Here is a 237986-nt window from a genome sequence, read left to right as displayed (position 1 = left end):
AACACAAATACATTTGATAGCATATATTTTTGACACGTGTCTTCATTTCTCAATTATTAAAATTTTTAAATTTATTTTTCTCAAAAGTTCATACATTATTTTTCATATTCACTTAAATGATATTTCTGCACTAAAATATTTATTGACATTTATACAATGTCCTGTTAGTAATTATATATAGATATCATTGATCAATATTTTATATAACTACCATAATATTATAATTTTGCAAATAAGAAATAATTAAATATTAATATCATAAATTTGGAAAAAATATAATGTGATGGTTATTAAATTCTTTAGTAATGTTGACAAAAAAGTATAATATTTGTTTCACAAAAATCAAATCAATTTATTCTCAAATAATTTCAAAATATAAAAAAATATGATATTTTATATATCTTTAATAGTAATCATTTACACAATTTATTGCACATTAATTCTTTAAAATGTAACTCCCATGATGTTTGAAATTTTTTTAAAAAAAAATCTTTCATCATATGAATACACTTTAATGTATTAATTGCAATACAATTAGTGTTTTACAAAAAAAAAAAAAAAAAAAAAAACACAGACAAAACCATATTTATTCTTTGAAATGTAACCATTTCCATAATGTTTGACCAAAAAAAAACTGAAAAACCTACAAATTTATCTATAAATAGCTAGACAAAATCTTCATCAAACATCATACTCTACCTTTCACATAATTTTCTAAATTTTGTAATATTTTACCTTTTTTTTTTTTTTTTTTTATATAACTCAGTAGTGGCTAGTGATTTTAGGTTCGATACTGCCAGCAATATTTTACTTTTTACTTTATGTGACATTTGTAGGTTTTGAAATAAATAAGTTGAGTCTAAATTTTGGAGCATATATAGAAGTGAACATGTGAAATGTGATTATTTATTAGAAAGAGTTAGATGAAGAAGGTCTTAGGTACATAACACATTCTCACTTTTAAATGATGTGTCGAATGCCTATTTTGTATATCAATGTTGTAATTCGTTTTTCTTTTGATCCATTTGATAAATTTTTAATATAAAATTTTTAGTTTTTGATCATAATTCATAAACCCTAATAGATTTTATATCTTAGTCACAATATTTATGCTACTTATTACCCACACTATATTTTATACAAGCACTACAAGAAAACAGCCAATTTTCAAGGGAGAGAATCGTCGGTAATCCCTCGGAAACGGCATAAAAATGAGTTTAAACAAATATTAACTGTTTCGAATAATATTACTTTGAATTTGTTCCTTAACGTTACAACTGAGTTTGTATGTAATTATTAACTTTGTTTCTGATAACCATTTCTATAGTCCTTTATTTTATTTATAGGTTATGACTTCTGATGAGAAAGGCATTGCGATGGTTTAGGGTCTGAAACAATCCGATTCGTTTTTTAATAATAATATAATTAAATACCCCATAATATTTAAATACAATCAAAATAATAAACCAACAACAAATCAACATGCACAGTGGAAGACAAACCAAACCAACTCCAATTTAATCTAAATACCATATCAATTAAAACCAATAAAAATCATCAACCTAACATGCTTCTAAACCAGGTTCCAACATAAATAACATGACCAATAACACAATCAAGACCCTAGATAATCTTTCTCCTCATCGCCATGATTCCACGCTAACATGCATTACCTGCACACCACAAACAACAATTGAGATGCGTAATTATTATCGTAAATACTTAGTGAGGCAATCTTGCCATCTATTGGGCTATACACACAAGCAACTGATATTCAAATGTTAAGCAACACAAACAAACACAACAAACCAGGAAAACAAGCGACAAACAAGTTGGTGTCGATTGACACTGACTCCACCGCAGACGCGTTCTGCTCGAAGCCGATAATCAAATATTCGTTTCTAACCATCTCCAATCCGTCCCAAACTCGCCGAAGAGCTTCAGAAACCTATGAGAACCATAACACAACCACCACAAGCAAGGAAACACAACAAACAACATAGAACAAGCAAAACAAAAGAGATCTCAGGCTTAGATCAGCCATGGTCATGCACTCACCTCTTTTGCAGGAAGTTCTGGCCTAAAAAGGATGAATCCAACACCTTAGGAAGCTTCTCCTTCGATCCCAGCACTAGATCCTCACTCCACAGGAACAAATCTCCCCAAAACAGCTTAGAATCTCTCCAAAAAGCCTCCAACGCTCAAGAACACTCTTCTCTCTCTTTTCTCTCTAAAACTATGAAAGAGCGACAAATAACCCTTCCCAAAACCCTTTTCGTCGACCTTACACTTAAATAACCCGGTTATACGGGTTACTCAAACCAAATCGGCCCAAATTGACAATTACGACAAACTCGCCGAACCAGAAATCATGATATGATCGATCGACATTTGGTTCTTAATTCACATTTTGGTTCGGAGATGTTACAATGTCGAGGAAGATTTGGACGTCTAGGTGATATATAACTCATGATATGGGTTTCCAAAGCCATGTGATTCTTCCATATTCAGTTTTTATTTTCTTACACAATTTAGTCTTAATTATTTTCTTAAAATATAATTAACATCTAATTTCTTTTCACAACATTATTGTTTGGGTTATACTCTGTATACACTTTCTTTCTCTTCTCATATGTTCCATTTTTTTTCCTATCCATGATCGATTGTTGATGACGTGATGATAGTGGTTACCTGTAAGCAGAGCAAGGCAATGATATTTGACCATGTGTGCAAGTTTCATCAATACGCATTTAACAAGACTCACCTCTACCACATGTTTATCAAGTCGAAAGATCCAAAGATCACCCTAAGCTAATCCTAGTTGCATTCGAGAGAGAGAGACGGAGGGAACGAGAAAGAAAAACAATGTCTTGGAGAAGTATGAAGATTTGAGTGATCTCTTCTTCCATCCATTACATGATTTTTAGAAATAAAAACATAGAAGAAAAAAATATATATATCTGATGAACAATTATTTTATGTTCTCTTAGGTTATGCTGTTAACACTAAAAAAAGTAACTCGATAATACAATAGTATGTTTTTACTCTTTTTCGTTGGTCATTTTGAGTATAATACAACATATATATATATATTTAAACAGAAAAGTATAACACAAAAAAATAACTTTTATTTGATATAATAATATATCAATATATATTAATAATATTTTTTTTACTCAATTCTAAACTAAAATTCAGTTTACAATTAGTATGTTCAATAGATATAAAGTACGTGACAAAAATATAAAAATATCTAACAGAGAACTTTTTTTCCAAATGCAATTAATCAAGAAACATAAAGAATTCTACTTCTAGAACACAAATGCATTTGAAGTCATTTGTGTAATTCATTAAGATTATAATATTTTATTGCTAAAATATTCAAATTATAATAATAAAATTTTTAAGCATGTGTGAAGCATGCTGGTAATATATAAATATCAAAATTATTTATGCTACCTTTAGTTATCTAATTAATGAAATTAATTACACAGAGAATGAAGGAAGAGCATGAGTTTCGGCTCAAGAAAAGGTTATTCGAGAAATTCAAGCTATTGTCTCGTCTTTTTTGGAGGTGTCTGATTTTAGAAGATATTGATGTTTTATTGATTATGTTAAAAGCGGACAAACTAACACATAATGTCCATGCTCAGCCGCATTTTATTTTATATGTATCAATGTTTTTTTTCCAAAGTAAAAAATGTTTGTACGTCTTGATTGTGCATCAAAACATGAAAAACTTTATATATTATGGGATACAGACTAAATATTTTAATGTAGCCTTTCATATTAACAAAATACTTTCAGTTTAATGCTTAACTAATCAATAGTCATTTATTTTAAATGACTGAGAATACTTATTTAAAAACAAAACATATAACAAACATAAGATAATTTATCGAAACACTAAATATAAAATTTTAAATATTTTAATAAATCTAAGATATGTTAAAATTATTATAAAGTTATCTCTTCTAGTATATCAACTAGAATTAGACCCGTCCTAGAGCACGGTTTAAAATTTCTTTTGATAATTTTGTAATTTTTATTTAAAGTACCATATATGTGATTTTTTTATTTGTTTTAATTTTTTTTTGTCTTTTTGGATGAAACACTATACCATGAAATCATATGCTAAAAATGATTTATGGAAAGAACATTTATTTTGTAAGATCTAGATTTTGACATGTGGTATACTGCAAGTTAAGTTATTTGATAAAAAGAAAATGAATTTTTGTTTGTTAATTTTATTTAATTTGTTTAGTGTTTAAAATTATATATTGTATTTTGATTGCTAATTTTATGACTTAACCTATAATATACGGCAATTTTTGGTTACAGTATTAATTTAATCAACTTAATTAGATATGTCTGTTAATCTAATATTCATATTGTTGAAATTTTTAAAGTTTATAAAAGTTAAAATTCTGTAAAATAAATAACCGGAATAAACCGCGTAAAACTTTTAAATTTTAATTTCTGATAAATCAAGGTTCCTACTATTCGTATTTGAAATCAATTTGGTCTCATTTTTATAGTATGACTTTGAATATTTGTCTAGTTTCCTTAGGCGATGCGGAACATTTTATATATTTTTTATTCATCACTTTAGCAATATATGTCCGTTTTAAAAAATTTAAATTATACCATATGCAGAAAAAATCATAAATTTTATTAACTAAATACATTATATAATAATTCAAATTTATTTATATATAAAATCAAATAAAATTAAAAGAAGAATCAAATATTTTTGTTTTAATTAGATTGAGAGATTTTCTTAACTTTTAAATGTTACCTATAGTTGATTTTATATTTTACTATAATTAACTAAATCCATATTATCCCTAATTACCAAAAATCAAACTAACATGTATATTATGATACACCTAAATTATGAATATCATAAATTTATAACCAAAAAATCATCTATATATCAATTATATAGTCTACAAAAAAAAGTTATGTACTTCCATAATATTATATAGGGGATATGGTCTACCTCTTACTCTTCACTATGGACTTATGGAGAACCAGCAATAGGTTATGTAATTGTTGTAACGGTTAGGTTCTATTATAACATTCAGTTTGGTCAATCCTTTTGGTCAGTTCCATGGACTACATATAATATCACTGCTTGGTGGAGAGTTGATAGTATTCTTACTCACATATTACAAAGAAAAGAAGGCTTTGACTTATATTGAAATTATAATTTAGTGGCTTATCTTGAAATTGTATCAAAGAGAATGAAATTTGCCAAAAAAAAGAAAAGAATGAAACTTAAAGCTCTTGTTGGCATCATCTAAACTTGCAAATGAAGCAAAATCAACTAAAGAAAAGTAAAATGGAGGAACAATCTCAATTCACAACAATGGTAATGACGACAATAATAATGATTAAAAATGTATAATAAAAAATGGGGTTCAAAAATCAAAAGACAATTGGGAATGATGTAATACAATCTTTGACACTGTAAATTAAAAACATACTCAATCTGCAAAAACCATTTGATCACAGTAACAATGCCACCAAACCGGAAACAACCATGGCGATTGGAGCAAGAGCCATCTTCTGTCCGGAGTTCTTGTGCGAGGACGTTGGTGAAGAAGCATTGGCTCCGTCAGAGTCAGCAGCGGAAGGCGAATCAGAAGGAGCACTGACGACAGGAGCAGGAGCTGGAGCCGGCATTGGAGGGACATCAGTACCAAAGATTGCTTCGGGTAGAAGCACACGGTTCACTTGGTAAACAGCCACAGGGTCAGTGGAGAAAACACTGCTGCTGACTTTAGTCCTGGTCCATAGAGAATCAATTCGAACCGTGCCTGAAACATCTGTGAATTTCAACGAGTATTGGCCACCAGCAAAGGTATTCACTGGACCAGACTGGCTCAAGTTCTTGAATTCGGAAAGGGAGTAGTAATGAGGCAGAGCGTGGAAGAGAAGAAGCTGTTTCAGCTGATCCTTTGTGAGATTCGACAAAGGAGGATTCTTCTGAGCCTTGAAAGCATCATCCTTGGGGACAAAGATCGTAACACCTTCCTCGGTGTTGTTAGCTTGGTTTTGGAGGGTCTCAATAACTCCAGTCGAGAGAAGGTAGTCAAGGAACGTGTGGAAAGGACCAGCTACGCTTAAGAGCGCTGTGAGATTCACATTTTCCGGGGCTGGTGCTGGAGCTGGTGTTGGTGGCAGCATTGGAGCTGGAGGGCTTAAGGTTTTAGCAGATGCAGAGCAAACCATAAGCGCGACGACAGCGATAAAGATTGAGAATTGCATCTTTGCCATGGTTTCTTGACTCTTCCCACTGCATTTCCAAGAAAAGCGAATCAGGATTTCAAACTGAACAAAGAGATCGAATCTTAATCAAGAACCAATGAAAACACAGCAAGTGATTCTCAGATCCGGATCTGTTTTCAAGAACAAATGATCTTTTCTAAATCGAATTGAGTTCTTGAACTAAACCAGTGTTAGTTAATTCAGATCTTGAAACTGTTTACTTCAACATTACTTAAAAACTGTGACTTTTTTTTTTAGCTGGAGAAAGAGAAAACATCTCAAACCGACACAACAACAAACATAAAGACAGTAAAGAAGCATAAAGTTCACAAGACACAAGACACAAAATGCAGAAACTAGATCTGGATTGGATCAGACAAGAACTGAAACTTAAGACAACAAGTGTGTACATAAGATTCATTCATGGAAGTAGTAAGTAGTTGCAATGACATTGTTGTAAGTACCGTAAAGTAGAAGAGAGAGGAAAGAGAGAGAGAGAGAGAGAGAGAGAGAGAGAGAGAGAGAGAGAAAAGCTGACCTGAGCAGAGCAAAATAATGGTTAAAATGTGAGTTTCTTAGAAGATGAAGAGAGCAGAAGAGGAAGAAGAAGAGAAGGGTATTTAAAGAAAGGAAGAGTATAATATTAAACGAAGGCTTTTAAAGACAGGCTGTGTTTGTGTTGCGGCACCGTCTGGCTCGGGTTGTATTGTGTCGTCGTGGTTATGCCTAGTTCGTTATACAACTTCATAATCTTGTTTTTTTGCACACTCTTGTAAATTTCATCTCTTTTTTTACCTTAAATGATTAGTGGGGTTTTTAGGTCTGTCTCAATCATTTAATTGTTGGTTTGTTTTTTCCTCTTATCATTTATTGTTGTTTTATTACTTGTTTAAAGATATAATTTTTTTTTCAACAGTTTGCAATAAATTCAAATTCATTGTTTTTTTTTCTTGACTTGATTTATAGCCTAATTCTCCTCTTTTTTTTTTCTTTTTTTTTTTTACGTAGTGCAAATGTAACTGATGTAGTTATAAATGTTTCTACGTTAGATAAATCGATTTAAATGATTTATGTTTACCAAACGTTTTTGAGTAGTTATTAGTTAACTAAAGATGTTGTAATGGTTAAACATAACCTGAATTTGGATAGTGCAGTGGACATGATAATAGCATAAGTTTACTAAATTACATATTGTGTGGTCTACAACTAATTATTGTACTTTCAAAAGTTTGATTTTTTTTATATCTGTTCATTTAATAAATGTGGTTTACTATATATATTTTATTTTGCATATATTATAAAGAAAATGTAAGAATATAATATTGTCACAAGGTGCGCGTGAACATCCCTATTATTTAACTTGGATTGTAATATAAACAATTACTTGGAAATACTTTAAAGGAATTCCTACGTTTAGTTGAAAATAGGTATTAGAAAGAAGAAACATAACTCTTTTTATCTTTTATCTTTGATCGGTAAGGGTTGTTTTAAGTTTAAGACACAATGTGAACATTTTTTCAAGTTTGAATGGTTGTTTTATGCTTTAGAACACAACTTTAAAACATATTCTTAACTTATATTTCCACTAAAAGTTTAAATATGGATCCAACATAAACCCAAAAAACCACCAACATTTTGGATCTCTTCACTTCTTTGCAAATTTTAACTAGTTTTGACGTCAAAATATTTTTAAAACAAACAACAGATTCTTTAAATTTGACAAACACCTTCAACTCTTACAGAATTATGTTATCATTTTCTTTTACTTATTTGCTGTTTACCCTTTTACGACTCTTTTTATACCATTAATAAAATATTTCCGTTTAAAATTACCAATCAAATATAGTTTTGTATGTATATAAGCATAATCAATGGACTCAATAACTTTGAAACCTGAAAACCTATTCTCAATTTCTGAACAAAGTAATGAATATTTATATTGAGAATTAAATTTAAAATGGTTTTTATAAATTATATATAATTGTCTTTTTTATTTATTACAAATGTGTTAAAAACACATGTATGATGCATGTAGAGCATGGTACGGTATGACATAAAACCTTTCGGCGACGAAATCAATCTTCCATCGGTGGATATATAGGAGCTGATTTGCAAAGCTATTTCATTTGTGAAAGTAAAGTCCTCAATAATAGTTTCTAAATTTTATTATTATTGACCCAAAATTTTTTTTGTTTACTTTATTCAAATTTTAAAATATTACTTTTAGCAAAAAAATTTCCCATAATTCGTGAATTGTAAGTAAAACTAAAACAGGTATGGAAGAAACTTAGAAAGCAAATCGTAGTATATATATGTAAGGTGAGCTTTCGTAATCATCCCTTGGAGCTTGCACATATTTTTGTTTTCTTCTCTAAATTTTGACTCATCACCAACCTTATGGTACAAGCTTTATCTAAATATATCCTAACTTGTTTCACACAAATTATAAAACGTGTTTAAACTGAAAGCATGTAAAATTTAATACGATATCAGAATTGGAGGAACACACCTTGGTAAAAGTTCCAACTGAAAGTGATCAACCCGGAAGTGGTCTGAACTAAAAACAATGTGATCTGAAGTCAATCCGACCTATACCTAAACCGAAGACCCAACCCAGAAATTAAAGCGATCTAAAACCGAACCGACCCAATCCAAAAATATTTGACCACTTTACTCACTCACAATCAATTTGTTTGACAATACATTGCTTTTCCTTTGTCTAAAAAAATAATTATATTTAATGATATTGCATAACCAGAATATATTTAAAATTAATGAACCAACCATTTTTTTCTTCGTAAAACTTAACCGCCACCTTAACAAATCATTATTATGGAAGATAAATTAATAATTTTGCAACGACCGACTATTTTTTCATTAGTTATAGATTATTGGTGATATATCAAAATCTATGCAAATACCTTAATATATATATATATATATATATATATATAATGCATGAGTATATAATAAAAATGTAAAATTAGTAATTCAGATAAATAGCAACATAGAAGACTTTCCTTAAATCGACAATAATTGCAAAAGTTGTAATTAGAAAATACTGCAAAAGATTGTATGAAAATTAACATGCTATTTAATTTTTGAAATATATTTATTAAGTAATTTTTGTTGAATAACTGAATATGCATGCGTTAAATAGAAAATAAAATTCTAAAACAAAATATAACAAACAGAAAGTTTTATTTATCAAAGTACATGTTTTTCCCATTTTTTACATAATAATGTATAGAAAACACATTTTCACAGCAACTAAAATATATTTGCTGTCCACTAAAAAGATTATTAGTGGATTCAAATAATTTTTTCCGCAACAATTGAGTGACAAGGATAAATTTTCTATAACATGCATTTGTGTTATATTAGAGGTCTATTTACGACAAAAAATTGCAGCATCATCTAACAATTAATTCACATAACTAAATTCATCCAAATTAAATAAAATTGGGTGTGGCTTGCGTGACGTGAGTCAAAAATGATTTAGCTACTTTCTTACAATATAAGGTTTTAATTTGTTAATTGTTTAGGCAACTCTTCCGGACTGTGATATCGATAGAACATCACATTATTTCTGAAGTTTTGGTTCTCAACTTCTCACCGACAAAAGTGACCAGCAATTTCTCGATAAATTATAGCTGTTTGTATATATTATAACTTAATTGACCCATCATGAAGTTGTATTTAGTTAAATAAGCCGACACAAAAAATAGTATTTCAGTCATAATAAACTTACGTTCGATAATCTTTCTAGGCCATGAAAGATTATATTTTGCATCTCTCATTCTTTCTCCGAATGAGTGAGACTTGAGAGTCTCTATCTTTAATATAAATAGCTCACAGTAACTTCTAAGTTAGTACTTTTTTTCTTTCTTTTTTCTTTGTAAAGCTTTTAAAAGTTAAGCCTTTTGTTTTCTTATTATATTAACCACAAAGAAAGAGAAATAAAAATTCATGTTGTGATTTAGATATGCATAAAGCAGTCATGGACTCGGTATAAGATTCATGCATTGCCATGAAGGCACAAATATTATCATGTCCATATCTTACCGTCCAAGGATATATGAACAGCTTGAGCTTCTTGTCATAGATAATGTTGTTTTTGGCCGGACAAGCTAAGACTATTTTTTCTCCAGTCGAAGTTGTTGAAGGTGACCACGTAGGATACAATCATCCAAACCTCAAACACCCCTGTTAATCATTAAACCCATACTTCCCCTGGGACAAGACAGCTAATCGTGCATCATTAAACGCCATCGTATCTTCTTCCAGCCGCCTATAATCTCCCACCATGTAGGCCAGTTCTCTAATTAGGTGTGGCCAAAACATCGTTATTAATATCATTACCGTTTTTTATCGCTCTTATAATTTGTAAGATTAAAACAAATCTTAAACTTGAATTTTAGGATGGTAAAATAAGTAGATCAGTAATGTCTTATGACTTATCTCTATCGTTTTCTGTTAGGTTCCAGCCTAGTCTCTCGAACTAAAGCTACAAGGATTCTATAAAATACGTAATGGGCACCGGATATGTTTTGTACTAATTACAAATTAAAAAAGAAACATTTTTGATACCACCTCTAAAAAAAAAAAAAATCTCTTTTTTGACTCAATCTATCTATACTATTAATTGGGGAGTACACTTACGAATAAAAAAAAAATGAGATTCTATATAATGCCCTCACGTTCAAAAATCAGAAGAACAAGGAAAAAAAAATTAGGGACAAACTGGTAATCTGATCGCGTAAAAAGACGCGGACCTTACATGACCCAGACTAATATTATTCGGATTGTGGATGGATTATCAGAGTTTCCAATCAATGACTTCTTGCGACACATATAAGCAATTTGAAAGGATAATTAGATAGAAAAAAATACTTGTCATATCAAATATTTTCGACATTAAATACTTGCCATATCAAATATTTTCGACATTTAAACTCCAAAATCAAATATATTAAAATCCGAAACTTTTCCAAAATCAAATATATTAAAATCCGAAACTTACTCCTTTCCGAAACTAACAAAATCGGACTCTATCATCTCTACAATCAACATTCAAAACTTTTTAAAAATAGATTAATGAAATCCCTAAACATCCTCTATAATAAACATATCAAACGGAAACAAATTATAAAACATTAACTGAAAGTCTTTAGTTGATAACATAGAATATTCGACTAACTAATCTTAACACAAATCTTTATTCCTATCATCGCAACAAATCAGCTCCATTACTACTATATAACCAAAAAAGATGGCATACACAACCAACCACATCAAACCTAAAGTAACAAACCAGAAAGTCACCTTAATAGTATAGATGGCCGCTAATGATAGTATCACTCACTATCTAGCAATGATGCATTCTTCAGAGTGTGATGTCCAACATGGTGAGTTGAAGTGCATACCTGAAAATCATAACCAACAAGCATCGGTGAGATGAGTCTATAGAGTGATTATTCTTTCTAAAACATCATATTCAAATACTCACAAATTCTTTTTAAAACATCATATTCAAATACTCACAAATCTTATTACAGGGACAATCATAGCATGTCTCGCGGGTTAAATATTATTATGTGTAAAGCTTTCTAATAACTCATCAATACTTAAAAGCAAACAGAAGCAGGATTTCTATCTCCAGTTCTCCACGAAGCAAATCAAAGGAGTCGTTGAGATGTTGAGGTAAAGTTATTCTTAAAACCATGATAATATTAAATCAAACATCAACTGAATTTTTCTAATGCATTTCCTGTTTATAGGACTATTTCATTGCTGAATATGTATTAATCTGCATTTCATTTAGCATAAAATTTACAACAACTTATTACTAACCTTTATAACAAACGAAAACAGATTTTACATGGAATCAAAGTAAAAACGAACTCAAAGAGGGGTGAAGATGAAAGACTTACAAAGATTTGTCTACAAGACATACAAGGAAGCATGTTTAGAAGTCTATTAGACGAATGATATGGTACTTCTATAAAATGAAAATCTAAAATCTTATCTTATTTTTCCATTCTTTAATTGTTTGTATTTTCGTAATTATGTTAGAAAATTATCAATCAATAAATTTTTTTTCTTTAGTCTTCATTAAGTTGAAGACTTATTACTTAATAGTTCTTTGTTGAGAACTAACCTTATTGTTCTTGGTCCAAACATCGTTTGATTAATATATAAAACATACCATCTGCTTCATATCAATCCGCCAAACACTTAGACATATAGCCAAACAGAGCACCTTCCCTGCCATATTTTATTCAAAAAAAAAACATATACGAATAATTTAATAAAAGATAAGCCAAATTAAACGCATTAAAAAAAAAGGGAACCGGATATCAAAGATGTGTAATGGCGATGCTTATTCCAAAATCTATCTCGATCCAAACTTTCCAGATATTAAAGATGAGAAAGATGTGTAAGTGGTTTTTAGTTTGCTGGATAGACACACTTTAACAAAATTCCCAGCTTTGAATTTTCAGCTCGGTTTTACAACAACTACCAAAGTGACTATGAAGAAAAAAAATTCAAGGATCGAGTATGTTGGACAGAAGTACTAAAATTAATAATGGTTGGGTGATTAAGTATATTTGTTGTTTGAACTTTTAAGAGTGGTCATGAAACTAATTTTATGGATTACTATAACTCAAAGGAGATAAAATTAAAAGCTTGATTCATGAGATAGATATGAAACGTTACCACCAGTATATAGCCAGCATAATCCCAAATTCCTGCAAGGAAGAGGAGTTGTACATGTAATTGGGTTGAAAGATAAACAGAGGAATGGAGAAGAAACTCGCTGAAGGAAAAAATTAGAAAGACGAACAGAGAGGAAGTTCGTTTCGTGGAAAATACGAATAATAGGGAGATTGGAAGTTACGCACCTCTTCTACATGTCTCAAGACCCAATTGAAATCAGACAAGAGAAAGTGACGATTCCAAAGAGAATTTGGAAACCGTTGAAGAATTTATCGTTGAGGGAGAAAGCAAACTTACAGTTAACCTATGCTGGGGTTGTTTGTAAAAGGGAGAGAAGAACAAGCAAAAATGGTAGAGATGGATAAGAAAGAGTGTCAAAAATACAACTCCAGTAAACACATACCTTGCAAAAATAAATTCAAAGAGCTAAAGTTCAAAGTCTACTCAAAATCAAATCAGGCAAGAGAAGAAGACAGAGAAAGGCAAGAAATTACATGTGTGAAACTCATTAAAAATTGGATGAGAAAGTCGAAAAACCAGCTCATGTTGTTGCTGAAAAAAAAGGCTAAGAGAGAAGATCAATCCCTATAGAACAAGAGTATGTATATATGATGGAGAAAGAGATTAAGAAACTACAAGCATGCCAGCAAACGAAACTTCCCCCGTAGTTCCCCCTGATGAAACTGAAATTTGGGGATTAATCAAAAGATTCGAGAGGTAGTGTTGGAATCTCATTTGCAGAAGAGATTGAAGAGTGAGGAAGAAGTAGTAGAGTCAGCGACTTACAAGAGAAGTCAAAGGGGAAGAGGCCCAAATGAGTTTTAAGGTCCGTAGTAAGTTTAAGTGAATTTAGTTATTTTGTGACATTAGTATAATAAATATGTGGAAACTTTAGTATATAAAATTACTTCACTTTAAATTTATAATATGGAGGACTTAATGCTAAATATATTTAGCATTAAAATATTTTGTGACATTATTATAATTATCCTTCTATTTAGGGATATATTAATGCTAAATATATTTTGTACCATTAATTATTTGTAACTTGATTTTAATTAATGGTATATATATAAATAATTAGCCTATATATATAGCCTATATTAATGCTAAATATATTTTCGTACCATTAATTATTTATAATTAATGGTACATATAAATAATTAGCCTATAATTCTTCTATTTAGGGATATATTAATGCTAAATATATTTTCGTACCATTACAAATAATTAATGGTATTTGATTCCCTGTCCTTCTATTTAGGGATATATTAATGCTAAATATATTTTCGTACCATTAATTATGTGTATTTCACTATAATTCTTAGAAGCTAATCATTCTCTAACTTTAATTTTTTAAGATGAATAATTATTTTTATTTCACTATAAAATTATTTTTCTAATTTTTTCTAATTATCTAATCATTATTATTCATGTTCGATTTTTCTATTTTTTCTTAAATATAGTTTTTGGTGTTTATAAAGCTTTATAATTATAAATTGCATTTGTTTTGAAAATAATTTGTTCAGCATCTATTGTTGTACTCGCTAATCAACCGGTTTTAGGTTTCAAAAAAGACACCCATTTTAAAACCGCTGAATCATGCTTCAAACTGCGAATGCTCTCTTTCACAAACTCCCGCAACTGTTGTGTTTAAACCAATCATGCCTTGAAATGTATCATAAATTTGTTTTACAAATATCATCTCATACGTACGTGCAGATCTGATTAAGGTTTAAGTGAAATTTGTTACTAATTTTTAAAACTTCATTCAAATATATTTTACTAAACATAATTCTACACGTATGTGCGGGTCCATCCCTAGTTTCCTTTATACATGCATGACAACAATATGCATGATGCAATAGCACATTGTATATAATTTATTAATATTATTATTATTATTATTATTATTATTATTATTATTATTATTATTATTATTATTATTATTAATGATTTTTGACTTGTGGAGTTTTTGGTTTTGGATCATCTATGAACCTGTCCAAAGATTTAATCATAGATTTTTACGTTACGATTATGGATTTGAAATTCCTAAGGTCTTTGATTGTCGTATCACCTTAGTCATTTTAGCAAATTATAGGAGAATCACATTAGATATTGTTGGATATATATCTTATTATATAAAGCTTGATGATAAAATTAATAATTAACAAGATCGTTACACGTGTCAATTGTATCATTCAGATGTTGACACATATTAATTTTAAATTAATTAAAATTTTTAAAATAAAAATATAAAAATTCAAAACCTACCATAAAAAGGTTTTATATAAAAATAAAATAGAGAAAAGATAACCTGATTTTATTTAAAATGTTTTAAAGAAAAAAAATCTTTGTAAACTTTCATATGTAAAACAAAACTTTAACAGTTTTAAAATATTAAAAGGAAATTATAAGAAAATTATAAAATTTAAACAGCTTTAAAATTAAAAAAAAGATCATTATAAGGAAATTACATATATATATATATATATATCAAAAATTCGAAAATATAATATAATTTATTTATTTTAACTTTAAGTTGCTAATTTTACAAGAAAAATGATTACTTTTTATATAAAATAAAAAATGATTGTGAAAATATACAATTAATTACTGTTTCTAAAAATATAAATACTCATCTTTACATAAAGAAAAAGATGGTTGAAAAAAAAAATAGATCGTCTCATTTTTTTTAACCAATCAAATAATTTATTCAAAAAGACTAAATGGATATACATTAGTATATTATCGCAAAAAAAAATAACTATATTCTACAACTAAAGTTTATCTCTTTACTTTTATACATTGTTTTTACTTATGAAAATAATTAAATATATATTCTTTGTTAAATTTCATTTTATTTAATAACTTTGAACTCATCTAACCAAACAATAAATTAAAAGGAAATTCATCGGTTAGTTGTCCAAACTCGAGGGAAGGAGTTTACAAAAGAAACTTCAGAGATAAGAGAACGCGAAAAACACGGAGAAAACAATCTGCCTTCGTATTTGAATCACGCGGGATCCAAGAGATATAGAATAGTGGGAAGGACTCCAGCGAGTTAAACTTATCGATCAAGTTGGAGAAGGATGGCCAATCTTCAGGGACTGCACAATAGTGAGTAACTCAACACAATTTGTCTTGAAATGTCGACAAACGATCCCTGCAGCATGTATCCGCTCCATGACCCACAACAACGCTTCTAACTCCAAATGTAGGGGGAGGGGCTCGGACAGGGGTGGGCATTTTGGTTTAAGTTCGGGTTCGGTTTGGGTTTGGTTCGGTTTGATTAATTCGGTTTTCATAAAACTCTAACCATACTCAACCAAAGTTAGTTCGGTTTGGTTTGTGTTTGGGTTGGTTTATGTTCGGTTTGATTTGGTTCGGTTTGGCTCTAATTTGGTTCGATTTCATTCGGTTTACAAATCAATTAATGTAACAAAACAAAATTCATTGTCCTTTGATAATAATATATATAAAGTAAACAAGAAGTTTTGTAAGTTGAATAATTCAAAGAATCCATAAAATTTTACCTAAAAATAATAACAATATTATTATTAAATGTTTAGTAATTAGAATAAAATAAAAATGAAACAAACTAAACAACATAAGAAGATAGAAAAGTCTAATTTCTTATAAGAACTTTGGAGTTATTTACAATTTTACTCTTTAAAACCTAGGGTTAAAGGTTTAGAAATAATTAAATCTAATTTTACATAATTGAATTCATAAAGAATATAAGATTATGATTACATATTATACAAAAGTTATGAATATTATTAATTAAATTAGTTAATAAAAAGCACATTGGGTTATCGGTTCGGTTTGGGTTTAAACCGAACCAAACCGAACCATTTGGGTTGAGAAAAAACTTAACCAAATGGTTTGAGAGTAGGATTGGGTTTGGTTTGGGTCGGTTTGAGTTCGGTTGGGTTGGTTCGGTTCGGATCGGTTCAGTTAAAATGCCCACCCACTTGGCCTCCAACAACAAGGTTCACCCCTCCCCAACACAACACCACCAACCCAATCCTGAATGCACATTGGTTGCTTTCCAAGAATCATCAATCTGACAACCAGGTGAAGAAATTTGGACATTTGAAGACGGAGATGGAGCTGACATGACTGCCGTAAAAGAAAGCGCCTCTTCCCAGGCTAACTTATCGCCCAAAGCCTGAGCAATTATATTATTCACCTCGATCTCTAAACTTTGAAAAACTTTTTTATTTTTGGTCTTCCAGATTGCCCATAAAATCCATGGTAATTGTAGGAGCTGATCATGATCATCCTGTTGAGAGGTACCCCTCCAGAAAACATAATCCAAATTCGAGTACACCGACTCATATGAAAACCCTCTAACACGAGACCAGAGTCAGAGATAAATCCCAAACTTCACAAGAGCGAAGGTATTCAAAAAAACATGAATAATAGTCTCAACCGCATAGTCGCACCATTTACATCAAATATCACATTGGACAACTCCGTGTATCAATTTATTTTTATAAATAGTTTTTACTTATTAAAAATATTTATATTATATTCTTTGTTAATATAATATAATAGGTTACCAGAGGGTCCTAATCAACTATATTAGGTTACCAGAGGTAAAAAAAAAAAAAAAAAAATTAGGCTACCATTTATTGAAGAAACTAATCCTATAACCAATAGAACAAACTAATTTCAAGTTTTATTATTCAATACATTAGTTTTTGTCTGAGTGTAACATAGATTCATATGCGATCCATTATACTCTGTGGGATCATATTTCCAAAATTTAGAAAAAGTAAAAATATCGCGTAACATAGATTCATATGCGATCCATTATACTAAGACTTGACGGGGCTTTGCGTTTTTAATTGGCCCCTCATTTTGAAGTGTACACTGATATATAATCAGAATTGTGGCTCATAATCTCGTTATAGATTGCTCGATTGACGGACGTTTACATTATAAAGAGTGAATGCATTGATATTGACATAACACAATAGAAGATATATATACAGAGGAAGAGACCTAATCACAGAGATTATTGACATAACACAATACAAGATATATATATAGAGGAAGAGACCTAATCACAGAGATTGAGAAGTAAATACAATCTCCTAATTACAGAAATGATATACAAATATAATTTGTGATTGATTGTGTTTACTTAATCCTCTATACGCTCCCTCAAGATGAAGGGAGTTGTCGGACTCCAATCTTGGAACGAGATAACTGGAAGTGAGGACATAAGAGAGGTTTGGTGAGAGCGCCTACAAGCTGATCTTTTGTCGAAACATGCGATACACGAAGAGTTCTTGTCTGAATCATGTGGCAAACAAAGTGATAGTCAAGCGTGATATGCTTTATACGGGAGTGGCACAAAATTACATAACGCCAATGTTTTCACAATAAATTGTCGGTCCATCAGGCAAGCAAAAGTGTAACTCGTTCAGGAGGAAACATAGCCAACATACTTCCAAAGCAGCATTTGCAACAGTGCGATATTCAACTTCGGTGGACGAGCGAGAAACACCACGTTGCTTTTTTGGACAAACAAGAAATGGGATTGCTGCCAAAATAAATAGCATAAGCATTGGTATAATCATCAGTGTCTCCAGTCTAGTCCGCATTAGAAAAGGCATGGAGAAGCAATGGCAAGGTTGATGTAAGAAAAATTCCACGTGTGATACTGCTAGTAAGATATCGGAGCACCCTTTTGGCTGCTTGTCAATGGTCAGACGTTGGTTGATGCACAAATTGAGATAGCCTGTTGACCGCAAAAGATATATCCGAACGCGTGAAGGCCAAGTGTTGAAAACTACCAAAAGCATCTTTGAGTTTGGTACCACTATGTCGAGTCAGCTTTGGTGTTGTTGGAAGAGGAGTGGAGGCCGGTTTGGCATTCACCATGTCAGTTTTATGAAGGTGATCGAGTATATATTTGTGTAGCATAAGGTGGAGGCCTTGTTTGGTTCGAGTTGCTTCTATGCCAAGAAAGTAGATGAGTCAGGTCTTTAATTGAGAAGCGTTCAACAAGAGATGAGAGGACGACTTGAACAGCTGAGTTATCACTCCCTGTGACAATAATATCGTCAACATAAACAACAAGATAGACAAATGTAGTACTGGAACGACCCGACTCTTTTTTTTTATATTAATTAATTAGTGGTCCCATACCCACTAGCTACCTAACCACAATTACACAACATTAGATAACATAAACGATACCATTAAACCAAATAATTAACCAATAACCAAATATCCAGTATTAAATCCATAACATTTAAGCCATTAAACCAATCCAATCATAAATCAAAGAACCAGCAATCCTAAACAACATTCTAAGGACTCAACTCTAGCAACCTAACAGAAGCCAGACAACAACCAGTCGAGCCATTAGAACATCCTCCTCTTCACTGCTTTGATTCCACGATCACACTTTGCCTTTACTTGCACCACAAACAAAAATTGAGATGCATGAGTATCTTACAAACACTTAGTGATGTGTGTGGTTTTTCACTCAAAATCTTTTACTTTAAAAAGACCACACGACGGCTGAAAGTGCACAGCTAATCGATAGTAGTATTTAAGGATCGATCCCACCGAGAGAGAGTTGTTGTTTAGAGAATACGTAGGAAGAGATGTAAGGCTAGGACTCAATAAAAATGGGGGTTTTAGTTATCACGGTCGTAAGTAAGCAACAACGTAAATTAAAGCAAGTAAAAATAAATAAAACAATTTGGGCATCAAGGGGAATCGCAGGGGATCGATGATCTATCTATCTAGGAAAGTTTAGGATTAGTTTGTTTATCTAAAACCCGGACTACGAAACACGAATGAACCATTAACTTATAGTTCACAAGCTAACCGTCTAAGATCTCTACACTCCGTTACTCAACTGTCGCAGGCAACGACGCATAGATCAAAGCATTTAAAATAGGTTCGATTCTAATCCATGAAATTTCATAGGTAAGGGGTATGTGCTTCCTATGACTCCTTACACATCTAAGCTAGGTCAAGCACACATGCAAGCTTTTGGCAAAGCACACACACTTTAGATCATAGTTAGTTGATGAGGCTAACTTAAAGCATTAAGCAAAGACTTAGAATTAAAGCATAGAATAAACAAGAAATTAAATCTAGCAAACCCTAAAAATTGCCACCTAAACTAAGATCATCTCCCCCCTTTGATTATCCTTTTAAACCCAACTAGAAAAATACTCTAGCATGTTTAAGGGAATCATCAAAGCAAGGTTTAATAGACTCATAAACATAAAAGAATAAATAAATAAAAAAGATTTAGATATTACTTCAATGATTGTCAAACAAAGTGTAGGATCTTCTTCCTTTTGAAACAAAGTACAAAGCAAAGAGAATAGAAAAGAGTTTGGTGAACTTCAAAGCTTCAAGAGATGGACGAGAGACGGCTCTGGTCGTGGCTGCTTCTCTTCTGGTCGTGATCTCTTTGGAGGCAGGTGAAGGCACTTTGAAGGCACACTTTGAAGGCACACTCTAAACCCTAGGGCTTAGAAGAGTATTTATAGGGTTTTGTCTAGGTTTCGGGTTTTGTAAGGTAGAAACGTCTTTTCTTCTTGAGTGCATGACAAGGGGCAGCATAGGAATGTTCTAGAACGTGGTGAAGACTTGCACTGGGCCGCCGTGGTGGTCGATGGTCAGGCCTTCAATAAAAGCCCATTGGCTTGATGGGTCTCCTTACGTTGGTTTATAACACGTCTCGGTAAATCGAGCATAAATTCCGGCAGAGTCAATGGATTGACTTGATTCTACTTCAAGGAGAAAGATGACTCTCTCAGCTTTCCAGAGACACCAAATACGTCGAAATATGAGTTCTGGAAGTTCTTCAAAAGTTGCCCGTACTGTAAAGCTCTGAATCTTTCCTAAAACGTATTTTCCTTGTCATTTGGTCCTTTTTGCTATAAAACCTGTAAAACCTTTTTGAAACCTAAAATACTGGATAATAGACATTAAAGCTTTGAAATCATACTAAACTCTTCCTAAATGCATACTAAAACTATAGCTAAAATGGGTAAAATAATGATATTATCACTCAGTGATGCAATCCTCCCATCTACTGGGCTATACACAAAAGCAACTCAGATTCTAATGTCAAACAATCAACAAACAAACACACAAACCAGGGAAAGAAGTATCATCTGCTCGCTGGAAAGGAGGTGTCGATCGACACCAGCTAAGTGTCGACCAAAACAGGCTATTGGTGTGTACCGACACTATCCCACAATGTCGATCGATACTGCTCCTTGGGGTCGACCGACACCCACCTGCTGTCGATCGACACTGAATCCACATACGCGATTTGCTCAAGGCCGAGAGTCGAATATCGCTTTTCTTCACCTCCAATCCGTCCAAAACTCGACCAAAAGCCACATAAAATCGTAGGAACCCTATATCAACCATAACAAGCAAGAAAATACCACAGACAACACATAACAAGCAAGACAAAGGAAATCTCAGGCTTAGATCAGCCATGGTCATGCATTCACCTCTTTTACAGGAAGTTCTGACCCAAAAACGACCAATCCAATCCTTTAGAAGGAACAATGATGCATCTGCGAGGGAGTTAACGAAACCAATAATGATAAGGTGTTGCTTAAGCTCCATGTATCAAGCGCAAGGAGATTTTTTAAGACCGTAAAATTGTCTTGTGTAGACGACAGTCATGTGTAGGGCTATCCTTATCAACAAAGCCAGGGGCTGAGCCAAATAGACATCTTCGATTAAAGTTCCTTGGAGGAAAGCATTATTAACGTCTAAATGTTTGAGCGGCCAATTCTTCTTCACCACAATGTCAAGAACCAGACGAATTGTTGTCGACTTGATGACAGGGCTGAATGTTTTTGTGTAATCTACTCCATATTGCTGAGTAAACCCCTTGGCAACTAATCTTGCTTTGTGTTTGTCGATCTGGCCTTTTGGGAGATACTTCAATTTAAAAACTCATTTGCATCGATGTGGTTCTGTGAAGAGTCGGCGAGGGACCAGATTCCATGTGTAGTTCTATAGTTGAGCGCTATACTCATCAGACATTACAAAACACCATTTTTTGTCGCAAAGAGCTTGAGTAACTGTAGCTGGTTCTTGTGGAAGAGACTTGGAGAGGACGGTATAGAGATTGGTTTTAATTTTTGGTTTGGTGATGTTATTTGTGGCTCTAGTTCGCATATTGTGGGTGTTCTTTGGTTGTTGGTCGATTTGTGGAGGAGCGTTGGTGGGCAGTTTTGCAGGCGGAGTAAGGTGCGGTGATGATGGTAAAGGCACGATTGATGATGGTGTGACTGGTAAAGGCTACGGTTGTTCTGATGAGGAAGAAATGTTTGTTGGATTTGGATTCAGCAGTGAGCCTATAAATTGTGAGTTTATATTTGTGGGTGGCTAGGCCTTAGGTTCAGGCCCATTATGTTGTGGAGCCGTGGGCTCAGAATTAAGAAAAGAAGAAGAAGAGGATAAGGGTTGAGAGTCGCATACCTGAGATTGACGAGATGTAGAAGTCGATGGATTCAGACGGTGTTGTGACGATGATGCCGGCGAGGATGGTGGCGAAATAGGGGATGGTGCCGGCGATTTTGACAGCGGCAGAGTAGGCTGAAGAATTGAGCTCAGGGGCTGTGGAGACCCCAAGAGAGGTAACAATATTGCAGTGGGAGCGACCGATGACTGTTGGTTCTATTCACGGCTTGAATTGGGAGTTACTGAAAGGGTGGAAGGCGGTGAAAAGGGGATGGTCTCTTCACTAAATTGAACATGGGGAGATGTATAGATTCGATGATGTTTGATGTCAAGGCAAAGATAAACTGTTTGGGTGATGGAATAACCGAGAAACACACAACTTTTGACCGCTCTTCTAGTTTGTTGCATGTATAGGGTCTGAGCCACGGAAAACACAGGTAACCAAATACACAACGGCGTTTGTTGTTTGGTTTGGTCCCAAAAATTTATTGGAATGGAGACATGAGAGACAAGACTGGGGTTGGCATTCAATTAATGAGGTAGACAGCAGTGGAGAACGCATATGGCTATTATTCATGCGGTACATAAGCGCTTGTGAACTCGTCTCAATGATGTGGCGATGTTTGCGTTCAGAGAATCCATTGTGTTCTATTGTATGCGGCAGAGAGGTAAGGTGAGATATCCCATGAGCAGTAAGATAGTCTCTTAGAGCAATGAATTCTCCTCCATTGTTTGAGTAGAGTGTGCATATCTTGGTTTGGAAGCGGTTTTCAACGAGAGCCTTAAAGGCAATAAGCACAAGATAATATTTGTAGTTATCAACAGAGAGGAATGGGGAGTTCCAAACATCAATAAAAACGTATTCAAGTGGAGAAGAGGAGACAATATAAGAGGTTGCAAAGGGAAGTTCGTCGCTCTTATTAATCAAACAATCAAAACAAGAAAATTTGTGTTTAGAAGGAGCTAAAACGGGTTAAGAAAACTGAGAAATAATGGTGTTTAAAATCGAAGCTGATGGATGCCCTACGCAAGAGTGCCAGAACGGTAAGGTGGCCTTTGATGTTGGTGTTGTGAACAGAAATGTAGCTTGAGGATTCGTCGTCGGCCGTTCATAAAGCTCATCGTTAGTTCTCCCCTGGAGCAACGGGGCCCCCGTGCTGAGATCCTTTACCTGAAAGGAAGCATGGAAGAATTTGATGGATACAAAATTAGTATTAAATAAACAATATACGGAAATTAAGTTTTTGTGTATATCAGGAACATAGAAAACTTTATGTAAGGCCAAGTCACGAGATTGAGAAGGTAAGAATGCTGAACCGGTTTGTGTGATTTTTATACCTGTTCCATCAGCAATCATCATATCGTCACCACCATTGTAGGGCTGATGAAGGGAGGGTGCATTCAGATCCGACATGATATGGTGAGTGGCTCTACTGTCAAGAAGCCACATATTGCCCAAGGAAGAGGAGCCAACCACCGAGTTAGCCCGGGATTGCTAGGGAGTGAATTGAGATGACGAAGATAACCTTCTTGATATCGTCGAGATCGGCCAGTCTAAAAAAGAAGACACCATGTTAACCAAATATGAGCAGTCTATTAGATTTTAATATAGTCGTTAGTTTTTCACCTTTTTGTAAGATTTGTCTTATTTGTTATGATTGTGTAAAAATTTCGGACATGGCACTTCTGCAAGTTTCTGGTTTGATTGTTGGTTTCCTCTAGGACCTCTAATCGATCTGCTTGGGGACAATGGTCCAGTCCTATTGGGAATCCCCATCAATGCTCAGGTTGTAGCTGCCACAAACTCTCACGGTTGGAGGCTCCCTTCTAGCAGATCCAGGAATCCGCTAGTTCTCAGCATCCGAGATCATTTCCTCTCAGTCCCAGCCCCTTCTCTCTCTTATGGCCCTGATCAGTTTCTGTGGGAAGTAGATAATCGCTCTTTGAATTCATTTTCTACAAAGAAAACTTGGAATCAGCTAAGACCCTCAAAGGAGCAACAATTTTGGGCAAAAGCTGTCTGGTTCAAACACCATGTGCCTAAACATGCCTTCACTTTTTGGGTTGCAAATCTAGATAAGCTCCCAGTCCGCTCAAGGCTCCTGAGCTGGGGAATTCAGCTATCTCCTGAATGCCCTCTGTGTAACTCTGAAACTGAATGCAGGGATCATCTTATGCTCCATTGTGCCTTCTCAGAGGAAGTCTGGCAGCTTATTTTGAGGAAGCTCGGTCAACCAGTTTGTTGCTTTGTATCTTGGTCAACCTTAATCACTTGGCTTTTGTCCAAAACCCCTGGTCTCTCCACCACTTTAAAAAAGATTGCAGTGCAAGCGACAGTGTTCCACCTATGGAAGGAAAGAAACATCAGAATTCATGATCATATCACGGTCTCCCCTTCTTCGATTTTCTCCCAAGTCGATAGAAGTGTCAGGGACAATCTCTTAGCGCGACGGTACCGCAAAGGGTGTGGTCGCCTTTTATCCCAATGGTTTGCCCATTCATAGTTCTCTTTTAGAACCCCTTAATCTACTAAATCTTTATTTCTATGGTTTTTTATTTTTTTTGGGCTGTAGCAACTTCTGCAAATAAACTCTTTCTCTCGAATAAAATAATTCACATTTAATCAAAAAAAAAAAAAAAAATTTCGGACATCTTAATCCCAATATCTAGTTTAAGGATGAATATATTTGTAAGGTTCAGTTTGCATTGAAAACGTATACAATTAATTTAAAATAGGATGTGATTTAGGAAATTATATTATTCTTCAGGGTTTACCATATCTATGGCTTTGTTGGTTTCTTTTTTTGTTTGTTTCAGTTTTCTAATTAACTGGTTTATATTTTGTGTACATATCACTATATTTAATTTTCTTTTTGTTTCTTGTCTATTAGTTAATTTTTTCTTTTAAAACGTAGATTTTTATGTGGTTTTTTGGTTACAGTTATAGAGAACTAAGAACATATAAACCGAATAAGATAAGCATATAAACTGAATTTGATTATCGTATCACCTTAGCCATTTTAGCAAATTATAGGAGAATCACATTGATATTGTTGGATATATATATATATATATATATATATATATATTTATATATATGTAATATACATAAACCGAATTAGGTTAGCATTTATTGAAGAAACTAATCTTATAACCAGTACTGTAGAACAAACTAATTTCAAGTTTTATCATTCAATACATTTTTTTTTTGTTTGAATGGTATGTACTCCATGGAATCATATTTCCAAATTTTAGAAAACGTAAAAATATCGCGGATTTAGATTCATATGTGATCCATTATGCTAAGACTTGACGGGGCTTTGCGTTTTTCATTGGCTCCTAATTTTGTTTAAGTGTACACTGATATATAATCAGAATTGTGGCTCATCATCTCGTTATAGATTGCTCGATTAATGTTTTCATACCATAATTAACACAATCTTTAAATTCAAAAATAAGTCCAACACTATTTTTTTGTTAGTAAACCGTTAAGAGTTCTAAATTATATAAACTTCTACGGTTTCCGGAGCTATTGAGCTAACTATTGAAAATACAATATGGAAGACGTAAAATCATCCTCGGTGGAATTGAACAAGTAACATTGAGCACTTACTCTCAAGAGTCAAGACCAATTAGTCACCACCCACTTGATCTATATCTAGTTTTAATTCATTAACAAAACCCATATGCAACATGGTTCATATATAAAACTACACTTCCCCGCTCTTAACACATTCTTTAAAAAATTTACTTGCATTCGATAAATATACCATTTAAACCCAAATTTCTTGGATCAAACAAAAAAAACCATTGAAAATTTATATTATAGATTTGCAAAAATCTTGTCTACAAAACTGCCATCGAAGATATGTCTTTTTTTTCTTTTTTGTATAATCGATAGTTCATTACTTTCCGGGCCCTACATCTACCGAGACAGGGTTCATGTCATGTAATATGGTCTTCTACCAACGAAAATTGAACCCCACCTGAGAGATTTACCATTGAAATTTCAATATGTCTTTCCTCAACGGTTGCTTGATTTTTTTTTATTGGTTTCTTAGACATAAATTTAATGTTTTTCTTGTCAATACATTTTGTTTCTGCAAGCTTCATAGTTTGAGTAGTATCAAATAATAATGAGACAAATTATTAGTATTTTAAGAACTATTATTTTTGCTTTTCTCTCCATTCTCTTTTATGATGTGGATTGGATTGTGCGTTTTGGTGATTGTTCTAAGTTTTTATATATTATAAAATGATAAACGCTTCTACTATTTTATTCAATAATATACACATGCAACATATTGTGTCTGAGAGATGATCGTCTTAGTGCACCTACACACTGTGAAGGAACTTTGATGCCTCAATGAGACATGAAAATAGTCTGTTTTGATTTCTAAATTGAAAAAAATATCATTTAAACCATGAACTTTCAAATTTTGGCCATTTAAACCATTAATTTTGTTGTAGGTCATTTAAAACATCAACTTTTGTTGATTAGTTTTTCTAAACACGAAGTTTCGTTGATCAAGCCAAAAAGGACATGACGTTAAATCCGATAATTGACCTACTATTAGACGTTACTATGCCGTTAATCACTCCGTTACTAACAAAACGACGTCGTTTTAATGAAAGTTTTAGTTCGAAAAATATCATTTAAACCATGAAATTTTAAATATTGATCATTTAAACCATGAACTTGTAAATGTATCTCATTTAAACCATGAACTTTCAAATTTCTGTCATATAAACCATGAACTTGCCTAAGACATTAGGTGAAATTAGACAACCTGAAAATTTTGGTTATCGAAGCAAACCGAAAAAAGAAAGCCTAACCGTTCGGTACAACTGATTTGGATAATCGGATTTCGGTTTGGTTCAGTAATCGGACCGATTGGTTTATTAGAAACCGCAGAAGTATATAAGCCTAACCGGCTAAACCGTTTATCCCTAGTTTAGTTTCTCTCTTCTTTCTTCAACTCTGCCTCATGTTGCGATTCTAAAAAAGAGAAAGAAGAATATCAACTCATCCTTTTTTTTCGATCTTTGTCATATATTTTGTGTCTTTTTATATTTGTCTTGAGTCTTTTACATTTATTAGGACACTATACTAGAGTTTGAAAGATTGGTCATCTTAGTTTTAGGACACTACACTAGAGTTTGAAGGATTGATCACCTTTTTCATGTATTATGAATTTGAAATTTCATGGTTTAAATCACATACATTTACAAGTTCATGGTTTAAATGTCATATATTTAAAAATTTATAGTTTAACTAACATTTTTTCGAATTAAAATTTCTATTAAAACAACATCGTTTTGTCAGTAGCGGAGTGATTAAAGGTATAGTAACGTCTGTTAGTAGGTCAATTATCATATTTAACGTCATGTATTTTTTGACCTGGTCAACAAAACTTCATGTTTAAAAAAGTTAGTCAACAAAAGTTGATGTTTTAAATGACCTGCAACAAAGTTCATGGTTTAAATGACCAAAATTTAAAAATTTATGGTTTAAATGATATTTTCCCTTTCCAAATTATGATTAACATCTTATTTTCTATAACTAAATACAATTAGTATGTTTGATTTTTGAGCTATCTTTAAAACATATTAAAAAACGAAAGATAAATAATATCTATATATATTATTTAAACACAAGTAAAATTCTTAATAATGCAATTAAATGTATATGTTTTATGATCAATAAAATTATTCAGAAAATTAAATAGCATAAATTTTAGTATATACCTTTCTAAAAAAATTAGAAAAGATTTTTTGATCAACACTTGATTGATAATTCATTTTGACTATGTTCTATATTTCTTTTACAAGTGAGAATTTTGTATCTTTCTTTTTTAATCGTGACACTCTTCTATCCTATCTACTTGGGCCGGACATCCTTCCATTTAATGGTTTTCAGAGTTTTAAAATGGTTAAATGTTATAAATAGATATTCAAAAACCCTTTAGACCATCTCATCTGTGACATTTTAGGAGTGTCTTTAAATATTCTTAAATATATAAATGAAAAATATTTTAGACTTGTGTTTTCCCATTTGTGTCTGCGCGGGACATTTAGATCTCCCACATATGTATGTGTCTTTAAATTTAATATTAAAATTTTTTTAGACAATGACCGAAGATGGTTCTTTTAGAATAGCTACACCAGACCATATCTATTCCAGCAACTCAATAGAGTTGCTAAAATATAAATTAATCATATAAATAATACTAAATTAATTAAAACAACTTACTAAGAATTTAAACCAAATCATCTTTCCACTAGAAAAACCCTATTAAAATTGCTTAATCATCATAATTCAAAATTTTGAACCAATTGCAAGTTTCTTAATTGTATGTAAACCTTTAATTGAATTAAAAAGTATGAAAACCTTTTAATTGAATCAAAAACAGATAGTTTATGTACCAACTGAAACATAAGAGAACTTCAAATTTAAAAACGAAACCAAGAGATTCCCTATATACCGCTGCCACATTGGTAACAAAAGATGCAAAATCCTTTGAGTCTCATCAAACATCCATGGACTACAAGGATCCTATATTGCATAAGATCATAACTGAAAATCTTAACATAGTGAACTCAAGAAGAAAAGGAAATCATGTAAAGAAAATGAGTGAGAAGCTTAAATCTTGGGTACAAAGTTCAAACGACCAAGAAACTTAGGGGGTGTATTGAACTGAGGATTTTAGAAGATTTGCTGAAATTTTAATATTTTAGAATTTTGGGAGATTTAAGTGTAATTTTAAGAGATTTGATTAGAATTTAGAATTTTGAGATTTTGGTTTTGGGATTTGGTGAGATTTGATTACTGAATTTTAGGTGATTTTAGAGTTTTTTTTTTAAAAGAGAGCAACTTGATTCGATGTCATATGAAGAAGCTCGATCTCTTGTTTCAGTTGTCGGCACCTCCACAAGATGATGATGAGAAAGCTCATCTGTCCATGTATTTTATTCTTGGCTGTGTTGGTTAACGCATCTGCTATAGTAACTGGTCTTGTTTAATATTGAATACCATTTTCTCCAGTTGACACCAATTTCATCAAAACGTGAATTAAATCTGCATTTTTTTTTTGGGTTTTTTATATCCAAAGAAACAGAGTTTGCAAAATAAAAAGTACCTAAGAAATTTAAAGGATAAAGGAAAATAAGCTGTAAGGATTGTCAAGAGGTTAGGGGTTCTGTAACACGAAATTGAACTGAGGATTTTATGAAATTGCTGGAATTTATTAGGTTTTTTCCAGAGTAACGAGAAGAGAGAGAGAGAGAGAGAGAGAGAGAGTTGCGAAAACAAATTGCAACCGGTGTCGAAGAAAAAAATTTTAAACAAATATTTTAAAGTTTCACCTTGAAAGGTGAGATTTTGTAAGACAAATATTTGAACTAAAAATGTTAGAAAAGTCTCTTAAAATCACATTCAATATATTTTTTTTAAAAGTTCTGATTTTTTGAATAACGGTAGATTTGACATGAAATTTATAAATTACTGATTGAATAACAAGATATTGTAATTAATTTTTATAACTTTCACATTCAATAACATAAGATTTCAAGTGATTTTTAAAAATCACCAGTTAAATAACAGGGGATTTAAGAATATCCCAAAATCTCTTAAAATCTTCAGTTCAATACATCCCCTTTGTTTTTTTTTACTTTCTCTCTGATACGGGACCTCCAATTGTCAATATTTCTAGCATTGTCACCTAGGCTTAAATCTTCGGTACAAAGTTCAAACAACCCAGAATGGTTCCAACACAAGGAATACCTAAGAGACAACAAAAACATCGTCACCTAGTTACAAGAAAGAAATAAAAATATGTCATGTGGTGAAGAGTTGAGAGCATTGAAAACTAACCCGCATGTTTTCAAGAGAACATCATTTACAAGAAAAGAGTAAACGAACTTTGGTGAACTTCCTATGTTCCTATAGTAAAACTTGCCATTTGGACATGCTGAAGTTCCTGAAATAAAAGGGTAACTGAAATAATGAGATGTGTGCTAGATCTACAGACTTGTATGACAAATCTGTATGTGCGATGCTTAACAGAGAGATGAAAGGATAGTGAAGAGACGACACAAGAGATTTGTTAATGGGGTTCGGATAACCTACATCCCCGGGACCAAGTCCAGAATCATTCACTAGAATTAGAATGCAAAAGTCACATTTGCCAATGGTATCTAGCACACACTTGTGCCTACCACTCTAATCTACATGAACTAAAGGAACCACCACTCTTTGTCTTTTCCGACGAGTGTGAACCTCTACAAAAACCACCAGCAGATTCTCTATCTTACTGGTGGGACAGCACCACACACAACATGTGTGCTTCTCTCAATTTTAGGTCTAGGGTGCGTCCGCTTCTTCTTGCTACCACCTCTTCCTTTTATACCTCTTAGAGTTCTCCACAAACCCTAGGTTCCACAAGCTTCTTCCTCTTGACTTTTGGGTAAAAGCTTGTTCTCTTTTTGTCAACTTGACTTATGCTTTTGTTTCTGACGCACCTAACACAAGCATGCTTTTCTGACACAGCCGCTCCACTGTTTGCTGCAACTTGAAGCTTTTCCGCTCTGTTGCACTACACAACCTCTTCACGAGGTTTACCCTGTTTCCAGCTCTGTTGCACTACACAGCCACTACAGGTTGTATGCTCTGTTTTCATCTCTGTTGCACTTCAGGTATACTCAACTGCTAAAACATATTTCTGCTCTGTTGTGCTTTTCAGGTTTACGCAGCTGCTAATAAAAGACTTGTTCTCATGAGCTTAAAGCATGACTGGTTGAGCTCTCACTTCTTGGATCTTCTCGATAAGACTCCAAGGTTCAGCATGTCACTTCATTCCATGTGACTTCACATTGAGCTGTCTTGGCTGAGCTAGTATTCTCTGATTCTCTTCATGAGGAATCATTGCGTCTGTGTCTGTAGCTGGTTACACATGCTCCATCTTGTTCACTGCTTCTATGTCTGAACATGTGTTTGTATCAGACTTGTTCACTGCAACGTTCAATGAATCTGTGTCTGTACTCTTGGTTGTATCAGGTTTACTCATTGCTTCTTGATCATCTCTCTTGTGTTGTATCACCAGTAACAACACCAATATATCTTCAATCTCTCCCTTTGTTACTGAGTTATAGAACTCAAGCTTTCTCTATTATTGCACTTGATGATCTTCAAGCTTTAATGTTGTAGCATAATCTTTGGCAGCTTCATTTTCCTTAAGAGGATTCTGTCATTGTGATCTTCTCTCTTCTGTTTCAATAGTTGCTCCTTTACGCCTTGTTGTCAGTCTTACAATTCTGTCAACACAATGTATCTTCAATCTCTCCCTTGTTGATTGAATTGTAGGACTGACAAACGTTGATGATCTGCAACCTGTAAATATCATGTTCTTGTTTCTTTTGGCACATCCGTTTCAAACAACTTCAAACTCGGTCAACACACAAATCAATTTATCCCTTGTTGATTGAGTTGAAGGACACTAGCTCTCCCTTAATCATAACCCATCAAGTTCCTGATTTTGACCTGATCACATCTTCAGTGAATATCAAATACCTACAAGTGTTGCCTACAACCACGACATAACATAACAACAACAACAACTAGCATATGGGAGTAAATCAGAGAGTCTCCCTTTATAGCTCAGTTTGATATTCCACTTCATACAATGAAACCAACTCATCATCATCAAACCTTGGATTTTGAATGTAACACCATCTTTTGCATTTATCAAACACCTTCAAGTTGTGACAGCAGCAATGACACAAGCATAGCAGCTCCAACAACTAGCAAATGGGAGTAAGTACACGAACTCTCCCTTTTTAGCGCAGTTTGATACTCAAGAAATCGATGGCACTAAATCATCATGCAAGGCAACCATAAGAGCTCCCTCTGCTTGAGTGCATAACTAAGGTAAAAAGTAACATATCAAGAGCATAGTCCAATAAAGAACTCATTATGCAAAATAATGATCCTCCTCTTGCTTTGATGTTAAGAGTCTGCTCACACTTGCCTGAACACTGCAGAAACTTCACAAATACCAAAATCATAAAACCAGAACACGATATCAGCCATCAAACCATTGACAATGATTACTTGGTTACAATGACACATATGAGAGTAGTTCAGAACTAGTTAACCCATCTTCAGAAATGTACCGCTGTCGCCAATAGGATCAGGATCAAAGCCTGCCGTACGCACAAGACAACTAATTTCTGAAGACGAAACACAAACTAGTTCTGAGCCGAGAACACTTCCTTGAGAACACAACTGTGAGAACACTTCTTTGAGAACACAACTGTGAGAACATCTTAAAATCCTCTTTGAACCTGATGACTCTTAACTCAATCATAACCTCATTAGCACTAGCAAGCATGGTGCTTCATTTCAAATTGCAGCCTTTGAACAATGGGAAGCAAAACTGATCAGAAGCAATAACATGATCATCAAAATAATACCTTTGTAGTCGCAGCGGAAACATAGACAATTCTCTCGAACCATGATGATCTTGTGAAATGTAGCACTGACTGAATAGCCTCAACTTCTATCTTTGCTTCTGTAGACTAGCTTGTTCAAGTAGTCTTAATCGAAAATTGTTTTTCATCCTTGCAAATATAGGCTTCAAGACGCTCTTCTTTACTAAGGCAGATCAGAGATCCATATATTGTACTTCATGAAGTAGAGATATCTTCCAAATCAATCAGTTACAATACATATCACACCCATGCTTTTCTTGAAACTCCTCCTGAACCTCAAGCAATATACAGACCAGAGATTTGGTACAGAACCACACACACACACTAGTTGCTTGCAACACCGAAAAGACATCATGACCATAAAAATATTCTTCACCTTAAGAGTAACGTTGAGATAAATCCAGATGAATATACCTTGAGGCAACCTTTAAACAACATCTTTTGATCCCAACAGTGAACCAGTGAATAAGATAGACGATTGCAGCTTCTGAAGCAGTTGTTGTTTCAGTATTTGGAACATCCTTCTTCAACACACAAAAAAAGAACCTCATAAACAATCATCAGATTTAAAAACTAGAGCAACAACAATTTCTTGAATTTCAAAAGCGATGTCCCAACTTTCACTGACAAGACACTTCAGCTTCTTGGGTTACAACTTAATCGGTTTTACTAAACTATGAGTATTCTACCTCAGATTGATTCCGAACAACATCTCCTTGCAGATGTCAATTATGCTAACCTTGCAGAACTGAACCGGAGTTACACAACTCTGAGTATTCTACCTCAGATTGATCCCGACCATCTTATACTACTAGTGAAAGTGAATCCTTCTCTTAAACTTTAATAATCGAGCGCTCTTACTCTTCTCTTCTAACACCCAGAGGTCTTCTTGAATATTCTACAACAACTTACTTGTACACAATACCAACCAATACAAGACACAACTGAGAACAACGCCAATAACATCTGATAAGAGCTTCAAGGACATTCCTCACTAAAACCTCCAAGAACCATAAGAATTTTCAACAGCAAAATATGGGTTTCACATCTCCATAGTAACACTTCTCTCGTGACACTAACTCCCTGCAGAGATTAAATCCTTGTAATCATATTCCATCATGCAGAAGATTTAATTTACATTGACATAGCTTTGAGGTAGTGACACAAAGGTGAATGTCTGTCTTGAACACTTCAGACTTTGGTGCAAGATATTCACCTTCAGATCAGATGACTTTCCACACTTCTTCACAATCAACTTTGTGTTACTCACTGATAGATCGTAATACTTTGATTGTGATTAACAGACCAAGGAAAAATAAGAACTTCTGTTTCTTTTTCCAGCCATGAGGTCTTGAACTGAGCTTCTTCTTTCGCCTTGATGCAGAGACTGCCTTGATGCAGAGCATATACAAAATGAAAAAACAGCCCAGAAAATTCCAGAGTGATGTGGGATGATCAAGGACAGCAATATGAACCCACAGGAAAAAGCGGATCACAATTTGGGTTTGTGGATTGAAAGTTAAGACCAAATTTCCAAAACAGATCCAAAATGCTAAAACCCTGCGAACAGCTAACTTTGGGAACAGTTTCCCATCAAATGGCACAGAATCAGAAAGAGACCTTTATATCGCTGAAAAGATCTTGCTTTCAAGATTCCAAGACATCTTTCAATGCATAGATCTGAGGCCTATAGCAAAGTCAAACTCAGAGGCAAAGTCAGACAAGAAACCAGCTTCATGAAACTGCAACTCCATCAAACTCATAACTTATTCTTCATATCTCGGAAAGACGTCCTATTTACCCCTCAAAACTACCATATCGTACCGAATGTCCCTGGAACTTTGACCTCCTAATAGAACCCCTTCCATCTTATATCGTCTTTCTATTTCCCCCCGAATTAATACTTCTATGTCTATTTCCCCAATTAAATTAACCTTCTCAGCTATTTCTCCATCGACGTCGATTAACACGGTTTACTGTTTTAGTTAACCGACAGACAATTCTTATTAACCAAAATAACCAAATTAAACCATTATTAACCAATTGACAACCCGATTACAACCCGATTAGATCACTTAACCTAAAAAACCCAAAAATCCCCAAATCGTTTTTTCCCTTTCCATCGACGAACCCTAGATCCCTAAATTGATTCTTCTTTCTTCGAATCGTTTTGTTATCTCTTGCTCTTGGCTCTTGGGATGGCGTTAGTCCCCGTTGTTAATCCACCTATTGGAGTGAAGTTCGACGAGGAAGGCGAGGATCAAGATGAATTTCACATCGATAAGCTTGCGACAGATTTTACAGAAACGGAGGAATCGATTCGTCATAACGTGTATCCAGAGAGTGACAACGAGTCTGAGGGTAATGGTCGTGGTGGTGCCGCGCGTGGGGGGACACCGATCGTTCGTGGCGATGGTATAATGTATAAAGGGCAGAGATTCTACAATGGAATCGCGTTTAAGGAGTGTGTGACTGACTATGCACTGGCAACAGGTTGTAATCTGAAGCAATACAGGTACGATAGAGATAGAATCGGGTTTAGGTGTGTTGGTGCTAAGGGAAAATGTCAATGGAAAGTTTATGCTGCGTCTCTTCATAATGAGTCGATGTGGAGGATTACGAAGTACACGAACACCCATGTTTGTGTGCCTAATGGAGAATGTGAGATGTTTAAGGTCCCAGTCATAGCTAGGTTATTTCTTGATAAGATTAGAGAAGAACCAGATTATTACATGCCTTTAAAGATGGAACAGACCATAATGGAGAAGTGGAAGATATCAGCTACGAGAGGTCAATGTCAAGCTGCTAGGAGAAAGGCATTGGCATGGATAGCGAGTGACTATGACACTCAATTTGAACGTCTTCGAGACTATGGAGCTGAGATATTGGAAGCAAATCAAGGGTCTGTGGTAGAGATTGATACGGTGAAGAATGACGCTGGTCATGATGTGTTTAAGCGATTCTATGTCTGCTTTGATGTTCTTAGGAAAACATGGAAAAAAACCTGCAGGCCACTAATTGGGGTTGATGGTTGCTTCTTGAAGGAAAAGATTAAGGGTCAGTTGTTGGTGGCTTTAGGAAGAGATGCAGACAATGCTATCTATCCAATAGCATGGAGTGTTGTTCAGGTTGAGAACACAGATAATTGGAGCTGGTTTGTGAATAGGCTGAAGATAGACTTGGAGTTAGGTGATGGAGATGGTTACATTATGGTTTCTGATCGCCAAAAGGTATTTTTTTTTTTGTTATGTTTTATGCTTTGTGTGATTTGGATCAGTTTCTAATGAATTTAACTTTGTTTCAGGGATTGATTAAGGCTATTGAGTTAGAATTACCAAAGATTGAGCATCGTAAATGTGTTAGGCACATTTATGGTAACCTAAAGAAGACTCATCCAGACAAGAAGCAATTGAAGAAACTGCTTTGGAATCTAGCTTGGAGCTACAACACTAGAGACTACGAAGAGAGATTGGAGAGGATTCACGCATATGATAGCAAGGTCTATGAAGATGTCATGAAGACTAAACCAAAGACATGGTGTAGGGCATTCCACAAGATTGGCAGCTATTGTGAGGATGTTGAAAACAACTCAGTGGAGTCTTTCAACAATACAATCAACAAGGCGAGAGAGAAACCATTTGTGGCTATGTTGGAGACTGTTAGAAGGCTTGCCATGGTTCGAATTGCTAAACGGTATGCTATTTCTTATTCACATGAAGGTTAGTAAGACTACACTCTTATTCTTATTCATTTATATGTTTTATTCTAATTCATTTATATGTACTCTATATGGTCGGATGTGGCAGGATTATGCACTCCTTATGTGACCCGTTTCCTTGCTGATGAGCATAAGGCAGCTTCTACATGCTTTGTATCTCCCAGCACAAATGGAGCGTATGAAGTTTACTTGGGATACGATAAACACCGAGTTTGTTTAAATGCCAGAACTTGTACCTGCATGAAGTTTCAGATTTGTGGAATCCCATGCGAACATGCTTACGGACTGATGATCAAGAAGTTATTGGTAGCTGAAGACTATGTGTGTGAATGGTTCAGAACTGCTAAGTGGAGACAGAACTACACAGACGGGCTTATTCCACAAAGAGGTCCACGCTTTTGGCCTTCCACTGGGGGTGAGAATGTGTATCCACCTCCAAAGCCGGACGATGAGAAGATCGACAAGAAGAGGAAGAAAGGTGTTAATGAGTCACCTACCAAGAAGCAACCAAAGCAAAAGAAAAGAATCATGCATTGTGGGATTTGTGGTGCAGCTGATCATAACTGTAGGTACCACCAGAAGAAGAAGAATAAGAAGAATACAACACAAGTGGAATCTTCTCAAGGTTGTCTCACTCAAGAGAAATAATGTGGGATGGAGGATTAGCATAAGTAGGACTGTTTTTTTTTTTGGTTTTATGACCTGTTTCAGAACATATCTTGTTTTGCCTTAGTATGGTCAAGTCCAATCTTTTGAACCTTATTATTAACTATGTAAGGATGTACTCTTCCCTTTTGAACATGAATGTATTTTGAAACAAGATAACATCATCTCTTAAAAACATTTTGTCTCATACAAAACAAACATAGAAAACAACATACAATGTCATCATATTAGCTTAAGTAGACCAAATATGATCATACAACCTAATACTAAAACAATTATCATCCTATTCATCCTAAATTTAAATTCAGCTTTTACATCTTCAATCCTCTCAAATATCTCTTTCTCAAGCTCCATTTGCATCTTCTTCTCAACTTTCATTGTCTCTGATATGAACTCTTTCATTGCCTCCACCTCATCCAACAAAGCCTCATCGACCCACTTGAAAACGTGATTGTCATTCATAAGCTACACCATGGACAATTCATTTGGTTATCGTTTAGAACCTTATCAATATTCATAAGCCAAATAATAAGTTCTACTTCGTATTACCTTATTTCCAGTTGCATACACACAACGAAAGTATCGTCGATTTGGGTTATGGTCGGATTTTGACATTTTGGCCACAATTGCTTCTCCACACCAGCATCTCTTAGGTACACCAACAACTCTACCTCTTTCGCGGACATTTGTCGACCTACTCGAAGACCCAGAAATATTACTCATGATTTTGAGAGAAAGAGACAGAAATTTGGATCTTTTCAATTTAGATTTTTAGGGTTCTTAGTGGAGTAAGAATTTGGGGGTTTTCGTTTTAAAAGAAAGAAGAAGAAGTAATCGGGTCGGGTTCTAAATGTTACCCGGTTATAAATTGCTTCCAGACCGGTTTAAGATGGATTTCTATCGGGTTTACTAACAAAACCGTGTAAACCCAGACGGATGGGGAAATAGACATAGAAGTATTAATTCGGGGGGAAATAGAAAGAGGATATAAGATGGAAGGGGTTCTATTAGGAGGTCAAAGTTCCAGGGACATTCGGTACGATATGGTAGTTTTGAGGGGTAAATAGGACGTCTTTCCTCATATCTCCTACTTTTATCACTATGAGTTAGCTTTTCTCCTCCATGTTGATTATGTGTTTCAACCAAAAACTATTCCACAGGAAACACACAATCAACAGAACACAGACCTTGACTCTTTGTAGACTTCAAAGACCTTGATGTATCTTTCATAAAAACTTGTTAACCATCCTTGATACACGACATCGACGAAGCAGCAATTCAACCCAGAAAATTCTGTAACTTAGTAGCAAGATCAACATCAGAGATAGAGAGCCATATGTGAAAGCAGATCATGGTTTGGGTTTATGGTTTGGAAGTTATTACCAAATCCCCAAAACATATCGAGAAAGATAACTCTGCAGACACCCAACTTCAAAAGCAGATTCCAATAATATCACACAGAACCAGAAAAAGATCTTTATGTCCTTAAGAAGATATCATTTCCAAGTTTGAGAACATCTGTCAGCACTAGAAACCAAGATCCTGTCTTTTGATCTCAACTAATCAATATGACCTCAAGTCTTCTTCTTTAGCTAGAAGCTTGTTTGATAGGCTGAGACAAACCTCTACAACACAACTCATGCAATTCAACCACTCTCTTACACTTCATCACCATATTGTTTCTATCTTCATCAGATGGTAACACTCCACATGCTTCCTCAAGAATACATAAAAGCTCAAACTGAACCCAAACATGTGGTTGACGTCGAACTTCACAGACACCTGCAGCTTTGACCTATCTTCACCATTTTCTGTAATGGCTTAGATATAATACCACACTAGATCGACTTCATCTTCTTCAGAGCATCTTTCAAACCCAAAAACCAAGTTCAAAAGTCAAACTTCTGATCTTATAGCCATATTAAATCAGCTCTGAATTCTCTTTCTTTCTAGACCTTGAAGCTTAATTCAGAGAGGATCGTGTTTTCTTCACAAAGACAATTCAAACCCACTCAAATTAGAAGAACATATTCGTTGATCAAAGCAGAAAAGAATGTTACTGAACATCCTGTCTGAGCTACTCCGGCCAGCACCGGTACACCATTGTCTTCTCTAAGAGAGCAATCTTTATACAAATTTATATCACCTACTTGTTGAGATTGCTCACACGACGAATGAGTGACATAGACAAAATAAATCATCCAATTGGCCCTGAGCACTGTGAGACTCAGAAATAGAGACACTTTTTCCATCATGGATTTGTTTGTTAATAGACCTGTATCTGTTGACTTTTGTTCCATCATTTCTTCTTCTTTGAGAAGCCAGCTGGTCACGCATACTTGTCCACTTGATATTATTTTAATAATAATTTTTGCTCATGAAATTTTTGCTTTTCTTCTAACACGGGACAAACATACATGTTTCCTCTTAGCTTCAACATTTAGGATCTAGAGATCAACTCTTTCTCTTCAACCTTCAGAAAAACTCAGATCTTCAGAAAACCCAGTTCATCAGAACCCCAAATCTTCAGAAAACCCAGATCTTCAGAAACCCAGATCTTCAGAACCCCAGATCTGCTTAACAAACTTCCTTTTAATCCGCTCCAGCAGAACAAACACATTCCAGCGAGTTTGAAAACAGATCCACCGTCGTCATCTTTCTCTCTTTCTCTTTGTTCTTTATTTTCATCAACCTGAAAAGAACCCATCACTTGATTTTCTCCACATAAGAAAATAGCTCATCTTCCTCATCTAGACACATCTCAGGATCTAACCTGTTAGAGATATTAACCTCAAATCGGTTTCCTGCTCTGGTACCAATTGAAATAATGAGATGTGTGCTAGATCTACAGACTTGTATGACAAATCTGTATGTGCGATGCTTAATAGAGAGATGAAAGGATAGTGAAGAGACGACACAAGAGATTTGTTAACGGGGTTCGGATAACCTACATCCCCGGGACCAAGTCCAGAATCATTCACTAGAATTAGAATGCAAAAGTCACATTTGCCAATGGTATCTAGCACACACTTGTGCCTACCACTCTAATCTACATGAACTAAAGGAACCACCACTCTTTGTCTTTTCCGACGAGTGTGAACCTCTACAAAAACCACCAGCAGATTCTCTATCTTACTGGTGGGACAACACCACACACACAACATGTGTGCTTCTCTCAATTTTAGGTCTAGAGTGCGTCCGCTTCTTCTTGCTACCACCTCTTCCTTTTATACCTCTTAGAGTTCTCCACAAACCCTAGGTTCCACAAGCTTCTTCCTCTTGACTTTTGGGTAAAAGCTTGTTCTCTTTTTGTCAACTTGACTTATGCTTTTGTTTCTGACGCACCTAACACAAGCATGCTTTTCTGACACAGCCGCTCCACTGTTTGCTGCAACTTGAAGCTTTTCCGCTCTGTTGCACTACACAACCTCTTCACGAGGTTTACCCTGTTTCCAGCTCTGTTGCACTACACAGCCACTACAGGTTGTATGCTCTGTTTTCATCTCTATTGCACTTCAAGTATACTCAACTGCTAAAACATATTTCTGCTCTGTTGTGCTTTTCAGGTTTACGCAGCTGCTAATAAAAGACTTGTTCTCATGAGCTTAAAGCATGACTGGTTGAGCTCTCACTTCTTGGATCTTCTCGATAAGACTCCAAGGTTCAGCATGTCACTTCATTCCATGTGACTTCACATTGAGCTGTCTTGGCTGAGCTAGTATTCTCTGATTCTCTTCATGAGGAATCATTGCGTCTGTGTCTGTAGCTGGTTACACATGCTCCATCTTGTTCACTGCTTCTATGTCTGAACATGTGTTTGTATCAGACTTGTTCACTGCAACGTTCAATGAATCTGTGTCTGTACTCTTGGTTGTATCAGGTTTACTCATTGCTTCTTGATCATCTCTCTTGTGTTGTATCACCAGTAACAACACCAATATATCTTCAATCTCTCCCTTTGTTACTGAGTTATAGAACTCAAGCTTTCTCTATTCTTGCACTTGATGATCTTCAAGCTTTCATGTTGTAGCATAATTTTTGGCAGCTTCATTGTCTTTAAGAGGATTTTGTCATTGTGATCTTCTCTCTTCTGTTTCAATAGTTGCTCATTTACGCCTTGTTGTCAGTCTTACAATTCTGTCAACACAATGTATCTTCAGTAACAACATTGATGCAATCAATCAGTTAATCAGATTATATAGCTGAAGAAATTGAGAAACTTTCTACTTATGTATCTAAAAAACACATATTTTTTCACAATTGAAGTTATGAAACAGAATCTGATCCGATCATTGGATTATACATGTTTCTCCTAAAATCTTTTAACTGGGCAAGAAATTAAAGTCTCATCTTAGCTCTCTGGATTCTTCTTCATTCCGACACAGAACATATGCTTGATTATTTATGAACTCAATCAATTCTTATATAAAAATGCACCAACAAAACAGAAGCTAAATTTTGGTTTGATCGTTCTTATCTTAAAATCATGTGTCCCAAATCTGAAGCTTGATACGTTTGCAATCAAGCTCAATCGTTCTAATCTTAAATTCAATGCTACATCAAGGCAAACAAAAATCAAAAATCATCAGAGTGTATATATCGATTCAATATAAATCACAGCCACTGAATCTAAAGGAAACAAACAAACAAAAAAACTCAAAGATCACAAAACTGTAAATCTTAGCTTCATCGAAATCGAAATTAGATCGAACAAAAAGAGGAAGAAATCGAAATGAATCGAAGAGGAAGATCACGTACTGGATTTGAGGTGAATCGCATCGGCAATCGCTGTTTCGGGTGAGAGAGAAAAAAATAGAAGAAAAATGGAAGTCCGGTGGATGGATTGTGACGGAGGATGAGATTGTGCGCCCAGCAAGTCCGGTGACTCTCCTCATAGCTTACTGTGGATCTGTGATTGATAGTTTCGTTGTGTTTTTGAAGCCGGATCAAGCGATCGAATTCACCGTTTCGCGTTTTGTCGACAGAGGAAAGAGAGAGGTTAGGGAAAAGAGAAAAAGAAAATGAGAGAAAAAAAATCTCTGTTTTATATTTTATCATAAGCCAATTAGAAATTGACACATAGCGTGTCTTCATAGCGTGTTTTGGCCCAATTCTTTTAGTTTTTCTTTTTTTTTCCTCCTAGAAATTGTATGAGTAACGCTTAAATACACCACTGGACATGCTCTCACATACAAATAAAGTGATATGTAATTTAAATAATAATAAAATAAAATAAAACAGTAGAGATTCAAGTCTAGGTAAAGACACTTTATAACCTGCGAAACATCTAACGTGTCACCATATCATTAGTAGGTGATCTTTTTTCTCTTCATTTGCAAAAAATTTAGTGGAACTCTTAAATTAAAATAATATTATATTTATATTAATTTTAAAGTTAAGACATCATTAAAAAATTTCTAATAAGACTACTTACAATGGTTTGTTGTAAACTATATTACAACTGTTGAAAAAATTATTTCCACTACAATGGTTTATGGCAAAAAAGTAACTAACGTGGCAAATTTTGTGTTGATAAATATCAACATCCCTGGAAGTAGAAGGAAAAAGATAAGTGTGACAAATGTTGTATTTTGATTGGTTGCTTTGATTTCTATGTTTTTTTTCATCTGAATTATATAACTTCAATTATTTCATAAGATTTATAAATAAATATATCAAAATTTATATCAAAATTTATAACTTTTCGTTCTTTATAAATTGAGACTACTTTCATTTGATTTGGACACAGAAAAAAAAATCCGTCCTTAGATAATAATAAAAAGTTTAGTCTCCAACAAACTTTTGTTTTAGCTTTAAATATCCTTTTATCTAAATGGATCCAAACAATAACCCTTTCAACATCCAAAATTCTTCTCATTACCCTTTCAACTACCCAAATGCCAAAACTTATCAGTTTCAAAATCAATCTCCTAACCAACCCCAACACCCAAATTATGGTTATCTACCAAATTTCTTCGTGCCGTTAGTTGTTCCAAACTATCGTCCATATCATGGATCAATGATGTCTTATCCATCTCAAGCACCCCCTTATTCTTCTACTCCAACGGGTAATGAAACTGATTCGAATGTTGGAGCAACTGATTTTCCCGAGTTTTCTACACAAATGGCTCTTGGTGGTATTAGCGATATTCATGAAGCCATTCCAGATGCAGAGGATTCAACTCCTGATCGTCGGAGAAGTCCCAAATGGACCACTGAGAAAATTTTGGTTCTACTGAGTGGGTGGATTAAATTTGGAACAGACAGCATTATTGGCAAAAACCAAAAAAGTGAGTCATATTGGGGTAAAATTGCTCAATATTGTAATGAACATTGCTCATTTGATCATCTGCATGATGGAGAAGCATGCATAAATCACTATAACTATGTGAACAAAAGCATGAACAAATGGGTTGGCGCTTATGATAACTCTAAACGTATGCAACAAAGCGGGTGGTCGGAGGGTGATGTATTGGCGAAAGCGCATGAATTATATTCAAGTGCTGGTAAAAGAAGTTTTAAATATATAAAAGAATGGCTTGCTATACGTGGTCATAATTAGGTTATGCTTTAATTTATATTCCAACTTTCAAATATATAAAAGAATGTTTGTTATATTCAAGTGTTAATAATTTGTATTGTCATGTTATGCTTTAATAATGTGTGTTTGTCACTTTCTCTTTTAATAATTTGTATTGTCATATTATGCTTTAATAATATTATCCATGATTTTCGGCTTTAAAAAAGAGAATCTTATCTTATATGTGACTTTTGGTTCGAACCTCAATTCGAATCGAAGGCTCCAACCATTCAATTCTTTGGTTCCATTTTTCTATAAATTGGAACTCATTCTTCCATTAATGTACCAATACCATAAATCTCACCTTACTAAAAAATCATAATGGATCCATCAGAATATCCTTTTGATATTGAAGCTTACAAGAGGCAGTCCAAAATTGAAGAGAGGTATATCATCAACCGGTTTAGGGAGAGTCGAAACAAAATAGAGGAAGACTATCCACCTCGTAACAAGAGAAAATACATCAAAAGAGACAATGCAACAGCAAATCAAAGACTAAATGACGACTACTTTGCCAATGAACCTACATATGACGATGCAATATTTCGTTGGCGATTTCGGATGCGAAAACATATTTTCCTTCGGATCGTTGGAGACCTATCACGCAGCTAGAACTACTTCACCCAACGATCTGACGCAGCCAAGAAAGAAGGTATATCTCCATTAGCAAAATACACTACGGCCATGCGAATGTTAGCATATGGTGTGGCAGCTGACGCGGTGGATGAATACATCAAAATTGGAGGTACTACTGCTTTATAGTGCTTGCAAAGATTCTGTAAAGGAATCATACGGCTGTGTGAGCAAGAGTATCTCAGAGCCCCAACTCAATATGACCTCCAAAGAATTTTACGTGTTAGTGAGATGCGAGGGATTCCAGGGATGATTGGGAGTATTGATTGCATGCACTAGAAATGGAAAAATTGTCCTACAGCGTGGGAAGGTCAATTTACTCGAGGAGATAAGGGAACCACCACTGTTATTCTTGAAGCAGTTGCGTCTCATGATCTATGGATCTGGCATGTTTTTTTTGGATGTCTGGGCACATTGAACGATATAAACGTTCTGGACCGGTCACGGTGTTTGATGATGTTGAACAAGGAAATACTTCAAGAGTGAATTTTTTCGTGAAACAACGTCCAGATAATATGGCTTATTATATGGCTGATGGTATCTATCCTTCTTATCCTACTTTCGTCAAATCGGTTAGGCTACCTCAAAGTGAACCAGACAAGTTATTTGCACAACATCAGGAGGCGTGTCGGAAGGACATCGAACATGCATTTGGAGTGTTGCAGGCTCATTTAAAATCATTCGCGAACCAGCTCGTCTGTGGGACATAACCGATTTGGCTATTATCATGAGGTCGTGTATCATATTGCATAATATGATTGTTGAGGATGAACGAGATACATATGCTCAACATTGGACTGATTATGATCAATCTGAGGCAAATGGGTCGAGTACACAACAACCATTCTCGACCGAAGTGCTATATGTATTTGCAAATCATGTGCGTGCTAGATCCGAGTTGCGTGATTCAAATGTACATCATGAATTGCAAGCAGATCTAGTCAAACACATTTGGGCACAATTCAGAATGTTCCATGGTGAATATTCAAGCTTGTGAATTGAGATTATTGTACTAATAAGTTATGAGTGTTTCCTTACTTGTTGTGTGTTTATTGTATTGCATTTTATATTTATGTTCACTGTATGTGTTTTAGTAATGATTATTTATATTTCTCGTTTTTACTATTTGTAAAAAAATAAAAAAATATATATGAAATAACAAAAAAAATTATTAAAACAAAAATTATTTTGTAAATTATTTAATGTAAATCATTTAATATTTACTTACTTAAGCCCTGATTGGTAGGTGACTTTAAAGACTTTAAAAAATATTAAAGTCTTTACAGTCATTTATTTACCAATCACACTTTTTTGACTTTTATTTATTTTAAAGTTTTCAAAGCCATTTTTTTTTCCTTCGTTGATTTATCAGATTTTTTAAAGCCTCAAAACCAGACTTTAAAATTAAATTCAACAAAAACTTTATTTTGTTCTCTCCTCATTCTATTTAAAAGTTCTCCACAATTTTACATATATATTTTATTTTTATAAATTAATTATTCTCTCTCTTTTTTTTTAAGATCCATTTCAATAGTTATTATTTTTATAAAGAGTTTATGAAAAAATTGTTCATAATCACTATAATAATTGTTTTAAATTTCAAAACAAAATAAAACCTATTCTATGGGATTTTCACTAAAGACTTGCATACTTTTCATATATTAATCTTTTTCTATATATTAATATATATATATATTTTTGGTTCGAGGGACGACGCTTGGGAGGAAACAATATAAAATGCTCTGGTCCCTGGTCTGAGAGGATGTACGGGCCTAGACCCGGAACCTCTTAGTAATTCAAATATATATATATATTTTCTTTGTTAATATACATATTTCAATGATAAAAGTAACAGCTTGAGCTTTAAATTTTCCTTGTTAAAATTTATTTTTGTCATTGGCAAAAAAAAAATTATTTTTGTCATTAAATTGATATATGAATTAATTTCTAACATAATTATACTTATGATTAATATATAATAATAATAATAATAATAATAATAATAATAATAATAATAATAATAATAATAATAAATAACAGTTACAGTTTTAAAAGTTGTTGGGAAACAATCAGATTTTAAGAGTTAATTTTTTTACAGTTAAAACATCTACAACCAAATTCTCTGCAGCTAAGATTTAAAAGTCAAAGTCTCTACAGCCAAAAGTAACAGCCGCTACCACTCAGGGTTTTAATTTTAGTTTGATATTAAGGGTGATTAATAATATGTAATCACAAAAAACATAAACATAAATAAAATGAAAAATATGAAATAAAAATGGTGGTAGGGTTTTGTAATATTATTGAACAAAACTATTTTAGAGAAGAAAAGTTATGTAGGTGTTGAATAATGATGTGGAAGAGAAAAAAGATGATGTGGAGAGTTAAAAGAAAAAAAGTGAGTGTTGTAAATGGGTAGTCTAAAGATGATGCTCTTGCACATTTGATTTGAGGCGCATGTGTCATGTGGTGATTGATAGTCTATGTATATACTTCATAAATCATATCATACAACCAACACATTTGTAATATAAAATGCAATGTATCAAAAAGTTTTAAAAACCATATTTTCATCATAATGTTTGAGAGTAGAGATTAAGAAATTTATAAATTACCATTTTTATGGTTGATTATGAAAATCTATCAAAAGAAATTATAAATTTAAGATTATAAAAGAGTTTTTGTGTGATTTAGAAAGGTTCGTAATTAGGAATGGTTTGAAACACAAGTTTGTGGCAATGCATGTTGGATTTTTGCTGTAATGTTGAGGAAAGAAAAATCATAGCAAAAAGTACTTTTTGAAAATACCTTTTTAATATTTGTCAAATTCTACTAAAATCTACAGAAATTAATAGAATATCCATTATTTAGATAAAAATGTTAAATCTTTAGATAGTTATAAATCTTAAAGAAATACTCTTCTATAAAAAGCTTCTGGAATCACTAATGTATTTGTCTTCTTTCTATTTTGAAAGGTCATGGTGTAAAAAGTCTCCACAATTAAGTTACCACCACTTTAGATCAAACCAAAGTAAAATTACTAATCAACAAAAAAGCATCCACTCACTCTCTCCCGCCTCTGTTTGTTTTCAATCCAACTAGGAAGAACTATAAAATAAACACACGATCTTTCTCCAAATTAGAGTTGAACAAGAATCATCATCAGATTCAAGAGATGTCTAGTTACGTTGGTGTCCTTGTCTCTGATCCATGGCTACAGAGCCAATTCACACAAGTGGAATTACGTACTCTTAAATCCAAGGTCTTCTATATCCTTTTTTATTTACCACTTCACACTTTGTAGTATTCCAACATATTGATCTTTCCCCTTCTTTTTTTCGTAGTTTAATTCGACAAAAACTCGATTTGGTCGTGTCACAGTGAAACATTTACCACCAGTGTTTGCAAAACTAAAAGATTTCAAACGCACGTTTGATGAAAATAAGATCAAAACTATATTGGATGAGTCTTATCCCAATCGCTCTGAGGAAGTCGAGTTCGAGACCTTTCTCCGGGTGAGTTTGATAATGATGATCTCTAGTCTCTAGATATGTGGATCCTATATAACAATATTGTAAACTCTGTTTACTATACAATTTGTGACAGGCCTTTTTAAGTGTGCAATCCCGAGGATCAAAGGGCGCTTCATCGTTTCTCAAGACAGGAACTACAACGTTCCACCACGCGATAAATGAGTCCGAGAAAGCTTCATATGTGTCACATATCAATAACTACCTTAGAGATGATCCTCTCTTGAAGAGCTATCTTCCAATCAATCCTACAACAAATGCTTTGTTTGATCTTGTTAAAGATGGTGTTCTGTTGTGGTATTAATACATTACAAACTACTTTTATAACATGGAATTTGTTTAAAGGTTTGTGATGATTCAAGTCCTTGTTCTTTTGGTTTTGTACAGTAAGCTTATAAACGTAGCTGTGCCTGGGACAATAGATGAAAGAGCGATGAACATGAAGAAAGAGCTGAACCCATGGGAGAGAACTGAAAACCTTTCACTCTGTCTCAACTCTGCAAAGGCGATAGGCTGCACCGTCGTCAACATTGGAACTCAGGATATTGCTGAAGGGACAGTAAGTATTTTCAAAATACTTTCTTTTCAGTTTCATGTTCTGTTTCTTTTCAGTTTCATGTCCTGTTTTCTAATTTTTTCTTTGCTGCTCTGTTTTGTAGCCCCATCTTGTACTTGGGTTGATCTTTCAGATTATAAAGGTAATTACTTTACATTAATTTAAGCAAGATGATGAGATATGGTTACTAATGTTTGTGTGTTTTCGATTTAGATACAATTGTTGGCTGATCTCAATCTTAAGAAAACGCCACAACTTGTCGAGTTAGTGGAAGCAAACCAGGTAAATTAAAAGTATACATTTTGAACATTTTGTAAAACCGTTTGTGGCTGAAGCTAAACTTTATATCTTCTTTGTGAATGTTTTTTCAGGATGTGGAGGAGCTTATGGGACTAGCACCGGAGAAGCTTTTACTAAAATGGATGAATTTTCATCTTAAGAAAGCTGGTTATGAGAAACAAGTTACCAATTTCTCTTCTGATGTAAAGGTAACACTAACTTGTCTCTGATGTGTGTGTGTTTTTTTTTTTTTTTTTTTTTTTGTTTTTGCTCTGTTTCATGTATTCAATTTGTGATTTCCTTTGGTGTTTGGCAGGATGGAGAGGCATATACATACCTGCTAAATGCTCTAGCCCCAGAACACAGTACACATGTGACATTAGAGATGAAAGACCCTTCAGAAAGAGCAAAGAAGGTCCTTGAGCAAGCAGAGAAGCTGGACTGTAAAAGATTCCTTTCTCCTAATGATATAGTTGAAGGCTCTGCAAATCTTAATCTTGCATTTGTTGCACAACTGTTTCACCAAAGGTCACTATGAGGAATGCTAGTAATGAGTGAGGTTATTATTCTTTTTCATGGACTAACTTGAAAAAATCTCTGTTTGCAGGAATGGATTGTCTGATGAGAGTCCAAAGATGCCTGTATCCGTTGCTGAGAACATTGTCACAGACGACGACGAAGAAACTTGTCGAGAAGAAAGATGCTTTCGCCTCTGGATTAACAGTCTTGGTGCTGTGACTTATGTCGATAATGTTTTCGAGGATGTTAGAAATGGGTGAGAGCATTGACATCTTTTGTTTCATTAATGGGTTTTAATCTGACTTGAGAATCTTAAACTCTCCTCATCATTACATTCTCAGGTGGATTCTTCTTGAAGTTCTTGACAAAGTATCACCAGGCTCGGTTAACTGGAAGCACGCGAATAAGCCTCCAATCAAAATGCCATTCAAAAAGGTTGAGAACTGCAACCAAGTTATCAAGATTGGGAAAGAGTTGAAATTCTCGCTTGTCAATGTAGATGGTCATGACATTGTGCAAGGAAATAAAAAGCTCCTTCTCGGTGAGCTCTCTTAATTGCAGAATTAAAAGGTGTGTTTAATGTTGTAGTTTCAATATAACTTCAGTGACAATCTTGGTCTGTTCTGTCAGCTTTTTTGTGGCAACTGATGAGACACACTATGCTACAAATCCTCAACAACTTGAGATCTCACTGGCAAGGTGAAGATATAACAGAGGCAGATATTCTAAACTGGGCAAATCGGAAAGTCAAGAAAACGGGTCGAACCTCACAAGCCGTGAGCTTCAAGGTAAAGATAAAGAGTCAAAACCATGGAGACATAACCCTAATATCTCTTCATTAAACCTAACAGTATTCGATGGTTACGCTATTAGGACAAGAATCTTTCAAATGGAATCTTCTTTTTGGAGCTTTTGAGTGCTGTAGAGCCAAGAGTTGTAAACTGGAGTCTTGTTTCTAAAGGAGAAACAGGTAATGACAATACTATGTTACTATGTGATGTTTCTCTTTGTTGTTATCAGCATTGCAGGTTTGTCTTATAATTGCCATTTTTTAAGCAGAAGAGGAAAAGAATTTGAATGCAACATACATCATAAGTGTTGCAAGGAAGCTTGGATGCTCAATCTTCTTGTTGCCTGAAGATATTATAGAGGTAAATATAGCTTCATATGCACTATGCACATCTTATGTTTAGTTTGCGCTTTCTCAGGCACATAATTTTGTATGTTAACATTGATAAACAGGTAAACCAGAAAATGCTGCTGATATTAGCTGCTAGCATCATGAATTGGAGCCTTCAGAAACAATCAGACACTGAGTCTACTGTCTCTGATGATACTGATGTGAGCTCTGTGACAGAAGAGATCTCTAATTTGTCAACAGACGATGGATCTTCAGATGTCTGAAATGATGATGTTGTAAAACAAGTTTGAAATTTCTTATAAATGAAAAATCAAATCAGAGACTAAGCAAGTGGTGCATGTAGTAGAAATGAAGTTTTATTATCAATATCTACATCATGTTTGATCGTTTGTGTATAGAAAGAAAGATTTGAAAGGTTCCATATTAAAATTGGTAAAAGCAAAAACGAGGCTCAAAACTTCGCTTTAAGGAAAACCAATAAATAATCATGCGCTGGTGTCTTTGTAGTCCTCAGCTTCTGATTCGGATTTCTCTCGCTCTGCCATTTCCACGAGCATTGCAAGGCGCTTATCAAAAATCAAAGCACTCTCGTCTCTCATGTCAAGCTCTAAAGCCTCTGCTTCAAGCCACTTCTCTCTCAGATCATCAAGGAGATTCCCTTGGTCCGTGGTCATCATGGCACCTGGTGCACTTGGAACTGTGGTTCGAAGTGAAGAGTCCCCTGATGGTGGTGGCAATGTTAGTAGCATTGCCCTGAACTCGCGGGTTTCAACAAATGCCTCGAAATTACAAGCAACCAAGTCTAGGCAGTACTCTCTTATCTTCAATACACCGTACCTATGCCATTCAAGTTCAAAACTAAACTTGTCAGCTCATAATCATCCCACAATGTGTTATTAACAGAAACGTTTTAGCACTGCATTCTCAAATCCACTAGAATTAAAGTCACCCAACGAGCTTCTGTACCATAGTCAAGAAATTCTAGACCTATAGACACCAAAAATTATATGTAGTAACTTCTGTACTCGACTATCAAATGCACCAAAGTTAGCAAGCAATTAGAAAAGCGATTTAGCTACGAAGAATCATACATATCTGACAAAACCAGCCACTGACAGAGTTCTGCAGGTGTGGCAGTTTCCAAGTGAGGTAACAAGGCGTCAGCCACAGCACGTTTAAGAGGAAACAACAAATAGCGAGATGCAACATCAAAGATCTCCTCAGCCTACAAAATGATACAAATTATCAGAAGGTGAAAGTCTGAAAGATATAAATATTTCTAAATGGCAAACAAGTTCTTACCTGATTCGGACTGATCTCCTTCAAGCCATCAGTGTACCTGATAATGCCTCATAGAGTTAGCTTACCATACCAACAATTATTTTTCTCAACACGGCTTTTACAATCACAAACGCTTACATATACTCAATCATCTTCTCAAAAGCCTCTGCGCTCAAATCATGTTCTTCAAGAAATGGAAGAGTATTATCACCTGGCAAGCCATTAGTTCCCTCATGGAAATCATTCACTCGGGATAATCGTGCTCTGAAGTACTCTGATCTCGAAGCTAGAATAACTTGATGGCAATAGAAAGTTCTTTTATCCACTTTAACACAAACATCAGCAAGACTATCCACAGAATCACCAACCCTCGTATCCCCAACAGATGAATCAATTGCATCACCAGCAAACGATTTCGCAAGGGAAACTCGAAGAATCCTATGCAAAGAAGCAGGAAGCCTGTCTTCCACTGGAAGAGATATGCCCTGTAAGATGAACCGTTTCATGGAGTTATCAAGATCTCTATGCGTCTTGTACTCAGCATATCTCTGGTGATTCAGTTCCTTCTCAATAATTTTCTGCAATGATTCACATTTACAAACTTTGCAGATCCTCACAAGATCTTCCATATCATCAACCGATATCTCCAGCCTATCTGAGTAAAAGAAGTGGATGAGGCTACAAAGAGCAGGATACGAAAGCTTCTCTTTTGAGAATCGAACTTCTCTCCGGTCTTTCCATTCATTCTCAAACTTTTGCTTGAAATATGGAGATCGTGCACTTAAGATAACCCTGTGAGCTTCTATTGGTCTACCTTGCACAAAGAACATCACATCCGGTGGGAAGTAATTGGAACTACCAAACTCACTCGGAGAATCTCCTGAAACTAAGATTGCAATTTATTCAGTCTCTAGACCACATCAACAGACGTACACAAGAATGATTCAAGAACTCAACATTCCTAAAACAAACTCGATTAAGAGTGAAATTTGTAAAACGCCAAACTATTTCAGTACACATTGAAACCGATTCAAGCACGCAAATTTCCTAACATTTTGATTCAAAGACTTCAACTTTTTAAAAATTGGATATTGAAAGAAATGGTAAACCCAAAAACATCATCTCAGTACACATCTCCACATACAGAAACAGTTCAAGAATCTAACTTTTTCATAAAAACTGGATTCAAAGAACTCAACTTTCATATAAATTGGATTCAAAAAACTCAACTTTCATATAAATTGGATTCAAAGAACTAAACTTTCATATAAATTGGACAGTGAGTGTCATTGTAAAGAACGAGAGCAACCCCCAAATTAAGTCGACAGCCTCAAAATTGAGAATTGATTGAGCATTTTGGAAGCATACCAGAAACATCAAGATCAGCATTTGAAGCTTGTTTCAGATAATCTCGATTATGACAACATCCCAAAAACGTTTCCCTAAGTGAAGCTTGCAAAGGACCAAGCGGAGGAGGACGAGCTTCAAAGGCCTTAAGAAGCTTCCGAATCCTCAAATTGAGAGAAGCGTAGTGACAACGATCACCGTCAAACGTATGTTCAGAGCAAATCGCACCGTTCTCTAGAAGCAATCGAGCAGCATCTATGTGACCAGCGAGACAAGCGTAATAGAGAGCAACAGAGTCCCAACGGTCACGTGCGTTGACGTTGACTCCGGTTTCAAGAAGGTACCGGAGCCTGTCGACGTCACCGGCGCGTGAAGCTTCGAAAACGTCGCCGTTTGGGACTTTTTTTAAAGGTACGGATGGTTTGTAATCTTGGAGGTCGAGGTCGAGATCTTCTAGGTCGGATTCAAGAGTCCAAGATGAGGACATTTTGGAGCATAAACCCTAAAGGAAGTGAGTGGTGGTGACTATTGTTTTTGTTTCCATGGCGGATTTGAGCTTCTACGATTTAACGATTTTTTTTCTGATAAAGAAGAGCTTCTGCATGAGTCCGAAGGTCTTATGTAATATCTCTTACGTCAACGTGTTAACTTGTTGTCTTGTCTTGTCTTTTTAAGTTTAACTATAGGCGCTAAACGTTTGTACATGTGTATTTATTTTTGATTTTTAACTACATATATATAAATTATTTAATTTTATATTTGTATACGTAATTGTAAACATTTATATATTTTTAATGTAATTTAAAGAAATTATAATTTCTTAACTTTTGTTTATGATTTATTATTTTTTTAATATATATTTTTATATAATTTTATATATATAATGTTTAATATTGTAAACGTTAAACCACATAAAAAACTGTCTAGGTCCCAATTAGACGTTTTAGAAACTAGATGCTGCGTCACCGCCGATATATGATCGCTTTTTTGAACAATAACTTTTTCAAGGTGTGGTATTATGATTGTTTAAAAAAATATTTATATTGGTGGATTAAGAAGTCAAAAAGCCTACAAGCCCAAACCACTAAATCTCTTTTTGAGGTAAGTCGTTTGAGTTCGAAGTTTTTGAGGCTGGTAACACACAACTGGTGTTGTAGTATAGTTGAAATGTGAACCGGAAATGTTACGAATCTTTGATCAATTAGTGTTAATTAGGAATCTAATCTGATATATTAGGAATGGGAATGTCTCTTATTTATACTTTATCAATACAAAAACCAAAAGAACTGTATACAGTAACTCTTTTTATTGAAAAGTTGCTTTTAAATAAATATCATGAACATTTGAAGGGAGAGAAGAGATAGCTTACGTATAATAAAGATGATGAGCTACTCCATTAATTTTCAGTTGTGGTGATCAAAACTCATGCATTTTTTTGGGTAATTGTGGTCATATATGTGGTCATATATATGTTGTAATTGTTAGATTATAAAAAATTTCGAACTAAAATAAATTGTCGCCCAAAAGGTGATTTCCTAAACAGAAATTAAAGTCAATACACAAAGATCAAAGCATTTTTTTTTAAGTGAGACAGAAAAGCAAAGGGTCATTGTCTAAGGGAATATGGCTTCCCAAAGCCATAGAAGGGTTTCCGTAAACTCTAATTCAGCCTGTTGAACCTCCTCCTTGTTATAGTTATATACAAAAAGAACTTTGTGACCTCTCGATCTAAACATGTCAAGAAGATTGGCAAACTCCGCTTCTTGTGCGATGGTATTTGAGACAGTCACTAAATTGTGAGGAGCAGGCGAGAGATTGTCCAACATCCACGTAGTGTCATGTAACATCCACACAGCGCTTGTTTTACCGTTAGAAACTATTATACAATATCAATATGGTGGAAATTAATATTTTTTTAGATTTAGAGAGACTAGTAGTAGTATGTAAAAAAAAAAAATGGTGAAAGAAGGAAATCATTATCGGGAAGAAATCTGATTCCGAATTCCTTAGAGTTTTCCACCGTACAATTCGGTATCCTATAAGCCGCAGAATGAGAATAGAAGAAGAATCAAACACAACCAACAAGAAAACCCTTCTTTCTCGAGACCTTATTTAACATTATCATGAAGTGTCAAAAGATCGAGACCAATAGGGAGCGGGAAGTCCGTTAAATCCAAGAAGAGCCCTGTCGTCCTCGAAACTACTTCGCCTACACGAAAACAGAAAAACGCATTCACGAACAGAAAAAGACCCATCGATCGATTAAATCCACTACGAATCAGTATATATATTTATACATATTAACAAATAATAAACAATTTTGAGCGAGAAATCTTTTAAAGGTGATTTTCCCATGCATGGTTTAGAAATAATAATTTGTTAAAGAAGTTTGAGGAATAATCTATTTGAGCTGCGGGGAAAACAAGTTATTTCTCCCTCAAAATTATCATATCAAGCTAGATAGAGCCCGAACTTTAACTATAATATATATTTCCCCGAGAAAAAGTTCGACACCTATGTCTTGTTTTGATCATTATGTACCAAATAAACCTTAACCAGCTAAAATAATAGTAAACCAAAAAAAACCAAATTACAAAGAGATAGGAGATCATGCTCAACGAATTGCCATCAACTTACATTTGCAGTTTTTGCAGATTTTGAACCACGAGTAACATCATAAATGAATGATGATCTAACACGGGCTTTCACTGACTTGGAAATATATGAAGCTGTGTGTCTAATAGGTGATGACGGAGCCCCAGGATCAGATGGATTAACTGCTCGTTTTTATAAAAACTGTTGGGACATTGTTGGCAAAGAGGTCATCATGGAAGTTCAAAATTTCTTTGAAACATCCATTATGACATAAAATATGAACCATACCAATATTTGCATTATCCCAAAAATAGAAAACCCCACAACTCTTGCAGATTATAGGCCAATTGCACTTTGCAATGTTCTTTACAAGATTATCTTAAAGTGTTTAGTTCGACGTCTGAAGAAACACTTAGATGACATAGTATTTGATGCGCAAGCAGCTTTCATTTCAGGCCGATAAATCCAAGACAATGTCATGATAGCTCATGAAGTCATGCATTCACTAAATGTACGCAAGAGAGTTTCAAAGTCTTATATGGCGGTTAAAACTGATGTAAGCAAAGCCTATGATAGGGTTGAGTGGAACTTTTTGAAATATACTCTAGAACTATTTGGTTTATGTGACAGATGGATGGCTGGATTATGGCGACCGTTGAATCTGTAAGTTACTCCATTCTGATAAATGGCTCACCCTTTGGACATGTCAAACAGGAAAGAGGAATACGCCAAGGTGATCCCTTATCCCCTTATCTCTTCATCCTTTGTTCGGATATATTGAGCCACCTTATCACGACGAGGTCTGCAGAGGGTGACATAAAAAGAATTAAAGTTGGAGATAATGCACCGCGTATCACGCACCTACAGTTTGCAGAGGATTATTTGTTCTTCTGTCAACCTAATAGGAATAATTGTCAAGCACTAAAGGATGTTTTTGATGTGTATGAATATTAATCGGGACAGAAGATCAATACATCAAATTCTATGATAACGTTTGGTTTCCTTGTATATTGAGCAACAAAAACTAGGTTAAAGACGATTCTTGAAATACCAAATCAAGGAAGAGGCGGAAAATATCTGGGATTACCAGAACAGAAAAAAACATGAAATATTTGAATACATCATCACTAGAGTGAAACAAAGAACATCAAGTTGGAGTGCAAAACAACCCTCACCAGGAAAGGAAATAATGCTTAAGGCTATGATTGGGAGACACTTTAAACACTTTAAAATTAATTTTAATTCTTAAAAGCCTAAATTTTAACAATCAAACTTTTATTGCTTTATTATTTTTGGCAGCCTTTAATGTCTAAAATCCCAAATTTTTATAGTTTGTACGTACAAATTTTAAAAATCACAAATTTGAGACTCTTTTGGCTGTAAAAAATAGATAATAATAAAAATGTAGTTATTTTTTCTCTTTCTTATTTTCAATGTATAATTTATCACAACTACATTTTGATTCATTAAAAAATTATTTCCGTTATTTTGAGATACATTTTTCATAATTATTTTTTCATCAACAACCATTATATCGATATAATATTTTAATCAATTATGTCATATTTTAATATTTTTTTATATTTATAGAAAACATACAATAAAAATAACAGTCAGTGTTAAAGATTTAACAGTTAAAGTTTTTACATCAAAAGTTTTAATAGTTCAAATTTTTACAGAAAAAGTCGTAACAGTTAAAATTTTTACGGCAGAAGTATCTATAGTCAAACTTTTACAGTTAAAACATCTATCGCCACAAGTTACAGTCGTTACCAATCGGGACCTAAATTAGTGGCTTTGGCAATGCCAGTCTATGAAATGTCGTGTTTAAAGTTGCCAAAAGGAGTTATCTCAGATATTGAATCAATACTCATGAATTATTGGTGGGAGAAGGGTGCTCAACAAAGAGAAATTTCTTGGATAGGTCGAGACTTGGAAAATTTCAATGATGCACACTTAGCAAAACAAGCATGGCATTTTGTAATGCCCCGACCGCCACCTCTTTGGAGACCCCATGTCCAATCTCAGTCCATAGGTCCACCTTCTTTAATGGGCCTCATGTCCTCTCCCTAGGCCGGTGAGCTCATCTATATCCGACGGCCGATTTGCTACATCCAGCAGGTTTCAAAGCCTTGTTACCATCCCTACAAATCACCACATGATCTTTCCCTGTGATTTGTTCTCACTCGCACAGTTCTGAAAATCACTTCCTGGAAGGTCACCCATCCTGAGACTACTCCAGCTCAAGCACGCTTAACTCTGGAATTCTCTGAGGACCCTTGACCGAAAAGATAACTGCACTTTTTTGACATAGGTGGCCAAATCAATTCTTTTAAACCTCTCTGCAAAACCAGGGTGTCGCAATTCACCCCCATAAACAGAATGCAACGTCCTTGTTGCGCACCAAGACCATCACCCCCGACGATGTGAGCCCAGCCGGCTCCACACTCATCTGGGTTCGGCTCTTATATCACTTATAACGCCCCGACCGCCACCTGTTCGTGGACTCCATGTCCAATCCCAGTACATGGGCCCACCTTCCTTAATGGGCCTCACATCTTCTTACTAGGCCCGTGAGCCCATCTATATCCGACGGCAGGTTTGCTACGTCCGGGAGGTTTTCAAGCCTTGTTACCGTCCCTACAAATCACCACATGATCTTTCCTTGTGTTTTGTCCTCACTTGCACAGTTCCGATAGTCACTTCCCGAAAGATCACCCATCTTGAGACTACTCCAGCTTAAGAACGCTTAACTCTGGAGTTCTCTAAGGACCCTTGACCGAAAAGATAAGTGCACTTTGGTGACATAGGTGGCCAAATCAATTCTTTTAAACCTCTCTGCAAACCAGGGTATCACACGTTTAGTCCAATCCCAAATTCCTTGTTTGCCATTATCTGGATGAATCTATCCTCGATGCAAAACCCAGAAATAATCAATCATATGGTTGGTCGTCTTTATTAGTAGGCATTTCGTTAATAAAGAAGGGTTGAAGATACAATGTTAGAGATGGCAAATCAATTAGAATAGGGATAGATAATGTCATTAACTCACATCCTCCACAACCAATTTTTCCTTACAATTTAATGGCACACTGGACACACTTATGGCAGTGATAGGCGAGAGCAGATCATGGAACTCTACGAAGATTTTCATGAACATCAAAAGAGAGGATATCGACCAGATTCAACATATTTACTTTGCAAAAGAAACCCAACCAGATAATCTTACATGGAACTATAGTATCTCAAGACACTATATGGTTAAGTTAGGTTACTGGTTGTTAACACATGATCCTCTTTCTAGTCATATGCCTCCAGACAAACCATATGGATTGATAGAGCTCAAGAATAAAATATGGAGATTACCAGTGATTCCAAAAATAAAACACTTTCTCTGGCGTACAATATCTAGAGCTCCCCCAACAGTAACAAGATTAAGATCACGAGGTATGTCATTAGACCCCCTATGTCCACAATGTCGTCAATCAAAGGAAACGATCAACCATGCCTTATTTACATGTCCTTTTGCACTAATGGTTTAGCGTTTTTCAAGCACCCCCTATTTAGACTTAACTTGCATATCAAATGATGATGAAGAAAACATCTCTAACATCATCACATCCATCTTCAACTCTGCACATTCAGACAATGAAGCAATATTACCTCTATGGTTGCTTTGGCGAATTTGGAAGGCACGAAACAACTGTGTTTTTAATAACTACGGAGAAAGTCCTTCAAAAACTGTTCTGTGATCGAAATTAGATACAAAAGAATGCTTTGATCTTATGCATAAAGGTGACATGCCTTCTTAATATATCATGGTTTTTGTGGTTTTTAACCATGATATAAAGAGTATTTTAAAGTCTTTTGATGTGTTTTTAGTTTCTTTTTGAGTCTTTACAATTTTATAGGATTTTGGCATTAATGGAGCAAAGTGGAGCAATTTGGGACGTTTTGGAGCGAGGAAATCAACTTGGAGACGATCAAGAGTGATGGTGTCGATCGACACAAGGCCCAAGTTTTGAAGATTTATAAAGCTGCGTTAAAGTTTTCCATATTTGCATCATTAGTCTATGAACGTGTTTTAGAAATATAAATAGGTTTTCTAGGTCATTTTTTAGACCAAAGCATTATTTTTGCAAAACCCTGAGATATTTTAGAGAGCTTTTGGATAGAAGAATCAAGACTCCTTCAGAGAAGATTCAGAACTAAACATTCGTCAAATTTAAAGTACTGGTATAAAAAAATTATTTCTATCAAGTTTGTTTTTGCAAAAGGGGTCTCTAATCATGCTACACATTTGCTAGCCCAGTTGGGATGTAATTATTGCTATTTCTATGCTGATTCTGTAACTTTGCCAGATTGGCTTGTACTGATCGGGTTTTAATCAATACTAGGATCTACCCCGTGGTACACCACGAGGCAAATATATATATATATTTTTTCTAAATTATTCTTGCACCTTTAGTTTAATTAAATTGGCATAGTTATGTTGTAGTTTTGTAATAATTACATTTTCTCGTTTGCTATATATACGTTTCATATTTTTTGTATTTTTAATCAAACTAACTATATGTATTCAAAAATATATATAGGGGATTGTATAGATACGATGAAATTGTGGATAAATTTACAATTGAGCAGAGCTCTATATATAATTGTTATAGTGCTTAATTTGTTATCTATATTTATTTAAATGTGATTTACTTACTATATAAATAGTTCATAGTCATTCTTTTTTAAAAAACTATTTTTTTTTTTGATTGTAAGTAAAATTATGTGTATTTAATATATGCTGAAGTACAATACATTTAGAGATACCCAATGTTATTACATTTCTTTATGTAAATGATCTAAATATATTTTTTGGAGTGCAAAAAGAAAAAAAAAATTGCACAAATTAAATTTAAGAATCCAAGTACATAGCTTACATCTAATAAATTAAATATGTTAAGATTTATTATATAGTATTGGTGAGATATAGAAAACTATAATCTTTACGTTATTAATTAAAAAAATACAGATTAGATAAGCCAAGTAAACTCACCGTACAATCGAAAAAACTATTCGTTTTCTTCTCTTTCAATAACGATTCATTTCCAACTGAATCGCAAAGGTTAATCTCGTGTTTCTTCTTGTAATCGTTGTCAATATAATGATCGACCTTTGATTTGGCTACTTGTTGACCTTCGTTGTTTGCAAATCTGGGAGATATATTGAAGGTGGGTGATGCTGTTCTCTTTGCCCAGGTATGTTCGTTCTTAATCTTTTTTTGGAATCGATAGATTATTAGTATTGGAGTACATAACTTCTCAGATCCGTATAGATAGCAATCAATTAACCCTACATCTTAGGATTTCATCACGTGCAGAAGGAATCGAGGTTATATACTTGTCATCATCACGCACTCTAATTCGGTGAGAAGATTTAACATTGGCTTATTAAAGAGGTAATTTTGATTTCATCTCCATATGAGATAGTGTTTATTTCGAATCTCAGAAATTATCTGTTGGGTAATGGAAAATAATTAGCTCTCTTAAAGAAATTTTGTGAATAGCTGCTAAAGGAAAAGAGGAAAACAACTGTGAATCAGGATCTTCTTTAGTTCTGATGAAATTCTGGGTTTAGCACTATTTCTTATTTTTGCAAGCTATCAGAATATTAGGTTTGCCATGTCAATTTTGTTGGTGTAAAAGAAACTGGATATATCAAAACTCAAAATAGTTGAAGTACTTTAGTGGACTTTTATCCTCTTTTGATCTTTACTGTATAAAATGGATCATGTGGTATAGATAACACATGATAAGTAATTTGAATCACAACTATATTTTTGTTGTTATCTATAGGTGCAAAATTTAAAGGAAAGCAACTCGGGGCCAGCAAGCAGAAGATAATGTCATTCCCTCGGTTCAATGGTGGTCAGTAACTTTTGACACTCTCAATAATTCTATTCTCTAGTTAGACAACAGTTTTTTGATTGGCCTTTTTTTTTTTTCATGAAGCTACCATCTGTGATTTATATATATATATATGATCATATATTATAAATGTTATTCGATAACAAATAAAAGTTGTTGCTAAATGCTAATATAAGTAGATCTTATTAAGTAAAGTAAGAAAACATTAACATTTAACAATCGAATATCTGACTAAATCACGCTTACTTACCACGAGTCTACTCAACAGAAATCTCTCCGTATGTCTTCAAATGAATGATAACACCTACAATATGAAAACATAAATTTAGTTCCTGATTAATATAACATTGTATAGTCATGATTAAATTTGTTCAGAGACATATCTTTTCAAAACATTAATCTATAAATTCTGAAACACTTCTTTGAAAACAACATTAGTTGTTTTCCTCTCAATCTCCCCTTCTTTGTTGACAATTAAGATTTTCAACCCTTTTTTTGAAGTTACCCTAGATAACGCAACATATAGCTGTCTATGAGAAAACACTGGTTTTGATAAATACGTTCCAACATGCTCTAGAGATTGTCTCTGACTTTTGTTAATAGTCATAGCAAAAGCCACTGATAATGAAAACTGTCGGCGCCTCATTTTGAAAGGGAGTTTGGTGTCTGATGGTGTGAGAACAATCTGTGGAATCAAGACTATATCACCAATTCCGTCGCCTGTTATGACTCTTGCTTCTACAACATGGGCTGCCATTTGTGTTATCTGAAGTCTAGTACCATTGCATAATCCACTCTTTGGATCAATGATCCTAAGTAACATCACAGGAACTCCAATTTTCAAACACAAGTTGTGATGTGGCAAACCTGACAGCTTTATGGTGTTTAACAAATCTGGTGTAATCACTGGATTTTTTAGAGAATCCAAATCTGTTGGGTCAATGCTATCAGCACTTAGATAGATCCTTTCTTCACCTGTATATTAATAAGCAAATAGTTTGTTAGTAACATATTAATCGCAGTAAAAACATATTAATTATTTTCAATATTTAGTAGACCAAATTGTGTGTATAAATCAGAGGACTTACTATCCAGTTTCTCTAGCATATACTGGTTTATTGGATTCACGTCATCATTGGTTGGTGCTAAAATAGCTCTTTTTTGGAAGAATTTTGCTTCACGTTTATCTCCTAACAATGCCGGATTGCCATATATTCTGCTAGTAATAGCTGCAAAAGGATCATCTGCTTCTGTGATCAAGAAATCTTCGGGGATATCGATTAGAGCTTCACCATCATTAGGTTCTGAAATTCTACCATCACCAACATCTAAAAGCCAATCTGAAAATTCTTGGATCTCTTTAGCTTTTTCCACACTTACGTTTTTCTTTAGTAGATGCATATTCTTGGTCAGCTTTAGAACTTCACAGTGATCACTACAAGAAAACAGGTGATTAGCGACTACAAATAGCGACTACATATGTAGTCACCACAACTAACGACTACATAGTGACTATTTAGCGACTATGCTGTGACTACAGGTAATTAGTCGCTACTGAGTCACTCTATAGCGACTAATTCATGCAGTCGGTATGGTAGTCGTATTTTAACGACTACGAGGCGACTATTTTGTTGATGGAACTATGTAGTCGCAACTTAGTCGCTAAATTAACGACTAGAGTATGACCACATCAAATAGTCGTACACTTTGGCGACTAAGCTGCAACTCATTCAGCGAGTCATAAGGTAGTCTTAAAGTGGTTGTAAAATTTGGCGACTGCACGGCGACTCATACGGCGAGCCATTACATAGTCATCGTGTAGTCGCCAAATAGTCGCAAAATACAGTTAAAAAAAACGTGTTTTCCATGTGGGGGTTGGTGTACCAACTTTTATTATGTAGTCGCCTATTAGTCACCTATTAGTCACCTAGGAAAATCTATAAAAACGAGTTGCACTCATTTGTTCTCTTCATTCCGAAAAAGACACTTTCTTTTCCTAAAAAAAAAATTCTAAATCAAAAAAAAAAGTTTGGCTTTATATAATCTTATATTTTCTCCCAATATATATATATATATATATATAATTATAATGGCAGGATATTACAATTATGGTGGTAATGGCGGTAATTATTGGGAGTGGATGTACAAGAGGTTCGATGAAGTGACGGAAAATCTTTCATCTGAATTCAAAGTGGGGGTGGACCAATTCTTATCGTTTGCAAGTAGCCAAGATACAGTTTAGAATAATGGGGGTAAGTTTCTCTGTCCATGTAGTGTTTGCAAAAACAATTGATGTCTCTCGGGTAGAAGAGTTATGAGTCATCTGTTTAGTAATGGATTTATGCCAGTTTATTATGTTTGGTATAACCACGGAGAAGAAATTTATTTGGATATAGGAAGTAGTTACACTGATAGGACGTATGATGGGAGTCATGAAGAAATGGGTAATGTAGTAGAAGATCCATATGTGGATATGGTGAATGATGCATTTCGTTATAATGTGGGTTTAGATGATAATTATCATCAAAATGATAGTTATGAGAATGTGGAAGAACCGGTACAAAACCATTCACAGAAATTTTTCGACTTGTTAGATAGTGCAAAAACTCCTTCATATGATGGTTGTCGTGAAGGTCACTCGAAATTGTCATTAGCTGCTCGAGTCATGCAAAATAAGGCGGAGTATAATATGAGTGAAAAGTTAGTAGATTCGGTTTGCGACATTTTGACGGATTATTTACCAGAAGGCAACCATTCTACCAGTTTATTACGAGACAGAGAAATTGATGCGTAATTTGGGCCTTCCATATTATACAATTGATGTTTGTATTAACAATTGTATGATTTTCTGGAAAGAAGATGAAAAGGAAGAGACATGTCTATTTTGTGGTTCACCAAGATGGAAGCCTAAGGAGGACCGACGGAGAACAAGAGTACCATTAGTCGTATGTGGTATCTACCTATTGCTGATAGGTTGAAGAGAATGTATCAGAGCCAAAAGACTGCAGCGACAATGAGATGGCATGCATAACACCAATCAAAAGAGGGAGAAATGAATCATCCTTCTGATGCGACAGAGTGGAGATATTTCCAAGAGCTTAACCCTCGGTTTGCGGAAGAACCTCGTAACGTCTACCTTGGATTATGTACCGATGGGTTCAATCCATTTGGCATGTCTCGTAATCATTCGCTGTGGCCTGTGATCTTGACTCCATATAATTTACCCCAGGTATGTACATGAATACGGAGTACTTGTTTTTTATAGTTCTGAATTCTGGGCCAACTCATCCGCGAGCTAGCCTCGGTATCTTCCTACAACCTCTTATTGAGGAGTTAAAAGAGTTGTGGTCTACTGGATTCGATGCATACGATGTGTCTTTGAATCAAAAATTTAATCTAAAAGCAGTGCTGATGTGGACGATAAGCGACTTTCCGGCGTATAGCATGTTATCGGGATGGACCACCCACGGTAAATTTTCTTGTCCAATTTGCATGGAAAGTACAAAGTCGTTTTATCTACCCAAAGGAAGGAAGACATGTTGGTTTGATTGTCACCGAAGATTCCTGCCTCATGGTCATCAATTAAAGAAGAACAAAAAAGATTTCCTGAAGGGAAAAGACGCTTCTAACGACTATCCACCGCAGTCTTTAACTGGTGAGCAAGTTTATTACGAGCGTTTGAAATGTGTAAATCCACCAAAAACTAGGGAAGTCGGTGGTAACGGTCATGAAAAGAAGATGCCAGGCTATGGAAAGGAACATAATTGGCACAAAGAAACCATATTATGGTCGCTACCTTATTGGAAGGACCTCAATCTCCGACATAATATCGATGTGATGCATACCGAGAAGAATTTTGTGGACAACATCTTGTATACTTTTATAAGTGTACAAGGTAAATCTAAAGATAATGTCATGTCAAGATTGGACATAGAACAATTTTGTTCTCGACCACACTTACATATTGATAGGAAGGGTAAAGCTCCTTTCTCAGCATATACATTGACAAAGGAAGCCAAAACAAGTTTATTGGAATGTGTCAAGCATCGGTGAAATTTCCAGATGGTTATTCATTAGACTTTGCTTGTTGTATTGATCTAATCAATGGCAAGTTTTCAGGATCGAAGAGTCATGATTGCCATGTTTTTATGGAGCGATTTCTTCCATTTATCTTCACAGAATTCCTAGACCGGAACGTTCACCTTGCATTACTTATTTAATTAAATAAGTAATATATATTTTTAAATATAATTTCCTAAGACATGAAATTTGAATACATTTTCAGGGATTGGAGTATTTTTCAAGGACTTATGCTCAAGAACTTTGCAAAAAAGTCGTGTTCAAATTCTTAAACATAACATTGTTTTGATCTTATGCAACTTAGAAAAGATATTTTCACCATCATTTTTTGATGTGATGGAGCACCTGCCTATACATCTCCCATATGAAGCATAATTGGGAGGCCCTGTCCAATATTGGTGGATGTATCCTTTTGAAAGATTTTTCAAAAAGTTGAAAGGAAAAGCGAAAAACAAAAGATATGCAGCTGGATCAATCGTTGAGTCATATATCAATGACGAGATTGCTTACTTCTCTGAGCACTACTTTGTCGATCATATACAAACAAAATCAAGGTATAATTAAATGAAATTATAATTTAGACTTAATTTGAATTACTTTTAATTATATTATTTGATCAGGTTAACAATATTCTATGAAGGTGAAGTGCTAGTACATCATGTCCCTGGAGTCCCTAATATATTTACTCATGTCGGTCGTCCAAGTGGAGAAATGCATAAAGTATGGCTTTCAGAGAGAGACTATTAATGCGCACATTCATATGTTTTACGGAATTGTGACTATTTTCAACCAATTGAGAGGTATATAATATAGACTCGCAAATATATAGACTCCACATTTTTTCTCATATATATTAAATATATTTTATTTTCTAAGTATGTTCGAGGATTTTCTTTCTACCAAATATCCTGAAGTAACCGAAAAAGAACTATCCATGAAAAGAGCTGAAGAATATCATGTGTGGGTGAAAGATTATGTAAGTATACTCGAACGCCTCTAACCGACTCTGTTTCTGCATTTATTTATATCATTGATAATATTTATATGTATATAATAATGTTTGATTTTATTATATATATATATATATATATATATATATATATTTATATATCCAGGTTATATATTAGAACGCCACAAATCTATTTCCTACTTGGGTTCAAGAGATAGTGCATGGACCTTTACACAAAGTCAAAACTTGGCCAATATACATTACAAGAGGCTATGTGTTTCATACACAGAATCACGGCGCTGGACGGAAGACATGTAACTATGGTGTATGTGTTAAATGTGAAAATTACACAGATGCATCTGATGGTGCAGATTTCTATGGAAACTTAACTGATATCATAGAACTTGAGTACGAAGGGATGACCAATTTGAAAATCACACTTTTTAAGTGTAAGTGGTATGATCCTGTCATTGGTAGAGGGACTCGGAAGAGCAATAGTGGCGTTGTTGACGTGAACTCTTCAAGAAAATACAACAAATATGAGCCATTCATTTTAGGTACGTAAGACTCAATATAATTTAGATATAAGTTTATTTAATGTAACTATCCATACTAAATTGCGATTTTGCACACATCATCTCAAGCGGATCAAGTTTGCTATATTCCGTATCAATACACAAAGAAACCAAAGCGGGAGTGGCTAAGTGTTCTGAAAGTAAATCTGAGGGGAAACATTTCAGGAGAATATGAAAACAATGAACTGACTCTAGTGCAAACAGAAAATGATGATGCTGTATTGATGACTACAGTTGAAGATCTCATAGCCGACAATTTGGTAAAAGACGCTAATCCAATAAACCTTGATTACGATGTTGGAGTCCAGTGTAATTTATCGTCTTCTGATGATGAAGAACAAGAAGACGAAGAACAATATGCGTAATATATTTAATATATTATGTATTATTATTTGGCAACATTACTATGTATTTGTATTATAATTTTTTTTCTTTTTACTGTGTAATATTATTGTGTAACTTATAATATTATTGTGTAATATTATAAAAATAATTCAGTATTTTATAATTAATCTATGTAATTTAAATTTTAAAATTTGGGCTTAGATTATAGGCCCAAATTAAAATTACATAAACCCAACTAATCCTAATTAAACCCAAACCCAAATCAATTTATCACTCTCTTCTTCCTCTCGATAACCCTAATCCATCAAAGCAAATAATCTCTCATCTCCCACACAACATCGCAGCATTCGCATCCTTCACATCCTTCACATCCTCTCGATTCCCGACTTTGTAAACCCTAACCCTAATCCTTCGCATCCTTTGCATCCTTCGACATACTCAGATCAAGCTCTCATCTCTCAGACTCTCACATGATGCCTAATCGAGAAAGAAAGAGGAAACAATCTCCTAACCTTTCTCAGAGAGTCGAAGTGTCAACACCAAATCAACGGCCGCACACTCTACCCAGTCAGTACAACTTCACGCCGGCGGTCCAATCTCCTCCTCCGCTGCAGACTCCGACGGTCCAATCTCCTCCTCCGCTGCAGATGCCTGAAGTACAACGACAGTCATCGGCGGCCCAGATCTGGAACTATCCTCTGCCTCAACAGCTTTGTCAGAACTCCTACACTCACCCACCGCAGCCTCAAGTACACCCAACTCCTTCTGAAGAAGTCCACTACACTCCGTCGCATCCTCAAACTCTTCAGGTTGACCCTTTGCCTTCTCCAGTTGAAGTCTCTCAGACTCGCAGTCATCGTTCACATCCATCGTCTCAAGGCAACAATTTCCAAGCTGATTATCCTCCGGTGTTGCCGGAACTCCAGGAGGACACATTGTGGGCTCTAAATGCGCTGCCTGTAGTGCCAAACAGACATGAGTTCACCACCGTCCTCTCTCCCATTCCCCTACCAAAGACCGAATGGTATGGTTAGGTCTCGTCTCATTTCATATTAGTGTTTAGGTCTTGTTTAGGTCTCATGGGTTTTGGTTTTGTTTAGGTCTTGTTTAGCTCTCATTGTTTAGATCTCATTGGTCTTGGTTTTGAAGTGTTTGGTCTCTGATGCGATTACAAACTCTTTGAATAATGGTGCACACAACTCTTGATGGTCAATTTTGAAGCTATGGTGTATCGTTTCTTAGACTTATCAATATGTCTTCTTAGTTTAGTAGAGATCATCCTTCTACTTCTTAGTTTAGTTGATATCATCCTTCTTCTTCTTTGTTTAGTTGAGATCATCCTTCTTCTTCTTAGTTTAGTTGATATCATAGAATTAGCATTAAGTTTGATTATTGATTTGATTTAGCCTTTTGTTTTGTTACTTTGAGTGTCTCTGATGGTTGAATTTGGTTTTATTGTTTCATGTGTATGGAGGTTTGATCGTGACACTGGATCTAAGCTTGTTCGGAAGATTACTAAAATTCTTTTAAACAAATTCGAAGGTCTTTTCTACAGCTGGACATGTGTTCCTCGGGATAAACAGGAAATATACTTTATTGAGTTTGCGGTTAAGTGTTCTGTCCTCTAGCCTTCATATATAGCTTTAATCTTCCTTTACTGCTTTATTCTTCATATATTGTTTTATTTACTTGTGCTTCTTATCACTCACATTAGCTATTTTCTTTTTGTTTTTTTTGTAGAAAACCCACACTTGGGATCCTTTGATAACTGGGACTGTTCAAGCTAACTTCGAGACCATCTGTCAAAATCGGCTCAAAGACATGGTTAGCACCGTGAGAACTACTAGACGCCAACCTAAATGGATTGGAACTACTCTATGGACAACAATGGCAGAATACTGGGACACTGAAAAAGCACAACAAAGGAGCAAAACATATTCTGATGCCCGTATGTCTGACCGTAATGGCCTCGGTCCTCATGTCCACCTCTCAGGGCCAAAGTCGTATCGACAGATTCAAGACGAAATGGTGAGCCAATTCTGTTGTTACACATTCGCCACTTTTATTTTTGACCTAGCTGTTACATTAAAAATTTACTTGTCTGTTTCTTAACATTGCATGAAGAGGAATTGGGAAGAGAAGTACGTATTGGTGAGGTTTTCATCAAGGCACATACAAAGCCTGATGGGAAATATGTTGATCGGAAGGCAGAGAAGATAGCAGAAACATATGAGAAGAATGTGCAAGAGAGGTTGTCTCAGCTCGAGGAAGATCCTTCTGCCATCTCAGATGGTTATTCACGGCCCCGAGAGCTAACAACTGAAGAATATACATAAATCTTTCTTCAGGTTACGTTTTATTTTAACAATACACAAATGTTATGTTGGAGTTTTTTGTCATCCTTTAATATCTTATTTTCTCTTACTTTACAGTCCACTGAGAAGGATTCAAGAGGAAAACCTTTTGGAGTTGGAAGCCTCCATGACTGCATTGTCAATGGCAAGCAAAAGCAAGCACGAGACACTTCTACCTTTGTGGCTATGCAAGAACAGTTGAAGGAAGCTCAACGGAAGATAGAGGAGCAGGCTGCTCATATGTTGAGGCGTGATGCAGAAATTGCTCAACAATCCGAAATTATTGCTGGGCAGAAGGAGAAGATTGACGAGTACGACTTGGTGGGGAAGTTTCTGCGGGAATGTGATCCACGGTTCAAGCAGTTCTTGACAACCCATTCAGCTAAAGAGAAAACCACGACAGAGCCTGTTCAACAGGAAGATCCATCTTCAACTCCATAGCTTACTCTATGTGTTACCTACTAAGTAACTCTTTTTTGATGAACTCAATGGCGACTCTATGTGTTGTACTTTGTGTTTTGGAAACTATAATAACTTTTAAGTACAATGTATTTTGGCATGAATATTATGTGTTGCTTTAGGTTTCCAATTTAGAATCATTTTTTGGTTTGGTTGACAGGGTTAAAAAGAAAAAAGAAAAATTACAATATTCTATATCCAGTTTCAGAAAACATTAGTCGCCAAATAGTCATCAAATTTTAACAATATAGCTAAAAACTAAAGTGACTATATAGTGACTACTACATATATTAGTCGCCAAAACGTCACCAAAACTTATACGACTATCTACCGACCAAATTAACAATCCATTTGTTCATGTTTCTTAATCACAGAATAGTCGCAAACTAGTCACTAAAAATGACGACTACATGTGACTACTATGTATATAGTCGTAACGTAGTCGCAAAAGAGTCACTATATTTTACGACTACATGATGACTACTGTGTGACAACATGTATATAGTCGTACATTAGTCGCAAAATTGCGACTAAATTTACGACTACAATAATTAGCGACTCTCGATTCACGACTGTATAAAATAGTCGCTAATTAGTCGTAACTCTTGATTTTGTGACTACGTGGCGACTAATAACGTAGTCGAAAAATGCGTGTTTTCTTGTAGTGGATCCCATAGGTAAGAAGCATTTAGAGCTGATAAGACTATTTCAGCACGTCCTGCACCATTAATCACAGGAAGTATATGTCTAAAATCACTTTCGAAAACCACAACCTTTCCTGCAAAGACCTTGTTCTCAACATCTCCTATAATATCGGAAAAACTTCTGTCTAAAGACTCAAAACAATACTTGCTCATCATTGGTGCTTCGTCCTAGATGATAAGAGATGCCTTTTTAATCAAATTAGCCAAATCAGAATTAGGCTTTATTTTACAAAGAGAATAGTCATCCACGATCAGAGGTATGGCAAATCTAGAGTGTGCAGTCCTACTACCTTCTAACAACAACGAAGCAATGCCACTCGATGTCACATTAAGTACTATCAATCCTTTAGATCTTATAGCTGCTGAAAGTGTCTTCCACATAAATGTTTTTCCTGTTCCTCCGAAACCATATAGAAAGAAAACTCCACCAAGATTGTTGAGAACATCGCCAATGATCTTATCATAAAACCCTCTCTGCTCATCTGTTAGCATTTCAATCCATTCGTCATGCTTTTCTTTTAATTCATCACGGTTGTACCTCATTTCTTCAGCAATTAAACGGTTGGAATTATCAAGTCCTTCTGTAGTTGGCTGAAGCCTCCAATATTTTTCAGAGATCCTCCATTAGACAACATTATCTTCTCTATTTCTTGCAACGCATAATTCTTTATTTCTACTTCAGTTAAAATTAGATCTGAAAAACATGACAACAACCAACTTAAAACAATTGAAAACAATATTAGGTTACACTCGAAGAAACACTAATAATGGCATCATCGAAAAACAATAAGATAAATGAAGCACTTCGTTAATTGAAAAACATACTCTATACAAACCTGGATTGTTAAATTCTTCTTTCTTCTTGCTTTTAATATCTTCTGATAGAAGCTAATCTGTTTTAAAAACCATCAGATTCTAACATTTTAAGTATAACCATTAACTAGGTGTTTAGTGCACCACTAGGTACCTGTTTTATTTGATTGAGCAGGTTTTTTGCGAGATCTTTTTTTAGCATCCATGGTTGTTTTTTTGATATTTGGTTCGGCGTGTTCTTTTTTTCTTCTCTCCTTTTTTTTGGGACTTGCTGCGCACACAACCACCTCATCAGACGATTCCTGACTTCCGACGTCTATAATTGTACTGATAAGAGCTAGTTCATGTTGATGAACAAATTCTTGGTCATCCTCTTCTTCGCTACTATAATCATATGTTTGTGCTTGTCTTTCGTCCCCATTGTAATTATCTGTGCAGTGTCCTTCCATTTCATCATATTCGTAGTCAGAGCAAATATTGTTTTCCTCTTCATGGGATTGATCTGCAAGCGTAAAAAATATATTGTCGATAAACCATACAATTCTATCTTGGTAAATCTATCTTAACATTGAAGTATTACCACCTTGGCTAGACAGAATGGGGAATGCATTAGCAAAATCATCATTTATATTTTTCCTGGACAGATCTATTGAAGCATGTCTATATTTTTCAACAGTACTGCCTGGTTTTTGTGGATTTTTTTGCGTTACACAAGACCCATAATCTGTTGTTTGTTTCCCTGAAATGCATAAAATTAAAGTAGCATATATTTCATTGCACATATAATATAGTATATGCTATCACTAACCTTTGGATAGTTTCTTCTTAGCAGGGGTTTCTCTTCTTGGAATGTGTTGTTGCGTTTCAAGGTCTTAATGAATATTCGTGATGTCCCTTATGACCAGTTTAGAGGTATTTAATGGAAGCTGATATGGATTTGGTGTCCCTTTATTGTTTGGAAAAGTAAGTACATATTTTAACATACAAATAAAATATTTGAGTACTGGTTATATTGTTTTAAGTACTAATTACACCCACATCTTTGTACAGGACTACCACTCTGACATGGTGTGGACGTTATGGGAGAGTAAAGAACATTCTGGTTTACATAGGTACATGATTTGAGTAATTGTCCTAATAGACCTGTTACAAAGTTTAATAATTTAATATCAGAGAACAGCAAAGTTAATAGATATTAATATTAATATATTTAGTTGATGATAGGTATCTTTAAGATTGTATACCTATACTTTGCGATGGATTGTCACAATAAACATTAGGTGAAGTCCTTCTTGATGACTTCCCTTGTATGTTACTGATGTCATTAAACACCAGACGGTCTGCTTTGCGTTTAGTAGATCTATTAATAGGTGTGACTGATGTCACAATGTTATGAATAGAGGATGTTAGACAGAGTTATAAACTATAAAGATAGAGTATAGATTCAAACGGATTTTTAATATAGATTGACTTGTTGTTACCTTGTGCAGACAGGAGTTGACTTGTTTGGAGTCCAATCCCCTCACGGTGTGCATTTTCAGAGGTTAAATCTTTGGCATTTTTCTTGGTAAGATCTTCAATGATTCTTATAAAAACTGACTTTAAAGGAACAGAAGCAACAATATTGGATGAACCATATTTTGGTTTCCATCGTTTAGGGATAGATGTTGCTTCTTCCCTCATTCGTTTAGAACGCATTGTGACTTGATGCTCATTGAAGGCTATGTGCATTTTATTTTTCATGATAGAGTGTTAGAACTACTAATGGGTTTGTAATTTATGAAGACGACTAGGTTAAGCTAGTGGTGTAGAATCCTTTAATAGAATGTAAAAATATATATCACTTATTTATGGCTATAAAGATTAATTGTGATTTGTAATTTTGTTTTGAATAAGGCAATATTATGTAATAGAAAATATATATCACTTATATATATATGGCTATACTTCACCGGAATTAAATTCTGATTTATATGGATTCATTTCTTTTTTGTTAAGTCACATTTATAATATGATCATGTTTTCTATTGTGTTACAGATGTATGGGATATAACGAATTACTCAATCCGGTGCACATGACTTAGAGTATCGTCTCAAGTAAGTTTCAAATATAACATTTAAGATTGAATCTATCATTCAACACAAAAATTAACCCGAGTTTGTTTTTGTCATATGCTTTTTTGGTAAAATAACCGATTGTCCCAATAAACACCACATATGCTCATTTTATTGAAACCTTGGTATATAACCTAATTCTTAACATAAAAGAATGAAATAGTAATGATAACCACATTCAAGTTAGTTGAAGAATTAACTAAATAAAATAGATTAACTGGGCACGTAATAAAAGAACACCATAGAGGCTCATTTTATTGATACTTAAAGTTGGTACATAACCAATATTATTTTTAAAATATGAGAATGAAATAGTAACCATAAAACCCAGTAGATAGTCTTAAATCTCTAAAAAAGCTCACAACAGAAAGAATAAACTGCAAATCCATACTGTTAACACCTTGATCACACATTCTTTTCGATCTTAACAACCACCGGTTTCTTTTTCTTCTCATCGATAGCCTTTTTGAGCTTCTCTTCCATAGGCATGATGTCGATAGGCTTAGTCAGCTTCTCTTGCTTAGGCATGATGTCGTTATCTTTATTGTCCGCCAATTCAAAGTCCAGAGTCCCACATTTCAAAGAAAACCCCTCTTCCCCTTTTTCCAAGTCCGTCAGCAGAGTACACAACTTCTTCGAAGTGGAACTTTGATCAGAAGACTCAACATTAGCCGCATATACCCGCTTTGAGGAAGGTGTTGTCGAATCAGTTGTGTCTTGACTATAAGTCAACATAAGCTGCTGAAAACATATATATAGAATAAAATAAACTGATACCGTAAATATGAAAATTAAAGTATATGCTAATAACATATAGATTAAAGTATATGCTAATCATACCTGATCACCAGAGACAATTGTACCCTGGGTAGCCATTTCCAAAGATTCCTCATGACCATCTTCAGAATCAAGACCATTATTCAACAGTACTTTTGAAACCCTATAGGAATCCTTCCCATCCAAAATGTTCTCTGCAGTAACAGTAATGAGGAAGAGAAAGGTTTTCCCAACCAAATTCTTAATTTGTGCAGGCAGATTTTCTGGGTCTTCAATCGACAATTTATACATATAGTTAATCATACATCGATTTATGCAGAAACAATTACGTTTATATTGAATCAGGATAGTACCTCTCGAAGACAGCCACCAAGAACAGTCGTGGCTGATTCACCAACTATACCTTGAGAAACACTATCAAACAATAGACATTTAGTTTCTCCAGTGTTGTCCAGTACCTTAGCGTAAAGCATGTATCTGGTCACATGTTAAGCACACGTATACGGTTAATCTATCTTAACATAGTTAGATTCATGGGGGAACATACAAAGGTATTTACTATCCAACGGAATATAAACCATAACGCTTCTTACTTTGCAATAACGCTAATTACAACAGACTTGCAGGTTTCACACCAAAATTTAGGTTTAGCTTCCTTTTGGCTAATGGCATTGTCTCCGACATGTAGTGGAGTCACTCTCTTGTTGCAGTTACCGCAACTAATATAGTACCATGCCCAATCTGTATCTATTGCGTAGATTGTGCAGTGAAGTCTAGCTTTACCTACCTAAATGCGTGAAAATCAAAGATAATTAGCTTCCCTGAATGTAGATGCTTGTGCCATTAACTAAGTTTTTTTTTAAAACACACATACTTCGAAAGTAGATAGAAGGTCAGAGATTGTTTTCCTGGGGTTTTCGAGACACTTGTCATCATTGTGAGCATTCACAAGTTGGAGCCGTGGGGGATTCAAACGAATAGCAAGGGTCAGACCATCTTTAGGAAGACTGACAAACACCATGTATTAACAATCAGTTTACATATTATGAAAAAGTGTCTAATGTGAATAAGGGATGTAGTAGGAAACTCACGATTCAATAAAGATATCTACTTCTGGAAATGGTGGATTCACATATACTTGTGAAGCATTGTATGCGTTGGACACGCTTTTTATACCTTCGAATTTTAAAAGCATATAATTTAAACGTGCATAGAGTTCTGATAAAATAACTATATTAACATCCCTAATGTTGTATTGTAGGAGCAGAGAACTATTATTACCGTTGTAAGTTTTGATTTTAGAAAACGGATAAGACGACAACCATAATGCCATCAGCATCAGCACAAGCTATGTAAACTTTTTCTGCAAATTCTCCCCACAAGGTACATGGCAGCCTTTCATCACTGTTTTATCACTATAAAATAGGTAAGCTTAATATACTTGATTGGTAGCAAACATATTTAAATAAAAGAGCAAACCTTTGATCCCTCAACTCAAAATCCAGCTTCTTAGTTGGCTTATCCTTAACCTCAAGAGTTTCGATCTCTCCAATGTTAACAATCTGGCCCATGACGTCTATAAAAAACATTATAGTCAGAGACTATGAAATTAGTATACTAATCGTTGATTTATAGAGTAGTTAGGAATTGACTTACCTGTCAAGGTTTGTTCTTTTAGTTCACCACTCATGATTTTCTGGAAATCAGCTAAGGATAAGTAATTTGAATCAGAAACAGGGTCACTGGGAGTTACCACTGTTCCATTAATGAATCCCATCTTATATAGATGGTTGGTTGGTCGATACTGACCATAAGTATTAGTCAGCTGGAAATTCTCAATGAACTTCCACTCACCAACAGACAGTTTGTTGACATAGCGGTTGACCAAGTTCTTTTTCACAGTAGCATGGATCTTAATACCCTGTAATATTAGAATGAATAAATCATAAGCATAAATGTGAAGCCAATGCTAAGAAGGTACAAATTTTTCTGATGATACTAACCTTTTCATCAGAGAAAATACATTCAAGAGTCTCTCCAGTCATGGCGGTATACTGGCGCCACGAATGAAGAACTTTCACCTGAATCCTCCATGAGGTTTTGTAAGGACGTATGTCTCTCAAATAAGCGAATGAGGCAGCCATCTCAGAGTATAGTAGCGGTGGGATCTAGCAAGGTAAGTAAGTTTACTTTTGGATGTGGTGGTGCTTGTATAGGATAGAGAATGACACATTTATATATCTTTTAAGGTTGTAGGTAGGGTTTTCACATTTCGCAAGTTTAGAGTAAATTTTTCCGATTATGTTTGTTTTGATTTAGGGAATAATGTTAGTGCATATTCTTATCTTGATTCTAATTAGGATTTAATTTTATTTCATTCCATCATCGACGATATACGTATAAGTATTTACCAAAATGTGTTTGCTGAGGATATGATTTGGGTACTCTTGTGTTAGCTGAGGATCCACGCAAATAATCATTAGATGGCCGGTACAACCTTCGTTGAGTCTCGGTGTTTAAACTGTTAGTGAGTCCAAATGTATAATCGATTAATAATTTTTTACCTTTTGAAGTATGAATCCATTCATATTATGTTATATGACTGTGTACTATGATTGGTGCTTGTGATGATGAAACAAGATGATATATTTAAGACTTTTACGTGAATTTATTTATCATAGATTCATAGTCTTTGGACTTGCATCGATTTGGTACAAACACCAATATTAATTCACTTCTTCCTAGCTAGGTGACGAGCCTTACGTACACGAGTCTTTTGTATTATGGATTTGTTTATGTGGATCTTTGCCGCGGTATACGACTGTGCTTATGAAAAATGACCTTGCTGAATTCTTAAAACGCAATATCTTCGGACGTTTAAGTCATATATATGGTTTCACGATGCTCATTCTCCTTCTATGTTAAGGCACAAACCCTCCTTTAACGAAAGAATTCGATCATCGAGAGAATATAAAGCACAAAAAGATCAATTCGGTCGCTAATAAGCCCATAAAACCGATAATTCAAGACTATTATTTTGAAATACTAAAATATCTTCAAAACTATTGATTCTGTTCAATATGAAAACTATAATAAACCTCTGAAAACTTTTAAACATAGGATTTATCCCAACATGACAAATCTTTCAAATATGATAAAAAAACAATTTCTTTTTTTTCTCCATTGTTCTGGTAAAACCTTCATTCCCTTCTGCACACCTACAGGTTGAATTTAGAGCTTGAGCACACATGTGGACAAATAGGTTCATTCATTTCCTCTTCTTCTCTTCCTTTTGTCCCAAGTAGTTTGGTTGATTTTCACAAGACTTGGCACATAAGAGCTTGAGCACACATGTGGACAAAACAATTGACATTCTCTGCGGATCCTTGCAGATTCTAAGCAACGCATGGCTTCTCCTAAATCCACTACTTTCAAATATTGATTCTCTCCAATGATGAAAGCGCTGTTGTAGTTTTTGTTGGTTTTTCTACATCCCGTTACATCGAAAACCACGGCGAGTTTCTTTGCTTCGTCAATGAAGAAACTGGCAACTAGAAGATCACGAGGTAAGACAAAAACAATCTAATGGTTCCAAATCAATCTTTAAGAACTTGCTCCACACCACCGAATTGGGCTCAATCTTTTCTGTAACCCAAATCTGCACCTCAGATGTTTCACAGTCGAACTGCATTAACGCCGCAAGCTTTTCTTCTTTTAAAGAAGAGAGAGATTTAATATCATGGTAATATTGATGAAACGGAAGATGAAGAAACTGTCCAAAGCTCTCTGTTGTGAAATCAAAACAGACTAAGGAACCATTATCTTCCAATCTTCTTCCTACCTTCACAAAAAAGTAAGTGTTTCCTTTCAAAGATGCTGCGGCGCGTTCATGCAACAATATATCTCGTTCAGGAGACATATCTATAACTCTCCATGAATTAGAGTTAAGATCATAGACTTCACATTCAACCATTGATTGCTCACATCTATGAAGGTCGTCGTAGTCACATAAATACCTCATGATTTTGTGGCTACGGTTTAAATCGTATCCGAGAGCATATCTATCAAATACGTGGTAAGCGTTTCTTGCATGGATCCACCTGGCTTGGTTTAAATATGGGTTCCAAACCACGAGGCGAGTCTTCTTGTCCATTGTGACGCATAACAATAAGCCGTTGCAGTGAAAAACTTCACGTATCCCAACTTGATTAGGTGAAAAATCTAACTCCTCTATAGATGGATCAACGAACTCTTCACCATCTTCTCTAAGGATTCCATGGAGATCGAATCTCATTGAACAAAGCGTCAAGTCCTTCACCATGAACCCCAAAAACTGATGCCTTGCTTGTGCTTTACATAGAATTCGATCTTTGGATAAAGTGTTCCATCTTTTGCATGTGCATCTCACTGCTCCTAGACAAGTTAATTGGAACCCTAGAGAGTATCTTTTCAACCAAATCCAGGGGAAGATCAAAGATCATCGTCATTGTTCCACTCATATTAGGTTTTTTTATTTTATTTTCACTCTTTGGCCACTCTTGTATATTTATTATATTTAGGCAAAAGAAAGATGTTCCGTCTCTAATTAACGCTAATCCTATTCCAATATGGTTTCTTAATATTACAAATTTCATAAATATCAGTTCCGACTGACAGAAGAAGAAGAAATAGGAAAAATTATTTATGGCTACTAAATTCGTAAAATCGTATTTTTTTAAAAACACATATATAAAATAAAATAAAAAGTATCTTTTGCGACAGTGTATGATTTAGTTTGTTTCTTTTAGATTTAACAAGAGACTTGCTTATACTAGTAGCGTTGCTTGTCATGTGAACCATCCCAACCATGTTAAACTATTTTTTTGGTTTGTGAAGAATCATGATAAAGGTTAGGCATCTTTCGTCTAATCACCCCTTTAAATAGGCATGACCAAAATTTAACCGTAATCGGACCGTATCCAAACCGCAACCAGACAATAACCATGTAAAATAGTTAAAAACTGTAAAAGTTAGCCATAAGTATATGGTTAAATTATACTAACCATAACCGTTATTTAACCGTAACTGTATCAAAATCATTGGTTAACCGCATAGTTAAACCGTAATTTGTTAACCGTAACCGTTTTAAAAACATAATAAAATATATTAATAATTATTTATTTAATATGAATCATATGATATATAAAAATATGAGTAACACTAAAAGAACATATTAATTACAAATAAATGATATCAATTATATTATATCATCAAATAATATCAACCGTATAATATTATCAAATAACCAAAGCCGTATATAACCGTAACCGCTTCAATTGGAATCGTATTTAACCGGAAAACGGTTTTTTCATACCTGGAAATTACAATATGTTCGATTTGTACATCGGACTATTGACTGTGCTCAAACATACATAGACAATTAAATAATTTAATTTTCGTACCAGAAATATCATTTTTGAGCTAAAACATACAAAAACGTGATAATTGTTTAACACCGTTAATCCCACCGTGAAGTTAGGCTGAGGTGTAATCTATGTGTACAAAACGACGTCGTTTTGGGTTTAACTGGAAATTTAAAATTAAAATAAATATAGTGTTTAATACACATTCGAACCCGAAACCTTTGGAACATATAAACAAACTCAATACCATTTGGGCTACGAAATCTTTTGATATAATGGTAAAAGAATATAAACCGGAGTCGCTATCAAAAGATTTTATATTCGTTTGAAATTTTATCAAAAGATTTCGCAGCTCAAATGGTATTAGTGTTGCTTATATGTTCCATAGGTTTCGGGTTCGAGGTGTATTAAACAACATATTTATTTTCATTTTTAAATTTCCAGTTAAACCCAAATGACGTCGTTTTGTGCACGTAGATTACATCTTAGCGTAATTTCATGGTGGGATTAACGGTGTTAAACAATTATCACGTTTTTGTATGTTTTAGCTCAAAAATGATATTTCAGGTATGCAAATTAAATTATTTAAAAGTTAATGTATGTTTGAGTACAGTCAATAGTCCGATGTATAAATCAAACATATTGTAATTGTCCAGGTGTAAAAAAGCCGTTTTTCTGTATTTAATCGTAACCGCTTCAACCGGAACCGTATTTAACCGCAACCGTTTAATTAATAAACGGTTTTGGTTAAAGTTAAACAAAATTTGTAACCATAACCGCTGGTTAATAAACCATAACTGTGATAACTATAACCGTGGTCATGCCTACCTTTAAGCGGCCTAAGCATCGACCACCAAAGGTTTTGTTGATCGATGACACAATAAGACCAATACTTTCAGCCCCTAGCTAGTTTTGGCATCGACTTTGGCACCAGATGCAAGATCGCGCGCCCGTACTAGAACAGTGGTGACGAACCCGGAACTCATTGTTTTTGATCAGTTTGACCCTTTTAAATAGTCTTGGTAAATGAGATGTTTGCTACAAGATCTTACACTCCATAAATAGTTTTATTCAAAACTCATTTTTAAGAATGAGATCCATTAATTGCTGACACTTTTCAAGAACTGGCTTGTATTTTTTATATACAGTGAAATTTTGGGTACTGGACTCTGGACTGTGGACGGAAATATTGAAAAAATCCCTCAAACTACAATTTAGTTAGTTGCTCCAAATTTGGCTTGTATTTCTCATATTAATAATATTTGTATGGCAAGTTGTTTCAGGAGTGTTGCTCCACTTCAAACTACAATTTAGTTAGTTGTTCCACCAAAACATTTGATTATAAAAAAAGCTTCTCGAATATTTCAAGAAAAAGAGATTATAGGTATTGTAAAATTGATCTTTTGACCAAAAAAAAAAAAAAAAGGTATTGTAAAATTGATCAACTAAAGCTGTACTAAACTTGGAACATAAGAGCACGCAAGTGGATAACAATATTTATCTGAAACTCTGAGATCCATTTTTGTAAAGGTTCCATCCACTCCAACAATGTAAGCTATGTTGTCTTTATCCAAAACCACTGCAAATTTCTTCTCCTCGTCAATGAAAAAATTTGCACCCTCAAATGCAAACTAAAAATCAAAGAAAGTGAGTTGTCTCATAATCACTGCTAAGAAAACCTTACTGTTTCACAACACCCCGCTTGGCTCAGTCATAGTCGCAATCCGTATCTCCATCATTAATGTCTCACATCGCAGGAACAAAACCACAAGCTGCTCTTCTGTTACACTAGATAGAATCATATCATCTAAAAGACTATCAAATTCAAAAGGAGACAAAGGCGGCCGAAATCTCTCTCTTGTAAAATCAAAACAGATTAGAAAAACATCGGATCCTTGTCTTGAATTAGCAAACCAATATATATGTATTTACCTTGAGAGAGACGCTGAGCCCACGTCTATAATAAACTCTTCGAATCTTCTCATACATCATAACCCTCCAATAATCATAGTTAAAGTCATAGAGTTTGTGCTCGAAAACAAAGAGGCAATAATCAACAAATTTCAAGATTTTGTAGCTGTGGCACGATTGGTTGCTCCTCTCTTATCCGAGAGGCGAGAGCATACATATACAATCGGTGGGGATGACAACTAGGCTAAAACTCGATCCACCGACTCTGTTCGCTATAAGGGTTCCAAGTCACGAGCTTAGTGCAGTCTTTAGTGATGCTTAACAATAAACCATCGTTGTGAAACTCTATAAATTTAGCTTCACGCTTTATACATGGTTCAACCTCGTCGTTTTATAGATTGACGTGCATCAAATAAACCCTAAAATCCATCATCATGATCACCCTAAAATCCTTTCTCTTTGCTACTACTTCATTTGCTTGACCAACGTGCTTCATTACGAAGCTACCATCTTTAGATAAAGTGTTCCACTTTTTGCAAGTGAATCGAACTGCTCTACTGGAACCCTACAGAGGATCTGACCTGTCAAATCCCTTGGAAGATTGCACATTTGTCATTCTTTAGATTCTAACTAGATGCCAGAACAATGCAACGGTTTATGGATCTAAACCTTTCGAGGTTGGATCTTCCAGGATTGTTCTGAATAAGGCAAAAAAGAAATCAAGGAACCGACCAACAATAGAAAGCCAAAATTGCTTAATCAAAAAGAGGGGAAGATGCCAGTGGTATTAAAGGAGGGTTCAGAATCAGAAAGTGTGGAGAAAAGAAAAGCAGATGATGAGGATACAAGCACTGCAAAGATGGCAAAGCTTAATTCTCAAAAGGTGAACCCAAAGGGGGGTTTGCCTAACCTCCAATGAGTGTTCTGAGCTGGAATTGTCAAGGTTTGGGGCGGCCTCAAGACTTGACAATTCCCCGCCTAAAGGAATTGCGTAAAAAACAATTTCCAGAGGTGTTGTTCCTAATGGAGACCATGTATAGGAGGGATGTACTAGTTGATTTACAAATCTGGTTGGGGTACGAAGGGGTGTATATAGTGGATCCTATCGGTAAGAGTGGTGGAGTAGCCCTTTTTTGGAAAAGTAGTGTGAATGTAGATATTAAGTTTGTGGATAGAAATCTTTTGGATGCTCAAGTTCAGTTCGGAGCTTCCAATTTCTTTATATCATGCGTGTATGGAGACCCGGATAGAAGTAAAAGATCAGTAGTGTGGGAAAGAATCACTAGGATCGGAATAGGCAGAAAGGACAGATGGATTATGCTAGGTGACTTTAACGAGATTTTGCACAAAGGTGAAAAAATAGGTGGGCCTAGAAGAAGTGAAAATGCATCAAAAGACTTCGCTGAGATGTTAAGAGTCTGTGGAATGATAGAGTTGCCAAGTAATGGAAATAACTTCTCATGGGCAGGAAGAAGGGGTGAACCTTGGATTCAGTGTAGGTTGGACAGAGCATTTGGAAATGAAGAGTGGTTTACTAAATTTCCAGCCTCAAACCAAATTTTTTTGGATATGAGAGGTTCATACCACATACCGGTTTTGGTAAAGCTAATGACATCCCAAGACTCTTATAGAGGCCTGTTTAGGTTCGACAAAAGATTTTTGCATAAGGAAGATGTGAAAGAGGCGATAGTCAGAGCTTGGAAGCCTAGATCAAGTAATGTCATCTTATCTGTAACAGGAAGACTGAGAAACTGTCGTAAAGCTTTAAGCTCCTGGAAAAAAAGAAATGCAACCAATTCAAAGGAAAAGATATAGTTACTAGAGGAAGCCATAGAGAAAGAACAGTCGACGAGTTGGCCAAGATGGCACAAGGTTTAAAAAGGGAATTGGCAAAAGCCTATCGAGAGGAAGAGAAGTATTGGCGACAAAAAAAAGTCGACAAAAATGGTTAAGAAGAGGAAACCGGAACTCTAATCTTTTTCATGCTTCAGTCAAGGAGAACAGGCAAAGGAAGAGGATTGAAAAGCTAAAAGACATTAATGGGAACTTTCAGTTTTCTGAGGCGGCAAAGGGTGAAGTAGCATCAGCTTATTTTAAAAGGTTATTCACTTCCTCAAACCCAGCTAGGTTTTCAGATTGGTTTAATGGTCTCACTCCAAGAGTTACGGATCAAATGAATATGGCTCTGATTGAGGAAGTTAGTGCAGAAGAGATAACATAAGCCATGTTTTCAATCAATCCAGCAAAAGCTCCCGGACCAGATGGTATGTCAGCATTGTTCTTCCAACAGTATTGGGCAATTGTGGGGACAAACATCATATCGGAAGTAAAAAAAATCTTCCACGATGGAATGATGCCGAATGAGTGGAACTATACTCACCTTTGTCTAATCCCAAAGACTCACCACCCCACAGAGATGGTAAATCTCCGGCCAATCAGCCTCTGTTCGGTGCTGTATAAGGTAATTGCAAAGATCCTGGTGAAAACTATTCAACCTTTTCTGAACTTGATTGTTTCGGATACTCAGTCACCCTTCGTCCCTGAAAGATTGATCACCGATAACATCCTTGTGGATCACGAATTGGTCCATAGCCTTAGGGTGCATCCTCAAATATCATCGGAGTTTATGGCAGTTAAATCAGATATGTCAAAAGCATATGACAGAGTTGAATGGAGTTACCTTAGATCCCTATTATCTGCTATGGGATTTCGCTAGAAATTGATTGATTGGATAATGGTTTGTGTATCATCAATCACTTATTCAGTACTCATCAATGATTCTCCTTTTGGAATGATCATCCCATAAAGAGGTTTGAGACAGGGAGATCCACTGTCTCCATTTCTGTTTGTCTTGTGTACTAAGGGCCTAACACACCTCCTGAATAAAGCTCAAACGGAAAAAAGATTGAGGGGATCCGTTTCCACCATGATGGACCAAGTGTGCATCACTTACTTTTCGCTGACGATTCACTCTTTCTGTGTAAAGCTTCAAAGGAGCAAAGTCGGGTGTTGCAGAATATTCTCAGGCTCTATGGGGAAGCTTCGGGCCAATCTATAAACCTTTCAAAGTCGTCCATAACGTTTGGAGCAAAGATTGACAAAACAAGTAAAGCAAGTATTCGAGATACCCTAGGGATACAAGCTGAGGGAGGAGCAGGATCATATCTTGGTTTACCAAAGTGTTTTATCAGATCTAAAGTTGATATGCTAAGCTATTTAAAGGATAGGCTAAAGGCTAAACTCTCGGGTTGGTACACAAGATGCTTATCACAAGGTGGAAAAGAAGTATTGCTGAAGTCGGTAGCACTAGCAATGCCTGTGTTTGCTATGTCATGCTTCAAACTCCCAGTTACGACCTGTGAAAGTCTTCAGAGTGCAATGGCCTCTTTTTGGTGGAATGAAGATGAACACTCAAGGAAAATTCATTGGCAGAGTTGGGACAGATTGTGTTTACCTAAAGATTATGGTGGACTGGGTTTCAGAAACATTTAAGTGTTCTATCAAGCATTATTAGCAAAACAAGCATGGAGATTACTTCAATCGCCAAACTGCCTACTTGCTAAACTTATGAAAAGTAGGTATTACAATGATTCCGGTTTTTTGGAGGCTTCTATGGGGAAGAGACCATCTTTTGCTTGGAGAAGCATCCTGTTTGGGCGAGAGTTGTTGGAAAAAGGACTGGTAAAGAAAGTAGGAAATGGGGAAACAATTAGCGTATGGATGGATAAGTGGATCCTAGATGATGAGTTTAGAGCGCCTTGGAGGAAAAATTTGTTCTTTGAGGTAGGGCTAAAGGTAAATGAGCTTATTGATGCCTCAACTAGTTATTGGGACCAGGAAATGCTTGAAGAACATTTTTTCCCACAGGATATAGCTAGAATAAGAGCTATCAAGCCTATTGTTTCTCAACAGGATTTCTTTGCATGGAAGTTCAATAAAAGTGGAGACTACTCAGTTAAATCTGCATATTGGTTAGCGGACCAAGAAAAAAGTGCCCATCTGATCAAAGAAGTCTCGACAAGACCATCTACGCTTGAGCTGAAAAAACTGGTATGGAGAATTCACACCGATCCAAAGCTAAAAATCTTTCTCTGGAAAGTCTTGTCAGGGGCTTTACCAGTAGCTGAAGCGCTAAATAGAAGAGGCATGGATATGGATAGTGTTTGTCAACTTTGTGGAGAGGAAGGTGAGTCCATAAATCATGTTTTCTTTACCTGTTCAGCGGCCAGACAGATATGGGCCTTATCCGATTACCATTTTCCGTTGGAGGGTTTTCAAAGTGGATCGGTATATTCCAATATGTATCATCTTCTAGAGAACAGGAACAATAAGGATTGGCCTACTGATTTGAGAAGGAGCTTCCCATAATCTGGAGAATATGGAAACATAGAAATTCTCTGTTTTTCGATGGGGTTAGTTTCTCAGCTGCAGAAACAGTTGGAAAATTTAGAGAAGATGTTACAGAGTGGTTTGAGGCTCAAAGTGAAGAAAATAGAGGAAATGCAGAACATAACCAAAGGGAGGCAAATATGGTTGACGGAAGGGCACCGATGAAAGTGAAAGGGTGGGAAAAACCTCCACAAAATTGGTTAAAGTGTAATGTAGGTTCTTCTTGGTCGAAGAGAAACAAAATTGCAGGTGGAGCCTGGGTTTTAAGAGATGAAAAAGGGGAGGTTTTGTTGCATAGCCGAAGAGCTTTCGGAAGGATTGAGAATGCGGAAGATGTAAAGCTGCGTGTGGTGCTACGGGCAATCGAAAGTATGAAAAGCCATAAGGTAACAAATGTTATTTTTGGTGTTCAAGATAAAGGGCTGGTACATGCGGTGGAGAGACCAATTGCTTGGCCAAATTTCAAAGCTCAAGTTTTGGCCATAAGGAGTTTTTTGGGAAGATTGCAGTACTGGAGACTGTGTACTGAAACGATAACAACAAACCGAAATGCAAACTTAATAGCACAAAGTGTCACAGGAGACCTCAGATTACAATCGTACGTGGAAATGGGTCACCCAGCATGGATGACTAAAGTCTTTGATGAGGAGAAAGCTTGAACTTTCGGTTTGATGAGGATCTGTTTTATTAGGCAGAGTCGATTATCTTTCTGAACCGTTTCTTTTGTATATACCCTGTTTTTGTGGATGGAGAGATTAGTTAGGAGAACTAACTGGGTAAAGGAGTGAGGGAGCTTGGAATGATTTTTTTGTATATCATAAATGTGTATGTTGTGGGGTTTTAAAGGCCATAATTCAATATAAGACCAGATGACAAAAAGAAAAAAAAATTCTAGCTAAATGTAGAACAAGTAACATAATTAAATTAGATTAACTCCCAGAACTTTCGGTCATCAAAATAATTAACCAATTCTTTTTCTTTTTGTGGACTAGATGTGTTTTTATAGATGTCATTTTCACTTGTCAGGTGATTCGTATTAGATGTTGGTGAGAGTTTGTGATGAGAAAAACTGTATTTACTCTTATTAAAATAAGTATAAAGATGGATATAATCAATTAACATAAATACAAATCTCTATGATTTGACATCTATAACAATTCAAAAAATCAGCGTTAAGGTTAGGGTACGTCCAACGGGAGAGCATGGAAGTATTGCTCAGCAAAAATAAATTAATAAAATATTTAAAAAGAGTAGTGAGATTGAAAACCCTTCTCAAATGAGCAAATTTCAGAAACATTTCTGACACCCATTTTACATGTGCTAACAGATGATTGGTCTAACTTTTTTATTTTTAATTTAAATTTTAAATAAATAATTAAAAATAATAAAATACTATATTTGAGAAACGTAACGTGTTTCTACCCGATGAAAATGATCTTATGGATTTTTAGATCCTTCAACAATATATATGTCAAATACTAAAACAATTAAGGAAGTTTATATTTATTTGGAGATTTATTAGCCAAAACAAGATTAAATTTCTAACTCCGGAAAAAAGATTAAATTTCTAACTGGGTTATATGTCAATTAACTACACATTTCTTTAACATATATCTTTATTTTCCTTTATTTTACAAAATAAAATCTCATATTAAATTTTGCATTATATTCTACTTTATATTTGAGTTTTATATGGTTTAATAATATTTTCAATAATCAATAGGGTAATAATAAACGTAAAAAAATCCAAATATTCATTAAAGATAAACTAACTACATTTTTTTTTTACCATGATATGTTTCTTCATTTTCTTTGGCTTTATATGGTAAGATATCTTTCTTTATTTCATAAAAAATCTACTATAGTTTCTAATATTTAATGTGAAATTCTACTTTACTTTTCCTATATCTTCATTTTCAATTTCCTTACCTCTTTTAAGTATTCCTCTCGAGCTGCCATCGAATCTAACCATGGCAGATTGGTCGGTGCTTCCGAGAGACATACTAATACTAATTGTTGGTCGTTTTGAGACATCTTTCGAGATTGTCCTCTTCCGATCCGTCTGCAGCTCATGGCGGTCGGTTGTTCCTTCCCCGCGTGATTCCCGCTGCTTAGGCATCAAAACTCATATCCCCATGTTTGTCCACCATAGTTACAGGGGAAAACCTCGGTTCATATCCCCGTGTTGCACACTAAAAAAAATCCCAGTTTATCTTGTGAGGTTCAACACTCCGTTTGGTGATGATTATTTATTGGCAGAGGTGGGTGAAAGAAGATGGAAACCAATGTCGATGTCGTCGCCATTAGCAAGTCATGGTGGTCTCACACCCAAAAGCACTATATTATTGTTCAACTCTCTTACCACTCAAATTGTCTCTTTGTCTCATTACTACTACCAGGTTATTAGTTCTGAGTCTCTATTACTACATACGGTGCATGAGTATTATTTTTTTTTTTTATTATTATTATTTTGTACTGAAACTAATTTCTTAAACTTATTTATGCCTTGGATTAAGCTTACATAGCCTTGGATGCAGATAAACTTGGAGTTTAAGAGATATTTTTGTTTGCGTACCGGAGTTAAATGGGGTACTACTTCCAAAACAGTTGAATATCTTGAACTGAACAATGAAGATCGCAGAGATTTCAGTTTGCTAGCTGATATAGAAGGCGATATGATGATATATAGCAGCCTTGACATGAGATGGACGGAAATTTCGGTCTCTCCCGAGAAATGTCGAGATATAATTTCGTTCAAAGGCAAGTTTTATGTGGTTGATAAAAGTGGATGGGGACATGTTTTTGTAATCGAACCCTCTTTGGAAGTTTCGGAGATCCCATCGGTCACACGGTCGATTTGCAAGTGTTCGGAAGAAAATCTCGTGAAGTCAGGAGAAGAGTTGTTGCTTGTGCAACGGTTCATACCAGGAGATTGTTATGAAAAAGATATGTATAATTGGTTCCCATTCGACGAGTCTCATCTTGAACATATGTATACATGGTTCAGAGTCTTTAGGCTGGATGACGAAGATGGAGGGAGGAGGAAGTGGGTTCAAGTTAATGACTTGAACGACCGAGTGATCTTTCTTGGAAAACGGATTAATCTCTGCTGCTCGGTACAAAATATTCCGGGTGCAAAGGAGAATTGCATTGTGTTCATTGATTCGGTATATGGTATTATTAGTGAGAGTGAATCAATCCTTTTGTTTGACTTAAGAACCAAAAGAACTACTACTGCCTTTAGTGAATGTAGAGGCTACATGGGCGCATTCGGTGCAAATCTTGAATCGCTGCTATCTTGTGGAGTTTTGACTTTGCCAAATCCAGCAAACAGCATCTATGATTTATTTAGTGATTCCATCTGGCTTACTAAAGAAAAAGATTAGAAAGTTGTAATCTTTATGATATCTTTCGAGTATCATGTTCAAATCATTTGGTTTGGACTCAGTTTGATGAATTTTGACTCTTTTGGTTCGCTTAACTGTGTACACATAAAATTCTGAATTCAGTTTAAACCCTTATTGAACCAAATGTTTTTAATAAATAAATTGGTTTGGGAACATGTTCGATTGGATTTAAACTGTTTTAGTATACAGATTGTCTCTTCTAATACTGTTTGGGTAGATGTTGGATTTTGTTAATGTTCATCATTTTTCCTTTCTTGTGGATTGGTTAAGTATGTTTTCACATCGCTTAAGCCAAAACCATAGCCTAATGAAGACTTCGTGTAAAGTTAGATCCTTTTATATTGCTTTTAATAGTTTTGCAAACAAAAGATCCATACAGAAGTATGTATCTGAGAGTGAAATAGTTGTACACAAGAACGAAGAAGATGCTCTGGGGTATCGATGTACAGACTGCATTTGAAGTGAGATATATCTCATTTGACCTAAAAGAACAGAGGTGGCGAACACAACAAGAACCACTTATCACATGTTAGCTGTTGTCTCTTTTATTTCCTCTGATGTAATCGTCTGCACAAAACCAAGAAGAGAAACGAATTAGATCTCCCATGTTTAACGAAACCCGCATTCTTGGTAACAAACAAAAAGTATATTTGATATGAGATTTAACCTGATCCTTTCCGGCGAAATCATTATCAGGAGTTAAGAAAAGCATACAATGGCACTCCTTCCTGATGAACCAAATGATTCAAGATGTAAAACATAAGTATTATCAGAAATAACCGATACCAGATACTATTGAGGTTATAGGTTGGGCTTTGTATTATGGGCTTGTGTCGTAATGTTTACGTCAATGACGGTGTATGTTAACTTAGAAACTCTAGCGTTGATCATGTATAAATATCTTTGTAATGTTTGTGAATAAAAGACAACTCAGTTCAATACCTAATTCTTCATGGTATCAGAGCCTCTCTAAATTTTTTTTCTTCCGCTAAACTCTTCTTGCTTTGTTTCTCCTTTTGTTAAGAACAAGTTTATTTTTTTGCGTGACAAGAAATCATGTCCAAAATAGATGATAGTTCATCATCTTTGAAGCAGGCTCCTGCATTGCAGATTTGCAGCGACCTACTCCGGAGACGGTGTCTCCCTACACTTTGTCCAGTTCGGATAATCCTAGAGCTATGATCACCTCCGTCATGTTGACTGGTGATAATTACAATGAATGGTTCACTGAGATGTTTAGAAGAACAGAGCCTTGCGTCTGTGCGTACACGTGAGCAACAACAAGAAGCCGTCGGCTTTGTGACTCGTCGTGAGCAAGCTCCAGAGGTAACCGCATATTTGGGACGAACAAACACTTCTGGTGGTGGTCACAGTCTGAATTCTGCTCAGCGTCGTTCGATACTCTGTTCTCATTGTGGGAGAAGTGGTCATTCAAAAAGTGATTCTTGGTAAATCGTTGGATTCCCTGATTGGTGGAATGAGCGATCAGAGAAATCACAACAAAAGACTGGTGGTCGGGGCTGTGGTGGACGCGGTTCTGGTTTCTCTTCTTCTGGACGAGGGAGAGGACAATTTGTGGTTGCTCATGCAACTAGTGCTAATGCGTCAGTGTTTCCTGAGTTCACACCCGAACAATTGAGAGTTCTCCAACAGATGGTTTCAGAAAAATCGAGTTCTAGTAGTGATGATCGACTTTCTGGTAAGAAGGATCTCGCTGATGTTATTATTGACACTGGGGCCTCTCACCATATGACAGGAAATCTTTCCGTATTAATCAACCTTAAGAATATTTCTCCTTGTTCTGTATGCTTTGCAGATGGTAGTAAAACATTTGCATTGAGTATGGGAGTGTTTCCCTTGATAGAGACAGTGTCTTTGGACAATGTTCTCTATGTGCCAGCTCTAAACTGCACTTTAATATATGTCTCCAAGATTTTGAAGCAAACCAAGTGTGTTGCTATGTTTACTGATACTTTGTGTGTGTTGCAAGACCGTTTTTCGAGGACTCGGATTGGAAGAGGTGAAGAGCGTGATGGTGTTTACTATTTTAAGGATGTTTTGTCTGCAAGAATACACAGTGTGGCTGTTGGTTCCGATCAAGTGTTGTGGCATCAAAGACTAGGGCATCCGTCTTTTTCTGTGCTTTCTTCTTTACCGTTGTTTTCTGGTTCCTCGAAATCTCCTGGCTCTCACTCTTGTGACATTTGTTTACGAGCCAAGCAGACTAGAGAAGTGTTTCCTGACAGGTTTAATAAAGCCGACGATTGTTTTTCTTTAATACATTGCGATGTTTGGGGTCCCTATCGAGTTCCTTCTTCTTGTGGAGCTGTTTATTTTTTTACTATTGTTGATGACTATTCTCGTGCGGTCTGCACTTATCTTTTGCTTGCTAAGTCTGAAGTTCGTAATGTGTTAACTAACTTTATCACATACGCTGAAAAACAGTTTGGAAAATCCGTTAAGACGGTTCGCTCTGACAATGGAACAGAGTTTATTTGTCTCTCCTCTTATTTTCGTCAATGTGGAATCATTCATCAAACATCTTGTGTGGGGACTCCAAAGCAAAATGGTCGAGTTGAGAGAAAACATCGACATATCTTGAATGTCTCACGGGCTTTATTGTTTCAGGCTAGTTTGCCTATTCGTTTTTGGGGAGAAGCCGTTCTTACAACTGCTTATGTTATTAATCGAACTCCTTCATCTGTGCACAACGGCTTGTCTCCGTATGAGGTTCTTCATGGTTGTAAACCATCATATGATTTGTTTCGTGTCTCTGGTTCTGCTTGTTACACACATTCTGTGCAGAGAGACAAGGATAAATTTGCTCCTCGAAGTCGGTTTTGTGTATTCGTCGGTTATCCCTTTGGGCAGAAAGGGTGGAAGGTGTATGATGTTGAGAAGAACAAAATTTTTGTGTCAAGAGACGTTATTTTTCGTGAGGATGTGTTCCCTTTTGCAAATCGAGAAAATTTTGCTCTCTCTCCGCCGTCTTCTCCGCCTATTGATGTTGTCACTGATGATGACTAGGTGATGCCTTCGTCGGTCAGGGGGAGTTTGGACTTGGTCTTACTTGTTGATCATGTTGTCTCTCCTCCGCCAAGTCCTATGGTTGTTAAGGAGGTTGATGATTCTCCGCTTTTACCTCCTTCCCCTATTGCGTATGACACACCATCCTCTGTTCCGGACTCTTCTCCGGTTTCACCTTCCCCTGTTTCTGTGGACAAGCAGGTCCTTGATACATCTTCCTCTGCAGTTGCGGACTCATTAATACCTTTTTCTCCTGTTCGTCGTTCCTCTGATCCTGTTATCACTTGTTGTTGTAACTCCGGTTGTTCCTCCTCCTCTCGGTCAACGATAGCATCAAGCTCCTGGTTGGCTTCGCGACTATGTCACATATAATGTTGTCTCTGCTCTGGAAACCCATCACGCTCTTCCTGACTCCACATTCCTGGTATCGTCATCGGTTCAAGGTAACTCACTCTATCCTCTGACGAATTACATCTCTGATGATGTTTTTTCTCCAGGGCACCGTGTTTTCTTAGCTGCGATTACTGCTCATGTTGAGCCACGACACTTTAAGGAGGCCATTCACCTCAAAGTTTGGAATGATGCCATACGCAAAGAGGTTTATGCTCTCGACGTTACAGGAACAATTGAGATTTGTGATTTACCGCCTAATAAGATTGCTATTGGTAGTCAATGGGTCTACAAAACTAAGTATAACGCTGATGGTTCCATTGAGCGTTATAAGGCCCGTCTTGTCGCACTTGGTAATAATCAAAAGGAGGGTGTTGATTCTAATGAGATTTTTGCTCCAGTGGTGAAAATGACCACTGTCCGTTCTGTTCTTCGTCTTGTTGCTGCTAAGAAGTGGAAAGTTTTTCAAATGGATGTCAATAATGCTTTTCTGCATGGTGACTTAGATGAGGAAGTTTATATGCAACTTCCCCCTGGGTTTCGTGCTTCTCATCCAGGCAAAGTTTGCCGTCTCCGGGAGTCTATCTATTGTCTTAAACAAGCTCCCCGCTGTTGGTTTAAGAAGTTGTCTGACTCTTTGCTCCGTTTTGGTTTTGTTCAGTCCTATGAGGATTACTCGTTGTTTGCTTACACTAAAGCTGGTATTGATCTCCGTGTCTTAGTTTATGTTGATGATCTAATTATTTGTGGCAACGATGGATACATGATTCAGAAGTTTAAGGATTATTTGTCTAAATGCTTCTCTATGAAAGATTTGGACAAACTCAAATACTTTCTTGGACTAGAAGTCAGCAGAGGTCCCGAAGGTATTTTTCTTTCTCAGCGCAAGTATGCGCTAGACATTATTTCGGATTGTGGTCTCCTTGGTGCTCAGCCTGCTCCTACGCCTCTTGAGCAGAATCACAAGCTTGCGAAAGACACAAGTCCTCTTTTATCTGATCATAAGCCTTATCGTCGACTTGTAGGTCGTTTGATCTATCTTACTCATACGCGTCCCGAGCTTAGTTATTTCGTTCATATTTTGTCTCAGTTTATGAAGTCTCCTCGTGAAGCTCATTAGACGGCAGCTCTTCGTGTGGTTTGTTTTTTGAAAGACACTCCTGGTCAAGGAATATTTCTTTCGTCGGATCCGGATCTAACTTTGAGTGTCTACTGCGATTCGGATTATGCAGGTTGTCCTTTGACAAGACGTTCCCTTACCGCATTTGTTGTTCTTCTTGGTGGTTCTCCGATTTCTTGGCGAACTAAGAAACAAAATACGGTCTCTCACTCGTCCGTTGAGGCCGAGTATCGGTCTATGTCTACTGCTTTACGAGAGATTCAATGGTTGCGGCGTTTGTTAAGAGAATTGGGTATTGATCAGTCGAAGCCTACTCGTTTCTTCTGCGACAACAAAGCTGCTATTCATATTGCTGCCAATCCAGTGTTTCATGAACGTACTAAACACATTAAAAAGATTGTCATGCGGTTCGTGATGCGGTTCGTGATGGGATTATTTCTACCAAACACATTAGTACGGATGATCAAATTGCAGATATTTTAGCAAAGGCGCTTGGTCGACCACAGTTTGATTACTTATTGTCCAAGTTAGGTGTGCAAAATCTCCACACTCCAACTTGAGGGGGAGTATTAAGGTTATAGGTTGGGCTTTGTGTTATGGGCTTGTGTCGTAATGTTTACGTCAATGACGGTGTATGTTAACTTAGAAACCCTAGCGTTGAACATGTATAAATATCTTTGTAATGTTTGTGAATAAAAGACAACTCAGTTCAATACCTAATTCTTCATATACAAATACTAATCAGCTTTGCTACCTGAAATAAGCCCTATGAAAACACAAAGGATCTTAAATTGTGGTGTACCAAAATTTGGTTAAAAAGGGCCACCTAGGCCAAGAGTTTGCAAGAGAGCACAAATAATCTTTTTAAATGGTTTGGTAACTGTTGCTAACTACTAGAGTAAACCAACTTCCATTTGCTAATAAGGAGCATCAGTAACCTCTATGATAAGTGTAACATCCTGTCTGCTGTTAAACACTAACCCTCTAACAACCACAACGAAGTTCGAGTCAAATCTATACCTTTAAACATATAACCAATCGATGCATCCCAAAGAACCTTATATGCTTAGTTCTAAGTACATAACAAGACAGAGACACACACAAACACAATGCCTAATACACAGCCAAGATGAAGATAGTTCATACCTCTCTCTCATTGGAACACACGGACAATTCCAAAATCCCTGCCCAACCTCAGCAGCTTTATCATCATAGTGTCTGCATCAACAACAACAACAACAAAGTATCAAACTTTCGTAATCCACAGCACTGTTTCATTACAAACATTCCAAATAAGAAGCAAACAAAGATTCACCTGCAAGGACAAAGCGGTGCACCATACGAATCTTTATGCTCAGCTAACCCCTGCTCCCAACAAAACATTTAAGCATTAATAAGTCTCAACATTAACTCAATCCCAAGATTCAACACAAAAACCCAATAAATAGTTTGTTATACCTTAATGACTACAGAAGTAACACCTTTATCAACACAGAAGTAAGTCCCAGAGCGACGAGCATATTGCTCCGAGAATTTTCTCATGATCTCTACAGATTTCTCCGAAGGTTCCGCTGCAAAAGCAAAAGCAATTGAATCTCAATCTCTCAATCACTTCTCAAAGATTAACGAAGAAGAAACAAAGATTTAGGGATTCAAAAAAAACAAAACTAACATTTGGCTCGGATTACGAAGCGACGAAACGAAGTTCCGGGAGTGACGCCAAGTGGACTCGAAACGAATCCGAAGCTACAAGAAGCGGCTTGAAGATTCATGGAGCTTTTCTTTTCTTTTCTTGGGGTATTTTGAAGATCCGAAGAAGGTTTCGTGTCTCTGTGTTCTTGAATTTGGGGATTTGTATTTGTTGTATCTATCAGCTTAAGTGCTTAAGGTCGAATTTTTCAGATATTTTTGTTTGTGTGTTCAATTTCCAGAAACCAATGCTCGCCACTCACACACAGAAACTCTAGAAAAAAAAAATGATAAAAAGCTTATCCTCAAACCGGACATAACCGTAATTTGATCATCAAACCGGTTAATGCTTGATTTCTTTCTATTTTAAAAGTTTCGGTTAAATTCGGTTTAGATAAATTTAAGTGGAATTACAAATTTTCGATGTATTTGGTTTATTGGATTGTTAATGGAAACAAAAAAAAACCGAGTTTGGGTTCGAGTTGATGAATTTTTAGTTCGGTTCAGTTGCATTAAAAAATCTTTGGTTCGACTTTGACTCCAAATTTGGTTCAATATTAATTAATTTGGTTCAATTGCATAAACTGATCATTGACGTCCTCAACCCGGAAATTACCGGAATTCGAGCATCGGTTTAACATTTCTTGAGTGTTATTTACCATCAGACTTTTTTATCAACATATAAATGTAACCAAATCTTCCATAGCGAAATAATTGGATACCTTTGATTACTGAACTTGGTATGAAGTAATTTACAGAGATTTTGACATCTATTGTAACCAAAGAAACAGTTACAAATATAATTTATTGTGTTGTGTTGCCGATATATAAGTTTTCTTGCTTCACCGTTTGCTTTATTCCGGTGAGTTTCATTGTAATAAGGAAGCGACTTTGATCCTGAAAACAGTTAAAAAGAGCTATGAGATCAACTGCGAAAAAAAACATAGTAAAAACTCGAAATTTTCATTGTTTCGGTTCGGTTTCTCAGAGATTACCGATGTATTTTATAAAGGGGTTCACGCATTGTACTTACGACTTGGCGTGAAGGTATTCATCTACAGTGATAGGTTTAGCTCCACCAAACCAATTGATTAGAAATATATTGGTGATCTCGAGTTTGAAGAAGTGGAAATCATGATCCTTAGGCCAATCTGCAAAAAAGGAAAAACAGATATAACGGACCATCACACTATCATACAATTATCATTGATTCTGTATCTTTAGAGTTAACAGAAACATTTGATTACCAATCATCTCCGGATGCTTTGTGAATAAAGCTTTTTTGGCTACTTGTGCTTCCTCAGATCCATCATCCAATAGCAGCAACTAAACCATTATATAAGATAAAGACCAAAGTTAAAAAAAAACACAATATCATGTTGGTAAGAAAACTCGGTTTTTTCCAGTCATGTACGTTACCTTCCCGGTTAGGGTTAGTTTAGAGCAAGTAGGATTCATTGGATCACTTTTACAAGTTCCAACGGGAGATTCACTGATCGCAAGTGAAGCTCTCTGGTCTTTTAGTGCGTTTCTTGCAGTTGGATCAAGCGTTGTCAAGTAAAAGTAAGGTATACCGCTGCCTTTCTCGGGTAAACCATCACTAAACGATACAACATTCCTGCAAAACAGAGACCAAGATTCGAGTAATGTCAAGCTCCCATATGTCTATTGAAGTGTAAAACCACAAACACCAAAAGAAACAAAAGACATTGTGATTTAAATTCATGAAAAAACAAGATTACCCGAAGGGAGCGCCTTCATGATCAATGGATAGTGTGCTGCAAGAGTAATACAATAACCGAAAAAGAAATAGTAAATCCACCATTGTTATACCTTAATCATAACAACAGGATTGCAACGATTAATCAACACAAACTCTTCCAACAATCTCTTATAATAATAAGGTTTCCAAAGAATCAATCTTGATGACGCAAAACTATGCCAAATCTCAAAACACCCAACAATATTGATAACTAAAGTACTTGACTTTGTATCAAATCTCAATTTTCAAAAAGATCAAAGCTTTGATGAACCAAAATCCATAGAAAATCTCAAGAACCCAACAGCGTTCATCCATATAAATCATCAAAGATCGGATTCAATCTTGTAAAAAGCTACAAACTTTATGTAAAATATATCCCTTTTATCAATTTCAATTTCAAAAAAAATCAATCTTTTATCAAGAATTGGATTTAATCTGCTAAAATACGTCCTGAAACTGCTTTCTAATAGATAAAATTACCCAATACTTGTTTCATCCTAAGAACTTGAGAATCTTGAGAAGTTACCTGAGAACACCCCAGATGTTCTGAGAGACGAGCCAACGAGCACTAGCGGCGTAGTCATGTCTATCAGGCTTGGAGACTGTAAGAATCCGAGCAGAAGAAGAGTGTTGTAGAATTGTCAAGAAGAAGAAGAAGATTGTAGGAAGAAGACGGAGTTGAAGTTCCATACTTTTTTTGTGTAATGATTGAAACGAAATTAACAAAAGATGACTAAAGAAAGAATAAAGTCAGAAAATTTTGAAGTCAATTTCGTCGTTATATAGACACCGAGACATGGGTTTTGCCGTTTTGAAACGTTTATCTTATCTCTTTGGATCACTTTGTATCTTCATTTTTATTTATTTATTTGTCTAAAAGATTTTATGTGCAAATTTGTCTTCAAGTTGACTAACTAGGTTGATACCCTAATTAAAAAGAGGATATTGAATTTGATATTTTAATGATTTAGTTAAATTTTCATATTTTTAAATTTTGAAAAATTTAAGTGAGTTTTTAGAAGATTTGATTGTGTTTTAGAGTTTTATATTTTTTTAAAAAAAAATGAAATGTGATTCTATGAGATTTTAGTAAAGTTTGGATAATTTTAAAATATTATAAATAAAATATATATATATATATATACCAAAATGTGATTTTATGAGATTATAGTAAACTTTGGTCGACTCTATGCCCACTTGGAAGCACATTTAGTTTTACGGGAGACAAGTGTTCGAATGGAACCGGAGGGTGAAGTCTCATTGCTTCATACAAGGTACCACGTAAATACACTAGTTTGTTCAAGAACTTCATGGAATCATAAGACGGCCTCTCGGGGTCATAGGTCGATTTATTTTGATCTCTTGGCGAATGTTAGTGACAACATGAGGGTTTTGAGACATGAGCGCATAAGTAGTGGTATCCCTCCCGACTAAAATAAAAGCTAACATGGTGTCTCTAAGAAATTTTTCATCATTATGGTACTTCAAGTACATGGTTGCATCCAGCTTCATGTGGGAGATCAAAAGATCCTCACTTTCTCCACTAGAATTCTCTTTTGATCTTATATCTTCTCTCTTATTTAATATATACATTTTACTGGTTCAATTTATAGTAGTGTTAGCTTCATAAAACTTCTTTTCTTGCCCGAATCCAACCCATCTTTGGAGCTTCCACAAGAAATTTGGTTTAATACGCATAATCCCTTTATTCTCACTATCCCTTCTTTAATGAAAGGACGAAACTACGCCTATAACAATTTTTAAATGAAAATTAAACATCCAATTGCACTCAGTATAGTGGGATTCAAACCCTGGGCGCGCGCGTGCACATGGAGCTTGCAACTACTGAGCTACTGTGTTTTTCGTTGAACACTTACTGGTTTAATTATATTTAACCTAAAACAGCCTTCATTAAAGATAATATTGTTTTTTTATAATTGAGGGGATTTTAAGAAATTGTTTTGATGATAATGGGGATATGAGAAATTGTTTTGATAATCCCTTCTCCTAACATCCGGCAAAACATCTAATCCCAAAATATATATATATATATATATTTTTAAACATAGAATAGTCAATTTTGAGATCTCCTTCATATTCAATTTTGCTGCAGCTCCATACCAAATCAATAGCTGAAGCTCCATACTCAAATAAATAGCTAGTCACGTGACTTCTTGATTGCAGCAGTCCTCTCCTTCTTGATCGTATATAAATTAGCAAAAAAAAATTATTTCTCTTTAATTGCTTGAAGATGTTTTTATTTGTCTTTAATTGTTGTTTGCAAATGTTTTGCATATCTTGAACTATAGAATTAGTAGAATTAATGAAAATGATAAATACTTTTGAGCGCGAGAAAATATCGAATTTACGGTATGCTCTTAAGTGAGATTGAAGTCGGGGACATATTTGTTGTTCGAGAATTCAATGACATGCAACGAATGCTTCATCTAAAAGAGATATACATATATCATTTCATTGACTATATGCATTATGTCTAATTTTGTTTTTGCTTAGACAAACCATATTATGTAGACACAATTTTTTTAAACCACATTAGTCGAAACTTTTTTTTTGACTTGTTTTGTCGGCCAACATTATTTGGAAAGATACATACCAACTCACAAGTAAATCGTGTATATGGTATAGAAGCAACGGCGGCTGCTCCACTAAACGCTCATATCACAAGCTAAATGGTTATTTGTTCTTGGGAAAGAAGCTGGCTAGTATTGGGTTTAATTGTAGCACATTGTAGTTACATTCAATTTGTTCAACAAATTGTTCTTCATCATTGTACTCCTCTGCGACTTGTTTCAGTAGCTTCTCCTGCAACTCATAAGCATCATCCCCTCGAAGAACATCACACGTCCATTTCACCTTTGTCTTCATCGAAACCTGATAATTGTGGAGACGGATAAAAGAATATAAGCGCAGAGCCTAAAGATTTTCTTCTACACTTGGTAATTGAGGAGTAAGAGAAGCTTCTTTTCGGTTTTTAAGGAGTTTGTTTCTATGAAAAGCTTAGAAAACACAGTTTATGTTAATCCATAATAAAAACACATAAGATTACATGAAGGGAGCGTCTTCATGGTCAACGGATAGTGTCCTGCAAGAGGTATACAATCACGGAAAAAGAATTAGTCAATCCACCATTGTTACACTCACACAATACCTTAATGATAACAACAAGATCGTAACAATTCATCAACATAAAGACTCTTCCAACAATCTCTTTTCACTAATAAGTTTTCCAAAGAATCAAGCTAGATGAAGAAAAACTATAACAAATCTCAAAAAAAAAATTGTAGGAAGAAGATAGGACTTGAAGATCCAGAGTTTTATGTGTTATGATTGAAACGAAATTGAAAAAAGATATGTAAATAAAAAACTGAGCCTTCGTCTCGATCACTAGCGGACCCGTACCACATATGTAAAAAAAAACAAAAAAAAAACTGCAAAATTTGTGGAAAGGGAGAATCGAACCAGGGTCAATTGACCCCCTTTTCTCTTAATGTGGATCCTTCTCGTTTTCTCCATATCGTTCCTTTATTAAGCTTCTTCAACACGTGTGCTTCAGTGCTTCTATGTGACCCTCTAACTCTCGTTCCACAAAATCAATAACTAATTTCGTTCATCATGGGAGAGGAGTCCTCTTTGAAAATGTGATCGACGTTTTCTATCTTTTTTCCTCAATTTCACCATATGTAGCCTTTTTACTATTATCTAGATGGAACAAAAGGAAAAACAATGCGATAAGTAGATTATGTTGAAAGGGTTAAAGAAATACGAAACACTAAATAGGATTTGAGCGTTTTTAATCTCACTAACCTGAAACTTATTCTGAGAGTCTACAAAAACTAAGTCACAACAAAAGTGTTTTGGGCTTAAACCAAAACACTACAGGCCCATCAAGTCTTACAGTCTAACAAGCTCAGCTTCCTCTTGATCTTCCTCGTTGCTTCCTCATTATCATATCATGCCCTTCCTCTTCAAAAGGATTTGTCCTCAAATCCGGACCATCTGCAACAAATGGAGCCAAATCAAAAACATTAAAAATAGAACTCATTTTTTACTTACCTTGCAAATCGAGCTTGTAAGCATTGTCACTGATTTTCGCCAACACTTTGAATGGACCATCGACCCTTGGCATTAGTTTAGACTCTCTTTCAGCTGGAAAACATTCCTTTATCAAGTGTATCCACAATTGATCTCCCACTTCGAAAACCAGCTGTCGTCTTCCTTTGTTTACTTGCTTCTCATACTGCTTTAGAGACTCAAAATCTGTGTGAATCACAAACTCCTTCGTCCAAAGATAGTGTTGCCAAGTTTGCAGATCTCTAACCAAGGCATACAACTCCTTGTCATTAGTTGGATAATTCAGGATCGCTCCACCAAGATTCTCACTGAAATAAGCAATTGGTCTCTCCTCTTGCATCAACATAGCTCCAGTTCTTACACTAGAAGCATCACATTCAATTTCAAAAGTTTTCTTAAAATCTGGTAAAGAAAGAAGAGGTGCAGAAGTTAGTTTTTGTTTCAAGAGTTGAAATGCTTCTTCTTGTGCTGTCTCCCATTTAAATCCATCATCTTTCTTGATAACCTCTGTGAGAGGAGCAGCAATGGTGCTGAAATCCTTCACAAATCTCCGATAGAAGCCGACAAGACCATGGAAACTCTTGACTTCACCAACCGGCTTTGGACTAGGCCACTCTCGAATTGCCTTTACCTTCTTTTCGTTGACCTTAATGCCCTGTGCACTCACAAAAAATCCTAGAAAAACAAGGTTATCTGTGCAAAAAAAATGCATTTCTTGAAATTGGCAAACAGTTGCTCCATCCTAAGAACATCTAAAACAGTTTTCAAATACTCTACAAGTTCATCTTGGCTTTGACTGTATATCAAGATGTCATCAAAATACACAACCACAAAAACTCCTATGAATGCTCTCAAGACATAATTCATTAACCTCATTAAAGTACTAGGTGCATTTGTTAACCCAAAAGGCATCACAAGCCATTCATATAATCCATGCTTACTCTTAAATGCAGTTTTCCACTCATCACCCTCCTTCATACGAATTTGGTGATATCCACTCTTAAGATCAATTTTAGAAAACATACATGACCCATGTAACTCAACTAGCATGTCATCTAAGGGAGGGATAGGGTGGCGATACTTTACACTGATATTATTGATGACCTTGCAATCCACGCACATTCTCCAACTACCATCCTTTTTGGGCACAAGTAACACCGGCACATCACATGGACTCATGCTTTCCCTAATGTATCCCTTTTCCATGAGCTCACTGACTTGTTTCTGCAGCTCCTTTGTCTCCACATGATTGGTTCTATAGGCTGGCCTATTAGGAATTGAAGCTCCTAGGACAAAGTCTATTTGACATTCAATTCTACGAATTGGTGGAAAACCATCTGGATTTTCTTCAGGAAAAACATCGCCATAGTCCTGCAGAAGAGAAACAATATTGCTCGAAAGTTCCGGCTCAAGATTATTCAAACTCATGAGAGTTTCCTTGTACATAAGCACAATTAGAGATTGATTCAAAAACAAATCTCTCTTAATCTCACTATCTTTCACAAAGAAGTTAGATTATCTCATGGGGTTACTCTCAAAGGCCTTTTGCTGGGTTTTTTTTGTCAAACTCTCACTCTCTTCTTTTATGGTTTTTAGTGTTTTGGGGTTCACTCACATTGTTCTTTCCAAGTTGCAGCTGATCTTCGTAGACCTCTTGTGGTGTTAACGGAACTAGTGTGATCATCTTCCCTTTGTGCTCAAAAGAATGTTTGTTGGTGTAGCCATCATGATTAACTTTGCGATCAAACTGTCATGGCCTTCCCAACAGAATGTGACTTGCTTCCATGGGAAATATATCACAAAACACTTCATCTTCATACTTCCCAATGGACAAGGGAATCAACACTTGCTGGTTAACCTTCATATTCCTTTGGTTATTCAACCATTGAAGATTATATGGCCTGGGATGCTTCTTTGTATCCAACTTCAGCTTATCCACCAAAATAGTACTTGTAATATTAGTATAGCTTCCTCCATCAATGATAAGACTGCACAGTTTATCCTTCACCAAGCACCTTGTGTGGAACAAGTTTTCTCGTTGTTGTACTTCCTGGATCTTGTCTTGCATCACTAAAGCTCTTCGTGTAACCAACAATTTCCCCTTTGTAGCACAAACCTCATGCTCTTCCAAAGATGAAGTGGAATCACATTCTTTCTCTTCCTCGGTTTCAACCTCTCCATTCTCCATCAATATCATGGTTCGATGGTTTGGACATTGACTAGCATAGTGTCCTATCCCATGACATCTGAAGCATTGGATATCTCGGTTCCTAGTGTGAGTAGCCTCTGCTTTTCCTTTTGACTCTTGTCCAAAAACATTTGGCTTAGCTCCCACATTTGGTTTGAAGTCTGTCCTAGGCCGAAAACTTGACTTATCCTCCTTGTAGTAACTCAACTTTGAACTAGAACCAGCGATTTGTCGAGTATTGCTCTTTCTCTTAAGTTTCTCCTCAATCAGAATTGCCTTGTGCAACATCTCTTCCAAGTCCTCATAGGTCTGCAACTCCATTTGATCTTGAATATTTCTAGCCAATCCTCCTAGAAACCTTGCTATAGTTGCATCTCCTTCTTCTTCAGTGTCAGCTTTCATCATAAGAGACTCCATCTCCTGGAAGTAATTCTCTACACTCTTGCTGCCTTGACTTAGATGTCTCAGTTTCTGATGCAACTCTTTGTTGTAATGGCTGGACACAAACCTCTTTCTCATAACTGCTTTCCATTCATCCCATGTGTCAATAGGCTGGACACGTCGGCACATCCTACTAGTAACCAGTTGATCCCACCAATTGATCGCATAATCATAAAACTCGGTAGCAGCTACTTGAACCTTCTTGCGGTCTGAATAGTCTTGACATCTAAAGTCTAACTCCATTTGCTTTTCCCACTCCAAATAAACATCTGGATAATTCTTTCCATAGAATGGTGGTTCTCTCAACTTGATTCCTCTCAAATCATCATCATTTCTCCCCCTAGCCTCTCTGTTTCGCCTTGGACGCCTTTGACTCTCACTAGACGAATTGCCTCTTTGGCTGTAGTAGTCGTCTTCTTCATATCTGTTACGCCTAGGTCGATCTCTGCCCCTCTGATCGGGTTCCCCTTCAAGCTGTTGTTGAGGCTGTTGCGCTCTTTCAATCTGCTGGTGCATAGCCTCCATTTCAGTGCGAAAAAACTGAGTTAAATGCCCCGTCAAAGCCTGCATTTGGAAAGGCGAAAGGCCTGCCACTTGTTCCCTTCTTGGGTTGTTGTTTTCGGAGTTATCACCGCATTTTTCCCTACAAAACTGAACAAACGGTTAGTAGTAAAATATCTCACTAGTGTTTCTCTCAAGTGTTTCCCACAATTGTTTCACTCAATCTCTCAAAATGTTCTCACAACAGTGGTTTTCTCCGAGGTTCCAATAAAACTAATCCCACTCAACTCAATGAGATACCAAAGGTTTTCAGTAACTTGTTACCTTAAAAGACATAGAATGGAATAGATTGATGAAATGAAATAAAATAGAACATGTTTTCTTTTTTTTTTTTGTAGAATAGTACATGTTTTTTTTTTGGTAGAATAGAATGGGGTTTTTTTTTTTTTTTTTTTTTTTTGCTTTTTTGAAAGAAGATGAATAAATAGAAGATGAGAGAAACAAAAAAGAAAAGAGATGAAAGAAAAAGATGAAAAGATGGATAGATGAGAAGATGAAAGGTTTTGATTAGAAGAATATCAAAAGTCCTTGAGCGGGCTCTGATACCACTTGATGTGATTCTCCCAAGGAATCGACGCTCTAAGGTAGGTAGATTGATAATCATAGAATTCTGATGGGTCGCGAAACTGGATGATAAGGCGTGAGATAAACTCAAAAATCCTGATGCCCCAAACTCTCTTAAAACAAACCAAACAAAGCAAGGTTGTGAAACTTTAGATAGAAGCTTCGTGGAGACAGATGACAAGGCGTGAGACGAATCCCAAAAATCCTTGTGCTCTAGACTCTCTTATAACGACTCTTCAATCATCAGCTAATGAAAGACAACATCAAGTGCTGTAGAATCACTTGATATACCGAAAACTATTTGATGTAACCCACCAAGGAGAAAGAAAAGTTCCAAAGGAACAAAGAAGTTTACCATTCTCAAATAAAAGATAAAATATTTCTTGATTGATTGATTTCTCAAATGAGATTACATGTGTTTATAAAGAGATAGAAAACTTGGTCACAAAGCCAAGAATTAATTATTCTTGAAACTAAAACACAATAAAGATAAACAGTTGAATGAAGACCCAACTCTTGGTGCATGTTTCCCTTCCCAAGGTGACTTGAACTCAATTTTCGTCACTCTTCTTTGATCACAAAATAAAGTGATTATCTTGGGCTTTTTTGGGCTTGTATTAGGCTCATAGTGGGATGGACTTGATAGAATTCATCCCCAGTATAATTTCCCATGTTCTCTTTGCTCTAAATATCTTCAAAATATCAACTGAACAGCTCCAGCAAGCTGTTTGGTCCTTGCCCTTGTCATTGGTCCAACGGGTACAAACATAACATCTTCAGGAACAAGCTCAACTTCCACTTTTTTTTTTGGTAGAACAAAGGGAGTAAACTCCCTTAATTTATTAATGAAATGTAAACTTAAATACAAACAGCTCGTGGTATAGCATGACCACTACGATCCTGCGAGAGCAAAGCCGCAACACAAGATGGACTAGACTCAAACAAATGAAAGCCTAAATGTAAAGAAAAAGCATAGGTTGCTAAACCATCGGCAAGACAGTTAGCCTCTCTATGCACATGTGTAACCCGGACCACCTAGTCCCTTGATATAAAGCCATGGCACAACCGTACCAGGAAAGACAACAGATGAGACGCACTAATCCCTGCCTGTAGAAAACCAACCACCAATGCACTATCCACCTCCATTTCCAACCTCTTAACTCTTCTCTCCCTAGCTACACACAACCCGTAATAGACGCCCCACAGTTCTGCCATCGGAGATGAACATATACCAATGTTAAGAGAAAAACCCGCCTGCCATTCCCCTGTTTTATCTCGCAAAACACCACCTGCAGCTGCCAACCCCGGATTCCCTCTTGAAGCTCCATCAGTATTCATCTTCCACCACCCCCTCTGCGGACGGGACTAACTGATTAACCGCTCCTCCCTTACTGGTCAAGAACGTGTCGTCTTTGTAGCCTGATGGGCAAGTCCTACCTCTGTTGCCAAGTCCTTAAAGAATTTTACCTTGTCCCTGCATTTTCGTTGCACTCCAAAGACATTACCATACCTCCATTTCCACCCCCACCAAGCCGGAACACTGAACAAGGTAGACCACACCAGTACCCCTGAACCTGTTACCACATGAAGGTTAGTAAAGAGCCATTCAAGTAAGGACGCCGAAAAGAACCAAGCTTGTTTCCGAGCTGGCACTAGACACTTCCAAACTCCAGCCATTGCCGGACAATCACGCAAAATATAAAGTATAGTCTCCTCCCCGCCTTTACAGACCTCACACAGCGATGAACCACATAAATGACTTCGAAATCGCTCAGAATTTGACATCAGAGCCTGATGTCCAACCAACCATAGAAAAACCTTCACCTGTTCTGGTGCCACAACACCCCAAACCCGATCCCAGAACCTATCAAGCTCAGCTTTCACTTGATTTCTCATTGCTTCCCATTATCATATCATGATATTTTAATGTTAATTAATTTAGGGTCCGACTGGTTCAACCGCAGCGTTTGCGGTTGCGTTTGCGGGAAATTGCGGAAGCGGGTGGTTGCGGTTTCAAGCGTTATTAAGCATTTTGAATGACTGGTTTAGTATTTTAAAATAGGTGCATTTGCGGGAGTTTAAGACTGGTTGACCAGCGGGTGCAATAGCGGTAAAAACATAATAAATGTAATACATAATTATATAAATGTTTAAAAATATCAAAAAAATTATTAAACTTGATTTATAATTAAAATTCATTAAAAATACTAAAATAATTATTTGAAAACAAATAAATTTCATATTGAAATACTTATTAGTTTATGCATTTGGTTTTTTACCAAAACTTTAATCAAGTAATTTGATAAATGACAAAACATATGTTTTAGATCGTAAATCTTCTTTTTTAAATCTCACACACTCAATAAGTTTCGTTAGGCAGTAGTTGCATCGGTAGTAATGATCAAACGAGAGTTGAGAAGACTCGTGATTTGTTTTTATATTTTTCAAAAAATAATCTTTTTTTTAAATTTCTGATAAAATGTTATATTTATTTAGATTTTTTTGAACATATGTGTGATGTGCCATTAAATTTACATCAGGTTTTCTGGGTTATTGTTAGTTGAAATCTTATTTTCTTCAAATTGTTTATTTTTTAATATTTTCAATCGTATTCATATTTCATTTTCTCCAATCCTTAATGAATAAAATAGTTAGATAAAAGATATATAAAAAAATATTTCATTATCATTGATTTGTTTCAAGTTTAAAAAAAAAAAATTCCAACCGCAATCGCCCACAACCGCAAATGCTTACGGGAAGCAGCTTTTGGAATTCAGTGGTTTGGAGTGACTGTGAGCGATTTGGAACGATTGGAAGCGGTTTGTGTGATTGGTACCAATCGCTAGCAACCGCTACCACCCGCAAACGCAGCGTTTGCGGATGGTAGCGGGAGAACCAGTCAGGCCCTTAGTTGTAAGTTTTTAGAAAAACATTTTTTACACATGTGAAAGATAAATGTAATGTTATATATTAAAAATATAATCTAAGAGCAAGCCTTTTTGGCAGGAACCTACAACCAAATTTATTCAAATTGTTATTCACAAGAATAGTCCAGAAACAAAATTAAACCAAATTAAAAAGCAACTTTTATTTTTATCAAAATTAAACCATATTTATACAGCTAACTCTTGAAAGCTGTATAGATTTAAGTTTTTTAATCAAATTTGATTTCTTTCTCGTACGTAATCAAATTTTCTCTTTGATTATCTTGATACTCATTAAATGCGTATGAATTAGAGGTGTTAATCAGGCTGGCCCGGCCCGGTCCAGTCCGAAACTCGTATAGTCCGCATATGTATGAATCCTGCCTGACCCGACCTGAAATATTTCTGAGCCTATATTTTAAATCCGAGCCCGGCCCTAACAGGGCTACAAGGCTTTTCGGACTTTTTCGAACTTATCTTACAAATCAATAATTCAAACTTATAAGTCTTAAAAAGTAGTGTTTAAAGATGCACCGTAAAACAACTCAATCAAAATTTTAATAACTCATCTATATTCACTACAACCAACTTAATTTGAAAGAAAAATTTTAAAACTAAATAAAATTTTATACTTTAACCAAATAAAACAATATATAAAACATATAAAATATCAGAAATAAAAATTTTAAAAGTATTAAGCAAGGTTATTGAGTAAATATGAAAATTAATATTAGAGCTTTAAACTTTATTTACAATAAATTATTAATCAAATATTGCAATCAAATAAAAATGTTAACAAAAAAAATACAAATATATTTGTTAAAGGGCTTTTTAGACTAGTCCGAATTTGATCAGGTTAAGTCCGAAAAACCCTATAACCCAAATGGATTGAGCCCAAAGAACTCGATTTTTTTTCTGGACATAGATATTTAAGCCCGAAACTGACATTTTTCAGGATTGGACCATGCAAGCCCGCGGGCTTTTGTCACATGGCTATGCATATCAAGATAATTTGAGTTTGTAAATTTTATATCTTTATTTTGTTAAAGATCTGGATTTCAAAGCTCTCAACTCTCATATCTCTGGGATATATAAACACATGAATGTGTAACATGTGTTCACATTCAAACATTAAGAAAAGAAAAATGAACATATGTAAAATGAATGATCCTTCAGAATAATATAATTTATTATAATTGACCTCTAATTTCGGAATCCACTGTTACAGCCACATGCAATTCGGTCATAATCCGTTGTCACTTGAAACGTGACTTTTATAAAATTAACTAATAATGCCCAACGAAAAAAGAAAACAAAGCAAAAAAGGAAAAAAATTGCTAAACTGTAAACGACGTGATAATTTTAGGAAAAAAAATATCTATAGCTTTGACTCTGCAGTTATTAAAAGTAATAGCTGCTTACGTACAAGTTATGTAACTTGTTTTACAAGAAATAAATTAAACTTTTGAAAAAGTAATTTGTTTCGCAAGAAATAAAAGATTCTCCCGAAAAGAAAAAACCTAGATCTGTGCTTTATTAGTAGGCTGCGTTTTTCTTCTCTCATTCTCTGAGACACTCACCACACAAACACCATGAACTCTTGCTCCTTCACTATTTTCATCTTTGCCGCCGTTATCTCTATCAGTTGTTTAACTTCAACTAGAGCTACCACGTGCCATCCCGATGACGAAAAGGGTCTTTTAGCTTTCAAAGCCGGTATTAACCCGAGATCCTTTGGACATTCTCAGCACTTGGAAGAAAGGAACTGAATGCTGCTCCTGGATGGGTGTCATTTGCATCACCGGGGACCGTGTCACCGAACTGCGAATATACGGAGGTGGCGGAGGCTCTCTCTGGGGAAATATCTCAATGACGTTGGCAAGACTTCAACACCTCGAGTCAGTTCCCTTCACCTATCTCAAGATCACTGGATCTTTTCCTCAATTCCTTTTCAAATTAACAAACCTAAACCTAATTCGCATCTCGCATACTCATCTCTCTGGTCCCCTTCCTGCCAATATCGGTGCCCTAAGCCAAGTTAGAGATGTAGCTCTGGATAATAATAGGTTCACTGGTCCAATCCCGAGTTCGATATCAAAATTGACTCAGTTAACTTGGCTTGATCTAGGCGCCAACCGCCTCTCAGGAACCATTCAAAATATTTTCAAATCTGTGACGAACCTTCTTGGTCTGGATCTCTCCCGCAACAGATTCTTTGGAAAACTTCCTACGTCGATTGCATCGCTTGCACCAACTGTCACGTTCCTTGGTCTGAGCCAGCACAATCTTTCAGGGGCAATTCCTAACTATTTGTCAAAATTTGGAGAGCTGTCCACATTGGATCTCTCGAGGAATAGGTTCTCAGGGGCCGTGCCGATTAGTTTCGCCAATATGACTAGTATTTTTCATCTCAAACTCTCTCACAATCTTCTGACCGGTAGATTCCCTGCCATGAAATTCGTCGACGGCATTGGCTCTCTAGATCTCTCTTACAACCAATATCATTTCGAAATGATTCCAGAGTGGGTAACATTGTCACCTGTTATCTATAATTTGAAGCTTGCTAAATGTGGAATCAAGGTGAGGTTCGAAGATTGGAAGCCAGTGAGAACCAAATCTATGCATTACGTCGATTTTTCAGAAAATGATATCTCAGGGAGTCCAGCAAGTTTCCTGAACGAGGCAGCAGCTTTGTTGGAGTTCAAGATGTCAGCAAACAAACTTCGGTTTGACTTTGGGAAGGTAAAGTTCACCAAGTCGTTGAGAGTCTTGGATCTGTCAAGAAACTTGATATATGGAAAGGTGCCCGTTTCGGTGGCTGGACTGCAAACATTGAACTTGAGTCAAAACCATCTTTGTGGAAAGCTTCCAGCAACAAAGTTTTTGACCAGCGTCTTTGGCGGCAATGATTGTTTATGTGGTTCTCCACTTTCTCCTTGTAAAGCTTAATTAGTGAGCAAAAATAATACTATCTTATATATGGATTTACAATGACACATATAGGTCCAAATAAGATTTGTAATAATTGAAATAAAACAATTTGAAGACATTACATGACCACAAAGAGCTCCTCTCACTTCCTTAGCCTCAGATCTTCACTCACATGAGCTCCAAAAACTTGAAAAAACTTACAGGAAAACTTCTAACTCTTTGGGGAATGGAAAGCGGCTAAAACAAGACAAGGGCGTCTGAGCTTTTCCTTAAATACACTAACCAAAGTACCAAACCCAAACACATCAAATCGGCGACTTAAAACTAAACTGGCTGACCATAAATTGTTGGTGTCAACCGACAGTGTTATAACTTGGTTCTTGACCTAAAATCGGCCTCAATGGACGATTGAAAAATTCATCGGACATGTCTCGGCCAAAGAGAAAGAGAATGTCGAGAAGGAGGAATGGTGAAAGAAAAATTTGTGTTTGTCAAGAAGAATGATTAAGGCGAGCTTTTGCAGTGGCTCTAAGTCACTCCAACAGTCTTGAAAGCTAGCTATTCTCTCATCTCTCACACGACATGGACACAGCCCTAACATGCCATCATGTGCCTTTTTCATGTGATTTTGTCCCGGGTAGCCTTTTCCTACGGTTATTTTTAATCGGCGGCTCTTGTAGTGACAAGGTCTCCTAGAGAACTTCAGGTTTCTCAAGTTCTCAGCTTTTGAGATTATTACGTGCTTAGGTGATATCATCTTTATTATATAGAATTAGGTCGAGATCGAGATACAGAGATAACCCATAAGACCATAAGGTATCGTTTACATGTCCAGAAGAGTAGGAAAAGTTTCATTTCCGTTAATCAATTTGGAAAGTGGTAACAGTATATCACTCGGAGTACAATTTCTTTAAGGACAATATGTGAAATATAATTAAGCAAGAAGACAAGGATCTTGATACAAAAGACAAAACTAGTTCTAGTCAAACACATGATAAGGGTTTCTTCTACTTTTTTAACAAATACATTCCATCTCTAAACTCTAGTTTCTCTTCCGAAACCAAACCAGAAAGAAAGCTCTGAAGTTGTTGCAGCGACTTGTCATAAGAAGGGTCAGCCACACAAAACATCTAAAAAAAAAGAAAAAAAGAAACAGAGCAATGATCAATGATTACAGAGGACAACGTTTGTAATAATCAGTTAGGTTGATATCAGATCGTACCTTGAGAGTATTATGGATTCGTTCTAATGCCATGGTACCAAAATTTGTGAGCATTCCCATGATGAATTTCTGAAACATGGTTGATAATTAGTCTAGGATTTATAATATTTCTTGAGAATGAAAAGGTTTCCTAAGCATTTTACATACCTCGTATATGGTCATTTCTTTGCGAAGTTGATCTTCCACAGAGGCAATCGATGTTTCACTCTCTTCATCGCCTGTTAGAAGCTCCTGGCCTTCGTTCTTTCCGGAATCAGTTATGGATTCAACAAGTGTTAACACGTTGGAAGTAGTTGAGTTTTCTCCAGTAGATTCTCTCAGAACTCCCTAAGTACAGAAAACTTGCAAATAAGCTTTTCCTCTACACGAGTGGTTTAAAGCAGGAGACAACAACTACATTATATACCTTGCTTATCCAGAAGTTTACTCTTCGGGTTAATGCATCAGCGGGTATCCCAATGACTGCAGCAAGATCTTTAGAGGTCCAACTGAAAAATTACGTTATTTCAGTAAACATTTGGAAGAGGTTATATCTGTATTGATTGATTCTTTTAATTTAACCTTTTCTTTTCTTGAAATTGCATTATAATGGCTGCATGTGTGGGGGAGACCGTGAACTGCATAGCTCTGTCTTCAAATTGCAACTCCAACTGAATCCATCAAAGCCATTTCAGAGAGGTAGATATACGTCAGTATCTGATTTACCGAGAATACTCCAAAACATGAATCATTCACTTAAGTATTTATGCTAGATGTACCTTGACAGTGCCAAGATTTTTCTTCCAAAGCAGTTTACGAGGGGTCTTGATTTCGTGGTACCGATTGGCATAATCTGACAGCAGCTTGTCAATAGGTCCTGGTAGCTCTAGAGGTTCATCCTGAAATTCCACTTTTAATTCAGTAAATGGAAGCGATGACAATAATTTTATACGCTTCATGTGTGTGTATATATTACGTATGACATGATGGATTAAAAATCAGAGGGATAAACATATGAATACCTGAATTGGTGGCCAGAAGTTTGTTGAAAGTATCGTCGAGGTAAGAGTATCAACAGATAGCTCACTCTCTCTTAACTCGGCGCCTAAACACAAGCAATGGACACATATAATAAGTAAAAGTATCAGACAAGAATCTATCTTGCACGAGTAAACAATTCAGAAATGTAAGAACCTGTTTGAGATGCCTTTTTAATGTTGGTGTTCACTCTCTTAGAATCAATTAAGTCGTTCAGCATTATCTCACATCTTTGCATACTAGCTTCTCCAAAATGTATCTATTGGCATAATCAGAGAATGTAAAGTTAGATTCAGCACTATAGAAAGAATCCAATAGTTTGGTAAAGTCGAACTTAAGAGTGTTAAAATGGAGCTTGCCTTGAGAAGTTCGACAGTGCGTATCTCAGTGTCGATGTCATAATCAGTCTTGTTAAGAAGCTTTTCCGCAAGCATAACACGATATTCATTTACTAATTGCTCTTTCGATCCAATTATATCAACAAGCATTCCAAGTATGTCTACCTTCCTCTGACTGAGGCTACCTTTTAAAGGATCAGCCTCGACAGGGTCCGGTTCCCAACTGAGAGGACAAAGCACATGAAAAAGTGTCAGACAAATCCAATGCGATTCAAGATTATAATTAAGAAAATATACAACAGGAAGGATACCGGGAAGCATTGATCCAGGCTTGCTTATCATCAGTGTGAAAATCATCATCAAAACCGGTATTCTCTTGGTTTTCTTCATCCCTCATTAATTCTTCAAGAAGACTATCCCCAGGGTTACCGGAACCATTAGCATTCCCTCCACTTCCATCAGTAAGCATAGTAACAATACATTTAATGGTGTCTTTCCTCCCCCGTAAATAGTCTCTAATTGGTTCACCCACTGCTTCCAGAAATACACCAGCTGGGTCTATTGCTCGAAGGGCTTTAATAGTCGACACATACTGATGCAATATATCATTGGTTGAGGCACCAGCAGTGAGCAAACGATATTTTAGCGAAGAAATAAAAGATTCAACTAGCTTAGAATGCTGCCCAGTATATTCAAGACACTGTTTTAAGTCTTCAATGGCAGGAGAACTGTTGCATCAACAAAAAATCCATCAGAGATGCAATATATTTCAACTTGTTGCAATATTTGAATTAGGTCTCGAGTGAGATATGTGGGGAGAAAAAAAAGTAACAATACCTCTCAGGATAATCAACAATGATCTCAAATAATTTGGCTATCCTTAAATCTTGCAGTGTCTCATACGCAAAATATTCTAGCCGTAGTTTCCACCTAACAATTCCTTCGGAAGGAGTCACCACTCTGGAAAAGCTTGGAGATGGGCAACAAGCCAGAGGGGACGTGAGGTCAGAAGATGCGGTACCATAACTTACAGAATCACCAAGATAAGAAAGAAGTGCATGAAGGAACTGTAGAGGGACTGTCTGAAAAGAGAAATTTAAATATCAGGAATTTCAACATTACCAAACTAATCTGATGGTGCAGTAAGAATCTGACCAGAAAAATCTACCTGAATCCATTCTTTGATTGATTCCAAAACAGAAGTCCTGTAATCATCACCAGCCAGATCATGGACTTTCGCCTGCAGTATAACATTGCCAAAAAGAGTACCAAGTTATTCGTATGTATACTCACTACTTATACCATGTTAAAACTCTTAGAGAGGCAAATAAAATCCCTGAAGCATAAAAATACCTTAAGAAGCAAAAAGATGGCAGAAGCATAAGCATTTTCAGCCATAGATGTAAAGCCAATGCTTCTAAGGTCACGGACCACCTTCCCAATGTTCTTTACCAACTTGTCATGTCCCAAACGTTTTCCTTGGGCATAGCCTTCATCAACATCCATTTCTCCATTTTTATATCTCAACTTCTCGTCCAAATCCATGCAATCATCCTCTCGTTCTTCAATACTATCTCCATCCATGATTGCACTTAATTCCTCCAGCCTTTCCTTAAAATACCAGTGGAGTATTTCTAAGAACATAATAAAGAGAGGAACAATATGAGAGTAATGATTGAACAAGTGGCAAACATATAAAACAAACTTCCAAGCAATCAAATCAGAAAATAACAGTTTACGAAGGAACACACTACTGACTCTTTGGTTGTTTAAATCAAACTATCAAAGATGGACATACCAGGAAAATGTTGAGGAAGAGTAGTCATTAGAGTAGAAGACAACATTGACTGGAATCTCAAAAAAAGACGAACTCTTTCTGTATCTGATTTCTGCCTATCCTCTGATGACTGTTCTTTAAACGACTGCAAAGCATGAACCAATATGGACAGACACTTCTCATGATACTGCTTCTCAATAGAAATTTCATCCAAAGCCTTGCATAACACCACTTGAATCTCCTCTCCATAATTCTGCCCCAAAGTATCCATTTTTAGTCAAAACTAGAAGTCAGTTTCAGAATATTCAATAGCAAACAAAGCATCAACCAAGGGTCTATTTATGTATCCTCTTACAGTAAGCTTCTTCTCACTATAAGCATCAAAATGATGCCAAAAACTCGATGCACCTCCCTTCTCAAAAGCTTGCTGAAACCAAAAAAAAACAAATGTCCCCACAGAAACCAATAAGAGAAGGAACATACTTCACAACAGAATCAGATACCTAAGCAGGTACAAGCTAATAATATACCTCGAGTGATCTGAGGAAGTGGTCACAAACAAGAGAATCAAGCCCGTACTTGCAGAGACAATACACATGAGACAAAAACTCATCTTCAACTGAAGAACCTCCTGTGCCGGCAATGAGAGACTCCACAGTGGTGAAAAAACCATCGTAGCTTTCAGTAATCTCCTGAATCGCATCGTCTGAGAGAGTTTCCAAAATCTCTAAATTGCAATCAGATGAACCTAAAGCTTCCATCTTTTTTCACTGCAAAACTTCCTAAAAGCCTAATTCCTTCTTGCCCAGAGACTTCACCGTGTTGTAATTTTCACTGACTAAGAAGATAAAATCAGAAACTCAATTCACTTCACTAGGCGTTCTTGACTTCGGCGGTGGTGATGGTCGGGTTGTATCTCCTCGCTGTCGTCACCCTCCTTCACCGGATTGAGGGTAGAGCCGACTGTGACTGGCACTGGAAGTTCCCGGTGACGAAATAACACCAGGCCGCGGTGTTTGAAGACTGCTCTTTAGTTACGTAGGTTGTTCCGGTTAAACCGGGTTTGGCTGATTCTGATTTTGTAAACCACCCCTTGATTCCCGGTTCGGGGTTTTAAGAAAACAGTGATAAAGACGTGACTTATTGATTTTGACTAGCCATGAGCATTTGGGTACTCGGGTCAGGTTCAGGTAGGAACCGATCGGATTCGAGTTTTTCGGGTAGAGCAGTTTAGGACCCAATAGGTAAACAGAAAATATTGGTTCGGCTTCGGTTCGGGTCTTACAGGTTTGAATTGGTTCGGGTCTAAATTTCAAAACCTATAAATACCTAAAAAATCGGGTATCATCCAGACTCGGTTTTTTGTACCCGATTACCCGAAATTTAACCCGATAACCTGAATTTTACCCGATTATCCAAAAATTTTGTTGTTAAATATTAAAAGAAAATTTTTAAAATATATATTTTTTAAATTGGTTAATTTAAAAAAAATATAGCTAAACATTTTAATATAATTTTGGTTATGTTGAGTATTTTGATGTAGGAAGAACTAATATTTTTGAATTTTAAGTTGTAACTTTGAATAACTATGTTATAAAAAAAAAAAATATAACTAGTATTTTATGTATATTATCTTATTTCGGATTTGTCGGCTATCCATTCGGTTTTCGGTTCGATTTTGGGTTTGGTTCCGGTTTTTTGGGTTTAGGAGATTAGGACCCAATAGAATTCTATCGGTTCCGGGTTCAGATTCGGATCCATATTTTCGGGTCGATACCGGTTCTAGTTTTCTGGTCCGATTTTTTGGCTCAGGCTTGACTACGAGAATCAAAAAAACAAGTTTTTTTTTTTTAGGAGGCTCCAATCTCTCATTGCTCTGTTTCTTCTACCTTAAATTCAAAAACCTAAGAATATTCGAGACTTGAAAAGATACCACCTTTTATAAACAAAAACCATATCATTGTGAATCTCGGGTTTTGAATCGACCATGTCGGAGGAGAAAGTCGTCGCCGTGATCATGGTTGGTGGTCCGACCAAAGGTAACATCTTTTTTTTTTTTCTTTTGTGGATCTATTTAAAAAAGAAAAGAAAAAGAAAAAAATGTGATTTTGATTTTGGTTTTTGTTAATGTGGTTTCGATTGTAGGAACTCGATTTCGTCCTTTATCGTTCAATACACCGAAACCATTGATTCCTTTGGCTGGTCAACCCATGATTCATCATCCTATCTCTGCTTGTAAAAAGGTTTGTTTTTTTCTCCTATTTGATCCTGGGTTTGTTCTCAGCATTTAGATGGTTTAAGTAAAAGGGTTCATAGAGTTAGAATCTTGGAATTGTGAAGAGCTCTTAAGTAGATTGAAAAGCTCAGTTACATGAATGCGTCCTTGTGTTGCACCTCAATCTGTTCTTTGAAATTTTGAAATCGCAGTATGATGTATTGTCAATGTGGTATTGTATGATTCCAGTTGTGATTTTTTCCTTGTATAAGAATTACTTTAAGGATGCTAGAAACATGGGAAAGTTCTCAACTTTGAAATGTTGATTTCTGTGGCATGGCTTGTTTGTTTTAAGTTTTAACATGAGCTTGTTCCATATTAGTACTCTTATGGCATGGATTGTTTGTTACAACCCTGAGTTTTCTCCAATCTCGTACTCTTACTTTGTTACTGGAATTTTAGAAGAACAAGATCTACAACTTTGAAAAAGCTTGTTCTTGTATGATTTTTATTTTCCAAACTATGAACTTTATCTTGTTACATTAGTATCTCAAGGTAGCCTGAATAATGGGTTAAGGCTGAAAGAAAACTTGGGAAAGTTCTCAAATTTTGTAATTTTGATTGCTCATATCAGATTTTGTTTATTTGACATGGACAGATATCAAATCTGGCTCAGATTTTTCTGATTGGATTCTACGAGGAAAGAGAATTCGCTTTGTATGTCTCTTCGATATCTAACGAGCTGAAAATTCCAGTGCGGTAAGTTATCTAGCACTTGTGCTTTTGGTTTTTGGTGTCTAGTGTAAAACCTTCTAATGCGTGCTCTTGTTATGTAGATACTTAAAAGAAGATAAACCCCATGGCTCAGCCGGTGCTCTTTATTACTTTCGTGATAGAATTATGGAAGAAAAACCGGTTTGAATTCTGATGACATTTTCAGTTTTAGTTCCTGCTTCACTCAGTCATTTGTTTTCTTGATTCATCTACTAATATTTTTTTTCCTATCATCTTGAACAGTCACATGTTTTCCTCCTGAACTGTGATGTGTGCTGTTCTTTCCCTCTTCAGGGCATACTCGGTAATCTAACTGTTAAATCCTAAATCTGCTTCATCGTTATCATTTTCTTATTTTGATGTAACTTCGCTACTTTTCCTAGACGCACATCGAAGATATGGTGGTATTGGAACTATGCTAGTAATCAAGGTTGGTTTTCCTGATCGGTTGTTTTAGATATCACTAAGGAATCAAACGTAAAGATCATACATACTTGAATATCGGTTTTTCACTTCAGGTTTCTGCAGAAGCAGCCAGCCAGTTTGGAGAATTGATAGCTGATCCGGATACTAAAGAGCTCCTGCATTATACAGAGAAGCCCGAGACTTTCGTAATTATCTCCAAAACTATCCTGTTTTCTTATTTCCTTCACTGGCTCTGAATCTTGTGTAGCTTATAAAACTTCCTTGTTATCTACTCAATGCAGGTCAGTGACTTGATAAACTGTGGTGTCTATGTGTTTACCTCAGATATCTTCAAAGCCATTGAAGGAGTATATAGCCAAATAAGAGACACATGTGAGTATTCATTATAAGCCTCTCGCAAAGACTTTACATTATTATCAATTAGATATCTGCTTCATCATTTACATGAATCTTTTGGTCACTTCATAAATTATTCACTTGTATAATCACATTTGGCAGCTAGTAACTACCAATCCGCTACAAGGTCCGTTCCTGCGGATTTTGTGAGATTAGATCAAGATATATTGTCACCTCTTGCTGGAAAGAAGCAACTATACACATATGAGAATAAGGATTTCTGGGAACAGATTAAGACTCCAGGGTAAGTTGGTTGTAAATAATTGTTTCAGACGTTCTTCTGATTGGATTACTCCGTGTGCTAATTAAATTGCTTTAAACAGGAAATCTTTGAAATGCTCGTCTTTATATCTTTCCCAATTCCGCCAAACATCGCCTCATCTTTTAGCTTCAGGAGATGGTACTAACAGGAAACCGATGATCCTTGGTGATGTTTATATTCACCCATCCGTAAAACTGCATCCAACCGCAAAGGTGAATTTTCTCATGAATTAGAGTTAAAACTTCTTATTTAGTTTGCAAATGACCAACTTAAAATTTTCTTGGATCAAGATTGGTCCAAATGTGTCGATCTCAGCAAACGTTCGTGTTGGACCTGGTGTAAGGCTTATTAACTGCATAATCTTAGACGATGTTGAAATCAAGGTGATTTGAATCAGTGTTTGTAATGTTGTTCTTGTTATGATTACAAAAGATTTGTTGTTTAATGTTCTGATCTGTTTAAATGCAGGAAAATGCTGTTGTTATAAACTCAATCATCCGATGGAAATCATCTATTGGTAGATGGTCGAGAGTTCAGGCTAGTGGAGGTTACAGTGAGAGGCTTGGGATTACTATTCTTGGTAACTTCATTGTATTTTCTTAAAGCTTTTTTTGTTCAACAAATTATTTCGCTATTTTTTTTTATGATTCATTTGGTTTCTGTAGGTGAGGCTGTAACTGTGGAAGATGAAGTTGCAGTTATAGGAAGCATTGTTCTTCAGAATAAGACACTTAATGTTAGTGTTCAAGAAGATATAATCTTGTGATTTGTCACCATGATTATTGTTCAGAATTTGTTTTTAATTAAACAAGAAAAGAATTAGGGTTGTTGTGTCCTACTTAAATGAGTTCACAGGATTAGATTTTGTGTTAGTAGAACTATGGAAGATTTGTAAACTCTCATTGTAATTTGGTTTTTTGTCCTACTGAGAATTTTGTAAGAAAGTCATTGCTCAGATGTTGTACGGTAAACCGGTTCGTGCAAATGCTGCAAATATGGGCGTAGGTACTAAAAGTGGGGTAGAAACTTGGGCAGGTATCTACTAAGATCAGTGAGTCCAATCTGCTCAGGTACCACAGGAAAGGTTGGAGACTTAAGATCGATGAACCATAGCGCCTACTCCATTGGTTCTCTTTTTGTGAAAACCTACCTCTTCATTCGGAAAGGCGTCATCGGTCTAAGTACTATCATCAGAGAGGTTTTCAACAAATTGTTCTCTTCTTGTGAAAACAACGTAGGTTGTATTTCTCTAGCTGATAATAGCCTAATGGCTTATACTTAATTTTCTCAAAATTCTCATACACAGAAATATGGAATCATAACTAGGCATGTCAATTAGGATCATAACTAGGCATGTCAATTGGGGCTAAAGCCCGCGGGCTGGCCCGGCCCGGCCCTGAAAAATAGCGGGCTCAGGCTTAAATATATATGTCTAAAAAAATTGGGCCTTTCGGGCTCAGCCCGTTTGGGCTATAGGGTTATTCGGGTTTAGCCCGATTGGGCTCGGGCTTAGCCCGACTGGGCTCGGACCAGCTCGACCAGCCCTTTAACAAATATATTTGTAATTTTTTTTAACATTTTTATTTGATTGCAATATTTGATTAATGATTTAATGTAAATAAAGTTTAAAACTCAAATCCTAGTTTTCATATTTACTTAATAACTTTGCTTAATACTTTTAAAATTTTTATATATGATATTTTATATGAATTATATAGTTTTATTTGGTTAAAGTATAAAATTTTATTTAGTTTTAAACTTTTTCTTTTAAATTAAGTTGGTTGTAGTGAATATAAATGGGTTATTAAAATTTTGATTGATTTGTTTTACAATGCACCTTTAAACACTGTTTTTTAAGACTTATAAATTTGAATTATTGATCGGTAATATAAGTCCGAAAAAGCCCGAAAATCCCTGTAGTCCTGTTAGGACCGGGCTCGGGCTTTGAAATATAGGCTCGGAAATATTTTGGGCCGGGCCGGACCGGACTCAAACATATGTGGGCTTTACGGATTTCGGGCCGGGCCGGGCCAGACCAGCCCGATTGACACTCCTAGTCATAAGCAATTATACATAGAAGTCCTGGTGTAAAGTCTTTAAACATGTGTAGAATATAAACATATATTCTGATGACACAAATAAAAAGATGCAACATGTTTATTTCATTTGGATTATGGATCTTGACGTGGATTAGCGAACTTTGAACTTAAATTTAAAAGAGGCACACCCACTTTTCTACCCCCTATCAGTATGTTACCCGATGCAGTTTTGTGACCCATCCAAGGTAATCTCACAAGTTGCCCTCAGATAGTGCATCCCCCTGTCTGGACAGATAATAATGAAACAGAAAATAACAATGACACAGAAGTCAGACACTCAAGATTCCTAAGATTAATTGTAGTGATCTTTGGTAGAGTATTAGCTTGCTTTGCCCCATATCGTAGGACAAGCCTCTATTTGCAAAGACTGATAACTCTCCAATTTACATGTTTTAGACATCCTTTTTTGTCCATATTTTGCATTATATATACCCTAACTTTAACATTTTTAGGTCCTTAACCGTAGGAATTTGCATTTAGTTCATTTAGGGTGCTGCATTTGTTGCATTTGTGCATTTTGGATGAAAACAGGTGTTTTAGAGCCAAAATGGAGAAGAATGAGGTAAAACCCGAACATATACCCGAAGGAGTGATCGTGCGAGAAGAACAGTCCAAACCTCAACCCGATCAAAGAGGATCTGAGCGCAGGAAGAACAACCCGAACCCCTACCCGAGGAACTACCCGACTTAAACTTCGTGCACCGTCTCGAGCAGACCTTCGGGAAGAACTGAGCAGCTAGGTTAAAGGGGTTTCCATATATAATCCCCCTTTCTTCTTCTCACCCCTAAGGACGCCGCAGACACTCACGAACCAGAGAGCGAGAGCTTCTGAGCGAGAGAGAGAGCGATTACACATTTTCTTGCTTTGTTAGGATTCAATTTTTTTTTTTTTGCTATTCTTTTCAGTTTCTATTCTGTACTCTATTACTTTTATCTTATTTTCAATTCAATGCAACTTTCATTCATTTGTGTTTTTATGCTTTTCACCATGAGATATGAGTAGTGAATCAAGGTTTCTAAGGATGGGATAGACAAATATGTGTTCTTGATCGGTTAGGATGTCTTAGCTTGAATGTTTATTTTATAAAAAATCCTTTCTAGATTGGTGTTCTTAATGCTATTTTCAGACCGAGAGGTTGAGATTAGATCTAGGGTGTTTTGCCATCAAGAGATGTTGTTGAAATGCTTGAATCAACCAATGCTAGAGATTTACTCACTTAGCCAAAGAGATTAGATGTGTAAGGAGTTTATTGACAATAATGAATCGGATTTTAATGTCTGCTTAGTCATGTTTCTCTAACGAGAGTTGGGTAGGGGAGTGATTAAGGTTGATTGTTTCTATCACGAGAGTGTTTTAGCAAGGTTTAGAGATTCATTGTCTAGGGAATATTTGTTTGAGGCATGTAAGACATCCCAATTTGATCAGAAGCATTTATGAGTCGATTACCCCATCCTTAGGAGCTTTCGCATCTTGATTGTTTAGCTTTTTACCTATAATTTGACCCTTTACCCGAACTGGTACTCGATCACCAGCCTCGTGTATACCTTCGATTTGTTCATCCTTGTGTTCTTTATTTTTTCTGTCATCTGATTACCCACTCGATCATGTACCCGAATGCTTGCATCGAGTGCTTATGTCGTGTGGTTCTTGTTCTTTTATTTACTTTTGCTTACTTTAGGTTGTTAGAAAAATCCTTACTATTGCTTAGCTTGACTTGTATTGTTCTGATCATATCTTATCTGTTAGCATAACAACCAATTGATAATCTTTTGTACTACAACTGCATACGAAATTAAAACCCTGGATGAATTATCAAAGACATTAAGGACTGTCAAACCGTTTATGGTTTTCGAAATCCAGATCATTTTTTTGGTACTTCGCAACATCATCAGTTCCTGCGCAGTACATCGAAAATTGACCATGTACAACGTCCTCGTAAAAATTCCAAGTTAATGACCAAGTACGAACGTGCACGTATCCTCAGAATTCGCGCTTTCCAGATTAGGTCTGGCTCTATCTCCCTTTAAGTTTGTATCCTCATCTTAATATTCATTTGTTTACTCAATATCTATTATCTTGGTTGATATGCTTACCAAGATCATTATTTTGAAGAAATCAAATTTTAGTGGAATTTTTTATCAAGAGATTTGGAGAAAAAGGAGTCTTTTAAAAATTTGAGATAGTTTTGACCAAGATATTTTAATGTATCTTTGTGGTTTTTTTGTTTTTCTAGTATTTTTGAGGTTATGTTAGCAAATCTCTCTTACAAAATAAGATCATTTCTCCATTCTATAAAAAAGGTTTCACAATAGCTAAAACAACATCATACACTATGATACAAAATGGAGAAAAGATCAATGGAGTTTGCTTTCTTTGCTTTCTTAGCTATTACATTGGGTACGTTTTTTAATTTCATGTATGTGAATAAAACTAAAACTATCTACGTAACGTACGTGCAAATTTTATGTTAATAACAACAAGTTAGTTGGTTTCGTAGCATGATATGTGTATCGGAACTGTACAAAATGCTGAGGCAAAACTTGTATTCTCTGAAGAAACTCCTCAATTTGCATTACACCATGGTGAAGCTTTCCAGTAGGTTGAGAAACGACAAGGTTTGGGTGCAAGAAAGGATGTCATTTGTTATGTTATATATGGCGATCCACTTTTTCCTCTATGTCGTTGTATATGCTAATATTTTCTATATAATATTCTTTAATCGAATAAATAAGATATGCTTTCATTAGTCATAAAATTTATTTGAGAATTGATGCTTACATTACATAATAATAAAACATACCAACCCGATTTATAACAAAATTAGAATAGTTTTCTGTTCGTTTTTAAAATCAAATTAAAACAAATCAAAACGCTGATTGTAAACCCTCTCTTAAAAGACTAAAGCAACGATTAAATTGTGTTTTGTTTTTTTTAAAGATTAACTTGTGTTTAATTAACACTAGTTGTAAATATCCCCAACAAACCAACGTAACTTATGATTAACGAAATCAGCATAATACAAAGCTTCATTGGTGTATTTCTCCATAACGCCACTTCTTACAAGCTGAGATGTCATCAACCAAGAACTAGTCACAAATACAAACCCTACCGTGAGTATCCGTGAAACCGTGGGACTCAATCTCCACCGCTGCATCACCGTCGTCTTCTTTTTCACCGCCAATTCCGCCGAAATGCAAACGCCTTGTAACAAGAAGAACAGCGTAACATCCCCTGTAGGCATCTCACGAGTTAAATAGAAGAAGAGCAAGTCGTGAACCAAACCGGAGACGATGAACGTTGCCAATATCCCCGGAAACAAAGCCCAACTAGAGCTCATCCGGCGTTCAGAAACTCGCCGCATTGGTGTGTAAACGGCTGGCCGGAGAATAGCCGGAACCATAATATTCCACCTACGACCCCAGAAGTCTTGTAAATATGTGGCTAAGTATGGTTTGTTTGACTGTGGCTCGAACTCACACCCAAGAGATATAGAGATCAAAACTTTGAGTAACGTAAAAATAATCTCAAGCTCTAGATATAGATGTACAAAATAGAGACCCATCAGAAGAATGGGAGGCATATTTTGTTTGTAACCATACAAATGTAGTAGCACACCAAATATAGCAACTTTAATGGCGAAAACTAATTTGGGCAAATGAATGTTAGGTTTAGGGTTTTGTTGGGCTTTGATTGGGAAGCAAGTAAAGAAGAGGAGCCCTGAGAGATTTGTAGGAACTGGTATTAGAGGACCTTTATCAAAGGAGAAGAGAATGAGTTTGAAATTTGCGAGCCATGTGAGGAAAAATGCTGTGAAGAAAGATAAATGAACAGAGGAGAAAAACAGAGGAAGAACAAGAAACAAAGCAACGATGGGTAAAACAGAGAGGAATCGAGGAATACCAGATTTGATTTTGGGTGGTAAATAGTAACAATAAGATATGGAGATGATTGCAATAACCAATACCTTGATCAAGCTCTTAAGTTCTTCCTCCATTACTTAGATCTTTGTGTTTTGTTGTTGAGTGTTTCTGGCAATCACCAAAAGTTGTAACTTGACTGATCTTTTAATGGGAAATTTAAGTTAAATGTTTGCAGATACGGCATCGATTACATAGTGGGTGAGAATTAAATTGAATTAAGTAATTATAGTACGAAGAGCATTAAGTTCGACTACATTTGTTGTTAGTCTTGAGTTAACATGGTATAAAATCCTCAACCATACAAAAAAAAGTAATGAGAAATGTTTATAGGAAATGAGGATTAGAGAATGATTGGTAACTCTGGTTTAGTAAAGTTGGATTAAAGTTTGTGCAACTTCACTTTGTCAAAGTTTGTGGTAAGTATGATTTATTAGACTGTGGCATAGTTTAGTGAGAATAATACCAATACCAAATCTGGCAATCTTAGTGACAAAAGAAGATGTAAGACGCTTCTTAAGAATTCTCAAACAAGACGAGATGGCAATATGGCATAGTTTCTGTTTTCATTTGTTAATAACGAGATGTCATAGATAAAATAACAACACAGACACAATCTATTGTACAACAAAGACAGTTATATATGAAAAGAGACGTATCAGCCACTGAAATAACAAACCCCGCAGCAAGCAAATAAGTTTTTAACTCCATGTACCAAGCCCGCGGTGTTTGTTTGAGGCCGTAGATGGCTTTCTTCAGACAACACACATAGTCAGGATGATCGGCATCAACAAAACCAGGTGATTGAGACATGTAGACCTCATCAGTTAGAGTACCCTGGAGAAAAACATTATTGACATCTAACTGACGTATTGGCCAGAGTGCTCCAGATCTCGGAGGAGGTGGTCGTGCGGGAAAGAATTGGTTGGGCAGACGGAGAAATGGATCCAAGGAGAGCACTATATATCAACTTATCCTGGCGTTTCCATTTGATATAGGCTGGATTTTCAGAGACAATACCTTCGATGGTGATCGTGGCAGAAGGGATCTGGCTGGAGCCGTCAAGATGACCAGCGAAACCATAGCCATCAACCAAAGCATGAGACATAAGATAATTGAGTGGAAACAACTTGGTAACGCTGGTCATGTTTATGTGGAGCAGTGTTTGGTTGTTGATGTTTATGTGGAGCAGTGTTTGGTTGTTGTTGATGATGGTATCATGGGAGAAGAAGCGGAAGACATAAGGAAAACAAAGAAGATAATTTTTTTTTCTTTGGTTCTAAACCTGCTCTGAAATTATATGAATGTTGTATCGAAGGATGATTCTATTCATTCACAATGGAGAAATATATATACATATTATACAGAGAGACTAGGGTATTAGACCGTAGTTATTGAGAATATACAGTTACATAAGTGGAGATTCTAATAAAATCATATCCCACTGATTACTCCTTAATATTATATACTTTTATCACACAAGTTTGGCGGATTATTGTACATCATCATCTTATAAAAACACATTTATACTTATTCAATCAATTATAGATTTTAAAAAGTTTAATGACGCATGGCTTATAGATTAGACATCTATTTAAAGTGTTTCTTTCATTGGTGATTGATTCCCTTGTGTGTTTGTATGATTTTGTGGTTGTTTATGGCTTGGTTTGGCTAGTATGAGTGCCATGGACAAGTTTGTGGCTTGTGGAGACTATGACTGCCGACAGGAATTGATGCTTGGACACCAAGTCGTGTGATATGATTCTTCCAAGGAATCGGCACCTTTGAGTTGGTAGATAGAGACACCTTGATTATAAAAACAATGAAGCCTCAAGAATAAGGATGGTGGAACGAATGGTCGCACAAGAGTTGCGGAAAGACTCTTGATATACCAGTTTGATCTCTCAGCCTCGCACCAAGTAGATCGGATCTCTCAGCATCGCACCAAAAATATCGGTTTTGTTGATTGTTGGAATCACACTGAGCAGTCGGTTTTAATTGTTGGAATCACACCAAGCAATCGGTTTTGTTCACAAAGAACATAAGAGAATCACTCTCACAAAAGAAATTTTTTTGATAAAAAGTTGGTTGATTATTTCATTGCTCTAACATGATTTTATAAAGGAAAAGAAACTTGGTAACAAACCAAGTATTAACTATTCTTGAAACTAAAAAACAATAAAGATATATGGTTTAATGAAGACTCAATTCTTAGTGTTTCTCTTCCCAAGGTGAAGAGAATCACTCTATTTTCGTCACTCCTCTTTGATCACAAAATAAAGTGATTATTTTGGGTTTTATTGGACTTGAATTAGGCTCAAAGTTGCATGGACTTGATAGACATAAACTCCAATACACTTTCATATGCTCTCCTTGCCCATAATCTCTTGAATTAGCCAATTTAAGTGCCTCCTTGATATTTTATCTCTTTGACTCCTTGATCCAATTTGATGATGAGAAATAACATGAGCTGTATCATTTCTTCATCTTGAGCTTAGTAGAAACAACTCATGGTTGCCATACATAGTTCTGAAAGCTCCTAAACCAATTAGAGCTAAAACTCTTCAAGTGAAGAACTAGATTGACCTTCTTTGGAAAATGAAGAATATGCTTGTATTTCGTTGGCCAAATCTTCTGTTTTTGAGCTTTTTGGAAACATAAGAGATCCATTAACATCCTTCAAGTGGTTTCGTGTCGAAATTGTCTCTGAGTTGGTTTGTGAAACACAATCTTTGGCTGATATGCGAAATTGGAACTATGACAGATCCATTGACTTGAAATATCCATATCTTTCAAGTATGAACTAATTTGAATGAGATTCCAATTCTCAATGGTTCTAGGATGGATCAAGATTTCAGAACAGTTTGGTTCATAGTTTGAATCCTTTTGTCTTGGTCGGAATCCTCCGTTGAATGCTCGTAGGTATAAATCGCGTAGCCATGAGTTTACCTGATTTGTAAAATGAATAACTCCTTCATCCGAACTATGATTAGACTGATTCCACTTCGGGATATGCTTTAGATGTGGTAACAATGTATTCCAAATGGTTGTTTGGCTGGAAAAATTGATCTTCAACTTCGTTCGTGTTGAAAAAGACTTAAGCATGTTATTGGATGGTATCATGATCATATCATCGTGTGGTTTCGTGATGGACTGATGAGGATGTCGGTCGACTCTAGTGTTCAGCTGACTGCAGATGTGTCTTTTTTGCTTGCCTGTTTTGGTTGTTCTTTTTGAATTGCTTATGCTTGTCTTTTCGCTTATGTATAGCTTAGTGGATGAGAGGATTACCTCACTAAATATTTGTGATAATATTTACGCATCTCAGTTGTTGTTTATGGTACTCGTATGTGTGACGTCGAATTATGGCGATAAGGAAGAGGATGATTTACAATTTTAATTATGTGTTGTTGGTCTTGGTTATATTATTAATGTTAGAACCCTTTATAGAAGTATAATAGGTTGTTAGATTGAATGTTAGCTTTGAATTTCATTTTCATAAATTGTATAGCTTTAAAAAACTGAAAACCCGTATAAAGTTTTTGATTTGTAATTCTAAAGATTTCTTATTTCCAATTAAAAATCCAGTGTTGGGGTGCATGTTAATTGAAGTTTTATATTAGAAAGAAAATTTTGTTTTTTTTTTCTCAAATTCATATCTAATTCAAATAAAAATAAGCTGTCTAAAGATTTTTAGTAACTTTATTTATTATACGATAATCTATATCAATAAAAAAAAATCAAACAAAAATGATAGAAGTATCACTATTTTAAATTTTACTCATAAATTTAATTGATCAATGGGCACGTGGGATAATTTCACATGAATATATAATTATTTCTCAATTAATATAAATCAAGCATGATACCAATCACACGTTTTTATTTTGTGAGCTGTGTCGCAATATTTTGGTCTTACTCCTAGATGAGCTTCAAACGTAAAAAAGATCAGTCCATTGAAACAGGCTTAATTTTTTCTGCTTCTTTCCTGAACTCTTCACACGCCCTTATTTACGACAACGCTGAAAATCAGAAGATTTTTTTTTTTTTTTTCAAATTTCCCCACGTTCATTTTGATGTTCAAAGCTTATAATTGCATTTATATAACAACATTACGTTTTAACTTTTAATCTCAGAATACAGAATCTCTTGATATATGGTCAATTTAATCTCAAAAGATTTTTCTTTCAAATTTCATATATCAAAAACTGACGTTATTTACGAGTTTATGACTACATTGATTATACAAAATATCATTATCACTCAAAGTGTAGCTATTTGACTTTCTTGTTCTTCTTCACTCTCCAATTATTCCTTTTTTCGAAAGTCTCTCACAACCTCTCACTTGACTCGTGTCTAACGAAGCTTCTTTGATATTGTTTTAAACGTAAGTTTTCTCCACCGTCTCTATCTCCTCTTAGGAGAATGCAATGGAAAGATTGATAAAGATGGTATATTTGTATATACAATATTTTCACTAAATGTTAACCGAACCGTTTATTGATTGAGTTGTTCACTTTGAATAAAGGAAAATAAAAAGAAACGTCCATGGCAAATGGTGGTGGTGGCAGTGGCGACAACGGTAGTGGTGGAAATAAGGGAGCAGGAAATCGGACCGAGGAGTTGCAACCCCATCCGGTAAAAGAACAACTCCCAGAAATTCAATACTGCGTCAACAGTCCTCCTCCTTGGTGTATGTTTTGTTTTATTTGAATTTTGGTTATTATTTTACTTTTTATTTCTATTTTATATCTAATTTGGGTGTGTAAATGTTATACATTTGGTGTTTCCAGTTGAAGCGGTAGTGTTGGGTTTCCAGCATTATATGTTGAGTCTTGGCATCACAGTTCTCATTCCAAGTCTATTAGTTACACTCATGGGAGCTGGTGATGTAAGTACATGATTTTCAGATAATTTTTTGAGATTGGATTTTTTTTTAGCAAATTTAAAAATTATAACACATCTTTTCAACAATTATTAACAAAATTACTAAATCTTTGTTATGTCAGTTCCTCTTGCCTTCCGACAAACCATGTTGTTAGGACTAGTGTTTTGTCCAATAGGTCGATTAATCTCTAGTTTTTATTTTCCTGGTTAGATTTAGACGTCAATGAATTCCCAAATTCCAATGCCTTAGTGAGTTTTCAAATAATTTTGTAGATTTGATTTGGAAAAATTTGGAAATTTAAACACACTATACAAAATTAATTAAAAAATTCACAACACACAAATGAAATTACATGTTTTTCTAGATTTTAATTTTATCATAATAATTCTAAAAAAGGTATTTTAATATTTCGCTCTCTTTTTTTTAGTGTTGATAGTTAATTACCAAAATTTTGATTTTTTTTTTGTTATACTCTTTCGGCAAGACAAACATAATCACGAGTTAAAATCATGTGAAAGTTTATTGTTTTATTAACTTATCATAAATATGATTTTTTAATAATTCTATTGAATATTTAATAAATATCGATGTAAATTTTGAGATTATAGTTATTAAAAACACAAGCAATATAAATTTGAAAATCTAGAAATTTTAATAAGGGAGACGAGTGATTTTAAAATCATTAAAAAAATTTCTGTGTACATTTTGAATTTTCTATATATAGATATTTTGGACAAACAAATTTTCTATATATATTTTGACATTTTTCAGGCAGAAAAGGCTAAAGTAATCCAAACATTACTTTTTGTCTCTGGACTAACAACATTGTTCCAGACGTTTTTTGGAAGTCGATTGCCTGTGATAGCTGCAACTTCTTATGCATATATCATACCAATTACTTCCATCATTTCTTCCACTCGGTTCACTTACTACACTGATCCTTTTGAAGTAAGTCTTAACACTAATATTATCATTAATTTTACAATGTATGTTGTACTAATAAAAATTTGTTTGATAATAAAATAAATCAGAGATTTGTTAGAACAATGAGAAGCATACAAGGGGCCCTGATTATCACTGGATGTTTCCAAGTAGTTGTTTGTTTTCTAGGCATATGGAGAAATATTGTCAGGTAAATTACATAATATTATTTTGCGTTACCTACATTATGACTTTACCATTAAACTCGAATGTATTTTTTGGTTTGTGTTCATTAGATTTCTAAGCCCACTCTCCATTGCTCCTTTGGCAACATTTACCGGACTGGGACTCTACCATATTGGCTTTCCATTGGTACGTATATATATATTAATTTTAGCCATATAAAATGGCAATATTTATGTTACTGAATACTTATACATTATAATATATATATAAATTTTATGATGTAAAATTCTTTCGTTTTACAGTTAGCTAAATGTGTTGAAGTAGGACTTCCTGGGTTGATCCTATTTGTTTTTATCACTCAGGTAATGTCTAAGCCGTTTTCTTGTTATAAATCCGAGTGAATTTTCCTAAAACAATTAACTCTTTTTAGTGTTACAAAATTTATCGTTGCTAAAAAATTAGTTTTCGGCTTTGGCATTTACAATTAATAGATACTGTGTTCTATTTTTTTTTGGGTGCAGTACTTACAGCGTTGTATGAAGATGAAGAAAGGGGTGATGCTTTGGGATGGAAACAGATGTGACCGTTATGGGATGGTGTTATGTATTCCTGTGGTATGGTTGTTTGCTCAACTACTTACATCGAGTGGTGTTTATGACCACAAACCCCAGACTACTCAAACCAGTTGTCGTACAGATCGTACTGGTCTCATAACCAACACTCCTTGGTCAGTTCATCTCTTTAAATTGTAGTTTTTGGTGACTTCCTTATTTTGTTATTCAAATTTTTTTTTATGTTTTTTATTTTTATTTTTCTTTATGTTAATAATAGGATATACATACCATATCCGTTTCAATGGGGAAGCCCAACTTTCAACCTAACTGATTCGTTTGCGATGATGGCTGCGTCTTTGGTCACTCTATTTGAGGTCAAACTTTCTTCTTATATATGAAATTGATATTAAATACCAAGAAAAATAATATATAATCATCTTATATGTTTTATGGAGTGATAAGTTTTATACTAGTATTGTAGTCGACTGGTTTGTTCTACGCATCCGCAAGATATGGAAGTGCGACACCGATCCCACCATCAGTTGTTAGCCGTGGTACTGGCTGGCTGGTAAGTCTAGCATCAATTTAATCAAGTCACTTTTTAGTAAACATATTATTTTTACCCTTTATTAACTATATATTTAATCATCTCCTGAATATTTGAATAAATATTTTGTAGGGAGTTGGAGTATTACTCAATGGCATGCTTGGAGGCATCACAGGGATCACAACATCATCGTAACAAAATTCATCCCTAACTTACATTTGTTCTTATTATCATCATTATTTTTTTTTTCATTTTTTTTAGTTCTAGTAATTATGGGTTATTGAGTGTAACTTCATGTCCAGAGAAAATGTTGGACTTTTGGCGATGACTAAGATTGGGAGTCGGAGAGTGATACAAATATCAGCTAGCTTCATGCTTTTTTTCTCCATCTTTGGTAATTTTTGCTATAACCTAAATTTTCATATTATAATTTATAATAAACTAATATGACCTTTTTGCATATTTTTTACTGGTTTGGTAACTTATTTATTTTGATCAAAATGCAGGAAAGTTTGGAGCTTTTTTCGCGTCCATACCATTACCAATCATGGCATCTCTTTACTGCATCGTCTTGTGTTTTGTGTGTAAGATTACTTTTTGATCGTCTTGTGTCATGTTTAAGATTACTTTTTTTTTTAAATTAATAGTATGTTGTTATTTATTACTAAAAAATAAAATAAAATGCAATTGATTGCAGGTTCTGCAGGACTTAGCTTTCTACAATTCTGCAACCTCAATAGCTTCAACACCAAATTCATTTTGGGATTCTCCTTTTTTATGGCTATTTCAGTCCCTCAATATTTCAGAGAATATTACAATGGAGGTTGGCGGTCTGACCATCGCTCGAATTGGGTAAGCACATCTTCTTATAAACTTTAGGACACATTTTTAAACTTTGTAACTTATCACAATGGGAAATTTTTTATGTGAATACAAAACAGTTGGAAGATGTGATAAGAGTGATATTCATGTCGCACACAACAGTTGCAGCAATTATAGCGATAGTACTTGACTGCACATTGTCTCGTGAGACTGATGAAGCCAAGAAAGATTGCGGGTTGAAGTGGTGGGAAAAGTTCCGACTATACAATCTCGATGTGCGAAACGATGAGTTTTATGGTCTGCCTTGCAGCCTCAACAAATTCTTCCCATCTCATTAAAACTTTCACAAAATATTTTCTTCTATGCTTTTTGCCTTTTTGAATGTTGTCTTTCTTCTTTCTTTATTACTTTTAGAGTGTTATATTCAATTTGTTTTCTGAGCTTTACTAGTTTGTTCGATTATTACTAAACAATGTTCCAAAAGTTGTTTAACGCTAATCAGAAGTTAGTGTATTGAATAGAGCTTAATTTTTTTTTTTTATCTAAACAATGTTCTAAGAGACTGATATCTTAACCTCCAACATTTTTACATTTTCTTGCAGCTGTTTGAAGATTTTTGATACTATAATTACTGAAAAATAAACACAAATATACTATATCAAATAAGACCGGTCGTAGGAAACAAAATCAAGGTACACATATTTAGGGTTGCGTTTAATAAAATAGCTTTAGCACTACTAGATAGAAAAGCCAGAGATCCCCACAAAATTAACACATTTTTCTGTCAATATTATCTACATAAAAAAAACAAGATGATTAAAAACTTATGTCAAGACTCAGGATTAGAACCATCACCGTCACCTCCTCTCTTATTAGCCGCTGTGTTATTAAGAATCTGCTGAAACAAAAAAAAAAAAAACTTCAACAGTCAACACATTCGTAATCATAATAACCATTAAAACTGCATTGTGACAGTCACTTAACTTACAACACAAGCTAAGTAATGATCATCTAAAACTGAAGCAACCATTGATGAGTTTTTCTATAATGAGAGAATGGGAGCTACAAGAAGATGCGATGGATGTTTGAGAGAAAGTAAACAATAGGCTTTACTAAGTCTATGGTATTCGTCTTAGAAGGATAGTTCATGCCATAGGCTTTATTATTTAAAAAAACAATCAAGACTAAAAGTACTTTAAAACAAAGTTCACTATCTCGAAAACAAGCATAATACAATCACTCGTTCTTTATTTTGTGAGCTGTGTTGCAATTTTTTGGTCTTTACTCCACAATTATCTTCATCAAACTAAACCAAATCAGTCCACTGAAACTGGCTTCATTTCTTCTGCTTCTTTCCTCAACTCGTCAAACAGAACAGACGACAAATATCTCTCTACAAAGCTTGGATGAATCGTCTGTCCAAAAACAAAAGCAAATTCCAATGCACCGTCCGATCAGTTCGTGTCACAAATCAAAACAAAACCACAGAAAAGAAATGAAAAACATTTTTTTTCTCTCTCTTACAACAATGAGTTTTCCTTTATTCTCTGGCATTTTTGCTAGTCTTATTGCTGCCACGGTGTTAGCCCCCCCATGATATCCCAACCTACAAGTTAGGTTTCCACTGTTAAAGTCAGAAGAAAAATCTAACTAATTATCTCATTAAACAAGAAAAATAAAAACACTCACCATGAGACCTTCTTTCAGGCCCAATTCGCTAGCCATGTTTACAGCATCCTCACTACTAACCTGTTCCTCTCGTGCAAATAGAATATAAAAAGATGGTAGGTTTAAAATATAAAAAGATAACATTCATAAGCGTTTAGAATATAAAAAGTTAATAGAATATAAAAAGATGGAAGGTTTTGCTTAGACATCAGTCATCACCTCAAGTACTTTGTCCATAACATTCATATCCAAGATATCCGGTTTAAATCCAACCCCATTGCCGGTGATCTCATGTGGACCTAACTCAAAGTTCAAACTCTAGCATTAGCAACCGCAAAAACTTGATAAAAACAAATAAAGTTTTAAACATTTCAAAATGTTCACATGGTTTGCCACCGTTGAGTATGTTGCTTTCAGTAGGCTCCACTCCATATATCTACCATTTGCAACACATTAGTGATTTAAAAGCAATCTCTTTTTCGATATTCCCGAGATATATTCAGAAATTAATCAATCACCTTGACATTGGGGTTTCTAGATTTTAGGAATTTCCCAACACCAGTGACTGTACCTCCAGTGCCAATTCCCATCACAAATATATCGACATTCCCATGTGTATCTTCCCAAATCTCAGGACCAGTTGTATCATAGTGAGCCTACACCAATATTCCAACCATCATATATTCATGTGATATGCAATTTATATATATATATATCAGGGCCGGCTCAACTTTTCCTTAGACCTTGTGTAAATTTTTTTTTCTTTTCAATTTGGAGGTTTTATTTGTAGTTTTCAGAAATTGGGGTGTTTTTTTGTCAAAATATCAAATGTTGAGGGCCTAAAATCTTGTAATTTTTTTTCAAAATAATTTGACATGGTGCAAAAGCACCTCTTGCACCACCCCATCACCGGGCATGATATATATAATTATTATACTTCTAATTTTCTGTAACTCTAAAGAACCTGAGTGTTTGCTGGATTGTTAAATTGTTGCAGCATAAAAGCATTGGGAGTGGTCTCAAGGAGTTGCTTAGATTTCTTAACGGCTCCACCCATTCCTTTGGTTGGATCAGTAAGGACAAGCTCTGCACCAAAGGATCTCATCGTCACTCTCCTCTCCAAGCTTGTGTAAGAAGGCATTGTTATTATAATCTTGTATCCTTTCATTGCAGCCATGAAAGCCAAACTGTTATGAGCCACTTTATTGCTTGAGAATTAAGAAAGATATGAATGCTTAGCTCCCTCTTAACCCTAATTATCTCTTAGAGATCAAGGTTAATTCTTGGGGCTTGGTTTCTCATTTATCATTAAAGACCATTATATAGGCCTTGATACAACTTAATTAAAACCCTAGTAAAATATAGTACATACTTTAACGCAGAATGGAAATTATGAAAACCAAATTCATAAACTAAAGCACCAAAACTATTTAATAAAATGTCCTAACCGGTGGACTAATCAACCTAACCATAGTCTTGTATCACAAACTTATTCCCATGTTTCCTGAAGTTGGCTCTACCAATATTGTCTGAGAATCAAGCATCAGTTAAGTGGGTAAGAAACTATTATCCTTTAAATTTAAAACATGCATGAAAAAACAAAAATGCTGATTACTTTTCCAGGGGTGATTAAGTTTTTCTTCTCTGCATCCTCAATCATGGCTAAAGCTGGTCTGATGACAACAAAATAAAACATTTTAAGATAAGTATTAACTTACTCAAACATGTGTTCTTTGATATGAAGATTAACGGTTTTACAATCACCTGTCTTTGATGCTACAAGTAGGTTGGAAATGTTCTTGTTTGGCTGCAATATAAGCTCCACATCCTTCAGTCACTTTGTTGAGAAATACAAGTGGATTTCTTCCAATGAGCTAAAATGCAGATAAAATTTCAATAGAAGATGAAGAAAGTAAAAAAAATTGAAAACCATGATCGAGTTTTGAGACTTATATACTTTATGTTTTGCTTATCATTGAGGCATCGCCTTTGACGTTAGTGGATGCGAAAGCTTTGGGGTGATCTTTGAATCGTTGAGCTGATGAAGGAGGTGATTCAACGGGCCAACGGCTGACACGACCTTACTCATGATGTTGCTGATGCAAGTGAGTAGACTAGTGCAATTGAAGTTGGAAGACAATGAATGCAAAAAAAAAAACGCTTTGTAATATATATAGGATCCTAGATGGCTCATCATTTATTTGTGATAAATATATTTATTTTAATAGAATTTGAATTTATCTTATTTAGTATAAAATATCAAATTTTTATTTTTTCTTTATATGAAAAGAATAAATGCGTTGAATCAGATTCTCTTCTATATTTGTTGAGTTCTTGAAGTGCACTCCAAGTTTTATAATTGTAATAACTTTGAATTTGTAAAATTTGTATTTTGTTTGTTTTGTCTATGTATGAAAATAATAGATAATTGATTCTATTTTGTTCATATCTTTAAGTACAAGAAATAAAGAAGACATGGGATGGAGAAGCTGAGGGTTCTACTTGAGTGTAAACACACTTTGTAAACTCAGATTGAAGCTGAGGGTTCTGGTTAAGTGTAAACAAACTTTTTGAAAAATTATGATAAAATATTTGATGCACAGCTCGGATAAACAAATAAAACTTTATCTTTATTATTACTTATGGCAAAATGGTTTTGTGGTGTAGTTGGTTATCACGTCAGTCTAACACACTGAAGGTCTCCGGTTCGAGCCCGGGCGAAGCCACTTGTGCAGATTATTTTGTTTTTAAACATCATAATGAAAGACATACATTAGGCACTGTAATAAATTCAGTCTTAATCATCTCATTTTCTCGTTTTGCATCTTTCCTCGAGCATATTGCTTATTGATTCGCTTCAAGTGAGACAAGTCGTCTCGACATGTTTCATCATATCGAAGCTTTTCCAAATCACTTTGTTGTTTACCTTCCCCTCTTTCAAGTTGCTCAATTTGCACTAAACTTGTAACAAGAGAGGACAAATCTGACCGACATCTTGTCTCTAAAATCTCCAACGAGATCTAATCTCCTAAAGTATCCGGCCTCACCATAGACGATAACTCTGTGGCGATACCTACCCTCAAAACCAATTGAGACTTTCTTCTACTCGTCAATGAAGAAACTTTCATTTATATGTGGAACAGGAATGTCAAATTCAGTCTCCAATCTCAAGAAATTGCTCCACACGACCACAACACCTCTTCGGTTTCAATCTTAGTGGTTACCCATAAGTCAAGCTCGTACGGAATTGTTTCGTTGTGCTCAAGTAAAACAACAAGCTTCTCTTCTTTAACACAAGATAAAATCACATAGTCGTCATAACCAGCACTAAATGGCAGAGGCAGAAGCGTGTCAAATCTCTCACTTGTAAAATCAAAACAGATTATGTAATCGTTGATTCTGTGGTTTCCATCCAATACTAAGTTCCTTTCTGTAGCACACCTGTAAGTGTTTCCCTTGAGAGAAACGCCACCATTAATAAAGTTTATACGCCAATGTGGTGTGACATCAAGAGTTGTCCATAAACCAGATTGAAAATCATAAATCTCATACCAAAAATACTGATGCTCCGGTACACGACTGTAGTAACAATCTACAAACCTCAAGAACTTATGGCTACGACAAGATTTTTTCTTCTTATCCTCGTATCCAAGCGCATAACTAGAAAAGTCGATACCATGAGGACTATGACAAATTATAGATTCTATCCACCTCGGTTGCCCCAAATAAGGATTCCAAACCACAAACTTAGAATCATCTTTTAAGATGCATATCAGTAAACCCTCGCAGTGAAAGAACTTAGATATCTTGACTTGTTCGTTAAGGCAAGTAAGTTTTCCTTTATGCTTTATAGATGGATCTCCATTGATGACGATGATCGCAAAGACTATAACCCATCTTCACGATCATCTGAGACTCACCTTCCTTTCTTGCGGCTAAGGCTTTACTGATGTGCATCTTCTTAAAGTTCTGACATTTGGATAAATCGTTCCACTTTTTGCAGGTTAATCAACGGCTCTCATGGATGTTAAAGGAACCATTTGACGTTAAAACACAACAAAACATAAATTATTAAGATATACTATGCTAACATTATTATTATTAAGATATATTACTATACTTTTCTCATCATATGAAGTCAAAAATAACAAAACATAAAGTTTATGATAAATTAATTTAATAGTATAAAAGATGTTTCTATTTTTTTTCAATTTACAGTTATAATATTTACACCATGCTTCTGTTAAGTTATCTATAGTAAATTATTTTAATCACTATCTTGCCTTAAGATTGTCTTCTAATTATGTTCAATTTTTAAATCTCCTATATATTAATAGAGAAACACTCTTGAAAAAATGTTGATGTGTCGTTGCAAGAGAGCTCGAAGCACATTTAGCAAATAAACCCTATTAATTAATCCTGATTATATCTATGCTATTACAGACTTAAATACAAATTCATTAAATACATTAAATAATTTGTAATCATTTAATTTGAAACTATATTATACTTCTTTAAAAAACAACAAATTAATTTCTTTTAAAAATTTAATAATTATTCATGTTTTATTGAAAGAAATGTTATACAAATCTTTCACCGTGGTAAAATTATTATTTACTTTCAAATATTTTACGGGTGAAATATATCTTTATATAAAATAAACTTAAATTTAAATAAAACAAAAAAAAAATTATTTACATATTTTATTTTACACAAGTATCAAATCCCAAATAATAATTTTATTTGAATTGATTTATCTGCACACTATGTGCAGGTTGTTACCTAGTATTTATTAAATAGCATAACCTCTTTATAAATTTTATTAGTTTATAATAAAAATATTTTCACATATTAACTGTTTGGAAGCACAAGAACAAAAAACGAGACAATCGTTTCAAGAAAACTTCTCTTTTTTCTCTCCTAATTGTTTCAAGATTAGATCATGATCTGCTCTAGTGGCCTCTGCTCTTCACACCCTCAGGTTTCTATGAAAATTCAAAGGTGAATTAGATCCCTTCTTCGTCCACAGATGTGTGGTTCTTTCCTCCTTCTATGTGGATGCGGCTCTGGTGTGACGGTAGGAGAGCTTCGCTGTAGTTTCCTTTGGTTTGAAGAAGACGTTAGGGAATAAAGGTTTGTCTCTCGTTGCTCACCCATCGTGGTTGTGTCGACTATGCATCCACGATAAAAGTAGTTGGAGGAGAAGTGAACAAATCAAGAGAGAAGAAGAAGTTTCTTATGTTTATTCACAATGACCATTACAAGGATATATAGCTAGAAACGTATATGATATATCTAGTTTCCTAAAGAATTACAAAGAGAATCAATTACATTTAATTTACACTGCGATGATTTATATGAGATTAATATTCCATTACCCCCTCTCAAGCTGGTGCATGTAAGTCAAGAATGCCCAGTTTATTTTGGAATTTCTCATAAGCATATCGACCCAACAGTTTTGTGAAAATATCTACGAGTTGCTCGGACGATGAGACATGATGAGGAGACAGTACATTTTTGTATCTCATCACAAATGGCATGACAATATGGTGTTGGATCAAATAAATATGGTCTAGACGTGGCCAAATAAATGATGCGACCAATCAAACGACGATATGGTGCTTGATCAGGTAGTATAGTAGAGGTATAGAGATTCAGCTGGTGATCTTGCTCCAATGAAAATGAAGCCAATTTCGTAGCCAATAGCCCAGTTTCCGTGAGAATATCACGCATATATTGCGTTGATTGAGGTATAACCCGATTCTGTTTTGAGAGACTTCAATGCCGAGATCTTTCATCTTAAAGCATGAAGATAGGTAAGACTTGAATAGCTCCAAGGCTCTGTCGTTGTTGCTAGTACGAATCATGTCATCAACATAGATGAGCCATCTCATTTAAATTCCATTGCTATCAAACGTGAATAAGGAATAACCACCATGAGTTTGCTGAAACCCATAGTCATGAAGAGCCAGTGAGAGCTTTGAAAACCAACATCTTGGTGCCTGCCTACGTTACACGGAATCGTCGGTGAAGATGCATTTCTGAAAACGGAAGCGGAATCACATGGAATAGCTCGGAATCTTTCTAAAGTGAAGCATTTAGAAGCATGGTGGAATTGTACGACTCAGATTTAGAAGCGTAGGTGTTGGATTGGAAGCGTCGATGATGGCTATGTCGTTAAAAAAGATGAAAAATTCAATAACCATTGACATGCTTACAATTTTGGTTTGGGCTTATTATTTATTGTGTGGTCAAACTAACCCACTCAAGTCCTTTGTGACCTACCATAAAAATTTTATGTTTGATGATTTATGCACTTTGTAAGTTAATATGAGAAATTGTTGTTTACAACATTATTGTTTGGAGAAAAAAAAAAAACATTGTTTTAAGATGATTTTCTTTTTCAGATATGTAAATATAATTTTATGTTTGATACTTTATGTTATATATATAATATATAAATAAAATGTTCAATATATATATATATATATATATATATATATATATAATACACGTTTCCTACACTTATCCGCTTCCTAATTTTAAAGAAAAACTCGCTTCGGCACTTCTAAATGCTTCCAATTCCGCGTACATGCTTCCGATTCCTTGTAGCTTAAATGTCTGCTTTATACTTTCTTAACCGACATAATTTCTTCTCATCTTTCAGATAAAAACCAGGAGGAGGTTTTATATACACTTTTTCAGTGAGAACATTGTGAATAAAGGTGTTATGTGCATCCATCTGGTAAACAAACCAAGCATTCCCAGCAGCAACTTTAAGAAATAGGCTTACAATGCCAATTTTTGCAAAGCGAAAGTATCACCATAGTCTTCACCTTCAATCTTTTTATTCCCAAGATCCACCAACCGGGCTTTGTAACGTTCAATTGTGCCATCAGAATTGTACTTGATTTTGTAGATCCACTTGCTACCAATAGTCCGTTTTCCAAGTCATAAATCCTCGAGCATCCAAGTGGCATTTTCTTCAAGAGCACTAACTTCATAACCCATAGCAGTCCTCTAACATCTATTTGCAAACGCTGTTTTAAAAGACTATGGTTCGAAATTGGTGATGACTGCTGCAAGATACACTCGATGTGTCTCTGAAAAACGAGTACAAAAGACATACAATGCGATTGTGTACATGATTTCGTTAACAACTTGTTTTTTACCATGTTAAGAACGTAATCTTTAAGCTTAATAGAAGGTTGCTTCGCTCTCTGTCCTCGACCAAGCTCCTTTGGTGATGGTGAAACAACATAAGGTAAAGAATGAGCCGAGAATGATGGAGACAGAATTGGAGATGACTACGAAAGGGATGACGAGGACGAATCAGAGTTGTAATAGTGAGATTCATATGAGATAGCCGGTGAAAGGGAGGGCACAGTGGGTTTTGACGGAGACAAGTCAGAATAGGTTGACTGTGAGGACAATAAAGGCTTGTGGTCAAGTAGTGGTCTTAATGGAAGTGATGGATCCAGTGGGCTTGGAGATGGTATATTGTCGTTAGTATGTCTGTCCTCAATATATGTTATTGGACTCAAACCAAATGAAGCCTATAAAACTTCTTCTTCTTCGTGAGTAAAGAGAAAAATGTGAATGATAATTGTGCAAAAGGAAACTGATCTTCATAGAAAATTACATCACGAGAGATAAAAAAATTCTTCATTCTTCAAATCAAATAAGCGCCACCCTTATTATCGTATGGAGAGCAAAGAAAAGCACACTTCTTACTTCTTGATTCAAACTTGTCACCTCGATTCAATCGATTATGAGCATTGCATAAGCTACCAAATACTAGTAGATGCTCATAAGCAGGGGCTTTGTCATTAAGCTTCTCATATGGTGTTAAACCGTTTAGAACCGATGAAGGTATGCGGTTAATCAAATAACGGGATGTAATGATACACTCACCCCAAAACTCGATTGCTAAGTTGCCTTAAAAGCGCAAAGCTCTAGCGACATTAAGTATATGCTGAAGCTTCCGTTCAGCATTTTGTTGTGGTGTACCCACACATGAGGTCTCGTGAAGGTCTTCTTGATTAAATTAATTTGTTAGTCATAAATTTAGTATCGTTATCATTGCGTAAGCTTTGAACTATGGTGTGAAACTGAGTTTCAACCATGGCAAAGAAATTTTTAAACACATTGGTGCTTCTGTTTTCTCGGTTAAAAGATGAATGCATAAGCTGCATGAGTAATCATCTACGATTGTTAAAAATAACGCCCACCACAATGCGAAGAAGAACGATAAAGACCCCAAAGTTTGGAGTGAATTAACTCAAAAACTCTTGTAGTATTATTGATACTAGATGGAAATGGAGCTCGTGTTTGCTTAGCGCGGAGAAAAACATCGAACGTCCTTATTCAAAATATTGGAAGGACCAAATACAGAAATAGCTTTAAGAGAACCAACAACTTGAGTAGGCGAATGTCCCATGTGATGATACCAAATGAAACAACCCGACCCGTTTTTTTTTTAAATAATAACAATATATAATTAAGCATCCCATATACTTAATTAAACCAACCAAACCACAATTCATCATTAAGCCAGCAACAACCAATATCATGCACAGCGGAAACATATAACATTAATCAACTTAAATACACAACATCAATACAACAACTTTACTACCCAATCTATCCAACAAACTAGCATAATTTTATCCAAGGTTCCAATAACAAAACCATACATAACAATCAACACACAAAGGAGACCCTAGATCATTCTCCTCCTCATCGCCATGATTCCACGTCACATACCTGCACACCACAAACAACAATTGAGATGCGTTAGTATTCACAAATACTTAGTGAGGCAATCCTCCCATCTACTAGGCTATACACACAAGCAACTGAGATTCCAATATTAAGCAACACAAACAGCACAACAAACCAGGAAACCACGCGACAAACAAGTTGGTGTCGACCGACTCCACAGACACGTTCTGCTCGAAGCTGTTTCTAACCATCTCCAATCCGTCCCAAACTCACCCAAAAGCTTCAGGAACCTATGGGAACCATAACACAACCACCACAAGAAAGAAAAATACCACTAACAACATAGAACAAGCAAAACAACAGAGATCTCAGGCTTAGATCAGCCATGATCATGCACTCACCTCTTTTGCATGAAGTTCTGACCCAAAAACGATGAATCCAACACCTTAGGAAGCTTCTCCTTCGATCCCAACACTAGATCCTCACTTCACTGGAACAGATCTCACCCCACTAGCCTAGAATCTTCCAAAAACCTCTCAAGAACACCCTCTAATGTTTTTCTCCTTTCTCTCTCTCAACGGCGACAAAACAAGCTTTCCCCAAAACACTTAAGTCGACTTCCTCTATAAATACGTCGGTTTGGGACTTCAATTGAACTACACCAAACCAAAACGACAATTTAAACAATCTGGTCGAACCAAAAATTGCTGGTGTCGTTCGACACCCATCCCCAAAACCTTTATTTGGTTCAAGGATGTTACACCTGACTCTTATGATTTATCCTCACAAATCTGGACCGCCACAAGAAACTCTGTCCTGCAAAAGTAGAAGGTTCCGAAATCTCTCTTACCCGCACCAAGCACCATCCTCGAAACGTGGTTCTAGATAACAAGAAAGTGATCAGCGAGTTGAACCACACAACAATTCTCATCCATTAGCTGTCCAACTGCAATCAGATCAGTAGTTAGCTCTTCAACGAAATATACTGATTTCAAAACCAGATAAGATACCAAAACAACGGTGCCTTTTTTCATGGAAACCATTTTTCTACCATCAACTAAGATAACAAGTACTAGATGCATATCTCTAACACTAGCCAGGAGCTCAAAGTTACCTGTTAAGTGATGCGACTCACCTGTATCTAAAATCCAAAAAGAAACAAAGGACTTACCCGAGCGTTATTCATTGCTCGTTGCTTGCTCCTCCAGTGAAAAGAGTCATCAACATGCGTCACTGAGTATCGTTAAGACCACTCACGCCATTGCGATCTATATCCGTGAATGTGTACTTTGCCTCCTGTTGTTTGGGTGTAGGAGGAACGTGAACAACATTGGCATAATTGACATTACGCTTACGACCAGTAGATGCACCTCCTCTACTGCGACTAGACACAGTCTTGCTTTGTGGTCAGTCCTCCCACCATTTGGGATATCCAAGAACAGCAAAACAACTGCCAGAAGCATGACCAGAGCGTTGGCAATGCTTACAAACAGATGGTAGTATCATAAGCATTGTTGCGGGTAGGAGTTACATGAGGCTTGACTTGCACCGCATGAGCTGCGAACTCTGGCGTGCTTCTTTGAGACAAACGATGGTTTTGAGATCTTCTTCTTGGCGAACAACATTGTACACCTCCTCCAAGGGCTGAAGAGGTGTACGAGAGACCAGAGTAGATCGCACAATATGATAATTATCAACCAAACCAAAAGAAATTCATGAACTTTTTCACATTCACAATCCTATTCTCGAAGAGTCTCCAGATCACACTCACATTTTTCACACTTGCAATCACACAATGGGCGGTAGTGAGCCATGTTGTCCCAAATCCTGTTCATTTTTCGAAGTAAGCCTCAATGGCTAGACTGCGTTTTTTGCAATATGCCAACTTCGCCTTCATCTATTGAATACGAGGCCCATTAGTCACTGAAAAACGCTTCTTCAAAGTTTCCCACAAATCTTTAGCAACATTGCGGTGTGAGATACTAGAACTGAGAGATGGATTAATGGACATCTTGAACCAGGAGACAAGAAGCGCCTGAATTATCCACCAATCATCCAGATCTGGGGAGCTTTCTTCTGGTTGAGCAATTGACCCATCGAGGAAACAAAACTTCTTGCGAGAACAGAGTATTCCTCGTAGTTCGATCCCTTGAATAAGGGATGATAGATCACGGTGTTGAGGTTGCGGTAAGGTCGTAAAGAGAGATTGTATGCTGGGTCTCCATCAGATTCGGGTTTGTCGTCGTTGTTTCGGTTGAGTTTGAGTTCGTCGGAGTGGCGATTGAGTGAAAAAAACAAAAGAGAAGAGAAAAAAAATAGTCATAACTCTTATACCATGAACAAGTCGATGGAAAAGAATAAATTTCTAATGTTTATTCACAATTACCATTAAAAGGATATATAGCTAGAAACATATATTTAGATCCCTAAATAATTACAAAGATAATCAATTATATTTAATTTGTACTGCGGTGATTGATATGGGATTGACATCCCATTACGAAGGTAGGGGTTTTGCTGAATCACCATGGAGGTTAACGTTACATCCTTTTGGATCTTGAAGACTGTCGCGGATTTTGGGTGTTTAGACTTTCGAATGAACCATCAGCTTCAGACACCGCCGCGACTCACTTTTTCCTGGCCAATGTTAAAATAAACCAACAAAGATAGAAAACCTGAATTTAAATAACTTTTCATAAACTCTATTTTTAATGACCTATTTACCTATTATTAGTTTATTACTTTGATTGTGTCTTTGTCTCTTTTTCCCCTCCATCTCATGTTTGATTGAGATGTTTACGTAAGATGTATTTAATATACAAGACTATAATTCCTTTAATTTCAAATCATGGTAAAATGATTTTGATTACTATTCTATGGAATCAAACTTACAAGATTAGTGAAACAACTATGTTACGTTTTGGTTTTGGACCAAAAAAATTGCTGATTTTGTTTTTTATTATTATCAATTATGTGATGGTTTTCTTTTTACAACTTTCGTCTAACATCATTTTGACTTAAATTTTACTTATTTTTTATTTATTTTTTTTATTTATATGTGTAATATATTTATAATATTTTTAAGTTTATATATGTTTTTACAAAATATATTTACTGTATATAGCTGTATATACGGTTATGCGCTAGACGATAGTTCACTGTACATCTAGCGCCTAGTGTATTTTAGGATATTGATTTCTACAATAACCTATTTTGTCATAGACCCAAATCTTCGTTCTTACTATATTTAACACTCTTAGTCACATCCCATGAAATATCGTTTCCTTTATGTGGCTTCGATGGAACAATAAAAACCCTTCTGAAAGTAGTCTCGCTCGCATCGAAAGATCGAGACTTTTGGAGATTTGCTTCACTATCACTGCCTACATTTTTTTTTTCTGAATAAATGTAAACTGCCTACATTGTTACTATACTAGTTTTGTGTTGTGTCGTCAAGGTTTTGTAATGATACTCGTGGTAGTCAAAAGAGAGAACGAGAGGGATATTGAAAGTTGAAAACATTGAGATTGTGAAGAGAGATATGATTAACTTATTTATGAAGGGGTTTGCAAATTCTGAATAGTGGTTTGTTATCATTTATACCAATTGTATTCTAAAATAAAAATGTTTTCCTGCCTCTAGTTATAAAATTTGGTCGTGAACGGACATAGTCAATACACCACCTATAAATGAATCACGTAGTTATATAACACGCGTATGCTCTTGCCCCGATAGATTTTTAATGTCATTTTTAGTAGCACCATTTTATTTACCAAAATTGACACATAATAATTAAAGAAAAACTGATATTTGCAAGAACGCAAGTTTTGTCTAGAAGTTCACACTGATGCTCGAACACGTAAGTCAAATTTTCTTGTTTTCCGTCAATGTTTCATTAAATAAACATATAAAAACACACACCTAATTGACTAATTTTATTAGTGAACATGCCCTACGTGTGCGTATTGTATAAAACAAACTCCAAACGGGGACAAGAGTTTGAGTTTTAAAGTTCATCTGTCTTTCTCTTTTTCTCTCTCTCTTCCTCTCAAAGAAGACTCAGAAAACAACTCTCAAGAAGATGATGAAGACGAAGAAAAGTCATGAAAGAGCACTTACATGTACGTACACAATCGCATACATATACACACAGAGTCCACCATGTATATTCTTTCTTACTGATAATGAATACGAGAAGATGCATTAGCGGCTACTTCGGTGTTTCGCCGGGAAAATAAAAGTTATCTTGATGAGTCGTCGGCGTACATGGGAAGGCCAGGCATTTTTTATTTATTTATTTCTCTCTATTCTATCCTTCAATATGTTTTTTTTTTGGTTAAAATAAGAATAATATTTGCGTACATTTAATAATATAATATGCATTTGAATTTTCATATTAACCGTTGAAATCTATACTAATTTCCCGAAATTAAAAATAAAAAGAAAGAGATGCTTTTAAAGGTCAATACGTAATTTTTTCAGTAGAAAAAGTCATAGTTTGATCGAATTTTAGCAGTTGTTGTTTAGATTATATTGTAAACAAACCCGTAATAAGAAGGAACCATCAGCATTCCCACTTGACAGTGTTCTCTTTTTTTTTTATCATCTAAATTATAATCCTAGTTGCTTTTGTAATGTGAATAAGAAGACTATATATAATACTACTATTACTATATTTATGAAAATAATATATTTATGTTTATTATAAAGTCGTTGTTTCTTATGTGATTGGTTGGTTCAACGTCAAATCAATAGGCATATTATAACATATGTCATCCTAGTTCATTTAAAACAAGAAAAATTATAGTAGTGTCGTAGCAGTTACGTAGCTTTCCTTGTTTCGAGCATTCACGCTACATATATCAATAATGAATACATAATAATTGTACGTGTATTTAATAAAAAAACATTATATTGACAAATGTTCAGGTTCTGAAACGTGATATAAGAAATATGTAGGTAAAATGGAAAGTATTACTAGAAATGTGTGTTTAAATCAAAAACAAAAACTCAAATGTGTCTTAAACTAAAAAAAATCGTTTAATTAGCTAACAGAAACTAGGTAAAGGTCTATATCCTGAATTCCAAAAACAAAGCTAAGATACGTTTGGTTGATGATGTTATGTCTAATACAAGTATTATACAATAGTGCTTGAAAAAAAAAAACAAAAAAAAAAACATACTAACGAGTAGTTTATCTATTTTTAAATACACCAATTGCAAGTTTGTAGTCATTTTACAAATACCAATGAGAAGAAAAAAATTAACTATATATTTTTAGGCTGATGCATGAATTAATCGGAGGAGAGGGGACAATAAGAGAAGGAATGGTAGAATGGGAAATTGCCGGCAATTATCAAAACAACACGGCACGCATCGCGCCCGAGGGGCTCTTCATTGTTGACTTCACTCTAGCTCATTTTGTTTTTTTTTTCTTGTTTTGCACGCAAATTTTTTTACGATCAAGAGACTTATGTATAGGATGATTACAAAAGATCGGAAACACTGGAAATAAAGCCCACATATTCCAACTAAACTAAGTTGAGAATCTCGAGAGGCATAGCCCGATTAAACGAAGAAAAACATAAATTATTACGTACAAACAAATACATAAATTGACTAACCGCGGGTTCAACTCTTCTTTTCCTCGCTTGATGATGTAGATAGAATTTAGGAAGTAATCAACTCTTCTTTTCCTTAGGATTGCACGACCGATCCTTCAAATAGAAGCCATGATCGACGAAAATGCTTTGGGGTGGATAGTTCGGAACAAAGCTCGTCAAGGATCCGGTTAAGAGGCCGTACAAACAGGCAGATCTCGACCAAACCAGATATGAACTTTGAATTCACTAACCAAAACTTAAAATGGTATACCTAAGATCATTTGTTTTCTTTCTGTTTTTGTAAACCAATGTACCTTTAATTCTTTATTCCACATGCAAGTATCAAATTTTGTTATCCTATACACCCTTTCTAATAATTTAACCTAAGTATTATTGGGCTGCGTATGTATATTGGGCCTCGATGTATTGTTTAGCCGACTTATGTATAGTTGCTTGGTCAGCACTCTTTGTTTAGGGTTTGTCGAGTTGATCAAGTCTGTATAAATAAGCCGTGAGGCAGCCGTAAATAAGACACACAGAATTCATTCAATCTTTACATGGTATCAGAGTATAGATCCTTCTAATTGATCTAAGCTTCTGAATTTCTTTTAAGTTCTTTTGCTAGTTCTTTTCTTTTGTTAGTGTCAAAACTCTCTTGTTCGTGAGATGGGGGAGGATGATAAAAAGATTGTTGAAGTCGGCGTGACTGGTGATAAAGGTGTTGTTGCATCTCCTTATTCGGTGTTTTCGTGTGACAATCCAGGGGCGTTGATCACGTCGGTGCAACTAAAAGGTGATAATTACAACGAGTGGGCTATGGAGATGTTGAATGCTCTGCAAGGAAAAAGAAAGACCGGATTCATTGACGGGTCTCTAAAGAAGCCGTGTGAGGGACATGCGGATCTGGAGTCGTGGCTGAGTGTGAACTCAATGATCGTAGGTTGGTTGAGGACGTCAATTGAACCTCGTGTAAGATCCACGGTGACATCCATCAACGATGCTCACAAGTTGTGGGAAAATTTGAAGGAACGGTTCTCGGTTGGGAACAAGGTTCGCGTGCATCAACTGATGGCTAAGTTGGCGTCGTGTAAACAAGATGGACAAGCAGTCATTGACTACTATGGACGTCTTGCTAATGTGATCAGCTCGGCTTTTCAGCATATGATGTGAAGCTCCTCTATCATTGACTACTATGGACGTCTTGCTACAACCGTTAACAGTATATATATCAAGCAATCATTGACTACCGTGGAGATGTGATCCTTGATACAGGAGCTTCACATCATATGACTGGAGACTTGTCGGTTCTTTCGAATCTTAAAAATACTTCTCCATACACAATTGGTTTTGCAGATGGAAGTACGACGTTGTCGACACAAACGGGCGTGTTCCGTTTATCAGATCGTATAAGCTTATACGATGTTTTATATGTCCCAGACTTTACTTGTTCATTAGTCTCGGTTTCAAAGCTTTTGAAACATTCTAATTGTTTTGCCTTCTTGACCGATGCGGTGTGTGTTTTATAGGACCGGTTTCTGAGGACGCTGATTGGAGCTGGGAAAGAACGTAATGGAGTCTATTACTTTACGGATGTTCAGGCTGCTCGAGTAAACAAGATGGTCCTGAAAATTGATGCGGTTTTGTGGCATCAGCGGTTAGGACATCCATCGTTTTCAGTACTATCTACTATGCCTTTGTTTTCTGGAGTTTCTGTTAGTCCAAGTTCATGTGAGACCTGTTTTCAGGCTAAGCAAACTAGAGAGATGTTTTCTGATAGTATTAATAAAACAAGCGAATGCTTTTCTTTAATTCAAATGGGGCAGCTTATTTTTTGACAATTTAGGATGATTTTTCACGCACAATGTGGACATTTTTGTTGTTAGAAAAATCAGAAGTTAAGAGTGTTCTACAAAATTTTTGTGCCTACTCAGAAAAACAGTTTGGAAAAGCAGTTAAAATGGTTAGGAGTGATAATGGAATAGAGTTTCTATGTTTGTCCTCTTTCTTTCGGGAAAAAGGTATTGTGCATCAAACGACTTGTGTGGGAACACTGCAACAAAATGGTAGAGTGGAAAGAAAGCATCGTCATCTCCTTAATGTCGCAAGATCTTTGTTGTTTGGACACACTTACCTACAAAATTTTGGGGAGAAGCGGTCTTAACCGCAGCACATGTTATTAACTTGACACCAACGAAGCTGCTTCACAATAAATGTCCTCATGAGGTGTTGTTTGGACAACAGCCGGTGTATGACGATTTGCGAGTGTTCGGTTTGTTGGGTTATGCACAAAAGCATATACGAGACAAAGACAAGTTTGTTTCTCGTAGTAGAAAGTGTGTATTTGTGGGTTACCCCTACGGAAAGAAAGGTTGGAAGTTATACGACTTGGACACAAATGAATTCTTTGTCTCGCGTGACGTGATATTTCAAGGAAGGTGAATTTCCTTTCTCTACTCAGACGGAAGTAGAGCCATCTCGTGGTGTTCTAGTTGGCACAAGTGATACAGATTGGCTCATTCATGAGTCGGAACTCATTGGAAACAGGGGGAGTGATAGTGACTCCGACGACAGGGGGAGTACTGAGAATGGTGGTTTGGCTAGCGATGTCGTTGAACCAGAAGTACCAGAAGTTGGTCCAGCTGAGCTTGATGGTGCAATTCTCGAAGTTGGACCCATTGTACCGACTAGTCCGTCGTCTGTTGTTGGCGGGTCTAGTTCTAGTAATCAGAGTACTTTCGTGCCTCAGCCCAAACCTGAAATGGTACAGGGCAAACGTCTCAAGATACCGTCTGTTCGTTTGAATGATTATGTGTTTTACAATGCAGTGGCAAGCGACTCCTCTCATCACGTTCTTCTCGGTCTCTCCACCAGCTCGCCTCACGACACGGTCCAAGGTACTTCACTCTATCCTCTGACTAATTTTATCACTGATGCACGGTTTTCCCCTCGACATCAAGCGTTTCTTGCAGCTGTAAGCGCAACAGTGGAGCCACGAAGTTATAAAGAGGCTATAAAAGATAAGCGTTGGACGAATGCTATGGGTCAAGAGGTAGGAGCTCTTGAAGAAACAAACACATTTAGTGCTGCAGATTTGCCTCATGGAAAGGTTGCCCTTGATACAATGTGGGTTTATAAAATCAAGTATCACTCTAACGGGAGCATTGAGCGGTATAAGGCAAGACTCATGGTGTTGGGAAATCGACAAGTTGCTGGTCGGGATTTTTCTGAAACTTTTGCACCGATGGTCAAAATGACAACGGTGTGAGCTTCGTTACATATTGTAGCTGCAAATAACTGGAAAGTGCATCAAATGGACGTGCACAATGCTTTTCTTCATGGTGATCTCCGTGACGAGGTGTATATCAAGCTTCCGCAAGGTTTTACGCATTCAGCTCCGAATAAAGTTCTTCGATTACACAAAGCTCTTTATGGCTTACGACAAGCACCCCGATGTTGGTATGAAAAGCCCTCTACGGCTCTCGCCAAGGCTGATTTTGTTCAATCTTATTCGGATTACTCTTTGTTTACCTACACACGTGGACGTGTCGAGATTCGAGTCTTAGTTTATGTTGATGATCTTGTTGTTTGTGGCAATGATGGGGACGCCATTCGCAAATTTAAAACATCTCTCGGAGAGTGTTTTCGTAAGAAGGATTTGGGGAAGCTTAAATACTTCCTCAGCATTGAGATTGCCCGTAATGAAGAAGGGTTTATGTTGACACAACGGAAATATGCTTTGGATATTGTAAGTGAAACAGGGTTGCTTGGTTCTAGGCCCGAGGTTACACCAATGGAACAAAATCATCACTTAGCTTCCGATACTAGTTATTTCCTCCAGGAGCCCGCAACGTATCGACGACTAGTGGGTTGTCTTATCTATCTCGCTAACACTCGACCTGATCTTTCATACTCTGTTCACATTTTGTCCCAATTTATGCAAATGCCGCGAGAGAGGCACTTGGAGGCTGTGTTACGTGTAGTCAAGTATCTTAAAGGAAAAGCGGGGCAAGGTATTTTACTTAGTTCACGTATAGACCTGGAACTCTCGGTTTATTGCGATGCCGACTGGGGTACATGTCCGTTGTCTCATCGTTCTTTAACCGCCTATGTCGCTTTGTTTGGTGGCTCTCCAATCTCTTGGAAGACTAAGAAGCAAAAGGTGGTGTCACAGTCGTCTTGTGAGGCTGAGTATCATGCCATGTCTATTGCTACGCGTGAGATAATGTGGTTGCGACATCTATTTAAAGATTTGGGTTTCCCACCAACTGCTCCTGCTCGTCTCTTCTGTGATAGTAAGTCTGCACTTTATATTGCTGCTAATCCTGTTTTTCATGAAAGAACGAAACACATTGAGATCGATTGTCATCAGGTACGTGATGTTATTAAAAGTGGAGTTCTTACAATTGCGCACATCGGTACTAAGGAGCAATTGGCGAATCTTTTAACAAAGGCTTTAGGAAAAGTTCAGTTTAATACTTTAATGTCCAAGTTGGGCATTTGTAATCTTCACGCTCCATCTTGAGGGGGAGTATTGGGCTGCGTATGTATATTGGGCCTCGATGTATCGTTTAGCCGACTTGTGTATAGTTGCTTGGTCAGCACTCTTTGTTTAGGGTTTTTAAATAAGCCGTGAGGCAGCCGTAAATAAGACACACAGAATTCATTCAATCTTCACAAGTATTTTTTAAAAAAGAAAATAAACCTCGAGACACCGACATTAAGGCCACTTTTGTTTCAAATACCCCATTTTTTCCTAAATGCATCACAGATGAGATGATTAGAAATATTTTTGAAAATTTAGGAAACTTGTATGAGTTTTCAGTAATAATGATAAACATAGTTATTTTTAGTATTTTGCGGTATTTTTCATAAAAATGTGCTTAGTTGGTTGCTCTCAAAAAAAAAAAAGTGTTTTAGTTAACAGTCTATACTATAGAAAAGTAAAGTAAAGGTTATAGTCATACTATAACATTCACGAACCAACTTTGTAGTTTTGGGACACCATCAATTTCTGGTTTGATCAGTTTGTTTTACATCGTTGAATTAGAACGGTTTGGTTTAGAAATCCTAAACCGTGATATTTAAGAGAAAATTGACTTTGAGGGTTTTGTGGCTGTTCATTTGTAGTGTTTTTGAAAATTTCTAAGCCGTTTTTTGAGGAATCTATTCCTGGATTGGAGATCTGAGGCTAAGTACGTGTTGGAAGGCTTGCTATAGTGTTGTTTTTGTCATTGGTTGTCAGAATTCTCTTAAGCCATGATGCCTCTTCTCTCTATTGTGTGTATCTCTTTGTCATTGCTACTCAGAGAGAAAGAGAGAGATAGAGTGACTTGGTCGTGGGGTGTGAAGAAGAGGAAGAAAGTGATGAAATTTGGTGGAATTATATATAATTCTTTTATCAAGATGTTCCTTTCTACGGATTTGCATTTGAATTAATAATCGAGAAGTTATCTGCAGTTTTGTGAGGTTTTTCATCTGAGACGCGAACTGAGACCAACGGGGATTGTAAGTGCAATCTTGGACTCGTATCTTATCCGATCGGCACAAGATTTTTTTGTGAAGATTTGTGACGTCTAGGGCTAGCTTTCCACTGGAGGGATCCGAAAGTTAACAGTTGGTTTAGTTTTAGGGTTTCATCTTTGAGACTATTCTTTTCTGATGTTTCTGTCAACTTTTGTTCAAGGTTTTTTTTGGTTGTGTGGCTTGTGGTAGGGTGTGGCTGGACTGTTGCACACGCAAGGAGAGTCTCTCCTGGTTGTATTTGTTGTTTGAATCACCTCGATAAGGTAAGTGCGTGACCATGAGCTTATCTGAGCGATTTGGTTGTATGACTTGTTTTGTGTGATGATGTGTAGGTGTGGTGAATGTATTATTGTGCTTGTGTGTATAGCTCGTAGATGGGAGGATCGCCTCATTTGGTATTTCTGGTAATACTTACGCATCTCATTGTATTTGTGTTGCAGGTAATGTGTAGCATGCAATCATGACGATGAGGAGGAGGATGGAATCATTGTATTTACGACTAACTGACCAGCGGGTACAATAGCAATTAAAATATAATAAATATAATATATAATTATATAAATGTATGAAAACACCAAAAACTTTATTAATCTTGATTTATAATTAAAAATCATAAAAAGTACTAAAATAATTATTCAAATAAATATATTTTATATTGAAATACTTATTACTTTATGCATTTGGGTTTTCACCAAAAATTTCATCAAGTAATGTGATAAATGACAAAACATATGCTTTAGATAGTAGATCTAACACAGTCAATAAATTCTTCACATTAAATCTCAAGGCCAATGTTCTTGATGTTTGGAAGAGACATATTTTTAGTTTTCTTTACTCTCACATAACGATTTTTGTTATGCAGTTCCGTGGGGCTGCAGCATCGGTAGGAATTATCAAGCGAGAATTAAGAAGAGTCATTGGTGATTTATTTTAATATTCTTAACAAAAATCTTATTTTCTTAAACTGCTGATGAAATGTTATATTTGTTTAGACTTTTTTGAACCTATGTGCGATGTGCCGTTAACTTAACATCAAGTTTTCCGCGTTTCGTATGTAAAGTTGGCCAAAGTTTGGTTGGAATTTTTTATTTGGACGATGTTTGTAATTGTCTTGTCTTCTTCATAAGTATAGATCTTAGGTTTCTTTTTAAAATATAGATCTTGGTTGAAATTTTATTTTCTTGTAAATGTTTATTTTCTAATTTTTTCGATCGTATCCGTACTTCATTTTCTCTCATTCTTAATGGGTATAATGGTTAGGTAGAAAATACAAGGAAAACATATTTCAATATCATTGATTTGTTTTTTGTTTTATAAAAAAATCTCAATCGCAATCGCAACCGCAAACACTTAACAGAAGCAGCTTTTGGAATTCAGTGATTCGAACGGTTATGTGATTGACACCAATCACTTATTAGCAAGAACAGGAACCCTCCAATTGTTCCAGAGGTTTTGCTCACAAGCAAAACCGGTCCAAGTCCAACATCTGTTATGGGCTCTGCGAGGCCCAACAAGATTCCACCATTGGCGCCAAAAGACTGCAACAAAGCAACACATACAAATTGTGTGTTCTCGACAAAAGGCATCTTCCCACACAACTTTCTCAACAACAAATTTGGAGTTTTTGAATCAAGAAAAGTATGCCAAAGATCTCCTAGTGACTGATGGTATGCTTGATTTTGCTCCTATGTCGACTCCTTTACCTCTTCAGCTTGATCGCGTTGTAGGAAAAGATAAAGCTTTCTCTAATCCTACTTATTTTCAGAGTTTGGCTGGAAAACTGCATTACTTAACTCTTACTCTACTAGACCTCCAATTTACTGTTAATTTTGTGTGCCAGAAGATGCATACTCCAACTGTTGCCAACTTCCATCTCCTGAAACGTGTTCTACGATACTTAAAAGGCACAATTCATATGGGAGTTGATATCAGTTCAAGAACAGATTCTGCTCTTCGTGCCTACAGTGACAATGATTGGGCAGGTTGTAAAGAAACTAGACGCTCTACAGGAGGTTTTTGTACCTTTTTTGGGACAAACATCATATCCTGGTCTGCAAAACGTCATCCTACCGTCTCCAAGTCCTCAACTGAAGCTGAATACAGAACCATGTCTTTTGCTGCATTTGAGCTCAGGTGGATCACTGCATTACTTGACTCTCTTGGTGTTACTCAGCAGGATACTCCAGAATTATATTTTGATAACCTTTCTACAGTTTATCTCACTGCTAATCCAGCCTTACATGCCAGGTCTAAACATTTTTATTTGGATTTTCACTACATTCATGAAAGGGTTGCACAAGATGCCTTGGTGGTTAAACACATTCCTGCTGAATACCAGCTTGTGGACATCTTCACTAAATCTCTTCCTCAAGAATCATTCTACGATTTGAGGTACAAACTTGGTGTCTTCGATCCTCCGACACCAACTTTGAGGGGGTGTATTAGCAAGAATAGGAACCCTCTCCAATTGTTCCAGAGGTTTTGCTCACAAGCAAAACCGGTCCAAGTCCAACATCTGTTATGGGCTCTGCGAGGCCTAACAAGATTCCACCATTGGCGCCAAAAGACTGCAACAAAGCAACACACACAAATTGTGTGTTCTCGACAAAAGGCATCTTGCCACACAATTTTCTCAACAACAAATTTGGAGTTTTTGGATCTAGTGCGATCATGTGGCATTAGGACACCTGTCTAGGGCATCAGTCTAAGTCATCTAGAAAGTTCCCTCATATAAATATCAATAGTCTCTTTTGTAAAAACCTTGAGTTCATAAGATTGAATAAAGTTCTTCTTCTCCAAGTTTAAATCTAATTTCTCTTTAAGCTTTCATCGCTAACAATAACCACCATCCACAAACGCAGCGTTTGCAGGAAATAGCGAAAAAACCAATCAAAACCTAATTATTATTATATTTAATTAGTTATTTGGTTTTAAGTTTATTAAATGCTAGATAATTGTGAGAAATACCAATTTATTAGTTTTTAGATTACTTCAACTACCATAAAAAATTAGTGTCAGACTGTCGGCTGTGTACAAGAAAGAAGAACACAATAATATATTCTCTGCTGCAGTATTCCTTTTTGATCTCATGCAACAAAAATTGGTAAAAATGGAAAACAACCATTTCTTCTAACGTTTAAATTAGGAAAGTTGACAAGTAAAACCTCAGATTTGAACTATATACGAGAAGTATTAAGGGAATATTTAATAGATTTGAGGCTTGTATAAAAAAACTAGTATATGTATAAGACATTACATAATTGGTGGTGCCTAGCACATTAAAGAAGTGTGTACTTGGTTTTTTTATCAAACTAATAAAGAACTGTATATTTGCATATTACTGTGTTATGTTAACTTTTCATTTTCGTATTTGATTTCTAGTTTATATTATGTTAACTTTCATTCCCAAGTCGTAGAGATAAGGCAATGAGGACTTATGTATATATACTCCTGTTATGAGTATCGATGTATAAGCTAACTTTTTGTCTAGCAACTTTCTTGAGAAGACACGAAAAATCAAAAGAAGATTGAAGGAAGGTGAAGATTAAATGATATTCCAGTCACCGACGACGTTTTGTTAGACGAGATAGAAGATGAATCTTGAAAATTCAATTCATCATCGGTTAATATAACTGTTTAACCTGCTTATAACTATGAAGATCGAATTCTGGGTAGTACAACTACGTACGAAGTTGTACGTACGGTACGTACCTAGTTAAATAAACATGTTAAATTTTGACAGCATCTTTTCACATTCTTTTCTAATTGCTTTTATTTATTTAATTAGTCTTTAAGTTTCAAAATAATAGCACTTTCTAAATAATTATGAGAAATATCAATTTGGTAGTTTCTAGATTAATTCAACTACCGTCAAAATAATTCAACAACCATTTTAAAGCAATTAGAAAAAGAAAAAAAAAAGAGAGAAGAGAACAGATTGATTTGGTATATATATGCTACAACCATTTCTTCTATGACGCTAAAATTAGGGAAATAGACAGCAAATCCCACTTTTGAATTATCTACGGGAAGTATTGAAAATAGATTTGATGCTAGTACAAAATATATTTATATATCTACTAATATATGTAAAATTAACTTTTTTTTCTTCTCTTTCCTTCACATCAGCATTCACCTAAATAATACTATACTTTTTTCATTAAAATTTACTATTATAAATATTTATTCATTGCATATTTATTACTTATAATTAATTTAGTAAAAATCAATTAAACAATGAATTACGTAAAATTAATTACATTTTAAAATAGTAAAAAATAATATAAATTTGTTTATTAATTAATAAAATAATAACTATATAAAAATGAATTAAGTAACATAAATGAAAATTTTTAAATAGTAAAAATAATACTATGAATTTGTTTTAGTAGTAATGTTATTATTCAAATTTTAACCAAAAATGATCATATTACAAAATCTAGAATTGGTTAATGAGTTTTAGAATCGAAGTAAGATCAAAATGCATGGTGGAGTAAAAAAACAATTTATGTAATTGTATTTATAAAATTCTGAACATAAAAATAAAATTGAAGTGAAACATTAGTTTCTAAGAAACATATACTACAAAAATTTATTATTAAATTTCACTTAAAGAAAAATAAAAGATTAATTACTCAACTCAACTTAAAAAGTTTGATAAAAAAAATGAAGACATTGTTAGGGTCACACTTTTTTTGAAAAAACTATAAAAAAGACTCTTGAAATAATAATCCATCTAACAAAACAAAATCAATGGTCACAAAATATAGAAAAAACAATATGTAAGGCGTTACAAAAAATGACATGTGATTTGTGTAGCATATCTCTGAAGTCATAATATAAACTGAAACTACAATTCTATAACATAATAAAAAAATAATATATAAAACGAGCTTGAGCTTTCATCAATTTTCTCAAATGCTTTAAACCAAAATATTGGGAAAAACAGCATATTTAAAGTTGAGTTTAACCATTTCACCATGTAAGCACTATTGTCTTGGTCAAAAATTCCATTTATCAACTGTTTTTTTTTTCTTATCTTATTATGAAATTGTTTTCCAATCATTTTGTCAATCTCAGTAATATTTTCATAAAGTCGCACGCAAAACCAATCGAGAAGTTAACTAAGAAACTTAAGATTTTCATAGATTCTTTCTATCTGATGTATTTTAAAGACTTTGCGACTTTGACGATACAAATGAATTGATATTGCATGAGTCGTATAACATAAAAGCCATTGCCAAAGTTGCTGGAGAATACAAGATTACAAACTTTTAAAGGTACTCATAATAGAAACCACAGTTGTTGAAACAGCCATATCTTATGGAGCAATATACCTCAGCAACTCCTAAACATGGTAATAAGTTTTTTTTTTTTTCCTTTGTTCCTAATAATAAATCATAAATCACTAAAAACAAAATATTTGATGTTTGCAGATCTAACAATAACTTATGGATGATCACCATCACATGACTTGAACATTGAGATTGGATGAAGTTGTGGTGGGAAGCTTCAACAGATCTTCTGTGAGTTGCACCTTTTTGGAGTCATCCACCCGAGGTGCAACATGAATTTTCACAACTTCAAGACACTTCATCCTCGCTAAGAAATGGCTCATGAACTTCAGCTCGCGCCTAGTTCCTCGATAGTGCATGATACTCAGCATCTTTACTTGATTATTTGGAGGAATGTGAATCCCCTCTAACCAATTTTGATCCAGACCCTGGAGCATTAAGAGGAGAGGGCTACTTTAGTTCCATGCCAAACTCGTATATATAAAGTAAGATCGATTCGTTCAGGGTTTGTTTCATACCGAGAGAACCAGAGTTTTTAGGTTTGGACAACACTCTAGTAGAAGTGGCAGAAGAAATTTCCACTTTCGTGTTCTACCCGAAAACTCCAACTTAACGAGGTTCTCGAACATTGGTATTCCACCCTTGCAGCATAACAAAATCACCTGAAACACACACACACACACACAAAAAAATAAATGTTTTCCTGTTTCTAACCATAAAGAAGATGAGAGAACCATACACTGAAACTGACCTCGACAGTAGAAGAACTCAAGTGAAGGCCCTTGACGTTGCGTATCCCAGTGAGGAGCTCTGTGACATCAGCAGCATTATCATCTAAGAAATGAATGTCCAGTGTAGCTTTGGCAACTGACTCCAAATGACAATTTGGATAACAATGCCGAACATGGTCAGAGTAGTAAAGGTCGACAACACCGGGTGTGTTAAATAATTCCATGCCATAAGCAACAAAAAAAGGACAGTTATAGGTAACTGAGAGTCTCTTAATGCTTTTGCTGGATATGGCGTATGGCATTCCTATTGAACGAGCTTTTTGATAAATGGTGAAGTCCTCAAGTAGAGGGCAAGCAGGGATAAACGCATTACGGAAATTAGTAGAGTCAAACCAACTTGAATCAAGGAAGAGAACCTTTAGTGCTGGGAGTGATATATTCAAAGGAAGCAAAGAGGTGTAACATTGTGCTACCAGTGACAGCTTAACCAGTGTGGTGCTGGTGAAGATTTCAGTTGGAAAATAACTCCGCTTCTTAGTACCTATCCGTAGATGGAGATCAGAGACACCGTGTAAAAGGGCATGGAGTATCCAGCGATTAACATCAGCCACACTGTTTTCATCTCCAAGTGTTTCTTTAAACTTCAGTGAGAAGGACTTCATAGGGTTACCACCTTGTAAAGCCAATGTTTTATCCACGAAATCCCGGAAACTCTCTGCGGTACTGCGCATTTCATGTTTACGCTTTCGGGATTGCAAAAGGATGGTGGAGTTGTCAAAGTCAAGGCTAAGATTGTAAGTAAACAGAGTCCTCCACCTCTTGGAGAGAGCAGAGGTTGAAACAGCTTCTTTTGTTGGAAGAGAAGACAAGATTTTGATAAGAACCTCATCTGGAAGATGATCCATTGAACCCATCACCACCACTAGCGGTGGTCACCTGAAACATAAAAAATGAAAAGACAAGAGTTCAAGAAACAGTAAATAAGCATAAAGGTCAAAGCTTTTAAAGGTTCAATATAATCCCAACCTTAAAGGTTCAAGCTTTCTCTACACGATCATCAATCTCTCTACTCTATTGAATCATGAACATCATCACTATCATTAAGACTCATCAAATTCGAGAAAGAGAAAAGCTTCAGATTCTTCGTAGATATCGATTGAACTACAAATCCAGATTCGAATTCATCGAAATAAACGGGGGGAAAAAAAAAAACCCTTCACAGAGAAGATGAGAAATCGATGTAAGAATTAAGGCGGCGATTGATGATGATACTGCCTTTGCTTATCTTCTCCGCAGGTTTTTTTCTTTTTCATCTTAGTTCTAAAAAATAATGAAAAAAAGAAAAATCTTTGACAAGATTTTATATATTTTCTTTTGCTCATCTATGTAATCTCTTTAGTGTAGTTGGCTGACTTAAACTTAAGTAAATGTTAAGGTGTTAGATTGGTTATTCCGCTACTTCCCGCAAACGTTATGCTTGCGGTAGTGGGTTGCTAGCGATTGGTATCAATCACACAAACCGGTCTTAATCGTTTTTAATCGCTCCCAACTATTTGAAACCACTGAATTCCAAAAATTACTTTACGCAAGTGTTTGCGTTTGCGGTTGCGGGCGGTTGCATTTGATTTTTTTTTTCTTTGGTAATTGACAGGGAGATTCTTCCCTGATATTATTAAAACAAACTAAAACGGTTTACATAAGAACATCCCGGGGACATGCATGTCCCAAAACATCCGTACGTAACAGAGACTCGACCTCACTTGGAGCCGTACTAAAAGAATGAAAACCTAACAGTAAAGTAAACGCATAGTTTGCTAACCCATCGGTCATCGGCAAGACAATTAGCTTCCCTATACACATGTGTCACACGAACTATCCAGTCCCTTGATAAAAAACCATAACACATACGTACCAGAAAAGACAGAGGATGAGATTCTCGATATTGAAATATTTTTTTATATATCTTTTACCTAACCATTTTTTCCATTAAGGATGAGAGAAAATGAAGTACATATACGATTAAAGATATTAGAAAATAAACAATTATACAAGAAAATAATATTTCAATTAACAATAACTCAAAAAATTTGATGTAAATTTAATGGCACATCGCATATGAGTTCAAAAAAATCTAAATAAATATAACATTTCATCAGAAATTTAAGAAAATAAGATTATTTATGAAAAATATTAAAACAAAACACCAATGACTCTTTTCAACTCTCGCTTCAATCTGAAATTTATTTGTTTTCTGAATAATTATTTAAGTATTTTTTAATGAATTTTAATTATAAATCAAGTTTAATAAAAATTTTGGTGTTTTAAAACATTTATATAATTATATATTACATTTATTATGTTTAACTACTATTGCACCCGCTGGTCAACCAGTCGTAAAACTCACACAAACGCATCCATTTGAAAACGCTAAACCAGTTATTCAAAACGCTAAACTATTTGTAGTGGAGTGAACTTCTATTAGTCTCTAAAATATATTATTTTAATAAATTTTGTATTTTGTATAATTTTATTTTTTATTTAAAATTTAAACTAAAAATAAAACATATAATCGATTAAATTAAGACATGTGTATATATGAGTTTTCACTGGTTCTCAAAGTCTCTCAAATGAAAGACTCACTTTAGTCTTTCTCTCTTTTTAATTATTTTATATTTTTTTGTTGAGCGAGACTCAGTGAAAAACTCCAACTACAAATGCTATCAGAAGGAGAAAAAAGAGTTTAAAAAGTATATATGTGCCATAATGGTGTTGCTGGTCCACGCCATTAGGGGGCTTGCCACTGTGTTCGGAGGCAGCAAATTAACAGGTTATGCAGTTGATCTCGTTAATTCGCAACACTAACCCTCCTTATCCTTCTGCTGGTACCAATCAGGTACTGTGGCGTCACCTCATTCTCCATCTGATGGAAACATATATAGAATAAATAAATTTGATATAGTTTGCAGTTTGCACAATTTGACTATTTTTCTTATACATTTGTGCTGTAAATTTAGAACATGGTCGTCAAAAATTAATCAATAAATACATTTACGAGATAAATCTTATTATATAAAAATTGGTCAATTCTCTCTACAATAACTTTTAGTTTGCATCATTCGCGGTTGGGAATCCTTTGTTTTATTTTTGATGTTCTTTGACACAGCAAAATCATATTTTAAGTTCAAAAATAGCTAAAACAAATAGTCTATCTAAGAACGAGTTTTTTTCTTCTTCTTTTGTCGTCAAACACTCGTAAAGTGTCGTTTAAAAATTGTTAAATAAAAGTTGGGTTTTAACTACTCGTAGTACTATAGGAGATTTAATAGTAAGACTGAGAGTTGAATCATGTTTTCGGAACATGAAAGCGTGAAGAACTGGTATACCATTCATATATTATTTATTTTGCGTGTAGATAATTTTGTATTGTAAATAGTGCACTAGTATTAGTGTATTATTTTTACTATAGAAAAAATAGTGTAAAGTTACAAATGTTTGATAATTTTGAAATATTAACACAGCGCCCCAAAAGTTTCACGATGAAAAACAGATGTATTGAGAAACAATAACTAAAGATAATAAAATAAGTTACATAGGCTAGGCACACACACCATGGCATAATCTAGAAAATAAACACAGGTTTCGCTAACTAACACATAAGCAGAAAGTCTACTGAAATATAAATACATACAGACTGCATTGTTTAATTATTGGATCAAAAATATGGGAAGCAATCCCTATATATATATAATGAAGACCCTAATAATGATAGTTCCATACGAACATAAAAACAAAACAAAAAAAAATCATTTAAAGGAAGTGAGTGAATGTGCTGTTGATGAGAGCATTGGCCATGATGTGATTAGTCTTCTGTGTTGGGTGAAATGAATCCCAAAACACATACTTGTCTGCGTTAGTACATGTGAATGGGTTGTTCCTTTGGCAACCATATCCCATCTCAAACATCCCCGTGGCACAGCATGCTGCTCCCACCACCTCGAACCCTTCATTTTTTTTCCACCAATTCAAACAATTAATACATATATAGCATAAAACAGAGAAGATAATGAGTTATTTATGACGGTATTTGTTAGTTCACTTACCAAAAGAGGAAGGGTTCTTGATGATTTGCATAAATGGTTCATAGGGATTTGAGAAAACGACGTTGGAACCAGGAAGCTCTTTGTTCAGCTGCTCAACCAGCTTCTCAAGCTTTCCGTTGAACTGAACCGCTATATCGTTGTAGCGTCCAACGCACTCGCCTCCCGTGCCAAGGTTGGTGGCTCTCTCTAATGGCATGCATCCCATTGGAGGCAATCCACCTAATGAGATCTTCCTAGCACCAAGTTCGTGTAACTTCTTCACAAAGTCTTTGGCTATTCCAGCTAGAAAATCTTGGTAAAGACCAACAGAGTACTGCGAAGAACGGCCAGGAAAAGCGAAGTAATTCTCGAGAAAATCGTTGGTCCCTATGCTTATGAGGTATAGGGAGTCGTTTATGGTGTCTGTAGCTTTGTCTTTTCCTTGGTATGCTTTTAGTTTTGTTTGGTATTCTTTGTAGTATTCGAGTTGTTTCCATAGAGGTAGTACTGACTGCAATCGCCATCAACGAAATATATAACTAACAAATGTTGGAAAATATCCCTAAATAACCTTTCCAATCAATATCATCGATATTTTTGTCTAATAAAAATTTAATTGTTGTTTAAATGTTGTTTTATATAATAAACACATACATTTTAGTAGTGGAAAAAAAAATCTGCTAGATTTTATAAGAATAAACAAGTATGATGGCATGTTTTTGACAACAATCATAAATGTCCATAAAGACGTGTTTATTTATGTAACATACCAAATAGTATATGTAATAAAGACAAGGGAAATAAATTGAAGTCCGTACCAGAACATCAGAAGTGGCGTTGTCATAGCCAGTTGCCGCGGAAGCAAAGGTGACACCTGTTGCAAAATCTGAAATGTTGTAAGAAGGATCCAAGTATGCCGGAATTATCGGTTTAAGCCCTAACGCTTCAGACATAAAATCCGTTGCAATCTTTCCGTTACAAAACCGTCCGGTTGGCTTCCCTCCAACAAAGTCGCGTCCATATGGCTCAAAGTTGCTTCTTGCAACCGTTGGGATATAGTTGTTGTTCCCAGCATCTACGGAAGAATCGCCAAACACTAGAATCGCCGGTATTTTACCTGCAAACGTTACGGTCAGCGGCGACAAAGTTATTAAGAAGAGAATTGTGAAGAGACTTTTGAGGTGTTGCATAGTGTTAATGTGTGGTTTTTGATTGTGATAGTGTGATTCCATGAGCTGGAAATGAATAGCCTCTCTTTATAAGAGAAAATATGAGTGTTTGAAATGTGGTTTCATTAAATAAGGAGAGGTTTGTTGTGTGTGTTTCAATTAATGCTGGAAAATTCTGGTGAGACATTATTAATTTCAGCACTATTTGTTGTTTGGTCGCTTGCCGCTCAATCAATACTGCTCTCTTTTACCGTTGGATTGACTTTGTGTGTGTACTCTTTAAATTTTTGTAGTTATATGATTAGGGGGTATGACCAAATTGGAAAATATTGATATTCTAATTCTTGGGTTAGAGGTTTCAGTTTAAAAGGAATCATCTGTCGAGCCTATATTTCTTTTAATCGATAAGGGTCTACATATCTTATCTCATTAAATCAAGTTGGTTCAATCTTTAAAATTAAAATACTTTCGAAATGATGTGTTGGAATTTAAACGTTATGTTGTCTTTAAAATATATAAAAAAATTTATGAAACTTGAATCCGTAAAGGACACTAGATTTGATTTCCATCAAGTGTCTTATTCAAATTGAAACAATAGTTTGTGAATTAACAAGGGATACAGATTTTTTTAGGTAAATGACAGATGCTTGAATTGCATTTAGAAACTAACAAATGTCTGGGTAGATTTATATATTTATTTATCATCCCCACATTATGTATTTGTCATTAGCAATCGCATCACCGTGAATCTCTACACCATTACATATATATTTGCTTCTCCAACCTAGATACAATATAACAAAAAAAGAAAAACCTTAGATACAATATTCTGATCCATCTACAAAATTGTCACTAATCAACATGAGGCGTGATAGGAGAAAACACCATGATCCTACACAAATTGGTATGACTTTAGTTAGATTTTTATTGTTCTCTTTAAAAAATACTAGGTGTTATAAATATATTATATTATGTGGATGTTCATTATCGGTTATTTAATATATCTAATGTATAACTTAAAACTCTAATATTGTATTACTATATATATTTCATATCAAATGGGATAAAAACAATACAAAAGAAAACAATTCTAAATCTCTTGTTTATATCACGTTATCTGCACACGCTCTAGAAAAACTTAGCCGACCAAGCAAATAGCCGTGTCTCCGTTTTAGATCTCCAACACCTCTGAATCCACTTTCAATAGAGATAAGTAACATCATTTTTTTATCATTCGATTCATGCTATATAAAAGAAAGGTCATACTTGGTTATAGAATCGTTATTGTATTATCATTACTATTGTTTTTGGCAAACGAATCTATAATCGTTATTGCTTAGTGTAATTTAGATTTATTGATCTTTATAACAAGTCGACACATGTTTAATTCTAAACCATACTGCATTTGACTTCACATGCTTTAATATATCAATCGTCTCATGCTTTATTGATTGATTCATGTTGTTTAACGCTTGATTACCGATTATGCTCCACGTTTGACCTTAAACGTGTCTGTTTGGAGTATTGACTTATATTATTATGTTTAATTTATGATCGATTGATGCTTTTTTGTTTTACGGATCATGTTTTAATTATCTACTGGTTTTAGTTATTGTGAAGACAGATTTGTTCATATTTTAATCGTTTGATTATTATCAGCTGTTGCTTTATTGTTGGTTCGGTTAATTCTCACGAACCGAAGATATTTTATCAAGTGGTCGAAAGCATTATTATTTTATAGTTTGATTGTTTAAGTAAATCGTTGGTTATTGATGTCTCTAATGCCTAGTACTTTTATATTCTTTTATTTTTTTTTTTGGTAAACTACTTTTATATTCTTGGTGATAGGAAATAATAGAACATGAGTTATGTTTCTACCCAAGTACTTAACCGACGCGTCTCCGTTTGGTAACGTTGTTGTCGTCCCAACTTAAAAAAAAGAGCTCAGTTACGAGGACCAAACGCAAAGATAAGTTTCACTTACTTGTTATATATCTTAGATTGATCGATAAACTCATAACTTCAGTAAAAGACCGAAACATGATCAACCGGATCATTATTTCGTGGACTTGTATATCAAACCAAATAACAACACGATAACTAGATCTACTAATACCAAACAACTAAAACTGCTTTTGATTTTGGTGAAACCGTATTAAAACTATAATACAATTTGAGTCGATCTATTATATATATATATATATAATAATAATAATTATATCATTATATTTTTTTTGGTAAAACTTTTAGATTTTATAATAAATTTTTAGTAAAACAGAAAAATAAAACGTTTGAATAAGCATATATATATATATATAAAGTAATGATGCTTAATATTTATTTAGCACGATATAATGTTTGTGATTTACTTTATTTCTTTAATCACATATTTATATGATGAAATATTTTAAATCATGTCTCCAACCTTTTTTGATGAATAAATTAAAAATATAGTAACAAATTACTAAATAATGATTATTGATTATATTTTCTTGGTATCACTTCTATGAGAAGGTTTAAGTCCAAGTATATGACCATAAAAATTCACTAGTTCTTTAGAATAATTTAAAGAAAGTAAATGACTAAAAGTCTATAATATATTATATACCAATCAACTTGATTCTAAAATTATTACCAAGATAGAAAATAATATCATTCATGGAAAGATATTAGAGAATAGATACTTTATTAGTCACAAAAATATTGTTGTCATGTAAACAAAATTTAGTGAAAAAAATATATTAAAAAAATATCTATTATAATCTTTTTTGTGACTGAGTAAAATTATGAGATGTTAATGAATAATTATGAAGCACATCTTATTGACTTGGTCTATTCTTTGAAGTGAATATGACTTTATGATATAATAGAAAAACAAAAGGTCACTGCAAAATTTGATATAAAAGTGGTCATGAATGTGGATAAGATATAATATCGCGGTCAATGTCGACTAGTTTTTCTGTATCCGTGGGCTGAAAGAAACTAGTGTGAGACAATTTCCACTATTCTACTACAATATTAAGTAGTAGAAAAAGTATTGAAAGCTCACGAGATGAAGAGTATATATACTATTGTCTATGAGAACACAATTTGATATTAATATGTTATATTCTCCCAAATCTCAAAGTTAAAAAGGTCTAAAATATAATATATGACCCAGTTTGAGAATGTTATTGATTATAGAGTGAGATTCAAATCGAGATTGATAGACACGAAGTGTCATTATCTCGAGGGGGAAAATTCATGAATCCCACATACAGAGGTGATAGAACAGATATAAGATATGTTCACACCCAAAATGTGTTTAATCACTCATACGATAGAGCAATTTTTGAGGATTGGACAAGTAATCATGTTGAGACAATTAGCAAAGAAGAATACGTTGAAATCATAAGTATTATTAGACAATATAAGTGTTTTAGAGTTTTCATGCATTATCTAGAAGATAAAATGCTTTGTGAAAATCTTACTGTTTGGCATGACCGGTTCAGCCATTTCGGTTCAGTAGTGATGCGAAAGAATAATCAGAAATTTATGAAAATATTCATTAGAGAACGTAAAGAGTTTTCGTAGTGATTTCTTATGTGTGCTACTTTACAAAGCAATCCGATTATATGGGTTTCACCGACCCCATGAATTTGGATAGTGTCAAATTTCTGGTATGTATACAAAGAGATATTGTGGACTGATCATCCACCATATATTTTTGTTATCAACATGCAACCTTGAGTTTGCGAGAGTACTTGGTTAATTGACAATGGTGGTGAAACCATGCTATGTCATTGACAGAAATGATTCTATATGCCAATAAATTCGCATCATGCCAACAAATTATCATGAGTACTCCCCATTACAATTGGTTTGGGTCAGAAACCATATATATCCCATCTAAATGTGTTATACATATTGAGTTCCACCACAGTGATTAAAATGAGATTTGAAAGAATGTTGGAAATATGTTGGATATAAATCTCTCTTGATGATTGAATATCTCGAGATGCAGAGACTGTTGTTTCGGTGAATCAGTCTTTCCAACATGAGGGGGAGAAAATAAATAGATGGTAAAGAAATATATTGGAAGAAATTATCTTGATCCTCATACTTAGAAATGTGCACTATAATTTAAGAAGATCATTTATTGGCAAAGTTTGCAAAGATGCTAAAAGCATACCAGAGCCATTTTCTGACCTTGAGAGTGAAAAAATCACATATACCAGCTGTGCTCCAATTTATGTCCTCGAAGGATAAGATCAACTGCTAGTAAGTCTAAAGATTGCACGAAGTATGATAGACTTATGGTTCCAAATATAAGCATCCTCGGAAAAGAAAATGAGCATAAATTAATATGGCACCGAGGAAGCAAAGAGTTATAAAAAATCTCTAGAAGAGATGTAGACATGAGTAAGAAAGAGATTCAGGTACCTTAGAATCATAATGAAAATAAATTTCTACAAGGTGAGTCATGTCTAGAAAGAAAAGGAACCAAAAAGTAAATCGATGTCGTAAATATGTTTGCATACAGTGTTGAAGTTGATGATGTTATGGATAAAAATCGAGGATCATAAACCGCAGTTAATAAAAGAGTTTTATTGAAAAGTGTACAGAAGGAATGATTGTTTAATCATTTAAAGAGTAACTATGAAATAGTTCAAGTAAGATAATATTTGGACTTGTAGTCTTTACACTTGAAAGTGTAAAATGAGTGGAACATAAGGAGATCTTTACGAAATATAATGTACGTTTAGTTGTACAATGATTCTCACAAATCCTTGATATTGATTATGAGAAATGTATTATCTCTCTTATGGTGGAAGCAACTATTTTATATACCTTATGAGTTTGACAATAAGAAAAAGACTTGATTTAGTCTATCTAGAAGATTTTCAAACTGTCAAAAGTATCCCTTAAAGTGATTCTATTTCTAGAAGCAATATTTTATAGTACTTGAGAACGTTCTAAAAGCGAGCAAGCTAAGAGAAAATCTTAGAGTTGTGTAAATCTGAGATTGAACACTAACACTAATTGTAATTGTGTTCAAGAAGTATTTTTAAGAAAGTTTGAGGACGTAGGCATTTGCTGAACCTTGTTAAAAGAAAAATTGTGTTTGTCTCTTGTCTCTTCTGCATTTACAAGTGGTTCTTGTTAAAAGAAAGACACAAGAACAAGTGCAAAATATGTTGATAATGAAGATATTATCTGATCTCCGGTACAGATTTCACATACCAAGGAATATATGGAGAAATGATCAATGATGAAATATTACTCCTGAAAGATGGAGAAACTGGATTGTATAAAGATTAGATCTTTCATGAAATTTCTTGAGGTTATATATTTGACATCTGATGAAAGAGATATTATCTCAAGATGCTTACATAATCTTACATATAAAAATAGTCTTGTAGTACCATACTAAGAAGAGTTGAAAGAGACAACTTTACAAAGAGAGTATGAATAACTCATATGTATAAGATGATTGTTTGAAAGATTGTATGTAGATGAAGATTTGGGCTTACATTTCAAATAGATCTTCTATGAAAAGGGTTAAAATGACTTGAAGTTCAATGATCCGTGAGAATATATGATGATCATATGAGTTTGTATCTTAAAGCATTGTTTATAACAGTTCAAGAAAAGATGATATATATGATCATAATGCATAACCTGAAGATGATGCTTTCAGGGGGAGAAATATAATCATGTGCATGGTTTTACTCTTTTTCCCTTATCATGGTTTGTATCCTATTGGATTTTGCATGAAAGGTTTTTAACGATACAACAAAGAATACGCGAAAGATAAACACCTAAAGAGGAATATTATGATTCCAATGGTGAAAGACTATCATCTTCAAAATTTTTGACATACATTGATAAGATCATGAGATACGAAGATAATGATCAAGATGAGTCATTTAAGAGACCAATAGCCTGCAAAAGAATGGTGATGTACGGGTGATATACATGTCCTAAAAATTTGTTCAAGTGAAGATTTAGCGAACCATTTACCAAGGCGTTTCCAACCACTACTTTCAAGAAGCTACTTCATCATATTGGTTCAGTCATCTCAAAGATTTCAAGTGATGTACTAAAGAGGGGGAGTACAAGCGCGCTGCACTCTTTTCCCCTTAACCATAGTTTTTCCCATTGGATTTTCCTGATAATTTTTTAACGAGGCATCATCTCATATGCGCATGTGGGACTATATTTTTGTAATGGTCATCCAAGGAGAAGTATTATAAATATACTATATTATGTGGATGTCCATTACCGGACAATTAGTAGACTTAGTGTATAACTTAAAACTCTAATTTTGTATCACTATCTATATGATATATCCTGTAGGATAAAGACAATGCAAAAGAACAATTCCCTAAACCTCTTGTTTCTAACACTAGGTGTTTTATTTTGGTGTTCTGTTTAAAAATTTAAGCATAATTAATTGTATTTGTTTTTAATGTGAAGAATATTGACATTTTGACTGGTAAGGAAATAACTTGTAATCAAAAGGGTCATCGATCGAAGTTGGAAGAGTTTAATGGATAACAAATTCTTGATGATCTGCTGCCAAAGACGGTTATTGGGAGAGGATTTTGGATAGTAAGTTTGACAAGAATACACTAGATTGTATTTTACTGGTAGATGGCCAAAATTTTGCAAAGGACCATGAACTCAATAATGGAGAATTCTTTCAAAATTACATGACGGTCATCGCACCTTGAATTCAACATCTTTAGTCATTGGAGCTGTAAAGATCGGTGACACAAGGGGGAAAACGGTCCAAAACAACCCCAACTCTTTGGGAAACGTTTTTTCGTACCCAGACTTGAAGGTCCTGCATTTACCAACCTGAACTGCAATAATTTTCAAATTTGCAACCTGAACCATATGTGATGTTGTCGATTCCAACATATGATTAAACAACGTTAAGTAGCTGTTTAACGGTGATGACTCAGATGACATGTGGCATTGTAGCGTAGTAATACGAAGTCGTTTCATCATATGGGCATGAGTTTGGCAAAGAATTAAACTACATCGTTTTACAATTGGGAAAATTTTTAAAATTGGGATTGTGTTCTTCCTTTTGCCGCAGTGGAGAGTGTCGCGAATCAGATGGAAGTAAGAGGATTCCTAATAAGATGCAGATGCGGCAAAGCTGTAAGAATGTGTAAACTTTGAGGACCACAAAATACCTAGGAAGATTATTTCACTATTGTCCAAGAGGATCCCAAGAGGTACTATCAATTTACAAATTTTAATCTAGCTTCATTATGTTTAAAATTTTGATTTTGAGTATCGATTGTGTATCGCTGCAGACTCGATGGTATCACACGTTTAAATGGACTGATGAATGTGTGGTTGAAGAGATTGAAGATTGGAAGTTGAAAATGGATCATGTCCAAGAAGACTCAATCACATTTCAAAAGAGTGTAAATGTTTGTGAAGCTGTAGTTGAAAAGGAGATAAGAGAGTGTAAAATGGAGTAAATGGAGCTTCATTGCTTGAAGAATATGATCAGATGTGTTGTGGTGATGATTTTGATTTACATGTTTATGTTTTGAGTTGTAAAACTGAAGTTCTAAATGTATTTTCTGTTTTGAGTATGTAAGATTGAACTGGTGCATGAAACCTTAATGTTTGACAATAATTAGTTGCAAAACCTTGTTCGCACATTGAAGCTGTTAAAATGTTACATCCATGGGTTTAAGATCAATAACATACTAAGAACTTGAAAACTAAAAGTAAGAATTCATAAACCGCATCAACTCCTTCATGCTCCAAAAAATCCACCATGTTTCACCAAAAACCAAACAAAACAGCACCTCCTCCATGCACCAAAAACCCACTAAAACATCAACTCTTTCAAGATAACACATGTAAATATAAGAAAGCATTTAACAAAATTCAAAGTGAGATTTAAGAGAAGAGGTAAATCTGATCTATTCATGTGTTGGTTTAATTGGACTTTGTGACTGAGACGGACCCTGCGACTGAGACGCACATTGTGACTGAGATGGACCTTGTGACTGAGACGCACCTTGTGATTGAGTCTGACCTTGTGACTTGGTTTTCTTCTTTGGCCTATACATCTCCAACACCATATTCTTGCACTTGGTTACATTGTGGCCAGCTTCTCCACATCGCCCACACTGCATAATCATGTTCTTCCTTGAAGCTTTCTTTGCTGGAGATTCATGTCTGGCCTTTTTCCTCTTTGGCTTTGGTTTTCTTCCTCTAATGTTTTCAATTTCTTCAACCAAAGTAGGAGGTGGTTTGATCACATCTCTAGTTTTCCTCCAAAAATGCAAACCATTGACTGGGTCTATGTAGGAAGCATATATATGTTTGTGTTTTGCATTTGAGTACCATTCCATTCAGATAAGTAATCCTCATGGTTAAGCTTCTTCTGATAAATGATTAGTAAGGCATGACGACATGGGAGCCCACTCATATCCCATTTCCGGCAAGCACGAGTTTGCATTCTCATATGCAAGTTGACAAATTTGCCACAATCAAGAAGCTCACACTTACCTTCTGAAGATCGTGAAACATTCTTGATGTACTTTAGCTTTTCCTGCTCTTCAGCTATGAATGCTGCAACTCTCTTTGTGAATCTACCTTTGTGCTTTTCTGCTTTCTTCTTCCTCAATTCAATATGTTGCATTGTTCTTCTCTGGATAGTTTCCAACATCACAACCATTGGCACATACTTTGAAGGATCAATTGCATTGTTGAATGACTTTGACATGTTGTTGTGCACATCTACACAAGATGTTGTGGGTTTGTAGAAGGCAACACTGCAATTCTCTGGATTCCTCTGCATTATTGCTTCATACAGCCTCATATCATCATTTTTTACCCTTTCCAGATTAGCTTTATACTCAGTCAATATGTAACTCTCAACCACCCTCCAAAACATCCCTTTCATCTCACTTTGACATAGAAACATTTTTTTCAGATTCCCGTATATGTGTTTGGCACACATCATGTGTTCAACCTTGGGCATTCTCTCTCTACAGCATTCAACAAACCCTTAAAAAGTAAAACCAAACAGCCTTAGGTAAAATTTTTAACAAAGAATTAGAGCCAAAATAGACTTGAGTAAATACAAACTCATCTTTTGCCTATCAAATATAAATGTAAAACCCTAACCATCTTGAATATTTGGACAATCAGCCTTAATTTTTGTATAAACCAAGTCCAGTTATCTTCATTCTCTACATCCACAACAGCCCAAGCAAATGGATACATTCCATTGTTTGCATCTTTTCCAACAGCTGCCAATAACTGCCCTTAAGAGTGCTTTTGAGAAAACAACCATCAATTCCAAAGATAGGCCGATACCATCTGGTCCAGTGTTTTTTTATATTTCCGAAGCACACGTAGAATATGTGGAAGATTTCTGATCCTTCATCATCATCATCCACAATTGTGTTTAACTCCACAATTGATCCAGGATTTGACCTTGTAAACAAGAAAGAACTAGTCAAATGGATAACAAATAATCAAATCACTGACATATAATTATTCAAATTCAACATTTATACTTACCGTAACAGCTCTGTGCGGTAGTCTCTAAGCCTAAAAAACTGCTCCTCATGCTCTTTTTTGATGATATCCAATGCTTTTTTCCTTTTCTACATTTATCACTTGTGACAATTATATTATAGTTCTTCAGAAGAATCTCTTCCATTGTCCTTGGTTTAAACTCAAGAGACCTTATATCATCCAAAAACATCTTTGCAAACACTCTTGATTTCAAAATCTTGCAATATCCATCGAGAGTGCAAAAGTGTTCATCTTAAAATGTTTTCACCTCATACTTTCCAATTGGTTCTTCATAGGCGCAGTAGATCCTCCATTCACAAGGGATTTCAGTATTTTCTACTCCACATACTGTAGAACACTTGTCTTTCCCCTATCGGTTTAACATAATATTAAATCCACTTTTTAGTGCATAATCTACTAAGGTATCCTTGAACTAATCCAAGCTTTCGAACACTTGATCCATCTTCAGTTGACCACTTCCTGGTTTGCATCTCACATTCCTCACCTCGTCACCTTCATTATCAGAATTAGAAGGAGTATTATGATATTCAAACTCTTCATCCTCATCCTCATCAGCAAAAGGAGCCAGATTTCTTTCAACTCTCAGTTCTTCCTCACATGGTTCACCACCAATCTCCTCATTTTTTGTCGTGTACCTCTGTTGCTTTAGTCAAAAACACGTTAACAACCTTAACCCATCGAGCCCCATCACATATCTTATTAAAATTACATACATTCAATTCGTTTCGCTCCTTCCTTTCTTCAAAAGGGTAACAATACCACAACTTCTTCCCATAAAAAAACTCACCCAATTGAATCTCCACTATTGTATAAATTTTTTCAACCTTACATTCAATTGTTGTCATCTCACTACAATTATAAGCATCCCCATCATCATTACTCGACCAAGTGCCACCATGTTAAACAAAGAATGTTACTTTAACAGTGTTCATACTGAAAGCAACATAAAAAAACTAACATCAAAACAAGGGATAACTCGCTTATTTCATCCACATCGACATATGGGGCCGAAATTGCAAAATTGAAAAACAAATCATTACCTGATTTTGTCTTCTCAAGGACACAGGATTGGACCTTCGAAAACGTTTAAGTGAAACGCTATCTCAGCTCCTTCGGTTAATTACATAATTTGACCGCACACTCACTCTCTGTTTTGCGACACTCTCCTCTGCGGCAAAAGGAAGAACACAAGCCCTAATTTTAGTTTTTTCCCCAATTGTAAAACGATGTAGTTTTATTCTTTGCCAAAACACACGCCCATATGATGAAATGACGTCGTATTACTATGCTACAATGCCACATGTCATCTGAGTCATCACCGTTAAACAGCTACTTAACGCTGTTTAATCACATGTTGGAATCGGCAACATCACATACGGTTCAAGTTGCAAATTTGAAAATTATTGCAGTTCAGGTTGGTAAATGCAGGGCCTTCAAGTTTGGGTATAAAAAAGCGTTTCCAAAATAGTTGGAGTTGTTTTTGGCCGTTTTCCCGTGACACAAATAATACATATATTTATTATACTTTTCTTGGAATAAGAATAGATATGAGAAGAAACTCAAAAAAAAACATTAAATATAATTTGCTATATCTGATCATTGTAGTTAATACGTCAAAGGTTTGTGTACGTAACAGTCGTGTTTTTGATATTTGGATTTGTATTAAATAAATCTAACGATTGTGGGAGCATTAGCTGATAAGAAGCCTATGAAAATGCGTATTCATGGCTAGATCTATATGTTAAGGTACAAGAATGTTTGAGTGTGTGTATGTAAGAGTGTAATTGTAAATAAAACATGAACTTTGTTATTGGGGTTCAGATAACATTATGACACACTGGTTTCAGAGACTTGCGGAGAGGTTTAAAAGAATTGATTTGGCCACCTATGTCACCAAAGTGCACTTATCTTTTCGGTCAAGGGTCCTGAGAGAACTCCACAGTTAAGCGTGCTTATGTTTGAGCAGTCTCAGGATGGGTGACCTTTAGGAAGTGACTGTCGGGACTGTACGAGTGAAGATAAAACACAGAGAAAGATCATGTGGTGATTTGTAGGGACAGTTACAAGTATTTAAAATCTTCCGTACGTAACAAACTGACCGTCGGATATTGATGGGCTCACGGGCCTAATGGGAGGACGTGAGGCCCATTAAAGAAAGTGGGCCCATGGATTGGGATTGGACATGGGGGCCCACTAAAAGGTGGCGGTCGGAGCGTTACAAGTGGTATCAGAGCCGAACCCAGAAGAGTGTGGAGTCAAGTGGGCTCACACCATTGGGGGTGATGGTCTTGGTGCGCAACGAGGACTTTGCGATCTGTTAGTGGGGGTCAATTGTGACACCCCAGTTTCAGAGACTTGCAGAGAGGTTTAAAAGAATTGATTTGGCCACCTATGTCACCAAATAGCACTTATATTTTCGGTCGAGGGTCCTGAGAGAGCTCCACAGTTAAGCGTGCTTATGCTGGAGCAATCTCAGGATGGGTGACTTTCCGGGAAGTGATTATCGGAACTGTGGAGGACAAAACACAGGGAAAGATCATGTGATGATTTGTAGGGACGATAACAAGTGTTTAAAACCTCCTAGACGTAGCAAACCTACCGACGAATATAGATAGGCCACGGGCCTAGTGAGAGAACGTGAGGCCCATTAAAGAAGACGGGCCCATGGATTGGGATTTGACATGGGGTCCACTAAGAGGTGGCGGTTTGGGTGTTACAAACCAACATCCCCGGCACTTGGCACTTGGCTTGTCTAAGTTTATCTCCATTATCCCATCTTGAATCTTCCATTCAACATGCTTATCCAGCTCAGCAGCCGCCACTTGGCTTGTCCAAGTCGGCCTTAAGCTTCTGTACTCTAACTCTTTAATCCAGATTCTTGTACTACTTCATGTATTAACGTCGGAACTAGTACAAGAACTGCTTTAGACGTTTGATACATCCTCCAATATATCTAATTGCAGGGTTCTTGATTCAACACCTTATCTTCTTTGCTTTGTATTAATCACCGTGTCAACATGATCATCAAGTGTCTCTTAAGTTCTGCTCTACCAACATTTGTATCAAGTAATACTTCATCTCTTGTGTCAGTTCTGTCCACTCTCTTTGTCTAAACTGTTGCACGACCACAGTGACATATATGATGTATCTCTGTATCCATGTCTCATCCATTACAGCCACTTAGTAGAGATTTCGTCACATGTTCTAAATCTTATAAAACTTCCATCAACACTACATCTTCAATCTCTCCTTTTGTGATTGAGTTTTATAATCCATGCACCTATTAGAACTAGTATGCTCTGTATCTTCAATCTCTCCCTAGATGATTGACTTTTCAATTCCATGCATCTTATAAAACCAGTCATCACAATATCTTTAATCTCTCTTTTGTTGACTGCGTTTTAGAACCCAAGTACACACAATGATTTGTGTTACATTATCTAATAGAATTGTATGATCAAACATCTTCATTCTCCCCATTTTTAGCTTAGTTTGATACTCAAGCACATCCTTTAATCACTGATAGAACTCCCCCATAATTTTTACTCTTAGCTCACATCAGACTTGACATTCTCTTCTTCCCCAGATTGAGTGCCAACTAAGTTAAAAACAACCAACATATCAATTTCACCCATCTTGAGTGTTTCGGCTTTGCACAACACCTTAACTAGTCTTGCATTATATCCGCTGTTAATCATGCCTTAATGCACCATCTTATGTTTCAGTGATCATTGTGAGCTGATGTATCATTTCTTACATCATCCCCGAGCTGATTGTATCATCACATATCCGAACCAACAACTATTTTTATCTCCCATTGATGGAGCATATTCTACTATCATAAATTTTAGCCGCCAATATCAATTATTAGATTTTTCTGTGCACTGATTTCTGCTAGCTTCATGTTCAGACTGAGCCTTCACATAATCGACCATAATGGTAGCTTTCCTTTTAGCTATCTCACATCAGCTAATTCAAACACGTTTTTGAGGCTTCTGTTTTAACAATTTTTCTTTTCACAAATGAGCACAAACTCTGCAGACACATCAAACTCCAACGATGGAACCACATGAGGAAAGCCTAACTTCGTCAGCCACATGATTCTTTAAAACCAGAATGAAGACTTCGCACAATTTTTTTTTTTAATCTCACACTTACAAGGGACATATTCTTCTTTTTGGCACTTCATAAGCTTCATTCCATTCTGTATTCATACCCAACTTCTAACATTGAAAGTCTTAAAGTTCAAAGACTGCAGATCCCTAAAACTCTTTTCAGATTTACCACACAAAACTTTGCAAAAACATAGCTTTAAAAATCTTCGAATTAACTAGTCTGAACCACCATCATTATATATGTTCCCAGACTCCTACCAGTTCTCTTCTACCAGAATCTAGTTTAACATGTATATAGTATCTCTGCTAAATTTCATCCCATTCTGAGTTCATTTGGTCCTTCTTTTGATGTTACCAACAGAAATGGTAAAATCTGAAACTTCAGAAACACTGTGCCTAAAACACACTAAAGATGCTTGAACAAATCACAAATCAACAGTGAAAACTTCAATCCAACCATTGAATCTCAAGTCCGTAATAACACCAAACTCCCCAAAAAATTTCAGTATAATCAGATTATTTTGGGATCACCAAACCCTCTCTTGAAGATGCTATCTTGAAACAAATTTTGTAATCTTTCTTAGATTAAAAAAGAATAATCATCTTTCCATTGATGATGTCAACTACACTGAATTTTCCTAAACACATTCTGAAGAAAACTCTGGCCTCTTCTTCATTACATATTACAGCCAGTGACACCCAACAATTCTTGTCATGTTCTGCTTTATACCTCTTAAATATCTTCATATGTCTTGATGTAGAGCATAAACGGAGTAGGAAAATAACCCAGAAAATTAAGAAAATTGGTGGGTATATCAAACACAGTCATACGAAACCCAAATGTCCCATGGGACCACCCACGACACTGTCTAGTAAACTACAGGTTGCGGATCTTATCATGTCGGGTTCGGGAGAATGGAACTTGCCCCTCATCAGAGAGGTTCTACCGAATCATGAAGATGAAATTTTGAAGATCAGACCAAGTGCAACAAGGGCCATGGATACCTGGGCTTGGCTTCCAACGGCGTCTGGAACATATACGACAAAGTCAGGGTATTATGAGACACTAATCCAGAGAGAGAGAGGTGACGCTGCCCAAGTACCCCTACCAGCAACTGATTTTCAATGGCATTCAGCAATCTAGGGGTTAAAATGCTCACCTAAACTCAAAATGTTCCTGTGGAAACTTGCACAAGAGGCACTACCTGTAGGAGCCAAACTCTTGCAGAAACATATCACTGACAATGCAGATTTCCCTCACTGTGGAGCGGAGGAGACGACCTTGCACTTGTTCTTCCATTGTCCCTTTGCTGATCGTTTATGGAAATCGGCCCCAGTGTCCACCCCTCTTGTGGCAGCGGATGTTAGTATAATCAAATCGGGCATCTTTCAGAGATAAAATCCAAGGTCTGTCAAAATAAATGAGGATAAAAGTGTCAAATCTGATAATGAAAACTGCCTTTAAAACCTATCTCTAAGCTACTTTTCTTGATTAAGAGGTGTATCAAACTTCATCTTGATCATTCTACCAACACATTGAAATCCTTAAGAACCATATTACATAGGCTCATTGATAACAGGCTTTTCACCCAGGGTATCAATTCCCTATGCAGTTGTAGTACAAAGGGTTATCAATCCAAATGGTTTTTATGCTAGCAGATAGGATGCAATCAGAAGCAACCAAGTCAAGCCAAGCAATAAAAGGGGTTTTATCTAACAATCCTAGAATAATAAAAGAAAGAATATAAACAAGAAACCACATGACCTAAGCACTCGATGCAAGCATTCGAGTACAGGATCGGGTGAGGTGATCGAGTAAGCAAGATGAGTATGAACAGCTCAAAGGTCTACTCGAAGCAGGTGATCGTATACCTGTCCGGGTAAGGGATCGATTGATAAATAAAAATGTAAGCAATTAAAATACGAAAGCTCCTAAGGTAGGGTAATCGACTCCTAAGTGTTCCTGACCAGTACGGATGTCCTACATGCCTCAAGCAAATATTCCTTAGATAATGAATCTCTAAAATCTTGTTAAAACACTCTCGTGATAGAAACAATCAACCTTGATCACTTCCCTACCCAACTCTCGTTGGAGAAACATGACCAAGAAGGCAATACAAACCGATTCATTATTGTCAATAAACTCCTTACACATCTAATCTCTTAGGCTAAGTGAGTAAATCTCTAGCATTGATTGATTCAAGCATTTCATCTACACCTCTCGATGGTAAAACACCTTAGATCTAATCTCACCCTCTCGGTTTGTTGATAGCTTTAAGAACACCAACCTAGAAAGGAATTTATAAAACATACACAATCATGCTAAGACATCCTAACCGATCAAGAATACAATATCTTCTATCCCATCCCTAGAAACTTTACTTCAATACTCAGAATTCATTGCAGAAAACATAAAACCATAGATAAACGAAAATTGCATTGTATTAAAGATAAAGTAGAAGTAAAGAGTACAAGATAGAAATCTAAAAGTATAGTAAAAAGATGTAAAATAAATCCTAACAAAGATAGAAAAGTGTTTGAGTCGCTCAAGATCTCTCTCAGAAGCTCTCGCTCTCTGGTTTGAGTGTCTGCGGCATCCTCCGGGCGAGAGGAAGAAGAGGGGATTTATATATGGAAACCCATTAACCCTAACTTCTCAGTCCTGCCCGAGGGTCTTCTCGATGAGGGCTCGAGGATGAGCTCGGGTTGCACTTCGGATAGGTCTTCGGATTGTTCTTCCTGCTCTTGGATCCTCTTCGATCGGGTTGGTGTTCGGACTGTTCTTCCTGCTCAATAGCTCTTTCGGGTACATGCTCGGATTTGACCTTGTTTCTCCCCATTTTAGGCTCTAAAGCACCTGTTTTCATCCAAAATATGCAAATGCAAGAATGCAACACCCTAAACGGCCTAAAAGCAAATTTCTACAGTTTATGACCTAAAAATGCTAAGGTTAGGGTATAAACAATGCAAAATATGGACAAAAAAAGATGCTTAAAACATGTAAATTAGAGAGTTATCAGACCCCCAAACTTAAATCTTGTTATTCCTCTAGCAAGGAAGTAGGAGGATGAGGGTTAAAAATGGGACTCATAACCTAAATCGTACGTCTGTTTAACGGCAGCATTGTCTAACACTCCACACAAGTCAATTTCTAGCAGCTGGAGCTCATGGTCATTCACATTCCCAGTCTCCTTTCAAGCGAACAAGGTGCAAGCTAGGATTTGTGAAAATACCTCAAAATAAGGCTCCTTATTTGAGCTGATTTGGAGCTTGTAGACTTGTAAGTAAGCTTGTCTCCTATTGTCAGCTATAGGGACTTCATCTCCTCCTTGATCACCTCCATGTTCTCTCCACTCCCAGCCTTGAAACCATACAGCTTCTCCATTTCCTTGTAGGTGAGTCGGTATTCCTTGTTGCGCACGGAGAAAGTGATGAACCCGATCGCCCCATCGGGTAGTAGGGTCGGGTGGTCTTCAAAATAGTGCAGCTGTAGCGTGGAGAGGAAGTTAACCGTCTCTTCCTCATATGCTTCGAGGTTAGTTCACATCATCTTGCCCAGATGGCACATATCGAAAAGGAATTCGACATCTCTAGCGATCCCCAACTGCTTCATTGTTTCACGGTGAGGGTAGCGGGTTCCTACAAAGCTCATCTTACGGAGGACCTTGAAGAGCTTGGCCGGAGTCTCCACCTCTTTCTGCTTCAGCCTCCGCGAAGCCAGGCGTGTGCGTTCTCTCTGCTCCTCCTCTTGGTCATGGCTTTCCTCCTCCGTCTCCTGATCTTCTTCTTCTGCTGCTCTCTCAACTACCTTCTCAGTCCTTTCAGAGACTGGTCTCTTTCCCCTCCCCACTGCAGCTCTGCCTCTCAACCTAGAGGATTGGATCTCCTCTGATTCGCCTCCTTCTACATCTGAATTAACCTCTATCGGGTCAGTAACGGTTCGCTCGGACGTAGACAGGTCCCTACGTCATGGAGATTGGCGGATTGCAACTCCTACTGGGTCGGGAGAGAGAACATGGGTATCTACCTGATCGGGTGCTTGAGTGCTAGTGCGGGTGGACGCTCGGGTTGGGGATGCAAAATGTCCAACCAACGGTTGGGAACGTGGAACGTCTCCTCTTCCATGTGAATCGTGGGATTCGGTGGCTTCACCTCCGGTTCTATCAGCGGCGGAGGTTGATCTTCTCCCCTTCTTTTGGTAAGTCTTCATCTTTGGTGCCATTGCTAAAATCATTAAAAAGAAAGAAAAGTTAAACTCGAGATCAATAGGATTAGTTCCCGAAAATCTTAGAACACTCGAGTTTGAGGGAGAGAAGAAGTAAGAAGAAAGAAGTTTAAAAGTTTTTAGCACTTATCGGTTTTTTCTTGGGGAAGAGCGAGATCTCTTTAAATAGAAGTGGATGCCGCTAGGATTTTCAACTTGGGCTTCGCCGAGAGTGGGCTTGGGGCTGTGGAATTCGGACTCCACTTATCACCCGAGTAGGAACACGATCAGGCGGGCCGGGTACGGATTCGGGTAGAGCCTCGGGTTCCCCAAAATTTCCTTTTCCTCCTTTTCTCTCTCTTTGTTTTTTTTAAACGTAAATATGCAAAAATAGAAAATAAGATAAAATAAAAAAAAAAAAAAAAATGAAGGATACCTTTGGGACTTCCTCCCAAGTGAGCTTGTTTTAAGTCAATAAACTTGACTCTTCATGCTCTTCAAGCATGGGTTTTAGGAAGGAGAGGTTATGGAATCCTCTCCACTGTAGCAGGCTGATTCAATGGATTTTCCAAATCTTGTCCCGGTTCCACAGCAAATGTAGTGTTGACTTCTTTAAGATGTTTGACTCTTCTTTGCTTTGTCTTGGTGGAAAAGACTTGACCATCAACAGTTGGCCTTTTAATTCCTTTCTTGACGTCAAACTCCATCTTGAAATGCTCCCTATGCTCAATTCTGATCTTGCCTCGTTTCACGTCAATCACTGCTCCTACTGTTGCCAAAATGGTCTCCCTAGGATCAGTGGATCGTCTGGTTCCTTATCCATATCAAGGATCATGAAATCAGTAGGAACCTCCACTCTTCCAATCATGAGGGGCAAGTTTTCCAGGACACCAATGGGATGTCTGATTGTTCTATCAGCTAGAACCAAATACAGACTACTCGGGTTAAAACTGCTGAAACCCATCTTGTTAGCAACTGATAGCGGCATGATGCTGATTGAAGCTTCCAGATCGCACAAGCAGTTCTTGAAAATTCTAAGGCCTATTGAACATGGCAGAGTGAAAGAACCAGCATCCTCCAATTTCTCCTCGATTCGTAATTCAGGATCTAAGCACACTTCACTCCTAAGAATTTCATTCCCAATCTTCTTGACGACCTCCTTAACCTCAATCTCCAGCTGAGCTAAGACATCCTAACCGATCAAGAATACAATATCTTCTATCCCATCCCTAGAAACTTTACTTCAATACTCAGAATTCATTGCATAAAACATAAAATCATAGATAAACAAAAATTGCATTGTATTAAAAGATAAAGTAGAAGTAAAGAGTACAAGGTAGAAATCTAAAAGTATAGCAAAAAGATATAAAATAAATCCTAACAAAGATAGAAAAGTGTTTGAGTCGCTCAAGATCTCTCTCAGAAGCTCTCGCTCTCTGGTTTGAGTGTCTGTGGCGTCCTCCGGGCGAGAGGAAGAAGAGGGGGTTTATATATGGAAACCCATTAACCCTAGCTTCTCAGTCCTCCGCGAGTATCTACTCGATGAGGTGCTCGAAGATGAGATCGGGTTGCACTTCGGATAGGTCTTCGGATTGTTTTTCCTGCTCTTGGATCTTCTTCGATCGGGTTGGTGTTCGGACTGTTTTTCGTGCTCAATAGCTCCTTCGGGTACATGCTCGGATTTGACCTTGTTTCTCTATATTTTAGGCTCTAAAGCACCTGTTTTCATCCAAAATATGCAAATGCAAGAATGCAACACCCTAAATGGCCTAAAAGCGAATTCCTAAAGTTTATGACCTAAAAATGCTAAGGTTAGGGTATAAACAATGCAAAATATGGACAAAAAAAGATTCTTAAAACATGTAAATTAGAGAGTTATCACTCATCCTATATTACCTATATTACTTTTATTCATCAGTCTTTTGCATGGCAAGAACCATTGTTAGTTGCATCAAGAACAAAATTCTCTTTCTCTTTGCTTTGAACAAGAATATGAACAAGCTCTTTTTCTTTTCCAACAAAGCTCTTTTGACAATGCTCTTAGTCTTAATAAGACAAACATCCAAGCCATGACACATACAACCATACACATCCTAGAATGCTTTAACAAACCTCCATATCATACACTGTTGAACCTTCCAAAACCTCACGAGACCGGTTAAGAAACTCTAATCATTGAGGCTTGTCTCCAAGTTTTCATCTTTCTGTGAATGTTTGTGCTTTCGAAATTGAGACCTTTTGAACCCAAACTTTCGTCTTTACTGATAACCTCACCCACAATGTTTTTTGATTATGCTTCAGCTTACAACTCCTTAATTGAGAAAGAAGTATCAAAAGCATCTTGCCTTTATCTTCAATAAACACCTTTTGATTTCTCGTAAAGTTGCAGAACCATTCAATTGATGAGAGATTATCATATTTCTTTTAAACTCTCTAAGTCTCTCTCAATAAAAAATTGCTTCTTCTTCTTCTTCTTCGAACCTCGTGAATTCAGTTCAGCCGATCGAGTTTTTCAGATTTGAGATTTCTTCCACAATCTTCTGAACGCCGAGAAGGACAAGGACATGACTAGACGAACTGCTCCTTGAGCCAACCAGCCATAATTTTCAATTTTATTCGCACTAGAGAAGAAACCAGAAGACAATCTCAAAACATGTTTCTATGATTGCTTCAAAATCATGAAAAGGCAATCTGTTAAATGATATATGGTGTTTTTTATCGGTTTTGAGTCTTTGTTTTCTCTCTTATTTTATACTTTTTATTGAGTTAAAGTGTGTTTTTGGAGTCTTTTGGTTCTTTATCGAGTCTTTACAGGTTTTAGGACACGTTGGAAGAAATTGGAGGAAAATGAGCTATTCTGGATACAAACAAGCATATGAGACGAATGTTGGTTCACGTGAAAATCCGCCCACCAGAGGAACCCGCCTGGCTGAGAAGCAAAGTCAGAACCGACAAGTTTAACGTCAAAACCCGCCTGGCTAAGAAACCTAGTCTGAACCGGCAAGTTTTACGTCCAAACCCGCCTACTTGAAAAACCCGCCTGGTTGAAAAATGTTTTGACTAGGCCGTTACCTCTTTTACCTTATTTGGAGAACTCTATAAATACCTTTTATTTGCTGGGAGAAAAACCCTAAGTTTTATTCTAAGTTTTATTCTACGCTTTCTTTCTGCAGCTTGAGACTTTTTGTAAGCCACTCTTTTGGGATTCTAGAGATTCATCCTCATTGACAATTTGGAGAAGATTTCTAAACCCTTCGTTATTATTTCTGCAACTTAATCATGTTTTCTTCATATATTATTTTTGTTTTCTCTTTTGTTATGCGTGAGTAGTTCTCCAATTGGGTTTTAGGGTTCCGATTAGGAGATTCAATGAATTGATGTTTTAATTATTGTTTGGAGTTCTTAATCCTTAGTTTCTTTGATTCACATTATCTTAATGCTAAAATAGGAATGATCACCTTGTTTTAGACTCTAGGTTTTTATATGCATCAAAAGTGTTCGATAGAATGCCTGAATGAGTGTGAATTGAGCAATTTATTTATAGCCTGCGAAAGTTGATGCTAGGACGCATTGTGAACTAAATGAACTTGATTGTAATGCAAATTTGGCTAGGAGGTTGCAAATGAAAGTTTAGCAAACTAATAGTCAAATTTAGTTTCTAATGCCTTGAAAGAGGGTTAGTATATTATAGTGTTCATGTTCTAGAACGGTTCTTAATTATTGATTTCCATATTTCATTTTCTCATTTGTCATTGATCTTTGAAATACCCTATGACCCAATGTTTTAATTTTATAAGTTAATCGATTTTATTTCTTGCATTTTTATTTACAAACTTGAAAACTAAACAAACAAACATTCGTCTGCTTTAGCTATTTACAACTCTCGCAAATCTTTAGTGTACCATTAGTCCTTGTGGATTCGACCCCGTATATACTACCTTACGGTTAAGTGTAATTACTCGAGCAATCATTAAACCCCCAAACTTGTCGACTTTTAAGAAAACAAAAGCCTAGGTCAACCTTGGCAATTTTTTCATCGTGAACCACACTTCAGAACGTGTGTTCCTTGTCCAGGCCGTTTCTTGATGGCCACAGAACCAAGTTACTTTCTTTTCTACATACAACTCCAATTGATAGCACAAACCCTTCCTGAGATATTTAGATGTATTCTGCCTCTGTCAATTTCAAAGCGATTCATTACCACACCGTATAACTCTAACTTGATTCAAAATTGATGTTTTGAAAAGGAACATCGTTTTAACCACACATGGTTCTACCATCAAAGCTTTTATACAAATCAAGAGCAGTCTATTTCTTGTCATCTCTCTATTAATGGAGAATAGATTAGATGGAGATTAATTTACTTGTCTGGTTTTGTATTGACAACGGTACATCTCAAGTGATGTAAGCAAATTCGACTGTGACACCAGAACAGTTTTGCGTATTGGCTAAGGAGCTGAAGTTTTAGACACTTTTAGTTGTTTATTACATTCAGTAGCAATGCTCACATATTGAATAATTATGTTGATATGAACTTGTATATTGTGATGACGAAGCTATGGAAAAAAATAGCTCGTTATCAATGTCATCATCACATTCCAAGTAATCGCATCGTATTATGCAGTAATGCAGGTGTATGTATGTAAAAAATATTTGACAACGAAAGAATGAAATATATAAACGTTCATGTGTCCCTTGCATTTTATTAAATCTTTCACGACTTGCACTATATGTTTTCGGAGAATTAAGGAGAGAAAATATAAGCAATCACTAGCAAGTAACAAACCGAACATAGTTGAGTTTTTTCATGATAAAAACATTAAAATGAAGAGAGAAAAAAAGAAACTAAAATAAAAAAAGAAGGCTGAAACAAAAACAAAGAAAAACTACATTAACTCTAAGGTGAACCGTTCCCGCATAATCAGGTCCCCCATAAGTAAAACTCGTGTCGCTCGTCTTCAAGATGCTATAGTAGGCGGCGTTCGTCTTTATTACTGTGACATCGCCGATGGGCTGGAAAGAGTGGGTGTTAACCATAATTTCCAGATCGCGCATATACGCAGCTCTAGCGCTTCTCCGATACCCAGATCCCATCTGGGTTGTCGTGTGCTGACTGGAGACATTTGTGTCTACTATTTCACCTCCCCAAACCACTTTCTGTGCATGGTCATTGAGACGAGTAAAGATCTTGTTTGGCCAATAACCAACAGGCACAAGTACGGTGCCACTATTCGGGCCGACAGACAACCACCAGTGTCCAAGGTTTGGATCCTACATTTTATATATTTATAAGTTAGGAAATAATTATATAATAATACAAGATAAAATTAACCATCTAACCTTCCAAATCTGGATTGTAATGGCTTCTGTGTGGGGGTGGATAGCGCCTTCAACGAGTACATTGCCACTGGTTTGTATAAAACCTGGACATCGAAGATTGTAGCAACTCCCACTAGCGTATGCATTATTCTGCAAGGAGAAAAGTACAATTAGGTTTATAGAAAACATATTGTCGCAAAATTGAAGTGATCAAAAAGAAACATATCACACTTACTGTCCAGTAAATGAAAAGTCTAGCTTGGTTGTCAAAATATAGAGTGAGAAAAACCTATATTGAAAATAATTTAAAGACAATTATAATATTAGTCATATTGCATACATAATAATATTTTGGAATTCAAATAAAACTTATATATCAAATAGTTAACCTGCCATCCAGCCTCGATGGTGTTCAAATCACCTCCTTCAAATGAACCCGAGGTGAGCCAAGTTTGGCCTAGGCTGAACTCCTCAGCATGAGCAACTTTGGGGTGCCCCACAGTCATTGTGAATTTTGTTCCATAAATGTTTGCTGTGCTGTTCAGACGTTCGACAGCATACTGTGTATACAAAACAAATATACAGTAAAAGTTACAGTTAGTGTAGGAAAAAAACAGTTAGCATATTTACAAAAAGAAAAAAAAAAGATGGAATTTTTTGGACCAACTCATATTATAGAAAAACAGAAAACTATATATTTACCTCATGTCGTTCCGTGAAATTCCCAGTCTCCTCCGCCTGAAATCTCCGTATCGGAATCGTCCCCTTGGGACATCTTAACCCATTACCACCGTTCCAGATCTGCCAGCCGCTAACTCCATCTTCATTTTGGGCTGTGTTAGGAAGATCTCTTGGTACTTCCTGTATTATATTTCGTTTCATAGAAATAGAAAAAGGAAAACATTGTATTAGTAAGAACTAAATCACACATACAATAATTTTGAAGCTGATGTGTGTTTGTATATGAGTACGTAATAAAAAATAAAACAAAGACCTGGAGCTTGTGATCCTTGAGGAGAGGAAGACTGAACGACGGCTGAGCTAATATGTCTGTGCAGTCTATGATATCTCCGTCAGGACTCTGTTAGGGTTTACAAAAAAAAAAAAAAAAAAAAAGAGTTATATATATAACAATAATATAATTAAAATTTTGTGTTGTGAACTTGCGGTTTATTTACATGGATGGTTGTACTCGTTGTTGCCGGGACGCAGAGAGTGAGTGTTAGTAAACACAAGAGAGCCCTGCACATAAATATATAAAACACTGTCTTAGTTTCTTCTGATCAGGCATGCATGCATGCACATCTCCAACTAAATCATGCAATGATGCACATCTCAGTTACCATGAAGAAGATCCTCGGATTCTTCTGCTTCTTAACAATGGAAAATTCATAGATTCTGCGTATCCCACTATAATCTGGTGGCGTACCTGAAGAAGAAGGTGGATCCAAATTAATCAAATAATTATTAGATACGAGAAAAGAAGAAAAAACATAACAAAAATAAATAAATAAATAAATAAATAATAAAATTAAAAAAAAAAAAAAAAAAAAAAAAAAAAAAAACAGAACTTAGTACCAGTACGTATTCCAATAATATCATAAAATACTATATATATCATTCGTACGTACTCTCGTAAATCAATCCACTATCGAAATATCTACTCTAATTATTCTCAAGAACCAGCAACTCAGATTTACAAAACATGAAAAACATTGACGAGATTCTATAGCATAGATTCACATACATAAACACTAATATATATAATAAAATAAGATCAATCTTACTTTAAGCCCTTGTTCATATTTAAAACTCCGACTTTTACCTTACACACGAGAACACACATGGAATTCTGCTTCTAAATACTCAAGCCCTCACCAACTATACCGATCTAAGGGACTGTTATTAGAAAGATGATTTCTAAATCCATATAGAATTATAAATTCTAGAAATCCAAATACATGGATTTTGAAATAACATGTTTTATCCTTGGATTTGAATCCTTCTATTTTATATTTTCAAATCCATTCAAATCCATTTAAAACATAATGTGGATTTTGAAATCCAAAAACAAATCATTAAATGAATAACATAGGATTTTAATAAGTATTTGTAAATCATGGAACCAATAACACATCATTTTAATAAGTATTTTAAAATCAATGATTGAATAACATATGATTTTTTTCTGGATTTCCAAATCCATTAAAATCATAGAACCAATAACCCCCTCTAAACCTCCAAATTCTCTCTTAGCTTGGATGCTTTTCACAAAACATAAAAAGTAAAACCTATGAGAAAAGTAAATAAAAAAAGTAGAAATTCTACATAATTTTCTGAATATTGAAATAGAAATGATACGTTTACTCGAACGTTCAATACATACATTATTTTCAATTTTTTTTTCTGGAATATCCTAAAAATGGAAATTTGCCAAGTGCGAACCAAACTTGGAAGACTTGTGATTAATTGATTAGTGGGCAGGTCTCTGTTGTACTCTCTGTTGAATAAGCTTGAAAGAGCTTGAGGGCAAAGACAAGTATATTTAATAGAAAAGCTAAATATACATATTTGAGATTTAGGAATTATCTAATAAATTAGTTTTTCTAATTTGAATTAGGAAAGTTTGTCTAAGGTTTTTACTATATAAGAAGATGCAAGGGTGTTGCATAACTTATGAGTTTGGGAGAGAACAAGAGAGAATTTTAGGTTTTGAGTGATTTTCCTAAAGATTAATAAAAGAAAGTAATTATTTTAATCTTGTGTTCTTAATTCTTTGAAGTTCTTTTGTTCTAAGTTCTATATTTGGTATCAGAGAAAAACAAGAACTTTTTTTTTTTTCTTTTGAAATCACAACATGGGTGATATCGTTGTGGCTAAACCTAAAGAAAGCAATCCTTCATCTATACAATGTCCTATGCTTACCATCACCAACTATATTGTGTGTTCCATGCGTATAAGAATTATGCTTAGAGTGCATAAGGTTTGGGAAGCTATAGAACCAGGAACGACCGATGTTAAGATGGACGACATGGCGAGAGCTCCTCTTTTTCAATCCATACAAGAGGCGCTAATTCTACAAGTTGGAAACCTCGATAATTCTAAAGCTGTTTGGGATGCGATCAAAGCATGATATGTCGGGGCTAATAGGGTCAAAGAAGCACGATTACAAACTCTCATGGCTGAGTTTGACAAAATCAAGATGAAAGAAACCGACACTATCGATACTTTCGTTGGTAAGCTCTCGGAAATGTCAACAAAATCTGGTGCCTTAGGAGAAAATATTGAAGAACCAAAAATTGTCAAGAAATTTCTTATGAGCTTGCCACGAAAGCGATACATACATATCATTGCTTCACTTGAACAAGTGCTTGATCTTAATACCACAAGTTTTGAAGACATAGTGGGAAGGTTGAAAACTTACGAGGAACGGATTTCTGCTGAAGAAGAAGATGAACAATCAAGCGACCAAGGAAAACTCATGTATGCTAATACGGATTTCCAGCCTTACCAAGGGAACTACGGCTCAGGTGGAAGAGGTAGAGGTCAAGGAGGACGTTTTTACGGTCGTGGAAGAGGAAGAGGACGTTTTTGGAATCAGTCAAACAGAGGATATAGGCAAGAGCGAGACAAGTCTAAGGTGGTTTGCTTTCGGTGTGATAAACCAGGACATTATGCATCAGAATGTCCATATAGGTTGCTTAAACTCCAAGAAACACGAGAGAATGACGAAGATGAAACCAAAGAAGCTGAGGAACTCATGATACATGAAGTTGTGAAGAATGTGACACCAAACGATTTTGAAAAACATGATAGCAATATCTGGTATCTTGATAATGGAGCAAGCAACCACATGTCCGGAAATCTCGCATACTTCTCCAAACTTGACAAGATGGTCACAGGTAAGGTGCGGTTCGTGGATGATTCACACATCGATATAAGAGGGAAAGGTTTAGTTCTTTTTATCACTAAGAATGGAGACAAGAAAATTTTGGCGGATGTCTATTATATACCGGATTTGAAGAGCAATATCATAAGCTTGGGGTAGGCTACATAGTCAGGATGTGATGTAAGAATGAAGGAAGACTACCTCACATTGCATGATCGAAACCGTATTCTATTGGTTAAGCCTAAAAGATCAAAAAATCGCCTTTGCAAAGTCCTTATGGAAGGTGGTGAAACCAATAAATGTCTGCAATTGATGGTGCAAAGTGATTCTACTAGATGGCATGAAAGGTTAGGACATGTTGGTCCAGAAACCATAAATAAGATGATACATAAGGAGCTCGTCATTGGTATACCAAATATACCAATTGAAAAAGAAACATGTGTCTCTTGTCTGCTCGGAAAGCAAACACGGCGAACCTTTCCTCAATCAACATCTTTCCGGGCATCAAAGCTACTCGAACTCATACATGGTGACCTCTGCGGTTTTATTACACCCTCTACGTCTGCTCGAAATAGGTATATCTTTGTTTTAATTGATGATCACTCACGCTATATGTGGTCACTACTCTTGAAAGAGAAGAGCGATGCATTTGAAAAATTCAAGAAAATCAAAGCAATGGTCGAACAAGAAACAAGGGATTCTATTAAAACGTTTCGAACAGATAGGGGAGGCGAGTTTACTTCTCATGATTTTCAAGAATTTTGTGATGATTATGGTATTACAAGACACTTGACAGCACCATACACGCCTCAACAAAACAGAGTGGTTGAACGTCGAAATAGAACACTTTTGGAGATGACTAGGAGCATACTAAAACACATGGACATGCCAAATTATCTCTGGGGAGAAGCTGTGAGACATGCTACCTATCTCATAAATAGAGTTGCAACTAGACCTTTGGACACAAAGACTCCGTACGAAGTTTTTAAAGGAAGAAAGCTGGTTATTGATCATTTACGTGTTTTTGGGTGTGTGTGTTGTGCTAAAACAGAGGTTCAACACCTTAAGAAACTTAATGATAGGTCAAGAGTCTTGTTGAATCTTGGAATTGAGCCAGGCTCAAAAGCCTATCGCCTATTGGATCCAACAAATAAGAAAGTCGTGGTGAGTAGAGATGTAATATTTGATGAGAGTAAGAGCTGTACTTGGAGCTATCTAGGAAGGGAGACACATGAAGATGGTGGAACATTTAAGATAAGCTTTGAGGAATTTGGTAATAATGGAATTAGAGGTGAAAATGATGCAGATATGGAGAGAAACGAAGAAGATAGCCACGGAGGAGATATTTTCGATGAAAATGGTAGAGCTGAAACAGAACCAGAAACAAAGAGTGTACAAGATGAAGAGCAACCTCAACCTCAGCCTCAAACACGAGCATCATCACGACCCAAGACAAAACCAAAGTACTTAGAAGACTACGTTTTGCTCGCTGAAGCTGAAAGTGAATATCTCTTAATGGTAATAGATGGAGAGCCATATGAGTTTATGGAAGCAGAAAAATAAAAAGCTTGGAAGGATGCTTGTGACGAGGAGATTACATCAATAACAAAGAACAAAACTTGGGAGCTGGTTGATCTTCCTGTGGGAGTAAAACCAATAGGGTTAAAATGGATTTTCAAACTGAATCGTAATTCTGATGGGAGTATTAACAAACACAAAGCAAGACTCGTGGCCAAAGGATATGTTCAGAGACATGGAGTTGATTTTGATGAATTTTTCGCGCCAGTAGCTTGCATTGAAACTGTTCGGTTTATCATGGCACTAGCAGCTTCGCAAGGTTGGGAGATACATCATTTGGATGTAAAAACTGTGTTTCTTCATGGAGAGCTAAAGGAAACAGTGTTTTTTACTCAGGCTGAAGGATATGTGGCTAAAGGAAGTGAGGATAAGGTATACAGACTGAACAAAGCACTCTATGGGCTAAACCAAGCACCAAGAGCATGGAACACGAAGCTAAACAAAATTCTTAAGGATTTGAATTTTGTTAAAAGCTTCAAAGATCCTTCTCTGTATTGAAAGCAAGAAAAGGAGCATCTTCTCCTTGTAGCCATGTATGTTGATGATCTACTAGTAACAGGATCAAGTCTAAGCATTATTCTAGAGTTCAAAAGAGGAATGGCTTCTAAGTTTGAGATGAGTGATCTTGGTAGACTGACTTATTACCTCGACATTGAAGTAGTTCAACACGAAGATGGAATCACTTTAAGCCAAGAAATGTATGCAGAAAAATATTTGGAATGGCATAGTGTAATTCAGTTCAGATACCAATGGATGCTGGGTTAAAATTATCTAAAGCAGAAGAGGAGCGAAGCATCGATGAAACAGAGTACAGAAGAAACATTGCTGCCTTCGCTACTTACTTCACACACGACCAGAACTCTCGTATTGTGTTAGAGTGTTAAGCAGATATATGCACGAGCCTAAAGAATCACATCGAGTTGTTTTGAAACAAGTCATTAGGTATTTGCGGGGAACTTCGTCATATGGTCTCACATATTCTCGGAAAAGCAAGACAGGTCTCATCGGTTATAGCGACAATAGTCACAATGGGGATAAAGACAATGGCAGGCGTACAACAGGTCACATTTTTTCATCTCAATGATAGTCCTATTACCTGGTGTACACAAAAACAAGACACGGTCGCAATGTCATCTTGTGAGGCTGAATTCATGGCAGCAACCGAAGCCGCAAAGCAAGCGATTTGGCTTCAAGATTTGCTTAGTGAAGCTATTGGATCTTCTAGTGAGAAAACTACAGTTTTAATGGACAATATGTCAGAAATAGCTCTTACAAGGAATCCTGTTTTTCATGGCAGAAGCAAACATATACATCGAAGGTATCATTTTATAAGAGAATGTGTTGAGAATGGGCAAATTGAAGTGGAACATGTTCCTGGAACAGAGCAAAAGGCAGATATACTAACAAAGGCGCTTGGAAGAATCAAGTTTAAAGAAATGAGGGATCTCATCGGTGTACAAGACTTGAAGAAGAAGAAGTTCAAGCTTAAGGGGGAGAATGTTGAATAAGCTTGAAAGAGCTTGAGGCCAAAGACAAGTATATTTAGGAGAAAAGCTAAATATACATATTTGAGATTTAGGAGTTATCTAATAAGTTAGTTTTTCCAATTTGAATTAGGAAAGTTTGTCTAAGGTTTTTACTATATAAGAAGATGCAAGGGTGTTGCATAACTTATGAGTTTGCGAGAGAACAAGAGAGAGCTTTAGGTTTTGAGTGATTTTCCTAAAGATTAATAAAAGAGAGTAATTCTTTTAATCTTGTGTTCTTAATTCTTTGAAGTTCTTTTGTTCAGCTTCAGCTTTGTATTTTGCCGACGAAACCTTCAAATTATCATGAACCTGCGCATGAATAAAAGAGAGATTGACTACAAAGTCTACAGCTTGACCGTGATCACGAGTAACATCTGGTGTGACGCCAAGATCAACAGGACCTCGTGGCACAAGTCCATACACCACACGAAATGGGCTAAAATGAGTACTTCTATTAAGGGCGTGGTTATGGGCGAATTCAGCCTTGCATAATGCTGTATCCCAATATTTTATGTTGTCACCTACAAGACAACGAAGCATATCCCCCAAAGAACGGTTTGTAACTTCCGTTTGACCGTCAGACTGAGGATGATAGGTAGAGCTCATGTCAAGGCTAGTCCGAAGCATACACCAAAGAGAACGCCAAAAGTGACTAAGAAAACGAGAGTCTCTGTCTGATACAATGGAGCAAGGCAGTCCATGAAGCCTATAGATCTCACAGAAAAACAAAAGAGACACTTGAGCTGCATCCATTTTCTTTTTGCAAGGAATAAAATGTGCCACTTTAGAGAATCTATCGACCACCACAAAAATAGAGTCATTCCCGCATTGTGTACGAGGTAAGCGAATACAAATCCATGCTAATATCTGTCCATGGTTGAGTTGGTACCGGAAGAGGCATGTAAAGACCATTGTTAGAGGCATGACCCTTAGATCGTTGGCATACTACACAACGTTCAACAAATCGAGCAACATCGCGACGCATTGAAGGCCAAAAATAAGAATCCACCACTAATTGAAGAGTACGATCACGCCCCACATGTCCTTCTTCATGTAGTTCTTGAATAATTTTGAGTCTTAAGCTGCAATCAGGAACACACAAACGAGGATCTCGAAACAAAAACCCATCATGTAACGTAAAATCAGACACAATACCGACTTGTAAATCTACCCAAATGCGACCAAAGAAGGCATCATGTGGATATAAATCCGCAAAAACAGAAAAGCCCGGCACCGAGACTTGTAAAGTTGCCAACAGAGCATTGCGTCGACTCAAAGCATCAGCCACCTTATTTGTTTTACCTGATTGATGCTTAGTAACAAATGTGAACTGTTGTAAGAAAGCTATCCAGGAAGCATGACATGCTGAAATTTTATCTTGGCTGCCCAAATGCTTTAGCGCATCATGATCCGTATAGAGAATAAACTCTTGGTGAAAAAGATAATGACGCCAATGTTTAATAGCTTGAACAATCGCGTAAAATTCAACTTCATAAGTGCTATAATGAGCGCGAGATCCTGCTATCTTCTCACTAAGTTCTATACTCTCTCTCTCTATTCTTACAAAGAGAACAGCATCTACAATGCATGCATCAATACTTTGTCACTAGCTTTCTTTACATCAGTCATATTTTAGGTGTCTTAGATCGAAATGATCTTTAATAAAACCAATCAATATTCCTATATTATTAGCTAAGGTAACACGTTAAAATATAGGGTAATAATTTACTTCCACTGTGTTTTAAGAGAGTGAGGACATATAAATATATATATATATATATATAATTTATATACCCAGTAAAAAACTATTTTGTTGAATTTTCATGTATTTTCATGAAGATAAACATGCAACATTGCGAGTAGTCGGCATAATTATGTTAGATAGCAAATAAGCTTCTGTTTCTAAATTTAATTGACACAAATATAAATACTTAAGAGAGAAAACAAAAGAAGTAAAGCAAATGGAAAAGAAAATTTGTCAAAAAATGTACCAAGTTGTGATTTTGACGAGGATAAGAGTTTTTTTGTTGTTGAACCAACACATCAAACTTGTAAAACTTGTTGTGAAAGAAAAAAAAAAAAGCAAAGGCGAAATTGTATTACACAATTTTATACTTTTCCTTTGTTTTTCCCATTAAAATACAAATTAATAAATGTATAATATTACATTTATTATTTTGACATGTATCTTTTTCTCAAACCTAAATACACTAACTCCAATTTTTATTAGATTCATTAAATAATTATATTAAAAATATATTAAAATCTCTCTTATTTTAGTCATTTTAACTATGCAACTATCATATACTCCTATGTATCATAAAGATGATGTTCTAGAATTTTTCTTTGTATCACAAATGATGATTCCTTTAGTGTATTTATTATGTTTTTATTTTTAAAATCAAATCAGTAATTAATGTTATTACTTTTATAATGAATAATTAAATATATACATGCACTTGAATGACAAGTGTGAGAAAAGTATGAAGTAATGAGTATTAAAAAGAATATAAAACAAAAGTATTTAATAATAATACAACACTTATTATTTTTCTTAAGCTTGGTGAAAATCCTAAAAAATCATCTATTATGATACATAGGGAGTATATAAAAGTGAGGTTTCAATTCACTCTTTGCTTATTGGTCCATTTGGTATTTATTTCTAAAAAAATTAAAAATTAAAATTTATTTTTAAATAAACCTAAAATGGAACACATTTAACCATATACATTAATGTATACTTTAAACCCACTCTTTACTACTGAATTGTATTTGAAATTACATAAATTGTGAACTGACTATTTTTCCTCCATTCATTTTCAATTAAACATACAATCAGTTACAATTATAACACTTCTAATTTAATTATTTTAGAAATGTAACTTCTATCACCTTTTATCGTATAAATAACCATTCTCACATCTTCCTACACCATATCTCATATCCTAAATATTTTTTTGTTCTTTTTTAATGTTCTTGTATGGATTGAAAACTCAATTATGATATTCTTGTAAGATTTTGATTATATTTTTTTAAAAAATATTTTACATTTTTTTAATTTTACTTTTTCTTTGTTTTATGTATATTTTCTTTTCTTCTTTGTTTTCTTATATTGTTTTAATTTAAAATACATGCGTATTCTAATATGTATAATAAAATTTTGATAACTATAGTAAAATTTTGGTTCTAACCATCTCACAATAACAGAATCAAGCTAAATAAATTATCTTCACTCTTTACTCTAGATGTTTGATTAGTTTTTACACCTTCATGTATATTTATTTAATTCTTAAAAATATGCAATGTTCTCACGAAAAAAAATTTTGTAATATGATATTTTATTTTCTATCTTGCCTTTACCACAGTGATAAAAAAAATATAACTAAGCCTAGTAATATAACTTAAATTAAGAGGAATATAAAAAAATATTATTCTAAAAAGTAATCTTTGAGAATTGTACTTTAAAGCTTTGATTGCACTTCATATGATTTTATAGTAAACATGTAAATTTTTTTACTTTCAAAATAATTTAGTTTTTAATTATTAAGTACCTTAGATTTTATGTTAGTTTATAGGGGCATTTTAAAAAATACCGTTTTTCCATGTCACTTTTCAAAAATACCTATTTTTCTATGTCACTTTTTAAAAATACTCTTTCAAGTTTTCCATAATTAAAAATATCCCCTTTTAATATACAAAATGTCTAAATTATAAAATCTAAACCCCAAATACTAAATCCTACCCCCTTAAAACTATACACTAAATGTAAAACAGAGAATCCAAACCTAAAACAAAATTTCTAGAAATTTATTTAACATATTGTAATTTTGTAAAAGAAAGCAAAAAATAAAATGTTCAAAAAATGCATATTTTTGAAAAAGGGTATCTCCAAAAAGGTATTTTAACAAATTCTCTAGTTAGTTTATATGAATAACTTAAATTTGATATTTAAATCTCATAGTAATTTTTTTTTTCAATCATTAATAATATTTCTTACCTCAAATGCTCAAAAGTACTAATGAATTGTGTGATTTAAATAAATCAAAAGTGTAAATTTTTTTTAACGATATTTAAAATAATTTGTTATGTTTTTAATGATTATCAAATAAATTTAAACTAATTTATATAACAATCTGTGCATGCAAATATGGCCGAGATATTACCTAATGACTCAATAGAAAGAAATTTATAAATTTACAATGAGTTACGCTTTAAAAAATACGAAAAACATATTTTGTAATTTTCCTAGTTAATTAATGATAATAAATAATAAACTTGAAAATTTGAATACTCTCTTTTGGTTTAAAACTATAAAAAATTTTGTCAACTATTGCCCAATATAATCATATTTTAATTAAAACCAAGGGGTATAGTTTTATAACATATCAAGCGGAGGATCTCATTTACGTCTCCTCTTCATAAATTAACCATTGGTAAGGAAAAGAACACGTAGACAGTGGCCTACATCATTGCGTCGTTACCATCATGGCATCATCTCACGTAGGAATTTAAAATTAACAAAAAGGGAAACCAAAAAGTCTATATATTTTGTCCCACAAGTCTCTCATATCATCAAATCGTAAACACCAATACATAAGTTAATATGTCTAGCAAAGAAGAAATTTCGATAGTCAACAACCCAACTTCGGTTGACGGCGTTGTCCCATCCTCCACGGTCAAAAACACAACTCACGTTGACGGCGTTTCCCAATCCTCCACTGTCCGAGCTATCATCGTCCAATCCTCCACCGTGTATAACGATACACCCGCCACTTTAGGTAACTAACAGTTATTGTTTCCCTTTATTTTTTTTCGTCCATTACTCGGGTTCGATCGGGTATGTTGGTGCGGGATTTAGCACCCCCGACATACCAAACTAAACCAGAAAGACAATTTGGTTATTTAACTGGGAATCCGGTTAGGAACTCAATTAGGTCATTTAAGCCCAATTCGGACAGAGGAAGCCCAGCCTCGAAGGAGAAGAACCAGCTTCCACTTCGCCTGGCGGCTGACTCAAGAGATAAAGCAACTTTCCTTATTTCAGTTCGTCTCATAAGGAAAGTTAATATATTATGCGATCTATGAATATGTATAAAGAGGGAGAGACTTCTCCATTGTAAAGTATCCATTATTGAATACAATTATTCAGTTCTCTTCTTGTTCTTAGCAATCTAAACCCTAATTCTTCGAGATCAATTCCCTTTCTTCTAATTTCAAAACTTAGATCGGTTTTCTAGAGAGATTACTTTACTGAATTTGTTTTTCCCCATAAGCAAATTCATTGTGGAAACCTAGTTTCTACAGAGTATTTCCAGACGAACCCGACTAATTACGGACATAAAACGTTATATACTTGAAATTTGTAGACAAGGCGGAGAAGTATATTTCTGAGGCGGCAAGCAAGGGAGCCAAGCTAGTATTATTCCCGGAAGCTTTTATAAAATGGCTATCCTCGAGGCCTTAGGTTTGGTTTAGCGGTTGGAGTGCACAACGTAGATGGTCGTGATGAGCTCCGCAAGTACCATGCTTCTAACCACGACCGATACGATACACGCGCCTAGAAAATTCTCTCCCAAAATACGCGATCTCTTTCCTTCTCCCTTCACCTTCGCCGATCTCGGCGTCGGCCCCCGCTGGTCTCCATGGCCAAAAAGAAACCTAAAAAAACCCCTGCGACCTCCCCATTGGAGTAGCTTCTTCTCTTTCCCACCCTCAAAAATCGTCACTGCCTGCTTCCCCTTCTGCAGCTGGTGTATCCTCTTCTTCTAGATCTACGGAGTTACCTGAGACCCCAAAGGTCTCGGCTAACCGCATGATAGCGATTTGATAGCTGACATTGGAAATCCAATTGTCGAAGTCCCATCTACTGTAGACGAAACCTCTTCAACAGTACTTGTAAGCGTGTCTGAACCTAAAATTAGAAACCTTGCCGACGCGGTGACGTCAGGTAAACTTCCCCCAAAGATAACAGACAACCCCAACAGCAAATCCGACTTTCCATGGAAGAATCTTGTCAATGGAAAATCGATTAAGATGGAGAAACAAGGTATTCCATTCACTCTTGAATCTGGAGAGGCTTGTGTCACTATCCCTAATTCAGTGATTGAAAAGAACAAAACAGCTTGGGATAGCTTCATCCTGGGTCAATTTTATGAAGATCCTCCGTCGAGAGGTGTCGTTCAAGCAATCGTGAAAGGGATCTGGAGTCACCAACGAAAGGATATTTCGGTATCAAAAATGGAGGGCAACTCTTTCCTCTTGAAAGTGTCGTGTCCAAACGCTAGAAGAAGAATCCTCAGCCAATGCCTTTGGCAAATTGATGGACAATCCATGTTTGTGGCAAAATGGTCTCCTGAGGTCCAACACTCAAAACCTGAATTGACGATGGTTCCTGTATGGCTGGAATTCGTGGGAATTCCACTCGAGTTCTTCAATAGGGAGGGTGTCCAACACATTTCTGGTCTTGTGGGATACCCATTTTGCCTTCACCCGCACACAGAGAACCCAATAAACGTTGAAGTAGCAAAGGTTTATACAGTGATTGATCCTAGAAAACCTCTTCCTGAGGCGGTGAATGCTCGATTTGAATATGGGCAGATAAAGTGCATTCACGTCTCTAGCCCTTGGTTGCCTTCCCTCTGTAGTCATTGTAAGAAAGTTGGCCACACGGTGTCTCGATGTTCAAAAGCACCTCATACGTGCAACACATGTGGGTCGGTCAAGCACTTAATTTCAGACTGCCCTCGAGCAAAAAAGGAAAAGCAATCTAGCAAACGACCCATTCAAAGCCAACTTCCCATAGTTGGTAAGGTTTTCGTGTCTGCATCAGCCATACCCCCTTTAGCAAGTGGACGTGAAACACAAGATACTCGCATTCAACGGTCTGAGGAGAATATTCTCTATGACTCTTCCCCAACCCGCATCTTCAAGGTTCCGGAAGGATCAAAGGACGGCTCTGACCTTCAAGTTGGAGGCCAACATGGTTCTCAGACTCAAAAGAAAGCTCCCATTAAAGCTTATCCCTTAGGATTTGATGATGGTCAGCTATGTATTGATCTTCGTGACAATCCTTTCGCCCACCTTTCCCCTAAGACTTATGGAGCAGGAAAAGTCATCGCGAAGTATGGTATGTCTGAAAACGATGTCTCCTCGGACAGTCTATCTGAAGAGGATGAATCAGAAGTTGACACATACTGTTTCTTGAAGGTAGTCTCCAAGAGAATGCTGCGACAGAATCAGCATGGAGCTAGGGCCAGAGGCCCTTCAATCCTCTGATATCCCTCTCCCTTTATGGATATTTTTTGCTGGAATAGTTGAAGAGTAATCAACCAATTTTTGGTGGGATTATAGAAACCCATGTCAGTCAGGCGAACTCACAAGCTATAGTATCTCGTGTGTTTCCAGGCTGGAATTTTGAAGGTAATTATGAATTCTCCGACCTTGGTAAGATCTGGTTAACTTGGCATCCCTCTGTACATGTCACTATCATCTACAAATCTCTCTAGATGATCACTTGCCTAGTTAAGCTGTCATTTGTCTCTGAACAGATATTTGTCTCTGTGGTATATGTCTCCTCAACTTGCAGTGCATCCAGGAAATCATTGTGGGCTGAGATAGTAGACCTTTCACAGAATTCCTCCATCTTATCAAAACCGTGGAACGTCTTGGGGGACTTCAACCAAACTTTGTTTCCTCATGAGCACTCTAACCCAGATGTTCATTATATTCCATCAGGTATGCGTGAACTAAGCCAGTGTCTGCTCACCTCTTCACTGACTGACCTCCCTTATTGTGGTAGTACATTCACATGGACGAACAAGCATACTATTGGTCTAGTTGCTAAAAAACTGGACAGAGTTGTGGTAAACAACGCATGGATGACCACTTTTCCCTCATCCTTGGCTGTATTTGGTGAACCCGCATTCTCGGATCATAGCCCTGGCTGCATTTTCCTTGATTGTCAAAACCAAAAGAGAAGAAGCCTTTCAAGTTCATGTCTCTGCGAAATCAAAATCCAAAGTTCGGGCCTCTTATCAAAGTTTGGTGGGATGCTCTAAGGTTTGATGGGACTGCCATGTTCAAAATATCAAAGAAACTGAAACTACTAAAGAATGTGATAAGAGATTTTAGCAAGGAGAACTATTCTGGAATTGAAAAGAGGGTGCAGGAGGCTTACGCTAATCTTCTTATCTGTCAACAAGAGCTCTTAGTTGCACCAACCTCAGAGAGCATCGCCAAAGAGAAAGAAGCACACAGGATTTGGTGTTCTCTAACATCAGCAGAAGAATCATTTTTAAAGCAGAGATCGTGTATTTGTTGGCTAGAAGAAGGGGACAAAAACTCCAAATTCTTTCACAGGTCTATTATCTCAGGGTAATGTCTAAATGAGATAATTTTCCTCCTAGATGATAACGACCAGGTAGTGGACTCAAGGCAGGGAATTCAGAACCTTGTCGTGGAATTCTACAAGGGTCTTTTCGGAGGTCAAAGTGCTCTCTCTTCAGTTTCAGTTACAGAAATCTCGGACCTTGTTTCCTAGCGATGTTCACCGAACGCACTCCAGATTCTTAATGCGCCTTACACACCAGATGAGATCAGGAGAGTCACTTTCTCGCTTCCCAGAAACAAGGCCCCAGGACCAGACGTCTATTGTGTCGAGTTCTTCACTGCACGGTGGGAAACAGTAGGAAGTTCAGTTTTTGAGGCTGTCACTGAATTTTTCAGTTCAGGGAAGATGCTCACGCAGTGGAATGCAACAATCATTACGCTTATCCCAAAAACTCCATATGCACAAAGGGTTGCGGAGTTTCGTCCCATTGCTTGCTGCAACATCTTATACAAGATAGTGTCAAAGCTGTTGGCAAACAGGTTAAAAAGGGTGCTCCCAGATTTGATATCCAATACCCAATCAGCTTTCATCCTGGGTAGGCTTTTGGTGGAGAATGTATTGTTGGCTACAGAACTAGTGCAAGGATACAACCAGAAAAATATTTCGCGAAGGGGAATGCTCAAAGTCGACCTTAAGAAGGCTTTTGGCTCGGTGCTATGGGAGTTTATAATCAATACTCTAAAGGCAATGGAGTTCCCAGTCCACTTCATCTCTCAGTGTATTTATACAGCAAGCAATGGTGAATTGTGCAGTGTATTTATACAGCAAGCTACTCTATTTGCATCAATGGTGAATTGTGTGGTCACTTCACAGGATCAAAGGGATTGAGACAAGGTGACTCTATTTGACCTTATCTGTTTGTTTTGGCAATGGAAGTCTTTTCGCAGATGCTAAGGAAGGCCTACATTAACAACCTCATAGGGACGCACCCTAGCACTTCGAACCCACAGATTACCCATCTAGCGTTTGCCGACGACATCATGGTATTTTTTGATGGAAAACTAAACTCTCTATCAAACATCACTGGGGTTCTCCAAGACTTCTCAGCAGCCTCAGGACTTCATGTGAATAAGAGCAAGACAGATCTATACCTAGTGGGAGTGAACCAAATTGAAACCTCTCAGATGGCTTCTCTTGGTTTCAACATCGGTTAACTTCCTGTAAGGTACCTACATCTCCCTCTTATGCACAGAAAACTCAGGCTATCAGAATATAGGCCTTTGTTGGATGCACTAACTAAAGGTTTCAGTTCGTGGGCATCTAGAGCATTATCTTATGCTGGTAGGCTGCAACTCCTATCCTCTGTGATATATGGCACAATAAACTTCTGGATGTCGGTTTTTATCCTACCAAAAGGTTGCATCAAGAAGATTGAGAGCTTATGCAGGAATTTCTTGTGGAATGGAGATGTAACCAGAAAAGGTTCAGCAAAAGTAGCTTGGAGTAATGTTTGTCCCCCAAAAGAAGAAGGGGGTTTGGGTCTGAGGAACTTAAGCCAATGAAACAGAACACTCTGCCTCAAATTAATTTGGAGACTTTTTGCTGCAATCGACTCGTTGTGGGCAATGTGGTTGCGCAATACCAAGATAAAGGATGGCTGCTTCTGGGCTATCGATGCAAATAAACAAACTTCATGGACCTAGAAGGCCATGTTGAACCTTAGGCACAATGCAAGATGCTTCCTCAAGGCAAGACTGGGAAATGGCCAGCAGCTAAACTTCTGGTATGATTGGTGGATGCCTTTTGGCCCTCTAATTGAATACCTCGGACCTTCTGGACCAGCTCAACCAGGAATCCCTCTTCAAGGAAAAGTGGCCCATGCATATTCGGTAACAGGTTGGAACCTTAGGCCTGCTCGTTCAAATCAAGCAATGGAACTCCACATGTTCCTTACTATGATACAGTCTCCTCTCCTCACGGTGGAACCAGATAGTTTTCTCTCAATGATTGGTCCTGACGAGCTTCAAAGCTTTTTAACAAAAAAGACCTGGGAGGAGGTCAGGCCCAGACAGGACCCTCCTCGATGGACTAATCAGGTATGGTTTAAGGGCGCAATTCCTAGGCATGCTTTCATGATGTGGCTTCTGCATCTAGACAGGCTACCTACAAGAGCGAGACTGTCAAGATGGGATACTCAAATCGACGCAAGTTGTTGCCGCTGTGGTATGTATCAGGAAACCCGCGAACACCTTTTCCTCCGCTGTGAGGTCAGCGAGAACCTTTAGTCTGAAGTGACTAGAAGACTAGGCTATTGTTCCTTCTCCTTTCACACATGGGAAGCTTTCACCAGCTGGTTGGACATGAAAGACCCCAAAACAACACGCTCCCTCCAAAGGCTCGTCGCTCAAGCTACTATTTATGCTATATGGTGGGAGCGCAACACCAGGTATCACCATAACATTTCCACCGAGATTACTACCCTATTCAAGGGACTTGACAGGCAGATTAGAAACGCTATCCTGGCGAAAAAGACCAGGAAGCAGTTTAAAGATTCAATGGCGATGTGGTTAAAGTATGCTTAGAAGAACTCTATCTATCTTTTCGTTCCTTCCTTGTTTTTAATTTTTTTTTTTTGCAAGAAGCAACCTCTGTTCCTGGTATGACTTCTATCTTACGAGTTCTTCGTTGACTATTTTTGTTTCATTTTCTTATCTTATCTTTATCGCTAAAAGGAAATATTTTATACATTTTTGTATTTTACCAATCAGTAACATAAGTCCCAACAAAAAGTGCTCAATTACTTTGTGCTTATCCGAGTACCAAGAACACCAAATAAATACAAAAAGTGCTCAATTATTTTGTTCAGTGTATAAAGTACTCTTCAATATCTCTGTTACTTGTTAATATCTTTTTCGTTTTGAGAAATACCCTAAAATAGCACTAAAACAAGTTTTATGGACAACTATATTACACATTCTATAAATTTTCAAAAATAGAAATATTTAACATATTAAAATATTTAAAATTAATTTTTAGATATTTTTTTTTAGGTTTGGGTTCTCACTTTCACATTTAGGATATAGTTTTAAGGTGTAGGGTTTTAGTATTTTGAATTTAGGATTCAATTTTGAAAGATGAATTTGTGCTATTTTTGGAATTTTAGAGATGTTATGTTAAGTTTAGAAAAAAAAATTATTTTGGTGCTATTTTTAAAAATCTCCCTTTTCTTTTTTGCAACATAAGATAAGATAGGATCTGTTTTAATTATCTAATTAATTTTTGTTTTGTCAACAAATTTTTAATATGATATATTTTAAGGTTACGTTGTTACAAAATTGTATGGTTTGAATGTTTTTTTTTTGGTAACTTTTATGATACTCAAATAAAACTATCTTCACTTCTAAAGTTTCTTTGATTTATCTTTTATATGGTTGCTGGACTATGATTTTTATTTGGTTATGTTGTTGGCTATGGTTGGATTCTTCGTGTTCTCTGATTTTGTCACTATTAGATTGGAAATTAATTGGAACAAGCATATGAAACGAGCACTCTCACAAAATGACTATTTCTTGAACCTTTTTTTTTGGTTCTTGTGATAAAAAAACTACAGGCCCAGAAGTAGAAAGACTGGCTAAACTGGCCGGGAAACACAATGTGCACTTGGTAATGGGAGGCTGGGAGCGATAGAGAAGGATGAGTATCCACTCTATTGCACTGCCCTTTTCTTTAGTCCTGAAGGTCGCTTCATGGGTAAGCACCGTAAAGTCATGCCCACATCTTTGGAACGTTGCATCTTGGGTCAAGGGGACGGATCAACCATCCCTGTTTACGACACTCCCATTGGCAAACTCGGTGCTGCTATTTTCTGGGGAAATAGGATGCCTCTCTACAGAACTGCATTGTACGCCAAAGCCCAAAGGTCAGCTTTTTTTTTTTTTTTTTGAATTTAATGTTACATTATATACAAAAGAAAAATAACGTTTTTAACAACTAGTGCGTCGTATAGTTGAAAGTATTAAGGCTGAAAAGTAATTTGAAGTCAAGATCTAGAGGAGGACCAGGCTTGAAAGCCTTATTAAGGCTGAAAACTAATTAGAGTTCAAGATGTGTCACACTTTTACTATAATGTGACACATTTTGAGTCCCACCTAGCTTATAATGTAACATTCCTAACAATTATCGATGTTTGACGGCGCAGGGATTGAGATTTATTGTGCACCTACTGCTGATTATTCGTTGGAATGGCAAGCGTCGATGATTCACATTGCGGTAGAAGGTGGATGTTTCGTGTTGTCAGCGCACCAGTTCTGCAAGCGTGGAGATTTCCCTGAACATCCTGGTTACTTGTTTGATGACGTTATAGACGAGAAACATCCTGATCCTACTGTCTCTGGAGGCGGAAGTGTCATTATTTCACCTTTGGGACAAGTTCTCGCCGGACCAAACTATGAATCAGAGGGTCTCCTCACAACAGATCTTGGTATACATATATACACTTATCGTTGTTCATCTTACGTTATATCTAGAAAATATTAACTAGTTTGAGCTAATCATATTGATGACGTTCCTCATCCAGATCTTGGTGATATAGCAAGAGCCAAATTATACTTCGATGTGGTTGGACATTATGCAAAGCCAGATGTGTTTAACCTGACCGTAAATGAGCACCCAAAGAAACCGGTTACATTCATGACGAAGGTGGAGAAATTAGAAGATGACTCAAACAAATAGTCAATACTTATAATTCGTCTACTGGAGCTAATGTCAGTAAGTATGATGGAGTCGTGCTTTCTAAATGTTCTGTTTATTTTTAAAGTTTATGTTAAAGTTTGTTTATCTTTCTCTATTTTATTTTATTTTTATGTATGAAGTTTGTTTATCTTCTCTTCAACAATGTAACAGAACTTACTGAAAATAGTAAAGATCTATGTTTTTTTTTTGAATAAATGTTAAATTATATTCAAAAGAAAGAAACGTTATAGGAAGACTTGTGTTTAACTTTTTAAAGCAAGTTGTAAAGAACAAAAAACAGAGCAATTATACAAAACAGAGCATTATACTCGCTAGAGAGTAGCAGTAAAGAACTATGTTGTTCAATAAAACTGATTGTTTCTCTCCTCATACGTTCAAAGGATTGTGTAGCCTACTTATCAATCAGGCTTTGATTTCAGTTATGGTCTTTATTTTTCCTTTGTATGTCAAACACTGATCTTTTTTATGTTTCATACAATTTGGCCGTCAAGTCTAAACTGTGAGTTTGAAAGGTACCAGACTAAATTACTAAATTGTCGCCAGCTCAATCAAATAAAATACTGATGGCTAACCAAAACAAAAGTCTAAATCATTCGAAATTGTCTGAGTCCTAAATGTGAGTTTGAAAAGTCACTACAATATAACTTAAATCGTCGTTAGCAGGTTGTTTGTCAATATTTTAGTGTATTAGTAGAATACTGCACCCTAGCAGAACTCTCTCTGGCACAACCACCGAGGTTTACTCTCCCGGCGGCGCCAAGGCCAATCGGCGTCGCTGGGCTCTGGTTTTGCCATCTCTGTTCTCTCCTCTGTTTACAAATCTCGTTCATATACTTTTTTAGTTTCACCGGAGTCTTCCTGAGAACCCAGATCTCAACTCTGGTAATGCATCAGCTTCATCTCTTTACCCTCTTTCCTCCGCTTCTGTCTCCCTCTTTCGGCGAGGGTCCTCTCATGAGTCTCCAGCCGCTTGAGTTCAACCTTCAACTCCCCGAATGCCCTGGTAACAATGGCGTCTATCTCTCGATCTGGTCCTTTCCACAGTCAACCTCAATATCTCTCCGCTCCCCGGATTTATATCCTCTCTCCAAGTGTTTTGCTTGGTTGCAGCTGGACGGGAGCTCTGTGTTGACGCCGGAGCCTGAAACTGACTATTTCTTCTGTGGGTGGTGAATGAATGATGGAATGATGATTTATGAATGAATGGATGTCAGGGTGTTTCAATTCCCCTTATGCAGTTGCAGTATAAGAGGTGTCAATCCTATCTGAGTGATTGTGAACAATTAAGATGTGTATAAGAATCTAAGTCAAGCCAGATGTAAAGGATGTTTGTCACTAACAATCCTATAATGAAAATGCAAAAGTGCAGAAAGCAAACTACAAGAACTAAGAACTAAATGCAAATGAAACAGAATGATTATAGTAGCAAGAACAGAAATAGAAACTATGTTAATGAACTAATGCAAGACAAGTAATGAACAGAAAACTAAGTGAATGCAAGAGAAATGAAACAGGAATGAAACAAGAGATAAGACAGGACAACTACAAAGCATGAACACAAATTCTGGGGACGAACTCGAGCAGCACTCGACCGAGTGTAGGTCGAGTACAGGGTCGAGCTAGACTAAACGTGAAAACAGAGCAACACAATAAAAACAGAGCAATGCAAAAACGAATCAAACAACAAGCAAGCAATGATATTTAGACTAAGATATTAATAAACAAAGAAGGCCTTGAGGAGAGATTCATGGGATGAACTAATCATTGTGGTTATCTAACTTGGTCAACAAATCTCAAGCAAACTTTGAGCTGATCTCTAGACATACTATTCTAAGACATGTTTAATCCACTCTCATGGCAAGAAACAATCAAACCTATGCATTTCTAGACTTGTTCTCACAAAGTAAAGAATCTACACAAGCAGGCATTAAACAATACATCTCAAACCAAACAAGACTTCTAATCTCTTAGCAAGCCTAATGGTAAGCTCTAGATCTAGCCTTATCTATGCTCCTTAAACATTGGTGTGATGCTAAGATGCTTGAAATCAAACCCTACCTTCTCAGATATAGGATCATCATTAAGAACATCTAGCCTAGAAGAGATCTACAACAATCAAGCTTGACCAAATCAAATAAACCACAAGATCAACCCAGCCTAACCCATCCTCAAGGTCCTAAGCAAACTACTAACAAGAACACATGGTGAAATAAGTCAAAAACCCAGAAAATATTGAAACTTGCATCATTAGAAAGATGAAACAGAGATCTACAATATTGATGAAGAAATAAAACTCGAAATCTTAATATCTTGAAGGTTATGAAACCAACAAAATACAAGAATCTAGTCTTTCTTTCTTAAACAAGTACAAAATCTAAAAATAAAAGAAAGTGCAAAAGGAATAAATCTAAAAAAAGTAAAAACTAGGTTTTAGACTCTCTAAAAAGCAGGACTCTTTGGTGGCTGCAGGTACAAGGGCTTTTTATAGGAGATGAGGTGGAAACCCTAAAAATACAAAAAGTCAAAGCAGTCAACGGCTCGGTCAACTCGACCAGTGCTCGGTCGAGTGGCTGGTCAAGCTGGCTTCTCTCGTGCATTCTCCACTCGGTCGAGTCCTTCTCAGCACACGGTCGAGTGTCTGGTCGAGTGTGCGGTCGAGTTGGACTCTGGACCTTGATTCTTCAGCCTTAACTCTCTTGTTTTCTCCTCAGGATTGCTTCACTTCTCCTCAGCATTGCTTCCATGCTCCTTAAGCTCCAAAATCACCTGTTTATGCATGAAAAGATGCAAATGCAATGCAACTATACTCTAATGCATGATTAGTCCTAAAGCTACACAATAATGGCCTAAATGGATAGCAAAAGATGCAAAAGTTGTGAATAAACTAAGGGAAAACAAGGTAAAATATATGAACATCAGAGCCATTGAAGATCTTGACGAAGAAACCCATAACCCCGACTTGCTCTGTCTCAACCTTGTTACCCCTTTGGCCCAGGTTTACTCCCCAGTCTTATCATAGAACTCTGGTAGATAGTCTACTTTATCTAGACTATGATTCATCCCTACACTCGAAGCTACACAGACTCGATTATATCTGCTTTATATCAAGTTCAAATTGGTTAGTACTAGTGTCTTCTACTTGGTCAAGACGAGGTATCCTCGATAGCAGAATATTGATTTCTTCTAATTGGCTTGAGAACCTCTTGTGTGGAGTTCAGTGTGAATCCAGGTTTGGCCTAAACTCCACTCTCTCCCACCCTAGTCAACGTTTGGTTTACTTAGTGGTACCACTAGTTCGAAGAATGCTTCTGATCCTTAAGTCACCAATTTTACTAGAATGGTATAAGAGTCCTTTGAAAACCATGTTTGTTGGATCTCCTAGGGATGATTTCTTTGATGGAGAAAGCTTGGTGAAGCTTGGCATTATGATCCCACCTATACAGAGTTGGGACTATCGATGCTTCACAAGCCTCCTGTCTTCACCTTGCCTGATTGCAAAGCTCTCAAAACCGCAATTTATCTACTTTATGAAGCCCTCTTATGTAAACTTGAAGACTAGAAGCATTATGACCCCTACTCAAAGTAGTAGTGGTTACCACAATATGTTTAAGCTCTCCTCACTTAACCTTGGAACCGAAACTACTTTTGTAGTGATCAGCCTCCAGAGCTCTATCTTTGCTCGACTGTTTGTCAAAGCTCTACCTAGAGTAGCCCCTTCACTCCGATGAGACACCCAGCTTTGATCTTTTCATCGCCACATAGTCTTCGACCCAAGAGAATGACCACCTACTCCTCCACTGACCTGCTCATTGAGTTTGCATCGATTTTCCTTGATCTCACAAGTTCTAGTTTGCTTCCCAGCATGTGGTTCATAGCTCTCAACCTCCTATCATCGACTGCCCCTATCTACTTGTGTCTCTTTATTGTTTTATACTTTGGGAAAGACCCCCTTATGTTGTATTTTAAAAACACTCTCTGCTTTGTTTGTTACCTTCTGTTTTAATGGAATGATAACATCTGTTTGATCAAAAAAAAAAAAAAAACGTCGTTAGCGGAATCAGATAGGATAACGATGGCTTACCAAAACCAAATTAACATATAGGACCACAATTATCCTTCTCTTTACAATATTGTTGTCCCACATCTTGCTTGTATATATAATTCATCTTGCGTAGACCATTTCAACAAATATTATTTGACACTAATATGTGATTGATATTTATAATTCGTTACGTAATAGCAGATTAGGTACAAAGTTATTGTTTATCTGAAATCTCTATGACTTTAAAACTAAATGAGTTTCAAATTTAAAATCATGTAGCTATGTTGTTGACAGTTAGAGAGAGGAGCAAAGAAGGAATTAGATTTTTCATTAACCAAACTTGGTAGAAGGAAACTTAATACACTTAATACATCTCAACTATACTATATTAAGCAAAAGGAAACTTAATACACTTAATACATCTCAACTATACTATATAATATAAGCTATACAAAGTATAACATTATAGTGTTAACACCCCCTCCTCAAGTCTTTGAACTGGAATATAGAGATGAAATGAAAAGACTTGAAACAGACATCCTGTCCAGGATGGAGTGAAACGGTCCCGCCTGTAAAGGTTTAGTAAGTATATCTGATAAAATCATTATTTTACCCATATTAGCTATAGTTTTCATAAACATTTATGAAGAGTTTGATGAGATTTCAGGTATAAAAGGTCTATTATCAAGTATTTCAGATTTTAAGAAAGTTTTACAGGTTTTATAGCAATTTGGATCAAAAGACAAGGAAAATACGTTTCAGGACAGATTCAGATATTTACAGTACGAGCCACTTTTGAAGAACGTCCGAAAATCAAAATATATCTGGTGTCTATGGAAAGCTGGAAGAGTCATATTTCTCCTCAAAGTGGAATCAAGTCCATCCATTCATTCATCTGGAAGTTATGCCCATTTTACCAAGACGTATTATAAACCGACGTGAAGAGAAGCAACTAGCCGATGGGCTTTTATTGAAGGCCTGACCAGCGACCATCACTGCGGCCCAGTCCAAGCCTCCTCCACTGTCCAGAAGCCTCTTTCGCCACCCCTTGTCCTGCACTCAAGAAGAAAAGACAATTCTACCCTTAAAAACCCTAACCCTAGAAAAAAACCTTATAAATACTCTTAAGACCTAGATTTTCATTGTGTGCTTCCTTGGTGTCTTTTCTCTGCCTCTTGATTACTCATCCACGCCTCCACCAGCAGCCCTAGAGACGTCCCTAGACCCCTACTCATCCGTCGAAGTTCGTTCATCTATAACTCTCTTGGAAGACATCACCGTTGCCTTTGAAGTCACCAACCTCTTTCTAGTTTTCTTATTTTTTGTTTCCTACTTGTTCAATGAAGAAGAATCATCTACTTTGTATCATAGAGAAGATCTCTAAACCCTTTTCTCATACTTCTAATCTTATATGAAATATCTTATTCATATGGTTTTGATTTGCTTGAGTATGTCTGAGTAGTTTACTTGTTGGGTATTAGGGTTTCAAAGTAGATTGATGTTATCGTTTGTTTAAGGGTGTTTAAATCTGGTTTAGTTCATCTTAGTTCTTTGATCTAGGTTTATTCTTAATGCATATTGTTTGATAAGCTAACTAGTGATTGATCATAGGCGTTTTACACATCACAAGTGTTGTAAACTCGCTTGCAATAGCCTAGACAAGTATTGTGTTATAACCTGCGTCAGTTGAGTTATAGAACTTTACGGATTAGAATCGAACTTGCTTTAATTGCAAGGACATATGCGTTGTTGCCTGCGAAAGTTGAGTAACGGAGTATATAGACTTTAGATAGGTGATTAGCGAGTAGCTTATCTCCCGTTCTTCCGTATTTCGTAGTCCATGAACGTTTAACCATTGAAATTCCATACCTATTCCCTTTAGGCTTAGACCGGTGCTTGATACCCTGAGAATTCCCTACAGCCCAACATTCCGTCCATCTATATTTTCTTAGTTTATTCGCATTTAGTTATTGTTTTCTTAGTTACAAACCCAACCAAAAACCCCCATCTTATTATTGTCTTAGCCATATTCCTCTCTAAGCAAACTCTTAACGTGATTTATTCGTCTCTGTGGGATCGATCCTTAAATACTACTACCGATCAACTGTGCACTTGCAGTATTCGTGTGGTCTTTTGAGGTAAAAGATTTGAAGTGATAATAACCACGCACATCAAGCTTTTTGGCGCCGTTGCCGGGGACCTATTAAGTCACTTTCGAGTTTAAGACTAGGATTATCGTCTAGGATCTTTTATTTTTGTTTTTAAATTTTAGTTTGGCATTTATTTTTCAGTTTACTTTGATATTTTCTTTTTAATTTTCAGGGACTCTAAAGTTAGCTCGATGGAGAACCAGAACCACAATCTAGGAGACCTTAACGATCCTCCACCTGGGAGGAATGGTCAAGGAGCTGCTATGGACGATGGAGAACACATCCGAGAACATGATGATGTTCGTGAGCAGGATCAGCTTGATCCATTCTTTCAGACCATTGTCGAATATGATACCCCTTATCAACACATTCAAGACCGGTCCGCGATTCAACCTTCATGATCGACACAAGATCATTTCAAAATAAGCCCTCAAGTCATTGCCTTGGTTAAGCAAAACCAATTCCATGTTTTTAGCACGGAGCACCCAATAGATCACATTGAACATTTTGAAGAAATATGTGGAGTAACTTCTACATCGAAGGAGTTTCAGGAATACTTGATGTGCAAACTTTTCCCCTTTTCTCTTGAAGACAAGGCAAGTAGATGGTTGAAGACCCTGCCTCCAGCATCGCTTACAACTTGGGAGGAGTGTAAGGTCGCTTTCCTAAATCATTTTTACACCAGATCTCGCTCCAACCTCTTGAGACGTAAGATATAAGGGTTTAGACAAGGAAAAACTGAATCATTTAGTGAAGCTTGGGAGCGCTTCAGAGCATATGAGAGGGACTGCCCTCATCATGGCTTTACAGGTGGCAGCTTGATGAACAAATTTTATGAAGGAGTTGACCATAAATACCATCTATCCCTAGATATAGCAAGTAATGGTAATTTTGCTACAAAGACGATTGAGGATGCTCGGATTTTAATCTGCAATTTAGCTGAGAGCGATAACAACTACCGCTCGACCCCTTTGGATATGGAGAAAGATTCGATTCAGGCCTCGGATATTAGACAGATTAAAGAAACAATTAATTTGGTCGTTAAGCTTGTTCAAAAAGGAAACGACACGTTCGAAGATAACGAAGAATTTTGTGATGAGAAAAGAGAGTTGAATTATATTGGAGCCAGGAGCAGCTACCAAGGGAGGTTTTACAACCGAAACTTCAAGGAATGAGGACATGAATTCAACCGAGGCAATTTCCGACAAAGAGCTACATTCACTGACTTTCAAGGTTTTCAAAGAGGATTTCCTAGTCCAACCAAGAGAGATCAAAGCCCTGAACTGAGAGATCTGATACTAGAAATTGAGGCCAACATACAAGCGTTTATAGAAGAAATAAATTTAAAGATGAGTGATATGTATCAGGATCTGAACGACAAGATAACATCCCTTACAATCAAGGTCAGTAACCTCGACAAGCAGAATAAGGAAAACATTTTTATTCTTGAGAAATCCAAGGAGTCCATTTTGGAGACCAATGAGCGAATGCTTAACCTTGAAAACTTAAAAGCTATAACGTTGATGAGAGGAACAACATACAAAGAACCAGAATATCCGGAAGGATACTTGGAGAAAGATCGAACAAGGAGCTCACAAAGGACCATGGGGGAAAAGGAAACAGAAGAGTTTATCCACAAGGAGCTCACAAAGGACACTCCACCTCTCGTTCCACCTCCGACGCGCGTTTATCAACCCAAGGTACCATATCCAACTAAAGTTTCTAAGAAAGAAAAAGAGAGAGCCAAACTTAAGGAGCTTGTCGGGCAATTATCGGTAAGGCTACCTTTTGTTGAAGCTTGTGCTATGATTCCCCCTCTGAGGAAGTACATGAAGAGTATTTTGACAAATAACATTAGACAGTCTGGAAGATGGAATCATGGTGATTACGCAAGAGTGCAGTGCAATTCTACAAAACGGCATTCCTCAAAAGCGAGGACATCCAGGCAGTTTTGTTTTATCATGCAGAATTAAAGATGAAGTTTTCAAATGCTCTCTTTGCGATTTGGGATCAAGTATCAACATGATGCCACAGTCAGTTGCCAAACGCCTGGGATACCATTTTTTCAAGCCTAAGAATATCTCATTGGTCCTTGCGGATAGATCGATTTAATGCCCTGTCAGGATTCTAGTTGATGTACCAATCATTATTGGAGATTGCCAAATCCCTACCGATTTTGTGATCTTAGAGCTTGAGAAGGAGCCTAAAGATCCTTTGATTCTTGGTCGTCCTTTCTTTTCCACAGCTGGAGCTATCATTGATGTTCCCAACGGAAAGATCAACTTAAACCTTGGAGGCTATGTTATGAAGTTTGACATGAAAGAATCATTGAAGCTATCAATTTCGGAAAACTTAGATAACCCGATCTTCACCATCAATGATTTAGAAGAAGATACAAGTGGAGTATGCAAAGATATATTCCTTGATGAACCCTTGGAGATAGCATTGACTAGAGCTTAAGAGGAGTACAACTTTCAAAGAGAAGAAGTCGAAAACTGCGCAAAGATTCTTGACTCCGCCAAAACCTATGAGAATATCGTTGCATATCTTGATCTCGATAAAGAGGACGATGCTCCTACACCACCTAAAAACACACCAGCTGTTGTAGCAGATCCATGGAGCGAACTAAGAGCCCCCAAAACCGAGCTCAAGCAGTTCCCCACTGGTCTCAAGTACGCTTTTCTTGGACCTAACTCTACTTACCCTGTTATTATTAACTCAGGTTTGAATAATGTTGAGACAGCCATGCTTCCCGCCGAGCTGAGGAAGCATAGAAAAGCACTAGGTTATTCACTTGAAGACATTCCAGGAATATCTCTCGACCTTTGTATGCATAGGATCCATTTGGAAGAAGGATCCAAAAATTCCATTGAGCATCAAAGGAGATTGAACCCAGACCTTAAAGAAGTTGTCAAAAAAGAAATAATGATGCTTTTAGATGCAGGAGTTATATATTCTATTTCAGATAGCGCATGGGTAAGCCCAGTTCATGTGGTACCCAAGAAAGGAGGAGTGACTGTCATTAAAACTGAGACCGATGAACTGATCGCAACAAGGACGATAACGGGCCACCGCATGTGTATCGACTACCGGAAGCTTAATGTTGCAACAAGAAAGGATCATTTCCCTTACCATTCATCGATCAAATGCTAGAAAGGTTAGCCAACCACCAAATATTACTGTTTTCTAGATGGTTATTCAGGTTTCTTCCAGATTCCAATTCATCCGGATGACCAAGAGAAGACGACGTTCACCTGTCCCTACGGAACTTTTGCCTATCGAAAAATGCCCTTTGGTCTATGCAATGCTCCAGCCACTTTCCAACGCTGTATGATGTCCATCTTCACGGAATACATTGAAGATTTCATGGAAGTCTTCATGGACGATTTTTTAGTCTACGGTTCGTCGTTTAAAGCATGTTTAACCAATCTCGGAAAATTTCTACAAAGATATGAGGAAAAACATCTAGTTCTTAATTGGGAGAAATGCCACTTTATGGTGAGATACGGGATAGTTCTCGGTCATAGAGTGTCAGAGAAGGGAATTGAAGTTGATAAAGCAAAGACAGAAGTCATGATGAATCTACAACCGCTGAAGAATGTTAAAGGAATAAGAAGTTTCCTTGGGCATGCCAGGTTTTATAGACGTTTTATTCAAGACTTCTCCAAAACCGCAAGACCACTTACACGCCTAATTTGCAAATATGTGGATTTTGAGTTTGACAAAGATTGCCTAGCTGCATTCCACACGATTAAAGATGCACTAGTTTCAGCCCCGGTTGTGCAACCACCAGATTGGGAGTTACCCTTTGAAATCATGTGTGATGATAGTGATTATGCAGTTGGAGCCGTACTTGGACAGAGAAAAGACAAGAAATTGAATGTCATTTATTATGCAAGCCGAACCTTGGATGAAGCACAATGCAACTATGCAACTATGGAGAAAGAGCTTTTAGCTATTGTGTTCGCATTTGAGAAGTTTCGATCATACCTTGTAGGTTCAAAGGTAATTGTTCACACCGACCATGCAGCTATAACATATCTAATGTCTAAGAAAGACGCCAAGCCGCACCTTATAAGGTGGATCCTCATGCTACAAGAGTTCGATATTGAGGTTAGAGATAAAAAAGGAGCAAAAAATGGAGTCATCGACCACCTTTCGCGCATGAGAGTGGAGGAACCTATGCCTCTAGATGATAGTTTACCCGAAGAAAATGTCTATGTCATTGAAGCTGTCTCCATGGCTAACAGGCCAGCACCGCCGCAAGCACTACGTCCACAAGCTTATGATATACATTGGTTTAGACATTATGCCAATTATTTAGCAGCCGAAGTTGAGCCACCACAATTCTATGGTTATAGAAAAAAGAATTTTTTGCGAGAAGTAAAGAGATACTACTGGGATGAACCCTATCTCTACAAGAAGTTTTCTGATGGTTTATTCCGACGAAGCATCTCCAAAGAAGAAGTCGAAGGAGTTATATTTGGATGTCATGGCTCCTATTATGCAGGTCATTTCGCAACCTTTAAAACTGTTTCTAAGATTTTGCAAGCAGGTTTTTGGTGGACAACCATGTTTCAAGACGCCCAAAGTTTCATTAAAAGATGTGACGCTTGCCAGAGAATGGGCAATATAAGTAAGAGGAATGAGATGCCCCAAAATTTTATACTTGAAGTCGAAGTCTTCGATGTTTGGGGGATTGATTTCATGGGACATTTCCCTACCTCTAATGGCTACGAATACATTCTTGTTGCTGTTGATTATGTTTCTAAATGGGTGGAAGCTATAGCAAGTGCCACAAATGACTCGAGCGTGGTGGTCAAGATGTTCAAAACCATTATATTTCCGAGATTCGGAGTACCAAGAGTGGTGATAAGTGACGGAGGTAAGCATTTCATAAATCGAAACCTTGCTAACATTTTCAGGAAGAATGGAGTTCTCCACAAAGTAGCATATCCTTATCATCCAAAAACAAGCGGCCAAGTCGAAATTTCAAACAGAGAGGTTAAGTCTATTTTACAAAAGAGTATATCAAAATCAAGAAAAGATTGGTCTACAAAACCGGATGACGCTCTATGGGCATACAACCGCTTTGAAGACCCGTTAGGTACTACATTTTCATATTGTCTATTGAAAAGCTTGCCACCTACCTATAGAACTGGAGTACAAGGCAACATGGTCAGTAAAGGAGTTAAACTATGACATAAAAAGCGCATCTGAGAGACGTTTGATTCAATTAATCGAGTTGGACGAGATCCGCCACAACGCCTATGAAAATGCAAGGATTTACAAGGAGAAGACTAAAGCATACCATGACAAGAAGATCATACCCAAATCATTCGCCCCAGATGATCAGGTTTTACTTTTCAATTCTCGACTTAAACTTTTTCCAGGAAAGTTACGTTCTCGGTGGTCTGGACCGTTTAAAATAAAAGAAATTAAACCATACGGAGCCGTCGTTCTTCTCAACGATAGAGGAGAACCGTTTACCGTAAATGGCCTGCGTCTAAAGCCTTATCTAGCAGAAATTGGCAAGGAAGAGAGTGCATCAATCAGTCTAATCGATGCTCCTCAGGCCTAATAAAGGCACCAAACGTCAAGCCAACGACATTAAACAAGCGCGCTACTTGGGAGGCAACCCATGTCTAGTAAGTATTTATTTTTAGGATTTATTTTCTTTTACTTTTAATATTTTTACATTTTAGTTTCAGGTTTTCATAAAAAAAAAAAAAAATAGAAAAGCCAAAAAGAAGGAAGAAGAAGTCCCCATGGATTGGCAATGGACACTATGACTAGTTGCAAGTACCACCTACTGACCGGCCATGTTCAATGTGACCGAAGAATGCCGAAGGAGACGGATCATCACCATCCTTGAGTGATCGATGCCGAGATTCCCCACCAGCCATACCAACCATAGCCGATGCCATGTCCTCCGTCCCATGTACCATGTACCATGTCTAACATTAGCTGCTAATGATTGTGACCGTACCATCTGCTTATGTCTGCGGCCGTTCATCCGTGTACCGCGAGACAACTCCAAACCACCACCTACCATCACCATTCTTTTACTTAGGTATGTTTTTGCTATTTTTATTTTATCATTATTATTGATGGTTTTATGTTTTTGTTTCAAGGAGGATGCATTTAGAGATATATCAAACACAATTCGAATGAACTTAGCCAAGTTCAAACTCGATGTCAAGCAACCAAAGGAAGTACAAATGGTTAGTCACCACATTTTCATTACCACAGCGGAATTCTAAGACACTTTTTGGGCAACTATAAAACGTCTAAGAGTCGACACAACATCATTCCATCAAGGTGACATTGTTCTTAAACCCTACACTTTTCCTTATGATTTTTAATCCTCAAATCTTTCTTTTTTCCCACCGAGGACGGTGTGATTTAAGTCTGGGGGGGAAGGATGTTCCATCCTATACTAATGCTACTTTCTATTTTGTTGACTTGAGACCTTTTTCCACTTTTTACATCTATAATTTTGACGTCTTTATCGAGTCACATTTTTTTATTGAGTCAAAACTAGTAGGGGATTATGATCTTATTCTAACGGTCTTTTTGATTTGGATTAACACTCTTATGACTCTTGATTATGCTTGACAACAGAACCAAAGTTTGGAAAGACCGTCAGCCAACTCAAAAATCCCCAAAGTCCCTATTCGATGGATATTCAGATGATCTAACGTTGTCTCTAACTTTTATAGGGCCTAAACCGGACTTAATTATCAAGCCCTGGGAATTGGTATACATTGGACTAGATCTCTACATTCAAGCCACACAAGACATTGCACTTCCTTAAAAGTATGTTCCCTTCTCTCTTCCCTTCAATACTCTAATAAAAAAAAGAGAAGCAAAAAAAAAAAAGAGAGAGAAGAAAAGAATAAGGATATAGGTAGCAAAGAAGTGAGCCAAGCGATGTTGCGTAAACCTGTGCATACTTTGGATTTCATGGAAGCCTGTTCAATATATATATAAAAAAAAGAGAAAAAGAGCAAGGGATCTATAAAAAGAAAAAAATGATACCCTAGAAAATTAGAGAGAAATAGATTCCTTGGAAGTGAGAAAAGGGAGAGGAAAGCAATCATACGAAGAATGTCTTGGCTTGAAGAGAGTCGACAAGCCATTGATCGATTTTCCCTTGGTAAGATTTCACTTTTTATTATTGCTTTAATTTATGTAAAGAGATGACAATGGAGATTCTGGAGACTCTAAAGAATTGTGGGATCAAGGAGCGTTGATGATTCTCATGGTGGATTACAAATGTAAGTTCCTAATGTCAAGGCGAAGAAGAGTGCAAAGATGATATCCCCAAAGATAAGTGAATTCCCATTTTTCAAAACCTCTTTTCCATGACTTTATTTTGAATATTTGCTTGAGGACAAACAAAGTCTAAGTCTGGGGGAGTTGATAACATCATTATTTTACCCATATTCAGTGCCGTGCTCAGGCTATTTGTGGCTTAGGGCGGATAAAAATTGTGGCTTTTGTTATTAAAGATATTAAATTTTTTTTTTCAAAGACAACAGTGATCTTAAGATGAAAAAAAAATAGTATAAACCAAATTTTTCTACCTTTTTTTCTAAAAATATTTTTAGCCACAATTCCAAAAATTAATTCTTTTATTCTAAATTATCTCTTGTTTATTAATTGTTTTCCATTAGTATTCTTATACTATAGTTATAACTATAAAACGTAATTGTTTTATATGCAGAAATTTCTTTCTACATAAAAAATATTAATTTTCTTGTAATGACATAATGTCATGGATTTCTCAAACAAAACACCACTTTACAAACATATTTATGTCATCAACTTAGATATATATAAGCCTAGATAGAAAAAAAAATGTGTCTTAATAAATTTTAAAAAATCGGTGGCTTAGGGCTAATGCCCTTTCCACAACACCTTAAGCATGGCACTGCCCATATTAGCTATAGTTTTCATATACATTTTGGGAGAGTTTGATAATATTTCAGGTATAAAAGTTCTATTATCAAGTATTTCAGGTTTTAAGAAGATTTTACAGGTTTTATAGCAATTTTGACCAAAAGACAAGGAAAATACGTTCCAGGACAGATTCAGAGCTTTACAGTACGGGACACTTTTGAAGAAATTCTGGAACTCAAAATATATCATTCTTGGTGTCTATGGAAATCTGGAAGAGTTATTATTCTCCTCGAAGCGGAATAAAGTCCATCCATTCATTCATCCGGAAGTTATGCTCGTTTTACCGAGATGTATTATAAACCGACGTGAAGAAAAGCAACCAGCCGATGGGCTTTTCTTGAAGGCCTGACCAGCCTCCTCCACGGTCCAGAAGCCTCTTTCGCCGCCTCTTGTCCTGCACTCAAGAAGAAAAGACAATTCTACCCTTAAAAACCCTAACCCTAGAAAAAAAACCTTATAAATACTCTTAAGACCTAGAGTTTTCAATGTGTGCTTTCTTGGTGTCTTTTCTCTGCCTCTTGATTACTCATCCACGCCTCCAGCATCAGCCCTAGAGACGTCCCAAGACCCCTACTCAGCCGTCGAAGTTCGTTCATCTATAACTCTCTTGGAAGACATCACTGTTGTCGTTGAAGTCACCAACCTCTTTCTTGTTTTCTTATTTTTTGTTTCCTACTTGTTCAATGAAGAAGAATCATCTACTTTGTATCATAGAAAAGATCTCAAAACCCTTTTCTCATAATTCTAATCTTATATGCAATATCTTATTCATGTGGTTTTGATTTGCTTGAGTATGTCTGAGTAGTTTACTTGTTGGGTATTAGGGTTTCAAAGTAGATTGATGTTATCGTTTGTTTAAGGGTGTTTAGATCTGGTTTAGTTCATCTTAGTTCTTTGATCTAGGTTTATTCTTAATGCATATTGCTTTATTAGCTAACTAGTGATTGATCATAGGCGTTTTACACATCACAAGTGTTGTAAACTCGCTTGCAATAGCCTAGACAAGTATCGTGTTATAACCTGCGTCAGTTGAGTTATAGAACTTTACGGATTAGAATCGAACTTGCTTTAATTGCAAGGACATATGCGTCGTTGCCTGCGAAAGTTGAGTAACGGAGTATATAGACTTTAGATAGGTGATTAGCGAGTAGCTTATCTCCCGTTCTTCCGTGTTTCGTAGTCAATGAACGTTTAACCATTGAACTTCCATACCTATTCCCTTTAGGCTTAGACCGGTGCTTGATACCCTGAGAATTCCCTACAGCCCAACATTTCGTCCATCTATATTTTCTTAGTTTATTCGCATTTAGTTATTGTTTTCTTAGTTACAAACCCAACCAAAAACCCCCATCTTATTATTGTCTTAGCCATATTCCTCTCTAAGCAAACTCTTAACGTGATTTATTCGTCTTTGTGGGATCGATCCTTAAATACTACTACCGATCAACTGTGCACTTGCAGTATTTGTGTGGTCTTTTGAGGTAAAAGATTTGAAGTGATAAAAACCATGCACATCAATATCCGCTAGCTGATTCCCTGTAGAAACGTGGAAAACCTGTTGAGAACCAGCCAGTACCCGATCTCTCGTTCTGTGTAAATCAATCTCCATTTGTTTGATACGTTCATGAAAGACCAGATTATTGGCAATGTGAGTAGCGGATTTGTTTTCACATAACAGCTTAGCTGGACCATGAACTGGAATATGAAGATCTCGTAGTAGCTGTGCCAACCAAACCAATTCATCAGAAGCTAAAGCCATAGCTCTATACTCAGATTCAGTACTGCTACTACTGACAATATTCTGCTTCTTAGATTTCCAAGTAATAAGAGAGGTACCAAGAAAAGTACACATCCCTGTGACTGATCGGTGAGTATCCTGACAAGTTCCCCAGTCTGCATCTAAAAAGGCAGTTAAGCGAATATCATCATGAGCAAAGTAGAACAGACCTTGTTCGGGATTCCCTTTAAGATACTTGAGAACATGTTGAGCAGCCTAAAGGTGTGCATCAGTAGGACAAGATACATATTGGCTCAACTTGTTCACAGCAAAAGTGATATATGGCCGAGTAATAGTCAAATAAAGCAGACGACCAATCAAAGCCCTGTAAGATCGTATCTCCTCCGTGGGAAGAAGAACACCAGTATCCTTAAACAATGCCTTCGTTGGATCCATAGGAACATTCTTAGGTTTACACCCTAGATAACCTGTATCATTCAGCAGATCCAGGCAATATTTCCGTTGACTAACTGAAATCCCATCAGCATTGCGAGCAATCTCAAGCCCAAGGAAGAACCGTGCCTGGCCTAAATCTTTAATTTTAAAAGCATTGGCCAGAAGAGCTTTGACAGATGAGACCTCCACATCACTATTACTTGCAATCATGATGTCATCAACATACACCAAGAGGGCTATAAAAGGTGAATCAGTCATTTTGACAAATAAAGTGTTTTCAGAAGGAGCCTCTGAAAAACCATTGTTCAAAAGAACAGTCGAGAAACACTTATACCATTGGCGAGAAGCTTGCTTCAAGCCATAGATGGACTTCTTCAATCGAAAAACTGGGTTTGGTGGCAAGACACCAGAAGCTGGAGTGTAGCCAAGAGGTAAGCTCATGTAAATCTCCTCATCAAGATCATTGTGTAGAAAAGCACTAGTGACATCCATTTGACAAAGACTCCAACCTCGTTTAGCTGCCAGACCTAAGATAAACTTCACACTTCCCATTCTAGCAACCGGTGAATATGTTTCAAAGAAGTTGACACCTTCTTGTTGTGTGTAGCCCTTGGCCACTAACTAAGCTTTATATCTTTTAACACTCCCATCAGCATTATACTTAATGGTATAAACCTATTTACACCCAACGACATTTTTACCTGGGGGTAATGAAACAACCTCATCGAACGTGCCACTTACCTCCATATTCTCAAGCTCCACGTCCATAGCCTTCGTCCATTTCTTACATTGGATAGCTTGTTTAAAGGAAGGTGGTTCTGTTTCGAGTGAGAAAGAAAGAACAATGGACTGATATGGGTTTTTTAGGTTGGTGTAAGATAGAACAGATGAGAGAGGATATGGTGTCTTATGTGTTTGTGGAAGTGGGGTGGATGGGGATAGACGAGCAAGAGCACAATGATAATCAGACAAATAGCCTGGTACTCTAGCAGCCCATTTTGGTCGAGCATTGGGTAAAGAAACAATACATGTATTTGATGTAACAGTTTCTGTAGGATCATGTTCGACACTAGATGGTGTATGGGATGTAGATGGATGAGTGAATGATGCATGAGGTGGAAATGCAGGAGGCAAAACACTGCGGTTGAAAATCGTTGGTGGAGAAGAAACAGAGATATGATGAAAAGGAAAAATAGTTTCACGGAAAACAACATGTCGTGAAATGGAGACACAATTTGAATCAAGATGCAAGACCTTATAACCCTTATATACATATGCTTAGCCTAAGAAAACACACCTATCAGCACAAGGACTAAACTTATGACGATCCTTTTGTAATGTCGAAACATAACATAAATAGCCAAAAGTCCTAAGCAAAGCATAATCCGGTTTTTGTTTAGTAAGAAGTTCATAAGGTGTTGCATTATTAAGAAGTGTAGATGGAGTTTTATTAATCAAAAAAAACTGCAGTCAAGATACAATCACTCCAATATGCTAATGGCATGTTTGATTGAAAAGGAGAGTCCTTGCAACATTTAGGAGATGCTGATGTTTTCTTTCAACAATGGAGTTTTGTGGAGGAGTATATGCGCAAGAAAACTGATGAACAATGCCATTTTGATTAACAAGATCTGTAAAAGCTAGTTCTGGAGCATTGTCTGTTCTAATTGTCTTGATAGTAGACTTATATTGAGTTTGAACTAATTGTATAAAATCTTTGAAATGAGTAAGAACAGCACTTTTATTTTTTAACATGTAAACCCATGTTGCTCTAGTACAATCATCAATAATAGTAAAAAAGAATTTGAAACCATCTATAAACTCTATTGCAAATGGACCCCATACATCTAGGTGAAGTAAATCAAATGGTAAAGCAGACAGTTTACTATGAGATTCAAAGGACAATCTTTTTTGTTTAGCTAAATGACAAACATGACAAGGAGACAAATTCTTTTTAGACTTCGATATAGTACCCGGAATGTGTTGTAACTTGTCAGAAGATGGATGTCCAAGGCGAGTATGCCAGAGATCTCCATCAACCATCAAGGATCCAAAGATATGCGAAGAAGAGGAAGACGCTAAAGAAGACGAAGCATGTGGTGCAGGAGAGTCAAGTTGCAAGATGTAGAGATTATGCAGTAGAATGCCTTTACCAATCATCAAGCCATGAATAAACTCCTGAATGAAACATGAATTAGCAAAGAAATGTGCAGAACAACTACTAGACTTTAACAGACTACTAACAGATATGAGGTTAAACTTGAATGATGGTACATGTAAAACATCATGCAAAATGAGTGAATGTGAGAGATGAACTGTGTTTGTGTGTGCAATCGCAACTCTAGTGTCATCAGGTAAGGAAACTCTTACACCAGAAACAGGAACAGTTTCTCTAAACAAAGCTAAATCAGAACAAACATGCGTGGTAGCACCAGAATCTATTAATCAAGAACCATGTGGTAGTTTTGAATAAAGAGATGATAAGCACTGATGTTGAAAAGTAAGATGTTGATTTTCATAGCGAAGAGATGAAGAAGGAAAGGGAACAATACCAGCAGAGGATTGAATAGCCATAACACCATGTTCAGAAATGGAAGAAACCTTAGAAGGAGCTTGATTTTTTGGAAGTTGCATGTGCGTCGAGAGTTGTTGGATCAGAGTTTGCATCTGGTCAGAGGTCAACTTGCTAACATCTAGATTAATCGTATTTAAGGCCGAAGGAGGGACATATGGCGAAGAAGATGTGATGTTCGCAACTGCATGAGCCCTCGGTTGATGTTGTGAAGCCATAGACTGAGAATGACCTTTTTGTTAAACACTCTGTGGATTAGCCATACGTTGAGAGTGATAACCAGAATAAATACTCTTGAAACCAGGTATGTAACCAGGAGGATACCCATGTAACTTGAAACATTTCTGAACTACATGTCCTGACATTCCACAATGAGTACAGAGAGGAAGGGATTGCCTTGGACGATAGGTGTTCTGAACAGCATAAGCCATATTATCCGCTGGACCGTCATAAGTTGAACCATCAGAAACAAATGTAGTAGGAGGACCAGAAGTTTGAAAAACAACACCATCAGTCCGAGTAGGCTTAGCAATGTTCTGTTTCCTCTCATCTTCAGTCACCATGTGAAAAGCATTCTCAATTGATGGCATAGGCTTGATCATCAAGATGTGACGATGAGTGGCTTCATATGAGTCATTCAAACCCATCAAAAATTTAGTCACACGACTCCTTTGTTGTAGTTTCTCCCACAACAAGGCAGCACTACACTCACACTTGCCACAAGTACAAACAGGTAGTTCTACATAGTTCTTAAGCTCCTCCCAGAGAGTTACCAATTCAGTGTAATAGGCAATCACATCCATCGCTCCTTGATGAATTGAGCTCAGCTTCTGCTCTATTTCATAAACTTTCGGAGCATCATCCTGTTTAAACCTAGAGATAATATCCTTCCAAATTTCCTTTGCTGTTGGAATAAACAAAAGACTCTGGCCTATTTTCTTGGATACATAATTCATCAACCAGGTAGATACCATATCATTGCAACGACTCCAAGAACCATAGTCACGGTGATCTGATGATGGTTTAGAGATCGTACCGTCAATAAATCCCAATTTGTTCCTGACATTAAGAGACATTTGCATGGACCTTCGCCATGAATTAAACTTTGCACCTGTAGTCAACCTATCCGAGACTAAAATCAATCCAGCATGGTCAGTGCCTGTAGTCAGGTTGTTGAGCTGAATCGGATACTGAATTCGCCATAACCAAGAATACGATAACAACTGAATCGGAAAACACCAATCACTCAAACTGAGAAAGAAACAGCAAGAACATTTACGAAAGCAACGACGAGAATAACAAACACCGCGATCGCCTTTAAAAGATGTACAACAAAAAGAGAAGCAATCTGATCTAAAGTCGCACTCATCGCGTAACAAATCTGTGAAATCGAGCTGGATTTGAGCTCCGAAAAACGAAAGAAAAGAGAAACCCAAAGAGAAGAAGATGATCGAATGAGAAATCAGAAGAGAAATCGAAAGATCGGATGATGAATCAATGGAATTCAACGAAGCGGAAGAAGATTCTCTCACTAACGCTCAAAGCTCTAATACCATGTTGACAGTTAGAGAGAGGAGCAAAGAAGGAATTAGATTTCTCATTAATCAAACTTGGTAGAATTATATCTTAAGCAAAAGGAAACTTAATACACTTAATACATCTCAACTATACTATATAATATAAGCTATACAAAGTATAACATTATAGTGTTAACATATGTGTTGAATAATTCATATCCTTCGTATAAAATATAGTAGATGATAGAAGCCCTTTCTAACTTTTAATGTAAGACTCCTAAACAAATTTCATTTTGGGCTGGAATTGATCTTTATCGTGCTCATGGCAATCGACCTATATTGTCCGAACTCCAAACAGTCTATGCTTCACATTGGGCTCTCGAAGGTGATGTTTTGTGTTGATGGCTTGCCAGTTCTACCAAACGTACATGAAAAAAACAGTTACATTCGTGTCAAAGATTGAAAAAGCGGAGTGATATAATTTAGAAAGGCTTGGTTTATACATTAACATAAAATAGGTATTTATACATAATGGTAGAGATACGATAAAGCTAAGTTTCTTATTCTAAGATAAATACAAATGTAAATAATACATAAGAGATAATGTAAATATTCCTAATGTATATCTTTTAGATTCTTCTAGTTAATCTTGGTAGATCTCTAGTTTCCTTGATACCCTCCCGCAAGCTCATACGTAGTAACACGTATGAGATTGGACAAGTAAAAATTAGAAAACTTTGTAGTATTGGCAGCAACTTGTGAATGAACAGAAGCGGCCGGTGGAGAAAAGTATAGCAACGGTGGTTTTGTAGAAAACAACAACCATGGTAGCCAAGTGCAGAATTTATAGAAGTGCGGCAGCTTGTAAAGCAGCGGCATGGTAGTAGAATAAAATCACATGTGTATGGTTCACCAAAACGCTAGTAGAATTGTAGAACATATGTCGAAGTTGATGATGAATTACTTGAGAACCAAGTCTTCAAGTCAAATCTCAAATCAGTATCGTGATGTAGAAGTACCATCGTAAGAGTTCATGCATCTCATGAAGCTTTACGTAAGAGGCCATGAATCTTCACAGCCACAAAGAAGCGTAGCTAATCTTGACATTTTTTTTTTTTAAAGAGATCCCATGCACGAACAAGTGCATGACAAATAACTCGATAGAAATCAAGTTGCACCAACTTGTTAGGTAGTACGTAGAGAAGTAGTTGTCGACGCTTGATGAAACGACAACGTAAAGCAACGAAAACATAATCTGGATCAAAAATATAATCCATATATCTGATTCGTCAGCTTATCCTCTCCATTACCTTATGGAGTTAAGTCAAATAATGGAGACGAGTTCAAAATGTTCTGTAGAATTCCAACGTCATATTAAAGTTTATTTATCGTTTTGTTCAATATTGTAAGAGAATCAATTGCATAATGCATATCGTATGATATCTACGGTTTGTGATAAAACCCAAATGCTTTACCTCTCTTTTATTTATATATTTCCATCTAATTGCAAGTTGAAGTCAGTCTTTCTATCTTCTACGAAGAGTGTTAGAAAGTATGTAGCCAATAGCAAGATTGAGTTATTCACTCAAAGAAAATTGTTAATTTTTCACAGCCAAACTGGTAAAACATCTGAAAAGAGGCATTTTCATATTACCAAAAATTCGTCAAAAATCTTTTGTTGGTAACTTTATATATGGTTAAAATTTGGCTAACATTATTTATGTGAGACTAGAATTGGACCGGTGCTAAACATCTATTTTATTTATTTTCTAATTTTTATTTAAAGTGTTATATATATAATTATTTTATTTGTTTTATTTTTTTTTCCTCAAATACTATGCCACAATATAACTTATGAAAATAAAATCTATTTTGTAAAATCTATTCTAGTAGATCTAGATTTTGACCTGCGGTACACTGCAGTTTAAGTTATTTGATAAAGATATTAATTTGTGTTTGTTAATTTTATTTGATTTGTTTAGTTTTAAAATTATATATTGTATTTTGATTGTTTATTATATGACTTAACCTACACTATAACGCATATTAATTATTTTGTTAATCGATTTAATTAGATATGTATATTAATCTAATATTCATATTGTTAACAAAATAATGAAATGATATTTTATCCATGTAGCACCGAATTAATAACATTTTAAGTTTCTATTAATATCTACTCAATCATGTCTAGCCATATAATCCGTCGTGTGATATTTTAATTCGTTGTACAGCGCGGAAAAAACTTCATAAAAATCTAAATATATTTTTAAAATTTAAAATGTTTTAATAAAGTTTCTTTTGTTATAGAAATTGAACTACTTATAATATTTGAACTTCTTGTAAAGTTTAAATATTATTAATATCTTAAATAGTTATAAAAAGTAAATATTTTAATAATTGAAATATTAATAATCTTTAAAGCTTTTTAAAAGTTCACAAAATAATGAGATGATATTTTACCCGTGTAGCACCAAATTAATGACAGTTTAATTTTCTATTAATATCAACTCAAACATGTCGTGCCATATAACCCGTCATGTGATATTTTAATTCGTATATATTATTCAAATTTAAAATTTTTGAATAAATTTTATTATTTTAGAAATTGAAATACTTATAATATTTGAACTTCTTATAAAGTTTAAATATTATTCATATCTTAAACATTTTATAAAAATATAAATGTTTTAATAATTGAAATATTAATAATCATTAAAATTTTAAAAAAGTTACTCATTTGAATTTTTAAAGTTATTAAAAGTTGAAATTCTTTAAAATAAAGAACCATAATAAAATGCATAAAATTTTTAATTTCAATGCCTGATAAATCAAGGTTTCTGCTCATTCGTATTCAGAATCATTTTGGTCTCTTTTTTATTAATATGACTTTGAATCTTTGCCTAGTTTTCTTAGGTGATGTAGGGTATTTTGTATATTTTTTTTATTCATCAGTTGAGCAATATATGTCTGTTTTAAAAAATTTAAATTACATCATATGCGGAAAAAATCATAAATTTTATTAACTAAATATATTAGATAAAGTTAAAATAATTTAAATATAAAATAAAATAAATATGAAAGAAGAATCACATATATTTTTTTTAATTAGGTTGAAAGATTTCTTTATCTTTTAAATGTTACATATAATTGATTTATATGTTACTATAATTAACTAAATCCATACTATCCTTATTTACAAAAAATCATACTAACTTGTATATTATGATACATCTATGTTACAAGTTTATAACAAAAAATTCATAAATATATCTATTATATAGTCTATAAAAAAAAATGTCGTGTATTTCCGTTTTATTATATAAGGGATGAGATCATATATATATCACATACTACTATCGCTGTCATCTTCGCTCTTCAGTTCAGTATCACACTATCACTGGTATCTGTATCAAATATCATAGACGGGCCATGATGACAAAGTAAGAAATGGGCTTAAGAGGCCCATAAGAGTCCACCGGGAAATCCTGATACATCTCATCTCAGCTCGCCCTTTCGACAACAACGTCAGGGTTTTGTGTTCTGTCTGTATCTTGTCGGAGGAAGATGTTTCAGTTTCCAAAGATCAAACTCTGTTTCCCACTCTCTAGTACATTCATCAAGAGATACTCCTCGTTTCAACCTACTAAACCAGTGATCAACAAGGCTGCAATCGATGGGGAGCTTAGAGTTTTCATCGTCTCCGGCGAAGTTTCCGGCGATAACATCGGCTCTCGTCTTATGTCCTCGCTCAAAAAGCTCTCTCCTTTACCCCTCCGTTTCAATGGAGTTGGAGGGTAAGCACTTGGGTTTGTCCCAATTCTAAAGATTCCAGTTTTTAATTTTTGATATCCCAATTGAAAAAAATTTCGTAAAATTTGGAACATTAATTTCTAACGAATTGATGTTTTTATACGGTGGTAAGATCCTTGATGTGCAAGCAAGGGTTGACTTCGTTGTTTCCAATGGAGGATTTGGCTGTAATGGGTATGTGGGAGCTTTTGCCACATCTGTATAAATTCCGTGTGAGTAATTTACTTAAAACCCGAATGGTTTGATATAATAAAGCTACTCTAGATCCTTTTGATTGATTACTCTAGTTTTTTTTGAGATTCCAGCTGAAGTTGAAGGAGACCATTGATGCTGCGGTTAAGTTTAATCCACATGTTGTTGTGACTGTTGATTCAAAAGGCTTCTCTTTTCGTCTACTTAAGGAGTTACGAGGTACAACAACATATACTTGTTTCTTCACAGTTTTAAGAAAGGATCAATGCTTAGGAAATTGGAACGTTATAAATGGCTTGACAGAGCCAATAATACTTGAATAAATTTCACTATATATCATGTAGGACAATGGAGGAATGCTTTTTGGCTTTGCAGCTAGATACAATCAGCAGCGTTTGGAAAATTGTCCGGTGCATTTTCACTATGTGGCGCCGTCGTTCTGGGCTTGGAAAGGAGGAGAGTCAAGACTTGGAGGTCTCTCTGAATTCGTTGATCATCTTTTCTGCATTCTTCCAAATGAGGAGAGGGTTTGTAGGGAACATGGTGTCGAAGCAACCTTTGTTGGACATCCTGTTCTTGAGGATGCTACTGAGTTCAACATTGTATGCATTTACTTCTTCTTTTTGGATTACTTCAGTTTCTATGATACTATCTCAGATTTCTTAGTGCAATGGTTCTTTTTGCTGCTGCAGACAAGGACGTCCAAGCCAGAAGAATCGAAGCTTGAAGGCTTGAGTTTAAGCAAATACTCACTACCTTCTGGTAATATGAAGTTTATGTTAATATGGGCTCTGGGATATTTACTTTTGTTGACGTTTCATTGTTCTTTTGCTGCATTGCAAAACTTTTCATGAAAGAAGACTCCACAGTCATTTCTGTGCTACCTGGGAGCAGATTACAAGAAGTTGAAAGAATGCTACCTATATTTTCCAAAGCAATGAAGCTACTCAAAGAGCCATTTCCAAAACTAGTAACGCTCATCCATGTCGCTTCCAATAGTCAAGTTGATCAATACATTGGAGAATCCCTCCATGAGTGGCCAGTTCGAGCAATACTAGTCCCGAGTGGATCCACTGAGCTTAAATATGATGCCTTTGGCGTAAGTCTCCAAACCCTCTTTCTCTTACTCTCTATCTGTGTCACTTCTGTCTTGCTCCTCTCATTGAACAGTGTTCCAATAATAACAGGCGAGTCAGGCTGCGTTATGCACTTCAGTAACAGTTGCTGTTGAGTTGCAGCTCGCTCGTCTGCCTTCCCTTGTCGCTTACCGAGCACATTTTTTGACAGAGTTAATAATCCGTTACAAAGCCAAGATACCTTATATTTCTCTCCCAAACATTCTCCTAGACTCACCAATCATTCCTGAAGCTTTGTTTCAAGCCTGCAACCCTTCAAATCTCGCCTCAACACTAGAGTATATTTATTTCTTTTCGCCCACTTTAACCGTATATTTTGTTATCCAACTAACAAGAACATGGCATGATGATGATGATGATGTGAGATGTTGTGTGAAATTTGTAGGAGACTGCTCTTGGATGAAAAGATGAGAGAAAGACAAGTTCTTGCTGCTGAAAATTTGATGCGGCTCTTGCATCCGTCAGAAAGCGAACTGAGCAACATAATTCATTGTGGTGATTTGGAATCTCATCAATATACACCAAGCATTCTAGCAGCTTCGACTATTCTTAGTTATGCCAAGCGTTGAAATCTCTCATGAAGCATATTCATTGCTTTCATAACTTTTTGGATCATACATTGTCATCGTAACTCATAAGTACCTCCCTTGCTTTAATACTAGAGTTAGAGTACGCTTAGTTCAAGCCAGCTCTGTTATTATTATTATTGCTACTAGGTTAGACCCGCCGGATGCCAAGGGATGTTCTATACATTTTGAAATATATTTGATGTTAAAAATATAATTTTTATTTTTTTGGAATTATATTAATAATAAAAATTATAGTTTACACAATGCTAAGATATAGAAATGGACTAAAAAAAACCTACAATGGTTTGTAGCTCTGTTGTATTTGTTATTACAATCATTTACATTTAAGTCGGGTAAATTTAATCGTATAATTGGCTTAACTTTACTATATGCTATGTTTTTTTTCTCCTATTACTTGTTATGGAAGATATATTAGTGTATTTATTTTGTGGTGTATTTTTGTAGTTTACAAATTTAATAATCTAAGTTTTTTTTTTTGTAGGAATCATCTAAGTTTATATAGTTTTGTGTTGTTCTTACATTATTATTTGTTTGTTTTCTTTTGTAAATTATCAATTCCTTTTAATAACAAATCCACGTATGTCAGAGTAAATAAACATATTTTTACTTTAGTTTAGTTTTGTGTTGTTATTTAAATACTATACTTATGTTAAATTGTATACAACGTTTATAAGGATTATGTTAATTGTCAAAGTTATTTTAAAAGTTATAGATGATTTAGTTTTCTTTAATTTAAAAAAAATTGTTTTTTGATCTTAAACATTGTTTAGTTTGTCATTGGTGTTCTTATATGTAAATCTTGAGAGACAATGAACATTTCTTATCACATGCCAAAATTCAAACATTGCAATCATCATTGTGAAAATGAGAATTTTTTTTTGATAATACGTAACTGATTTACTCTAATTTATGTATTTTTCAGTGCTTCACAAAAAGAGTTTATCTTCCAATCACGCTTGAGAGATTACTCTAAAAACAAAAAAATTACTGACTTGTTGCGCTTACAAAGCTCGAGAAATAATTTATTTATTTGTCCTCAATTTTTCATAGTATTTATATTTACATACCATTATATATTTTCTTTATAACTTAATTGTATCACTTACACCCAAAATTTAATTATTTTATTTTCTTTATAACTTAATTGTATCACTTACTTATATTTTCATAAAATTTTAAGAACTCTTGATTCATATGGTGAGATAATATAAAATTCAAATTATAACAATTTCCATATGTCAAATCTTAATTATTATAAAAGAATTTTATATATTCAAATAAAACTGAAAAATATATACTACACAAATAAAATTTAGATCTCAAATAATAATTTTACAGATGAATATTATAGATTTTGTATATATAAATTATAGTAAAATTATTTAATAATTATTTTACTCTACATATAGTGCCGATTGTTATTTAGAATAAAATAAACTGCTAAAATGATGTTAGATTACAAATAATAAGTAACCAATATGTTTAAAGAATTTTGTGTCCCTTAATGAAGAAAATATCAAGTTCCCTCAATTCATCAAAAGTTCTAAAACCATCAAATCAAATCAGAGACGCATGAAAGAAACCATATAAGTATATATAGACATAAGATGGAAGCAAAAATCACATATATCATACTATCATAGTATTTCTAAGGTAACAGCCTCAAACGTAACTTGCTGAGCCGAATATACTTGAGAAAATTTTCAGATTATTCGAGTTG

General features: G+C 35.8%; 24 protein-coding genes, 4 long non-coding RNA genes, 2 other non-coding genes and 8 pseudogenes across 37 annotated transcripts; 18 read left to right on the top strand and 20 right to left on the bottom strand.

Moving 5' to 3' along the window:
- Positions 1 to 5345: 5345 nt before the first annotated feature.
- On the bottom strand, positions 5346 to 7074 carry LOC104766514 (fasciclin-like arabinogalactan protein 7). Its single transcript, XM_087500918.1, has 2 exons — positions 6812 to 7074; positions 5346 to 6301 (listed from the first exon to the last, which is right to left on the bottom strand). The coding sequence occupies exon 2, from the start codon at positions 6280 to 6282 to the stop codon at positions 5512 to 5514; it is 771 nt and encodes a 256-aa protein (XP_087357044.1). The 5' UTR covers positions 6283 to 6301; positions 6812 to 7074; the 3' UTR covers positions 5346 to 5511.
- A 3153-nt stretch (positions 7075 to 10227) lies between these two features.
- Positions 10228 to 13805, bottom strand: LOC104766513 (uncharacterized). Of its 5 annotated transcripts, none has more exons than XR_015590517.1 (7): positions 13630 to 13805; positions 13488 to 13558; positions 13179 to 13396; positions 12994 to 13025; positions 12434 to 12540; positions 11599 to 11699; positions 10228 to 10594 (listed from the first exon to the last, which is right to left on the bottom strand). It is a non-coding gene; the product is annotated as an uncharacterized LOC104766513 (long non-coding RNA). The 5 variants fall into 5 exon arrangements; XR_015590519.1 differs by having other exon boundaries at positions 13179 to 13302; positions 13630 to 13802; XR_015590518.1 differs by having other exon boundaries at positions 13488 to 13545; positions 13630 to 13785.
- A 10079-nt stretch (positions 13806 to 23884) lies between these two features.
- Positions 23885 to 31331, top strand: LOC147920612 (uncharacterized). The gene is made up of 3 exons (XM_087501162.1): positions 23885 to 23969; positions 24190 to 24704; positions 31209 to 31331. Exons 1-3 carry the CDS (start codon positions 23885 to 23887, stop codon positions 31329 to 31331), a joined length of 723 nt encoding a protein of 240 aa, XP_087357288.1.
- Positions 31332 to 35115: 3784 nt separating this feature from the next.
- LOC104767888 (uncharacterized) lies at positions 35116 to 37345 on the top strand. The gene is made up of 3 exons (XM_010491855.3): positions 35116 to 36185; positions 36260 to 36674; positions 36762 to 37345. The coding sequence occupies exons 1-3, from the start codon at positions 35154 to 35156 to the stop codon at positions 37319 to 37321; spliced, it is 2007 nt and encodes a 668-aa protein (XP_010490157.2). The 5' UTR covers positions 35116 to 35153; the 3' UTR covers positions 37322 to 37345.
- A 93-nt stretch (positions 37346 to 37438) lies between these two features.
- Positions 37439 to 38033, bottom strand: LOC147920611 (uncharacterized). The gene is made up of 2 exons (XR_015590593.1): positions 37889 to 38033; positions 37439 to 37804 (listed from the first exon to the last, which is right to left on the bottom strand). It is a non-coding gene; the product is annotated as an uncharacterized LOC147920611 (long non-coding RNA).
- A 5094-nt stretch (positions 38034 to 43127) lies between these two features.
- LOC104767887 (uncharacterized) lies at positions 43128 to 45549 on the top strand (annotated as a pseudogene).
- A 1954-nt stretch (positions 45550 to 47503) lies between these two features.
- On the top strand, positions 47504 to 50979 carry LOC104766510 (fimbrin-4). Its single transcript, XM_010490412.3, has 14 exons — positions 47504 to 47811; positions 47894 to 48064; positions 48156 to 48376; positions 48467 to 48638; positions 48739 to 48777; positions 48849 to 48917; positions 49007 to 49123; positions 49231 to 49442; positions 49522 to 49689; positions 49775 to 49974; positions 50064 to 50221; positions 50307 to 50403; positions 50493 to 50584; positions 50676 to 50979. Exons 1-14 carry the CDS (start codon positions 47725 to 47727, stop codon positions 50835 to 50837), a joined length of 1965 nt encoding a protein of 654 aa, XP_010488714.2. The 5' UTR covers positions 47504 to 47724; the 3' UTR covers positions 50838 to 50979.
- Positions 50915 to 53843, bottom strand: LOC104766511 (BTB/POZ domain-containing protein At2g04740). Its single transcript, XM_010490413.3, has 5 exons — positions 53224 to 53843; positions 51994 to 52741; positions 51877 to 51913; positions 51666 to 51799; positions 50915 to 51411 (listed from the first exon to the last, which is right to left on the bottom strand). Exons 1-5 carry the CDS (start codon positions 53687 to 53689, stop codon positions 51060 to 51062), a joined length of 1737 nt encoding a protein of 578 aa, XP_010488715.1. The 5' UTR covers positions 53690 to 53843; the 3' UTR covers positions 50915 to 51059.
- An 18983-nt stretch (positions 53844 to 72826) lies between these two features.
- Positions 72827 to 74203, top strand: LOC147920610 (uncharacterized). Its single transcript, XR_015591625.1, has 4 exons — positions 72827 to 72957; positions 73045 to 73106; positions 73485 to 73561; positions 74033 to 74203. It is a non-coding gene; the product is annotated as an uncharacterized LOC147920610 (long non-coding RNA).
- Positions 74204 to 74514: 311 nt separating this feature from the next.
- Positions 74515 to 75907, bottom strand: LOC147920609 (uncharacterized). The gene is made up of 5 exons (XM_087501161.1): positions 75761 to 75907; positions 75480 to 75673; positions 75290 to 75363; positions 74950 to 75155; positions 74515 to 74850 (listed from the first exon to the last, which is right to left on the bottom strand). The coding sequence occupies exons 1-5, from the start codon at positions 75905 to 75907 to the stop codon at positions 74515 to 74517; spliced, it is 957 nt and encodes a 318-aa protein (XP_087357287.1).
- Positions 75908 to 76184: 277 nt separating this feature from the next.
- Positions 76185 to 77030, bottom strand: LOC147920608 (uncharacterized). Its single transcript, XM_087501160.1, has 4 exons — positions 76890 to 77030; positions 76683 to 76807; positions 76445 to 76464; positions 76185 to 76282 (listed from the first exon to the last, which is right to left on the bottom strand). The coding sequence occupies exons 1-4, from the start codon at positions 77028 to 77030 to the stop codon at positions 76185 to 76187; spliced, it is 384 nt and encodes a 127-aa protein (XP_087357286.1).
- A 1120-nt stretch (positions 77031 to 78150) lies between these two features.
- On the bottom strand, positions 78151 to 79373 carry LOC104767886 (putative F-box protein At3g20030 pseudogene; annotated as a pseudogene).
- Positions 79374 to 81733: 2360 nt separating this feature from the next.
- On the bottom strand, positions 81734 to 82808 carry LOC147920607 (putative F-box protein At3g24580 pseudogene; annotated as a pseudogene).
- A 306-nt stretch (positions 82809 to 83114) lies between these two features.
- Positions 83115 to 84420, top strand: LOC147920606 (uncharacterized). The gene is made up of 2 exons (XM_087501159.1): positions 83115 to 83955; positions 84191 to 84420. Exons 1-2 carry the CDS (start codon positions 83115 to 83117, stop codon positions 84418 to 84420), a joined length of 1071 nt encoding a protein of 356 aa, XP_087357285.1.
- A 1391-nt stretch (positions 84421 to 85811) lies between these two features.
- LOC147920605 (uncharacterized) lies at positions 85812 to 87247 on the top strand. Its single transcript, XM_087501158.1, has 2 exons — positions 85812 to 86385; positions 86625 to 87247. Exons 1-2 carry the CDS (start codon positions 85812 to 85814, stop codon positions 87245 to 87247), a joined length of 1197 nt encoding a protein of 398 aa, XP_087357284.1.
- A 1188-nt stretch (positions 87248 to 88435) lies between these two features.
- On the top strand, positions 88436 to 90114 carry LOC104767885 (putative F-box protein At2g16290). The gene is made up of 2 exons (XM_010491851.3): positions 88436 to 88987; positions 89126 to 90114. Exons 1-2 carry the CDS (start codon positions 88559 to 88561, stop codon positions 89972 to 89974), a joined length of 1278 nt encoding a protein of 425 aa, XP_010490153.1. The 5' UTR covers positions 88436 to 88558; the 3' UTR covers positions 89975 to 90114.
- A 202-nt stretch (positions 90115 to 90316) lies between these two features.
- Positions 90317 to 96497, bottom strand: LOC104766506 (ferredoxin-thioredoxin reductase catalytic chain, chloroplastic). The gene is made up of 6 exons (XM_010490410.3): positions 96205 to 96497; positions 95991 to 96103; positions 95848 to 95897; positions 95679 to 95750; positions 90663 to 90723; positions 90317 to 90562 (listed from the first exon to the last, which is right to left on the bottom strand). Exons 1-6 carry the CDS (start codon positions 96302 to 96304, stop codon positions 90518 to 90520), a joined length of 441 nt encoding a protein of 146 aa, XP_010488712.1. The 5' UTR covers positions 96305 to 96497; the 3' UTR covers positions 90317 to 90517.
- Positions 96498 to 96924: 427 nt separating this feature from the next.
- Positions 96925 to 98833, bottom strand: LOC104766505 (uncharacterized). 2 transcript variants are annotated; one of them, XM_087502248.1, is made up of 6 exons: positions 98510 to 98833; positions 97964 to 97999; positions 97641 to 97839; positions 97469 to 97547; positions 97217 to 97372; positions 96925 to 97118 (listed from the first exon to the last, which is right to left on the bottom strand). In XM_087502248.1, the coding sequence occupies exons 1-5, from the start codon at positions 98671 to 98673 to the stop codon at positions 97251 to 97253; spliced, it is 600 nt and encodes a 199-aa protein (XP_087358374.1). In that variant the 5' UTR covers positions 98674 to 98833; the 3' UTR covers positions 96925 to 97118; positions 97217 to 97250. The 2 variants fall into 2 exon arrangements, with proteins under 2 accessions (XP_087358374.1, XP_019096674.2); XM_019241129.2 differs by having other exon boundaries at positions 97255 to 97372; positions 98510 to 98828.
- A 3078-nt stretch (positions 98834 to 101911) lies between these two features.
- LOC147920604 (uncharacterized) lies at positions 101912 to 107725 on the bottom strand. The gene is made up of 7 exons (XM_087501157.1): positions 107561 to 107725; positions 107297 to 107403; positions 103934 to 105347; positions 103691 to 103822; positions 102835 to 103512; positions 102058 to 102730; positions 101912 to 102000 (listed from the first exon to the last, which is right to left on the bottom strand). Exons 1-7 carry the CDS (start codon positions 107723 to 107725, stop codon positions 101912 to 101914), a joined length of 3258 nt encoding a protein of 1085 aa, XP_087357283.1.
- A 2620-nt stretch (positions 107726 to 110345) lies between these two features.
- On the top strand, positions 110346 to 111702 carry LOC104767882 (uncharacterized; annotated as a pseudogene).
- An 887-nt stretch (positions 111703 to 112589) lies between these two features.
- On the bottom strand, positions 112590 to 117259 carry LOC104766504 (anaphase-promoting complex subunit 2-like). The gene is made up of 16 exons (XM_010490408.3): positions 116569 to 117259; positions 116394 to 116465; positions 116060 to 116291; positions 115615 to 115895; positions 115430 to 115501; positions 115099 to 115343; positions 114573 to 114989; positions 114283 to 114484; positions 114080 to 114182; positions 113908 to 113990; positions 113665 to 113784; positions 113468 to 113556; positions 113313 to 113394; positions 113054 to 113233; positions 112907 to 112975; positions 112590 to 112814 (listed from the first exon to the last, which is right to left on the bottom strand). The coding sequence occupies exons 1-16, from the start codon at positions 116797 to 116799 to the stop codon at positions 112692 to 112694; spliced, it is 2601 nt and encodes an 866-aa protein (XP_010488710.2). The 5' UTR covers positions 116800 to 117259; the 3' UTR covers positions 112590 to 112691.
- Positions 117260 to 117770: 511 nt separating this feature from the next.
- On the top strand, positions 117771 to 121055 carry LOC104766503 (uncharacterized). Its single transcript, XM_010490406.3, has 13 exons — positions 117771 to 118077; positions 118184 to 118281; positions 118912 to 119012; positions 119090 to 119168; positions 119271 to 119331; positions 119411 to 119457; positions 119546 to 119638; positions 119735 to 119825; positions 119952 to 120093; positions 120173 to 120323; positions 120402 to 120494; positions 120580 to 120691; positions 120777 to 121055. The coding sequence occupies exons 1-13, from the start codon at positions 118026 to 118028 to the stop codon at positions 120875 to 120877; spliced, it is 1221 nt and encodes a 406-aa protein (XP_010488708.2). The 5' UTR covers positions 117771 to 118025; the 3' UTR covers positions 120878 to 121055.
- A 3870-nt stretch (positions 121056 to 124925) lies between these two features.
- LOC104766502 (putative long-chain-alcohol O-fatty-acyltransferase 5 pseudogene) lies at positions 124926 to 126289 on the bottom strand (annotated as a pseudogene). Its single transcript, XR_015591525.1, has one exon. The product of XR_015591525.1 is annotated as a putative long-chain-alcohol O-fatty-acyltransferase 5 pseudogene (transcript).
- A 4387-nt stretch (positions 126290 to 130676) lies between these two features.
- On the top strand, positions 130677 to 134384 carry LOC104767881 (putative nucleobase-ascorbate transporter 10). Its single transcript, XM_010491848.2, has 14 exons — positions 130677 to 130821; positions 130922 to 131019; positions 131788 to 131964; positions 132048 to 132148; positions 132234 to 132309; positions 132426 to 132485; positions 132645 to 132850; positions 132955 to 133051; positions 133159 to 133245; positions 133357 to 133415; positions 133527 to 133618; positions 133731 to 133808; positions 133922 to 134076; positions 134166 to 134384. Exons 1-14 carry the CDS (start codon positions 130677 to 130679, stop codon positions 134382 to 134384), a joined length of 1650 nt encoding a protein of 549 aa, XP_010490150.1.
- An 859-nt stretch (positions 134385 to 135243) lies between these two features.
- On the bottom strand, positions 135244 to 136929 carry LOC104766501 (bifunctional L-3-cyanoalanine synthase/cysteine synthase C1, mitochondrial-like). The gene is made up of 7 exons (XM_087502526.1): positions 136679 to 136929; positions 136233 to 136370; positions 136099 to 136150; positions 135934 to 136013; positions 135735 to 135795; positions 135571 to 135650; positions 135244 to 135461 (listed from the first exon to the last, which is right to left on the bottom strand). Exons 1-7 carry the CDS (start codon positions 136889 to 136891, stop codon positions 135363 to 135365), a joined length of 723 nt encoding a protein of 240 aa, XP_087358652.1. The 5' UTR covers positions 136892 to 136929; the 3' UTR covers positions 135244 to 135362.
- Positions 136930 to 138366: 1437 nt separating this feature from the next.
- Positions 138367 to 138440, top strand: TRNAV-AAC (transfer RNA valine (anticodon AAC)). The gene has a single exon. It is a non-coding gene; the product is annotated as a tRNA-Val (tRNA).
- Positions 138441 to 138558: 118 nt separating this feature from the next.
- LOC104767880 (F-box protein At2g38590 pseudogene) lies at positions 138559 to 139671 on the bottom strand (annotated as a pseudogene).
- An 11036-nt stretch (positions 139672 to 150707) lies between these two features.
- Positions 150708 to 153306, top strand: LOC147920603 (uncharacterized). Its single transcript, XM_087501156.1, has 5 exons — positions 150708 to 151178; positions 151262 to 151462; positions 151568 to 151717; positions 152283 to 152476; positions 152586 to 153306. The coding sequence occupies exons 1-5, from the start codon at positions 150708 to 150710 to the stop codon at positions 153304 to 153306; spliced, it is 1737 nt and encodes a 578-aa protein (XP_087357282.1).
- A 7460-nt stretch (positions 153307 to 160766) lies between these two features.
- On the bottom strand, positions 160767 to 162991 carry LOC104766498 (putative F-box/LRR-repeat protein At3g42770). Its single transcript, XM_010490403.3, has 4 exons — positions 162616 to 162991; positions 161610 to 162525; positions 161377 to 161520; positions 160767 to 161286 (listed from the first exon to the last, which is right to left on the bottom strand). Exons 2-4 carry the CDS (start codon positions 162501 to 162503, stop codon positions 161029 to 161031), a joined length of 1296 nt encoding a protein of 431 aa, XP_010488705.1. The 5' UTR covers positions 162504 to 162525; positions 162616 to 162991; the 3' UTR covers positions 160767 to 161028.
- A 2127-nt stretch (positions 162992 to 165118) lies between these two features.
- Positions 165119 to 166968, bottom strand: LOC104766497 (GDSL esterase/lipase At2g04570). Its single transcript, XM_010490402.3, has 3 exons — positions 166487 to 166968; positions 165690 to 166179; positions 165119 to 165590 (listed from the first exon to the last, which is right to left on the bottom strand). Exons 1-3 carry the CDS (start codon positions 166898 to 166900, stop codon positions 165397 to 165399), a joined length of 1098 nt encoding a protein of 365 aa, XP_010488704.2. The 5' UTR covers positions 166901 to 166968; the 3' UTR covers positions 165119 to 165396.
- Positions 166969 to 174771: 7803 nt separating this feature from the next.
- On the bottom strand, positions 174772 to 179572 carry LOC147920602 (uncharacterized; annotated as a pseudogene).
- Positions 179573 to 193217: 13645 nt separating this feature from the next.
- LOC147920601 (uncharacterized) lies at positions 193218 to 194087 on the top strand. The gene has a single exon (XM_087501155.1). It carries the CDS (start codon positions 193218 to 193220, stop codon positions 194085 to 194087), a length of 870 nt encoding a protein of 289 aa, XP_087357281.1.
- A 7519-nt stretch (positions 194088 to 201606) lies between these two features.
- On the top strand, positions 201607 to 202191 carry LOC147920600 (uncharacterized). The gene is made up of 2 exons (XR_015591519.1): positions 201607 to 201813; positions 201958 to 202191. It is a non-coding gene; the product is annotated as an uncharacterized LOC147920600 (long non-coding RNA).
- A 4882-nt stretch (positions 202192 to 207073) lies between these two features.
- Positions 207074 to 207946, top strand: LOC147920599 (uncharacterized). The gene is made up of 3 exons (XM_087501153.1): positions 207074 to 207460; positions 207519 to 207631; positions 207715 to 207946. Exons 1-3 carry the CDS (start codon positions 207074 to 207076, stop codon positions 207944 to 207946), a joined length of 732 nt encoding a protein of 243 aa, XP_087357279.1.
- A 994-nt stretch (positions 207947 to 208940) lies between these two features.
- LOC104766496 (nitrilase 3-like) lies at positions 208941 to 210302 on the top strand. Its single transcript, XM_019241333.2, has 3 exons — positions 208941 to 209283; positions 209563 to 209844; positions 209941 to 210302. The coding sequence occupies exons 1-3, from the start codon at positions 209058 to 209060 to the stop codon at positions 210093 to 210095; spliced, it is 663 nt and encodes a 220-aa protein (XP_019096878.1). The 5' UTR covers positions 208941 to 209057; the 3' UTR covers positions 210096 to 210302.
- Positions 210303 to 217003: 6701 nt separating this feature from the next.
- Positions 217004 to 217113, bottom strand: LOC147920598 (small nucleolar RNA R71). The gene has a single exon (XR_015591933.1). It is a non-coding gene; the product is annotated as a small nucleolar RNA R71 (small nucleolar RNA).
- Positions 217114 to 228595: 11482 nt separating this feature from the next.
- On the bottom strand, positions 228596 to 230387 carry LOC109130846 (uncharacterized; annotated as a pseudogene).
- A 3593-nt stretch (positions 230388 to 233980) lies between these two features.
- LOC104766495 (putative lipid-A-disaccharide synthase, mitochondrial) lies at positions 233981 to 236476 on the top strand. 2 transcript variants are annotated; one of them, XM_087500652.1, is made up of 8 exons: positions 233981 to 234332; positions 234461 to 234560; positions 234654 to 234759; positions 234885 to 235142; positions 235233 to 235302; positions 235401 to 235639; positions 235728 to 235954; positions 236062 to 236476. In XM_087500652.1, the coding sequence occupies exons 4-8, from the start codon at positions 234897 to 234899 to the stop codon at positions 236243 to 236245; spliced, it is 966 nt and encodes a 321-aa protein (XP_087356778.1). In that variant the 5' UTR covers positions 233981 to 234332; positions 234461 to 234560; positions 234654 to 234759; positions 234885 to 234896; the 3' UTR covers positions 236246 to 236476. The 2 variants fall into 2 exon arrangements, with proteins under 2 accessions (XP_087356778.1, XP_010488702.1); XM_010490400.3 differs by having other exon boundaries at positions 234063 to 234332; positions 234916 to 235142.
- Positions 236477 to 237986: the final 1510 nt, after the last annotated feature.

Source organism: Camelina sativa, chromosome 19 (genome assembly GCF_030686135.1).
Source record: "Camelina sativa cultivar CO46 ecotype springtype chromosome 19, ASM3068613v1".
NCBI classification, from domain to species: domain Eukaryota; kingdom Viridiplantae; phylum Streptophyta; class Magnoliopsida; order Brassicales; family Brassicaceae; genus Camelina; species Camelina sativa.
The sequence above is the reverse complement of the archived record's forward strand: the minus strand, read 5'-3'. Positions and strand labels throughout refer to the sequence as shown.

Excerpts from the sequence above, each read along its gene's own strand:
- LOC104767881 (XM_010491848.2), top strand. The coding sequence starts at position 130,677 with ATGGCAAATGGTGGTGGTGGCAGTGGCGACAACGGTAGTGGTGGAAAT. Across the intron at positions 131,965-132,047 it reads ACTACACTGATCCTTTTGAA|AGATTTGTTAGAACAATGAG; the intron begins GTAAGTCTTAAC and ends AAAATAAATCAG. Across the intron at positions 133,416-133,526 it reads ACAGGGATCACAACATCATC|AGAAAATGTTGGACTTTTGG; the intron begins GTAACAAAATTC and ends CTTCATGTCCAG.
- LOC104766503 (XM_010490406.3), top strand. The coding sequence starts at position 118,026 with ATGTCGGAGGAGAAAGTCGTCGCCGTGATCATGGTTGGTGGTCCGACC. Across the intron at positions 120,094-120,172 it reads GAACAGATTAAGACTCCAGG|GAAATCTTTGAAATGCTCGT; the intron begins GTAAGTTGGTTG and ends TGCTTTAAACAG. Across the intron at positions 120,495-120,579 it reads TAGACGATGTTGAAATCAAG|GAAAATGCTGTTGTTATAAA; the intron begins GTGATTTGAATC and ends GTTTAAATGCAG.
- LOC147920599 (XM_087501153.1), top strand. The coding sequence starts at position 207,074 with ATGTTGAACCTTAGGCACAATGCAAGATGCTTCCTCAAGGCAAGACTG. Across the intron at positions 207,461-207,518 it reads CTCCTCGATGGACTAATCAG|ACAGGCTACCTACAAGAGCG; the intron begins GTATGGTTTAAG and ends TTCTGCATCTAG. Across the intron at positions 207,632-207,714 it reads ACCTTTTCCTCCGCTGTGAG|CTGGTTGGACATGAAAGACC; the intron begins GTCAGCGAGAAC and ends AGCTTTCACCAG.
- LOC147920601 (XM_087501155.1), top strand. The coding sequence starts at position 193,218 with ATGGCTGAGTTTGACAAAATCAAGATGAAAGAAACCGACACTATCGAT.
- LOC147920605 (XM_087501158.1), top strand. The coding sequence starts at position 85,812 with ATGGGGAAGAGACCATCTTTTGCTTGGAGAAGCATCCTGTTTGGGCGA. Across the intron at positions 86,386-86,624 it reads TCAACTTTGTGGAGAGGAAG|CTGCAGAAACAGTTGGAAAA; the intron begins GTGAGTCCATAA and ends TTAGTTTCTCAG.
- LOC104766506 (XM_010490410.3), bottom strand. The coding sequence starts at position 96,304 with ATGAATCTTCAAGCCGCTTCTTGTAGCTTCGGATTCGTTTCGAGTCCA. Across the intron at positions 90,724-95,678 it reads TGTGTTCCAATGAGAGAGAG|GAAGGAGTGCCATTGTATGC; the intron begins GTATGAACTATC and ends TTGGTTCATCAG. Across the intron at positions 90,563-90,662 it reads ATTTCGCCGGAAAGGATCAG|ACGATTACATCAGAGGAAAT; the intron begins GTTAAATCTCAT and ends GGTTTTGTGCAG.
- LOC104766514 (XM_087500918.1), bottom strand. The coding sequence starts at position 6,282 with ATGGCAAAGATGCAATTCTCAATCTTTATCGCTGTCGTCGCGCTTATG.
- LOC147920608 (XM_087501160.1), bottom strand. The coding sequence starts at position 77,030 with ATGGCTGCCTCATTCGCTTATTTGAGAGACATACGTCCTTACAAAACC. Across the intron at positions 76,465-76,682 it reads ACTTATGGTCAGTATCGACC|AGACGTCATGGGCCAGATTG; the intron begins AACCAACCATCT and ends AATGTTTTTTAT. Across the intron at positions 76,283-76,444 it reads AGACGTCATGGGCCAGATTG|GGCTGCCATGTACCTTGTGG; the intron begins TTAACATTGGAG and ends ACAGTGATGAAA.
- LOC104766498 (XM_010490403.3), bottom strand. The coding sequence starts at position 162,503 with ATGGGTTCAATGGATCATCTTCCAGATGAGGTTCTTATCAAAATCTTG. Across the intron at positions 161,521-161,609 it reads TGAGTTCTTCTACTGTCGAG|GTGATTTTGTTATGCTGCAA; the intron begins GTCAGTTTCAGT and ends TGTGTGTTTCAG. Across the intron at positions 161,287-161,376 it reads TAAAAACTCTGGTTCTCTCG|GGTCTGGATCAAAATTGGTT; the intron begins GTATGAAACAAA and ends TTAATGCTCCAG.
- LOC147920606 (XM_087501159.1), top strand. The coding sequence starts at position 83,115 with ATGAGTGTTCTGAGCTGGAATTGTCAAGGTTTGGGGCGGCCTCAAGAC. Across the intron at positions 83,956-84,190 it reads AGGAAGACTGAGAAACTGTC|TCAAGGAGAACAGGCAAAGG; the intron begins GTAAAGCTTTAA and ends TTCATGCTTCAG.
- LOC104766505 (XM_019241129.2), bottom strand. The coding sequence starts at position 98,673 with ATGGAACTTCAACTCCGTCTTCTTCCTACAATCTTCTTCTTCTTCTTG. Across the intron at positions 97,840-97,963 it reads CATGAAGGCGCTCCCTTCGG|GAATGTTGTATCGTTTAGTG; the intron begins GTAATCTTGTTT and ends TCTGTTTTGCAG. Across the intron at positions 97,119-97,254 it reads GAATACCTTCACGCCAAGTC|GATCAAAGTCGCTTCCTTAT; the intron begins GTAAGTACAATG and ends AACTGTTTTCAG.
- LOC147920604 (XM_087501157.1), bottom strand. The coding sequence starts at position 107,725 with ATGAGAAATCAAGTGAAAGCTGAGCTTGATAGGTTCTGGGATCGGGTT. Across the intron at positions 105,348-107,296 it reads AACGAAAATGCAGGGACAAG|GGAAAAATGCGGTGATAACT; the intron begins GTAAAATTCTTT and ends TCAGTTTTGTAG. Across the intron at positions 102,731-102,834 it reads TTGTAGAGTATTTGAAAACT|GGCATTAAGGTCAACGAAAA; the intron begins GTTTTAGATGTT and ends GTGAGTGCACAG.
- LOC104766496 (XM_019241333.2), top strand. The coding sequence starts at position 209,058 with ATGAGTATCCACTCTATTGCACTGCCCTTTTCTTTAGTCCTGAAGGTC. Across the intron at positions 209,284-209,562 it reads TTGTACGCCAAAGCCCAAAG|GGATTGAGATTTATTGTGCA; the intron begins GTCAGCTTTTTT and ends TTGACGGCGCAG. Across the intron at positions 209,845-209,940 it reads TCTCCTCACAACAGATCTTG|ATCTTGGTGATATAGCAAGA; the intron begins GTATACATATAT and ends TTCCTCATCCAG.
- LOC104766497 (XM_010490402.3), bottom strand. The coding sequence starts at position 166,900 with ATGGAATCACACTATCACAATCAAAAACCACACATTAACACTATGCAA. Across the intron at positions 166,180-166,486 it reads ACGCCACTTCTGATGTTCTG|TCAGTACTACCTCTATGGAA; the intron begins GTACGGACTTCA and ends TGGCGATTGCAG. Across the intron at positions 165,591-165,689 it reads CAAGAACCCTTCCTCTTTTG|GGTTCGAGGTGGTGGGAGCA; the intron begins GTAAGTGAACTA and ends AAAAAAATGAAG.
- LOC104766495 (XM_010490400.3), top strand. The coding sequence starts at position 234,103 with ATGTTTCAGTTTCCAAAGATCAAACTCTGTTTCCCACTCTCTAGTACA. Across the intron at positions 234,333-234,460 it reads CGTTTCAATGGAGTTGGAGG|ATCCTTGATGTGCAAGCAAG; the intron begins GTAAGCACTTGG and ends TACGGTGGTAAG. Across the intron at positions 234,561-234,653 it reads CACATCTGTATAAATTCCGT|CTGAAGTTGAAGGAGACCAT; the intron begins GTGAGTAATTTA and ends TTGAGATTCCAG.
- LOC104767888 (XM_010491855.3), top strand. The coding sequence starts at position 35,154 with ATGGCGTTAGTCCCCGTTGTTAATCCACCTATTGGAGTGAAGTTCGAC. Across the intron at positions 36,186-36,259 it reads TGGTTTCTGATCGCCAAAAG|GGATTGATTAAGGCTATTGA; the intron begins GTATTTTTTTTT and ends ACTTTGTTTCAG. Across the intron at positions 36,675-36,761 it reads TATTTCTTATTCACATGAAG|GATTATGCACTCCTTATGTG; the intron begins GTTAGTAAGACT and ends CGGATGTGGCAG.
- LOC104766511 (XM_010490413.3), bottom strand. The coding sequence starts at position 53,689 with ATGTCCTCATCTTGGACTCTTGAATCCGACCTAGAAGATCTCGACCTC. Across the intron at positions 51,914-51,993 it reads GAGAAGATGATTGAGTATAT|GTACACTGATGGCTTGAAGG; the intron begins GTAAGCGTTTGT and ends AGGCATTATCAG. Across the intron at positions 51,800-51,876 it reads AGGAGATCAGTCCGAATCAG|GCTGAGGAGATCTTTGATGT; the intron begins GTAAGAACTTGT and ends ATCATTTTGTAG.
- LOC104767885 (XM_010491851.3), top strand. The coding sequence starts at position 88,559 with ATGGCAGATTGGTCGGTGCTTCCGAGAGACATACTAATACTAATTGTT. Across the intron at positions 88,988-89,125 it reads TGTCTCATTACTACTACCAG|ATAAACTTGGAGTTTAAGAG; the intron begins GTTATTAGTTCT and ends CCTTGGATGCAG.
- LOC104766510 (XM_010490412.3), top strand. The coding sequence starts at position 47,725 with ATGTCTAGTTACGTTGGTGTCCTTGTCTCTGATCCATGGCTACAGAGC. Across the intron at positions 49,124-49,230 it reads ATTTCTCTTCTGATGTAAAG|GATGGAGAGGCATATACATA; the intron begins GTAACACTAACT and ends GGTGTTTGGCAG. Across the intron at positions 49,690-49,774 it reads TTCGAGGATGTTAGAAATGG|GTGGATTCTTCTTGAAGTTC; the intron begins GTGAGAGCATTG and ends TTACATTCTCAG.
- LOC147920609 (XM_087501161.1), bottom strand. The coding sequence starts at position 75,907 with ATGGTGTTTGTCAGTCTTCCTAAAGATGGTCTGACCCTTGCTATTCGT. Across the intron at positions 75,364-75,479 it reads GTAATTAGCGTTATTGCAAA|ATACATGCTTTACGCTAAGG; the intron begins GTAAGAAGCGTT and ends ACATGTGACCAG. Across the intron at positions 74,851-74,949 it reads CAATTGTCTCTGGTGATCAG|CAGCTTATGTTGACTTATAG; the intron begins GTATGATTAGCA and ends ATATGTTTTCAG.
- LOC104766501 (XM_087502526.1), bottom strand. The coding sequence starts at position 136,891 with ATGGCTGCAATGAAAGGATACAAGATTATAATAACAATGCCTTCTTAC. Across the intron at positions 136,371-136,678 it reads ACAATCCAGCAAACACTCAG|GCTCACTATGATACAACTGG; the intron begins GTTCTTTAGAGT and ends ATATTGGTGTAG. Across the intron at positions 135,651-135,734 it reads CCTGAAAGAAGGTCTCATGG|TGGGATATCATGGGGGGGCT; the intron begins TGAGTGTTTTTA and ends TAACTTGTAGGT.
- LOC147920612 (XM_087501162.1), top strand. The coding sequence starts at position 23,885 with ATGGTGAGTGGCTCTACTGTCAAGAAGCCACATATTGCCCAAGGAAGA. Across the intron at positions 23,970-24,189 it reads TAGCCCGGGATTGCTAGGGA|GACCTCTAATCGATCTGCTT; the intron begins GTGAATTGAGAT and ends GGTTTCCTCTAG. Across the intron at positions 24,705-31,208 it reads TGAGGAAGCTCGGTCAACCA|GTTTACGCAGCTGCTAATAA; the intron begins GTTTGTTGCTTT and ends TGTGCTTTTCAG.
- LOC147920603 (XM_087501156.1), top strand. The coding sequence starts at position 150,708 with ATGGGGGAGGATGATAAAAAGATTGTTGAAGTCGGCGTGACTGGTGAT. Across the intron at positions 151,463-151,567 it reads ATCGTATAAGCTTATACGAT|GACCGGTTTCTGAGGACGCT; the intron begins GTTTTATATGTC and ends TGTGTTTTATAG. Across the intron at positions 151,718-152,282 it reads TAGGACATCCATCGTTTTCA|CCGGTGTATGACGATTTGCG; the intron begins GTACTATCTACT and ends TTTGGACAACAG.
- LOC104766504 (XM_010490408.3), bottom strand. The coding sequence starts at position 116,799 with ATGGAAGCTTTAGGTTCATCTGATTGCAATTTAGAGATTTTGGAAACT. Across the intron at positions 113,557-113,664 it reads AAAATCTTGGCACTGTCAAG|TTGGAGTTGCAATTTGAAGA; the intron begins GTACATCTAGCA and ends TGATGGATTCAG. Across the intron at positions 112,976-113,053 it reads AAGAAATGACCATATACGAG|AAATTCATCATGGGAATGCT; the intron begins GTATGTAAAATG and ends ACCATGTTTCAG.